We start from the raw sequence: 233,935 nt of genomic DNA on the forward strand, positions 1-233,935 counted from the left end.
TGAAATGTTGTTTTCCTTCTGTTTAGTCAAATAATTTGACTGCCTATAGCAGCACATCTAGAGTTAACCTTATTCTCTGGGATACAACACCTGATTTTCAAATCTCTGCAAAGTCATGGGGCTGTTCAGCCTGAAGAAGAGAAGGCACTGGGGGGACCTCATAGCAGCCTTCCAGTACCTGAAGGGGCTACAGGAAAGCTGGGGAGAGACTTTTTACAAGGGCTTGTAGAGAGAGGAAGAGGGTTAATAGTTTTAAACTGAAAGAGGAGAGATTTAGGTTAGAGATCAGGAGGAAATTCTTTAGTGTGAGAGTGGTGAAGCACTGGAACAGGCTGCCCAGAGAAGTTGTGGAAGCTCCATCCCTGGAAGCTTCCCTTAAGGCTAGGCTGGATGAGGCTCTGAGCAACCTGATCTAGTGGGAGGTGTCCCTGCCCATGCAGGGGAGTTGGAACTCGATGATCTTTAAGGTCCCTTCCAACTCTAACCATTCTATGATTCTGTGACAGCTCTCCACAATACCGTGTTTGGGGGTTTGTTCTCTCACCATGCCTACTCCTCACTGTGAGATTAAGCAAACTCTTTGAATACCTCTGCAATGAATGGCAAAAAAAAAAATAAATTAAATTATTGAATCTCAAAAGCCTTTACAATGCAATATTAAATCATAGCAATTCCTCTGTGGAGAAAGAATAGCTGATTGATGCATATAACTGACTTAGCTGTTTTCCTCCACCAGGACATTGAAAAGTCTCTGAGAACTTTCAGTGCTTGAAGAGATTTAAACAGTTCTAAAGAGAGAAATTGAATCTTCCCTCTGTTTTAATTTTAAATGCTTTCAAATTATTATTTTAAAACAGATTTTTTCTAATGTATAATAAAATGTGATACTGCTTTCTTAACCTTTTTGAATAGCTTTTTTTTAAAGTCACACTTTAGAATGAAGGAGGGGGCTGCAGGAAATCTGGAGAGGGACTTTTTACAAGGGCATGTAGTAACAGCAGTAGGGATAATGGTTTCAGGATGAAAGAGGGTAAATTTAGATTAGACATTAGGAAGAAATTATTTATTGTGAGAGTGGTGAGACACCAGAACAAGTTGCCCAGAGAAGCTGTGGATGCTCCCTCCCTGGAAGTGTTCAATGACAGGGGTTTTGAGCAACCTGAGCTAGTGGGAGGGGTCCCTGCCCGTGATCTGTAAGCTCCCTTCCAACCCAAACTAGTCTATGATTCTATTATACCACAGGAAAAATTAAGCAGATTTGAAAGTAATCTTCACAGAAAGAGAGTGGATTCTTTGGAAGAAGAATGGAAAGTACTTGTCTCAGACACCACCTCACTGGCCGTTCTTAGTATCTTTGTCTCAAGAACTACACAAATTTAGATTTCTTAAATATAGCCCTCAGCCAAAGGACCAGAAAACCTAAGTGGCTCCAGTGAAAGCTGAAGAGAATACTCTGCCACTGCATGTATAACAACATTGATATCCTCTCTGTAGATATGTGGTGGGACACCAGCAACAGTTATGTTTTATCTCCCCACAGTGGCCTGATTTTGCTTACTGGAAAGAGGAGGAAACCTTACACAACTGCAGAAAGTGAAATCCAGAGATGGATATGATGAGATGAAGGCAGGTGCCTGTGGAAATAAAAGGCTCAGTAAGTCAAAGTTTTAAAGACCAGGTACAAAAGAGGAATTTTTATTATTTAAGCCAGAAATTCCTAATGCAGAGACTCTGGTCTTTCCTGCATAGAAGCTGTGAAACACAATAGATGGATATGGGTCATTTTGTACACCTCTGTGTGGACACACCAGGTGGAGGTGCCACCACAGCTACAATGGAGATCGCTCTCCTAAACCCAGTGGTGGTAGGAGGGGGGACTATGTATGAATATGTAGATCCTCCTATGTTATGGATTCCCCTATTTTGTCTTCTCTCGTAGAAACTGTTGTGTGGCAGTATTTGTTGTTCATGGTGTTGATAATTTACCAGAAGTCAGGCAATCTAATGGCTCCTATGTGTCCAATTGTTTAAAAAAATTAGCCACATCTGAAATGGACAGAAAATAACATCTGCTCCAGTCTGTATAACTCTTTACAGAGAATTTATAGTAGATTCATATTCACTGCACTTAGGCAGTATTGGGAGTAAATGGAAAAAAAATATTTTTGATTTCTGCTCTTTGGAGTTTCCTGCACCCTGCAATAGTTGGACATAATCACATTAAATGCGGGGAAGAAATAATGCTCTCAGACTGCAGGAAGAAATAGAATGAGATATTTCTTGCTCCTAAAATAACGGCAAGTTAATTGCTTTTCTGTGAAAAACCCATGCTTATCCAAACCTGTGTATGCTGGCTTTGCAAGAGAAAGGTCAGCCTGCCCTTCCAGAAGCACAGCCCTCCTCTCCAAATGCCAAACATCTGGGGCAGCACAGAGAGGCTCAGCTATCAACTCTGGCAGCATAGGACTTCTGGAATGCTGCATTCCCATATCTCCACTGCACAGGAAAGGAGCAGAAATTACACATAAGTGACGTAATTCCGGCTGTCTGATATAAGCTCACTTTCCTTTAGCTTCCATGCTGCTTAGCGACCACATTGTCTTCTGTTGGTGCAGTGCCTTAGGAGGGGTGCCAGTCTGTTTGCCATGGGTAGGAGACACTCATGCAGGCTGAAGTGCTGCCCTCAGAGCTAGGACTGAACAACACTGCAGGCATCCTGCAGCCAAGGCTCTGGCTGGGAAGGGATGCCAGGATTTCTGGACTCTTGGAAAGTGCTGTGTGCCAGCAAAGGGAGCTCTATATGTGCCTTAGCTAGGATGTAACTATTCTCCCTGTGTTTGCTCTCACATTTTGACACTTTTTTTAGCCCTTCCAGGTGCAGACAGCATTAAGTTTCTTCACAGGCTTGAAATAGCAATGATCTTTTATGAGCTAAATATACAGTTACTAGGTTTTTTTGATAGAAATCTCTAACTCCCATTCTCCACCTTTCTCAATGCAACTTTGGGTTTGAAGAATCAGGGGACACAGAAAAGTTTCAGAAGCTGGTTTCAACCTCACTCCCAAGCACTTCATTTCAGGATCCATGGTGCCTGGGAGCCTGGCAGCAGGACGCTGACACTGACAGTCTCAGCCATTTCCAAGATGCTCTCTGCAAGTGTGCAAATTTCAGCTACATGCTGCAGTGACTGCTGCTTGGTGACTGCCCCAGCTGTGTCACACAGGTCATCTTGGGACATGGGGACAACAGCTCCTTGCGTTCACCGGTTCCCCAAATTTCTAGGTTCTGGAATTAGTGGCTGGAGTTGAAGAGTCTTTTCCTTTAATAGACACATCTGTGTTTGATTTTTATCCAGAATCCATTTTGATGTATCAAAAGCCTTCACAGAACGAGATGGCTGCTCTCTGCTGAGCTGCAGCCTGGTCTCTGACCTGTCAATGTCTTCCCAGCTTTGAATCAGTTCCCCAGACTGCCATCAAGTGGATTCTTCCTATGGATTTAAATTTTGGATGAGATCTTACACAAAAGTCTGGATTTTAACCATAACGAAGTACTGGAATGGCAATCACAGAGCATTCTGATGATAGTAATGCTAAAATACTAGCATGTTGTTTCTCTTCCGTAGACAGCTTGAACAAATTTTAGGAGGAGATTTTTTCACACCTTCAGTATTGTTTGTAGTCTTAATTCAGCATGATCCATTTTATAAAAACGATACAGAGCAATTTATCTGGTTTTGCTAAGAAAATCTTGCAGAAGAACAAGCAATCCTTAAGGAATTATCTTTGAAAAGAAGCCAGCAGATGAAGAAAACACAAAGAAGAATAATGCCGTTAAATATGAATATGGGGTCAGTGGAACTGTCAGACACCCTGAAATGTCAAATCCCTTTGCTCTGTTCCTCCCAATATATTTCAAAAGGGCCTGATTCTCCATTCATTCAGTCTGCTATAGAGCAGGATTGCTTCCTGCTCAGTGACTGGAATTGCAAGTATTCCTGGGGAAAAAAGAGCAAAGCCCCATGAACTGGAGATGCCTGATAAATGTGAATTTCTATAAATTAGTGAAGCAGTCAACACAGTCGTTTAGAGTGTTCCTGTGTTTGAGGAGCTGAGCAGGTAGCTGACATGCATGGCATCCATCAGGTCCTGGCCACTAGTTCAGTAGACTAAATTTGCAATTCACATTGTCATCAGATTTTTCCTTCAAAAATCTTCCTCTTCCAATTGCCAAAGCATCGTCTGCCCTTCTCAAAGCACTGGCATGCCCACTGCAGCTGGAAAGGGAAAACATCTCAGCAATAAAGCTGCACTGCCAAATGGGACAGGTAGCTCCAGGTGAGCCCTGGCTGGCTCCCAGCAGGCACCCAGCCAGCCTGCCTGGCTGCTGGTTAACAGGGCCACTGCAGAGAACAAAATGCCAGCCAGATGGATGTACTCTCCTCCTCCCTCTGCTTAAGGTCCCAGTTAACTACAGTGAGCACTAATGCACAGTTAGAGGGGGCAGAGAAGCTGTGCAGACACAGGTACTAGTTCCCATTCTGTCTAAAACTGGCATCAGCAGCTTATGGTGTGTTTGTGTGTTACAGTCTTCTCAGCTGTGAGCCAGGGCCTCAGCAGGGCCAGAGCTCTGTTTCACACAGTACAGGAAAACCACTGGATGAAAACTGAGTTCAAGGTTTCCAGAAGCAAACTTCTTGCAGTGTTTTAAACAGCCACCACACTTTGTCCTTAACATACATAAATAGGAATTATTTTCAATACACTTTTCATATTGTTGCTTAAGAGCATTTTTCTTCCCGTTGCTCATGTTTGATTGAACCAAAACCAATTTAACAGAGAGTTGGACTAGATGATTACTGCAGGTCCCTTCCAACTGGAAATTATTCTAGTCTAGTCTAGTCTAATTCTAACCAAGTCTTAGTCCATCTTAGACTACAGAATACAGATATTCCATTTTATTTGCTTTGGGAGAGAAAGGTTCCTCTTCTGCCACTCCTTATCCACCCTGTCTGCTACCTCTGGTGGTTGCACACAAGATTTTGGTTCCATTATTTCCATTCAAGCCTATACTGATTTAGTTGCTCCCACATTATATTGCAGATGATGCCTGTAGCTGAAAAACCTCTCTTTTCCTCTGCAGGAGATGAGAAATAATCCAACAGCTAAGACACAGGTCTGGAGTTCAGGGAAGATACTGAGTTCCTTGTTCCTCTGTGAATTCCCATTCTGACCTTGGCCAAGAGACCTCCTTACCTGCAGGCAAGAGCTTTATAAAGTGAAGGTGTGACACAAACTCACACCCTTCCGGCTGTCATTCCTCATCCACCTGGACTCCACTGTCTACATAGTTAACCCTGACTCTGTGAGCACACAGAGCACTTGGAAAGTCCACCTGATCATTCATCTATAATTTTTGCCCAACCCTATATACACAGGGATCTAATCTGCTGTTTAAAGAACAGTGCACCCTTGATAGCACCATGGTCCTTGAGGGCCAAATCTGAACTGAGGAAATCAGCAGTGAGCTAAAATTGTGCAGAGTCTCCTTTGCAAAGCAGGCATAGGCAAACCCATTCAGCAAAGGAGTTCTTTGTTTCAGAGCAGCCTGAACTTTTGCTTTGAATTTGTATTAGCCAGGAGGGCTAAAAATATACAACTCTAGGAAAAGTTTAAACTTTAAGTTCAAAACACAGCAAAAGGCAATAATTAATACATTACACCATGCTTTAGGACTATATTACCAGCATTAATGTCTGGTCAAGTAGTACTACAGATGCTAAAGAAAGAGAAGAGGGTGGTCGAGAGAAACTAGTCTAATCCAACACTAAAATCTTGTGAAAAGACCAGCACAAACCATAACATGGGTCAAAATAATGGAAGAACTCTGTGCCCACAGGAAGGCAGGACAATAAAAGAAAGTGTGGGAAGAAAGAATTTAAAATGCCTGCATCCCAGTTCTCCTTTCAATGGAGGAAGTCATATCTGAAGTAATGAATACACTCTGTCTTTTGGCGATGAGCAGCAGAATGAAAGTACAGATTTACAACGGAGGTGGAAAGCTGTTAGATGAATTGCAGGACTTTTTATTGCCAATTACAATCTCATGGCAGGGTTATTATTTATTTAATATAGAAGCAGCCAGTTGAATTTTAACTGTTCATAGGTTTAATTCCACTCATAAAAAGGCTGAAGAAATTACACCGATCTGGAGGAAAAATCCTTTGCAGTAGCAGGCATGTGTCGAACTGTGACACACACACACACACAGAGAAATTAGAAATTAAACAGCCACTGTATTGAAGGGGAACAAGTTACACCCAATTTCCCTTTAATAAAGCCTAAGGTAGAGTAAAATAAATGTACTGCACTGCTACCATTAACAGGCACCTGAAGAACAGTTTCAACCGTGGAACTTCCTGAATTATTTAAGCTCAGTTTTTTAGGATGTCCAGAAAAAGACACACTTCACACACTGCTCTCCCCTACAAAAGCAGTCAGGAAAAAGCCCTCATCTGTTAGCAGGTGAGTTCTGTCCTAGGTTAGAATTGGTATGAGGGGAGTCAAAAGATAATACTGGCTATTAATATGCAATTGCATCCCTGGTCATATCCCTAAAGGAGGATGATGTATATTTTCAGGCAGCAAGAGGGATGAGGTATTCAAATCCCACCAGCTTCATGCCAGCACTTATTTTTAATTCATTAGATTGCAGAGCAGGAGAAAAGGAGAGGGACCAGAGAGAAGTGAAGAAATACTCACTGAAGAAACAGTCTCAGCTTCATCAGAAAGCTCATGTGGATAAAGTCTTTATTCCTTTGTTCATGCTGATTCATCACTGCATATTGCCATGAGCACTGTGTTTAATAATATACATTGGCCGGAATAGCAATCCAGATCTGGTACACTGTACAGCAACTTTTTTTTCTTTTCCCCAGTGTTAGACAAATTACACAGAAAAAAAGCCTTCTGCAAGCCAGCTCTTCCTAGACTGGAATATAGATGTAAATCACTCAGTCTTGTGTGATTCATAATTTCATTTCCAAAATACCACAGTCTTTTGCTGATACATTTTTCAGCCATACTTCTTTGGTTATTATCTGGAAATGTTTACAATAACAAAGGCAGCACATTAATGTTCCTGATCACATGATGATTTTTATTTAAAATATGGGGAAATGGACTGCTACCATTTTAGTTTCTGAAAAATATTAAACCATTTGTCTGCAGTTCCAATCAATGAAGAAGAAGAAGTAAAATAAGAGTTGGAAGCAGAAAGGACAGTTCAAAAAAAGCATGCTGTCTAAAGAAAAATGCAAAATTTAGCAACCAACATAAGGTTTTAGATGTAGCTGATGTAAGTACTCACATCATCTACTCACCAGACATGTGGCAGGTTGTAAACAGGCAAATCAACTCAGTCCAATATTTTTAGGTCCCCAGATATGAATAGACTTCTGGAACTCTTAGACCACCTGCATTTCAATAAGTACTGCACAGTGGTTTGGGTATCTTATGTTAATGATTTTTTTCCTCACCATTGTAAATGCATTATGATACAAATTCTCAGAAAAATATAAGAGTTTGCTATTTTCAGAATAGGTATAATTACCCTATTGATTACATGACACTTAGGCAGCCTTTGCTAGCCAGGGACGACCACTCTATTTGTGGTAATTAACAGACAGTTGATGACAGATTGTCATGGAGATCATTGAATCCAAAAAAGTTTTGGGTTGGAAGAGACCTTAAGGATCATCTAGTTCCAACTCCCCTGCCATGGGCAGGGACACCTCCCATTAGACCAGGTTTTTCAAAACCCCATCCAACCTGGCCTCGAACACTTCTAGGAATGGGGCAGCCACAGCTTCTCTGGGCAACCTCTTCCAGTGTCTCACCACCCTCATATGAAATAATTTCTTCCTAAAGCCTAATCTAAATCTACCCTCTTCCAGTTTAAAGCCATTACCTCTATTCCTGTCACTACATTTCCTTTTAAAAAGTCCCTCTCCATAATAAATGGGCTCAAATTTGTGCAGCTCACAGGTTGCGCCCATGTACGGGAACTGACAATCTGGCTTGCTGACTCCACCTGGGAGTAGGTTATTGATTTCTTCATATGTATAAGCAGAGCTGATCTATTATTTATACAGGCAAACCAACATCTGCATTAGTTATGCAAGAAATTTCCAGTCCTTGCCCAAACACAGCTCTGAAATAAGTCCTACTGTTCTTGTAACAAGATAAAACAATAAGTATCATCTGGGAAACAGGAGTGCAAAATGTTTCCAGTATTTAACAGTGGTGTAGATGGAAGGCATAAAAGAAAATACAATACTTGATTGTTGAAGGCATTAGGAAAAAAAAAAAAAAAAAAAAAAAGGTATCTATGTGGGAGATACTTGTTACTCATGCAGCCCAGAGATAAGTTTTCAGAATTTTTTAAAAGACCAAAATTGTTGAAGAATTCCTTAGCTTTTCTTTTTGGAACATAAAGAAATTTTGAAGAAAAAAAAAATAAATCATTGCTATGCATCCACACGTGTAACAAATCAGGGAGAGATTAAATGAAGGGGAAAAAAATTGCACTTGAAGCATTCCTAGATTTTGTAGCACAATTTGCTTTACAAGAAACTAATGTTTTTTGTGGTTATGAACGTGCTTGGGGATGACCTGCTGCTTGGGGATTAGATGAGGCTTTAATAACTTTAATTAAAGTCTTTCTTCTCTGGGAAGGTGATGAGCAAAACAATTTCATATGTATAGAGAGCTTTCAATTTATTTCTCTACAGATATAAAATGTGTATCATGTTTTTCTCATTTCATATTTCTTTCTTTAAAAAAAGGAATAATTTTGATTTTTTTTCATAGGACTTGCTGAAGGCATTTCAATATGCTTTTGAGTTGTCATAAGAATTTGAATTATGGCAGTCTACTTTAGAAGACTTTGAAAATCTATTAGCAGGAGCTAAACAATGACCTCTTAAACAGCACTAAGAATCTGTTCTTTTGTTTCTTTTTTCCCTCATTCTTGACAATGCAATTGGTTAGGAAGTCTACTGCCTAGTTGACGGACCTAACTTTTTCCAATTGCTATGACTGTCTCATGAAGTTTTGCTATTCTTTTCATTAAAGGACTCAATTGTCATAAAAAAGCTGAAGAGTGTGCACACACAATCTTTTTTTTTTTTTTCAGGAAAAATTGCCAGGGCTTGACTTTTGTGATGTATTTTATTTTTCTACCGTAAGAAGACATTTACCATGAAAAATATGTGTTTTCAAAAAAAAAAATTCCAATGCTACATCAAAATAATTTTAGGAATCTCTCTTGGATTCTTTCAGACGCAAGTGCAGTTAGGATTGCTTAATCATTAATGCACAGTTATTATTACCAGATCAGATTATTTGCTGAATCTGATAAGAATGATGTGATAAGAATGATGTTATAAGAATGACATGATATTTTTGGACACAGCTGTGATTTCATTTCACCTGTAAGAATGTGTAAGCTTAACAATGTCTATATTTACTGAACTTTGGAACAAGTTTAGTGCCTAACTTTATTTAACTCTTTTATATGCCCTGCATCTTTGTTGTCTCTTCAGCAAAGTGAAGACAACAGAAGCTAATCATTGGACTGTAACACTTGTAAAAAAAAAACAAGAAGAAACAGAAACTTTTATACCAAAGCAGGTGCATTATTGGTGTCTGCTTTAAAGCATGGCTCACAGGTGAATTTCCCTTGCTTGACAGTTCAAGTTTTTCTGCTTATTTTTCAAGTAAACACCCTGGAAGGATTATCCAAAGTCAGATATTCTAGATAGCTAGAGCTCATTTTCTGATGATCAGATCTGGTCCACACATTGATATTCAAGAGTGATGACCAGGTATTTACCATCAAGCAAAGCCCTGAGCAATTACAAGCAGCATATCCACCTCTCATTTTCACAGCAGGAATTGTCTTAGCAAAGTACTGTTTACACACTCTCCCTAGCTGATTTATATCCCCATTTACAGTTAACTGGAACACTTTCATGTGAATTGCTGTGGCTGCTCTAGATGCACAGCTGCAGTGTGCAACTGTCCAATATCTTTCAGTTAACTGAAGGCACACACAAAGGATGCATACCCTGAAATAGGTACAGTTTAAGGGAACACAAAAAAGTAGGGGGGAACACTGACAGGCTGCTGAGAGAAGGTGCTTACTTGTTTGCACTGATTTCCAGCATGTGTTGACTGCTCTTGTGGCAATCATTGTGGTAAGAATTTATTTCTGTGTTTACTATTGCAGAGTTTACCCTCATTTACTCTGTGCAGAGTTTCAGCTGTTCACACTGCTGCTGTTTAAATGACTGAATGACCAAAAGAATGAAAGAAAATCAGCCCTTTTGGTAGTACTGAGGAAATAATACGGAAAATATATTTCCTTAATCTGCATTTTTCATTCCAATGCTCTTAATACCTGGTTGTCTACGATGCATTTCCTGTTATCAGTCATCTTGCTATCAACCATCTGTCACCCCAGCTTGCAGCAGGCACTACAAATAGCATCTGAACTTGGGTGCAATCTGTTCAGGTAGGATGCTTTTCACCGACTTCTGTTTAATTTTCACAAAGATGCAAATCTGAAATTCTACACTAAGTCACAGAAGAGTAGGAAACTATATTTGCAGACCTTAGCAGCTGGTGCTTTAGAGAACTCAGATGAAAATCCAACTAATTTGGCCTTGCCTCAGGGTCTGAAAGTCTGGAAATGGCTTTCACCACCTTATGTCAGGAATGACACATATTAGAGCATCTCATGGGAAACCTGCTGTGACTGACCCCCTCCAGTCTCTCTCTCCAGCAATCAATGACGGTACCTGTGAAAAAAAAATGAAAAAAAAAAAAATATCCATTATTTGTTTCATGATAAAAATGCCAACAGACATGTCTGAAATCCCTCCAGAATTAATACAAAAGTCTAAAAGAAACAGATTTTATTGAAAAAAAATATATATTTAAAAAACCCCTAAAAATAAACATTTAAAATCACTAAGACAAATATTCCAATCCTTAACTTTTTTTGTCACAATTATTTGACCCCAAATGAATTAAATGTCTTTAAACCATACAAGCATTTTTGTGAAAGTTATTTTACAAGAATAATATTTGATTACACTTGCAAATATTATGCATTTTTATTACTCATGTGATGCCTTCCTTTTTAAGAGGAGCTCAACACCAACAATCCTTAAACTCTACCCATATTTAAATGAAATATCTGGCAAATTTTATACATAAGTTTATATTATACATATATGTATATATAATAAGTAGATATTTAAAAGGCTCTGGTCAAATTTCAGAGCTTCCTGCTTATTCATTTGACACCTAAGAAATAGATATGGGAAAACAGAGATAGTTTAAAAACAAGTCTGCAGTCGGTGCATGTCCCATACCAGAAGGCTAAGAAGTGACGAATGGCAAACTGAAAGTAAGATCTAAAGGAGCAATCAAGAATGAAGGCTTAAATTAAGAACTCGACAAAGTTTCCTGTGCAGCTTCTCCCCAAAAGCACCCAGGACTTTCATGCCTTGCATCTGTTTCATTTCTTCAATCCCACAATGCAAGATGTCTAAGGGAAAGGCCTGTCAACTTCTGCTACCATTTTTGATGAGCATCTCTGTCCCTTGCTGAGGTGGCTGAGAACTCTGCTCTGTCCTGCAGCACAGCACAGGTAAGAACAAAAAAAAGGAGAGAATATCCTGTTGAGCACACCCGAGGGCTTATTAAATAGTTAGCATATCAGGGACAAACACCTCTTGGACAGTACTGGATGATCTGGTCTACTGATTTAAACACTACTCAATTCTGAGGAGTATTTGCCTGAACCTTATAAGGCAATCTTAGCCCATAATTTTATTATAGATCTTTTCCAAGGAGTTCAAGAAAGGATCGATGGGCTGCAATTTTACAGTCACTGCCATGGTTCTGTAAGATAAATATGGATTAACTGTCCTGAATTAAATATTTAATTTAATAAAATGCTTTTTTAAAGGTATGGAAGTGTGACTTGGTCATCCATTTTAATTATGCTTTAAAAAGTCTTGTCAGCATCTAATTTGTTCTGTTCAAATCCTAACATTCTCCAAAGATAAACCTCTTCTGTTTGAAGAAGGTTAAGCTAGTCAAGGGAGCAGATCAAGTAATTAGAAATAGGTGAATTTAAGATCACTGTTCCAGGCTGTCAAATAGATTAGGGTTCATAGACTGAATAGTAAAGTATACCTACGTTTAGTATATATGTACAATTTCTCATTCCATTTTTGCAATTGGAAAAGAAAAGAAGGATGTATGTTTTATTAATTCCTCCCAGACTCTCTAGATGCTCAGTCTTATGTCAACAATTACATTAAGTATGTTAGAGTTAATTTTTTGGGGTACCTACTCAAAACTAGCTGAAGAATATCACATTATAACATACCCATAGCTTAGTCTAGCTGAGACTGGGTACACGTTATCACCTTTTATAGCTCTTGTCCTACACTACTTTTTGAACCAATGGTAATAAATGATGAGGCGAGGAACTGTGACCTCCCTAATGCAGTGAAATTAAAATTGAAACATTTCAGCTTTGTTCCTTCAAGACAAGCAACTAAATTTTTTGTTTAATTAAGCATAGATGAAACTACAGTTTCAAGACTTCCAAAATTCTGAAGTGAAATATTCCACAGGGAAAGTGCTGATGTTGTAATTTCTCTGACCTTTTATTTTAGCTGAAACTCTTTGCTAAGCTGAATACTATTTGTGAAGGCAAAAAGCCATACAGCTTTACTGTGCTGGCCTCTTACTGGTTCTTACCAGTTTGCCTGAAGTTGAACCCAAATCTTGGCTGTGTGGCATTGTTTAGGAGTACTACTATGGCTCGGGACAGAGGCAGAATATTTTTCTTCTTCCTCTCTGTTCCTGGTATCAGTCAAGCTCGTGGGCTTGATAACAGAGAGGGGAACATCCTCCTGCCTTCCTCACCTGGGCTTGGCTCCTTAGATTACAATGTAAAAGGAATTCACCTCCAGTCCTGGGTGTCCCCTGGTAGGTTCAAGTTTCCTAATGGCTTTGACCACCACCTGCAGCATAAACATAGTGCCTGGGTTTTTTGTTTGCTGGTTTGTGGGGTATTTTTGTGTTTGGTTTGCTTTTTTTGTTGGATTGGGGTTTTTTGTTTGTTTGTTTTGTGGTTTTTTGTTGTTTTGTTTGTTGGGTTTTTTTTTTACATCACAGACAATTAGAATGTCTCTCCTGAATGCTATAAAATCAATAAATGATGTGTTGGGCTATTTGTCATTCCTGCACCTTTACTGCTCCCTTTCAGATGGAAGAGTCGACCTGACAATTTAACACCAACAATTAAAATGAAAGAGGTGAGTAACAGTTAATTTCATAGCGTGGAGCACCCTGAGGGCCACTCAAGGTAATATGTGCTGGAGCAGCCAGCTTGTGACATGCCCACCCTGCCCAAGTGGCCATGTCCTGATGATGTACCCACCTCCATAACGACACCTCATTCATGAATGCATTTGCATTTAACGGCTGCTGACGGGGTTTCAGTTGCCACAGGACAGACTCTCTGGGGATGAGGAATTTGCTTGGGGGTCCAATCAAACCAAATCTGCTCTTGGAGTTGAGTTGTTAAGCCTGCCTCGATGTATTCCATGTATCTGTGTGGTGGGGAAAAGGCAGCACTGCCTGACTTTAAAATGAAGCATTGCATCCCTTGGCACACAGCTTTCTTCTGGAGACCGAAGCAAAGATGAATTTTTTTCCCAGCTCAGTTTGATTCCCCAGCCTGAAGAAACAAGATTAAATCTCATTTGCATGCAATTGTTGTCCTGTAACTATATTTTAGAAAATAAATAATACAGCTGTTCTGTGGAGTGCCTTTTTCTTAAGGCACATTGATGCTACCAACACCAGTGACTTTCCCAGGAGCACACTGTCGCAGTCAGGTGTAAGAAACCTTGAAAATGGCAGCTTACAAACTGTTGGTCAAATTCTAGCCTTGTGCAATATCTTGACACATTTTTTTTTCTTCAAATAACTTTTCCAAGACCATTTTAACTCCATACATTCTCTGAAAATAAAGCTGCTGCCTGTGTGTGAGGCATCATGCTTGTTTTCAAACTCAGGTGAAAGCATGAGGATAAAGCCAGCATTTAAAACACAGTGAAACTTGCAAAGCTAAGAGGGGCTTCAGTGACAGTAGGAAGGATCTGAGGAAGAGCTGGTACTCTGTGACTCTTATCACAGACACTCATGAAAAAGTGGAATGAAAACTATGTTGATGTTTAAAAATCAGCAAGAGCACACACCTAGCCAGACCCCAGCATCCCCAGCAGGAGCCCCGTGTGCTGCCCATTGGAACCACCAGACAAGTCCCTACAGATGCTGTGTGGGTTTCTTAAAGTGATTACAGGTGAGTGCCACACCAGTGCTGCCCACACGGTTCCACCAAGAAGTTGGAAGAAGGACACAACTGAACAACTTACATAAAGCTCTCCAGAGTATTAGTCACACTGCTGTGCAGTTCTCCCATGTCATTGAATTTTCTGTTGTCTCATATCCATGAAGGTACCTTACACCTTCAAGTATTCCCAGCTGCTGCACAGACACATTTCATTGTCCTGCCTTGAAAGAGAGGAATTTAAAAAGATGGATTTATAGCTCATGGAACTTTCTTCCCTACGCTCCTACAATCTCTATTCTTTGACTTTGCCTTTCCAAACTTTTGTACAAATTGACAAGCCAAAGATCTGAAAGGGCTCTTCTCTGAGCGGCTGTCTATCGAGGACCAAATAATGAATGAGGTTTCAGTTTCCTAAATTCAAATAGAGACTCTGCAAGCTCTGGTGGGATTCTGCAGGAACTGCCTGGGATTCAGAAAAGAGAAAACACACACTGAGCCTGACACGTGTGAGATCTAGTACTTCAAATAAATCACTATCTTTTGATGAAAGAGACTCCTGGATCCTACTTTACCAGCAGCTGTTTTTTCAAGTTCTGCCTCTCAGTCAGTAATGATCCTTTTTACCACCCAGAACGTCAATGCCATACAAGGCAGTGTCTCCTAAATCAGGGGTTTACTGGTAACATCTGCTCATCTATAGATCCTACTCAGCACAGCAATAAACCAATTTTGTGAGTGCAATTATGAGTTCCCAAGAGGAATTAAGCTTTGGAACTCAATTCTCCACCACCATGTATGGCATGGCAAATAGGCTCCATGTATAGTCAGAAGAGTAAGTTGCTTAGAGCAAAGATCCTAAAAGCTGACAAGAAAAGTCAGGGAAGACTTGAGCTAACCAGGAGGAAACACAGTGTTGCTTAAACCCTAACTACATTTATAAATTCAATATTCTCAGCTGCAGGTAACTTAGAACCCCTCCTTTAGCTGTAGGTGGATACTGAAGATGATCAGAGGGCTAGAGGACCTCTCCTATGGAGAGAGAGTGAGAAAGTTGGGGTTATTCATCCTGGAGAAGAGAAGGCTCTGGAGAAACCTTAGACCAGTCTTCCAGTAGCTGAAGGGGCTACAGGAAAGATGAAAAGGGACTTTTTATAGGATGAGTGGTAGTAGTTTTAAACTGGAAGAGTTTTAAACTGGAAGAGAAGAGATTTGTGTTAGACATGAGGAAGAAATACTTTAGTGTGAAGGTGATGAGACACTGGAACAGGTTGCCCAGGGAAGTTGTGGATGTCCCAGACCTGGAAGTATTCAAGGCCAGGTTGGATGGGGCTTTGAGCAACTTGGCCTAGTGGGAGGTGTCCCTGCCTATGTAGGGGGGTTGGAACTAGATGATCTCTAAGGTCCCTTCCAACCCAAACTATTCTATGATTCTATGATCCAGAGAGACCATGTAATAGACAGGAGCACAGAAAGACAAGCCTGTCATCCCTTCAGTAAAAGGCCCAAACATTCAAAGTCTGAAGCATTTGCAGCTATAAAGCAACTGCCCTCTTCAGTGTCTTCAAATAGCTATTGCAGCCATTTTTATTCACTAAGACATCTTCCCTTAGCAAAAGAGGCAAACATTATGCCAGTGAATAGAAGAAACATGATATACAATGAGAACATTATTAAGTATCTTATTTAAGCATTAATCTTTAGCCTTCACAAATGTAGTGACAACGTAAAATGATATTTGTTGGAGGCAATTGTTCTCTCATACTGACACAATAGCATTATTTATAACAGCTGTGAGCATCTGAACAACAAGGGAGCATGAAAGGCAGCACTGAAAGATGTGTTGTAACAAGCAATAAACAGACAGCACTGAATTGTTGAACACTAAAGAAGAGGAAGCCACCTTAAAATAACACTGTAATTTAACAAAAAAACCTTTAAAATGTGCTTACTGCTTAAGCACATATTTGTTTCTTACAGAAGTAGTGAAATTTAAGGCTTGATTCGGAATTAAGTACATTCTTAAATGCTCTGCTAAGTACGGACTTAAAGGAGGATGACATTTATGAAGATTTCCACCCACATTTACAGGATAAACAATGTTTTCAGGGAAACTCATAAAGCCATCAAACACATAGGCACATCTCAGTCGATAACAACAAATATCATTGACAGAATAAACTCTATTAGCATTCATTGCAGATTGAATTAGTGGCATTCCTGTAAGTGTTCATTTTTCACAATCCACTAAAGTGCTTTTACTCATGATAAACTGCTTTAGGAGGCTCAAATACATCTAGAAGCTGTTACAGGTAAACCTTTCTTCTTTATCCGTCATCCTCGTGCAGCACTAGGGCAACAATTCAAGTAACTCAGGAATGAAACACTGAATTCACACCTTTGGTGTCTATCTTTGCAGACTGCCTATGATTTTCATGTATGTGGGATTCTTCAATATGTGTAAATACTTGTGTGTGCATGCACAAGCGTTACCTTAAATGGCAATTTAAACATTTATCTGAAGAAGTGTACATATTCACTGCCTTAGGATTCACCAAGCCTTAGGATTTGTTCTTTCCAATATTTATCACAATTATTTTATTAGAAGAATTACATTATCAGTGATTCAAAAAACAAACCTGTTATAGTAAAAATTATCAAAATCTGAGGGTCTGTGGCCTACACAAACACACAAACTTACTTGTAATAAGGAGAGGAAATGATTGAAGAAAGACATGAAACCAGTCTTAAAATCCATCCACATGGAATGGGTGAAGACATGATGAGCATAAATGGCAACAAATATTTTAAGGTGAACACTAGGAATAAAAAAAATAAATATCTAACTGTAAGGCCTGGGAAACCTCTGAAACAGATTGCCTGCAGATGTAATGGAAGCCCATCCCAGGAGCTTTTCTAATTTGGTTAATGAAACATCCATCAAGAAAGGTTTCATTGTCTCGCCATAGGGGCGGGGACAAAGATTTTGAGATGCCATTCATGACAATTTTTTTCTAGTTCTAGGGTAAAAGCTAGGTAGAAAGTGTTCAAGAAAAGGGGAGGGGAGGAGAAATCAGTCTAGTTTCTCTATGCCAGACTGAAAAGTCAGATTCCACATTGTTCTTGTGTGGTTGTGGCTCCCCACAGTGACTGTACAATGCACAGATTTTTATCACCTCAGCAGTAGGAATCAGCTGCCCACATGCCCTAAAGTCTACAAAACACCCCATGGGGCTAACACAGCTTCTCCACTGCTAACTGACATCTACAGCAACCAGGTAATTTCCATTTATTAAGATAAATGCAAATTCACCTGCTCTCCCTTAGTGGAAGTTTTCTTTTTGCTCTAAAGGCACCATAGATTTCCTTCCCATTTTCATGCACATGCGTGCTTTGGCTTAGCAAAACTAGTTCCTGCTATAGGTCTTTGGTGAGGTAAGGTAATACATCTGATTGCAGGAGGCAAGCTTTGATACAGAGAGCATTCTCATTCATTAAATTATTTGTAGTCTGAGTCTATAATAACATGACAGGTGCTTTTGCCATGAAAGCTCACACTCTCTTTCAATACTGAGAATCAGAGCAGCTGCGGAGGTCAGCGTTGAAGTGTGAATCATAAAAATGAGTTTCAAACTCAGCTCCGTAATGAATCTGAGCATATAGCCTCCTTTGCACAGAAAGAAAGCAGAACTTCTTGAAACAAATGAGAAAGGGCCTGAAGGAGAAAGATGTGTTCTAGTCTTTGATGTAAGTCGCTTGTCTTTCTCAGTTTGAAGACCTCATAAAAGTTTTCCAGGGAAGCTCTATATACTCTTCAGTGAATTGAAGCCTCTGCTGATAGCTTTGCTTAGTACTGCCAGTGATCCCTCAGAAGTTGAAAGACACAGGCATATGTGAATTCCCTGAATGCAGAGAAGTTTAAAAAGGAATAAAATTCATGCCCTTCCCAAGCCTTCCTGAACATGTTTGCAATCACCTAGCTGTTCTGGTTGCAATTAGGGAAAGTGTCGCTTGCTTTATGTAAGTAACCTGAAATGAACAACTTCTTCCCCTGAAAGACACCGAAGGATGAGTATTTCAGAGGAGAAACAGGCTCCAAGTTCCTGTTGACAGTTTTTTCCAATGTCATCATACTAAATTAATTTAATAAGGTTTTTAAGCAATCATTCCAATATCAACTGAAGTCAATAACATTGGCTTTAATGAGGAATAAAGACTAAGTAGTTGGAGTTTTAGCATGTTTTCAGTTTTCTGTGAACAAATAGCTAAAGACCAGTAAATACTGGCCAATTTTGTACATCTGCTCTATTCTAGGTACTTCTCTAGTTAACTCACTCCAGATGCAATTAAAACTACCCCAGCTCCAAAAATTGTTTCAGTGTTGTTTGCTTAATTCAGTTTGGGAGTCTGTAGGACTCTGGCCACCAATACCTGGAACTTTATCTGTTACTCTGGAAATAATCCAACACAGCATTCAGAATTTGAAATGAACAGGAAAGTCCACAGTTCAGGTATCAGACATTATGTACCCACCAGCTGGTGCTTTGATCAGTCCATTACACTGATGCTTCAGAAGTGATGTAAAACACAGCCAGGACCGCACAGTAGCTACGTTTTACATGCTTTGAACAGCTGCACAAACGAACACACTGCAAAGAGAAGACAATGAGATTTGCTAAGTCCTCTTCTGGAGCTTTTAACCACCCATTTATTATTTATGCCAAGCTGTAAAAATGATCTGTGCTTGGCAGTCCAAACAGGATTGATATAATCTAGGTGAAGTGACACTGTGCCCAGCAGCTGACCTTCCTGCAAGTAGGGCATACCTGGTGCATCCTGATTTTAATTCAATAAAAGCATTTTACTGTCCAGTAGGGAAAAAATGCTATAATAACTCTCTCCAGCTATATCTCAGGATACATTTTTTTATGTAGTGCTGTTTTGTTTAAATGTCAAAATCTATGCACAAAGGAGACTTTTTTTTCACAGAGAGGCAGCACAGAAAAATTAGAGATCATTATAGAAGTATTTCATTTTTAGAGGTAATGTTGATAGCAAAAATACAGGCTACTAAGCCTTATTTATTGGATTTCTCTGTCTTGCACTGAAAGGGACATGCTTTTCTAACCCCTCTTCCCTCTTTAGGGACTGACTTAAAATTTACTCAATTTAGAGCTTTTCTGTTCACATATTGGGTCAGAATCTAAACGGAAAAAACCTCCAGCTTCATCGCCAAGCCATCAGTTCTACTCTTAAATCCTCACTCTTTCAGTTTGCATTTTATGCTACTGTAAATCACCTTCATAACCACTTCCTTTCCTCCTTTTCAAAAGAAGGTATTTTCATCCATGGTACCATTTAAATCTTTTCTGTTTAAGCAAACTGCTCCATCTTTCTTCTGGGTCTTTTCATTAGTAAGGTTTGGGGACTTTTTTTGGTCTGCCTTTCTACATCTAGGGGGAGATCTAGAATAAAAACATGAAATATTTTCTAACAACAAAAAAATTAAAGGGTCTGTTGAAACCTATGGGAAATCTCCCACCAAATTCAGTAGGGCAACAATTTCATTCTCCAAGAGGACAGCAGTTTTTCTATTATTGGTTTATGTGCATGAACACTCCCAACTTTTAGGCATACATATCCCTCCCCATGTAGATATTATTTTAACTTCAAACAGCAACAGGCACTTGTCAGAGAAATGTTGATTTTCCATGCCAAAAAGTAAAGAAAAACAATCATTAAAATACTCGGAATCCCTATTTAATACTAGTTAATGTATTGTTTACAGCAACGACTGTGCACGTCACAGCTTCCCTTTTCTACCTCTGCCTGGGAGAGTTACTGCACAATAATAACATAAGGCCTTCTCTGATGATACAGGGAATGCCTTGTTTCTCTACTTGGACAGCTGTAAAAGACATCCTTATTGACTGACCTGCTACCTCACTTTTTTTTTGCTAAGGGTGATCACATAGTCTGGAACCCCTTAAAGGCCCTGAGAGAGATATCTACTGCTGCATTGGCATCCATTATCCCTTGTGTGAGCACATTCCACACTGAAATATCTTGGCATAGACATCAGAAATTCCTAACCTCTAACCATTGCCCTGACACAATGTCATTATTATAGAACTGCTAGTGACCAAAGACAGTTTTCCACAAGAGCAGTACAAGTAGGCAGATAGTTTTTTTGACTGGGAAAAAAACCAACAACTTTGGTAGCATTTTTGTTTCCCCAGAACTCACTTCAATTTTAGAAGCTCTTAATCAAAAAGCCTTCACTTGTCATGAAACCAAATAACAATGCTGTTACATCCCCAGTATATCGTGTAATATATATATTATAAAACTGTAGAAGAAGAATGTAAAAAATTGTAAAAAAAAAAAGTAAAATGTGGCCTTTCAATACTCAAAGGAGACTTATGAGAAAGATGGGAACAATTTTTTTAGCAGGGCCTGTAGTGATAGGACAAGGGGTAATGGTTTTAAACTGGAAGAGGGGAGATCTAGACTAGATATTAGGATTAAATATTTTACAATGAGGGTGGTGAGACCCTGGAACTGATTGCCAGGAAAAGTAGTAGATGTCCCATCCCTGGAAACATTCAAGGTCAGGTTGGATGGGGCTCTGAGCAACCCGATCTAGTTGAAGATGTCCCTGGTCACTGCAGTGGGTTGCACTAGACAACCTCTAAAGGTCCTTTCCAACCTGAACCATTCCATGATTCAATGGAGTATTTTTAGAACATTTCTTAATATTTTTTTATTTCACAATACATTTTTGAACATTTTTGAAAATTTTTTACCTGTCTTTGTATCCAGTGTATGACCTCTCACACTTACCTTTCCCCCCCAAAAAAAATCCATTATTCAGCTTCTGTTTTCCTATTTTGTTCTTTCCTTTCTGAAAAGTCAGAGAGTAAGAAAGAGCACAATGAAAACAGTATTGACAGAAAAAGGCACTGTATTTTTAAAATAGAACTGCATTTCTGTCATTAATTTATAAGCTACCTAGTAATAATTTAAAACTTTCATGTAAACCTAACACCACAAGGCACCATCTTTCCAGTTGAATTCCCAACCAGCTTCTTTTAATGAGTTTCTTCAGAAGCTTAGAATTGGAAAACAACTTTAAAGTAAACTTATATAGCAATATCCTGCTGGAGTAACGAAACAAAAAATAACCACATGGATTCTGTCTAAGCCCATTATAATTTCCACATTTTTTAAAACAGCTTGTTCCGTCAGTGGTGTTGGGCAAAGAACATAGTCAAGAAGTACCTTTCACTTTCAGGTTTCTACTGTTACATTAGTTTTGGAAGCATTTTATTTTCCCATTGTTTTTTTTCTCTTTCTCACTGTGTTCTTGGTTCATGTAGGGGAAAAAAAAAAGGGCCATATTTTGTAAGCTAATGTTTCACAACACTTGTCTTCTTCCTATTATTTTATTTTATTTACAGAGCACCTTCATAAAGTCAAGCACCCAGAAATTAATTGCAAACATTTATTCTTTGTAACAAAACCCATCAAATCTCTAAATTAAACTGACATTTCCAATTTACCTTGGGGTAAATCAAGCAAAACTCAGGAAATTCTCAGAATTTAGTCACTCAGATTAAATAATCAGATTTCTGGTTTCTTAAGTGCTTTGATCAGTCCTGCTTCTAATGAAAGCCAATGCTTTTTAATGAATAAGCAAAAGGAAAGGCATCCACAGTAATTCCACATAGTAGCCTTGGTATTGTATGTTTGGCTGGGTGTAAGTGGAAAGCTTTAGACCTTAGCTGCTTAAAAGTTGATCTCATGAAATGCTTAAGGTATATGCAGAACATTCAAATTACACTGTGTTTTCATGCAAATTTAACTTAGTTAATTATGACTGAAACAATATTTTATTATACTGTTCAACAGCTTCCTCCTTTTGTACACCAAAAAGAAAACAGGTGTTTTGTCATTATTACCTCCTGTTCCATTTCCTCTAAATTTACTGAAATAAGTAAATCAGTTAGCAGGTAGCTTATTCATAAGCTCATGTGATGGCACAAGAGAGGGAAATGTTAATGTTCTGCACTCCTTGCTATTTTTCCACTTCTGTTTTTCTCCTCTTTTAGCTCACAGTGCTACTAAATAGTTTTCAAAGATTTTTAAATGAAGACTGCTTGACAGCCAAGATACTCTGCTCTTCCTCTTGTGGAAGCTTTCTGGGTATCTGTTTTCTCTGTTCACTCATTTTAAACTTCTGACATGGATGCCATCACCTGCTGAAACTGTCACCACTTCAAGCTGCTGAATTTTATCTCCTATTCTGTTCAAGAAGTGTTGTTCATACAGCCTGAAGTGCCACACTGAATCAATCTCAAGTGACAGATGTAACTCATTTGTCCTTTCAAGCAGTACATTCCCACCAACAGCAGAGAGATAGTGGGGTGCATCATTCCAACAGCTTTCCAAGGGCTGTTTCTAAATACCCTGTTTGGAGAGTATTCTGGCAGGATTTGCAGCCCATGGGGTACCCACACCGGAGCAGTCTGCTTCTGAAGAACTGGACCCTGTGGGAAGGACTCACATTGAAGCAGCTCATGAAGGACTGTCTCCCATGGGTGGGATGCCATGCTAGAGCAGGGGAAATGTGAGGAGGAAGGGAGATGAAGGATTATCAATTGATCACAACCTGCATTCCCCAGTACCATTTGCCACTTGGGGAGTGGGAACAAGATGGAAGAGTCAGGAGTGAAGTTGGCCCTTGGAAGAATGGGTCAGGGAGTGGGAGGAAAGTGGTTTTAGTATCTCACTCCTCTGTTAATTGGCAATAAATTAAATTACTTTACCACAAGCTGAGCCTGTTTTACCCATCACAGTGATTGGTAAGTGATCTTCTTGTCTCAACCCATGAGCTTTTTCATCGTATTTTTCCCTCCTGTTCTGTTGAGGATGAGGAATAGGTGAGCAGCTTGGTGGGCAACTGGCATCCAGCCAAGGTCAACCCACCTCATGTAGAGAGAGGAGTGGAGGGGTGGTGGAGGGATCTTGCTTTACCTGGAGAGTCATCTAGAGACACATGGGGCTTCTGTTCCCCTTTTTCATTCTGAGCAGTCCCTGGTAAAGCTGCAAATGTGCTGGTGGGTCTTTTAAAACTTAGGTTGCTTGCTGTTCATTTCTTTAGGCAGAAAAAATCATCTAAGCAAGTTGGTCTGAAAGAAAAATGGGCAACTTCATTGAACAAACCTTTTGAACAAACTAGTGAACAGCAGCTGCTCCTAGTTAGCATTGTTTGCTTTTTTGTTTTTGCTTTTTTGTGACTTTTGTTGTACATATATGAGTGTCCCTTAACACCAAGAGAAACACTGAACAAACTCTGGGAAGGCAGCAAAAGCACATCAAGCCCCAGCTCCCTCCTGACAGACTTTGTGTAACACAGTGCCTTGAGCCCTGCAGAGAGGCATAATAAAATCAGACATGTTGAACATTCCATGGCCTTGAAGGAGAAGCAAGGGTCCTCCCTGTGTTATGACAAGCATTTTTGGAAAAGAAATACAGTTAAAATAACCCTTAATTTTGTAAGAGGCAGCTGCACTTAAATTTTACAAGGAACTTGGTGGAGGACACAAATACAACCTCTGCCTCACACATTGGTCTGCATGATTGAAGGCTGCAGTTTGGACCAGCCAGGGGTGTGCTGCACTCTTGGATAATGTGTTTCACCGTTGCCAAGTAACATAAATTCAGTGCAATAGTCAAATACGACCATAAGTCAACAGCTCCCTTCCAGCTAGTCATCAATCTTGAAATAAGTTGCTGAAATGCAAACACAGTTTTTTCATCATTTTGCTACAATAGAATATTGCTTTTTTTCCTCCTGTTTTCCCCTTTCCATTTTTTCCTACTATGGGCAAAAGAGAGTGACAAAAATATTTGCTGCTCTGTCACCATTTCTTTAATGTTAAATCAACAGCTACTACTCTCAGTTCAATGTTTTGGCAAGTTGTTCCCTAATCAGTTGGAAGAAGCCAGAGTGAGGCCTTCCAAGAGTTTCCTTCCTTCTTGGGCCACAGTCTACCCAATCAGTTGTGCTTATGTGGTCCAGGTGCAAGTTTCGAGTCACTCATGTCAGGTGTTCAAAGAGCAAATATCTCTATGCTCTACAGCCTACAAAGAAGTGGAAAGGAAGAGGACAGGATGTCCTCCTGGACCGCAGGTCTCCTTTCCAACCTAAAGGCCATAGGCAAGCCCAGATGTTAAAACAAAGCATAAACAAATAATAAAAAAACCCAACCAAACAACAAAAAACCCCTTTCACACACAGGGGTTTTGGATATGATCGAGCAAGGAACCTGCATGTATGGAGTCTCAAAATACAGGAAGTCCCATTGGCTTCGATGAGAAGGCAAAGAAATGTTTACGCATCCCAACAGAGCAAGGCCTTTGTGAAAGTTATGCAAGGTTTGTTAAGTGCTTTGAGAGATTTTTATGCAGGCACTATGCAAGTTCAGGTGGCAGGAGAAGTCTTACCTCTAGTGAAGTCAACAATGTAGTTTCCACTGTGGAGCAACAGATGTCAGGACATCTTGAGCCAGGCTATCCACAAGCTGGGCTTATAAAATATGGTTTAACCTCTCCAAATGGAGGAAAGAGGTTAATCATTAATAATTTAGGTTCAATTCAGTCTTTAATTCAATCATATTTAATATGTTCAGGTTCAGTCCCTATTCAACCTACCAATAAAGAAAGATGGAACTTAACATGGAACTATGAGGTGTAATTTGACTATTTTTAAACTTTATGAGTTACAGTACTTTTGAAACTAAAAATGTATTTAAGAAATTAACAGATTAATTAAATACCCTGAAACAACATATTTTGTATTTGCTTAGTTGGTGAAGACCTCAGAGAGACTAATAACACTAGATGCCAGCGATATGTACTTACATTGCTTGACTAGACAGAACAATTTTTGCTAGTTGATTCAGCCAAGTCACGTCATTTCAGTGATGATGGCACCAGAGAGTCAGAGTGGTTCCCAGCTCATCGAGACACAGTCCCTGTGCAGTGCATTGATCAGATCCCTCATCAGAGCATTCCTCCGTTCCCGTTTCCACAGAGTTCATTAAACCAGCAAACTGGAAGAACGAAATTCCCTTTCTTCATATGCACTTCCAAAATCAGGTTTGTTTAACATTGATCCTGTGATAAAATATGTTTGGTTTTTAGTAAAGGATGTCTCCATTCATGTGTATGTTAGACAAAAATCTATGCTACCGATTCTCAAATGTAACAGTAGAACTACTATCTGTGAGCACTACACACATCTGATGAAACATGTATGTTCATATAGTGTTTTTCTTTTTTTCTTTTTTTTCCCATTAGATTTATAACTCTTCGGAAGAAGAAACAACCCAATGGTCATGGATAACCTTTTAATAAAATACCATGAGGTTCAGCACAATACTGTTCATATTGGAGGGATTTTGCTGTTGTCTTAGCAGGCTTCACCACTATCATCATTCCTTCAGTGGTATCCCATGCTCATTTCTGTTTCAGGATAAGTACTTCAAGTCATTTTATGTCAAGTGTTTTATACAGTGGCAGAAATCCACAGGCTCAGAGAGTTGCTTAAACATACTTCAATTTGAATGTCAAATAAGAGGGCTTTTTGACTGCTTTTCTAAAACCCCAAAACCTATATAATTACACTGTCTATTTTTCCAATTCTCCTTAACTTTTGAGTCCACAGGCAACTTCCAGTCACATGTGGCAGAGCACTGGATCTGACGAAGGCATTAAGATCCTACACCTTCATGCACATCAGCTGTAGGTAGCACTGGTGTCACTATAGAGGACCCAGAAAAGAGAACACATTTTCTCTTCTGGAATGATTTTCCATTTCACTGAGCAGCGACAGCCCACCCATCATAAACACACAGGCATGCACAGGCAGAGGCCACCAAAATGCATGAACAATCTATCACATGTGGTTTCTTTTGCACAGCCAAAGACGCATGAAGACAGAAGGGAACATAGGAGACCACTACAGCAAATACATAATGGTATTTGACCATTATTTTTTTTAAGGAGACATACATATCATGTCTTAAGAATTATAGGAGAGATCTCACTTATTTTAACTTTGAAAAATAAAGGAAAAACATCTTCCTTTTATTTCAAATGCATATTTTTAATGCCCAGAGAACATTCTGTCCTATGACAACATATTTATGGCATCTTATTCATTCTGGTCTTGAGGCAAAGTGATCAATCAGTAGAATTTGTCATCCCTTAATTTTTGTTGATGGTAATGACCACTGTCACTATCCTTATACATCTCAATTCTTTGCAATTTTCAGCATTTAGCCAAAGCTTGAAGTCCTGACAGTATCCGGTCAATTATTTTGCAGAATACTGATTTGTAAACACTTAGAGTGACTGAATTTAGGAGATGACACAGGAGGTCATTTGCTGCACTTTTTGTAGCAGTGACTATGGACTACAAAGAAGTGACCACAAAATACAAACCTTGTGTTGCAGTAGCCTTCTTGGATATAGATTTAACCAAGAATGTGTTGCTGAAGGTAAAAGTTCCTGAGGATTTGAAATAAAGACAAGTGTAGCAGATTTCTTGGGTTGATGTGTTTGAGAGAGTCTTCATACTGGCAACTGCTGCCCTGGCTCCCTCACTTAACCACTGATTCTTTTTTCTTTAGTTTAGCACTGTCATATCTCAAAGAACATTCACAGGGAATGTTTGTTCATTTTTGTTGTTGTTGTTTTTTCCATTGGATTCCTGTCAGAAGCTCAACTGTTGGTGTAACATACACTGCAAGTACCATTTTATGAATCAACCAGAGGCAGGAGAGATGTCTGCTTACATTTTCCCAGATCTAAATTAAGGACAGCAATGTGGTTTTTGAAAAATAACAGTAAGACCTCTGAGATGCTGCACAATGGTCTTGTTCTGTGCATGGTCCTTCCACATCAAAACTCAGTGCTGTATGCAGTGCTGTATGTCATGCTGTATACCCTTGCATGACAAAGGAAGTGGATTGCATGAAAAATGCCTCACTCAAGTGGCAAAAGGTGGTCATGTGCTTTTTTCTATCACCCATGCCCCCCATTTGTCCCTCCTAGCATAGCTGGTTAAAGCACTCACTAGTGTTGTTATTACCAAAACCAAAACAAAAAAAACAAAAACAAAAACAAAAAAGAAAGAGAAAAACACACACGCAAATAACTTTCCAGCATAAAATAGTTTTGAGTGATTTTTTTCAATATATCTGAGATTCTTCCCTAGGTGGACACACACTGTTTCTCTCTGGTATGAATTTGGTAGATCTGTTGTGGTTCAAATGAAAGCACAGGTTCCCACTGATGTTCTGCTTTAACCCCTTGCTGGGAGGAGCTCAGGAGCACTGGATAACGACTTATAATGCCATGACCCACTGAGCCATGGATGAAAAGTTGGTCTTTTAATTTCACCAGCCTTACCAAGGTTATTTCAGCCGAACAACTGCCACCTCCCCAGGCATGTAGGAGCTCTGCACGCAGCCTGCCCAGTGACACGTTACACTGCAGCACTTCAGCCTCAACCTTTAATAAGCCACTTGGCATCCTACCTGCTCTGTTCGTAGTATATATCCATGTTTGCTGCCTAAACAGCCCTCATTTCCACCTTCCTCAAAGGACAGCCCAGACTCACTTCAACAGCCTGTTTAGAGAGAAAAGCAACTTTATAGCACAGCAATTCCCCAAAGAAGTTCCATGAACACACAGGATGGAAAGAGAGACAGCACTCCACTTTTGCTCTGTGGAGAACCCACCAACACTGGCCCAGAGGCTCTCAGCACAGCCTGAGCTCTTCCCCGGCTGGATTTTTCTCCAGCTGCTTTCTCCCCTCCCTGGCTCCTCCAGCAGCAATCTGGGAATACTCCCTCAGGGGACTTTCACCCCCTCGGGGAATGTCTTCCAGATGGAAGAATACTGCAATATAACACTAATTATTGCTAAATTGTACAGCTGCATTAGCCCTACTGGGAGAACATCATCACATTCAATCTTGTACCTGTTGAGGTCCAGCAATATTCTCTTCTGAAACCAATATTGCATAAAAGCTTTGGATTTTTTTTTCTGCTTTTTACAAGCCATGCTGCCCATTAACATTTCCACATGATCACTTTACTGAGCGATTTTAATCAAAGGAGTGCTTTCATTAACAAGTTTACTGAGTTGGTTTATGTTGTGCTTCAATCACTCAAGTCTTACCTGTGAGCAATGTAACGTGCTAGACTGTATATCTTCTAGTGTCAGAGGTAAAGACTGTTATCCTACTTCAAATAGCTAGTTTTCAAATTTTTTGATGGTACTGATCAAGGAAAGACCTACCCAACTTTCTCTGCATTGTACATTTTGAGTTACTCTTCCATTAAGACACTAGCGCTCTGGAGCATTTATTGTCATGTTGCACCAAGTTTTTATTTTATTTGGCTAACCAAACTGTGCTCTTTTGGTGTCCTTTACATGGACATTAGGTTTCCTGTTCCCTGCCTCACCCCACTATGAGTGGCTCAGTCTGACTTTGTCTTTCAAGAGGAAAGGTTGGAAGTTGTCCAGATAAGGTCTTACAGCATCACATCCATGACCCAAGACCCTTCCCTGTTATTGTTGAAAAGCCATCCCTGAAACTAGATTAATTATCTCACAGTTGTTTTTTTTCCCAGCCAACTTCACCTTTTCCAAGTCACCATAGGGTGACTGAACCACCTACATTTTCCTCATGAGATCCCAGCTTTCCAGATCTCATTAGCAAAACCTACTATATATCCAGTAGGGAAACACTTTCACATTCTGAATCTTGATCGGTGGCTACAGCTTCCTCCCACCACCCAGACCATGACACACAAGGAACAAAAGTTCTGTAATCATGTTCAAGACTCCTGCACGTTCAGCACAAAAATATTTACCCTCTCCATCCCATTCACCTCCCTCAGCTCTCACGTTTGAAAGGCTGTTCTTCACATCTGTTCACCTCCATGCTAAGAAACAAATGAAAGCTTCACTCAAGACACATTCATATGTGTTCGAGCTTCTGCTTTTGCTCCAAAGGAAAACACAATTAAAGCTGACCCATGTACTTCTGGATCACAGATCTGCAAGATCTCCTTGGCAATTTCATTGCAGAAATGGCACTATGGAAAACAGAAGCCACAATTTTCTTTGGCAAATTTCATTAAATGCAGATTTTTCACCACCTATCTTAAATAATTCCTTCAGTTTTCACATGCCTTTAAAGATACTTGGATAAAACCAGTTAGTTTGTTTTAAAGCAATCTGTCTGTGGGCTGCTACACTGCAGCAAATTGGCCTTTTTAAAAATCCAAACACACACACAATGGGTTTTATCACCAGGTAAATAAGCCACTTGAGCTGTAACTGGAAATGTAACTTGGGAAAAATATTACCCTTGCCAACACTGTGATGAGAAATAAAAGTGAGGCCTCTGCAGAGCTTTCAGATCTGTGGAGCAACTTCCTGAACTACTAACTAGAAATCCAGGACAGACTAGGAAAGATTACTGGTGCATCTAAGTCAGTCTTTTAGCTCAGATCAAGAGCACCGTTTTGAAGTGACACTCCCAATTGTCCCCACTTACCATATTTTGGTTCACATGGCTGAGCAGTCCCAGAGAAGACAAACTGGATGTCTTTCAAATGAAACTTATCTGGAAGCTTTTCACAACTGTCCCTATGGCACTCTAGTTGCTGATGGACGTGGACTCCACAGGACCAGACTAGACTAATCCAAAGCACATCTCCCTGAAATGTGTGGATCTTGGATGTCAGGTCTCCAGTGCCAGCTGTTTTGCTCTCCAGATCCACTCCCACTGGTCCACTCTACCTACTGACACTGACCAACAGCCCAGGTTGACCTAGATGTCGTGCTTCTCGAACACCTCCTTCTACTGCTTGGTTTTATCCCTGTGAACTTTCAGAAGTTTCAGGACTATGCCTCAGAACATATTTCTTGAAATGCATCTGTGCCTCCTAAGGCAGCAGAATTGGGCTAAAAATATTGTTTGTATTTAATTACTTGCCAAAAATGTGGTGTTTCTGCTGGAGGTAACATAATGCAGACCCTCCTGCAGTTGAGCAATTCTTCCATGCCTAGCTGGAAAACAGTGAGGAAAAGGAATAAACACAAAGCAATAAAACAAAAATAACTAACATCCATCAATTAACTAAAATATATCTCTTTGGCTGGAATGAATGATACTACAGAGTGGAGTTAGAGATGCATAAGACTGCTCATATTCTGGCCTCAACTGAAAAATACATGGCCATGATCAGCCTGAAGACTTCGAACACAGAAGATGACATCTATTTAAGTCAGCCAATTCACTTATGGACAACTCTGAGCATCCTTTTGTGTTGTGCTGTGTCACTTTTTGGACCACTAGGCTCAGAGGGATGAATGTATAGTCTGGTGAGTGTAACAATATGAGCAGGGAAACTTCTATCAGAGATTGGGGTGCAGCAGTTTCTGGGGTGAAGCAGTATAGCATTACAGCAGCCTAGTAGTGTACAGTAAAAAGCAACAGCTGGGAGCCTGCAGTACAGCCTGATAATCCTTAGAAGAAATACCCAGAAAGCAGCATTATAAGGCACTTTTAATACCATCAGCATGCCAAATTCAAAGCAGAAGTAAGGGCTTATTCATTTAAGCAAGGAAATAAAAATATAACCACACATAATCAGCTCACCACCATTATTTTGTACTGTCCTGTCACACACACAAAGACTACAGTTACATACACCTATCCTCTCCAAGGAGAGATTACCATGTGCTATCATCCTGAGATGCAATAATTTGCTCAAGAGAAGTTATTAACAGTGGCCATTTGCTTTTGCAAATTTCAACCATGTATACTGCCAGTATGTTACCCACAAACATCCTCATTTATGTTACTCATAAATCCCAAACTATTGATGGCTCTGTGAGTCTTGCCAATGTTAGAACTGCTGCCAACACCTTGAAGGAATGAACAGCCCTTTCTGTCTTGTCCTGATCTCTCCTGGGGAAAACCCGACCCATGCCACAAGGTCTACAACCTCATTTTACCCCATGTCCCAGTGTACAGCAGTGCCAGTCCCAGCTCCTCACAGCCCTGCCTTGCCTGGCTATGAAACCTGCTGATCCTATCCCCCTCTCCTGGACTGATGGCAAGCCTAGCCTCAGCCCTTCCTCATCCCCCAGGATGAAGCCCCCTGTGATGCCCCAGCTCCAGTGATCAACTGCTAAAAAACACATTGGGATCACTCATGCATCCAACACTCATCACTTGCAGCCAGGGGCTCACTCCAAATTGTTCATATGGACAATTTCTGCTCCCTGGCACATTTCTCAGGGTACTCCATGAATACCACTGCCATAAATGTATTTGTTAGTACATCTTTGCAAGATTACTTGCACTGCAGGGCTATGTGCCCCTTTGTGCAGCATGTGATAAACTTTATAAAGATAGCTGTGCTAGAAGGAAATGCATGGATTTATTTACAAAACATTGAAAACACAAATAAAAACATATCAAGTCAAATTCAAGGCACTGGGTCCAACTAAATATCATCCAGCTGAAAATAAGTATCCATAAGACAGAAGAAATAAAAATGTCTTTTTCACATCTGAGGAGCCGCTGTGTAAGGACAAAGGAGAGACAAAACCTTTCCACAAATTAAATTTGGATGCCAGTCTGAGAAACCTGTAGGAAACTGGATACTTTTGTTTTCCTTGTTCAGTCTGAGCTACCTGGGAACAGTCCAAGAAGTGCTGCCAAGTGCTGAGAATTAGTTCCTTTTAAAACATCATTCTCAAGACAGCTCACATCATTCAGAAAGCACTCATCAGTGCTGAAAATCCTGGTGTTTATATGTGAACTTAACAACAGTAACACGTAGGGGATGAAAGCAAAGTTACCCTCTGGATAGCAGAACCATTAATTTAGTGATTCTTTTTTTTATATTAATAACATAAAAGTGGCCAGGTACAGTTCCAGAACTTGGTGAGATACAGGTAGAGTGACCAAGTAACACTACTGAAATGGTGGCTCAGTAAAGGCTGCCCATTTGTAATTTTGTTGTTGTTTTTTTTAATAAAAGGAAGGAGGTCTGTCAGAATGCTGCACATGAGATTTGCCACAAAGCAAAACTTTCTATGAAGTCTGCAGTGGGATATACTCCAAAAAACAAATGGCTTAGGATCCAGTCATCAGGTTCAGTAAGTGAGGAAACAGATGAACACATTGAAAGACTTGTTGGCAATCAAAGCCCAGATAGTCTGTATTTAAAGTTAGACAGTGCTCTTTACAATTCTGCTGTCATAATTAGTGTATGTAATCAGGGAAAGAAAAACTTTATTTAGATTGTCATGAGAAGACATTTCTAAACTGCTGAGTATCAAGGCAACAGAGGTTGGGTGAAAGAAACAAGGGGACTTCTCCTGTGCCAAGTCTGCAACATCGGAGCAGAGGTAGTCAAATGCCCATGGACAGCCAGGATCTGTTGGAGACACCACCTTTGTCATGTCACTTGTTTTTTTCTTCCATCACCACCACCTGCCCCCCCACCCCAGCCTCCTGCTTTTCTCAGCAAGTTCCTAGAAGTATCTCCAAAGGATATATCCATTAGCTTGTTTGAAGGCAAGAAAATAAGCTGTCCTGTGAACTGTCAGTATCTGACAGAATTATTGTAGCTGAAAAGGGGTCTTTAAATGGAAAGAGGAGAAACATCTCATGAGAGATTTGTCTTCAAATTAATAAAGCCTGCACTAAGAAGCATACAAGAAAGGGTTAGCTTAAATCAGAGCTGTATCCTGGGGAAAACATGCCAGTCTCTGCTTTAACAACCCTGTGCAGCTCCTATGAAGCCATTCCTCAACTGGATAAGGACCAGACACTGGAGAAAAATTTCTTTTCCTACATCCCTCCTCATCCCTGTCCAGCCTCCCAAGCCAACCCACGGGAATGCAGAGAGACCTGCACAGCACCGACCAGCTCCTCTCCTGGGAACAAGGAGGAACAGGGTCACACCAATTCCCCTTTCCTTTTCCCTTCCCTTTGTAGCGATCACTGATGCTCTCGTGCTCCTGAAGCGCAGAGCCAGCCAGTGCTGCCCTGTCTTTGGGGCACATTTTGTGGGCTCTGGGTGCCAGTGCTTGGGGAGGAGTACATCAGTCAAGCAAGAAGAACACTGTCCCTATGGCATTTAGTGCATTCACATTCACCAAAAAAATTACAAATAATTCAGGGTTTACAGCTCCCAAGGCAGGATACCACAGAATTTATAGCTAAGATTTGAATCAAGCAGTGGAAATAAACAGTTTCTTAGGGATTACCAGCCAGACTCTCTCTGTGTTTGATTCATTATTTTTTAAACTCACTTTTAAGCTCTTAAAATATATGTATCTCAGTCTTTCTCAGAACCCCCCACAAGAAACATGACAAGAGGGCAGAGTATTTCCTCTTCCTATACAAAGCATCATTAACAATGAAGTAAAATCTGAAAAGATTTAATGTGCCAAACACAACATACTCTGTCCAAGAGTCTAAAAATTAACTATGATGTTACCTTAGGCAATAATCATAACTAAGATAGTTTATAGAGAACTATAGCATCATCCAGCTTATGTTCTCTGCATGCAAGGATGAATTGTGTTTGCAGAAGTTATATTAACAGGGGAGTACATGGAGGACATATCTTCCTTGTTCATATTCTTGGTAATCACTCATTCCCCTCTCATAATTAAGTCCATAAACTTAATAAACTAAATGGAAGAAGGACTGATTTAGCATAATATAATTTTGCAGTCAACAAACAGTACACTCCACTTGGGATTCATTTTCATTGAAAGTGGCAGTCATTCCCCAATGAAGATAGATAAGGGGGAAAAAAAATACAAAAAAAATACTGCTTCAGGCTAGTCTTCAGTGTTATATTAACAGCAGGAACAATCCTGCCATTCCTACAGGAACTCCCAACTCCTGCCTACACACCAAGGTCTCAAATCTCCATTTGAACTGCCTGGTAAATCCTTTAGACAGGTAAAGGAAAGCAAATTGATAAAATTGCAGGATTAGAAGCATAGGACATAGCTTCTGTCAGCTGCTACTACAAGTATTCTGCCTTTCAAAGATTCCTTCAAAACACAGCCCTTCTTTCTCAAGTTAGAGCACCTCAAGTACAGTAAGTGCAGGATCAGGTCCTGAGCACTGCAGCCAGTCAAACCATGATCTGCACTTTTCCAGGTGTAGGGACTACAACCAAAGCTCAATCTGAATGAGATGAACAACCATCAAAAAGGCTACCCATTCCTACTCCAAGCTCTGGTAAATGTATCTGACTAAAAGGAAGACAGCCAGTTTGTTTTTCTTTCTGTTAAAGGACAGCATTTTTAAGTTAATAAACAAGCTTTAAAGATAATATTTTCAGCTTACAGCATCAAGGAAAGAAAAGTCAATATATGCAAATGCAGAGTTTAAATCTGCCACATTAGCTCAAGCTTTTAAATTTTAACCTATCTCAATGAAGCTTCACTAGTACAATAGTCTTCTGTTATCCCAAAGTTGGTACCTATGAGTCAGGAGGTAAGCAAGGGATACCAGCCAAAGTAATCTGTTTCAAGGAGGTGAGTGCATTGTTGGCTCCTGCTCATGATCACTAGTGATGTACTTCTGCAAGACTCCATTCACACATGGGAGGAACTGCTCCTCTGAGTAGTTTTGTCTGTTTGCCTAAATGAAGGGTAAACACTCTGTAGAAGATTAAAAGTGAAACAGATGAATGTGAAGTTATTATAAGGGCAAAGGAAAGCTTCATGCAGGTATGATCTACCTATACCACCCCCTCAGACAGCTAGGAAACAGGGAGAAGGCTAAGTCTACATCTGCAATAGCAAGTAATGTGAACCATGAGGGCAGATCTGTAGTGTGAAATACTTGGTGCTGAGGACCTAATTTCCAGTCAGTACTGTGCTTGTTTTTCTTGTCAGACTAATTCTAGTCTGACCTCCTGGTCTTGATGCCCATTTGCAGCTGAAGTGCTGCATTCCTGCACATATTCCACCTTAATTTCCTCTTAAAAATAAGCTCACGAACTCTGAGACCACTCCATGGTACAAAATAAAGTGTGAGCAACCAGGAGGTTCACTTCAAAACTGCACTCTGAGCCAAACGAAAACATTAATCTAAGTGCACCCTCAGTGTTTAATTGATGCTTTCAAAATGCAGCTTTAGTCCATGATGTGATGAGGGAGAAAGGGTAGAGGAGAGAGAGTGGATGGAAAAGAGGAATCCGCTTAGAAGTCTGGCCAACTTGAAAATCTTTCTGCCAAGAACTGAAGAACTAATCAAACAGGTCGTAATGGTACCATATATCTTTTCTTCCCCTGAGCTGTCCAACTTTTTTTTTTCTTTTCATTTATTACATTGACTATTGGTTGTGCTTTATATAGAAAAATCACACCTGATTCCAGCATTTGAAGACTTCCAGAGCACAGCTGGAAGGGAGTAAGATTACTCTCAGTAATCACTCTGGAGGAATGGGGCATCTAACTCTCCACCAGAAAGAAGAGTTTTTAAAGTAAAAGATGACATTGGAACAAGAGCAAAAGGACACAAAATGGCAGCAAGCAAACAGAGTCTGTAAAACCAGGAGATTTACAATAATCAGAGAACTGGAAATACGGAATTAGTTTCCAGCAGAAGCCAGGAGACAGATGTTTCAGGTGAAATTCAATACTTTTCTAGAGGAAATTGCTCTAGAGAAAGCTGTCTACAAGGCTGGACTATCACCAGAAAGTCCCTCCCGATTCCATAAGTACTGCTTCAAATCTCAAAATTCAGTAAAGGCCAAGAGGGACCATTCACCTCCATGCAGAAAGAAGTGAGCTTTCTGCTCTCACAGTAGAAGATCTGTGGGTTTACATCCTGTCTGGTTAAATGTTACAGACAGTGAAAGTGGCAGCATTAGACAGAAGTCTCCATATCTCAGAAGTCATTGCCTGCCACCTTCCTTGGCACACAGATAGATGATAATGGGATCAACTGTAATTTCAGACATACATCTCTTACTACACAGTTTATTGCTCTGGCTTGCCAAGCAGCAGTGAGGATGTTCTTTGGGAAAGATCTACTATCCTGTGAACATCCAAATGGCTTTCCTGATAAACTGTAAACTATCATCTATCTGTTAAGCCTTAGACCAGCCTCCCAGCAATGTGAGTGCAAACCAGATCAGTGATCTACAGCACTATATGCACTATCTCACAGTGTATTCAAGCAGTGTTGCCTGAAGATTAACTCATTTCCAGTGTCCTACTTGCTTTCAAGTGCCCAGATTCTTGAGTTTTTAACTACATGGAAAAATACAAACTACTGCATATGTGTACATATATAAAAAATAATATTTCATTAAATTTTTGCAGTGTTGCTCTGGAAATGGAAAGAAATATAGCCTTGTGTTTGGAAATAAGGAGATGCACCAGACTGTTGTTATGGAAATGTTTTGCACTTCTTGTAAATGTCAATTATATGAAAACAAAAAACAAACTGAAAAAGTAGAGAATTATTTCCTGCGTTGTAGTATTTCAAAGGGAGATATTGACAGTCCCTGTAAGATAACAGACAAAAAGAGCAAACTAGGAATAGCTAATTGCTAGGTATGGTCTGTAGTAAATGTCAAAAAGGAATCAAAACACAAAAGGCATCTTCTAAGGCAACCCAGGCTTCTACTGTTGCTATCTTCCTTTTCAAAACAGCTCCTCTATATTATCTTTGTCTAATTCAGCTATTGCATACACAAACACACTGGCACACAGAGCCCAAATTTCTTGTGCTTTGGTCAAGACAAGAGAATTGTAAAAATATAGGTTAATATTACTAATATTTGATTTTATTAAAAAATGAAATGTTTCACTAACAACATGCAGAGGGGTCTTGCACTGTTTTTCACAGGCTTTGAAGAAGAACGTAATTTTGAAACAAATTATTGCAACACTTTGATTTAAAAAAAATCCACAATTTTTATGCTTTCATTTTTCTTTTTTTGCTTATGGCTAAAACTATTCATTGACTTCTGCTCAAAGCCAGCCTGAAAGTACACTTCTTTTAAAATGAAGAGGCTATTTGTCCCAAAAGTTTCACCAAACTCCATACAGACACACGCAGTGCTAATGCACTGATCCCACAGACCTCTTTGGGAGCACATCTTGCACCCATGGCAACCAGCAACTAAGTAATTAGCTACAGTGATACAATATTACCCCCCTCTACTCTCCATTTTAGGGAGAAAGAAGATTTTTGAGGTCAAAACCCGGCAAGTGCCTTCAGAGTCACATCAGAACAAGATAAGTAATCAAAGAAATCACTGCCATCATTTTTACAATTTCATTAATTAACATTATCAACACGCTCTTTGTAACCATTGGCATTATTATTCAGCTGTATGTCAATATTTTCAGTTTCTGATTTCCGTACTTTCTTCTCTCCATCTCCTTCTTCCAAAAGAATGAAAACCAAACTAATGCACTTCATTCCTATATATGCTCATGCTTTAATCTTCTTGCAATAGAGTTTGCTTTTAACTACCTTTCCTCCCCACTTCTGTAACTGCTTATCGTTTATCATTTGAAAAAACACCTGGGCTTTTAAGAAGCCATAGCATTTATTGGCATGGTTATCAGCACAGCTTTTTGTCTAGCATTAAAATTCGTATTTATAGCCCAACACTTGTTTTACTCCCTGCAGTAGCAGAACTATCAAATGCAAGGAGCTCCCTGGGGAGACAAAAGGATGTGTACATGTCTCCGTATGTGTATGAGCATAAAATGAACCACGAATATGGATGAACACAGGCAAACTTCTCATGGCCCCTGGTCCCAGGGACATCCAGACCTTTCTGCCCACTTTGGCTGATGATGTGTCTCTACTTTGACTATTTATTCTTGCTCCTGACCCATACACAGCCAGGCCCATATATTTCTGGCACACAGCTCACCATGCAAAGGTGACTCTTTGCTACTAGATTAGTGCACTGGGAGATCTTAAAAAACCTTCCAAGGGAGGAGATGTTGGACGGGCAAAAAAGGGTAAGGCACCTGTGGTCTTTTGCCAGTCCAGGTGCTTGGGCAGAACCTTAGTTCTCCTGGTGCCAAGTGTCCTGTCCCATGTGTTGGGATACATTACCCAGTGTTACTTTCAGGCCACTGAGAGGAGACTCTTCAAACTGCAAGGTCCACTTCTCCTCTGATAGTAGCACAAAAACACAGGTGCTGCCCATTGCGGTCTCGGAACACATTGGTGTTTCTTGCTAAATGCTACAACACAAACTTCCACTTCCCTCACACACGGTTGTATAATTCAAGCTCCATATCTGTAACATAATTATTATTTTGATGAACTAGAAAATAATGTTTTTTACAGATTGGCTACTTAATATGAATGCCATAAACCCACGGAAAGGTCAAAAGCATCAATACAATTTACAGATCATTTTAACATCAAATCAGTTTTATAAGGCTTAAATGAAGAAGTCTTATTTTCAATAGTGACATTGTAGCAGATTTGTAAAGGCCCTCGTGTGCTTTAGGCCTCCTATATGTTCCTATCCAGTGTCCTTGAAACAGAAGACACCTAAGTCTCATTCAAAATAATTGGAGTTGAGCATATAGCTACTTTGGAAAAAACTTCCAAGTACCTACCTGCATCTTTAAGCATCTAAATACCTTTAAAATCTGGGCTGAAGTGAACACGGGTGATTAACATTTCCTGCTAAGCACCACTTTTATTTTTAATTAAAGTGATGCTATTTCTGTTGATCTGCTCCATCCTTCCAGGGACTAAATGCCAGGAACAGCAAGTTCTAAATTATCCCTGTGAAGGTGGGATGGAACAGCACCAAAAATTTGCCTAATGAAAGCTTGCCCCAGGCCAGTGTCCTCAGGGCATGTTGTAATCAGAAAAGAAGGCAGAGAGATGGGACCTCTCCCTCTGCCTCAATACCCTGCCTGCAGCAACCTGTGATATTCTGGGGTGTCAGTGGGAGGTGTCCCTGCCAATGCAGGAAGAGTGAACCTAGAACATCTTTAAGGTCCCTTCCAGCCCAAACCATCCTGCAATTCTATAATTATCAGCACTGACACATACCTTCATGTTTTTGGATCAAATTACAGGAGGATTTGAGAAAGGTAGCTTACTTCTAATTTGCCAGTGCCTAATTACACCAGCATACAGCCTTGACAAAGGAAGAGGAAAATCTTGGGAGAAGGGCAGATTTGCTTTTCTTTCTAATGAACAACATATATCCTGTTGCAAAAAGGTTTCAGTGGGGTTGCTTGTAACACCTAAGTGTTGGTAACACGCCTTGTCCCCAGGACTAAACTAATTTCCAGAGATCCACCTTCCTAGGTTGACGCAGAAGCATGCAAGTGGTGCACAACCCTCCTATTACCTCATTTTAAAAGACCCAGAGTACAAACGAATTAAGAGAAAGAATTACTAATAGGTTGTTTGATGCTAATAGGCTAATCACATTTTTTAGGAAGGAAGGAGAAGAAAATTTTAATCTTTTCTTTAAGGAGGACTTGAGAGCTCAGCTTGCAGATGTCTGTTGCCCATGGCAGCTATTGTTCTGACAGTGCACTGTACTGCTTCTGCACAGCAGCTCCAACTACATCATAACGACCTAAAGGTACTGTAATTCTGTTTAGGCAGTTGGTCTTGGAAAACATCAGCTTACCTTCCTGAGCAGTTGCCAAGAAGTCATCGCTCTCCTTGCCGCCCCTGAAAACAAGAAAGACAACACTACCAATTTTCATATGCAAAGAGTTCAGCACCAAACAATTCCATGTGGCTCAAACACTTGGCAAATGCAAGGACAGCTCATACAAATGGCCACAAATTTCTTAATTCAGAGCAGTTACTGACAATATACTGCTGCGGTGGGGAGATGCACATCTCCAGGTTAAAGGTTAGCTTTCTCACTGCAGAACTACTGAGGACAGTCTAGCTGAGAAAGGATCAGCCCAGTGAGTTCTGCCTGGAAGCATTAAGTGTCTCCAATATTTGCACAGCTCTACTAGCTAAAAAATTTTGAGGCTAGACTCTTAAAAAAATATTTCTCTCAGCCTTTGGAAGTGGATTTGCTAAAAGATACAGAAGCGTTATCTGAATTTCCCAATCAACTTACTTTATTGCAGATAAATTTAAGACTAACTTGGTGTCTATCCCTTCATCCTAGTTTTCTTCTCTTCTTTGCAAAAATCCTTCCCCAGCTAAATAATACATTTTTCAGGCTCAGCTTCCTGTAACCACGAAAGCATATGCCAAAGTGTAAGCTGCAATGCAAAACAAATCATGAAATCACCATATTCAGACAAACAAATACATAAAATTATCATATATTTCCTTTTCAGAGATTTGGCAGCTTACTTGACTACTTCTGCATTTACCTTGGCTTATAAAAACCATCCATCCCAGACATTCCAGTGCACATAGCTCACAGCCTTTAGGAGACCAAATTCACACCTCTTGGAGGGACATATAAGTTATCTCCCTTTCACAAGTGGAAGACTGAAATATATAGAGAGATTAAGTATTCTTGTGCAGCACAACAGAAATGTGAAGCATATCAGAGAACCAAATTAAAACCTTCACTGTGACTTGCAACTACTTGTTATGCTCTGGCACATCTGCACCTCTGCTTGTACAGATCTATGCTTAAAAACTCTTAGTCTCTTCTTTCACCCCACTGGCCTCAAGACTTCCCCTTCCCACTGCTAAAACTCCTGCTTTACACCAGTGCCTGGTATGTCCACAGCTCTCCCACAATAGTTTCACTTGAAATTTGTGTCTTTAACAGTGAAAGAGGGGCTTGTGTACCCAGAAATCCTTTCCACTTTTTTTCTCTTCGCCTGTTCAGACAAACCTTTCACAGGACCTTCAGAACTGCAATACAAGCATTAATCACTACAGTGTCTTCTACTGGGAGAAGACATTTACACTGAAACCAAAGTTTGAGATCCAAAAGTGAACTGCAGAAAGAAAAGTAACTCTAGAGCTGAACTCAGCATTTGTCCCTTCACCTCTGAGGTAGCCTGGAATCAAACCTCCACCATTAAAGTACATGCAGAGAGCACTGTTTAGCTGCCAGAGACATGAGGGCTGAATAAGTACTCTTTCCATGTCAGCTCTGTATTTTTTCCATGTCTGTTTTTCTGTCTCATGGTCCTGTCTCTTCATGCAGAATTCTGCTGATTTGACTGAACTACCTAGTTTTGTGTCTTCACAGTCAAGGCCTTCGTGTGTCAGGATGAAATTATCTCCAGGGTTCCATAAAGCAGCCTATCAAATTTACTATTTTCATCTCCTATGTATAGCTGTTTAATATTTTCTCAGCCTCAATCTGTCTCCTTTCTTGCAGGTATCCCAGCCAGGAAATCTAATCCTTACACTGTATTAAAGTAGCACTTTAATATATCAATATTGCCTTAAATTGCTTTTCTTGCCCAGTAAAGAAAACTGGAAAAAAAAAAAATCTTGCCCAGTGGATTTTTCATCTCCAAACATCTGTGTTTGAAAGTATAAGCATTGTTGAAATGTATCAATGCCAAAACAATAACAGAAATTATTGAATACTAATGCCACCATTTAGACCAAGCGAGGGCAAGGCTAAGAGCTTTGAGCTGCAGGGATTTTTGTGATGCTGTTGTTGATGAGTTTATACAAACACTGGTGAAGGTAGTGGTGCAAGTTCAAGAGAATCCTGAACTGCAAATCAGAAACATCCCTTTGTGCTATCATTCTTTAATGTAATGATTATTTTTCTGCTAATTAGGTAAGCAAATTCGTCTCACCTGTTTATCTTTTGGTTTCAGCTAGGACAGATCTAGCCCAACAAGGCTTCGCTTGAAGGCTGAAGGAACTGAACATTTACATATCCAGGAGATGTTGACTCCTGAGCAGAACATTCCTCCTGCTTAATTCTAGCCTGATAAAAAGTAAAACCTCTAGACTAAGACAACCAGTCATTCAGCTGGTTTTCAGTAAACTGAAAGGAAGCTTTATAGAAAAAAATTCCCCCTCTTCTAGGATGTATTGGATCACACTAGAAACTGCTTTTCTCTTTTTAGTCAATGGAGAGTCTGGATGACAACTCAAACAGAAAACCTAGCTTTTAAATGCTAAGCTGAAGAAGATTAGTCTGTTCTGTGGATTCACAGCAACTCATTCCTGCCAGGACAGCTAAAGAAAGGAATAGCTTCTGGGTGTATCTCTCAGCAGCAGTGCTGGAAAAAACAAGGAGTGAAACTGCCTGCTACAAGGAAGGACAGTTGACAGCTTGGCTGCTTTCTTCTTTCCTGTTTATTCCATGACAGTGTCGATAGAGGGAGAGAAAAGAAAAATACAGTGGTCTGCTAACGAGAGAGAAAGCAGAAATCTCAGTGTTGTTAAAAACAGCATGAAATAAAGAGAAACAGTGTTGAAATAAAGCAAGAAGTCTGATGACAGACAAGTAGGGTTCATTAAAAATGCAGATTTTAAAAACTCAAATACACACTCATGTCAGTTCTATATTTTTCTTTTGCCCACAATGATGCAGCTGTTCCACTGAAGCAAATCATCTGCCAAGAGAAACGGGTTGTGGAAACCCTCTCCCAAAAAGCAGGTTTAAAATCAGAAAAACAGAGCTAATGTCTAGCTGACGTCTCTGATTAGGGATCTACTTCTCTAGTCTGAGGTGGCCATGGAGATCCAAGTGCTAAGCCACTACAGGTGCCCATGGAAGGCTGTCAGCACACCTTCGCTGCTCTGACAGCTTGCCTCCTTTTCCCCCACACATACTGCAAGAACAACTGCCCTCAGAGAAGAGCTCCGCAAAAAAAATATTGGGTTGACTGGCCCTCTTTCCTCACATTTTTTAATCTCCCATTTCTGCAAATTAAGCAGAATCCTCTTGATTTCAGTGGGGACCAGATGAACCCAAATCAAGAGAACAGTATCTGAGCATTAAACATCTGTCCCTCCCAAGTTAACTTGGTGAAACAGAAAAGAGCATATGGGCCATTTATTCAAGGAAAGAGTGTTTCTTTGGTTATAGACATTGCAGCTGCCTCAAGACTACCTAGAAATTAACTGTTCAGAATTTGGATGACATTAATTAGCCACCCAGAAAGGAAATGTGTAATGTACCACCATGACCATGAATAGAAGACTTCAAGAAACAGCAATTTACAAGGGGCTGCAGCTGCAAACATAAAAGCATGAGCATATGTACAACACATGCATTCCCCTACAACAAACAAACATTTGGGGTTTAAATTTTAAGCCTTTCAACCTCGTGAAGACATACACGAAGCAGAAAGTCATCAAAACAGCTTTGATAGCTCAAATTGCCGCAGATACTTAAATTGATTTCAAGAGTGTGTTAAATTTGTCCTGAAATTACCTAATAATACATTGGATATTTAAAAATCACAGCTGAAGGTGGCTCATCTCCTTCTCCTAATCTGCATGGAGTCACTCAGGGGCACTGAGCTATTTTTAAATGCCACCCTGTGGACTTTCAGATGAGCCTCATGGCAAGTAGAGACAGGGAAGAGCAGAAAAGGAGTTCCCAGGGATGGTGACACAGGACTTGTTCCACACCTATTTTTTGCTTTTGCATGTCCAGTGTTTCTGAGGCTTTTGTCACATTTTCATGAAAATATCTTTCTACCATAACAAACATGGCAGGGCTGGGGAGCCCAGCCCTACCTATGTTTGGGAGCCAGAACTTGGCCCACTGTGATTTGAGTAAGACAAAAACAGTAGTACTGCTAAACTCTTATCATTTTTCAAGACTCAATATTTTTTTTTATGCAGAACTTCCACAGAGGAAATGGTGACATCTAGGAAAGGAATGCAGTTGGATCCAGGAATGTCTCTGGTTCAGGCAATGATTTTAGGTTCTGGTCTCATTTTTGGTCTTTACATTTTATCATAATTTTAGAAACTGGCATTTTACTTCATCAGTAATTGTGACTTTAATGGAATAACATTAATCCAGCTGCAAGAACTTTAAAAATAATAAGTACTATACCAAATACCATAAGATTTTAAAACAAGAGTCCCAAGTCAGTTCATTGAAGGCTGCATGGCCCAGGTATCTGACACAGCACTGTACACAACACTGCTACTATATCAAGAGATCCCTGTGCCCTTCAGTCCCCAATCCTGGCCAACAGGAGAGGTTTCTTGGTAAGAATGCGTCAGATAAAATTTCCTTTTCAGAAGATACATCTCTGATGGATATTAGCAACTTTTCATGATAGATCTATCAGGAAAATCTGTTTAATTAAGTTTCTGTGCCAAACACTGAAGTTTTATCTAGTCCAGGAAGGAGATTAAGACTGCATTATAATGAGTTGTCAAAAAATATTTTTTTTCTGAACTCAGAAACTCCTGGCAGTCCTGGGTCTTAAATCTAGTTTTCAGAACTTCTTCATTTGAGTTAGACTGTTTAAAACACAAAATCCCCACTACCACCATTTCAAATAAATTTAATGTAAAAATTAATGAAATGTGGCACCTTTATCTTGTTCATAGAGAAGCCCAATCTAGGAAGGTATTTAAATCACCATGACTACAAGTCAGTTTAGGGCTGATGCTTCCCCATTATGTCATTATTGCAGCTATGCAAACTGTTGCACTTCAGCAGACTTAAATTAGTCTGTGACTGATAACGCAAATTCCTTTCCAGAAGCTCTTAATATAAACAGCCCAGTGTTTGCCTTCCTATTCTCTACAGGTCTGGGTCATTCCTTAACAGGGATTGCTACCCTAAATTGCTTTACTGCAAGGATTCAAGGTCCACAGTGATAACGCTGAGCACAGGCAGATATTCAAAGCGGGTAAAATTCATCTGGGAGCTGAGTGTTTGACTCCAGTTAAATCTTTTGCTTCCTCAAATATTCAGGCCTACACTTCCTTCTTTTCAGAGTTCAAGGCAGAAGTTAATACAGTAAGAAATCAAGGCATTACATTACCTATCTGCTACAAGCTAGAGTGGTCCCAGGCTGCTCTGACTTGAACCAGGGGCAAGCCCTGGCAGTCACCCCTAGAAGCAGGGAGCTTTTTGAAAATGCTGAGAGCTGCTCCTGCATCACTGCCCACCATGTGCAACACCTGCATGCTGGTCAGTCCCCATCACACTTCCCTGGTGACCCTCTGCTGATCACTGCTCACTCAGATGCTGAAGATTTTCATACCAGGTTTCCAGTCAAAGGTGATCCAAGAGGAAGAGGCCTCATTCCTGCAATATATTTCCCTGCGAGGCAGCAAAGGCTGCTTGCACTTTTGTGCCACCTGGGAAAGGCTTCTGGGGACTGAGCATGACCTCGTACATTAACAACGGGTTCATAAAAACACTGAGCTGTGAAGTGTAAAAAGCAAACACACATATGTATGCAAAAGCCATGCCTACACTTCAGGCTTCAAAAAGATGGAGAGCATTTAATGATTAATAGCAGCAACTTCTAAGGTTAAACTGCATTTCTTTAAAGAATTACATAACAGATAAAAAGTCAGGAAATGCTTCCAACTGTCCAATTAGTCTCCAGCACCCACTCTTTGCACAACATCGTATAGCCTGATATTTGCAATCACTTCCAAAAACCTGCAGACACAGACTTTGGGGCAGCAAACCTGAAAGTACTAACAAACACTGTTTAGCTGCTGCTCTCCTCCTAGTTAATTCTGTTTGATTTTCTGATTACCAAAACTGTAGTTAGGATTTGAGGCATTTTGCATGCATAGAGGATCTCACTGGAGCTGGAAGCATGTTCACTTAATGAAATCTGCCTGACAGATGTGATGCAGTGAGATAACAAATACGCAGTTGGCAGATGTCTATGCTATGTACGTACACGTATCAGGAGCCAGGGACACAGATTTCCAGCTACGGAAAACAGAGAGCAAGATGCTCATTGGTGTTCAACTCAGACTTGTTGCAGGTTTGTTTTATTTAAGATAATGACAAAGTCTGAGCCTAGGGAGACTTTGGGGGAAGTGACAGACCAACAGCTGAATAAATTAAGTCAGTTAGATACTCGCTGCCACTGGAAAAAGCCTTCACATCCCACTTTGGGCACGCAGCCCTCCTATCTCCCTTGCAGCGGCTGAGGGGTCCCTGCACCCCTCCCAGCCAGGGCTCAGCAGGCAGCAGAGCCAGGGGCTCCCAGCTGCTGAAAGGGAACGATGCTGCATCCCCTTGATCATGTTCCAGGTCATCACCTCCTGTGCATGCCCATATGGTCTCACTTCCTCTCCAGCCTTGGCTCTGCCACTCCTCAGGCCCTTCCAGGAGCAAATTCAGCTCTTTACAGTGCTATGGCACAAGAAATATGCCAGTCTGGCTGCAAACAGCGGTGATCATCTTATCACATTTATTCTGTGCCAGTGAGCACGGATGAGGTGTTCTGCAAACAGCACTGGAGAAACAGAGCAGCACAAAGAGGTACTGACAGGGGATGTCATTACAGGTGATGTGGCAATCTGATTTTTGCCTGGCAAGTGGAGCAAACCCAGCATTCCAGTCCCATAAATCATTGTGCAAATCAGAATGCTGTAGGAACCAGGCTCAGGCAAGGACTGCAGATGAAGGTAGCATTTTAAACATTACCAACAACATGGTAGGGCCACCACTAATTTCATAAAAATTTAAAAGCTTAGATGAAAACTACCAAAGGGAGCATGATTATCACATTACCTATAATGACTTTGCCACTCAATTTCTGAACAGTGGCATTTTGATTCTTGCTATGCAAAAAAATATGCCCTTTGGCTCTTTACTAGTCCAGAATTTCCTCTGGGACTCTATGCAGAAGTCAGATCTTATGCCAGTATATTGCACCAATGCCAAAAGCATGAGAAATTGGAGCTTCTCCTAAAGTGCTGCTTTTCAGTTGTAATTGGAAACCAATAAGAAAATCAAAGTGAAAAAAAAAAAAAAATTAGATCTGAGTCTGCAGCAATTAAAGCTGAAGATTTTGTGAAGAGAGGTTGTGATGGGCTGGTCTCTTTCCTATGCACTTCATGAAGTGGATCAGACTGGATGCCACCCGTGTCTCAACACTGCCGAGCGCTCACAGCATCCATCAACCTCTTAAGGATCAGAAGGCACTCAGGACTTTACAGGATTGCACAGCCTGGGAGAAGACACTGGAAAAAATGAGTGGCACATTTCCTTTCATGCCAGACTGGATGCTTGCCATGTGCCTTGCAGAAGCCATGCAGCAAGAAGTATGGAAGATTCTGGGGCCATTTGCCAAGTGGTTTCAAGTCCCCCAGCAGTGAAGGCAGTAGCGAACAAGGCAGTCATGGAACAACAAAGCTTCAGGGACTTCTTGTGAGTCATATAACCAACACTACTACATGCAGGGAGGTAGCTCTGTGTTTCTCGAATAATAGAAGCCAGGCACATAATTCTGTAAGGATATATAAATCCCCCTGAACCAAGAAAACAAACACAAGTGCAAACACAAGGGAAGAACACAGGCTCCTTTTTTGTAGATGGAAAACTGCAGCAGCAAGGCATAAGACCTGTACAAGGCCTTTTTTAGTTGAAAATTTAATCTGTATCTCAGCCTCTATCACAATGCAATCCTTCCTCACACCCACCTGTTTTAGAAGTCATGAATCCCCAGGAAAACCAATACTAACCAAAGGAGAGAGCTATCAGCATGTGTGTGAGAAGGAATAGCAGAAGTCCATGGATTTACTGCTGTCCCCGACTGGAGGTTGCTATTACATGTCCCTATGAAAGGCAGGTGAGAAAAGTAGCCTGTCCTTGATAACCTTGCTTCTGCCTAGTGTCTTTGTCTTTTTGTATCTATGGGCTAAAGGGAGGCATTGTTTTTTGGGTTTATGGTCTTAGAAGATCCCTTTAGGGGCAATGGATTCAAACTCCAGCACAGAAGTTCCACCTCAGCATGAGGAAGAACTTCTTTACTGTGAAGGTTACAGAGCACTGGAAAAGCCTCCCCAGAGAGGTTGTGGAGTATCCTTCTCTGGAGACTTTCAAGACCTGTCTGGATGCCTTTCTGAGAGATCTGCACTATTTTTTGGTCCTGCTCTGGCAGGGGGGTTGGACTTGATCTTCAGAGGTCCCTTCCAACCCCTAACATTCTGTGGTTCTGTGGTTGTTTCTGTGAAATACTCCTGTGGGACATCATGTTAGCTGAAGTACCCATACTATCTAGGCATGGACAAGTGTACACTCATTTCACAGTGCCATAGTAGGAACGTAAGAGCTAACATCAGGACAAGGCAGGGAGATACCTGTTACCTGTATCCTCACTTATACACAGGCATATACATACATACACGCATTCCTACACAGATAAGACCTGGTTCTACTACAAAATTGGCCCAGATCCTTAATGTTTGTACATTAATTCTGAATCTCATAGTCTGAATCATAGATTATCAATTATTCAGTCATTAACACCTTCAGCTGCCAACTTTTTTCTGTGTTTTTTCTACTTGAAGTAGTAGAAAGTTGATCACAATCGAAGTTGATTATGTTTGATTAAAAATGGTTCTGTGTCAAGTTAAAGCTTTGTCAAGCCTATGCAAGACACAGATAAGGTGCAAGTTTCTGTCCAGAATGTTGTAATGGACCATTAAGGCAATTAAAATGGTACAGCTCCATAAAATTAACAAGCTCAAGCAACCTGGCACACTCAGTTCAAATCAAAGAAAACCTGAATTACACAAGCTCAAATTTACTTATCAAATGCCTGCATAGCCTCATTTGGTGTTGCTTAGTGATAGCAGCACTGAACAATTTCATGAAGGTCAAGGAGTTTCCTCATCCATCCCCAAAAATCTGTTTGGTGTGTCAGGCACTTGAACACTGTAAATATGAGTAAGGCAATAATGACAGTAAAATGCACAGACCCTGACTGTAGCAGTTAATCAATTTTTGCATACATAACTGTCATCTAAAATGTTTCTGGATGTGTTCTGAGATTAGTAGAATGGAACAATGTGAACTTATTCTTCATGTAATTGTTTTCAAAGCTTGGTAGCATCAGGAATCAGCATTCTGCAAAACTACAGATTCTTAACAGTTCCTCAAGTCAAAATTTGATCGTAAAACAACACTCTGTGCTAAAATGTAAATAAATAATAAAACATACATAGGCCTTACCTGTTGCAGTTCTAGAAGGGGCTTCCATCACATTGCCATATTTGCAACATGTAGTAGTTTCTTTTTTTAATTTGCCAAGGACGGTTAGAAAAAAAAAATTATGAACAAAGGATTTGCACAAAACAGTTCTAATTAAATGTTTGGTGAATGTGTGCACTGTTAGAATAAGATACTGAGTATTAAAACCCTACAAGTGGGATTTTTCAGGTGATAAGCAGACGTGCCTTGGGGCTTTCTGGAAAAGTCAAATTATAACGAAGTTTGGATAGATGACTTCTTCTTCTCTCAGAACTGTTCCATTTGGACAAGAACCTGAGTCTTAAAAAGGGTTAGTCTAACCCATGGTCTGTTGAATTTGACAGGCAATAGGTAATTAAGATATCACCACCGAGAAGAAAAAGTGAAATTGGCAGTAGCCAGACTTGCAGACAGTGAGATGCCATCCAGAAGTTGCCTGTAGTGACTAGCAGTATATAATGAGTGGGCTCAGAGACACTTATTTCCAAAAGTGCACATCCCCATCTGTTTTTGCACATGCAGCACTGTAACAGCAGGCACCTTCCAGCTGTGTTTCTTGGCAACCATTCAACTTGTCCACTGGAGGCTGTGCACCTGATGCTAGAAGATAAATTAAAAATGCTGGCATACCATCAGCTGCCAAATTTCCGTTGTCAGTTGTGAAAAATCCACCCAAAACAACCATCTCTTCTGTTTAAAATTATATATATATTAGAAAAAAATGAAGAAACAAAAAACCAACAAAACTATAGTAGCAGTAAATGGAAGGGAAGAAAATATAGTTCAAAAACTACAGCATTCCTCCTCCTCTCCCAATGCCTGCCACTCCAATAGCCACAGACTTTCTACAGTTGAGGGTTTCTTACATTTCAGATGAAATATTTAATTACAGAAATCATAGATGTAGGAAAGCAATAATTATCGTTACAGTTTTGCGAGTACACGTTTATATGCACTGATCACCCACTTCATAGATAATCATACAAAACACTCAAGTAGCTGATTGAAGGATACTACTTCTATATGAGCCAGATGGTGCTGGGCTTGCTGGTCCCACAGTCTGGGAGATGCTTCAAGACAGCTGCCTATTTGGTCTACACAAAATGGCCTGATGCATTTGTGGGCACACAGTGAAATGACCTTGCTAATCATCTTTGGCATGGAACCCCTTCAGCATCCTGTGTTGGGCCTTTGGCATGTAACACCCCAGGTATGACAGAAATCTCATTTCTGTGTCCCAGATCCAACAGAGAAAGGAATATATGCATTCTTGGTGACACGTGAGAGTTTAGCTGAGATTATGGATGACAGAAAAAGTCAGAAAAAGGAAACGTATACAAAATTCTCACAATAAGGAGAGCAGAAGGTAGAAATGCTCTTGCCATAAAAATGCTACAGCTCTGACAAGCAATAATTTATCACCTGAAAAGATGCAGTCAATGCATATGTCCTTTTCACCTGGATATGTTGTTTCTTTCCGTATCTCAGATTACTTTCAGGTTGCACAAAAATGAAAAGACATGGAAACTACGTAGACAAATTTTCACATAATACTTTGCTCCAAATAACATCAGCCAGGCACGCTAGTCTAGTCAGGCAGACTAGAAGTTATCACCATGTTAAGTGTCAATTAATAATAATCTGCATTATATTTTATCATGAAGGCACCCCAGAGAGTTGTGCTGCTAAAAGTTTAGCAAAATACACAGAGTCTTTCAACAGCTAGAGAAGAAAGAGATGCTTTAACTTTTAGATTTCCTCTTTCCAATAATCACTGGTGAATAAAAACCAGGAAAAAAATATTCACAAGGGTACAAGAAGGGCACCTGATCTGCACCTCTTGCCTGCAGAGGCACTAAATGCAGCCTTTGCACCAAAGTTAAGAACAAAAGAAATGAAAGAGGAGGGCAAAAGCAGCCAAAAGTCTTCACTTTTCTCCAGAATGTTTTGTGTCAAACCACTTGCAGAATCTCTGTTAACAACAACAAAAAAATGCAACACCTGTTCATGCAGAGAAATGTTAATTCTTAATCCTGGCAAACCAGCTGTCAGTGAATGGGACAACAAACCCCTGCAACTCACTGGTAGCAAAACTATTTCCTGATTGTTTGGGTTTTTTTACTTAAACACTGCAATGTTTTGGAAGCCACAACACAGCATTTCAATAAGCTGCTTGAGGTGAGGAAGAAATTCCCTAGAGATTGCAGTGCAGGTGTAATGCCAGAAAAAAGAGATGAGCAAAATAACATGGACTGGTTTGTGGGTAGAAATAGCACTCCTTGAAGCATTTCTTATGTGCAAGAGAAAAAAATTAATGAATTATAATGTCATGATAATTTGCATTATGGTTTATCCACATTCTTAATAATTAAATAATAAGTAGCAGTATTAGTACTCTGGATAAAAGTGAACATTCATTTGGTGCCAACGTTGTCAGAAAAGATGCTTGTCCCTTCCCACAAGGTCTGCAAAATCCAGTGAAGCCTGTGGTGTTGCACAAGGAAAACTGGCAGAAAGTCAGCTGTTTTCAAATATTATTAGGCAAAGAGTGCACAGGAGTACCCTCTGGCAACAAGGTCAATTAAAACAGAGCAGTCTGCATTTATACCCTTGATCTCTCTTACCCTCCAAAGCAATGCAGGCCCATCTAAACTGCCGAGAGTGGTATCTGGCCCTTGTTCAGGAATTGCTTTGGAGAGCACTACTTGACATCAACAACAGTTAAGCAACTTTCTAAGAATTTAACAGCACCACAGCCCATCTACAGTACCCAGGACTAATCCTTGAAACTATGCACTGGTAACCATCCTCCTTCCTCTGTAATCAGTGTCTGATTACGGAATAAATCTGCAGCTTCTGGGTTAGATAGCATTTATCTTAGGAAAGATGACCAACAAGTTTAGTATAGATTCTACCACAGCTTTCACTAAAGGTCTCTTTCAGTCAGTTTATGGCTCCAAAAGTCATGTTCATGATATCTTTGAATACAGGGTGAAAAGTCTTTCGCGGGCATTTTATCAATGTTTCATAAAACACTTTAGCTATTTTTTTTTAATAAGATTTGATAATATAGATAAAATTTCACCCATCTCCTTAAAGCAATCTTTCCAGGTCTGCTTTGTTAATAAGGGATCAGCTAAGTCAATAGGAAACTTGTAGCTTGCTCAGGAGAAGGGTTCTATTCAGCTAACTGTTCAGGGGTGTAGGGGACTGTACAAGCTGTCAACACTTTTAAAAGTCTCTGTCACAGTACCATTCATTCCTTCTTAATATAAATCTCAGATGTTTGCAGCTACAAAGCCCTTAGTAGATGGCTCTCTCTCTGAGAACTCTCCTTCCATGTCCAGCAGGTCTCATCCTTTCTAATCCCCATCCAATTTTCTAGGTGGAGAACAAACAGCTGTGTTACCAGACCTTAGGACTCAGCACGTCTTCTATATGACATTTACCAGACACGGAATGGGAACCCCAATTTCAGCTCACCAGGGAGAGAGGAGTAAGTCTGGGGCATGTCTTCACCTTCTAAGAAGGAGCTCAGTCACTCCTTTAATTGCCAAAGGTCCATATTAAAATAAACCATCTTCTGATCCAGCTAACTGTTAACATCTTTCCCTCCTCAAGTATATCTAACAGAAAACAGGAGTTGGAGTACTGCAATCTTTTTTTTCCCCTCCTTCAACAGTGGTTTATTTTATTCAAGATGCTAGTAGGAGAAGATGACAATAATAGATTGCTTTTGTGAACACAGACAAGATTTTTATGTTTCCAATCAGTACATGGCAATACCCCAGTTTAACTGTAGGTAGCCTATTAAGTCTCTGGTAAGCCATTTAGTCTTCTGGACAGACTCCAGAATTCCTCCACACTTAACATCTAAAACTACACAAAAACCCCAAAATCTTCTTTTTCTGTCCCCTCTCAGTCTGAACTCATTAATAACCTTGTAAGATCGAGCTACCTCTGCTCTTGTGATGAGTCAGTGCAGCCCTAACAGAGCAATAAACTACACACCCTCCACACCTGGCATAAGCTGATCTAGCCCTAAGGACTGTCAGCACACTCCTCCTGGGTATCCAAATTTAGTTTTGCAGCCAAGTTATCAACCATAAACTAAACATATGATCTGGGGGCAGTGTTATGCAGCACAATGCGGGCTTGAGCCAGACAAGCTGGTGGTACAGACAAAACCCTTTCCAAGTGTAATGCAGAAAGCCAGACAGTTTGCTTCCACTTACCTCTGTCTGCATACACGTCTATATTACTAGCTCATAGAAACTCTTGAGCAAGATCTATTTTATTAGCTATCCTCTAGTAATCGCCAAAACCACTTAAGTTACAGTATCACAGTATCATTCTGGTTGGAAAAGACCTTCAAGATCGTAGAGTCCAACCACTACCCTAACTCTGCCACATCCACCACTAAACCCTGTCCCTTGGCACCACATCTGCCTTTTTAGATGTCTCCAGGGATGGTGGCTCATCCACCTCCTTGGACAGCCTGGATCACCAAGTCCATCTCCTGCCTTGGAACATGCACAAACTCTGTGTTAGGCAAAACGTAAGGATTCTTGTTCAGCTTTTGAATGTATGGAGACACCAAGTTGTGGAGCATGTGGCCTGCAACATCCTGTATTAAAGCCCTATTTATACATATAAAAAATCAGCGACATTTTTCCTTTCAGCATGGTTATTTATGCTGCCTTTCAGGTGATTTGCTGGTCTAGTACTCTTTCCAAAAGAAAAACCAAAACCAACAAGCATCTAGACCTGATCAGATAAACAACCAGTGTATAAGGCCCTTCCTTTATTCTGGTAAACGTTCTACAAAGCAGCAGGGACTCAGCTACAGCCAGTAAACATGGAGGAAGGCTGCGTGTCTCCCCTGGGTTATATATTATTATTCATTGCAAGAGGATCAGGCAGTAAAGAAAGACTGTACTACACCTAATCCTCATCTCATCAGTGTTAAATCTACATGAGTAAGGAAAAAAAAAATCACAATTGCAAAAGATATCATAATTACTTTACCTCTCGAGACTGGGAACTTGAGAATACAAATGCATGACCATTAAAGCCTTTCTGGTAGAAAACCCATTCTTCTGCATAAACGTTATATTAGGGCTGAGAGACTATTTGTTCTCTCATTGTGCAAGAATACCCACCCTTCCCTGTGCTGCTCAGGACATGTCAGTCACCTGGGAAAATTTACAAGACTTGAAGACCCAGCACAGAAAACCCTGCCACAGCTCTCTTCCTCCACCAGAAACAAGGGAAAATAGCAGTGTCAATGTGTGGCTGAGAAACACGCTCTTTCAGCATATCTGCTTGTATCCTTCAAGGTTATCTTCCCAGAGCCAAAGTGAGACAAGAAATATTATTCAGAAGCATCATAAATTGGGAGTATTAAGCCTGAGATTTCTTCTTTCAGTATGAAAGGCAATGGTGATTGGACAAACCTGTAGCTTTCTTTAGTACTCTTGGGGAAAATTAATTTTTGTCATTTTGTTACCGTTCTTTAAAGTAGTGTTGGAGACAAAAAGAGATAAAAGATCTAACATATCTAAGATATGTTTACCACCTTGTCTCATCACCACAAAAAGTGCAGTTTATGCCTTTCATTACTATCTATAGGGTATTTTACTATTCCTTAAAAAATGTTCAACTCTTAAATTAAGACAGCTGATAAATGCCAGCGGGGTATTGGCAGAATTTTATGGTTGTATAAACTCAAAACTCCAGTCTTATGGCTGGACAGGTATCAATGGCCTTAAAAGGTTTAATTTAGACACATTAGCTCATAGGAGGTGAGAAGCAGGCCTCTGAGGTTCCTCTAGAAAGATATTGTAGCATTAGGGAAGATATTTTTGAGACAAAGACAGACATGTTTCCAAGAAAAGACACCACAAGGCACCTGTGCTGCACAGGTTCTTTGGCTGGGCTTCAGGTTGCTCTGGCAGGAAGGCTTTGGAAAGTCTTTAAAAAATCTAGCCAATGGAAAGAAGTAACATGAAGGGCTGCAGGGAAATTTGGGGGAGGAAAAGAGAGAAGTCACTTGGGTGCCTATCAGGATGAATGAAGAAAATTTTGCAAGCTGCTGGACTGTTGGAACATTCACTAATACTCTCAATAATTCAGACTGTATTTTTTTCTTCAACAAAATCATTACATTTACCAAGAGTTTTTCATCCCATACCAGATTCAAATCCATTTCTATTCAAAAGAATTCAAAACTTCAAGGAGACCATGACTAACAAATTACTGTTAGAACAGCAAGCCTTTTAAAGCAACCAAAAACCTTTAAAACATTCCTTCAGAAAAACATTAACAAATTCTGCTGGGAAAGAAGAAAGCAACAACAGTGGGAATTTTTAGTTTAAGCACAAAGCCTCAGTGTTAAACATTTGATAAGTCTCATGGTTTTGTTCTGAAAATAGATGAGAGGGAGTGTTTTCGTGCGTGATTAGTCCCATAGCAAATAAATTCATGTTTAAAAATATAGCTTATGCACAGATGGCAGCAGAACACATTAGTGTTTCTCATTCCGAATTAAACTTTGGACGTACCAGGAACTCCTTCTTATCCCACTCCAAAGATTTTTCAGAGAAGTTTTATTGCATCACTAGTTCAATAATTATGATATGGTTGTACTGTATTTAATCTTGTTTTATTTCTCTAAATACATCATAATTTTCTTTATTTACAGCCAGTTTCTTTCACCAAACAAAGTTATAGTCTTCTTGTACTGATAAGAAACTAGGGTCTTGGATGCCATCTGGCAATGCAACAGCCTGCTTGCTGTCCACACATATCATCCAGACTAAAAAGAAAAAAAATATTGAGAATAACCAGGCTATCTATCTGTAATTTAAAAGGCAGATATTTCAAGATGCTATATGTTAACAGGAACCTGTGCTTTGGGTACATGCACCATTCATTCAGCTTGACAAGGTATGCTCAGCCTGTAATGAGGACACACCAGACAGACTCCAAAAAGGATTCCACTCCTGAAACAGACATACAGCAATTCTGACAAAACACAGTGCTGGGAACAATTACTGACACAACAGCCTTGAATATATCGATTCATTTTCTCTTGTTACTGTGTGAAAAGTAACACTTTTCTTCTAATGCTATTATGCCATTTTTTTGGTGTCACAATCTACACTTAATTGCAAAAAAAGACATGTTCAGTTATGGGATCCTTTTTTTTTTACATTCAGTTTTCAGTTACCAGGACTGTTCTGGGCACATAATCAATTTTTTTTTTCCATGTCTTCAAATTATAACTATGCCTAAGTGCTGGTTTCCCCACCTATCATGTTCTCTCCTTTTATGATTGTAAGTCTTTGACATTGGAATGATGTTACGTACATTTACAAAGGCACCCAGAAAATGGCATCCACTCATACTTTTTTTGAAAGCCACACTAAGACAGCTTGTTCTTCAAGACAGCGTTATCAAGCAGTGTTTTGGTTCTGTAAAATTGAGTGATTTTAGATCAGATGTGAAAATAAAATATCTATTTATCTACTTATACCTTCATGACAATGCTGTCTTCCTTATCCCGTTTCTCATGGAAGTTAAGCATTAAACCCACACTTGAGTATCATCTGATACAGCTCTTGTCTGACCCAACTGGGTATTGCCTGTTCCCTCAGATAACTGACCTTTTACCTGTGAGCAACCCAGACACCCTTCTGCCATGGTATATATCCATATACTAGATGTAACTTGCATGTTGCAAAATACACAAATGACACCAGACTGGGAGAAGAGGCAGATATGCCAGAGGAAGGAGCCACCTCACGGAGACACCTGAAAGCATAGGCCAAGAAGATCTGCATGAGGTTTAAAAAAGATACATGTCAAATCCTGCACGTGGGATGCAGCAGTAAAGGGGATGTCTTACCACCCGTAGTGCAGCTTGGGGGGCCCTGATGGATCACAACCTGAATGTGTGCCAGCAGCGCATGCCTTGCAACAATGAAGGCAAACTTGGTCATGGGCTGCATCAACAAGAGTACAGCCAGCTTTTTGAAGGCTGTGATTATTCCAGTCTATTTAGCACTTGTCAGGATAGACCTCTAATACTGGTTCTAGGTTTCATCTCTCCAGTTCAGAGGAGACCCTAAAAAATTGCAGAGGGTCCACTGGGGGGCCACCACAGGGTGATGAGAGGGTTGGAGAACTTGACAGATGAAGAAAGATGGAAAGAGCTGAGTCTGTTTAGCCTAGTGAAGGGAAAGCTTGGGGGGATCTAATAATAACTCTTCCAATATCTGAAACATAATTACAGAGGAGAAGCAGGAACTCCCTTCACAAGGATGCACAGTGATAGAAAAGAAGCAATGGGTGCAAAACAGCTTCAGAATAAATTGTCTGTGGGTAAGGAAAAACACTACCCCATCAGAAAAATAAAATAAAATTGGAATAGGTTGTCTTACGAGATGTCCCTTGCTGGAAACAATCAAGGTTTGGCAGGGACTTGGATAATCCAGTTTACAGCCCTGCTTTCAACAAAAGGTTGGATCATGCAGTTTCTAGAGGTCCTTAACAATCTGGAGTTTTATATTGTTCTGCAGTGCTGCACAGATCTGTTGACTGGTCCATGCTCAATCCTGAGAGAAGTAAACCAGAGGGATCAAAAATCTGCAAAGACGCAAGTGTCAAATGCAAGATGCTGCTACTTTCATCTTTAACCAGGAAGGTGAAGTTCCTCAGTATGAAGAAATACTTACTGTTGCTATCTATGGCATTCAGCAGCTTGTGCTAAGAGGATTAGAAATAGACCAGTAACAATGTAGAATTTGCCCCATATGTCAGAATGTTTATGAATCTAAGTACAAAAATCGTTTGGACAAACACTTGCTCTCTTTCCCCCTTTCACTGCCTGGAAAAATCTGTGTGTGATGTCTATTTGCTTGGAATGATTCTGAAGGTAGTGTGGGGTACAGTATTTGGGGCCCCATGTCCAACTGCAACAGAACGGCCACTCTGTCTCCCAGGCTGAGCATTACATGAGTAGCACAAACCCCCTCCACCCCCCCCTTCACCCTGCCAGACAGAAACCCAAAAAGAGGAAGGGAAGTTGGGGGCAGGGGAAGGGGTTAAAGAACTAGTTCAATACTAGTAAATCACTACTTCCAGTTCCCTCTGTATGCTAGCTTTTGAAGAGCAGCTCAAAAAAGCATAAAAGCCTGTCTTAAGAAATAATTTATAGCTATTATTCAGGTTCAGCATTATATTAATAAAATCATATTTACATGGTTGGGCTTCTATAAAGAGAGAAAAATGAAAGAGCAAACACTTAAATTGGCATCATAGCTGCAGGTATGTAAGATATACACTTCACACAAGTACCAAAAGATGGAGGGAAGGGAAAAAGAATGAGGGAGAGAAAGAAAACTGGGCTTCCAAAAAAAACTCTTTACGAAGATGTTTGCTATGAGGTTTGTGGCCAAGTGAAAAAAGAAAACTTACTGTGACAGTTGCTGGCATGCCTTCCCACCAGCAGTGCCCAGATGACTATCTCCAAGTTGTTTGTATTCAGTTCCCTGATTTTTACAGATCCTGTTTGGATACATCACTTCTTCCCCTACCTGTATGTAGAGTGTAGGTACCCCACAGTGGATTGTCAATTCTACCACAGGGCTGGTTGCAAGCATAACCATCATAAATACTCAGGCACTGTAATGCCCAAGTCCACCCATTCATCAGTCCAGGCACTCTGTGGAAGCTCCTTAGCTTTTTCACCAACAGCATAGTAGTATTTGGCTGTCTGCTAAAAAATGAAATTCAGAACAAAATAAACATTTCACCTGAAATCCATTTTCTTTCTCCCAGTTACATATTATTTCAACCCTGGGGAGAAAACCCCCGATTATCTAGCTACCAACATAATTTTAAATCAAATTTCAGCTTAAAAACACTGCTTCTGAAGATGAGGACAGTACCTCTACATATCGATTTTACCCATGAAAAAAAACTCAAACCAAACCAAAACCAAAAAAACCCTCCATTCCATCCTTAAGTCACCCCTGAGTGCAACTAAAGCTCCAAAACTATGTATCCAGAGTGTTGCCAGAGCACTGAGAAATCCTCTGATTCCTGACTTGGTACATAATAGGGTTGTCAGGACAGGCAGGAACTCAAATCCTCTCTTAGTGCCCCAGATTTCCGTGAATGCTACTAACGCAGTTTTAGCGTCTGCAACGTAAAAACATTATCACGCCTCCCTCTAGTGGCTGTCCTAAAGGAAGCAAATATTCCCCACTGACTTCGGAATGTTTTATTGATGAAGTTACTCCGAAATTAAGCATGTAAGCATTTGCAGCTATCAGAAAACAGGGTATTACCAAGTACCTCAGGGCTTTTGGCTTCTTTACAAGTTGCAGAGCACCAGCAAAAAAGTGCTGCTAGACTTGACTTTTCCTGGAACTGGCAGGAGAAGCCAGATACAGAAAAAAGTCTTCCACAAGAAGCAGAACAGGCAGACACCGTTTCCTTTGGATGTGCAACCTGCATCCCTGCACAGCTCTTCACAAACCATCAGTGCTCTTCTCCTGCACACACACACACATACACACACACACACACACACACCTCCCTGTCTTGGTCCCTCCTGAACCGCAGAGGCTGTGCAGGAGGAACCACATGTTTGGCCTGCCAAAATCTGGAGGTGGGAGATTTTACGGAAAAAAAACCCCACCTTCTCCCATCAACCTGATGAGTAGCAGGCACTATTGTTTGGCCAGATTTACTGTCCTTGAATGAAATTCTAACTGGCTTAACTGACCAAAGTAAATGACAAATCTCTCACTGAAATCTTTGTCTTCTCATTAAGAGCAACCAACAAGGAAAGTTATTCAAAACTAAAACCACTAATTGGAAGCACAGTATTGATTTGTGTGATCATGTCATACATTGAGTTAAAATGTAGCTTCTTTTTCCCCTCTAACAAGAAATTACAAAAGTGGGCCATGAACAGAGACCTTCTGCATGTAAATCGCTACCAGATGAAGCAACAGCAGCAGTTATTTATGAATACATTGCATTGCTCCCATGTTCTAGAACACTGTGGCTTCTATAACACAAAGCTCTGCTGAAAAATTATTTCCTGCTGACTGAATAGTCTGAAATGTCATCTCAAAAAGCTGCTCAGTTCGAGAGGGTTTAATACATGCTTTTAGAATAGGAAAAAATTACAGGCTACTTTTAAAAAATAGCTGTGTCAAGAATACATTCATCTTCTATGTTTCAGTGCTAGCACAGCATTATCTCATCATAGGCAAGCTACTCAAAATTATAGCAACATGTTGAAGCAGCTTATATGTGTATGATCATAGCATCTTCAGATGACTTTTAAAAGTTGGGGGGAAAAATATTTTTACTTGTGGCACCTCAGTGTGACTCTCTCTCTCTCCAGAGCCTACAGGACCCACTGCACCTCTCACGTGCAAGAGGAAGGCTCTGCTGTGCACATGTCCAAAACCAGAGAGAAGAATCAAGTCTGGTGGCTGTCATAGAGTTCCAGCCAGCACAACATCACAAGAGGGATGTACTGAAACTTCCAGAGTGACTAATAAAGCAGCATTAACCCAATAAAAAAGAAAATGCAATACACCATTCAGAATCTTTTTCTAAACAGCATATGTTCAAGCTATGAAAAGGTATTTGCCATTTAGCCTGCACAGTCAAGATGCTAAGTTAGTGAAATGTAAAACACAAGTCAGCATGCCAACAAGTCTAAATGTCAAGAATCAAGTAAATATAGAACTTTTTCACAAGAAAACTGGCGACAGTTATAGCGTATCTCATTAATTATAGACTAGGGGGCTTTCATGAGCTAAGTGTGGGAAATGCAAAGGTGAATTTGAGGCCTTCAGTCACGGTAAAACAAACTAAACAACCAGAAAGGTGTAAAGGAAAGTGATACAGCCTTAAATACAGCTTTTTACCTTTCTCAATGGCCATTCTTCTGACCTTTTCAAGACACCCATACAGTTAAGATAGGATCAAGATTAAAAAAAAATAAACAGACAAAACGGAAGCTGAGCACATTCTCCATCAGATCTTTGCATTATTTTTAATTCTTCCTGATCCAGGAATTGACAGAGATGTACAATCTGAGTACATGCTTCCATCTGAAAAAAAAGTGACCTGGAAGGTTTTCCCAACAAACAGAACAAAAAGACTGCTGGATATCAATAACTGTGACACAGCATGTGGGCATCCAGGTCTCTGAAGCCCCCAAGAAACAAATCACAGTCACTCAGAACTAGCTGAATCAAAAGGTGAAGACATCATCAATTTCCTATTCAGACTGTTAACCGAGCAAAGCTCACTGAAATCAGCAGGAAAATGTCATAAATAAAAGGCTGAGTAGTAAACTCAGGACTGAAAACCTGATTCACTAAAGGAAATGGTATTATGATCTGCCACTTACACAGAACAGGTAGAATATACATATGTATATATATGCATATACACATACCTACACTCATGCTTTTAGTACTGGATGGAGACATTCCAATGTAACTACCATTGCCTATCTTTTGAAGGAATGATCCAGTTTAATAACAAACAAAATTAAACCCTATAAACTGGTATTTCTAAATGCTTTGTGTATTTTCTTGTAAAAGCTATGGTACTGTGGGTTAAAAAAAAGGCTTAGTGTTTAGAGACTTCTTTTAAAACAAAAAATAATTCCCTTTGTCAAACTGGAGCATTTAACTTTGAAGAGATTTGCTTTTGGAAAGAGTATGCTGTTACAATATTTTGCATCTATTAATGCAAATGACAGATGCTAGAGTGAATTAAAAAAACTATTTCCAAAGAGATTAATCCAAAATGAAAATTTATTCTGCTCAAAGTTAAATAGGACATAGTGGTCCTCCTTTGCTGATCAGAAAAAAAACACAAAACAAAACTGTAATTCTGGAATGTGAATTTCTTCTGTTCTTGTAACAGTGGTGAGTGTTCTGACATTTAGGTGCTCTAGTATTTCTAGGGAACACTTGTTATGTTTCCTTCATGTTACCTATGTACACACCAACTGTAAATATTCCAACAGCTTTGTAACAGTAACAATTTATAAGTAAATCTTTGTTTACAGTGGTAACCAAGTCAGGCAAGACTGGAAAGATCAAGCTAACTAGAATGAGGTTTACAAAGCTACCATTGACAAGTTTGGGGTGTTTTTTTTAGTTATTCTTTCTGAGTTTATATGCCACTTAAGGCTATAGTTTTTATGATACCACTTTTCTCCATCAGTGAGAAGGGTCATCAAACTGCTAAGCTAGACAAAACCTGAGACAGCTTTTTAGGAGGCTTTGTCATAAGCATCACTGCAGCTGAAGTAAAACCTGTGTAGCAAAGCTGTAAGGAATCACTCCTGAAACATGGTTTAGATAAGCCATCTCTAACAAGGACACTATCTTTCTATGCATACATTTGCCTAAATAAATAAATAAACAAATGCACATGTATATAGTAACCACTTCATCCTGGAAGGTATTTTTTCCTTCTACTTTTGCTATTACAGCAACCCTCCCTGCTGGAGCCTTTTGACTGAAAATACAAGCAGTCACAGTGAAATGCTGTATCATCCCTCCACCTCTACAAAAGCACTTAGACAAAATTTGTCCATCTGTATAATACAATCTTTTCTTTTTCCCCTTAAGCAGAAGAACATTCAGCAAGTTGCATTTTTATATGTGTTTGCAGTCATCTCGAGCTGAAAGAAAATGAAAATGTTTCACAGCAGGTAGATTTACAACTGCTGGTCAAAACACTCTAAAACTAAAATTGCAAGTGCGTTGTCTGTCTAGAAAGATGCTCAGTCTTCTCCCCTGTGAGGCACCTGCTCAAGCTCTGAATTTCTTAACAGCAGCAGAGACCCACAAACAGCTGGAAAAATCAGACCACAAGGCCTGTGAACACACAGTGAAATAAAATCTTACAGATGAAGTTTTACTCAGCTTAATCAGAATTTAAAAAATATCTCACAGCTGAAAATTTGGGTAAAGGAGTAATTGTTAATTTCTTGCCAGGGGTTTCAAATGAAAATCTGTTGAGATCGATGCAACAGATGAATCCAAAGTAGGCAGGGAGAAACCACTGGTATTTTCAGACCAGCAGGTGAAGCTGAGCCCAGTGATTATTTTCCAGGCCCTGATGGAGATCGCAGCAAAGCAAATCACAATAATCAAGAGAGAATATGATGAATTTTAGATCTGAGGCCAGGTGGGGAGAGGAAAGCACAGGGCCAGCACATCAGGAAGCGGTTCTATATGAAAAAACACAAACTGTTCTGTATGGAGGCACTGCCAAAACCGGCCTCACTGTGTCTCTGGGCGGAATGTTTCTGGTGACCTCACTTCTCCCTTACCCCCCAAAGACCCCCACGCACCCTGACTCACCTCGTCTAGGATGGTGGGGCTGCCCATCCACAATAGGTGTCTCTGTTGACAGCCCCTGCCTCAAGAGCGCAGACGGGTTTCTGACTTACCGTGTTGCCTGTAGCATCCCTTTATCTGCTGGAGGAAATCCCTAAGGCGAAACGCGCCATGAACAAAGAGCTGTGGTTTCTTGAGGCTTCTCCATCTTTGCCTGACAGTCCCCAAAGAAAAAAAAAACAAAAAACTTACACATTCGATGTATAGATGATGAAACAAACTTCAGAATAGATTTCCACAGCTTACTACCTTCAAAGCAAAAAATCCTTTTGCACGTTCATCTCTTGTGAATGAACACATTCACAAAAATCCCTCACAAGAGTTAGGCCTTCATCTGTTACCAGGTATTACAGTTTTTCCCCCTTGACTGTTCTCGCTGTTGAGAACTAATTCATGTATTAAGAATTTAAATTGCCTTTTAGTAGTCAGAGCAAAATCTCTGATAGCTTACAGTAATAAGGCAGTCTGCATAGATAGAGTCTTCAAAGTTGCTAATCGAAAATTTTACTTCTGTTGGTTTTTCTACCTATTGAGTAGAGGAATGCTTAAATTCATGGAGGAACTGTTCTAAAAATGCACATTTATCCTACTCTTGTCAAACTTTCTGTACAATTAAATGCATGGGTATGAAATTTTATGTGACTCTTTTATGGCTAATGAAAACAATTTGCGAAGAGTAATTTGCCAAGTTGTGACTTGTCTTCAAAATACACAAAAATCCACACTAATTTTTGTTTTAAATGCTATAAACTGTATATGGCTATTCAGAAATGCACTACTGGTGTCTTACAGTCCAGCTAAAGATTGTTCTGGTTTATTTCCTGCTAGTATAGGTAGTTTGTTAAAAGTTCTGTAGAGTTAGTTACAAATTCTTATTAAAAATGTAGCTGCAGTTTAGAGTTTCAATTAAACTTTCTCATATAATTACAGGGGGAAATACATTTATCAGGTGTTTGTAGTCAGTATTTCATATCACTCTGATAGCATCATTATTATTCATTCCACTATGGAGATGAACATTCAGCGTTGCCTTATTTTTAGTCATTTCTTGTAATAAACTTCAGAAATCTCTTCTCATGGACTCACCCTGAATTGTGAAGAGCCCTTTGTCCCTTCTTTCAGTAAGGGCTGATTCTCTAGGCCATCTAGAACTAGACTTTCAGAACAATCTGGAACAGGCTCAGGAGTTAGAAATAATTAAATGTGGCTGCTGGGAAGTACTGCAATACAGGAATGAACAATCTTGCTGTATAATATATATATATTTATGGCTTATATGTTAGTATGTTTTTTTAAAGAGCTCAGCTTAAGAAGAATCTGAGGTTTGTGTTTTGCTTGTCCATGGGATAGCAGCAGGGTATTATAAAGGAACTGGACACTTGTAAGACAGGGGCTTTGCAGCTGGATCTAAATTTCCTAATTAGATTCCTAATTCCTGATTCAGAGCTACCTATAGAAAGTGCATGGAGTCAGTCCCACAGCAGTATAAGCTGGATTTACCCACTAAGTTCTCATCAGACCAGTACCCAATTCTGGCTCAGTTGTTCAGGCTACTTTAAGGACTTATGCCAAGAAGTCTTTGGGCACCACAATCTTTTCTTACCCCTCTTCCTTCTCAGTCTCACACTGTCTTTTCTTACTGTTCACTCAATTTCAGACTCCTGTCACACGCAGGGAAACCAGTGACCCAGCCCCTGTCCTTGCTACCAGTTTGCAAGGACCCATGGCAGATTTCCTACTCAGACTTTAATCGTGCTGCTCCATGCCTTGGGACAGCAATTTCTGTTATCTAATTAATATTAAACAAAGTCATGTAATTGCCTTTCTGTTTTCTCTGAATAAGAAGTATGCAGTGTACCTGTTAGTGAGAGCTGAGCTTGGACAGATTGAACCACCCACAGCCTTACAGGATACCTCAAGAACCAGTTCAGTGTTCAGAGTAGTAGATGTAAGAATTTATTTCTGTATTATGTCTTCAAGCCAGCTTGAGCTTAGACTTGCTTAACTTTAAGGCACTTTCATTTTGGTTGATGCAGTTCACAGTGGTAGTTAAACCCAAAGATAAGAAACAGCAACTCTTAAATCTTTAAATGATACAGCACAATACCTTCTGCTCCTGGGGACACCCTTATTGTATCTAACTTTGAGTTACCGTTCTCACCTACCTTTCAAATAACAACACTCATTTTATACCTCCTTTCTAAATTTAATCTATGGCCAAGCAGTTCTGATCACCTGCCGATAGATACAGCAGTAAAATATGCTCCCTTCAGCTTCATCAGGGATTTGCCCAGTGTTTCTTCTAAAGTTATTTTAGTCTTAACCATCTGTTGAAGCAGGTCTGTGGAGAGCTAGATCTTACATTTCTGTTCAGCTTATGAGAGATTACTGGTAGGAAGAGAAGTAGCCAGGAAGACTTCGGCTCAAGGTGTGCCTCTCTCCTGATTACCTTGGGAAAACTCAAGGTAGAGAAACATCATCATTCTCCATACCAGAAAGGGAGATTCTGATTTTGGGAGGAAAGGAGAATTTGCCTTCACCATTAAAATGGACAATGCTTTCTGCATTGTATGATACAATCATAGTGATCCTATTTCTTCTTTGCCTTCTTCTGTCCCTCCATCACACCTGCATACACACATGCAATGCACATGTGCACACACACGTGGGCTGCTCTGACCGCATGCCTGAGTGCACAACCTTTTCAGAACTGGGTGAATTGTGCTTTCTTACTGCAGCCCATAAAATATATTTCTGCAGTCTGCTTTGGCATTTGCCCAGTACTCTGCAAAATGCAACTGATGAAAGGTGAAGTAGACGTTACGCATTTGTGATGGAATAACGTATCAATTAATCTTTTTCCTAAAGCTTTATAATTGTAATAAGTTGCAACTTAAACAAAACTGTCTGTTGCCCAAGTTTGTTTTAAAAAACTTTGAGATTAAACTTGGCTTTCTCTAGGTAAGCGAGTTAAAATAAGAGCAGTATTGATTGTTGCCTCAGCAGCAGCACTGTGATCTGCTCACAGCAGCCTGTGGAGAATAGAAATTTAAACAAAGGGAGAAGGTGGGCCAAGAGCTGCAGATGGTGGTTACACAGACACTCAGTTGCACACAGGCTCTGAACGATTTGGGCTGTAATTGCTTGCTCTTCAGAATGTTCTTAGGATCATTAAACAGAGGCTTCTTTAATTGTCTGTTGTTATAATGGTTTCAGAGATTATTTGGCTATTTCTGTTTGGCTACACCTCAGATAGATTCACATTATTTCCCATTGCCCATAAACAATCATGCTGTCATATGCCAGAGGGATGTGTTCTCGTTCCCTCTTCATCTCCAGAGCAAGGAGCAAGGGCCTCTTCACACCGCTTGCACATGTAAGGTTTTGGTAGATCTTCAGCCTCTTTGCTGAATCGGTGGCAGCTTTTCCACTCAGGTCTCAGGGGCTCTGAGTCATTAATGCACTGCTCACCTTTGCTCTAAAACCTGGACTCTGGCTTGGTTTAATCAGCAAAGCTGATGGTTTTTTTGTTCCTGTCTGGACTAGTAGGTACGATTCATAACATCTCGTGTCAACAGGTATTTTCAAAGTTATCTGACCAGGCCTGTGTTTGAAATCACTCTGGTTTTGAATCCTAGTAAATCTACTGCAGATGTGAGACTTCTGTGTAGAAGTCCAACTGGCAGGTCATCATGTGCGTCCCTATGCAGATGTGGTGGAGAAGCATCCAGTTCATGTGTTCAAGCTCTTAAAGGAACCTTAACACTGGTACTAGGTCTGCAGCTGCATTAACTTGACTTAAAGGCTGGCTTGCCCTCAAAACTGCTGGAGGCAAGGATGAGGACTGGGTCCCTCACAGCTGCCCATAAGATGTGTATGTTCCCATTCCATTCCAAGGATGGCCAATTGTCTCAATTCTAATAGGGAATCAAGTATTTATTCTAAATTGGAGAAATTGGAGCAGCACAGTGGCATGGCTGGCTATTTAGCTGGCTTTTAAGCAGCAACATCTAAAAATGTTTTGCTCTTTTACAACTGGTAAATGGCAGGGTCTGGAAGGGACCTCTGGAGATCATCAAGTCCAACCCCTCTGCTAAAGCAGGTTCACTGAGAGCAGATGGCACAGGATCATGTCCAGGCGGGTTTTGCATGTCTCCAGAGAAGGAGATTCCACAACCTCCCTGAGCAGCCTGTTCCAGTGCTCTGTCAACCTCAAAGTAAAGAAGTTTAGATGGAACTTCCTGTGTTCCAGATTGTGCCCATTGCCCCTTGTCCTCTCACTGTGCACCACTGAAAAGGTCTGGTCCCATCTTCCTGACACCTGCCCTGTAGATATTTATAAGCATTGATAAGATCCCCTCTCTGTCTTCTGTTCTTTAGGCTAAACAGATTCAGGTCTCTCAGCCTTTCCTTTTAAGAGATGTTCCAGTCCTCTAACCATCCTTATCATAGAATGATAGAACCATTCAGGTTGGAAAAGACCATTGGGATCATTGTGTCCCACCATCATCCCTCCTCTACAAAGTTCTCCCCTAAACCACATCCACCAATGCCATGTCCAAACAACCCATATACACATCTAGGGATGGTGACTCAGCCACCTCCCTGGATGGCCTATTCCAGTGTCTGACCACTCTGTGAATTTTTTTTCCTAATGTCCAGTCTAAAGCTACCTTGTTGCAGCTTGAAGCCATTTCCTCTTGTTCTGTTGCTAATTACCTGTGAGAAGAGACCAGCACCAATTTCTCTACAATGTCCTTTCAGGTAGTTGTAGAGAGTGATTAGGTCTCCCCTCAGCCTCCTGTTCCTCAAACTAAGCATCCTTGTAGCCCTCTGCTTGACTCTCTCCAGTAGCTGTCCTTTCTTGAGCTGTGTCCCAGTACTGGACACAGTACTCCAAATGCAGCCTCACTAGGGCAGAGCAGGAGGGAAGGATCACCTCCCTCAACCTGGTGGCCATAATCTTCCAGGATACCATCAGCCTTCTTGGGCACAAGGGCACATTGCTGGCTCATGGTTAACTTCCTATCCACCAGGACTCCCAGGTCCTTCCCCCTAGAGCTGCTTTGCAGTGGGTCAACCTTTATTATTTACTGGCTTATTTCTCCACAGTTGCAGGACCCTGCACTTGCCTTGCTTAACTTCATGAGGTTCCCCTCTGGCCAACACTCCAGTCTGTCCAGATCTCACTGAATGGCAGCACCACCTTCCAGTGTATCAGATATTCCTCCTGGCTTGGTATCACCGACAAACTTGCTGATGGTACTCTCTGTCTCTTTATCCAGGCCATTGATTAATATGTTTGTCCAGTTCTCCACAGTGTTCAAGAGGACATGACCCAGTACTGACCCTTGGGGAACACCGGCCCACAATGGCCGGGCCTACACTGGCCCCAACAACTGAGGAACTACAGGACTTCAACTGGACTCCATGCCACAGATCACAACTCTCTGAGCTCTGCCATCCACCCAGTTCTTAAGCCACGTCACTGTCTTCTCAAGTGCTTTTGCATGACATTGCTACAGCTGCAGCCAAGTACCCTTTAGGGTTAAGAAGAGATCCAACAAGTTTGGGGTTGATACACTGCTACTGAAGACTGGTGTAAAAGTTTGTATTCTGGCTGTTCACACCTTATCAATGTTTGTGCAGGAGGAATTTCCCTCTCCAAAATGTTCACTGTGGTCTCTTTCATCAGTAATGAGGAAAAATATGCACTTTTATGTAAAAATAAATTATGCTTTTTTTGGGAAAAAAAACCAAACAGGTCTCAAAAAGAGTGAAGCTTAGTCAAAAGTTTATGAAGCATGTCAGTAAATTCTCTTTGGCTTTCTGACTCATTGCCCCCCTTCATTGCATTCCCTTGGCTCATGGTAGCTTATGCTTCTATATGACAGCTGCCTTATTAGAGATAAATCTTGAGGTTTTGACACTGCAGAATGTAAATAGCACCTCGGAGTCACAGCACCTTTCTTGCTAACAAGATACCAACGGGCGAAACCGTGACGCAAGTTCTGGCTTATTCCTGAGACAGGTCCCACCCACGCTGGGAAAGGGTTGCCCAGATCCACAGCACAGGCTCATCTGTTGGTGCCAGCACAAAAAAAAATCCCTTCTTTCACTGACAGAGAATATGCATGGGGTTTCAGGAATGACAGACTAGGTCTCATAATTTTCTTCCTTTTCTTTGTCCAGAACTTGGGACCCTGGATCTTTCCCATTACTTAGGTAAACTGTGATGAGGCTGGAGGGAAAGGGCAACAATCAAGAGAGAAGCAAATCTTCTTTTGCCTAACTCTTTTCCAAATGTATAGCTCCTTATAGCACCCAAGAGGCTATTTTGGAAGAACCGTTTTTGTATCCTCATTCTTCAAATATTGTGCACATTGTGCATACTGAATTAAGTCAGTCCTTTTGGGGGCCTTCCATACAAATTGCTGGGTTTTTAATTAGAAAAGACCAGGAAGCATGATTAAAATTCAAATTGCCAGGCTTAACTGTTAGCAGGCACTGGTTATAAAGCATATTTGTTAAGCACCATCTGCTGTACGTTCAGAAAATAGCAACCAAAATGCTATTCTCTTCCCAGCTTTTAAATCAAATTCAATTTGATATAAACATATTTAAATTATTTCTACTATCAAACATATTATTTCAGCTCTGGAATGGTAAAACTGCATTTGTATAGTCCTCTAATTGCATTATCTACCTATGTAGAGTTACATATAAACAACAGACTAGAACAAACACTTGAGGGAGAAACAGCATTACAAAATACCACATCCTAGAACAGGACAGTGGAAGGAGATGGCGAAATAATAGCAATGTTGAGCCTCATTTCCAGATGTACTGAATAAAACAGGACGAAGACAAAGCATTGTCTTTCAAGGACATATTTAATGTGTTCTAACCACAGGACACAATGATAAAAACAGAAGCTATGCATCAGTTCAAAATCCTACATGGGAATTATTAGCTTTTCAGTAGGGTTTAATTAGCAGAACAATTGTTACCAATACTTCCAAAAATCACAACTCTATTAATGGTGAACTGTAAGTGATGAAGAAAAGTACTCCAATTATTAGCCTGAATTAAGTGAATAACCTGAAAGGCATAAAAAAAGCTAGAGATTGTGTAAACGAAAAACAGCCATGAGACTTTTTTTCCTCAGCCTCCATGTAAGGCTTTTCTTCCATGTTTTTCATAAAGAACATTTTTCTTTTTGAGCATTTTAATAAAATGCTCAGAATGGGTCACACAGCAAGAAGGGTTGCTGCTGTGACGTGCACAGACTGTCCAAATGAACAAGACAGGAGAAGTGGAGGAGCCAGACTCTCAGAGATGGTCTGCTGGAGCTCCTTGTCCTCTTTACCTGTTGTCCCTGTCTCCTTCCTCATTGCCCTTGCAGCCCATCATGCCTGAACAGATTTTCTCATTTTGGACCTCTGCTTCATTTTGGGTCGTTGATTGCCCAGCTGGATCTAACCCAGCAGTGAATGTGAGCCTTGCAGGTTGGAGGCTGTCATTGGCAGGACTCATAAACCACATGTTGGAGGGGGCAGTGGGTGAGGCAGAGATGGCAGGAGATGGTGTTTTGGGGGACGAAGCTGAATGCCATCCCAAAGCTGGGAATTGTAGCCTGGTCTTTTCTTGGGTTTTCCTATGGAAGGCTGGACATCTTTGATATTGTGTACTAGGCATGGGGCCAGAGCACCTGTAGCTGCAAGAAGTGCCCATGGGACCTCTACTCTGCCCTCATGAACACTGCAAGTGCTCTGAAAAAAGTCAGTCTGTAAGGCCCTCATGTTGGGCAGACAAAATGTTGACTATATTTGAGCTTAGTTTTACCAACAGCCAAGTGAAGTCTGGGAGGAGTGAAATTAGGACAGAGCATGTACATGCACACTGCTTGGGAGAAAAATGAATATTGCAGCCTTCTTGGTGAGCAGCATCCAAAATGGGTAGGAAGAACAATACAGAGTAACCACCATGACTGAGTGGTAACTTGGAGTAAAAGTTACGTGTGACCATGTAAGCAGCCCTCTGGTAGGCTACCATGCAGGGCCAGATCACCCAGCCTTTGAAATACAGACCTTGCCACCTCTGCCATGAGTTCACATCCCAGTAATGGAACAGAGACTGGTGAGATGAGCCAGCCCTCCCCAGAATGAGCATTCAGTGTCTCAGGATACTGGAGCTGCCTGTCACTGAGGACTTCACATCTACATACTTAGCACATATCAAGCAAGAAATCCCACAGCTACAGAGCACACAGCACCTATGAATTTAAAGCAAAGAAAGTCCTGAATCTCTTACCTTCTGTGCTCTCCTCACCTTGGACCAGGAAGTACAAATCCACCAAAGAAGGTCATCTTCCCACTCGGCACAGAGCAAGGCCTGCTCTTAGCCCTGGCCTTCTGGGTTAATGATCTGCTTACCCTTTCAGAAGCAGGACTGGTTCCTCTTTGCATATGTAACAAATTCATTGTTCCTAAACTTTCTGTGATTTTTGTAAAGCATTACCATTTCTGTTAAATCAGTGGAAAACTAAGTCAAATAGCAGTGAAGTTATTTGGCCACGTAATACCACAGAAACAAGGCACCACGGGAACAAAGCATCCCAAAATCCTAGCTCCCAAATCACATGTAGAAGTAAAGCAAAACAGTCTGCATGGTTTCTCCCTCCCCTCCCAAGAAATTTAGGAAAGCACAGTATCAATCATTGTAGGAGAGATGTTGCTTTTCTGAGTCAGACCTTGCAAATTAGAGCAGCAGTTTTCTCTGACAGCTATGAAATAAGCAGGCATCCATAATTATCTACATAAAAATAATAAATACCGAGTTTATGAATTAATAAAAAATGTCTTTACAAACACACTCATCACAATCCTAATTTTACAAAATTATATTAGTACAATACTCTTGCAAAAACTGTTAAGACACTCAAAGACAAACCATGTCAAAGTTACTACACAGTTTTGCACTTCTGTAAGATACATTAAACTACATAATCACTTCAAATTCAACAAAGGTATAGACTGAGACCTGCCAAAGACAGAAATTTAGTAAAATTTTAAATAGATTTCATATTTAAATGAATGTACCTCAGGCAAAATCAGTTAAAAATTCAGCATGAGTAAGCAAAGCAATTCTAAACCATAGTAAGGAAGCATTCTGCAGTGATGTTTTTGACAATAGAGCATTCTCCACAAATGGCATATAAAATATTTCAGGTAACCTATTTATAGATTAATGGCTTTAGACATCTAATACATGTGATATACACTGTAATTTCCCCTGCAGCTTCTCTTTCCCTCTTTCCCTTGGTCATTTGCAGGGTAACAATAATTATAATGAACAAGAAATGAAAAAAAAAAAAAAAAAAAAGCACATCTTGTCTTTTGAAATAACTGCTATTCTTTGGGTTTCTCTAGAGTTATTCTTGATGCACACCAATACGAAGAAAGTCAGGGCTGTACATGATGGGGTTCAAACACCTGCATATTTATACCCCAAACTAGCAAACACTGAAGTGCTTAAGATGGGAGAAATAATTTCATATATTCCTCCACATTCTACTCTTTTTTACACAGTGTAGTTTTAACTGTAGAACTACACCAGTACATATCCAGTTCTGGGTTTTAATCCATATTCTGTAGGACCAAATAGTAATTTTTTTTCAATAGGTTTGAATGCCACTCAATGATACTCATTAAAGAAGCTGAGTGCTTGAGCTAAATGTTACAAAACCCCTTTGGTTTCAAAATTCTGTTTTCTTCATCAGTTTCCATAGTCAATCTTCCTTTTTGTTTACTAATACCATTTATCAAAGTTTTAATTAAAGTAAGTTAAGTACAACAAATTACTTCCCTCCCACCCTCATTTGTTAACTGTGATGTCTTTAGTGAATTATTTATACTGATTTGGGCTGCAGATACTTTTATCCTTTAAAACTAGTATAGCTAGTAACAGTTAACTCACTGCAATTGTTCCATGTTTTTACCAGTGCAAAAGAAAAAAGATAAAGTCCAGTATTTTCTTTTAACAATAATGAGAAATAAAACGGGGTAGGAAATTACAATGCAATATAATAAATTATTAAGTTGACATTGAAAATCAATAGAAAAAAAATTCTCCAATCTTCTAAAGTCTAAAAAAAAGGCTTCAAAAAGCCTTGACTTCTATGATGTTATAGCAGCATGATCATTAAATAGATCTGTGTATAGAAATCATGAAGAAGTAAAAAATATCATTCTATGAGGTTTAATATCTTCTCCCCAAGTAACTAGTGATAGGACAAGAGGAAATGGGTTTAAGTTGTGCCAGGGGAGGTTTAGGTTGGATATTAGTAAAAATTTCTTCACTAAAAGAGTGTTGAGGCATTGGAACGGGCTGCCCATGGAAATACTGGAGTCACCATCCCTGGAGGTGTTCAAGAAGCATTTAGATGTGGTGCTTCAGGGTATAGTTTAGTGGTTGTGGTAGTTGGATTCCAGTTGGACTCGATGATCTTGAAGGTCTTTTCCAACTTTAATGATTCTGTGATTCTATGAATGCTTGATCCTGCCAGACACAGAACTCTCTGGCCCTGATGCAGCAAACCATTGAAGCACATGGTTAGAAGTCAGCATGTATGTTGCCCCATTGAAGCAAATGAGGTTAATCAAAGTTTGAGCATGTGGTTAAGTGCTTTGAACCACTGGGTCATTGAAGTAGCCACCACTTACTGCCAGAGTCTAAGGCTTACATATCCCTAAGAACAGGTTGTTGCATAGCTGCCCATTACCAGGCTTACATAGGCTTACATACTGCTCTTTGAAGCATGCTTTGAAGAATCTCTTCAGCACTGGGTAAGAAAAATATGTAGGTCTGTCTGGGCAGGATATTCCTACATTCCCATCATTCATTGGCACGCGTAAAAGCTTATTATATTGATGCCCAGGTATAAGCATCAATTAGGGAACTACAAATAATTAGGCAGTGCCACACCTCTCCCACCACACATACACACTCCATTAGAGTCAACTTCCTCCTGTATGGAGGGTAGTAATAACTTATAATGAAAAGGGTAAAGTCATGCAAGTAGCAAATGCTACATGTTACATATATAACACTACTTAGAGTTTCCAAGATGCTGCTTGATGCTGAGCAATGTTGCTGTCTGGTAAAAGCGATATAGTTCAAAAGAAAACTTGTGCTCTCTTAGTAGTAAGTAGAAATTGTAATTTTATTTCTAAGCCAGGAACAAGACCAGTTATAAATGTGCATTTCTAGCTTTTGTTCTGACAGTTGTAGACTGGGAAATGATATGTGTTCACTAAAACATGTATCCTGGAGGAAACGAAAACAGGTTTGTTGAGCTAGTGGAGGCACAAGAACCGAATTCTGCAGATGTTTGTCTCATCTCAACTCAGAAAATAATATCCCTTTCCTTAACTTTGGTGGCTTCTTCTGCTGTGATTTAAGGGTTGTGAGAAAAGTAAGAATAGAAGCTCATAACTTTTATTTTAATTATGGATTCAATACCTACCAATATACACCTATTTCAATCTCAACATACAATTCTGATGCGGTTGGTTTGGATTTTTTGGGTGGTTCGTGGGGTTTTCTTTGCTCAGGTAGTGTGGATGTCTTTTGCCTTTGTCAGAGAGCACTTTCAGTTTAGTTCTTACCATTTAGAGACAATATCCGCATAGAAAAAAACCTCCTCTTACTGATTTCTCCTTTCTCATTTGCCTTAGCCTTATTCTGCCATCCTGCCTCTGTTTCGTCACATTATTGTACCATCTTCATTCAAACACAATGTCACAGCCATCTGAGGGATAGCATTAGTAATACTGATCTGTGCAATAACCTTTAAGCAGAGAGAGGAGGAATTCTATAATGGTAGCACAGTTAGGCCTTTGTCCTGAAAAATTTGCAGTCATAGATTTAAATGTTTCTGTAAGGAAGCAGGAACATCTCTCTTGCCACAGAGCTTTCTCAAAAAACAAAACAAAACAAAACAGGGATAGCAGAACAAACATTTCATCAGTTTTAAGTAATGTAAAGTTCCTGTTTGTCAGATACTGAGATCTTGGCATAATGGCCCATAAGTGGAGACTGTTCCTGAAATACCTGAAACATCTCGCAGCTTCAGTGCTCTATGCTGTTGACTGCCTTTTTCCCCAACCTGTCCAGCTACAAATGCATGGGCTGCTATTCTCATATCTGTTAGCTTTGATATAACCTTATCCATTTTTTGTTGAAGATTTAAAAAAAAAACCTACCCCTGTACATTCACTCAAGATCAGTCCAGCTATTGCAAATGTCAGGTTCTGTCAGTGGGAAGCCAAGCAGTGTCAAACTGCATTTGAATCCTGTGTGCAAAAAAAGCAAAAAAAGCCTCTAATGAGAAAAAACTTAGTTGTTTTACATTATCTACTCATGTGATGCAAGGATGGGGTCACATTTGAGTAGGATATTATGAATGTCAAAAGTTTTTCTCCCAGTGCATACCTTACTCTATAGGAGAAGTGTTCTTGCAAGACACGGGAGTACCTACAGAGTCTCGAGCTACAACTGAAATTACTCTGCTTGGCTATGGCTTGTCTCCATGGTTTATAAAACTCAATATATATGACAAAAATAGGCACAATTGAAAGTTCACAACCAGGAAATAAATGTATGTGACCTCCACATAAGCCAACTAAGAGCTGACTTTGAAATGATGATGATATGGGGAATATGGGACAACCTGATGCAAAGCAGACCTGAGTAGATCGGTAAAATACCAGCTGACATTCCCATGGTGATGTATGGCATTTTACAACATTTTATATCCATAAACTTAAAAAAAAATGCATAAACCCAGAACCTCATTTCCCCAGTGAAGTACAGAATATTAAATTACTTGCCAGCGAACACACAGCAGGTTAATGGTGAAGTTATTGATCCAAGTTTTTCTGTGATTCCATCCACTGGATTACAAAGGTGTTTCTCAGACTTTCCTTGGGATCATTCTTTGGTTTGAAACTCTGCTCCTTCAAATATAATTTACCTTACAAATTGGCACAAAGTTGTATGCACAGATTGACATAAGCATAATCAAGCCCACAACTTAAATAACCATCAGTTTTGCATAGTGAATATACGATATGGATTACCAACCTTATGCTATTCTTAAGAACACATTATTGGATTCTAAAGACATTTAACATACTAGAATTGAATTATCAGTGAAGTTTGTGAAAAACTCCACTGATTTTCAGAAGCATTCAAAATACTTCCAGTGATACACAGGAAGTTTCCGGCTCTAGTATCCTAAGGTAATGTTTCATGAGCCAAGACAAAAGAATTAGAAAGAATGCTGTACTAAGGAGGAAAATGGGCTGCCACCCAAACTCTTTGAGGTGAGTGGTAATGCTGTTGTTGACACTATTGAGCTAGACTTCCAAATTATGAAAAGCCTGGAAGAAGAGAGGCAAACAGGTGAGCAGAGTGAATCAGCCCCAGGTGGGACTGATCTGGTCCAAATAGCTCAATAGGGCATGGGTTAACTCTAGATACAGATTTAAAATCTGTGCCAGCTTGAAACTTGGGGGCAATGTCTAGAAAAGCAGAACTTCTTTACTTGACACTGTACTTGTGAACTCAGCAGGTGATAGCCCTTGCTGTTGCCCTGAAAGCTGTGGAGTTTGGGGGGGAAAAAGCTCTACTACACCATAAAGGCACAAGCAGACACCTTAAAGGTAAAACCACATTCCTCTCTTCCTCAGTACACATCACTAAAACAGAAGGTAGGGAGCTACCCTTAATTAGGCAGATATGTAAAAGCTAAACCAAGGAATTAGTCCTCATTTTGAGATGACCTGTAGGTCAGGTTTCAAACTGAACAATTTTAAGATTTAAAAATAGAGTTTGTTCTGCAGATAGACTGAGTCACCTCCTCACCTGGTGCCAATTAAGTGTTGCTTGAATGTGATCAGTGGACTGAGAGAGCTGGAGGGCTCTCCCTTCACCTTTCACTCACCTTCATCAGTCAGGAGAAAAAAAGGGAAAGACAGTTCTATACACCATTCATGTATGCAACTCACTTTGCCTCTATTTTTATTTTGGAAACACTGAGCAATAAGTAATGAAAACCTATCAGTAATAAACATCCATCTAAAGGACCACTGGGCAAATAACCTTTATAATGGCTTTGACCACATATTTCAACACCGAAAGCTCTCAGGCTGAAACATTCTTCTCTCTTAACTGATGCTTTAAATTATTTTAATGACTACCATTTTGTGTTTTAACTCCTTGGACCAATTGCAATAGTTCTAAATTTTAGCTTTGCCATTCAATTATCACATGAGCCACATAAAACTCTTCTAGTTTCCTGCTCTGATGGGATCTCCACATTTGCAATTCTGCTTCCTAGTGCACTTGTGTATGCAGCTTCAAAACTCTCTCTGCCAGTAAAACCGAATTATTTGATTGTTCCGAGAAAACAAACGGAAAGGGGACATAAAAAGATCAAGCTGAGTTGATTTAAGATTTGGCTAAACATCCATGGATCTGTCCTGGCATTATTTGCCCAGCTCTTTTTAACACTGTGGTGGTGCAGCATTTTGGATACTGTGGTGTCTAAGCTAACCAGGCACGCTCAGCATCCTCCTCCAGGATGGGATCACAGACAGGTTTTGTAATCCAAATGTCTTGCACCCACTCACTCACTGTAAACTCAGGCCCTGTGAAGCATCTTGGAGAGTGAAGAATTAAAGGAGAAAATTGTTCAGAGCAATCCAATGTACAATTTCAATGCAAAGCATAATGGAAGTAGCTGTGTGGGAGGATATCAGTTCATTACAAACCTAAATCAGGCGCCCAAAGATTTCTGTCATCTCCAGAGACAGTTCCATCAGACTCAACAAGAGGTTTTCCAGGGGAAGTAAAATAGCAGTCCTCTCACTGCCCACCCACCCCCCCAACATCAGGCTTGAGAAAGTTGTATGGCTTTTTTAACAGTTTCTAATGACATCCCATATTTATGCTTCTCCCCTGCGAGACTTCAAAAGTCATGCAAACTTCACAGAGCCCACATGTTTGTAAACTTCAAGCAAAAGACCAGTAAGGAAATAAATTGCAGTTCTCCAATTAGCATTTGACATTCTCTACTGTTTTTTTGATGGGGTGAATTTGTCTTTCTTCTAAACCATCCTGCTAAATTAAATGAGTTACTAAACCCAGCATTATTTCATGTTTGAAGGCACACTGAAATCAAACCCTCCAATTCACAGTGGGATTTGCTTTCTGCATAATACTTGGGGGAAATATGAAACAAACCCAGCTGTTTCAAACATGTTAAAGGGGCTAATATGGACATGAAGAATATTTTCTTAAAGCTCCTTATTGTGTATTCACAGCTACTGCCAAACACAACAACAGAGACGGGGCATTAGGATATGAAATGGGAAGTGGTCAGATTTTCAAAGCAAGCTGCTGGGTGCTGAACACTTTTGAAAATCTGGCCCTTGACTCTTTGGTGCCGTTCCAGAAAGAAATATCTCCACGCTGGCAGCTCGCCAGCCAGCTTTGGAAATCCTTTTGCACAGTTATTTCAGTAAAGCATAAAAGCCGATCCCCAGCTTTCTCTGCCTGATTAAGCACTGTCACCAATCACTATGCAGCTCTAAGGTATGCATGAAATATTCCTAGATAAATCCTCCATCTCCAGAGAAATGTGTTCCCTGTACAACCGTAAATCCAGGTTCTGTGTTGAAACTAATCCAGTCTGGCAGTGCTATGGCCTTAGAAAAGTTTCCTTGGAAACGACAAACTTATGCAATGGCAAAGTCATCCAATCTTTTCATGCCACTATATTATATTAAAAACACCTGGTTTATTTATACAATGACTTACAGATCAGGGTTCTAGAAATAATAATACATAAACTTTATAGCAAAAAATATACATATAATAATTCATCCTTCTATGATATATAGAAATGATGTATATTTGTGTGTGTGGACATATATATAAATATATGGGTTGTACTTACGTTTAGGACACTTGTGTATAGATATGTGTATCTGCATACACACAGTATGCATTGCAATGACTCTCTAGGTGCCATGTGTGTATACAGAAACACACATCAATACACACACAGGAGCATATTTACACTCTGTGAGTAGATGTGTACTTTGCAGACTCTGCACACAAACAGCTGGAGTCCTTCACTGGCTGTGAGCATCAGAGGGGTCAGCGACACCCACATTAGTGTCCGCGGAAAGAGAACTAATGTCATCGCTGTGGGCACAGGACTGGCTTGATGCATCTTCCTTTGTGAAGAACTAAGTTTGCTGGACAGTGGCACCCTGCAATGCAGGGCTTGTTGCATGGGCCAATCTCGTTCCAGTTGTCACATGTTTTCACACATCCTGGACCACAGGTATCATACACTGCACCGTGTTTACACTGCGTTGCTGAAAGGCAGTTAAAAGGAACAAAACATGCTTATTACACAGAGGTACATGAGGAAAATTACCTATCTGTTTGCTTGGGTTTTACTGCAAATATCAAAAAGGACATTTTGGTGAGATGATGATCTAGAGGAAAAAATCACTTGTAAAGAGTTTTCACTGTATTAAATGCAACACTACTTCATATCACAAATACAAAGGTAGTCAAATTCCTAATAAAAAAGGTATCAAGTTCCCAGCAGTCTTGAACTTTTGGAGGATTTGAACACACTGACAGTATATAAAGCTCTAGCATTTTTTCCTATATATATGCAGATCTATGCTTTATATTTAAGGCTTAACTTTATCGCTTTATTTGTTACAATGCCTTTTATCAAATATTCCTGAAACATTTACCAGAACAGACCAGTCCCACTCCTACTGAGAGCAGAAGAGAAAGGAGACTCATTCTTTGTGTCACACTTTCTGTTCATAAGATTATACTTTCAATATTGCATATCGCAATATTGCAACAAAACAAAACAATGATGTTAATTCAGCAGCACCATTTCTAAAACAACAATAAAAAAAATAAAAATCTATTATTTTCATGCTTTATGCTATTTTACCAAGGGTTCACTGAGAATGAGAATTCTTTTACTTAACAATTCCAGTATCTAATAATTGATTTATTTTGTTGACAGTTCAGTGCATTTCCAACCTAAGAGACCACTGAGGGCTCAGCTAAAAGCATTATACCCCCTCCAGATCAATATTTAAACTCTTAACATTTTATATCCTGCCTTTTTAGTATAGAGAATAATACATGTTTTAATAGCAAATAAAAGCCTGTTATTCTTTCTAACAGCTGTGCTGGTGCCCAAAAGAAGTACTGATAAAATAGTTTATAGATGGTAAGGGACTCTTAAGGATTCAGAATAATGTCTTGCTATTTTTAAAGAGGTGGTTGCATTAAGAAGGTTTTTTCTATTTTGAGAAAGATTGAAGATCCACATTTTTTAAAGAACAGTTCTGTTATGGACAGAAAAATGCTATTTTGTTGTGAGGATTTGCCTTAGAGTGCCATTATAGTACTGTTATCATTCATAAAGAGAAAATAGGCACAAAGAAGTTGACTAAATATGTATAAGAGTCTATCACAGAGGATGAAAGTCTCAGTGCGAAGGCATCATAAATTTGAGAGGTTCCTTATCAATAATAACAAAGTGCCCTTAAAAACAGCATCAGCTTCTTGGAAGTTTTACTTCTTACACATTTAGTGACGTTTATACATATGTGAGAATGAGCTCTGAAGAAGGAATTCTGGCAAGAATGCATACAAAGTTATCAGGACACAGATATTACATAAGCAAACAAAAAACTGGAAAAATTGGATAGTACAGTGAAAGATGACCCTGGAGTTCTGGAGTTACAGAGAATCTACAGCTGAATAGATACTGGGTTAATATTGGGTGTGGGGGGAAGCTTTCTAGCTTGAAGCATGAGAAAGCACCGGAGCAAGCTACCTAAAAACTCTGTGAGACATTTTTTTAGAATAGGTTGGAAAAATCGTCTTCCAGCAGTGTTCAAGATAGGTTTCTCCTGCTTGTGGGCATAGATCATTTGAGAATGTTTTTTACAGCTTTACATTTCTGTCTTGCTTTGCATGATAACTCTCATGCACACTGAAGAAGAGACTAAATGAATAACTAAAATGAAATTTAAATTAAGTGGGAAATCTAGAAGATGAGAAAAACATGCAAGAAATATTGATCATATAGTAAAATATTACATCCAGTGCACTCTGCCATTAGGTAGCGTGCTAAGAGTAGAGATTGAATCGCTGTAGCGGGGGAAACAAAGGTGTGTGGAGTTCCCTGGAGGTTTGCAAACACTATACTGCTTGTCTAGAAAAGCAGACCAAAATGTCCAAAGACAGATAGTGTAGGGGACTTTTTACTAGAAGCTTTCATCCCCATGTCTGAATATTAGCTTCCCTTCAAAGGATCTGTAATTAACCAACAACAGAGTGAAACATTAGGCTTCAGTACATGCAGTTTCCATACAGAAAGGCCTACGAGCTTCATTTTTTAGGCTGCACAGGTTTCATCCTACAAAGCTTTCCTGCAGTAATAGCCAGGCTGTTTGTTCCACCTGAGCTTTCTTAGGTGCCTCAGCTGGTACGTTTGAGAAAAGTTGTCTGAAGTGGTTTTTCCCCTTCCTCATCTCTCCCCTAGAGTAAATGAGGATATATTACAGGCTGCCCTCTGTAGCTGTGGCATCTGTAAGTACTCCCCACTCTGCTGTATCACACATGGATGTGATATGTCAAAACACCTCCTTCTCCTTCAGATGATGCCATATAGAAGACCTGATGACTTTATTTTCTGCTGTAGGCAGGCTATAATAGCATTATTAACTTGCTGTCAAGGGGAAAACCAGAAGAGTACCATGGCTGCAGTTTAAGATCCCTGGATGGCCTTTATTGTTGAGTGTTTCAGTTGTTAACATGTGGTGCGATTGATCCAGAACATTCCGCTTCATCAACAGTTTAAAAAATAAAAATAAAGACATTCTTCAGTAGGCTTCCCAGGGACTGCTGAAATGAATCCGTACCATGTAAACATGGAAAACAGAAGTGATGCCTTTGGACCCGTCTTTTAAGACAAATTCCTCTCTTACAGAACTGAGCTCTGCTACTAATAACTTCCTTAGTGCACCAGCAAAAAAAAAATAATGAAAAAAACCAACCCCAAAGTACAAAAGTTACTAATAATATTGCATTTTGCAACGTTACCAGTCCCAACAGGATTTTTCCACTTCTTCTAGAACATGTGTTTGGCATGACAGATGTGAGCTCCCTCTGCTTTCTGAGCTGGTGGGATGATAGCCAGCTCCAGTCCAGAAGCCATATAGTCACATAAATACAACACTATGCCTCAGCTAGTAAACCCTGCTTAATAAGGCTGTTCAATTTTCAGACTAGAGCTGGTGTATTCCAGCCCGTTTGGCAGTTTCACAGAAAAGGTTTGTATCTCTCTGTGCCTTTCTTTGTAGAAATGGCCATCATTATTTAGGAGGAATTCTTGTTCTCCAGCACAAAAGCCAAAATACCTAACATGGAACTGCGGAAGGGTTCCCCTGGTGGAGGCTATCTGGTAAATCTGATTCCAGGGAAATTTCTGAACTGATATTTGTGCATCAGTGAATCATCCTGCTTCTTCTGTTGGTGTTGCACAGTTCGGGCTTTTGAGGTGTTCTGTAGAACTTTCAAACTGAATGTCATTTGTAGTGCTTGCAGTTCATAGCATCTCTTTCCGACATAGTAGAAGACAATACCCCTGGGCGCTGACCTTCTAATGATACACTTGTGTTAATCTTTTTAACTTTCAGTTTTTCATGACTTCCCACTCCACAATCCTAATAGCCTTCTGATATATATTCACATGAAATGAAGTGATTAAAGGAAAGCAACATATAACAGGGAAAAAAGAGTGACTTTGGCCAGAAAATTCCACAGCAGAGAAGAGGAGGTCCAGTAGAGGAAGAGTCAAAATCAGATACACACGCATCCTCCTCTTGTTCAACTGATCACACAGGAAAAGGAGAAAATTGTTCTGTTTTTATGAGGCTCTGGGAGCATATCAGCACATCAGTGCTACCACCTGCACTTTGCACTTTAATATAGTCCATGTCTGCATTTTCTTCTTGCCTGTGTAGCCATGCCCATGGAAGGGAGTTATTGCCATCTGCCATCCATGAGCACCCTCAGAAACTCAATGTTAAATTACTATGGCCCCAAGGCCTTTCCCCACTCCAGCTTACTTAATTGTGCTTTATAAGCTGCTTGCTTAGCCTTTCTTGTGCTAAAAAAATAATATTAAAATAATCTTTCTTTCTATCTCCTCTTCCTTCCATTTGTATCCTTTTCCCTTTCACACGCATGATTTTCTCTTATTTCTTCTTTCCCTTACACTGGCTCTCCTGGGTTTGTTTTGTTTTCTGTGGGGTTTTTTGGGTTTTTTTGTGTTTTTGTTTTGTTTTGTTGTGTTTTTTTTTCTTTTGGTTTGTTTGTTTGTTTGTTTTATTTTCTTTTCCTTACACATCACATTTCTTCCTGTGTCCATCCTAACAGGTCTCACTCCCCACTACTTCCCAAGGAAAACCATATTCCTTTCCAAACTCTCTCAGTTCCTGTGCATGTATCACCAACTCTTTCCTACCCATACCATTTTCCTTATTTACTAGCTTCTTCTCTTCTCTCCTCTGGTTAAATAACAGCTGATACTCCTCCTACTGAGCCAGCCTTAATGGACAACAAATTTTGAGCAGCAGTATTTTGCAGAGGACTTAGAGGAGGATACATCACCACACTGCGGGAGGAGGAAGAGCATATAGGGAGCAGGACACCTAATTCAGCCTCCTGAGCATCCTGCTTGGCTGGCCCCATAGACAACACAAGCTTTCTAAAGATTATAAAAATGAGGTAAGTGCACAGCAGTCAGGGTAGAGGAACTGGCAACCACACAAGATCTGGTTTTATAATACACAAAAGAATAATTAAAACCTGTCTTTACTAATAAGTATACTCCATTTCCATCAGAACACAGTTCTTCCAAGTATCCCACCAGCTATGAAAAGTCAAGCAGGAAATGAAAGTCACAGAATGCTAATATTTTATTACTGATATATTGTTTCATACCCATAAACTTTTATCTGTAATTAGGACACAATAATTGTAACTACAAGTTTTGGGGAGAAAAAAGTAAATTAAAAATTAGTATCTTGATGCTAGCCACTGGTAATAAATGAAGTGCAGTGGATGCACTTTAATTTAATGCTTACTGTACTATTTATCCTATAAGATGGTGCTATTTGTTTCACTTTGGATGCTTTAAGCAAGTGTTTTGAGGGTACTTGACCCTGTACAGCTTATCTATATTTTCTGCTTAACAAGATTTCCCCTTTCTCTCTAGAAGTCTGTGCTGAGATTAAAAAACTTGAGTGATTTTAAACACTTCTTTCATTAGCTTTAATGGGAGATGTGTGTTTAAATTCCTTCATAATGATCCCTCAAGGATTGTTTTTGCCTTAGAAACTTTTCTTGTCTTTGGTAAAATGCCAGGAAAAAAAAAAAAAAAAAAAAAGTGAATTAGTTAAATTGTGATATGCCAACACTTGTACAAACTCCTTAAGGCAGGGACTGGAGTTTTTATTCCTTTTACAGCATCTCTCACATGGAGGCCTCAATCTGAAGTGCTGTGGTCAAAAAAACCCACCCAAAGTCAGGATGCTCGTGTCAGGTTCTGAATGGATCTGCTACCAGATCAATAGATTAAAATTACATGTGTTTTTAGCGCTGTCTGAGGCCACATTCTTGAATTGGGCTTTCATTTAGTGACACCCTGTTTGGATTCTTCTATTTCTTTGTAAGATAAAAAAAATGAGCCTTTCGGGAACAGTCAACCCTATGCAATTTGCTCTGTCACTCAGCCATCCCTGCTATTGTGCCTTCAACAGGAAAGGAAACTGAAGCTGAGAGATTAAACCCAGAGCCACACACAATCAGCAAAACGGACCACAGAGTAATAGCTCTTTGACCAGCACCAAGTATCCTTCACTCATTTATTTTTTTTCCAACTACTCTCAATTGCTTTACATAAATCTGAATACATTTCCAGGCAAACTGACGCCATTATATAATGTCCTAAATTAATGAGACCATCATCAGGGGAAATATTCATCTGCGATATTGCATTTTACTTCAAGTGCCTGTGACCACAGGCCACCACTTCTCATGGAAACAATTGCTCACAATTACTTGCAATTAATGCAGTCCTAATCACATGGGGAATCTGGTCCAAGTACCAGAAGTAATGCAGGTCTTATTTAAATATTCCCATTAAATACATTCTCTCTTCTTTCCTTATTGAACCTGCTGCAATAAAATATGTATATTGTTTCTGGAAATATAACTGTGCTTTAACGGGAGATCAAAGGAGTTTAAACATTATCTTTAATAACGTTTACCTATCCTGAAAGAAAAAGGCATGTACTTGTTCCTGGAAGTACATAAAATTAAGATAGGTGGCATTAGAGGTGAAAAGTTTTGCAGCAAAATAAGCATTTCTAATATCTCATGGTTGAAAATATTTCCTGGAAAGGTCTTTCTCCATAATTCAGAGTGCAACTTTCCTGCTGGTGCAATCCCAGTCCTTTCTAGACAATTCATTTTTTATACTCCTCCACCAGTAAAAGGATAGTAGCCTATTAGCCTGTGCACTGGCTTACAAAGCAGTCCCAAAACACTTACCTGCACAGTTCTGCTCTGGTACCCATTGGACTTTCAGCCCTTCCCTCTGACAGGCTCGGGCGTACGCCAGGAATGACTCGCAGTAGCAGTTTTTATGGACCGGGCACTCGCACATGTCTGTCACACAGGACCTGCAGAACAAAGCCCCAGAACAAATAAGCAAAGAAAGCTTTGGCAGATACCTTTCAGAGGTTTGGAGTTGTTTACTTTCCAGTCACATGAAGTTGAATGCCATGGCAACTTGTCCTAAATGACAAGAAAGTGAAACGCATCTCTGCTGTCACATCCTGAGGGTTCATCTCTTTTTTGATATGCTGCTCTGATGCAGAGAAGTCTCAATAGCACCAGAGAAATAATCACGCAGAAACAGGGAGGTGAGAAGAAGACCCAAGAAACATCAGGCAGAGGGACTAAAGTAGGAGACGGCAAACTCCATTTTTGCAATGATTTTGTGTCAAGATAAGATAAAGATTTCTGTCTTATTCCCCGGAAAATAATACTTTAATAATTTTACCAACAATAACAGCAGCAGTGTTAAGTGGATGATTCTGCAGATAATGACCACGTGTTCTTCCATGCAAGGGATGAGAAATAGTGCCTTTTCTTCAGGTTACCTTCAGCTTCTCCATGCTTTGAAGGCCCCAAAATAGCTACATGCCTGTTTTCTCAGCAGCAGCACTGCTTAATGCCAGACTTCAAGAGACTCCAAAGAAGCAAGGGTGATGCAACATAACTGAGCAGTTCTCATGCTAGGAAATCCCCAAGGCACTTGTTAATACCACCATCTTCTTCCATTGCATAAGATGAAATCACCGCAAAACATGTCAGGGAGCAAAGCTGCTAACATGGCAATGAGTGAAGCTGCTACTGTGTATGTCACCACTATATTTCAAGTTAGTGCATCCAGAACATGTGCCCATTTGGCACAGACCTAAAATATAACTGACAAGAGCTGGCCGACTTGCTGTCGGCAGTTTCTGTATATGCAAAATGCTTAGATGCTTCTGCATGCTTAGCAATGCAAATTCAGAAGTGCTGAGTATTTACTGCTCCACGTGGAATCATTACAGGGCAAGGACAAGATGGGGGGAAGACATACTTGGTCCTCTGAAAATCATGCCCTCAGTTCCTCTGCTTTCTACTGAGAGTGGTCTTTGCATGCACCTTGGACAAAAAAAGGCAAGGGCCACCCCTGCTCTGTGCATGTCCAGGGCCTTCTCTGTTCCCGAGAGGATAAAGCAACACTTGTGAGAGGCACAAATCCTCCAGAACGACCAAGGGCTGAAGTAAAAAACAAGCTCCTCATGTTAATTGCTCTCACTGTGGAACAAAAATTCAATTATTTCAAAACTACGAGAGAGGATTAGTGTTCCTTTGAACACAGACATAGTTTCTGCATATCCAACAACGGCACTTAAAAGGGGAGTATTTTCCCTTGCCAGAGTTGCTGGCTATTTCAATGACCATTCATATGGTTAAACCTGACAGTTCAGCTTGACTTATCCATGAGCTTTTAATCATTTTACTTTTAGTGAACCCCCAACATTAAATTACCTAAAAATTCACTGTGACAAATACAAAACATAAGTGCTAATGTAAAAAGGCTACCCTGTCCTGCATTTACCAATATATAGGTACTGTGAATAAACAGAATTGCTTTGGATCAAATAGATAATATATTCATATTTACAGACCAGTGGCTTTCATTGGAAATACCTTTACTTGCTAGGGACAATGTAATTTTATTTCACTTTAGTTCTGTGGCAGGTCCCTTTACACCTTTCCCGGTAGCAGGTCTTGTTGCATGGTTATCACAGCTGATGGGCTGCAAGAAAGGGTTTAGTGCAACATCCTTGGAACTGTTCAGTCTTGCTAGCTGATAAAAAGACCTTGTATAAGCACAAAGGGTCACCTTTTTATCTGACACACTAAATAGCTTTATGCTGCTTCTGTGGGCCATGACACTCTTGAGTTCTCTTGCTCGCATCCCTGCAGTAGGCACCACTCCATATATCCCACAGCATTTAGGAGGCATATGTCTAGTTTAACAGTGAAGTAGATGCTTTTTTGTTACTGTAGCAAATTATTGTAAAAAAGAGAGTCTGTAATAATCTCCACTGATAGTTAATTATCAGGATACCATTTCATCATCTTTTTGTTTCTGTGCTAGCCTCCTTTAGGAATCCCATTTTACTGCTCTGCACTGAGATCTAGTTAGTATTTTTCATCAGAGAAGATAGTGATAGGACAAGGGCTAATGGTTTTAAACTGAGAGAGGGGAGATTTAGGTTAGACATTAGGAAGAAATTCTTCACTAACAGGGTGGTGAGGAACTGGAATGGGTTGCCCAGAGACATTGTTGATGCCCCGTCCCCGGAGGTTTTTAAGACCAGGTTGGACGAGGTTTTGTGCAACCTGATCTAGCGGTAGGGTTCCCTGCTCATGGCAGGGGGGTTGGAGCTTGATGCTCTTTAAGGTCCTTTCCAACCTTAATGATTCTATAATTCTATTAATACCCGTGGTGTTTAGGGATGTTTGCCAGTTCCAGGTTGGCTACATATTCACCAACATCCTGCCTTAAAAAATTATAAAATCTTAAACCTGAGGTACTTCCTCTGCTTTTTGGAGCATAAAAGCATTTTTTTACCATTACTCAGAGAGGGACGCCGCTTCCTGCACTGAGTCAACGCCCCTACAGCTACCTCAGGTACTTGCATCAGGTCAGGAAATCTCCAGGCTCACCATCAATCATCCAGTCTCTTTAATCATTAACATGTTCGTGGCAAAGCTAGCCCTCACCCTGACAAAGCCTGGGCATGGTCTGGGGAATTAGGGAAGCCAGGGCACTGTTCCCAGTCTGCAGTAGGGCAGCCACATTCTTTAAGCCTGCAGAAAGTCTAGCCCCTGCAAGCATGTGAGTGAAGTGACAGCATTGGCTCTTGGCACGGAAATGGTTTTGGACATCCAGACAGGCTCCAGAATGAAACATCTCCTCTTTGGCTGGGATCAAGCAGTATTTGTGCTACAGTGTTCAACATGGGTGTCCACTAAGGAAGGCAGCGCAGCTCGTGCAACACAAACAATCCTCTGATTCATTGCACACCTAATTGCTCGTGTAATTTTTGTTCCCCTGAAGCATTTAATCCTCATGACAGCTGTAAGGCTTAAGCCCTTGGCTTGGCTGAGGAGCAATCATCAGATCGTGGCCATTTTATTAATGCATTACAATTGCTAATTATTTGTAAGGTTAAATTGATTAATTAATTAAGGCTACTTGAAAAAATGAGAGTAAAGAAAACTATATCCACAGCTGCCAAGCCTAGTAGATCAAATAAAAGTATCTCTTCTCTTTTTTTTTTTTTTTTTTTTTCTAATTAAATTCCTTGCTGGCAAGTTTAGTGCATTAATTGTAGTACAACGGATTGGCAGCTGGGGGACAGGGTCTCTTTATATCACTTTTGAAATCAGCAGGGAGCAGGCACATAGTCTTTTTGGTAGCCACTGTGAGAGTCAAAAGGCAGTTTTGGAGAAGGACATGGAAGCAAAAGATGTCCATCCTCTGGGGGCTGGCTAATTAGGGGGAGCTGGTGATGACCCATGGGCAAGCTTGGACTCTGGGTCTGTATTTTGTTCAGACCATGTTTATTTCTTACATTTCTCACAGTTATTGTAGTTACAGTTGTATTGGAGGGCTATTACAGGATGCTTCACTAGGTAAATTTAAAAAGTGATTCTTGTGTGCTGTCCTAATCTTTTTTCCGTGCAAAAATCTTTGATATGCCCATAGCTTTTTTTTACCCTCTGCAGTGATAGACACATTTCAAAAATTACTCTCTGCTACCCCACATTCTGCCTCCTCTTCATTCCTCTTTTTAATCTCATAGAGTCAGTGACACTAACTGCATGTATGCAAGAGGCTTATTTGTACTCTAATCTGACTGAACTGCTCAAACAAAAGAAAAACATAATTTTTGTAAAACTTTGGAATTAACGCTGATAGTGAAGCCGTATTGACAAGTTACCATGCTGCACTAATGGAGATTTTGGATCTTCCAAGGTATTTTGAGTCTTTACCAAGACAAAAACATTTGCTCAAATTAAGTAAAATTGAGAATAGATTTCAGAAATTTAAACATCCAAACATTACAGTAATGTAGAAATAATCCTGCAAGAAGAGTGCAATGCAAATTATTCATAAAATGAAGCCATTTTACCAGCTGTGGAAATACAGACAAGATACTTCAGGCAGCCTTAGCTCTGCCCTCAGTGAAATCATACAGAGATGCAATGATGTTGTGGTCCAAAAGCAAATTATTTTATTTTAAGGACATATTTTCATTTCTAAAAAATATTTGGCTATGATGGTGCACTTTATCTGGAGTCTCTGCACTGAATAGTCACCAGAGCATGGCCAACCTCAGTCCTCAACTGGTACCAAGTGCCTCACTGTGATTCCTTTTGATGCTGCCTGCAGGGTTTGTGTCAGAGATGGTGCTAATTGGGGGTGTGTAATCAGTAAGGGTTGCAAGGGGAAAGTGAAGGCATCTGGCAGCTGTGGGACACACCCTTGAAGGAGACAAATACACACACACACTCTCTCTGCTGCCACATCTTCAAAGAGAACTGGATGAGTACACTCCTTCAGCAACAGCCCTTTTTCACATTAAACCATGGAAAGTCTCCAAGTCCCACAAAGGGCAAAGAACCGAATCCTGTGCTACGTGCACTGTTAAAAGGAAGACAAAGAAAAGATCATAGCAATGAAGGCTCCAGTCTTTGTCTGTGCCATACAGGATTGAAACTGCAGATGTTCTCTTGCTGACCATCAGCAGTTCCTTTTCCTTTGCAGTACACACAAATCCAAAACCAGAACCAACCATTTTAGAAGGGACTATTCTTACTGCGTTACTTTTTTTCTCCCACATTTCACAACAGGAGTGTGATGCTGTGCAGTTTTCAGACCTTTTGGTACTTTCAAGAAGTGGCTCTATGCAGACAGAAAACACTAACTTCTTTCTCTTTATATCAGTAGGTCTCAACAGACTTTACAAAAGCAGTTAGAGATAGTGGATAACCACATCCATTTTACATATACAAAGAGACATCAGGCAGTGAAGGGATTTGTCCTCTATACCTGGGATACGCTCCACACTTGCAAATTCCAAAGCCTGAAGGGTCATCTGCCTGAAGTGGAGAACGGATTTCCAGCCCCAACACCCTGTGAGACAGACTTCTTGGGATAACTTCTGGGACCTGGCAAATCTGAGTTTTAGTTCAAGCTCACCTCAATTAAGCACTGGTTGTGAAAACAGCCATAGTCTACACATCAGTCAGTTTGGATTCCCATAATCACACTGAAGTGCTCGCAATTCATCAGCAACACTCAGGATTTATTTTCCTGATTCAGACTTAGACCTTATTTTTCTTCCTTTACAGGAAAAATAAAAGTCAATGTCTTCTGTGAGTAGTTATGCTGTTACAAGAAAATTTGGGCTGTTTTTCCTACAAAGTTTCAATGAGTTGCCACTATTTATGGCCCTAGCTAGAGAAGTCATTTCACAAATGAAGAAAATGAGAAGATGGGCCATATTCTGACGTATAATGGAAAGGCTCGTGCTGTTGTTACCACAAGCTCTCTCTTGCCAGTATGTGCATGTTTAATCTTACTGAAGTATTGAAGCATGGTATGTAGAGCTAGAGACTTTTTATGTCTCTGAGGCTTGAGATCATTCTCTCTTTCTCCAGAATTTACTAATGTTGATGCAAAAGCAGCAAATAACTCATGAGAAAGCTAATTTTGGAGGCTGTTGAAAACACAGAAGCCCTTACATCTATTGAGTATTTGTTCAAAGAACTTGCCTGGGGAACAGACTGCTTCATGCAGCAAAGGCAGTTCATTTTCAAGGATCATTTCTTCCAAGACCAGGTAACTATATCTGCACTCCCTCTGTGCCTTTCCCACACATCATAACAATGGCAACATTGCCTTGAATTGGGGAACTGATAAAGGCATCCATAACAGAATTAAATCATCAGTGCCCTGACCTGTTTTTTTCTGGTAAGTGAGAAAGTGCCCAGAAAAAAGCAGCAGGCAGCATACATGCACTTTGTACTGTAGACTGCCCCGTGGTTCAAGAACTCCCTCACTGCTGAACTGGTTAAAAAAAAACCAACAGAAACAACCCTAAAAATGTGGGAGCAGAAAGCGAACCTGCAGCTCACCTTTGGTGAGCAGTGCATAGCAAATCTACTGCAGGCATACACTTTCCATGGGGAAATCTCATTTTTATAAAGAGAACATTGGCCATAATGCTTGAGAATATCAGAGTTATTTTTGGCTGACTGCTGAGGAGTTTTCAGCAGTAGGCATTTGAATCACATATTCAAATTTCATCCTGATCCTTGAATTTTGGGCAAATTTGAATCAACCCTGGACTGCATTGCCCCACTGAGCCAAGCAGAAAGAATTTATCAAATAGACGACTCCACCAAAGGGCAAGAGCTGCATGTGATTTAAGATTTCTAGGGCATAGCAGTCACATTACACACACACACACTGAAGAGTCCTAATTTAACTCTGAGTGCCATTGTTCCTACTCCAGATTTAGACTGAGCACTCAGAGATAATTAAACAGAATCACACAAGATATCCATATGCATCCCTGCCTTGCCAAGGCACCCTTCCAAAGCAGTTATTTAGAGTTCAGTCCACTTGGAAAACAAGAAGATTTAAATACAACCAGTAATTGCTGGTAATTTCCAACACAGCAGAGACAGACAGCAATTCAATTTTGATTTCTGTGCGTATCCAGGTCCTTTAAAAAAAGTCAGAACCCATACTTTCCTCACAAAGGGTAAGCAAAAATGGTATTTTCCAGACACTGAATAAATGAAGGTCCATATAGACCTCTGAAAAAGCATACTGTGCTGCACAATATCACCACAAGCCTATACTTGTACTACATGCTGCTAAAAGTATCATCCAAAGCTTTTGGAAAATGCCAAAAAGGCTGTTCTGTGTGTATTTTTAACCTTTATATAAAGGGCATGCTGTGCCAGAACTGCGTTTCATTGCCTTAACCAACATTACCCACAAGAATATGGTAAAATGAACAATGAAACGTTCTGGAACTTTTTCTAAAACTGTATAAAGTTCTCAGGACAGCACAACCCTGACACCATATTTATAATCCCACTGAATATGTAGTAGCAGTGGTAAAGGCACTTGAACAGAAGGAAGGAGGAAGAACCAAATAAAGAACAAAGTAGCACAGCCACCTTCCCTGCTTCTTTCTTCATTATAACTCTCCTACTAATGTGTCAAATAGGCTTACTCTGTCTTGTACTTGGATCCTTACAGGCGTCTGTAGTTTTAAATGTTCTTTCTGTTCCTGAGAATGGAAAGGTTGGCTAAAATCCCTCCATGGGGAAATAGCTGAACCATGACTGAGGAAGACAATGAAGTCCCACGCTGAGCTCCAAGAAGCATCTGGTATGACTCAGAATATTTCCTAGAGCTGAAGGTTACAATACAGTTGAGCAGCTGACTTGCCACCTTAAGAGTGAGTGAATTTTTGCTCGAGAAATTCCAACAGAATAGAGAAACACTATCCAGAGCCCGGGAAGAGCTGACTCCTTGCACTCCCACTCACTTTCCGAAAGTGGGAGAGAGTTTTCACCTCCTCTGCTTCTATTTCAGTTATATTGAGCCATGCAGAGTTTACCCTACAAAGTCCTGGACTTTGAAATAAATTTCTCTATGCATGAGAACTCAAGTGGTTTGAGCCTGAGTTCATAGCTTGAAGTGAAACAGTTAAAACCCACTTCTCTGTGCACTTTACATACAACTTTGTATACAGAATTATTAGGAAAAAAAAGAGTATATGCCATATAAGGTTCTTTATCCATTTCAAACAACTGCCCAATAGCAAACTGAAATGTGCTGATCAAGAAATGCTCTCTTTTACTGGCTTACAATTTGTTCCATTTTCTTTGGAGAGGTTGCTGCAAAAAGGATTTGGCTGCCTGTATATTCTTACTGGAAAATACAAGGTCCTTAATAACTCTGCTCTAGAATGGGTAGTTTCCAAACTCATTTGGTCATTTACAATAAAAAGTTTGTACCAACAAAAAGATACAGAGGCAAATTTAGGAGTATCACTTGGTACTTGACCCTGAAGGTTCAAAAGCTGGAACTTGGTTTCTGAACATATCTTTCTTCAGTTAATTAATATCCACAGTCATGCAAATATGCATCACATATTGCATGTGATGCCACAAATTGTCATACCACAATTGGTAAAGATTACATTAGTTGTGTCTAATGCTACCTTATATGGCTTATCATCCATTTGTGGAATGCCTTCTGGCAAAAAAAAAAAACCAACAACCTCTTGTTACTCTATGGATTTAATGCTCAGAATGTAGCCCCTCCTAAGGGGCTTTCTACCAAAAATCCCATTTTTCATAGGCTCAAGAGTATAAGGTGTACAGCTTTTGTGCTCCTCACTGATTCTTATGGCAGAGCGTTTTGACCAAAATTACCTACGTTGTTTCCAGCAGCCAAATTTTTCCCCTTAGAAGCCAGAACCTAGACAAATTGCTAAATTTCATAATGTACTGTTTTGAATTTCTTAAGCCAACTAAGAGTCTTTATCATTATCCTGTCCTGACATAATGCAGCAGCATTCAAGCTACTTCAGCTGACCATGGCATACTAGTAGTTCAGATGGATGTATCAAGTCTTTCTCATGAGAGGAAAAAAAAAGGAGGATGTCTTAGTGGACCTTCTCAGTATCCATACTAGTGCTCCTACATTTCCATTCAGATCACTGCATACACATGCTTAGCTTAGCACTTACACTGCTAATGTGAATTTCCCTTATGACAGAGTCACTCCATCATGATGGAATTTTCAGTGTCCTCTGGCATTAGCTACCATGGAAAATCCATCCTAATTCTGAGCTTTTGCATTATGTAATTAAAATAAAATATTATCTTTTTCTCCATGTCTAGACTTGATTTCTAAAGAAGAGTCCACCAGTTCTTCAGATGGAAGTAGAGACTGAACTGTCATAATCTTGTCTAGAGATAGGAAAATGTAGGGATTTCAATTTCAAAAAGAAAATCATCTTATAGTATCTATAGCATTGAACTGGTACTTTTAATCAACAGTTAAACTTTGTTATTATGTTTCAGACAGTACTAATGAACATGGCATAGACTAATACGACTGCATCAACTTCCACTCTAGTAGATAGAGAGCCTAGTATTGCATTGGTGTGACAGTCCTCATCTGAGAAAAGCCAGAGGTTTTTCAGGAGCTTAGAAACATCCTAGATAGAACCTCAAACATTTTTGAGAGACTTTGAGGCCATGGCCCTACAGAAGCATAACTCATGTAGATATGCCAACAGCATATTGCCATAGTCATGAGACAGACACATAAAATAACAAAAGATATAAATCTTCTAAAATAAAAATTCGAAACAGATAATCTTCTCTCTACCAACAAAATGCATCGTGGGCCTGCTATGCTGTCATAAAAATATGTCATATCCAAGAACAAGCACAATGAGAACACAGAGCAGGAAATATTTCCAATGTGTAAACATAAACTGAAGTAATCTTCAGCTTTTGATGATGATTCACTGTATATATTTCCAAGGAGGTCTTGTAATATAATAATAAACAGACTGGTTAGTTTAGAAACTCACATTCTTAAACTCTGCAGAGCCCACTCCCTGGCTTAACCCACACAAAATTAGCTTTAATCAAGCATATTTTTCCTCTAGGTGGCTGCAGAGCATTTAGAAAGTTGCTGCCTCCAGATGGAATATGAAAGAAAGAGCACAAGGGAAAGAGCAGATATGAGACTGCTACTTAGAAAACAGCTTCCCTCCTCATCTTGCTCCCTTTACAAACCAACCAAAGGCCAAAGTCTCCTTTCAGCAAAGTGAGGCTCACTGAGCACGCCACCCTGACACATGCTCACAGCACATTTCATCTCAGAGCATCCCTGCTTGCTCATAACCAAAGGTAAATGCCAAAAAAAGGACTTACGAGAAGTGACATAGGAGCTAGCTTACTTGAATGAAAACATCCCAAATTACACTCTATTCCTTGTTTTATGGGTTCCTGTGTGACCCTGGCCCAGAACCATACAAAGACATAGGCACATAAAGGATGACTTAGGCAGAATAAAAAAATTCAAATGCAAAATGGCATCTCTTACCTTGGTTGTCCTGACCGCAGCAAGGCTGACCTTTTCATGATGGATACTTAGTTCCTGCCTTTGCAGGTCCTCAGGAAGCTCTGCTTTGGCTCTGCACGTTCTCAAGACTGCATGGGCACTGGTGGGCATAAGCCAGGCTGGCTTCCTGACTGTGAGGTCCTCCTTCCTTCCAAGGAGGACAATCTTGAAACAGCAGCAGTGCTGCCATGGGCCCATTCAAGACTCAATAGACCAGAGGAAGAGGGTGAGTGTACAGGACTCAGCCAGGAGGCAGAGACTTGGTCTCTGGTCAGTTTAACTTAGCCTGCTACTTCATATGCAGAAAGCTTTGGATAAGAGATGCTCTGTGCACCACCACAGTTTGTTTAACCTTCATGAGTGCAAGATGTCAATAGAAAAACAACGTAAAGAGCCTAAAAATACAGTGGATGAAGTGCTGCGTCCAGTGAAATGGATGGGGATTTTCCTACTGACAATACAGGAGCAAGTACTCAGAACTGTCATCAGCCTTTTTTTTTTTCTTTTTTTTTTTTTTTCCACTTCTGTACTTCAGGGCATTGAAGAATTAAGACTCTTTAAGGACACAGCTGAATATTAAAGTCAAGCCTCCTGAATTAAATGCTATGAATTAAAATTTCCTGTAATGGACTTAGCAACTCAGTGACATATCAGCTTGGCTTGAGAGTCACAGGAACCTACACAGACATTATAAAGTCAAACTCACCTAATTCTGAGTAAGGTGGGATGAGATATGAGCACACAGAGCCAAGTTTTGTTCTTCACGACAAACTTACCTTTCAGTAAGTTGGTTTGGGCACAGTCCTTTACTTGGCTAAATTCAAAGACAGCTCTGATTTAAATCAACAGTCTTTAAAGAGAAATGCTGGCTGTGAGAATGAGCAAACCCTTCCTATCACAGAATGATCACAATCACGGGTTATTTTCCTGCTCATGTGTGGGTGATTCCCAGTGGCAAAAATGCTAAGACTAATTCTGGACTTCATCTTGTTATATGAAGTCCTAAACATCTGAATTTGACTTTGCCTCTTTTTGTTGGCTAAGCAGGAACCCTGTGAAGCAGTTCAGTGCCTGATGTTAGCCACCTTACATGTGCTTTCTAATGGAGCCACAAAGCAATTCACTCTCTCTCCATCACTTTTCACTGCATACAATCTTGCCCGGCCTCCCCACAGAAGCAGCAGAGAGATCGCAGAGCTGTACCAGTTTGTTACGAAGCTTGCTGTCAAACTTGGCAGGGGTTGCAAGCTACTTTAAACCTTTATCACCAGCAAAGTTTGTGGGTAGAAATTGTCAGCGCTGAATGTGCTTCTTAGTCTTCAGGAAGAGGGAGGGAGGAGCTTCAGGGAGCTCCTGAAGAAGCTCAGCTGACAGGAGAGGGAAATCCCAGAAGGCGATACGGAAGGAAAAACTGTTGCTGGAGGTTACGCAGGATTCATAGTTCACGTTCTCCACAGGTCCTCAGGAACCACAATGTTTACAGTCCATACCTCTGGGAGGCCACTGATTTCTCCCCTTTGAGGTGAGCATGTGGCACCCACTCAGTAGTTTTTCTGCTCCCATGGATCTTTCCACAGGTGGGGTGCCCGAGGGCCCATATGAAAGCAGGAGCGGATTAGCTCTGTCAAAACAAAGATCCTGTTTTCGTGCCAGTAAGGAAAAAAGGAGGGAGCAGGGAAAGCATGAAATGGAGCGTATGATATATAGAAGGAAAACTGTTTCTTAATAGAATCTTTTCAAAGTTTTCCATTAAACTCTGGTCGCTTGCAGTGCAAGTTTTGGAATGCAACTCCCTCATCCCCATAGGATGGTCTGTGTTTTATTACGTTAGCAAGGAAGCCCAGCTTATTCCTAACAGAGCTACTGTATGAAACATTTCAATCTCAAGCCAAAGGGGCAGTAGTAAAAGCCCCTTCTGACTGATTTTCAGCCGCTGTCCTGGGGCCAGTGCTTTAATGTGATTTTTATCATATGCAAAATAAACTTTTGGTACCAAGCAATAGTAAATCACCAATGATCGTGTCATAATGAATAAGATGACATGCATCCAAATGTTACCCATATAATGACTAGATTTCAGCTGAGATACCTAAGCAGAATGAACAAAGGAATATATCAGAAGAGGAAAGGAGGTATTGGTCATTAACTGGGGGAGATGAATTGAGAAATGTGAGGTTATTAGAAGCTTTTCCTTCCCTTCTTTCCTCCCTTCCTTTCCTGCTCCCTCTCCCATTTCAGTGATGCAGGGCACAAAAATATTAGAAATAGCTACACTGAAGGAAGACAAATAACTAGTATGAGCAGTCCAGGAGGAAAAATTATTATCTGGACAAGAGGGAGTTCTATAAGTCTGTCCCCTTGGAGCAGACAATGGTAAGGAAGTAAGGTGGAGTAGATCCTGTTACTCCTATCTGGTAGCAATTCTTACAGTTCAGAGACATTAGGAAGGCAGAATGAAAGATACACCTACCAAGGTGAACCCAGAGAAAGGATGAGACACTTCAATAGGATCACAGTATAAGGAAATTTGTATATATCTGTATAAGCCATATCAGTTTGGTGTATAAAAGGTAGCTGTGATCTCCAGGGATGCCATTTAGAAGATTTCATAAGCTCCAGCACATCATTACACACTATAAAATCAGGGGAAATGACCAAGCCTTTAAAATAAAATTTGCATCAGTGTAGCCAGGGTTTAGTCTTCTCAAGGTGTCTCTATTCAGATCTAACTTTCATAGAATGGTTTGGGTTGAAAGGAACCTTAAAATCATCTAGTTCCAACCCCCCTGCCATAGGCAGGAACACCTTCCACTAGGCCAAGTTGCAAAAAGCCCCATCCAACCTGGCCTTCAACATTTCCAGGGAGGGGGCATCCACAACTTCCCTGGGCCACCTGTTCCAGTGTCTCACCATCCTCACACTAAAGAATTTCTTCCTAACACCTAACATAAATCTCCTCTCTTCCAGTCTAAATCCATTACCCCTTGTCCTCTCACTACAAGCCCTTGTCAAAAGTCCCTCCCCAGCTTTCCTGTAGGTCCCCTTCAGATACTGGAAGGCTGATGTGAGGTCTCCCTGGAGCTTTCCCTTCTTCAGGCTGAACAACCCCAACTCTCTCAGCCTGTCTTTGCAGAAGAGGTGCTACAGCCCTCAGATCACCTTCATTGTCCTCCTCTGGACTTTTCCCAGGAGCCCCATGTCCTGGGTAAAGACTGAGTCTTCTGCGTTGATTCATGCTTCATTCATTTTGCAGAAAGTGCTACAGAAAATGATGTGATTTCTCCTTGATCTCTGAAGATATATGTCTGGATGCAGTCAGCTTGAGCCTCTGCTTTCTCACAGTCTATCCCAGAGACGTGGCCATATGTGGCCATTCCTCTGAGTTGCAGAGGAATGGCACTTGAACATGCTATCGAGAGAGATCTATTCTTCAGAATAGTTCAGAAGAAACACTCCACTATATTTTACCAAATCCTCTCTGTCCTCCATGTCAATCTTGTAAATAAGATCCATGTATACCAAAACTAGTACCATTCTCCTGTACTTTTCTCTTTTGTGTGTGTGTGCACACAGATTTGCTCTTTTTCTGCTCCTAGATCAGTGATGCAATCAACGGTGTGTTAGGCAAAATTCTTATTTACTCAGCTGATCTTTTATTGCATGGGTTATCTTGCCATTTGCTGCAACTGCAGCAAAACAAGAGGAACATAAATGTTAATATTTGTTCTCTCACCCAATAGGTTTATTAAACCCTAGAGCACCTCCATGGAGATCTGTGGATGTTCAGCACACTTTGCATAGATGTCAGCTGCTGTCAGGCCGTACCTCTCTCCACTAGAATAGCACCATACACCCAGAAATTAGAATTTATCTCATTTTGAAATCTTCTTAGAGAGATTATATTATGGCGAATGTCAAGCCCAGCAGTTCTTAGAGATCCCTTTATGTAACAGTAGCAGCAGCCATGGAACAAAAGAATCAAGAGGCAGTGAAGTTCTTGATCCCATCTGGGCAAAGAATACAAAGGGAATCATCACGTCTGCATGAAGAGAGTGATGGTGATGGACCATTAACAGAAGAGGCAGCGTCCCCAGAGTCAAACACTGTGGGAATGAGCAAAAGCCACAGAAGGAAATGGAGGCTAAAGAGAAAGGCCCACAGTAAATAGCTGCAGATGCTGTCATTTGCAATGGGGGGCTGAACCAACAAGGATATAGTCACACACTCACATAGCACCTACTTGCCTTAAAAAATTAAAAAAAAAAAAGGAAAAAAAAATGAGAAAAAAAAAAGAGTGAAAAAATAACCCAGCCTCACCAGTGGAGGAATATTCTTTTCAAGATCAAAAGTCAAGCAGCAATAAAATCTGTGTCAAAAAACATAGGCAGAGGAGGTTCTGCCTGCTCACTCGTGAACATCTGCACTACGAAGCCACTTAAGTAACCATGCAACAGCATGGAAGAAACATCTGCAGCGTGTAGACCACCAGCTGTGCAGTAATAATACTTTGAATATCCAGAGTGCCTTTCATCTGAATACTGCAAAGCATTTTCCAAACAAATTAAGCTTCACAACACCACTGTGAGCTTCTTATTTAGTGGTAGGATTATTTCATCCTGCACCAGAATGCCGTTGCTGCCAGAATGAAAAGTAACACCTGTTTATCATCTCACAGAAATGTTGTACGATTTTCATGACGGGAAGTGACAAAAAAGGCTGCAGTTAAGCTAAAGTGCAGGAAGACTTGAGGTGGTCAGAATTAAATGTTTAGAAATGAAACTCAGAAAAGCAGAGTATTACCTCCTTTAGTTTTTAAGCAAACTGTCACATTAATTTTTATGCCCACATGCTGTTACTCTTTGGTCTTTGTTTCACATGGGGAAGAGAGAACTTCCTCAGGTTGTATATGCTTGTAAGAGTGTCTACAGATGTGTTCAGAAGTACAGAAAAAATACCTTTCTTGGTTGTGTACACTCAATAAAATCTATTGCTGGGCCTTGCAATAGCTCTCCTTTGTAGTCCTTCAGATCTGTTTTTATAAGGCATCCTGATGATTATACTGCAGCACAGCCTTCCAAGAGAGCATGCCATCTAATAAGTCCTAAAACAAATTGTTTGCTGTGTTCACTTTCATCACCATGGGGTACCCATGTAAGAAGTATTCTGACCTGACTCTACTGAGTTAGTGAGACCTGATTGCATGTTTCTCAAGGGCAAGAAGAAAGGCTGAAGAACAAGACTCTTGAAGATAGGAAATGTTACAGACACCTCATTATGATTTCCTCTCTCTGCTTCTTAATACACGCACTTTTCAACCCCATTGAAATGTTAAGGGAGAAAGCAATTTGATGTAGCAACAAAGCTCTTTGTTTCTTTATAAAATAGAATCACGGAATTGTAGAATGCCAGGTTGGAAGGGATCAAGGATGATCTGGTCTAACTTCTCTAGGTAGGAACATGGTTTAGATGAGATCACCTAGCACCTTGTCAAGCTGAGTCTTAAAAGTGTCCAGTGATGGGGAATCCACCGCTTCCCTGTTCTCAGAGTGAAAAAATTTCTTCTGATGTCCAATCAGGATCTCCCCAGGAGTAATTTGTACCTGCTATCCTTCGTCTTTTCCCTGTAAGTCCCTGTAAAAAGGGAGTCTTCATCTTCTTGGTAGCCACAAACTAGAACATGGAACAATTGGAATATGGCAAGAAGATGTCCCCTAAGCCTGCTTTTCTGGCAACACTAGCAGAACAATTTATAATATTGTATGGGGCAGAGTATCCTTAACTCTGCAAGCCTAGAAACACATACATCTTTAAAACTTACATTTTTTGAGGGCAGCAATGAGATTCTGATTGTGCTTGACACTAGCAACCTAGGATCTTAATCTATGAGTAGGGCTTCTTTGACAATTAGGTTAAATACAAAGAGTAGCTAGAACTTGTAAATTAGTAACTGTATTTCTTGACTTCTTGAATTTCTAAGAAATTGTTAAGCATGTTTGGATATAAAGAAAATAGCTCTATCTTTTACTGAGGAGGATTTTTTAAGCATTTTTACCATCTCTCACCTGGTCCCAGCTGGGCATGTGGTGGTTAACCTCAGGCCAACTTCTCCCTTCTCCTGAAAAGCTGGTTACAGGAGGACATGGCCTGGCTTGAGAAAAGAAGGCTCTTTCATGGTGAAGATTTTCCAGAAACACTTGGTGTTGGTATAACTCTGTCCCTGTTGAAGCCCAGGGTAAAACTCAATTTGTCTGTAATGCCAGGCATGTTCGGCCAGTGCCAGCTGCTTTTGACGCCTCATCCTACATGTCCAGCTTTGAAACAGTTCTCTCATATTCATATACTGACTTTTCTCCAGAAAGGGCTGTTTCTTTTCTCCCTGGATGCAACCGAATACATGTGCCAAGTTGCTCACTACTCCGCCAGGACAGACTACTTCATTTAAAATAAACCATAAAATGGCATGAATTACTTGGGGAGAATAAAATGTTCCCTTTCAGTATGTACATTAATTATTTTTAATCTTGTATGCTGGTTTTGTCTGTTTGTTTCATATAGGATTTTCCCTTGCCATATTTCAAAATGGTGACTAGAAGGATTAAGTCTTAAAAACAAGATATCCCTTTCAGTTCTATCACATATAGGATAAGCAGTTAATCTACTTTTTGATATATGAACTTGAGCTTCCCACACAGTCTGATCCATTTAGAACAACAGTAGTAAAGGGTGAAAGATTTTGAAAGGTTTCTGTCCACAGGAGTATCAGCATTTGTTACCAACATCTATTTCCATTTTGGTTTTCTGAGATCATAACATTTGAATTTTTATTTTGTGTTTCAGTTTGGATAAACCTCAGAGCTCAGAGAGTAACAAAGCTGAGACCTAAGTTGCACACCAGCTCCAACTTGCCAGTTGAAATGATAGCATTGCATTGTTTCCACAGGACAAAGACAAGAACCAAAATATCCAATTCCAGATCCAACATCTGTTCCAATTTAGTAACAAACTAAACTCATTCTCCATCCCCCATATGCATATCCACACATCTGCACAATGGAACACTCAATTTTAAGGACATTTGCCTCTGGATTTGTATCCCTGTTGGGCCACTTCTAGTTTCCAGACACAACCATAAATCAGTCCAGTTTCACTAGAAAGAACAGAGATTCACAGAGAGCCCCAGGCAAGGTTCTCTACCCAACTTTCCTAGCCCCAAATCTGGCTCTGCATTAATACATTATATTTGTTTTCAGCAGTGGAATAATATCACATATGATCATAGTCTCACCAGTGACAATTTATGAGATTGTTCCCTCTAACCCTTCTACATCTGGTCCTTCACAGAGAAATCACATAAACCCATGTATTTTCCCAAGTCTGCTTTGAACCCCTCCGTTCAAAGCAGAAAATTAAATATGGTAGCAAGAGGAACAAGAAGAGCTTTGAAGGACAGCAAGGGGGACGCTCCACTCTGGGGACACTGGAGCCCACGAGCCTGCCTGACCATGTGGCTGGACTCAGTCCCTTGCTGCACAGCAACACCAAGGAGCTGGGGTAGAAGCATCTTTCAGCCTTGCAGGTGACTGGTTGGTTTGGGAGGCTCAGCAGGGAGCCATGGTGATTGCATAATTAAATAACCTCAGGCTTTTACTCAACTACTTTTGTGGTGATGCCAGATTAAAGAGCCCCCCTGCTCCCTTCTTGTCCCTTCCTACTTTAGGAAGTGCACTTCTCCCTTCTCTTTACACTCAAATAGAATCCAAAAGCTGAGGAAACATATCGCTGACAAGACAGGGAGGGAGCTGGTCGCCCATAAACATGTTGCTGTTTTGCACCATGAACTCCATGAAGGTAATAGCCAACTTGCCACCTGGTGTTTTTTTCTGCCAGTCAGAAGCTGCAATGACAGCAAGCAATCCTGAATGCCCAAGATCAGCAGGTAGGTCCCAGAAGCATTTCATACTTCATTTCTCACACAAGTACATGGGCAATTTGGAGCCTCAAAAGTGAATGAATAGCACAAGTCAATGTACTGTAAAAATAATGTACAGCCCCAAACTATAACTACACTCATGTGCTAATATAGTAAATATTTTTAAAGTCAAAGTGGCTTGAAATACCACTTTTCCTCATGTTTCCTGCTCAGCTTGTGCAGCATGTGTGCTTTTTAGCTTACAAAAATTCTTGCATTTTGTATTTACAAAACACTGACAGGGTGAGATCTCTGGCATTAAAATCTGCCATTTAACAAGAAATTAAGTGAAGCATTGTATTTCCACAGAGTATTGACAATGATCCTGCTGTACAGGTGGGGAAAGACTCCAGCACCTTTACACAGCTTTTGCTGAGGACAGCATTTTTATGCTAATTATTTAGGTAAATGTCTAATAACAGAGGGAAGTCACCATCTCATTTAATGCAACTTGCATACTGCTCACTGAATGCAAACAGCTTTCAGCCCCAGGCTCAATTCCAACCAGAGGCAGTTGTTAAATTATTAGCATTGATGGTCAGATCTCACATCTGTGGGAATGGAAGAGAGAAATTAGGCCAAGTCTTAAGTTTGGTCTTTGCAAATTCAAGGCAATGGGCAGATTCAGCCAAGGAACCTTGCCCTTAGGGACCCAGTTCTGGGGAGGCACAGGAATGACAACAATTTGGGAGAGATTTGTCCCAAATAACACAGAAGTTATGTCTTCAGCTGGGGGAGAATGGCAGAGCTGGCTCTGGCCCCATCTGCCTTCCTCCCCATCGCTCTGCCTCGCAAGGCACTTCATTGCTACTGAGCCTTCACCTCAGACCGTTTCCGCGTGGTAGGCAGAGCCTCTCTCATCTTTTATTTTTACTTCCAGTGCATTCCTGAGGATGAACAAATTGTACAGATCACACCCTGTGACCACAGACTGATATATATAAATCAAGTTTCTGGGATACACATGCTTCCTAGGGCTTCCTCTGATGCTGCCTGAAGCACTGCAGACATGTGCTATTGGGCCTTTCCAAATCCCAACCCTCTGCAAGGGCAAGCGAAGCACACAGTCTGCTGCATCAGACTTCCAAAAGCAGTGGGGAATATCCGCAGAGGTGGAAGATGCTCCTGCCTCATTGCTATTATCATATTACTTGGTCCAGTATTTACCAGATTTTCTAGACATACGCTCTCCCAGCCCCAGGTCTTGGCTGCGTCATCTCAGATTAATCAGGTCTGAGCTATCCAGGTCAAAAATGGGGTCATGCGGGGTGACATTATAATGGAGAGTTTGTCTTGACAACAGAAGACAACAGAAGACAAGAAGACTTGACAACAAGTGCTGTCCCATATTATAATTTGAAATAAAACAGCAGTGGTTTCCCACCAATTTTATGAAAAATCTATTAAACTAACAAGACTCTTTCAGTCATGATGACAATTCCAGGACATATTTTCTTTTTCCTGTTTTCTGGGCAATAAAGTGACCCAGAGATGTTTTTCCATTAATGAAACAAATAGGGAAATGTCAGGTTAAAGGCTGAAAATAAGAACTTGGTTAGGATCAACATTACTTTGCTGTTATAGATATTTATAGTTATTGCTAATATTATTGTAATGCCAAACAAAATGGCTCTATTGTTTTATGCAGCAGAAGTTGCAGGCCCTGTGATTTATTGCATGCAGTTACACAGCACTCTAGAGTAGGTATAAAACATACTTCTCTTTTAATCCTGAATAGACCTGTGAACCTACATGTACAGTTTCCTGGGGTAGCCTCAAGGAAATCATCTCACCTGCAGTGAGACAGATGAAAACTGTGCCATAAAGGTCTGACCCTGATCTGATGTAAAGTGGAGAAGAACTGTGAAATTGCCATGCCACAGGCCTGTACTATGAGCACCCACTGGACCCAGTAACAAGCAGCAATACGTGGTCCTAGCTCACTGCATGTACTGCGCTGCAAAGGGACAGTCCCTGTAAAGACACCCACACAGCAACAGTCAAAATACATTTCTCCATTTAGATATGCCATTTGCATTGTTAGTCACACTCATGGTCACCTCCACGGAACTTCCAACCACTTCATATTCTGGTTGGAGTGCAAATTCCTACAACATGAAGCAAACACCTCTGGCCCCTGAAGCAGTCCTGTTCCCAGAAACATGGAAAGGAAAAACCATGGCACTCTAAAAGACCACATGGCAGAAGTGAAGCTTTTCATTCTAAATCCAGTTTTATTGCTATTTCCAACCATCATGGGAATCACACAGCATGCAAGTCAGAAAACCCAGACACCAGAGTTCAGCTAAGCGACAAAAACCTTTCATTTGTGAGTTGCAGATCAAGCACCCAGCTGCTGCCCTCAGCACCCGATTCTCCCTAGCTCACAGGGACACTGAAATCTGGTGCTAACCTCACCACTCCAGTCATCAAACTGAACGAGGTGCCAAATCTAACCTCTACAGCCTGGCTCTCCAACTTGTCTTCCATAAAACACAGTCCCCAGCAATCCTGCCATAAGCTCAATAGAGAACATTGACGTTAGCAAAGCTGTTGGGTTCACTGGACACCTAAACCCAGTAGAACAAGCCCTTCCACAAGCACATTTCTGCTCTCTGCCCACTAATTGGGCAACGAAGACAAAGTGAAAACCCCAGTGCTGAGCCAGGAAATTTCAAACTGCTCCAAGCATGACAGCCAACGGAAACCATGATGTAAAGTTCAAAAGAAGGTCACTGCTTCAAAATGTCTTTCTAAAGAGAGATTTTGTTATGGTTTTTCTTCTGCAAGAATGCATCAATAGAGCTAGAGTACCAGAGAGAGACAGAGAAGAAGGGTGGATATATAAAAAGAGATCCAAAATAAATTTTAAAGTATTTTTTGCCTGGGTGGTTCAGAAGCATGTTTTCAGCCTTTGGTACAATATGTGCATCTGCAAAATTCTGCATTGATGGGCATGGAAGTGGTTTAAATGGCTGCCCACATTCTGTACAGCTGTTAACCCACCTGCATCATAAGGTCAGTGGAGTTGGACAGATTCCACAGAAGCACCTAACAAACCATTTAGAGAGTTCACTCTGAATTTGGAGGCTTTATCTTGCATATGCACATTTTAAGACTTTGACTGAGATATCCACGAGATGGTTCATATACGACACAGGGCAGAGCTGGGACCAAGCCTCACACCTCCCATTCACCTGGTTTGAAACACCAAGCCACCTGCTGAAGGTGTAAAAAAATATTATGCTGACAAAAAACACTTTGGAGATTCAAAATGAAAGTCCTTGACAACCTGAAGAAAAGAGATTGCTTGCAAAGCAACTCTGATCTTCTCCTGTATCTAACTGGGCTACAGCTGAGTATTATCACCACATTGCTTCCAGATTTTCTATTTAGTGTCATAATAACAAAGAGAAATATTGTATCAAAATGGGTACTGTTCTTCTTCATTAGGACTGGATCACCTTTGTATTAAACAGGGTAAAAAACACAGCAAAAAAACCTCTGTATTTGCTGCCAAATGTTGTGTGCTCTGCTTTGACTTATGTCCTCTAGGAGCTCTGCACAAGCTAAGGCAACAAATTTAAGATATTGTCTTGTGCAATTTGGATGCAGACTTCGGGTTTTTTTGGAAGTAAAATAGAAACATGACACCAGTTCAGCCCCAGGTGTTTTCCTTTCTCCTGCTGTTGTGTTTCATGGCAGCTTTCCATATTTGAAGGCCATCACACATGAAAACCCTTCTCTTATAACAACCCACAATCGTTTCTGTGACTATCCCAATCAAGCCCACATCAAAACCATATGGATTCATGATGACAGAAAGCAGGTTCAGAGATGATCCAAACAACCAGCATGGCTACTCTGCTGAGAAAGCTGTCAGTCTAAAGGTCACTCCTAATCCCACTGGCTGTAATAACATAATCTGCTGACTGGCTGCGAAAGATTTCTTGCTGGGCTGTCAAAATATTTGCCTATAATCTGTTGTGTAGTCCACAGTAGGGATCACTTCTCATGAGGTGATCACTTGAAGCTTCTCTACAATACAAAGCAAAAATATGCCACTGAGTGTTTTCAGAAAAATCAACTCACAATGGAAACCCAGGAGGAGAGACCAGCAGATCTCTCTCTCACGCTCACCACATGCGCACCTCCAGCGTGGAGTCCTCTGATAAATAATTAAATTACTTGCGGGTAGGAAATTACAAAGGGCAATTAAAACGTATTAAACTTTCTCGTGGTTTTTTCTCTGGTGTTTTCTGCAACACAAATGTCAGAAGATTAATTTGTTTACAATCCAAAGATGTAATAACAACCACAACTGCTTCCCGAGGAACATTCAGTACAGCAACCTCAGGTCCCTCTGCCACCACCGTGTTTTTCCAGAGCATCTACTGGGGATTGCCATCACTGAGAACACCATGAGGCTCAGAGAGACAGGCCCACTTACAGCAGGGGAGGAGAAAGCCCATGCTATCTGCTAGAAAGAGAACAAGGGAGACATCATGCAACCACAAGCTACAGTTCACATTATATTGCTAAGGGGAAAACTCTTGCTTCTCCATTTAATCAGTAGTAACCTAATGACACTATTCCTAACTTAAAAATACTATCAATGAAAGGAGAAGCAGGTTAAGATTAGCCACAGAGGTTTGTGTACATGGAACTATATGACTATGTCCTAACACAAATGCATAAAGTCTCACACAGGGGTTTTCACTGAAGCCCATCAGCAGCTATTCACCCAAGAAGCTGCCTGTTGCTGCAGATAAAATGCTTATCACATCACAGTCTGGCCCACCGCAAGTTAAGCACATTCAAGTAAGAAGGTGAGTGATTCGCTTGAGCTACTTCCTTTTTGGGACATGACTTTGACCTCAGTCATTTGCCTGGGCTGTTCCCATTACGCTTCCCTTTTTTGAGTGACTATCAAAGCTCTAAGAATAGCGGTAGGAAAATCTCCTCCTGGGCATCACAGGAGCTTAGGGTGTGTCAGATAAATGCATCAAAGAGGAGATTACTCTTGAACGCTTAAAACCCACTGGAAATATATATGACAGCCCCAAGGCAGTCTGACACTAGCTTCCCTCAGCTGGAGCTGTTAGACAAACAGCTCATATCTTACTCAGAGTGAAAAAATTGCACACACTCGTTCTCTGACAGTCTTTAATCTTAACACAGCTGCAAGCTTCTTTCAGCAGAGGAACCTTCTGGGTGAATGCAACCTTTGGATAAATCCTTGCATGTTCTCTGTGGTGGTATTTATTGTTACAGTTAGGCTAATGATTCACTTTATGAACAGCCCTGGGAGGGATCGTTTTTTCCAGCAGCCCCAGAGCCATGTATATGTGCTTCTCCATCACTGTCACACCTGTACTGCAAAAGGGGAAAACGAAGGGTCAACAACAGCAAAAATATATTCTTTCACAATTTCATTTGGATTACAGTACAGAAAGACAGCATCCATATTTATAAGATATAAAAGGGAACACTAAAAATTTTTAACATTGAGGCAACTGGCTTCTGGTAGAGACTGTACAAAGTTATTACTGTTTTCTGGAAACACTAGCTACCAGTGCATGATGTGTTTTCCTGAGCCAAAGGGACAAGTAAGGCAACACTGAGCTTGCAGAACATTCCTGTTCAAAGCAGGCAGTGGACACTACAAGAGAAGAGGACAAAACCAATACAAGCCTTAAAAAATAAATGTGACTCTTTGCCAGCTTTCAGAAATAATCATTTATCTTAAATGAAGCTTGTTATCTTGCAGTTGACACTCAATATCCCAAAAATTGTTTCTGTTGCTATTGCATATAAGCTTGGTGATCCTTTCTTGGTCATTCCACACCCAGCTCACAAAACAATCCTTTTGCTGAGCAAGCAAGAAGCCTAATTTGGTCTGATCATCTAATTTGACAGGCCCCAAGCTGCCAAGGAAGGGAGGCATAAAAAATCCTTGCTAAACTACTTCTCTGGGTCTAACTGTTGAATAGGTTATTGGGCTACTTTGTGAAATACAATTCTTTCTAGAGCCCTGAGAGCTTAACTGGCCCCATTCTTGCCACTCGATAAATGATGAATCAAAGAGTTTGTTCATGTCAAACTGGACAGCTTTCTCACATCTGAATGGAAAGCAGACTTAAGAATTTTATTAGTACCTTAAGCCTGAAAATGAAGGATGCTGCCAGCCTCCAGCCAGCATCTGCAAGAGATTAATTTCATAGACACTGTTAAAAAAAATAGCAGTGTTCAGATCTTTGGCAATGTATATAATTCAGGCAACAGTCAGAAGCAGGCAAAAATACATATGCTGCGTATGTAGGAGTGATAGTCACGTAATATGTTGGTTTATGAGATCAGGCTCTGATCTCTGACTTTCCTGGCTCAAAATCTCTTCTCTTCTGGCACCTGATGTTTTTAAATGATAAAACTACTAATATAAAAGGAAGAGCAGTGGTGACCTGGAATGAGTTCAGCTGTGCTTTCTTGCTTCCCAGCAAGGAGAAGTCCACATCACAAAAGCCACCACATTGCCTCCAGTAATTCTGAAACATAGTCAAGGACTGGATAGACACAGATATGGTATCAACCATGGAATTCAGCAAGCTGTGCTGTTGTAGCCTGAGATTGAAACATAACAGTAGGACACCATAAGAAGCTTCTATTACTGCTGTTCATATTGTATCTACTCAACACACAACAGTCCCTCCTTTAGGCTGCCAATCCAGCCTTTTCATGCACCCTATGTATCAATTTTATGCCCAAGGGTCATATCCACAATGAAATGGCTCAATGCTATTTTCTATAAAGCATTGTAAAACACATTATAACAAACTGGAGTAATTCTGAAAGCTGAAACAAGTTCCTATCCTTGCAAAAGGTTGCTATTGGATGTCTATACCATGCAACCTTCTGTTTTCAGTCAATATTCAGACTTGGCAGGCCTTAGGGGAAAAATCAAGCTTAGTTTCCTCTCAGTCAATATTGGTTCTCAAGTCAATAAATCTAAATATGGACCACAACATAGAAACCAGTAACTGTTTAATATCTTCTTCTGGGTTTTAATTATAAACACTGGCTTCCTAGTCATATGGAAAAGCTTTTAAACCTTCTGCATAGACCACTGTTGGTCAGACCCATCATGGTTATGGAACTAAAACATATTCCACCAACAGTTCTCTGAATATGTATAGTGGATATTTAACCTTGGTACAACTTTGAACCCAGTGCCTGCATCTGCTGCGAGGACAGTGAAGATAACAAATAGCGTATTTTTACATTTCAAGAGTTATTCTTTCTGCTGCCACAGTTAGATTTCCTCTGCCTATATAAAACTGTAACTTCCATACATGTGGAATGTTGACAAAAATCCCTGTGAAATTCCATAACTAGAAAGCATTCCTGGCCAAGTACTTTATCATTTGGAAATAAATATTAATAGCATTGACAGACAAAGGGAAATAAAAGAGATAGGTGAAGGAAATTCTGAGGCAGTGCAGTTTGCATTTAGCTGACAAAGAGAACCACGTAGTGTGAATTCCTTACCTCAAGTACCAGATGAGAATCCTGGCCAGGGATATCACTTGGCTACCCTGTAACACAGACCATGGCTAGATAATAGAATATGTCAAGTCAGACAGCAGTCTAGATGCCTTGGAAGAAAGCACAGGTTCATGAGAGAATAACCTGCTGGAGAAGATTGTTCTCTCATAGCCAGAGATGCCACCATGTTTTGTGTGATCTCACCTGCCATGCAGCGTACACCTTTCATGGGTGGCTGCTGACTGTGTTCTTCATCTGCAGGGGATGGATGGACACCAGTTTGAAAAATCTATCTAGAGATGAACCTAACCAGAGAGGCAAACTGTCTGGAAATCAATACATATGGGTTAAAGGAGAGCTGGAAATAAACCAAATATCCCCTTACTGATGAGCTGAAATATCTGCGTACTGTGTTTTAATTTTGTACTCATGGGTATTTTTTAAATCAGCTATTCACTGCTAATGGTTGCAGTGAAGATCTGGATCTTCTGTAAACTGAGGAATCATGATGCAAATGTCAGCATCTGTATTTCATATGGTGACAAAACACAGCTTAAAGAATGCACAGAATCTGAGGGCATGTTAACAACCTCAATGGCAGATAAAATAGCCACTTGTTTCTGCAATCTGTGTAGTACTTGTTTGATTACAGAACAGTGCTCCACCCCTTCAATTGTTATCTTGGTGATCATCCTCTATATTGTCAGTGTGTTGTCTTTGGCCTTTGAAAACGAGGTTGGTCTTTGGCCTGTGAAAACAAGGCCAAGACATGTATTCCTCATGTCATGCACATCCCACATGTATATATGTGTTTTTTTTTAAAAAGCTTTCTGTATCCACAGCAAATATTGAAATACTTGAAAGTATATGTCACACTTTGAGGACATCTATGACATCTATAATCTATGTCATCACCTTGCCATGATGCAAAATATCTCTCCAGAAACACATTGCTGCATGGAGTATTATGAGGTTGACATCTAACTGGGCCTTATAGAAGCAGAGAAGATTTAGTACCTTTGCAAAAAGATTAGCGATGTTTTCTTCTGAAAGTTTGAGAAGAATTTGTGCTTTGACAAAAATAAGACAATACACTTCTTGTGCATGTGAAACCTCTCAAATCCCATCAGAAGGACTTGAGCTTGAGGCCAGGAACCAGGTACTTTCACATTTTAATCTCAAATCTGCTCTTAGCTTCCTGTGCAGCAAAGAACTCTTTCTTCACTTCAACAACTTTAAACCAGGGTGCAGTGAGAATCAAATGTTTACACTGCAATTTGAAAATGTAAAGTGCTAAGAAGGAGCACTTAGGAAGTGAACTTTGAAAACTTTTTCCTTGCTGCCATGGTATCCACCATCCTCAACAGCCTCTTGCTTCATGTACTCATAGACTACATAACCTTAAGCACTCACTGTAAACTACATACCTCACTTGAGAGCTGATGTACAAAAATCAGCTGTCTGAATACCTTCACACTTACGACAGCTTCCTCTGGACTGATCATAAGAGAAATGACTTGTTATTAATTTTCACATGCTGGATTTATTTTAGCTTTTATGTTTCAGGAATATTATATAAACAAAATGTTAGTTGTAGGAGTACCCAGGAATGCAAGAAAACATATGGCTCCAACTCCCTTCAGTATTCCCAGCACATTCCCCACCAATTTTAATTTCAACTGGCTTAAGTGGGGGAGTCAGGGAGAGACTTAAATGTTCTCATCCACTGCATATCATGATGAAGAGGTGAAATCACAGCACCTGCTCTCACATATGCAGAGCCTTCCATTTGGGTGAAAATATAACCCTTCCGCTCTCTTTTGGGTGAGGAAAGGACTGTTTACGTTGTATTTTGGATCCACATCCAGTAGCATTTTGGTTCTACCCTGGTCCAGGAAGGCACTCACAATCTCCAATCTTGAGATCTCACAGTGTTAGCATAAGTCTGTGCCTGCTCTGATGAGTCCACCACAGAGTTAATTACAAGAGCAGAGTCATACACATGTGCTTCTAAGTGGCATCTCAACAGGTTAAAGTATGGGTGAACCTGACACACATACCCATGCATCCTGCCTCTGCCATGTACCGTACCCAGGACTGGTTATTGCAATGGTAAATATTTGAGATGGATAAATACATATTACTGTACTAGCACAAGTACCTGCACCCATTCTTGCCTTGCTTCTCATGAGTCTGCTCTTTGCTCTGGTGCTGCAATGCCCTAGGGTACAATAATTTGCAGATGCCAATTTCCTATCATACCCCAAGCTCTCATCAGCACTTGTCCCGCCACATACGGCTGTGTAGGACCCGTGTGCTCACAGTTAAAGGAAGGCTGTGCCTGCCTTTCATCACATTGCAGATGCCTGGTGCTCTACCTGCTCTTGCTATTGGTGCTCCACTGCCCAGGGAGTGAATGTTTTGCAGGTTGAACGGCAGCAGTAGAGGCCTCCAGAAACGGCTTGTGCTGCCCTTGTTTGCAAGGCTGCATATATCACCAGTAATGTGGGGTGCTGATTCCTTCATGTGCTGTGAAGACTGAAAGGAAAACGAGGCATGTGTAATTAACAGAAGTTAATTGCTTTACACAATAGCACTTTGCACACTTGAGAGAGCAACTGTGGAGTATGAGACCTTTGGATGCCTACTGATACAGCAAACACTTATGGGGATGGACAGGAGAGGAGCTGATTTGCTTTACCTCAGATTGCTACTTTATACCACAGACAGCCACTAAAAAGTTGACATAATGCCAAGGTCCCCAGAGATCTCAAGAACTGGGAACATCCCAGATTTTTTGTATGCCCTGTGAGATTTAGGAAGCAACAGCAAAACTGAAGGGAAAACCTTCAGCTATTAAAAACACCCACAAGAAAGCTTTTAGTTAAATCTAACTCAGATAAAGCCTCCAGAATGGACCCCTTGCATGTGGCAAGTCTGAACTCTCTGAACAACAGTGAGAGCAAGCTTGATAAGCTGCTCAGAGCTGTCAAAGCCTTCCTAAGGCAAACTTTCCACTGAAAAGTCTTTTGTGCTGGTCACAGCTCACATCTTGCTTTGTCCAATTATCTTGCCAGAAGCATAAATGAACTCATAAGAATAGCAGGAGGATTAGGTTAAGCTTATTTTTTAAATGTTTCCCACAAATTCATCTCATTTGCCTACTTATAAACACCCTTGCTCATCTTTACTGTGTGTCTAATTAGGCAGGATATACTGCAGGTGGCTTAAAATAGGAGCTGAAATATAGTAGTTTTGCAGTTATGCATGTTAAAGGAAAGGTAATCAAAATTTCATGCTATGAGATGTAAACTGATCATCTCAGGGGCCTGAAAGGGATTTCTCCACCACTTATGACATGGCAGCATTGGCCAGCTACAGTATGGGTGAGTTTCCTCTTCCTTGCAGCACTTATCATCGTCTGCCCAAGGCAGAATAATAGATCTGATGGGTTGGTTTCTTGAATTATTTATTCACAGAAACAGACATATTACCATCAGCTAAGCATCTCTGGATTGTATTTAAAATCAATACTGCAATAAAGCTTAAAAAATAAAAGCAAGAATTAAATTAAAGCAAACTAGCAAAGAAAGCCCTACTGTGAATATGCCTTTGAGGTTAATTAAAATGAGATTGAACAGAGGTCTTGGATTTTGTAGCAGTGGTAGTTAAAATTCTGTGGTACCTGACAAAGACTTAGGGTGGTTTCCTCTGATGATGCTGATAACTTTTCTGAATAGCATCTCTCAAAAACATGGAATTTATTTTCACAGCTAAAAAGAAAACTTCAGTGTAGCAAGTAATTTTGCTTTTGGAACGGATCAAGTTGCACCAAATGGCAGGTGGAGTCTTTTAAAACATTTCCGCAAGGGAGGATATCATTCTGCTTTTCTACCAGTTCCTCCCCACACCTGCTATCGTCTTCTTTTTAAAAATTATGTATTGTATTACATTACTGAATCATCAGGGGTGTTTTCCAGAATGTGAAAGGGCCCTTTCCAAAAATATTTATTAGTGTATGCAACAGGGATCTGCTTGTATTTTGCCATGATAATTCTGGGGCACAGTCATGCTTACTGTGAGATAGTACCATTTTAAGATTGCAGCTTTAATAAGGATATTTGAGATGGGGAATTCTACTAAAGAAGTTATTCCTAGAGCATGTTTAAAAGTCTATCACATAAGTTTTGAAAAATGTGAGGCTTTAAAAAATTGCAGGCTTTTTCTACAAACTTCTTACAGCCAGGAAGAAAGATCACGAGTGAACTCAAGGCAGCAAAACACAGAAAGGATCTCTCAGTTACCTGTGGCCAGACTAATTAGATCTTCTGCCTTGGAAAGCCACCCCTTAGATTTCCCCTAGGAAAAAAAGTTGCAAGCAGACAGGATCTGGGACCCCCAGTCTGAATGTGGTTCACTTTGTCTACCCCTGTAAAGAATGGACCCCATGTCTCTGAACCAGGTAGTGCCTTCTCAAATTGTCTGTGGTACAGCAAATGGTGGGAAGGCTAACCAAGAGTTGCTAAATGAGGCAAGAGATTAGTGTAATAGACCTGTATGGACAGGAATAGTCACAGTGACAAAAAATTGTTGCCCAAATATAGCAAAATTCCCATTTACCTCAATAAATCAGGATTTTACCTCATGACTCCAAGACATTGCAGAAAAACAAACAAAAGCACACTACCAAACCTTGGTTAAAGTTAATCCAGGAACAACGAGTTCTGAGAATGCAGTCCATATTGACAAATGAGAAGGGCATTTATGGTACTGTGCTTTTCTGTTAGATGTCTACTCCTCTCCTCCCTTCCCCATAGTTCCTACCATCCTTCAGGATCTTTTTTGTCTCAGTCAAACTGATCTTACATTTTCACATGGAGTATCACATCTGTCAGACACTGGCAATGAGGAAGATGGTTGTTGGTTATGAAACACCTGACTTGAATTTCATTGAGCCAGGTAATAAATCAGAAAGAAATGAAGTTTTACTAGGCAGAAGCAGGTTTTTGTAATAAGTCTCTATATACCTGCATGCATGGTAATCACAGATTGAGTTCTTTCCTGGAAAAGAGAGAAAAGAAGCCTCATAATGCACTTGCAACCAGTAGGAAATAACATGTCATTCAGTGTAAAAGGACAGCAGCAGGTAGGGTTGTGATCATGTAATTAGGTAGCAAAACACATTCCAGACATGCCATCCTTTGAAGGAAAGGAAACTTCCCTAGGTTTTAACCATGAAGTAGTATGCTGCTTCATCTGGTTTTCCTATAAAAAAATCTTTCCTTGTTAAAAAAAAAAATCATTAACTTTCCATATAGGGAAGCACAAAGCAGGTCATCGGGGAAGCATGCACTTCTCAGCTGGAAACAAGCCATGGATGCTCCCAGGTGAATGGTGCTGGTCCAACACCACAGCCTTGTCAGATCTGGAGCCCTCTCCACCCTCACCCCTCCTCTCCCCATTCCTAATACCTCAACAGGAAAGGAGACATCTGTGAATCCTCTGGCACTGCTTCAATGTTTTACAGCTGTAATAACCGCTGATACAAAGAGAATAATGTTTTCTAGTCCCCGATTCCTGAGGCACTTTTCTAAACAGACACAAGTGGATGGGGCTTTTTTTTTCATGAAAAATACCCCACCAGGGGCAGGGGTGTGGGGGCAAGACAAAAAGGAATCATGATCTGCAGATAATTGAGCTCAGCTTGGCTTCAGATTTATCTTTCCTGACCGCTCAACCTATTTGTCCAAATCCAAACTTCTAATCCTTAAATCTAACCAGTCTTTTTTCTGGCAGCTTGCACTCACTCTTGGCTACATCAGGTGAAAAATTCTTCAAGAAGGGGGCTTAAAATAGTGGTGATCTATAGACATACATATGTGGTATTTTTGCTGTACTCCTTACCATCAGCATACAGGTAGCAAAGCTTGACGCTTGCTGCTAGAAATCCTAAAGTGCATCAGACACTACAAGGTCCCTTTGTTAGCACTGTCAGTCACCAGCAGCATAAGTCAAGGTGACTCTCACCTGTATGTCGGTGAGTTCCTCACTCACAAGATGCACAGGCTGACATTTAGAAGTGGTTTGGGGAATAATGGTGATTTATATAGCGGCCAGATTTGTGTGGAGAACATGTTCCCAGGCACCTCTTGTAAGGGTTAGGAATGCTATCTCATTTAGTGCCTATGCATTTAGGCTTAGTACTTTGCACATTTCTCCAATGCAGATCTGCAAAGGATGACCTTGTACAATGGTATAAAGCAGAGTATTTCTGTACAGAAAGCCTGAATTATTAAGCACTCAACAATGCAAGCAACTAAGGCTCCAGTGGGGACTTCAAATGGTTGGAAGATTCAAAGATGTTGAACAGAGCAGACTGAGAAATGGAGCATCTAGCTCATAGGAAACTCAAGACCTGGTGCAGATTTGCTAAAAAAAATACAATCATTATTTCAAATATTTTAAAATTCCTTCCTAACCAGAAGCTCCCTGGGTCGTGCAGCTGCTCAGTGACAATTTGCCCAAGAAGCTGAGTAAATTGTTTCATCCTGAGGTCTTCTCTGTTGTGGTTACACCACTGCTAGTACCAGGCCAGCTTTGGGCAGGCAGTCTGACAGGCACAGGAACATCATCCCATCCTTACCTTAGCACAAAAGGGAGAAACAGCCGCTGCTCTGTGCCAAGTCTGCAAGGGGACAAGCCATGACTTTGCACCATCATTCCCTTTCTAGAGCCAACACCACTGGCTTGTCTTGAAGTGTGGGACAGGCCAGCTCTAGTCTGGGGTGGGTGGAAAGACAGATGTGGAGGTTGGTGCTGGAGCAGGAGTCATCCTGGTGAGCAGCAAGAGCTACAGCTGCCCTTTGGTGACACCACAGATGAGCCCTGGAGCAGCTTCAGCTGGAGCAGCGCAGGCGGCTGCTGTGCCCACATGCCCAGCCAGGACCAGCAAACCTCGCAGGGAGAATTTTGCAATATGCACCCTTGGCAGCAAACAGAGGGCTCCAGAGATCCCGGTTCCACCCACTCCTTTAACACTTGAAAGGGCCTTTTCTGAAGTCATTCTTCAGCCTAAATTTCTATTGCTCTATCCTGCTGAGTGAACACAGGGGCAAAACCGCATGAATTTTACAGCTGTAGGACATCATTGTTAACAGGGGAAACAAACCTTCAAACTTTCTGCTTCAAAGCCACAAACCCTTGGTCTATCTTTTAAATAGAGCTTGTAATTAACTTAGCAATGCTACAGCTCATATGCTTGCTGCAACCATTCATGGCATATCTATCAAATGTAGTAAACCAGGGAGCTGATGGACTACACAACATTGTAATTATACTCTAAACAATAATATTTCCTCTAGTTAAGCAGATTTTTTTTAGAAAATCTGCAAGACTGCAGCAGTTAGCTGCATAAAGTTAATTGGGTAACTGAAATAGGAACTCGTTAGCTGAGACCTAAGATGCAGTGATATCAGCACAATCAAAAGGAACATTTAAGATAAGAATTGCAATAAAGCAGATTTGCAATTCCTGAATGTATTTGATTTACAGATTCAAACAAATGAGGCTATTACTATCTTAATTACTCCTTGCCATAAAATACTGAATCTTATTAAAGTCAAGTGTTTGAGAAAAATATACCTCTTAGGACAATTACAAAAGAGAAAAAGAGTAACTATTAGGTATACTGTTGTCTGTTAAAAACGCAATAATAATAATAATAATAATAGGAACAGTAATAACAATAAAAAGACTTTAGTTAGGAGCACAAATTTTCCAATTTCAAATAGGGAATTTTACTGTATGACAAAAGCAAGGCACTGAATTTTTTTCCAAAGTTATGGCAGTTGTGAGAGTCTTGAGCAATGTCTAACTAGTCATTTATGAACTCAGCTGCTGTGCACCTGAGATGGGTGGTATACTGATATCATGTTGGTGTCACCTTCCAGATCACCTTGGTGATACCAAGCTATTACAAAAAAACCTACTAGAAACTCCTATTTGGGGTTGCCTTCTCCTCTGCTTCCTAAGGAGGATACTGAGAGGCATCAGCCATGGTTGAACAAAGCAGGCATGGGGACACATGGGGGACCTGCCAAATGCATCCCCTGACCCCTGGCCACATTACTGCTTGGCCCCTGCTCCAGCACAGCTCAAAGATAGACAATGAGATCATCCATGGGGCTTGGTGAGCACAGAAAGTCCTCTTTCCACCGTCAAGTCCCCTAAGCTCCCTAAATCCTCATCGAAGAGCTTAAATAGTACCGTAATATTTCTTGATAATGTGAGCAATAGGACAAGGAGTAATGGCTTTAAACTGGAAGAGGGTAGATTTAGGTTAGACACTAGGAAAATATTCTTCAGTCTGGGGTGGTGAGACACTGGAACAGGTTGCCCAGGAAGACTGTGGATGGCTCATCCCTGGAAGTGTTCAAGGCCAGGTTGGATGGGGCTTTGAGCAACCTGGTCTAGTGGGAGGTGTCCCTGTCCATGGCAGGGCATTTGGAACTAGATGATCTTTAAGGTCCCTTCCAACTCAAACCATTCTATGATTCTATGATAGAGTTTTTTCTGGTAACAGCAGCATGAGAAATTCAGATGGTCTAATCTATTTTTAGTGTTGCTTGTACTCAAGAGCAGCTTCAGAAGTCTGAGTGAAAGCTTTATTGCATACATGGTCAAACTATCCCCCCTAAAATCCTGCTACTGAGTAACCTTGGTAGCTTTTTCTTTTATTGGCAAGGACTAACCCAGGATCCTTAGTCATATTAAAGTATCAAAATAGACAAGTGGTAATGGTGATGACTGTCCCTGCATATCTCTTTTTTACCCACTCAGATTTTCCCAAAATCTCCTGGAAATTAAAAATAATTTCCCTTCTTAATGAACTTGCCTCCATAAAGTTCAGTCCTAAGGGTTATTTTTGGAGTATTACTCATGAGTACTGAACAACTAGCAGTGCATTAAAGACAAACAAAAAATACCAACCCAAAACTAAACAAAACAAACCACAATTAAAAGCCCATAAAATGTGTCTAGTCACAAAACAAAGAATTAAGAGTGGTATAAAATTAGATTATGAAGTTGTTAGTTTGCAGTCTGGACTATTTCAAAATCCTTCCTTGTGCTCTTCTACTATGCTTTCTTTGACCATGCACTTTGCAGAGCACCACAAGTCACCAAAGTCACAACATCAAAACAAGGGTTAAGGTCAAGGTGCACAGCCATTTCTCATAAGGTGCCACAGATCTATCAAGGCCAAGATCAGGAGCTGTTCTTCACCACACAGCTAAGCAGCTAGATCTCTACTCTTTAAAACTTTAACCATATCCTTTTCACCTAACCATAATGACAACCTTGCTCTGTATGTTTTTTTGGATGACTAACAAAAGGAGAAACTACAGCTGTAAAGAGAATGAGACTACAAATTAATTTGAGACGTCTTCAGAGAAATCTCCTCAGTAACACAATATCAGACAAATATTTGTAATGCATTGTTCGCTGCCTTTTTTGGTATTTGGAGAAAACACACCCTAATTCATATTGTTCCTGCTGAGTTTATTTCTATTTCTGAGAATTCTCATTAACAGCAGGTCACTACCAGAGCAGCATAATGAAAACGAGGCAATTTTCATAAGAATGACTGAGAAATATTAACTCTTGAGAACCCAGGATTTCCAATGGAAAAATTCTGTAATATGTAATGTTGGAGGATACAAGCTGAGAAGCTTTTCAAGTCAAAGAGGAGATGAACAGAAAAATGAAATAACCTGGCCCTACCATTCAGTCTCTTCTCTTACTGCTAGGAGTTTGTTCATAGTCAGAAAAGCAGAACTGGAAAAAATTTAAACTTAGCCTGACCTTGGAAAACATTGGCTGAATATGGTTTTCTAAAATACCTCAGTAAAAAGCTGTAAATGTTAATTCAAACTTCATTCAATAGTAATTTAACTTTTCTGCAAATGTCCCTCACCAGCAATGGATTCTTTGAAAAAAAATATGAAAAATGCAAATCTTTTAAGTCCTCATATTTATCCTTATACACACACATGCACACATATTTATACATGCAAAGATTTGTGAGAAAGATTTGCATAATTTCTTGAATGTGTGTCCCATAATCGTTACCTTCTTGTGGGATCTTCCAAGTATGAAAACTGGCCACGGTCACTGAATAAACTGCTTGCTACAACTTTGTCAGTTTCTAATGAGAAGTAGCATTCTACTAAATATCAATTTTTTAAAAATTGATATTTTATCTTTGATTCCTGTACTGGGAGCTGAGCAATCTAACATCTGGCAACATCTAAATGGAAGCAAATGAACAGCTACTTCTGACAGAGTATGATGGTCATTTCAACATAAAGTTTCCTTAGGGAAAAAACAGAATTTTAGACAAAATGACATAATCAAATTAATACTCACTTGGCTTCATTGTCTTTCCAGGACAAATAGAAGACATGATTTTAAAGGAACAGAAGTGTTCTATGGTAATTCTTGTGTGCAAGCATGTAGACGTTTGTGTTTTTTTTCTAGATGCTGTAGCCAAAATATAAATCATTTTCTGCTGCAGTGTCAGGAAGTGTATTGCACTAAATTAATCATGAGCTACTTTAAAAAGGGGACAAAAAATCCACTGCAAAATTAAACAAATCTCTTCGTGCCTGTTTTCCATTTGCATTGTCATCACTTACCTTTAGAGAACGATGGAAGTGAGATGGGAATGTTGTTGAAATGCATTCAACAGAGTCTGTGTGTGTGTATATGTGTTAGCATCTCTAGTGCTCTCTGTTGTGCCTCCAGCCATTGGAAAAGATAAAGCATTATAACTTGCACACAATATAATCTCCACTCTTTGCCAGGCTCCTAGCACAGGGATATACTACAGCAAACTAAATGCAGAAGCACATAGACTACAAGCCAATCTGTGTGTCTTCTAGCATTTCCTAGTCCTAGATGTATTCTGCTGGGGTAGATAAAAGTCTTTCGGTCTCATTGTAAGAGAAGAGGAAAAGCAATTCATCAGGGAAATGGAGTCATTTTAGAAAGCTTTTCCTAATAAGCCCAATGGTTCAGCAGATGTGTGCAAGTGGAGAAAGCAGGGAGTGCAGAGATCAAGCAGCTCCACCCGCCATCACAGAACTGTGATTCGGCTTGCTTTTATCTTTTATGTCAGGCAATCAAAAGAAAAGCCCATTTTATTTAGTGAGTGAGAGGCAAATAAACTCAGGCCAATTAAAAACCAGAAATGGTATCTCTGCGGTTTAGACTGGAAACATTTTAAAGATAAAATCCTAAATAATTTGCTTGGACAAGGCTTCTAGATCCTGGTCTGTCTTCCTTTGCTGCCAGGGCAGGATGGGCATGCACTGAACTTTTGTTAACTCTCTACTTTCAAACTCTCCACCCACTAGTACTATCTACTATCTCTGCTTTAATAAAGTAATTTTCAAAATGTTTCTGGGAAGACACACTTCTATGGACCACAAGAAATAGCAATTAAAATCAGCTTCAACTTTACAGCTGACTTTGAAATCAGAAAGAGCTTACCAAAATGTTTTGAAGTCTCTGCCCCCTCTCTCCTCAGTCTCCAAAATTACTTTTTCTCTAGGTGATCACAAGTCTGCCTGCCTTTCTCACTGTTGGTTGCTTGGGTCTTTACTAGCTCAGGACCATCTTCTTCTGATTCTTGAATCAGAAAAGCTCATCATGATGTACCTCTAAGCCTGTGTATTATCAGCAAAAGCAGCTCTAAGCATATGCTCAAACACTACTGAAACTGGGCCAATTGTTTTTTCTCCTTGCACAGTAACTCATTATCTCCCCTATCTCACAGCAAGCCACACTCACCGATAAAATGTGGTATAATCCACCGTTGAATGGCAGCTCTGGAACTCCCACCCTTTGAGCTTCTGGCATTCCCGGTGAGCTCGGAGTTTCACCCTGACTGTCCCATGACAGAGCTCGGGTACCGGTTTTCTCTGCGGGCGGCTGCAGAACTCATTGGACTCCACACGCCAGGATTCAGCAAAGTCATCCACGTCAAACTTAAAATTCCCATCTCCCCCAATCAGGTCATCTCGCTTGTGCCCATTGTAATTGCCACACAGACCGCAGAGTTTGCCCTTCAGATGCGGCGCAGCCATGACTTCCACAAAACTGTCGCCATCCCACGAGATTTCCAAGCCTAACAATGAGATGAGACAAAAACATGCAAACAAAACCAACAAAAAAGCCCCCAAACAAACAAAAAAAACCAGAACACCAAAAACAAAACAAAACAAAACAAAAAAAACAAGAAAAAAGAAAGAGAGAAGAAATTGAGGATAACAAACTCTGCCTTATGTTTTTGAAACAGTGTTAATGGGAATCTAAACAAAGTCAATGGCTTGAATCTGATAACGCTGATAGATTTCTATATACCTCCCAGTGAGTGCCTCTGGCAAGTGCAGAATTTCTTAAATCACAGTCAATTACAATACACTCATGCCTGTCTCTGTTTATTTTTGCTCCTCCTTGCTAATGGCCGGGGTTATCCTTAAAAATCTGGATCTAAGGCAAAACTACTCTCAACATCAAAAGGAGGCTGTTACAGAATTCTGCAAATTGAATTATTGAATTTGCTAAGGAGAATTTCTAGCTGATTTTGCAGGGGGAAGGGGCAGAATTTCAGTCATTGTCACACGTTGCACAAGTCATGGGCATACAAAGGTGTCCATGCTTCATGAGACTCCACCAGTGACCACTTTATGGAAAACACCCCACAAAGCTGATACTGATTACTCATTTGGGTGAATACAACTCTTCCAATACAAGTATCTTATTTTGTTTGGGTAAAGAGAGCTAAAAAAATGCCCACAAAGATATGTCAGATGGGTAAAACTGTTGTAAGAAGGCATTCTGAACTGGCTTCACTGTTCCCTCAAAAGGTGTTAATTACCAACCTTTTGAAGTTGCCTTCATGAGTCAGCAACACTGAGGAACGATGGTAAACATCTAACCTTCATCTAGTGGCTGGGATGTAAGTGCTCTGCTATAATGTTCTACAGTAAGGTTTTGCACTTCTAGTACATCAAAATCAGAACTCCATTCTATGGGTGATATCCATTTTATCTGTCTGTACTCATCTCAGAGTTAGGTGTCTAGCTTCAGCCAGCTGTCTGGGCCCTCTCTTTGATGGAGAGAAGCAGCTCTGGATCACAACATGGGTGTCCAATGCTGAAGGAATAAACTGCCTTCTGAACACCTTTCTGTTTTTGCTGATGTTCTAGAGGGCCCAGAGGTCCAGTGGAGACTAAGCTTCTAGCTTTCACCTGGGTGATTGTATATTGAATTAATTTCATCCTTTGAAGAGTAAATATGTATCTCATAAGCGAAAGCAATTTTTGTATCATATGAGATAAAAACAACACCAAGAACTACAGCTGCTTAACTTCTATTACAAAATAGTCTTTCTTTCAAGCATTTCCAATGTCTGATGAATGCTACTGCTTTGTATCTCTGCAGTAATCCAGCATCTGAAGATCACAAACCATTTTGCTGATGTTTATTTATTCCCATAAAGTACTTGTGTGCCACTTAGTTAAGGATAAACACAGAAACCCCCCTTTAAACACGATTATTCAGATTTTACCCTCTTCTCCTTGCCTAGCCAAGAATACCTAAGAATACCATGGAGCATCGCTCTGTGCTGCAGGACCAGGGCTTTGCTCCAGCTTCCTACATTTGCTGTGTGGGCTGGCTTAGCACCACCCTTTCCTCTTGTAAATCAGCGCTTGTCACTATGTGATCCAAATCCTGCCCTATCCTCATGTAAGTAATTAACATACCAGTGACTCAGTTCAAAGCTGGAACCTTTCCTTTAGCAACACATCCCGTTGTCTCCTATGACAATTCCTACTCATGCCATAGAGAAATAGGGTGAGGCTCAAACAGCAATTACAGCCATCGAAGGGGGGCTTTGCTGTCAGTACAGACTCTCCTGGAGCTTGTGTGGTTTACACTGTGTCACCAAGACTTTGGGGAACATTTTACACAGCAAGGTTGTGCTGATAATTCTGCATCACCCATCACTACAGCTTGTGGTATCATGTTTTCTTATCATTATAGGTCGGCTATGATAGCACAAATATGTCCTGAGCTGACTATGTCTGAAAGCAGTTTCAAATTATCTAATAAATCCAGCATGGATAAGGCCACTGCGTCCTCCTCTAGAGCACTTTACACCCAGCCAGCTGAAAAATTGTGCAAGACTACAGTTGTTAATGAGGCCAGCACAGTGGCAAAGGGGAAAGCAGCCTTTTAAGCTGCTTCATACATTATCATTTCTGGACAAATTCAAATTCCAGCTGTCTTTGCTTCTGACAACGCTGAACAAAACAAAACACAGCTTGATTTGCAGACACCAGATTAATACTGCCGTGTTGGCATTTAGAAAAACTTTGCTATTAACTTATAAACTGAGTTTTCTTCAGACTTGAGAATCATATAAACTTTCTCAAAGCTTGAAGCATCAAGATCCAAATTCTCAGACAATTCTCTTCAGAAAAAAATTGCTGTTTTTAAGGCAGTGCTCAGCTTCTTCCCCAAATGAGCTCTCTCACAAGCTTCTGACTTAAGCAGAGTCACAAAAGACTGGCTAATCATCATATCTTAATTATCTTTTTACAACTTTTTTTCTCAAGACTTTCTGATTTTCACTGAAACTACTCACAGTCATAAAGAAAGATTAACTCTAAAATTATCCTGAATATTTGTGTGCCACTTGTGAGAGTTAAATTAGTCTCCTTGTTACATGAACCTCTGTGAACATTAGGTACACAGACAAGAATAACATCAAATTATGACTTTTAATCTCAGCATATATTTTATACATTTTTAAATCCAGAGATTCCTGCTTTGATTACTGGATTCGATTCAAGAGACTCACAGTTTAACTACCACAAAAGGATGTACTTTCCTCTAGCTGGGTATTGTTTAATTATACAATATTCTGCTGTAGTTGCTCAGATGGAGGCGTAATTTCTAATTTTGATTAATAGTCTAAAGGTTTATGTCCGTAACAGAGCTTATTCCCTTTTGGGGTAATAAGGAAGGGTATTTATTCCTACATGCATGATAATTTTGTCAAAGCCTGACCACACTGTACAGTGTATGCCTTTTTGTTTGTTCACAAGCAGAAAATTCAATTGGTTTCTGTAAACCAACAAAAGCTGTGACAGAAGGGATTATGCTATGGAGAGATGTTTGAAATGGTCTCCTTGGCAGACAGAAATTGTTTGGAAGAGTTTCTTGATGCCTATGTCCCCCTTCCTTCCCCCCTCAAAGTGGATGAGTTTCCCATTCGCTTGGAAAAGGATCAGAACCCAAGAGATGTGAAGCCAAAGGATGCAGCATCTGTCCCATCTGGGGATGTGCAGAAAAGGAATATTCTCTGAGCTACTTTTTAGGGTTTTCCATCTTCCCCCCTTCTTTGAAGGATGCTTAACCAACATGTTACTTGATTTCTTAACTTGGCACGTTATGTTCTCTACTGCATTTAAAAAAATACCCTTCTGGATTTATGCACATCACACATCAAGTTCTCCATGCTGGGAACTCCCATCAATTGTTCTGCATGATTTTTCATGGTAAAGGCATCCTAGAAAACTGGCAGACCACTCTTCCCTAAAGATTAAGTGCCAAAGTAGCAAAGAAAACCTCAGCAAAGTGGCTTCACGCAAAAGATCAGCACAGAAACAACAACAACAACAAAAGGTCCTGCACTAAAGGGACAGATAAGTAACACCAGCCCTGTGACCCTCCACTCTTGTCTTTTTAGCACATGAATTTTAGAGAAGGGAGTCAACGACATCCCAACCACACCCATGACAAAGTACCTGCAAGTGCAGGGTGCCCGAATTTCTGCTGCATGGCATCCAGGGCTACAGCTGGTGAGGAACTTAGCAACAAAACAGGTTTTCTCTGGAAAATGCCAATTCATCAGAACTGAAATGCTTCGGGGAGACATATTGGATTCAATGAAGTTCCAACACAGCACAGGCAAGGTTCCAAGCTGGTTTCCTGCCAGCTCGCCTGGTGGGCTGCCTGGAAACCTGGACTTTCAGGGTATACAACTCCAGGACAGCCCTGCCATGCAGATTGCTCTGCAGCCAGCAGCCACAAGGGTTCCTGAAGCTGTGGGTTCCCCTGTTTTATCCAGGGCTCAGCTCCCAGCTCTGCAAAAGGAAAACTAAAAGCCGTGGGAATGCTGGCTGTGCTGTAAGCACCAGATCCTGCACTTCCCAGCCCAGTTTTACTTTGAATTTTGCTTCTAGTACCGTGGGTTTGATTATATTTCATTACTTCCTCCCCCTCCTTTTTCACTCTACACTGGGAAAGCATATATATTTCTGAAAAATCCATACTGCATTCTGAAACAGAGAAAATTCTCCAGGTTTTTCCCCTCGGCACTCAGAATTTCCTGTGGAACAAAAAAAATTGTCTTTAAACCAGTTCTACTCAGCACATTCCTCCTCTCTACAGCCTCTCTGGTCTTGTCCTCTCCCAGCAAAATGGAGCCATGCAGTTCTGCTGCTTTCCAGGCCTTATGTGCTGCGGAGAGGAGGACTTGGCCCATTGTGCTACATTCAGCGAGAGAAACCTGATCCTGCTCCGTTAAGGGGAGGAATTATTTAGGCTATAATTTGCAGTGATTACACACTGCTTGGTATGTTGTCATATGCCATGTTTGCACTCCCTCTGCCAACACATGGACAAGGATGTGTGTAGTCATTTATGAGGCCTGCACCAGAGACAAATGGAATAGCAACAGGATTAGCTGTCATTCATCTTCGATTGAAAACCTTTCCTTGGGCTGTGGTTGGCTAATGAAATCCACATCGCCAGTATTCATAGCATTCAGCTGGCTGCAAAGAGAAACCCTCAAGATGCTTTTAATTAGAAGTTGTGAATAATGGTCAACTTGTGTGCATTTTACAGAGAGCCACAAAAATCTGCACTGCCACTTTGAGGAATAAGCCCAGAGCTGGGATCCACATTATGCAGACTTACATTTCCAGGGGCTATATGAACAGGTGTCTAAATTCTCAGCTCAACTGTGTATACTAGTGTCCCACTTGAAAAAAAAAAAAAAAAATCTAGATAATGAGTATGACTATGCATCACACCTGTGACCATATCACTCCATAAGAAAGACTGGTTTCACTGCTTTCACATAGCACTCAATTGAATTAACAGTAAATAGCATTCTGACTGAAACAGTACTTCACTGTGCAAGTGAAATCTCTCAGGACTACAGTAGTACCTCACACATGCTAATAAGAAGGTTTTAAACTACCCCTAGGTATTTATCTGTGCAAGCACACCATAGTTTCAGAACAGTTTATCAAAACAAATGTAAGTCCTCTGGTTTAGCATTTTGACAATCAATGTATGTTCTAGGACTCAAAAGATCTGAGGCTCTGCTATCTCCCCTCCTTGTTTCTGTAAATAAGGTACCAGATTCTCTAAAGTTTCTGATTTCCCTTTGCTTCTGTTGCTGTGAACTCTCTGTTCCTCACCGACAAGCTCTTACTCGATCACAAAACAAGACCAGCAAGACAATACTGAACAGCAACTTAGGCCTAGGTTTTCAAACCATGACCTCCATTTTACTGGGTAGTCCCAGTGAATTGTTTCCATAATTTGACAACTTACACTCATTACACCCATTAGTAATTTCTTTTTTTTTTTTTTATAATTGCTGACCTAGACATAAGGTATGTTGCTGCACCTGGGAAAAAAACTGAATGTTATGTTTAAGAACTTATGTCCTCTCTGTTCTTATCTATAAGTATCAGATTATCACCCTGCATAAGTTACTGGAAGCGAAAATCATGGCACATTCTTCTATGCAGGCAATAAATTGTCAGCTGCAGCATGAAACATAGCTTAGCAAATGTTGTGCAAAGACTTCAAACTCATAGCTGGGATCTCTGTCTGCTTGTGGGCTGCAGGGAATTTTGAAAGCCCTTTGGGTTCCTCAGATCTCTAAAGATTTATAACTACATTTATTACTGCTATCATGCTTTTTTTTTCCTGACTGCAGTTTGTGTGGCACTTGACAATTTGTTCAAGGAGAAGACACACACACAGTTGTCCTACCTGCTTTGGTTGTCACTTTCAGCAAATAACCATCCAAATCGATCTGAAATTGTGGTGTCTCGCAAGGTAGTGAGATGCGGGTCCCATTCCACTTCACTGTGAGGTGCTGCTGGAGGCTGATAGTGCTTCTGCCCAACACAAGGTCCACTGACTTTGTCCAGGAGAAAGAACGGGTCCGACGGGCATCGTTTTTTACCAGCACCTGGAAGGGCGAGGCAGAGGAGGAGCAGTCTTTCGTCAAAACGTACTGACATGTTCCCTGAAAGTTAAATGTCCGTCCATCAAAAGTGTTGTAGTGAGGGTCTCCAAACACAGTGCAAACTCCAGGCTCTGCAGGTGAGTGAGAAACAAAAGCACCGTATCAGGATGAATCAAAGTTTGAGAGAAACAGTTGCTAACTACTTAGAGAACACCACTCTTACCAAATTTGGCTGATGCCCACTAAGAATACATATTTTTTGAGAAAGAGAAGCTTCATGGCTTTAGTAGAAGTCTTCCCAAAGCAGGTGGAAACAAAAAGCCAATCAATCCTTGGGGCAGCATAGAAGATTAGGTTCCTGTAGCTAGGAACCAAAGACACATTTTCCAACCTATGCATTTGCCCCTTTCACATAATGTACCACCCGAACAGTTTAGCTTATTACATTGCCTGTGAAATTGTTCAAATTATTCCATTTCTAGAAAATACAAGCTCTAATCATTATACCAGAGCAGGCAGAGCCCTGGCCTTGCAGAGCCCACATCTCTGGAGATGTGTGATGGGAGCCTTTCCACCTAGCTTCAGCTTTCCAAACACAAAATGTCTAGTCTAAGCAATTCATCCAGTCTCCCTCTCACTGATACAGAGAAACAGACATGACTAGAAAGCCTTTCATCTCATCAGATTTAGACCTCTCTTTTCATACATGGGGAATTACTCTGTGGAGGAGCCTGTCTCTCTGCTGCCAGCTCTAGGAGCACAAACAAGTATCTAAGGCTACAGATGTTCCTCTCAGACAGTTAATTTCCCCTGGGATGAACTCCCACCCTTAAATTGTGTCATGGGAGCAAAGCCTACTCCACTAACAGAAGCAGAATTCAAAACCATCACATGCATATTTTTGAAGCTAATTTTAATGACCCCAGTTAGGCAGGGGTGGTCATTTGAGATTAAAAGCCATCAGACAACTTCAGCAGGATCTAATTCTGTCCATATTTTACATATACTCCCTAATAAATACTGTAGATTTATAAACTAGATATATCTATGTGGTTTTTTTCCCAAATTATCTGTAGAACCAGCATTTTTATTTAGTCTTACAAGCTATCATATATGTTGTCTATGCACAACTAACTCATAGCAGTCATTGTTATCACCCCACCAACAAAAAAGCCAGCAGTACGTGACAAACATGATGCAATGACTATCTGAGAGCATGGTGTCTCTACCAATCATTTGCATCATTACAAACTGAGGGAGATTTCTTATTGATGTTTGCAGCCAGATGCTGATCGGAGAAGCCACAGCTCAAAGACAGAATATTTCCACACTCATGTCAATGATGCCGAGTTACCCTGCAGTTACCCAACAATTGATTGAATTGCCTGGTAATCAAAGAGAGCAGCAAATTGATTTGCATTGCAGCCTTCTGGTATAACAATAGGTCCTAACCACATCTCATTGCTGCTGTTCCTGGAAGAAGGAGTCTCGAGGCAGGGAAATGCACAAAGCTACTGCCAGCTGGATACTCGTGGGCTGAGGCTGCTTTTGAAAGATGATGCCTGTTTTAGGGGGAGGGTTTGGTGCACTAACAATATTTGACTCAGTAATCAGAGAGCTGTGAACAGCACCAATCAAAAAAATCAAAAAAACCAAAACCCAGCGAAGAAGGGGAGAGTTGCAGGGAATATAATTTAGTCGCTGAAAGAAAATAAATTATCCAACTAACAATGGCTCGCCTAAAAAGCTAGAAAAAGACAAATTCAAACATACAAAAAAGAGACATGGGGGTTACAGAGAAGAGGCATGTCATTCCTTCAGTGGAGTACAATGCAGCTCTGACTACACAATACGCTTTTCTCGGCGGGGTTTTTCAACCTAGGCAAAGTGCTATGCTCAAGTAGTTACATGCTTCTGGTGTTTTTCTAGCTGTGGTTAAAGATCATCCAAGGATACCTACATGGAGACACAGAAAATAGGGCTGAAGGGGATCCCGGGAGACATTACCTGTTCCTTCTCCAGCTGTAATGCAGAATCATCTGTACCTACGTTCTTCCTGACAGATGTTTATCTAACCTGCTCTTAAAAAGCAGTAATAACAGCAACTCCACAGCTGCCACCAGCAACCTGTTGCAGTGCTCAGCTGTCATTACAGTAAGATCTTCCTAAAGTCCAACCTCACTGTCTTTCACCATATGGTGCAGTCCATCACTCAGCTAGCACCTGAGAGATTTGTACTTCACCCCTAACTTGCCACACTCATGCTTCTTTAACAAAGACTTGGCATTATTATGCCTCTTCACTATGCCTGGCAACTAGGGACCAGAATTTTCTATTTCTCAAGGACATCATGTTGACATCTGCATTAAAAGTAAAAATGAAAAACAGTTGATCAACACGTCTGGAAATTAGGCCTGACAGGTTTTAAGCAGAGCCTGAAAACCAAGACACTTGGTTTCCAGAGTGCTTTTAAAAGTGTGCACTTCTGTGAGTCCCATTTTCCTCACTGATACTACTGAGGATATCAATAACTGTTTTCCAAAGTCCATAAAAAGATTGATTCTCCACAAATTGGCAGGAACCATACAGTTTTTAATCACCAATGTAATTTATACCAATAGGAAAAAATATATGGAGACCATCTGACTTAACTGTTACTAAATCATATTAATATGTTTCTGATTTCCACATACACTAATATAATTATCTGCATGATGAATATTAAGATACATTTTATTACCTACTTAGATGCTATTTAACATTTTCAGGCTTTAATTTTTCTTTAAACCTACTGACAACTTTTACAAAAACAATGAAACTATCAACATAAAAAATCAGTTCAAGCATCAGTGAAGATTTCAGAGGACAGAACTGGTTTATGTCTGGATTTTCTAGAGGCCAAGAATGTGGAGATGTCATACATGTTATTACCTAACACGTCAGGAGGGGAAGGCTGGTTCTTCACCTAAGCAAATGTCTAAGAGGCAAGACATGAGAGGAACACACATAATTCTGAGATGTGCAAGTAAAATTGATAGTGGCAATGGGATCCAAAGGAAATATTTATTTTTAATTTCTAATGTGTTATGCAGAGTAATGTTGTTTTATGTTATGTTACATTGTGTCACATCATATGTCAACTTGATGCAGTGCAGTTAAAATAAAAAAGAATGTATTTTGGACTGGATAGCTGAATGTCTGATCCAATTTTGCTGTTTTCTTTAATAACCAAGAAAATGGGGGAGGGAAAATCTACCTAAAAACAGCCCGAATAATTGATTTTCTGATATCACTGTGTAAAACGTTCTTGAAAGGTTTGCTAAAATTGTGGGTTTTCAAAAAAAAAAAAAAATCCACAGCCTGCAAGACTGTGCGATAACTCAGGCACTGCCAATAAGAGGAACTGGTTGGCCTAGAAATAAACCTTAAATAGCGGGTGTAACAAGACTGCAAAAGACAGGCAACATGAAAAAATTTCTGCCATTTTTAGGTTTTGGTTTGTTGTTTATTTCCTTTTTAGAGTTTCAATCACATAATCTTTTATGGTTTGCTTCTTTTCTTTTTCCAGTCTTTCTGCCTGTCTGTTTCTTAAATCTATTGGAAGTACCAGCTCTCTAGTTAGGCTCATGCGTGACTTGCTTCTCTTTTGAGATGTAACAGATGGAGAGTGTGTTGCTGCATCACCAAAGCTACGTTCTCCAGAGCTGGCATATGAATTTTGCTAGCTTGTGCTAACAAGGTGAAGATCTTTCCCTTTTCTTCCTACAGTAAATTGTTGCCAGCTTATTGCGGATACTCCTTGTCTCTATCAGCTGTAAAAAAGCCTGAAAAGGGCAATTATATATGCTGCTTCTTCCTAAGACTCCACCAGCCTCCAGCTATTTTCAGCTTAAGGACTTTCTGAGCTAGACATGGTTTCTCTTTATTTAGTAACCTTCTATAGACTTATTTTCTGTTGATTTTCCCAGTGTCCCCTTGAACCCAAAAATGTTTTTAGCATCCACAACATCCTTGTGCAAAGTGCATGAGAAACCACTGCCTACTGCTTGTTTTGAACCTGGCATTAATGATCTTTGATGTCTTCTTTGCTCATCTGCACATGCACATGAAGGCAATACACACATTCCCTCTCTGTTCCTAAGATACACAGATTTTTCAAAGAAGGGACCCAGAGCTATGTTCAGGAGGCTGTGATTTTCAAAGTGCCATAGGCACTGAACAATAATTAAACATTATTGGGAGCTGGCTGCAAACACTCTTGGAAATCCTGCATTTAGGCTCTCAACTCAATATTCAAAACTTCTGACTTTTGTAAAAGCTTCTGGGAGATCAGCAGTTTTCACATATTTTTTTTAAGCATCTATATATAGACTCTATGCTTTTACATTTGACAACCTTAAACCACCTGTGTGATTCGTGCAGTTTGCTCAGCTCCCACCTAAGGCTCTACAGCTTCCTTGCAAACTAGTAATAATAGTATTTAGGTGCTGAAGTGAATACTATACTTTTTCCTTACATTTACAAATCATGAGACCAATTCAAACAAAATAATGACTTTCATCAGAAAAGGTAATGGGGAAGGTAACTGTGGGCAAAGAGCAACACTTTTTGAAAGCACATTTTTCTGAAAAAAAAAAGGAAAAAAAGTCAAAAAAGCAACAGCAAGGAAAGGAACATTTTAACATCCCCCAAGTTTTAATATATTCTCATAAGGAAAAAAAAAGATCATTAAATCATGACCTGTTTTTGGCCAATACAGAGGGATAGAAGTCTGAAAGACAACACGTTTCTAGTAAGTAGTATGCTGAGTAAAGATAAGAACCACTTATTGAAATATGTGGTTGCCAAAAACCACTGCCTTCCACCCAATGCCCCCACCCCCATAGACAGAATTTAGCCTTTCTAGAAAGCTGAGATATATATACTGCTTGGTGGAGGCCAGACAGACAGTCAGCACACACATCCTGACCAGCCGGAGAGCATGAGCATATTGGCTGGGCAATTAGCACACTTGTAGCTCCAGAGCAGCCACAGGATATATTGTCTCTAGCTGGGTTTATTATTTGTTGGGATATAAAGGAAATGGGACACAAATCCATAGGAAACCAGGCTCTGTTAGCTCTGGTGCTCATGGAATAGCTTGTTATATTTTTTCAGGAGATCAGAGCAGTCAATTGAAGTCCAAGATGTCCAGATGTCTGGTCACACTCTTCTGGGCTTGTAGCTAGTTAAGAGTGGCCAAGAAAAACATACTTTAAATTATAACTCAAATTAGTTTGGACACTTTCTAAGTAAGGAGAGAGAGGAAAAAATACAAGTTTACCACTTAAGGGTGTTCTGGTTGCACATCTATAATTCAAAAATATCTCAGGTTTTTAAAAATATAATGAAACTTTGAATGCAATTAGCCCATATGCTGAATTAAGCCCTAAATCAAACAGAACACATTATTAACTTTTGAAAACTAGCTACAGAACACGCATAATAGAATTTCATTAGCTTTTCTTTAAAAAATTAATAGCCATAGAGTACTTTCCTCATAACTGCTGCATAGTGCAGCTTGATATAATACACATTACAAGGTGTGGTGTCAAAAACTCCACAGGAGCCTTTATGGTCTATTTCATAAATAAAATAGCTATTCCAATTTGTCCAAATACATATTTATACAGTAGACCATCAGGGCTGAAATGACTGAGGAGATAAATCACAAACAGCATTCCAGTATGAATAAACAATTGCAGTCTTTTTGTTTATGTATTTCTCCATCGCAAGGAAATAACACAAGAAACAGGAGCGGCAGGGACCTCTATGGTCCTTCAGTCCCACTCCCTACTCTGACAGGTACCTACAATGCATAACCCCACCTTTTTTTTTATCTTTGTTGTTGTTGTTGTTTTGAAGAGTCAGTAATTTTTCCAGTATTTTTATAAAAATAAATAAAAAGGATGCTGGACCAGGTGAAAGTACCAACATTTTTCTCCTTAAGCCAAGTCCAAATGCCCTTTAGTTTGGTTTAGTTCTGTTGGTCATTTTGTCAACTAAAAAAGCGGCAGAATGATTTGTGATGAACGAAATTTTCTTCCCCAAAAGAGGCCTTTACTGCAAAATTAATCATGTGTACTGCAAGACCTAGATAACTGCATTTCACTTTGAAAAAAACTTCATCCATAAAGCCTCACAATGACTTGGGTAAGACTGTGTTAGTACTATTGATCGTGATTAAAGTATATCTTCATGGCTGCTGTAGGAAGGTTTCATAGTGCATGCTGTAATTTCAGCAAGGCCTATCAATTCTTCTTTGTCAAGAACAAAGATTTAACCTCCACTGCAAATTCCCATCTTTGTCTGGTGTTGAGAGCAGTCTGTTAATGTTATTTGAACTCAGGTTTAGTGTTTTCTTTTTTTAATATGAAAATGACCTTGGTCTAACATAGGATTACTAATTTATGGAATTGACGTCAGTGGTGATTTTTCTAAATCAAGCCCAAAAGAGTACATTTCATTACATTTTTACAGCAGCATAAACTAAACTGTTGAATTTTCCACTGGTATGACCACTGTGTTTAATTAGTGATAACTGTACGCCAGCCACAGAGCTTAAACAGCAACATGCCAAAACTAACCATAGTTAACTTCGGCAACAGTAGACAAAAGAGACTCTCTAGCCCTTTAGGAGACGAGGTACTTTTTCTTTCTGCAACAAACTGCTTTGAAAATAATCCTTTGATTATTATTTTTCAGTTTAAAGTGTATCCTTTAACAACGTGACTGGTTTTGACCCACTTCATAGAAATTGGCTGCATTTAAACTGTACTCAAAGCTCTCCTGTGTACAGTATGTTCTTGTACCTCCTATGTTGTTTTTACTTTGGAAAATTAATATCTGCTAGACCGCCAGAAATGTCTGGCGTGTTAATACGTGGAGAGAGGATCAGCATGAGTGGGTGGGTGAGAGAAAGGCCAGTGCATGTACATCTTATCTCATCCCAAACTGGCTGAATTAGTAAAGCTTCTAATTACTATCTGAGATAGTGATCATTGCTAAAACCCTTATGCCTTTTGCCTGTCTTATATTGTGATGAGATTTACAGCATTTCTGGCACAAAGATGGAATTAATTCCTTGCAAATGGCAACTGTTAAAATGTTAATGTTAAAACAGCTAGTGGCAGCCCCCACTGCTTTATGATACTGGGTATTTAAGCTCTTTGATTACATTACCTGATAAAAGTTAGGAATGACCTTTTAATAATAAAAGCTTACAATCAGCTCAGCATCAGCTCTCCTCCAAATAGTAAACAGGTCCCTAGTGAGACATCTCTCAAAAAAAAGCCCTGTCTCTTTCATATGCAACAGAGGAGTGTGCCACTGTGAGCCAGTGCAATGAGCCTCCCAGCCTCATTTACAGCCAGTGCAACTGAGAAAGGACCCTTAAGAAGAGAATGAGGGAACCAGGGCGTATATCCTGAAGGCTTCAGGGACATCAAGTCCTACCAGCACCTACAAGGAGGTTACTGGGAAGATGCAACCAGGCTCTTCACAGAGCTGCACAGCAGGAGGACAGACAATGATGGTCTGCCCTAAATTTCACGTCCTACAGTTATGATCATTGCCTTCTTATATCTTCAAGAAGTTCTGACTTTTTAGGTAACCTGGTTCCTAGATAAGTTATTTTCACTTTGAAGAAATCTAGTTTTTGCCTCCTTCTCCCATAAAACAATTTTCACATGTCATCATCCTCTGGCAGCATTTCTGAAGGAGTCACTGTACCATCTTCTTTTTAATCCCTTACAGCAGAAGTTCTCTAGTCCTTTGAGGGAATGGCTGGCCCCATTATTTTCCTCCCCCTCTCATGTTACAAAAGAACAAATGAGGAAGGTTAGATGAGACTGAAACATAAGAACAGAGGCAAGATAGAGATTGATAAATTCATGACACTTATTACATGTCATGTTTGAGAAGAGGTCTATGCAAATTTTTTCTCCCTTGAATCTCAGCTAACATTAAATCAGCTGCTGGTCAGTTGAATCCTCTTTCATTTCTTCTTCTGCTCGAAATTATTTCAAGTGCTTCTGAGGTTGTGACTTGTATTTAATTTCATTTTTATACTGGAGTCATGCAAACTGGATTTATCTTATCACAAGTTACATGTTTAAAAATAATTGAGCTGCAGAGTAGAAAAACAGGTCTTTAGCATATGGAATTTCTGCCATCTAAAAGCACCCAGAATTGAGTCGATCAGCAAAATCAATCTGATTTTAAACAAAAGAATAGGAAACACTGTCCTTAAAAACCTGTTCCTTCTTTCAGAAACCTTCCTATAAATCGTAAAACCTCATTTTAGCAGTTTGTCTCTATTTGCTAAAATACTTAAACATGTCCTGAAGGAAATATGTAATTGCATCCTGTTAACTTCACTGAAGACATCTCCCTGTTGACTTAAACAGGACACGCTTAAAGATAAGTATTTGTTTAAGTGCTTTGCTGACCAGGAGAGAACACAAGTGATATCATAAAATGATCATTCCTGAAGAAAAGAGTAAAGGGATAAAAAGTGATGGTTGAGCCAAACATCATACAGACAGAAGGATAGCTTTCTATCATACTTTCCACTGCTGCCCCAAATTGTGTCTCAGGTTTCTGCACACCTTGTTTTAACCCTCACAAATCATCTGCAAAGGTGTTGGATTATATATACACATAGCTGGGCTGATACTTACAGGTATAAAAACTCTAAAAGTTACACCTCTCTTCATTTGCTTATTTAATTACCTACACATTTTACAGGCCAGCTACATCCTTCAAAAAGCATCACCTCAGATTTGACAAAAATTGTGTCACTAGGAACAATTAAAATAAATAAATAAATAAATAAATAGGCATTTTACTTTAAATTTACAGATTTATAGGAAGCAAAAATCTGTGGACAGCAATAATCACCTGCCCTTTAGTCACCTCTATAAAGAAGACAGAAAAGCAAACATATTTCAACTATATTTATTTTATCTGAAAGAATAAAAAAGAATTTAAAGAATGTGAAGAAAGAACTTACTTTCAGTGCAAATAGGACAGCATCCTTTTCTGTTCAGGATTTTACCCTAATTGGGAGAAAGACAGGCTGATTTAATGAAAAAGTTTTTGGAGCAATGACTGTGTTATGTTGTAAGGCTGGATAAGCCTTTGAAAATAGTTCAAGTTGTGTTTGAACTCAATGCCCTGGTTACAGCTTCAAATATCAGGTGCTAAAAACAGACAGAACTATTCAAAGAGCTTCCTGGCAGTCTTATAAGAAATGAAATACTAAAAGGGTTCTCTGTTACCACTTTTCTCTTTAGAGAGAGTGTGAGAGAATTTTGAACCCATGTCCTCATAGATATGTAAAGCAGACTACTCATCGGGTTAACAAGATCACTACCTTTTCCCCCACATCTCAAAATACATACAATACATTTCCTATGCACAAAATTTTGACTGCCACATAGAAGCAATATGCTCCACCCCTGCCCCCACATTCCCCCAAATAATACATTTTTCCTACAAAGTTTATGGAAGGAAGGAGGCTTTGGTAGAGATCTAGTTTGGCCACATCTCCTTCATGGCTAAAATTCATGGTATCTCTCATCAAATCACATTACCAAGCATGGACCAGTTTCCCCAGTGAAGTAAATGAGTATGCATGCCATGGCATGCAGTGTATAAAAGCAAACAACTTAGTCTAGTCATAGTAGAATGGACAAAAGGTTTGAATATTTATTTACCACTCTGCCCAGATCAATGTTATTTATGGTTGACAAGGCTGGCTAGAAGCAGGAGGCATGCCTCTGTGTGCATACATTCACGCTCCTTTTCAGTTTTCATCGTATTAAAAGATGTTCTATCTGATTTAGCTTAAATTCCCTAAAGCTAACTGTCAAGCTAGAGGATAAGCCTGGAAAATGTCAGACTGAACAATGTGTTTTTCCAAGCAAAAACTGGCGTGGGTTATGACAGAACTCAAGGTGACATTGGAGCTCACTCGCATTCCCATACAGGGAAGGAAGAGGCATATGGAACTGTGCTGCTCCCCAGCACCAACCCTTTGCTCCAGCAGTAGTTCAACACAGAAAAAGTCCCCTTCGTGGGACCACTGCTCCTGTTTCCCACCAAGCAGGTGAGCAAGGAGCAGCCAGCAAGAGCAAGCAAATGGAGCTGTGCTATTCTGCCTACTCAACATACTCAACAGTACAGAAAAGCTTGTGAAAACAGACAAGAAATAAGTGGGAGGTCTATGTAGAGAGCAGGGAAGTGGGCACAGGCAGAAAGCCCTACTGCTGTCTGCCTTGCTTCTGCCTACAGCACCGCCAAGCTTTGACAATGTGCATGGGCAGAAATGGACTCCAAGCATCTATCGGTGGACTGGAGCGGAGGGCGCTCTGTCATGCTCATGCTTGATGTCCACAGATGGCATGAATGAGAGCCTGGGGATGAGTCAATTTAGGCTCATCATCTGCAGGGATAAAAGTTCAGTCTAGGCTTGTCTTTGAATGTGCAACTGCATGTGAACAGACTGCAGACACATCTGGACCTGACAAAAGGGAGGGATCAGGGAGGGACCAGGAGTTTCATGGGCAGTGTGGGCAATGCTTAGACATTGTGTGACTACCAGGCCCCATAACAAAGAGAGTTGCTAAGATCAAGGCTGCAACAGGGAGGCCTGCTGAGCACCTGCTAGGGCAAAAAGGAGAAAGCATTAAAACTGCACAGAAACAGGGAGCTGGGCAACAATTATTTGCATGAACAGAAGACATGGCAGCTGAATGCCACACACTGCACTGCATAGCCTTACCCTCTGTTTCAATAAAGGAGTTGAAATCATCAGCCAAGCTGGAAGTGGCAAGAATTCAAGTGAAACTGGAATCTCCAAGGCAGCCTGCTGAGGCTGGTTACTTGAGCCACCATGTTGGCCTGAGATCCTGTTTTTGTCTTGTAGAATAAGGAAACCCATTATTGCTAACATGTGCTGCAAGAGTTCGTTAGCATTGAGGGTTCCCTTAGGAGTGGGCTAAGTGATGTGATCCCATTTTTCCCTATGAATATTTATAAGCAGACCACATTTGAGTCTATTTATTTTCTGGGATTTTTCTTCTTTTTTATGAGGTTTTCAATTTTATGTCTGAGGTTTTTATTTTCTATTTTTTTTAAGGCAAGACTAATTGCGGGGGGGGGCTTGTTTGGTTGTGCAACAGCAACAGCTGTTGTTTTTTTGTGCCTCATTTGGCACTAGAGTAAAAACAGCAACTTTTTGTTTGTAATAATAACAGATGTGTATAACATTAAATGCAGTCTGTGCTAGAGATGGGAGAACGTGTTCTGAATAAATTTTCAACTCACTTGAAGTTCACGGGTTCAAAATTTACCCACAGAATCAGACTCTGCAAATGTCTTCACATGCCGTGAATTTAATTCTACTAACTTTTGCACACCCTTGGTGCTCAGAAAGGCTGTGTGCTGTAAAATTTACCAGCCTCTCCTCTAGCAGTGCAAAAAGAGAGATGTCCATGACCACTGACCATTGCCACAGGCTTACATTTTTAGTGGGGAATGGAAAGGCACAAGGAGGGGAGGCAAGGTGGAAAATGGTAAGGACGGGTAATCAGAAAGGAGATGGCACAGGGCAAAAAAGAGGCTGGTAGAGGGCTAGGGCAAGTGAATAGCAAATTAGGTAAGAAAAGGTCTAAAGGATCTCTGAAGCTCAGTCTTGCCAAGGATTGAGATTACTTCCTTTTGATTAAGTATTTAAGCATGTGTTTAAGTTTAAGCACACATGGAGGGCCTACTAACTTCAGCAGGACTGAACACATGCTTAATAGGTTTGTTGGATGGGAGCCAGCACGTACCGCACCTTGCAGGCTGACACACCAGGTAACTGAAAATATCTACATGGAGTCATAGGCCAGAAAGTAAGAAACAGAAACCACAAGCCACAGGGCTCACCAGAAGCCCAAGGAGGACCGTTTTACTATAAATATGACAGGAGGGATTGAATTTGTGAGACGTATTGCCTCTGCTGCAGATGAAAAGAAGCTAAGAAAGACACTTCCTGTAATTACTGATACAGGATCAAATACAATTCCAAAAAGAAAAGAACAAAAGGAACAGAAGAATGTGCCTAGCTCTGTGAAGAAAATAAAAGAAATGGCAGAAACAGTCTTTGAAAATATGTCAGTCTGCCACCAACTCATTGAATAATACAAATGGTTGCATGGTATTGGAAATTTCTGCAGAAAACCATCCTTTCAAGAAATAATTAGCCAAAATCTATGTTGATACATTAAAACCCTGAAGAACATCATGCAAAGAGTATTAAGACTGTATGGTAAAGTATTTAAGCTAAGGAATAATATTGTAAGTTCCTTGTGAGTCTTCAATCTTTTCACTCTCAGTTGTGTGTACCACAAAACAGTTTTAATGACATAACTTTATGTGGCCTGACACCCTAAGGGACACTAAACAGTATTTTATTCCACAGCAGTCTTCAATAGTCAGTAGAGACTGCTTACTGCCAGAAATGTTGTGAAGAGAGAAAAGAAATGGAGTTCACAACCGTACAGTTTGCAGGGATGGCAGCATAACTCCGTGCATGATATCCAGACTTTCAGTATCACAATCACTAATATATCTTTATCTTGAATAATGTGGTACATTTAATTAATGTTTACAGATTTGTGGCAGAATATCTCACCAAAGACAGTGGAGCATAGATGAAAAGTAATAGATTTAAATCCATTAGAATACACTACTCGCTTTAAAATTACTTGGTACCCACTTGGAGAAGGAAAATAAATCTCACTCTAGAGTTTACATTCTTTTTCCTACTTGTCCTTCCAAGATAGTTTGGAAGAGCAGAAAGGTAATGTGTACCTGTGGAGGAGTGTGTGCAGCTTGCATTTTAAGGCAGGAAGCAGGCTGACTGATTAGATACTTAAGGGGATGGTGCTGCAGGGTAGCAAAGCTGGGCTTTTCAGCCCTAAGGAACTGGACCTTGCCTGAGGACCCAACTCAGAGGCCTAGGGCAGTTTAGGACTTCACACTAACCTTGGAGCAGATTATGTAGCAGTGCTGAACAAGTTTGTCAGTCAGTTAGTTAGGCTGCTGCAGGACTGCAGATGGTGAATTTGTACCCATCACAGTTTTTATTTTAGAAGACACTTCAACTGATCATCTCAATGCGCAAATATACACAAGTACTGCTGAAGTGGTGTATTTCACTTAAGATCTATATTAAGCCATATTAGTTATTTTATCTCAGAAGCATCTTAAATGTTTGAAATGCATCAGCACAGGGAAAATATAAATGAGATGCAGTGTGTGTTTGGTCCTCTGCCAACAAATAATTTGAAGAGACCTGAAGGGTCCAAGCTCTTACCTCCTGTTTATAGTGTGAATGGCCTGAAGGGAGCAAACCTGATTGCCATGAGCCACGTCAGGTTTCCAGAAGAACTGCTGCAGCTGTTCACACTTGTGAAGATGTATGCAGCAACTAATGTGAGGCACATTAAATAGGAGAACTGCCCTCTGCAATGAGTGCCAGAGTGACAGGAAAAGGATGTCCCCTCTTCTGAGAATGCAAGCATTGCTCTTGCAGCCCACTATCAGAGCAGAACATGGAGCGCTGAGGTACAGGCTCTCTATTCTACCACTGCTTCTGGCTGTCAAAAGTTCACACGTATAAAATTTTACTAACTAGAGTTTGTCATTTAAAATTTCATACCTAGGTGTCTGTGACTCATATTTTCCCCACTGGATTCCAGGATGGAGAAGGAAACACTGAGAAGGTGTAATGGTAACGACTTGGCTCTCTCTTTTGCAGTTCTGTTCAAAGATCTGCCCCTATGTGAGGTGGTATTTAGAGCTCCCTCTCCTGAATGTTTGAGCCATTAAAACAATTTGTCAGTGACAGAAATCCAAGAAAGAAAGGCTGACCTCGCTCAAGGTTTCAAGTAACACTAATTTTTTAAGCAATTAAGTAAAGTTACAATTATACCACTCTCTGGGTTCACTTCAGACTTTTAAATAAAAATACTCAGGCTGCCATCTTAGAGAAAGTGGTGTGGCTTGGTTGAAATAATTTACTTTGCTTTGTCTAATCTACATTTTCAACCAGGTATTAAGCCACATACGCACTGAGAAATGCAAATACAACAACCTTTCCTTAACAATATGCATAGTCTTGAAATATTAACACAGTCATCGCACCACTCTGTAAAGCTAATAAATATATGTTCCAGTGCAGATACTTGGGACACAGGAAGTTAAAGGGAGGAGGAGAAAAGGAGCAGAGTCTTCAGAGGAAGGGCAGAGGTGGGAAGCCCATATTCAGGATAGCAGTAGCACACCTGGGGAATGACAGCCTAAATTAACATTCCATAGGATCCCTTCTTTCCAATGACATACATGCTTTATTGCCATGCCCACACTTCCAAGAAAAAGATAATGGTAGACAAAAAAAGAGAAGAAAGCTATGTTCTTTTTAAAAACTCACATGAGGACAGCTGCTGACTGGAATGCACTGTTTCTTGCGACACTCTGTCTTGCCTTTCACACAAGCACAGATGGTGCAGTTCACAGAAGACCACATCTCTCCATCCTGCAAGAGGGAACATGATACTGTATCAGCTGGGGTGGCAACAGGAAGCTATTTTAGCAATGTATCATTGCACAAGAAAGGATGACTTTCCCTGTTGGCATTGTGTCATTGTTTAGTCTAAATTATTTTAAGGTGTCTGTCCATGGCCACTCAGATTAAAAAAAAAAAAAAAAACCACCACAAAAAAAGATCAAATTCAGCAGGGTTTTCTTTCCTTTGGCCCTCCAGATCAGAAATATATTTTTCCAAGGCTAACCAAATCACATTTGCATTTTTCATTAGTGCCTTAATTATTTGCATTGTTTTCTCTCCAGCATGTGTCTGAGATGTGATCACACCTACCATAGATTTTAATTTAAGCTCACATCATTAGAAAAACCTGATTCATCGGGTTGAATGACATCTTTAAGTTGTTGCACGTGAAAGTATTTGATTAAGATGTCAGCATATAGTGAATTTATTCCCAGACGAAGCATCATTTTGGGTTAGGGCAGGAATGGTCGAATAATGAATGATAATTTAGATTATTTACAGCACTTTCACAGATACCTGATCTGCTCAACATCTGAAAATGTTTAAAAGAGATACAGAGCTGAACTTCTCAAATGTAGAGCAGGTAAGACAGTCTATGTACGGCTCTTAAAGTATTAGGTGCAGAGCAAAATATGCCTCATGGACTTCTCCCCACTTACTTAGGAAGGATCACTTGTGGAACTGCCCTGCTTCCTTTTTACATAGCGTTATATTTGCCAAGTGTGATTCCTAAAACATTCTGTCTCACCCACTTACAGTCTTTTGCTAGCCCGTTTAGAGCCAAAATGGGCATGTTTTCAGCTCACAGGGCTGCTGTGAAGGAAGGGTGAGGATAGACCTGACAGAAACAGGCGCTAAACCAGACAGCTGCAAACAATTACATGCCCACCTCAATGTGATGTTCTGACCAGAGAGAAAAACAGACTAAATCTGAAATGCCAAGAAGCATTCCTTATTTCACACAGCATGCTTGGTCAAAAGCTGTTTCTCCTTCAACTCTTGTTTCCAGGCCATGTTATAATTGCCTGGTGTTCCTGAAGCAGCACATGTTCTCGTGGGCCTCTGAGAAGACACTCTCTAAGTGTCTTCTAAGGTACCAGAATATATCACAGCTGGCTGCATGTTTCTACCCTGATTTTTTGTCTCAAAGCAGTATTTGCACATTTGCTGTGCCCATTCCACCTGGTTTGGACCATTAACTTCAACAGAGCAACGCTGGATTTACCTTTTTGCACACAAGGCCAGAAGTGGGAGTACTGTCTCATTATTTTTTCTTACTCCATATAATACTTAGTAATATAATAAAATCTTCACAAGAAGCAGAATATTTTAGTTGGGTGCCTAAGAAGCAGGGATTTGTTCCTGAAGCACAATAGCACCAGTGTGAAAGTGCCAATCAGATGGAGTATAGTCTCAGCATACAGTAGGTTCACATGTAATTTCCAGAATAAACACTTCAGCTATGTACACAAAAGATGGAATAAATGGGAAGCAATTCTGGCTGAGCAAACCAAATATTCACAAAGGATTTAACATTTGATCTAATTCAAGGGTCTCTTAATTCACAGATGGTCCATGAGGTGACAGAATCTTTTTCTGACATGGTGTCATAAAAGCTGCACCACTTGGAAAAACAAACAGGGTCTCGGCAATAGCTGAAGCCTTCTACTGGGAATCCCTTGCGATCTGAAAAACTGGGTGAGAGTGCAGTAGGCAACAGTTATTACAAGGCTATCCCAATATAGGATGTCAGAGGTGCTGTCCTTAGCAGAGACGTGAAATGTAGTAAATCAAGATGAGTAACTTTCAGCCAAGATGAACTTCACAAAGCTCCTGTTGGCTCAGCTGGGGAAGAGACTCTCTGGCTCAGCAGATACAGCTCACATACCACTCAAAATATTTTCTCCATGAATATCAGTGTTTGTTTGGGAAAGTAGAGAATTACTATCTCTTACTAAAAATGCATTACTTGCCACGAAACAGTAGCTTGAATCCCTGCGTACGGAGAGGGAGACAACATGTCTCATCAAGGAGGAACTAAACTTTGTCTGCTGTGTAACAACAGTTTACAAAACTTCGGGAAAAAAAATAGCAGATGGCAAATTTTGCAAAGGTTTGCCTCTGAATTGTTCCATCATCAATCAGGATGGTGAGGGTTCTGCTAAAAAACAAGTCACAATATTAATCTACAGTAGACTCACACTGTTTCAGATGTTACAATGGTGTCTATTCTTGAGCCACACCTGAAACTTTACCTGGAACATCTTATTGCCAAATTTGCACACTTTCACTTCCTCAGCAGGGATATATGAGACACACTCCTTGCAGCAGTGGTCTTTGTTTTTATTGCATTCACCAGGAAGAAAGCACCTCTTCTTACATACCACTGTTGAATCCTAGGTAAAAGGGTAAAAGGAAATCATATAATCACCAAGATGTTTGTGCTCCTGTGTGTACTTACCATAACATTTCTGCTTGCTTACTCATTGCATCCACCCATGCTACAGTCCAACTACTTTGACCAGGTCAGCTCAGAGAAGATAAAAATTCACTGGATCAAGGGAGGCTTTCATCATCTGTGAAGCTAAAGCCCAGCTTGTACTTCTGTTGGACTGTAAAATCTTACTGATTTGGTGACAACTGCATTGTTTTTGCCTAGGTGCAGAAGTGCAAGTGGTCACAGTCATGTTAGATGAACCAAAACCAAATCACTGCTTTTCAACAGAGATGTGGTAATTCACCATTTTGAAACTTCTCTTCCACTTGTTTGTAATGCACTAAGCTTGTCATACAAGTTTAAAGGGGATCACATAAGCTGAGTAATTTCATTTTGCACCACACAGTCAGGCATCATGTCTCAGCTGAGGCAATCAACCACTTTTTAAACTTTTCTAGCACAACTGCAGGTGTTCTTCAGATCAGATTCTCGTGGACCACACAAGATGCCAAAGAAGAACAGTGTCAGGGCTTACAGTTTCACAGCTCTCCAAATTACTGCCAAGCCAGACAACCAGCAGCACACAATACCAAAGCACTGTGGACTTACCTTGCATGTACACGTTGTGCAGTTGTCATAAATAAACGAGGACCCATTATCGTGCACGTTGCTGTGAAAGAGGCAGCTTCCAAATGGGAGGTCAAACACTTTCCTCTGTCCTGAATATAAATAAGCAGTAATAGAAACAGAATGTGGTTGAAAAGATGCCATATTGTCAACAAAAATAGTAGGGCTTATTGTCACTAGACCAAATTCATGTGCAATGTGTCATTTGCTATGTGTTTCCATTTTGGTGTGAAAAAAATATGTACTTTTAACAGTTCACTGTTCTTCTAGCACACATTCATCTGTACAAATTCTACCGTGAGAGGGAATATAAATATGATTTATGGCATGTTTATATTGGAAAAAATCTTTCTTCTCCTACTCATAATAAAGTGCACAGTACAGCTAAAGGAATAAAAAGTAAGCACCGCAAACTCTTAGGGTAGGTACACTTAAACTAGTTTAAACAGCCTTCAACTTCGTGCAATAACTTATCAAATAAAGCAGTCTTAACTGATTTTAGCATATCTACCTCAGGGGTTCACACCAACAAAACTAAATAAACTCAGTGACACTAATGCAAAAAAAAACAACATAGGTGTTGTCCAGTCTCATTAAGATAGCTTGGTGTACCATGTCCACACACAGTTGAAAGAAATACTTTTATTTGCACCAGTGATGACCAGAATGAGGGTGATACAAAATATTTAGTTTCCATAACCCAGAAAATATTGGGGTTTCAGGAGGGTGAGGCAAGGTTTAAAGCACTATACAGGGAAGGCAGCATCACTATCAAAACCTTCCTGGTGTCCTGCTAAACTGCAGGCTCATTCAGATCCAAGTTGCAACACACTCTGGGGTTCTGCAAACTTCTCTTATTCTTTATTTTCTTTTCTAGTAGGTTATTTTAAACAACTGAACATTATGATATATAAACATGAGCTGTTTACAAAAACACTATACTTATCTTCCTTGTTTCGAATACCTTCTCCTGTGCACTTTGGTGGCAGCCAACTAATAAGTTCTTTTATGAGTGGCTGCCAGACTCCCAGCTTATCATTTCTGAGGTCTGATGTTAAATAGGCATCGATTCCGAGGTAGGGAATGGCAACTATAAGTACATACAAGAAGTCACTAAGTAGTAGGCCAATACTTCAGCTCTTACATCACCAGGTCCTGACACACTGTAATTCCTTCCCTTCTCAAAAATTCTTCATCACTACAAAACAGCTTAAAAGAAAAAGTTTCCATTTTTCCTCTGAGATATAAGCATATAAAATAATAAGTACACGGCAAAATCCACTGGATTAGCCTTGAGTTTTTACAAATCTGATGTCAAAATAACTATTAAACACAAGTTAAGATATAATTGCTATTGTTTCATTAGACACAATCTGAACATCTCACCCTTGCAAATTAGCTACCTCAGACTAACCTGTGCTTGCATAACCAGCCTTCCTTTTACTGGATGTGCATCTTTCTGAAAAGGCGTAATTTTTCTTGCAGGACTGACATATGAAATCAGTTGTGGATGCTCAGTAGCCCTAAAAGGAATTGCTCTACAACCATGAACCACTTACGGGCAAAGCCTAGTCATAGTCCTGCCTGTAACAACACTTCTACTCCTCTATGTGGGGCCAGGACTTCAACTGCATAACTTATGTCAACAAGTGAACAAAAGTCCGGTTCTCTCTCACACCCTCTTGCCATGCCTTGCAAACCACCCATCACAATTCAGGGTGGCCAACTCAGTTCAAATAGTTGGTAAAAAACCACTAACAAAGGAGTCACCACTTTAAAAGATGTGGTGGTGAAGATATTGGCTTAATGGTTGCCTTTCCTGGCTCATAACCACTAGTTAAACTAATAATTCAAATCCCAGTAGAGTCCACAACATTCTTCTAAGCTATATACGCTGAGTATCAGGAATTCAGTTGCAGGGAGGTCCTCCACATGATACTTTAAAAACCATGCCTCAGCATCTCTGTAAAATGTTTCTTCTTCCTGACCGCCTTGCAGTGTGCTACACACCACTTGGCTCTGTGTCCACTCCAGAAATGTCAGCACTTACCTGTTAATAGATATTGTCTATTCACAGGTATATGACATGCTTTAGAGTGAAGACCACATAAAATGAAACCCACTCTTTTTACTGAACTAATTTACAGACATTTCTGAGAGAAAAAAAAAAGAGACTGCAGAAAAATCCTCAAAAATTAAAGCTGGGTTTTTGAATGCCTAGATCAAGGAGAGGAAGGTTCAGCTGGAAAAACCATGGGCTGAAGAAAACAAGGGGAGTTTACAGAAGGAAAGGAAAAATGTCCTCAGCCAAAACAGAAGCTCAGGATTTTACTTTTCTCCTCTCCATTTCATTCCTCTGTATTACTCTCTTATGCTGCAGATAAATGTTCCAGGCAGATACTTATTTGTAGCAGTTCTCAATTAGGAAACAGATAACGAAATAGATAGATAGATAGACAGATAGATAGATAGATAGATAGATAGATAGATAGATAGATAGATAGATAGATAGATTCAGGTTTGTTTCAAGCAGTCAAAAATGTTAAGCATTATAAGAAGCTAGAACTCCCTGTGGCTCATTGCCTCCAAGGCCAGACCTCTCTGTACTTCTAAACTAGCCCTGGAAACAGACTTTGGATAGTAGCTAAGATATGGTTACAATGACAAAAAGTTCCTGTTGAAAAATGGGGTGTTACCGACTTTGAATATTTTTCAAACCTAGGTACAACCTCATGGACCAAATTAAACCTAATGTACTTGGTAGGATTTAAGTGCTCCTTGTTTATAAAATAGAGGGACACATGCTGAGGAATATTAACCTGTGGGATCTGTGGACATAGTACGAGCAAAATAAGGACTTCCAAAAGTCACTGCCTTCCTTGGCACGACTTGGAAGAACTAGCCCTTCTCAGAGGCCTCTGTCTTACTCCTTTAAAATGTATTGGACAGATGTTATAAAAAATATTCCTGGCTGAAACTGTGATTCCACCTTAAGAAGGCAATCATAAGGCAGATTCCTGGGTCCCTGACCTCTCTGACAACAGCTTCTAAGAATGCAATTTCAGTCCAGAAGTTTCCTCTAACCTGCATTTCCTCAAAACCAAGAATGTAAATGCACACTTGAATAAAAATAGGAGAGGGTGAGGCCTTTTTCTTGTGGCAAATTCCAAAGAAACACTTCCTACCACCTCAACCTCCTTTGTAAAACATGTAATGAAGGTGGGAAACATCTCTATATTTGTGTCTCTAAGCAAGCCAACTGGTCTATGCTCAAATGCTCTTCTGCAGCTGCTTGCTTAGTACCACCCACCATGACCCTACACACTGACCCTATGTGTTTAAACCTATAGATTGTAAACACCACTGAGAATACTGTGTCTTTCACTTCCAAGAATTTACCAGTATTGAGAAATACTGCTATAAAAGATGCTACACAGAAACATGTCGTATTAATTACAGAATTTTGAGGGGGGAAAAAAACCACTCACCTAAGCATTTGGGGCAACACTGTCCAGCAGGAATGTGGCTGAGGTGCTGGGGACATGAGAGAATGGGACAGACTTCTTGGATGCACTGTGTTCTGCCACCCTGAAGGAAAATAGGCTCAGTTAGAAAAACAATTAAAGCCATATGTCAAGTAGATGTGTATGCACCCACACAGACTGGTAATAAGTTTCAAAAATCCTTAGCAAAAGCAGCATTTGCCAACAGAAATTTCTGCTTGCATCAGGCATATGAGGAACATATACAACTGTCCTTCAACACTTTCTATATTGCTTGCAGGGACCTTGGGTTATTCATACTTTTTTCATTCTCTCAAGCAATGAGTGTAATAGCTGAAGAAACAGCATCTTTCTATCATATTTTTTGGTGTGGATATGAGAAAACCAGGGAGAATAAAATCATTATCCGTGAACCTTTCCGGATGCTCAAAAAAGTTATTGAGCAATTTTTTACATTATTCTTCACCTCCTGTGCTGTGCCCTTCTATGCTTGGTGGGGCAGGGATGAAGTGCTGAAGCAAGATGAGAGCAGGTGTTCTTCCACTATGCCCATGACCTCAGATATCAAATCAGCCAAAATCACTTAAGAAAGCACATTCTTCTTAGCCTCCAAGTCTTAACTATGCAAACCCAGGTCTGCTTCCTTCAGAGGACTGAAAATCAAGAGGGTACATGAATTTCTGGGAATGAATGTGGCAAAAAAAGAGAAAAATTTAAGTCATCTGGACTGGCTATATCCTGCTGTATCAACGAATAGCAGGAACAGAGAGAGGCAAAAAGCACAGCAAAGCCAGAAGCACAGAATATACATCTAAGATAAAGTCAGCTGAAATAAATATTATTATTTTTTTTCATTCTGTGCTGTTGCCTGATGACTTAACCATGCTTATAGAATACTGCATTTAGCTCTGGACCCTCTGCCAACATGTACTACATACACTCGTAAGAAGTCCAGGATGTAAAACTTTAAAAATCAGTTGACCTTTGTCTTAGCAAGAAAAGTTGACCCTTTTCATTTGACTGCCTTGCCTTATTTGTCACCCAGGGCTGCAGGCTCATCCCAACAATAAGCTTTGTGTTTCTGGATGCTGTGATGGAAGACTTATGAACAGCCTCCTCCCACCTACACACTGGATGCCTCTCAGGGTTCCCTGGGGAAAGATGGAAAAAGCTGTTCATTTTGAAGAGCTCTGTACCTGAAATGATGGTATGCCATTCCGCTCCTAATGGCCTTAGTGAATCATGTAGAAGCTTTTACATACAGGCAGACCCACACATACCTTATTTTACAGAAAATAACATACTGACTGTACCCTCATTCTGTAATAAGTTTTCAGGCACTGAAGTCTACCTGTCCCGTGGGGCTACCAAAGCATCCTGAATGCACATGGCTAAGGACCGCTCGTAATTCTTTCACTGCGGCATGCAAGAACACAGAGTTTATTGTAGACTGAAATGTCTGCTCTAAATTAAGGGTCAGACCAGAAACTTGACAAAACAAAATCAATTCTTCACTGATGTTCCTTGTGATGCTCAGGGAATAGCTCTGTGAGAAGAGACACAGGTGCAGAATGAGAGAAAATACCAAAGAAGGGCTCTGTCAAGCAAGTCCCATCATTCAGCCCAGCGAAAACAGCTAAGAGAGACCAAGTTCAAACTTCAGTGACAATTCAGCAAATGGGAAAGTAGGACATAGAGATTTCAGCTGTGCTGGTGACACGATACAGTGATACATCCATGGAAGATACAGCAATGCCCCATCACATGATAAGCACAGATCTTTTCTTGCTACTTTGCTTCTGTATTTAATACTCACACATCCTACAGCTCTGTGGAACTGCTCTGGAGTCTTGCTTGTCTAACAGATTGAATCAAAGCTCAGGCTTAGCACATTATTGAGCCATTGGCTTTGCAACCTGTCATATAGGTTGTTGGGTTTTTTTAATACAAAATGCTATAGATAATAAGAAATACCTCTTTGTTTCAGCTTTTTGTTTATAGCTCCTTTTTTACCTTTTGTACTGCCCCCTCCACTGTGGAAAACTGTCAAGCTACATCTCTCTCTTTAGTCCATTGCCACTCAATGCTGCTTTTTAACACAAAACTTTTTTTCTAACTTGCTGCTGACCCAGATAGGCTCTTTCAGGCTTGAATATCATGCTAGGGTACAAGTTTGAAAACAGTCCGAAACAAATCTAACTGTACCATTCAAAGTAAGAATAATTCTACTTGCCCTACAGAGCTTAGAGGAATAGCTCTTTGGGCACTACAAGGAAACGTCAAAACCAACACAATATTTCTTTCTCAGTCTTTTCAATTCAAAACTCACAAAGCATTCAGAACATCAGCTTTCAAAGTAGGATTAGCTAGTGCTGCCAGCGCTTTAAATTGCACAGAATAGAGCCGTGTAGAAAAAACAGTGCAACAAAAGTTCAACCAAAAAATCAAGGGAAAAAATAACTCCAGAGAGCAAAAAGATTAACTCTGGATGGCCTAAGCCTGGGTGGGAACTGCACAGTAAACACCTTGCCTCCTCCACCTCACAATTACATCTACAGCTTTTAGCTCACATTTCCCTGTTGAGCATAACATGTCCCAGGCAGCTAGAACATTCCAGGTCCAAAGCAACACCTTCCAGTAAAATCAAACCTGAATTGGAAACCAGCACAGATCAAGAAAGTAAAAGTGACATCTGCTTCCTTTGAGAAATGCTCTTCAAGATCTAGGCAAGTACATCCTTGAGCGATAGTTACATGAAGTCTTAATGAGGGGCTGCTGATGCAGTTCACAGTCCTCTGGAGGTAATAGAATTTGTAAGAAATCTGCAGCCTACAATGAAAAGATTCACTTTCCATTTCAGAGACAGACAAAAACACTGTAACTCCTGCTGCCACCTCATATTTACAAAATAAAGCAAGAGGCTCCCTGGTATCAGCTCAGAGGGTAGTATGGACTGAGTTATCATCTCATCTCAGCAGCTTTCTCAAGAGACAGAAGAGAGGGGAAGATGAAAAAGCACTTTCTAAATCTCCCATGAGAAGTCTTTCTTTGAGAAAGACAGAGAACAAGCCTTTTGTAAAAGAAAAGCACAGAGCTAGTATAGCTACCAGACCATCCACTTCTACTAAGCTCCTACCTCAACTCTGATACTTCACTGTTCAACAAGGACAGAAGAAACTTGGCAGAGCTGAGAGACACACCCATCCACACTGTGGTTGACTTTGCTGGAGACACTGGATTAAGGACAGAATGTAGTTTCTGGGCAGGCTACCCACATGCCTGGTACGGAGCATGTATGCAGCCCGTGTATTAGATGACAAGAAAAATGTCTGCAGAAAAACCTGTCTGTCCAAAACCTCCCCAAAGGTTAGGAGCCTGCTGCAATTAATCTCCAAGACCCTTAGGTCTACCATCAGGAGAAGAACAGTGAGCACAGGCAGTAGAGCTGCCCTTGTCGTAAGTAGATTTTGAAAGTACTAAAGAAATCTCATGAGGACAGAGGTATCCATACTCCCAATTTGTTTGCTACTGACAACAACCATGTCTAAACTTATTAATATTTTCTATACATGTTCTTTAATGTTTAAGGTTAACCACGATTATCGAGAATCATGTTTCTTGTGGGCATCTCTTTTTCCATTTTACTTTCAGGGTTTATCTCTGTGCTTTACTGAAACTATAAATCATCTAAAAAAGATTCCTCCCTAGTTTTACCCTATGTTCACCTTGTGCTTGAAAGACTCTGCTAATCCTCCAACAGAAGTAAAATTTCCATTGATTTTTCAGAATATTTTGTCTAAGTGCTGGCATTAGGATTCAGTCCACAGTGGACTGTAGGCATTTATTTTTAACTTTCATTCTAGAAGAAGTGTGTAAGGTTTCATTTTCTACCAGTGATGATAACCGGGGGGGGAAAAAATAATTATAAATATAAAAATTACATTCCTCTCAACTCCAGAATACATATTCCAGAGATTTAGAGCAAGGTCAAATCCACAATGTAGCCTCGGCAGGGGTTGCTGTAAGAACTAAGACAGATGTTGAAGGTTGTCTCCAGCAATTAATAAAGATTTTATGCCACCAGCATGAAAAATACTTTTGAAAGTTCAACTGGGTCACTACTGAGCAAGTCTGCCCCATGGCAGTGGCAAGAGAAGTCAAATAAACACACAGCTGTATGACTGTTTGTCTTCAACCGCTCTAGCACAGTGCAGGTGACTACAGCCACCATGAGCATATTAAGAGACTTCATCATTTTTGTGACAGCAATGGCATAAAAGCAATGAACAGAAATCTGTAGGTAAAGAGGTAGACATATCATTTGAGAGACAAATAATTATGAATATTACAATCCTGAAAAAAAAAGGTTCAAGCACACCATGACTTCTATTTCACTACGCAGGACTCACTGATGTGTATAAGGCTTCCTATGTGAATTGGATAGTATATTGGCAGGCACACACTTGCTGGCCACCAGGAGCTCTGACGTATTAACTACTGGGTGATAGTAAAGACTTGCATTGCCTTCCAAACGTATTAAATACATAAAACAGGTCAGCAACATGTCCTATGCAAACATCTTCAAAACGTCCCTGCAATCACATGCTTGTAAATCCATATCTTGAGCATACAATCAGATGTATATACCCCGATGTGTCGTGTAAATTGACTTCAGAAACAAAAGTGAGACAATACCACATTCAGAGTGTGGTTTTAGCCTGGAAATAAAATATGTGCTCCCTCCCAAATCAGATGAAAGACACACCGGTTCTTGTAAGGATGCTGGTGCAGTATGTGGCAGACAATCTCTGGGAGTAACTTCACCTTAACTCAGTATGTTAGGTTCCGTGAAATAGCAGTGTTGTGCACAGTGAGAGTTCCCTGGAAGGGTCACAGGAGGGAGAAGGCTTTTAGGAAAGGCAGAAAGTAGGAAAACAGTCCGCAGCATAAAAGCAAACAAGTACATCAATCAGTTCAGCAAACAGACAGACAGACAAGCCAGAGCTTCCCACATCCCTGAGGCCTGATCTATTGTCTAGACTAGGATTTTAAAAATGCCTCCTTAGAAAGTATTGGATAAAATTCAGAATAGGGAGATCTTGAGCTTCAGTTCAAAACAGCAAGTATTTATACTGCCTTGTGTGTGCTAGATTTTTAAACTCTGGCTCTAGCTCTCAAACCCTATTTGCTGACATATCACTGCTACAGGAAGGCTTTAGAAAGTGATCCTAATGACCATCTGAACTGGTATGCTAAGAACTGCATGTGCAGCAAATGCTCTAAAGAGCCCACCTTCATTTTAATACCAGATCATGCAGATTAGAGTGCATATTAATTATTGTCTTAAATGTCTTGAAAATTACCTAAAATCTATACAGATTAGAATTGGTAAACTAACAGATTCTTCTGAATAAACTTCTAGAGAAAACTCTGGGGCAAAGTAAAAGCATAATTCTTAAACTATCCTTTCTCACTGTTTTCTCTCAGTGTGATGCAAAGTCATTCCTTGACACAGGCAAGAAAAGCCTGAAGAATTCTATCAGTTTCTGGCACATAAGAATTTTACTCTACCTCCTCTCCCTCCTTGTGCACATTTATTTTACAAGTACTTAGGTGGACTGTTTGTGTCATCAACAAGCTGTATTAATAAAAAACTTTGATCAGTTGTCTCCAGCTAATGTAAATTCATGTCCCTGAGCTCCTAGCAAATTGCAACTGTGGCTGCAAAGTGTCACAGAATTAGAACATCTTGACCTAAAACCAGGAAATGAAAAGCCTCCCTCTTTTGGAAGTTAATCTGTATGTGGTTGCATCCAGCTGCTGAGGAATTAACTACATTATCCATTAGTTAGTAATTTAGGGTAGGGTGAAGCCTCTAAATTCTGTCATGTTTTCCATCAACCAAATACCATTAATACAAAGTGACTCATGTAAGTGTCAAACCAATCCAGTCTTGCCATCTATTTCACTTCTCAAGAGCCACATTTCCTGCTGAAATATCACAGCATCCTCCTGGAGAGTAAAGTATGCTTGCTGTTCTGGGGTGTAGCTCTCTACTTTGAAATCAGACTGCCGGTCCTGGTTCTTTCAAGTTTCAACAGATGATTTGCACCACCTTTCCTGTGGGAGGAGGTGGAGGACCAGGGTATTTACTGCCTTGGGTGAAAAAAGACCATTCTGGAAAATGAAATATTGCGTTGCACAGTAGCTTTCTCTAAGTATGCACAGGCAGAGACACTGCTCCTAAGATTTCACAGTTGCCAGAACCATAGAAGGGCTCCTCAGGGAAGGTCACGCAGTGCTCTGCTCTCAGCTGGGGGACTCAGTGCAACCAGCACTTGGTCATATTTCTCCAGTCTAATAGCACTGTGCAGAAGTGCTGCTGGGATTATATTGCATCTGGCTTCACAATCCAGCTGAAATCAAAATGCTCGCTGACCCAACAACCTAGCTGCAGGGTCTCGCAGCTGAACAGCCAGAAGCCCTCTCCCCTCCGGGGCTTACACATTGAGCTCTTGGCTCTGTTGAAAGTGATGTTGTAAATAGCCCCTCTTCTCTTGGAAGCCCTGGAAGGTTTAATCCTGGTGTGTACTTTTCCCCTTTCAGACTGATCTCCTAAGGAAAGAAGGCTTATGCAGGCACAAAAGCCAGGCACACCTGTAGCCTGTCAATCCCTGATCAGCTCCAGGCCCAAAAGATGCGGGGACTCAGAAAAAAGGCATATAGAGATAAAATGACAAAAATCAAAATTACTTTAAGATCTCAAGGGCATTATTGTCTTACAAGTTTTGCCAAAACTGGACTCCTGCAGACAGTAGAAAGCACCCATGTTTTCTTTTCCCAGAAGGGGCATCAGAAAGCATCCCATAGTGTTATGCAGCAGCTGGTGGTCCAGGCAGTGTAACCCAGACCTCGTGCCTTTTGCTTGGTGCTCATGCTATGGAACTGCTGGAGGAAAGCTCAGATTACTGCAGTCAGGGCAGATAAAGGAGCGAGGGCCACACATCTATAGGAACAGGGCTTTATTACTTCTGCTGCTCCCGGAACGATACCTCTATTGCTAGGTTGTCAGGGCAATGGGATATAATACAGGTCTGCATCCCATAACTATTCCACCATTCCCATGAGATGATGCATTTTTCTTCCTGCCTGTTCTGTGATTTTTTTCACCAGTACCTACACGGATTCATGATACCTGTGTTCCAGACTGGCCTGCAACTACAGTGAGCTTCAGCTGGAGCTCACATACTTGTTCTGCTTTGGGAGCTGTTATTTTATTAATCCTTCTCCTGCACAGCTCAACAGCTCAGGTTTTTGTCCAGAGTTAGATCTGTTTCTCTCAACAAATCTGTCCTGCAAGCAGAAATAATGTGTTCCAGAAATTATTTTTTCTTTCATTAGGTACTCTTTAACATCTTTAAAGTTACATGCAGAAGCCAGAGCTTTCAATTCAACAACAAGTAAGTGCCTATTCCTTCTTCTGCTGGGGGATAGTGAGATTAAAAAAAGCAACAGTATCTCTCTAAAGCTCAGAGATGTCTGAATTTTCACTGCACCTTGAACACCTTTGTGGGCTGTTTAATTACCCAGGCACTATTCCCAGCAACAGAGCATCATTTGCTTCTCATAATTTTTTTTATCAGTGAAACAGTATCTAAAAGGTTATCTTAATTTTCTCAACTTTACCAACAATGCTCAGTGCTACACAGCAGATGAGTTCTTGCTTTCAGCATGGAGAGCATGTTTGGCCAGTATCTCAAATTCAGCTTGTCCTCTAGTCTGAATCCTTTCACATCACCTCCACCACTTGCTGCCATTTCAAACTGTTACTAATCAAACTCTTTTCCTTGCTGCAGGTCTCAATTAAATGATTGCTACTACTGCACGTTATATAGTCTGTGCTGGGCAGTAGTGTCAAAAGGTTTCAGACTTCTGAAATTAAAACCAGCTCTTTATTAATACAGAGCTACTGAACAGAAATGCTGCAGCCACAGGTACCACTGCATATACCCTCCACATGTCTTAGTGCTTCCTTTAAACAAGACAATCTTCTATAGGCTGTGCTTCCTTCTAACCTCCCTGCCAGTTGCTGCACAGGGCACACTCAAACAGTGCCAGGTCATCTCTCTTAAGTGCTGCTAGGGAAAACAGGGAAAGGGATCTAGTGCTCTACAGCCCTCACTTAACTCAACGCCTTTCTATGATGGTGGAGGTTAGAAGACATACATCTGGCGGAAGAGGTGGGTTTTAAGCCAGAACGTAGGCAAGGACTGTATCAAAGGTCATACAAATCGGTGGGAGTCTTCCATTGATTTTCAGTCCGCCTCGGGTGACAGCATTTTGAACAAATATCTCAGGAGTTGCACAGGGCAATGGTGAAAAATGAGCCAAGACATGTGCACAAGCAGGAATGGGCCAGGAAGACAGCCCCAGACTGCAGAAAGAGGCAGAGTTCTCAATCACCTTGGGGGTAAACAGCAGCAGCTTCGTGGGGACAGCAGAAGGGAAGCAAGACATTGGCAAGGAGACAATTCTGGCATGCCACTGCAGGAGAGAGTTCAGCTATTCGTGATTCATTTAGCTGTTACACCAGAGGTCTCCAATGACTATGGAAGCTTTGCCGTGAGCCACATGATTATTTCTCTTATAAAAAGAAATGTTTCTATGAAAAATTGCAATAAAACATGTTATGCTGGAAACCGTCTGTGGCCAGAAAACTATTAAAAACCACTAACAAGCTTCTTCAGCTTATTCACGTCCCAACCCAGATAATAAGAAACTTAGGGTTAAATCCAAGGGACTTTCCTAACTTCAGTTATTAGAAGCAGAGCAGTAGCTCTGTAAAACAGGTCCTGGCTTCTTGCAGTCATGACTTTTCCCCTGAATCAGTTGGAGACTGGTTTGTTTTCATTGGCACTGGGAACACATGAAGCACAGTCCAGTGGGTGTACAGTTGCATATACACCACCAGTGCATTTGCATAACGTTTCAAACTCCTAACCCAGTGCTTCCAAAATGATAGCTGCTGCCACAATGTATTTATATAAGCAGCACTTGCTTTACATAAGATAAACTTACACAAAGGTTTTCCTTTTTTCTTTTCTTTTTCTGCAGCATAAGCTTTGTGATACTATCTTACAAGCTTCTCTTGCTATGTCCTACAGTAATCAGTACTGCTATAAACCCCACACTTCGTCAGCTATCAACGACTACCTTCACCCCCACTTCCAATTCCCACATTACAGCAGAGTACTGGCCTCCATTCTGAGAACAGCTTTTCCTTCTGAACAGTCTGTTTGTAGAGATCCACGGTTATTAAATCCTTTCAGTGTCCCCAGCGTGTTTCTTGCACACGCAGAATACTAGTACCATTGTGGTCCTGAGAAAGGTGACGATTCTGACTCTCACTTCATCATCATTCTTTAAAACACTTGGTCACGACAAGGAACACTACAGATGTATCCACACAGCTTTGCCTTAGAGCATTAGTTTTAAACAATTCGCCTTAAGTTATCCACAGGACTAAGTTGCAATACTCAAGTGAATTAAATATCCAAATGCCCAGATATTGACATCTGGCATTTATATACAAAATAAAGGCGTTATTTTCAGTGGTGTGGATATTTTCTCATAGACAATATGAACTTCATTTCATCGCATGGTTTGAAGCTTCATTTTTTGGAGGTGTAAATGTATAAACAAGGTAACGAATAAAACCAACCAGCGTTGTTCTTGGAAGTGGAAAAAAGTTTAGAAAAAGGTGTCTACAAACCTGAATTTGGAAAAGCTGTTACTAGGTCAAAACCTGCCAGAATAGCCCAGACCAAATTACTGTTCCATTCACAAGCAAAGAGAACAAATCTCTTTCAGTGGTTCAGCACAATGAGGTATTGGAGAGGCTGAGACTTAATCCTTCACTGGCTGCCTCTACAATTTATGGATGTCCCTGCCTGAAGGTTTGATGATAAAGCACACTGATATCTGCAGAACATCCGTCGTAAAATAAATCATACTCTTGCAGTAGTAGTAAGGACAGTACTTCTCGCTTTTTACAAGACCTTTATATGTGCACGTATCCTCCTTAAATGTTATGTTCCACGTACACTGCTGAGGTAACCTCAGGAAATATAGGATTACATACACACTGCTTCCTTAATGCATCCATCAAAGGTTTTTATTAACAGGAGATCCTGTTTGTCCTAAGCACTTAGCAAAGAGAGTTAAAAATACACTTTAAAGTGTTATGCAGACTGCAGCAGGAGAAATTGCTAAACTGCAGCTCATTCAGAGAATTTCTTGGAAATTAAGTTTTAGGAAAATTAGGCTACCTTTATGAAACCAGTAGGTTAGAGAACTGTTCCTACAGTGAAATAGTCACAGCTTCAGTCTACTTAAACTGGTGTAGGATTAGACTCATTGTAGGCCAACAGTGCTTACATATAGTAACATCCCTAATACCACAGTGCAGAATTCCATCAGTTTGTACTACCTAGAGCTGTCCTTCCCCAGGGATACAGCTTGACTTTACTCCAGCGTAGGGCATATTCCAGCTTGTAAGCAAGGAAAAGTAACATATTTTAGTCTCAAAAATAAGCCTGAGCAAGGAGTGCTGAGGAATCTGCAGCTCTTCTGGAACAACCTTGGGAAGCATGTTGATTAGGAATCATTTTTCCTCTTCCACTTCCTTCTTTCTCCCAGGGTAATGACTTAAAGAAGCATCAGCTGCAGATTCTGACATTTCCCAATCCTGGCTAGCAAGACCAATAGGGGAATCACACATTTCTTCTCCCTCCTTCCTGGCTTGCAAACCACCTGAACATGCATGGGGAGAGGGTCAATGAAACCCTACGAAGTCCATTCCTCCGTCACAGCCCTGCATGGACCATGACCACACACTCAGGTCTCCCCTGTCTCTTCTTCCTGTTTTTTCCCAATAAAGTTAACATCCAGCTACTGCTGTTAATTTATGGGTGGAATCCTGTTGCTAATTACTGGCTTCTCATTGGCAGCCATGCATCTGTAAAAGCATGATGCCCAGATCTATAAAGATCGTAGTCTCTTCAAGGACAGCTTACATATGTAGAACCTACAGAAACATAAGTTTAACTATATTCTAATATTTAACCATTTCTGCTAAACTTACGGTTATTTTTACTAAATGTAAACAAACATTTTTAACCATATAATAATATTTAACCCTTTCTATCTATAGCACATCAGGGCTGGCTACATTTTGGCCAGGCCAGCTCTTCTGGTGCCTGCCAAAAGGCCTGCTTCTGTTCTTGTTCTGGATCAGCGCTGTTACAGCAAGCCAACCAGCTTGGCACTTGTCTCCAAGCTAAGCTCACACAACATTCACAAACTGGATAGTCTCATATCTAAATTCTTTGCAAAGCCATACATATTTAGGCCATGCCAGGCCACAGTACACGGCCAACTTCATTCAAAAAGATAGAGGAGCTGGAAATACTTGTATCTACCTTTCCAATAACATCCTGCCCACCAAAGTACTTCAGAATAGAGGCTCAGCCCAAGGCAAAATCACTCCATCCTCTTGATAAAGCAACAACATCCAGCAGTCAGAACTGAAAATACTTATATGAAACCATCAGGCCGTCTAGAAAGAATGGTTGTTTCTAGAGCCTAATGAAGAGGGCACATACCACAAAGGAAGATTTTTTGAAATTCTGGGACTTCTCACAGAGGAAGATCTTTCTGCAGTTTACATTTCAGAAAATACTTACATCATGCTAAGTCTCAACATGAGGAAAAACTTATTTACTGTAAGGGTGACAGAGAGTTTGTGAAGTCTCCTTCTCTGGAGACTTTCAAGACCATCTGGATGCCTTTCTGTGTGACCTGTCCTAGATTCTGTAGTGGTCCTGCTCTGGCAGGGGGTTAGACTTGATGATCATCAGAGGTGCCTTCCAACCCCTAGCATTCTGTGATTCTCTGATTCTGTCTAAGAAAGTGGGTCACACCACAAGCAATTGGAAATGCAAATTACAGTGCATTGTCACATCTGGTTTACTGCTTTATCAATAAAAGCCATTAGTAGTCCCTAACAGAGATAATAAGCAAGCAAATAGATTTTGGGTTTGGGTGTAAGTGTAGGTCTCTTCTTGGCCCTATCAAGTCTTCTTTGTATCTCTCCAATGATGTAAAATGGTCTTAAAATCAGTGTAAAGTGACTCATTAAAAATTCCCATAGGAAATGGAATCATATGTTTTTAGGTGTAGGTTTGTTGAACTTCTGGAAAGAAGTAAATTAACAAAGACATTTGAAAAAAAATGGAATTATTTATATTGTAAACCTTATCCTACAGGCAGAGAACTTGGATAAATTATCCAAGTAGATAAATTATCCAAGAAGTAAATTTCTTCTCCAAAAGTTCTTCTCTTCTTTTTCCTTACTCTTCCATTTTTTAAACATGGTTCTGAGAACACAATCCAGAATTTTCTGTTCTGCAAATTACGGGCATTTGCAGTGTTCTCAGCTGCATGCACTTCCAGTTATAAACCTTCCCTCTATTAATGCTGGCCTTGCAGGGAGGTTTTGAGATACTGTGAGAAAGTGTCATTTGAAGTTATTCTAAAGCAGAGAACAGCTACACGCCCCAACCTATTACTGTAAATTAACACTAAAGTCAGCTATACCTTTCAAAATGATACAATATTTTTTACTATTTAAAAACCAGGCCCATCATATAAAACAGCTGCCATGTTTATTTAGATAAGTGCTCCTCCACTCTTATATATGGAGGCTGATGACAGATTTTAAAGGCAAAAATATTAACTCTAGAAATGTCAGCATCTGCTTCTTTTCAGCCTAGCCTTACAGATTCACACATCATTTTTCATCCACAAGGAGAGGTTCTTTTTTCTTACAGAGATTCTAAAAATGGGTGTAAATTATTAGTCCTGAGGTCTGACAGTTTTATTAGCATGTCACTGGTGCTACACGTGTTAGGCCTGATTAGACATAGAGAGAGGCTGGTTTCCACGGTCCTCTCCTCGTGGGATGAGGAAGGCTTGCACTTCTCCTGAAGGAATTTTCCACCTGACTGCTCATTTCTGTGGACCAGTATTCGCTAGAGTAAAAAGATGTCATTAAAAAGCACTGTATGTAGTTCCTGGGGTTAGTGGAAAGAGAGAAAAGAAACAAAACAAAATTTTCTACTGAACTCAAGGAGCCCAGCCTTCTTGCTCCAACAGCTACCCTGCTGGGGTTAATTTTAATGTACTTAGTACAGTAATTATCATGCTTTTAATGATGGACATAATACTGTTAGTAGACACAGCAGATCAAGCCCCTATTCCTTTCTCGCTACATACACCCCAAAACACCTCCTACACCTTTAACCTACATCACAGAGAAGCTCTGCAGTACTCATGTTGCCACCTAGAGAAATGCATACCGAAAGAAAACATCACTCAAGGATAATTATGTATAATCAAACCATGAACAGATGTATGAACAAACATCAATTAGAAGGTGGCTGCTAACCATCAGCAATTCAAGACAAACCATCTTCCAATTAGTGACCAGTTAGAGCAAATTAGACCTGTAAGAGTGGACCACACTAGCTAAGATGTCCCTCTGGGCAAAATGTGTGTACATGTCACTAGCCCATGCCACCTGAGACTCAGTGACTATGCAAGATATTTCCATAGCACTGGCTGACAGAATAAGGGCTTTACCACTGGAGACCCATACCTTCCTGGCACAGCAGTGAGCAGCCAGGTGCACTACTCAACAGCACAAAATACCAGTGCTGATTAACCAAAAGCTGTCCTACCCCAAATGGTAGCTTTTCTCCACAGCCAGCTATCTTTGCTTTTAACTATGCTCAGGTGGTTAGCCTAGACATTTCAGTGGCAGTAAGAATTCTCCAGCATGGCTGCACAGAAAAGTGCTGACAAATCTCATTCCAACATTTTGAGCCAGCCAGAAATGAGACATTGCTTCTGGCTTGTCTGCAGGCCACACTGACCTCTTAGCACAGCACTGTACCTAGGTAATTCATCCCAAAAAAGGAAGACCATCAACTGAGAACTTGAAGCTGCCCACATCCATAGCTTGTACAAAGCACCGTTGCTAAATGATTTAACCATTTTTTTCCAGTTCCCCTTGGAGTGCAGCAGTGCAGATCTTCTCCTGAAAGACTAAGTGATGTATTTACATAGGAACAAACAACGTATTGTGGGCTTTAAACATAAACAAAAAAGCCAAAACCCCAAGTTCTTGCCTGAGTCACTTTATATTCTAAATAGGTAACACAAAGCCAAGGAATTAATAGGAAGCAGCTTAACAAAACTGTGACTGTAACTGTTCTGTAAGCTTTGAGATTTCTTTGTTTGCTTACATGCTTTCTGCAATTTATCCTGCTTTTGCTCCTTGGCAAAAACATATTTTTACAGATGGGGCTAAAAATAGCAATGGATGACAGAAACAGAGGACTGAAGAAGGTAAGTGTTGCCAAGAGAGCCTGCATGAGGTCTCTGCAATTGTGTGTCCAAGTTAAATTGATATTAAGAGTAGCTATCGCTAAGGGCTTTCTATTTTTTTTCCTTTTCTTTGGGTGGCAAGCACTTCTGTTATTGGATATGCTTAATATTCCTGAACTCCTAATTTTCAGGATCAATCAAGCATTTAATTATTAAAAAAAAAAGTGTTAATTTTGACTGACTTCAAGCTGGTATTTTTTCAGTAACACCAGCAGAGTCTGACTGGCAGCTCCATTTCATTTGTAGTTCAAAGACTCTACAGGGACGTTGTTTTCAGAATAATTTCACTATTTCTTTAGGAGAAAGTGTTTTTTCTCTCATGCATTTTCAGATTGCTTTTGATAGGTTTGAATTTTTTACAAGTCTAAGCATAACTGCCAAATCCTGTACACTTCTAAGTACTGGTTAGGACATTTTCAGAAGATTAGATTAAAAGTTTATTTTTTTTTACTTTGAGGCTTCCATTTCTCTCAAGACCTCTGTAAAAATCATGCAATAAAATTGTCCAGATGATAATCTGCAAGTGCTGACTCTCTTCCCCAGCACTAATTAGGACTTATGCAAAGGGAAAAACTAACCAAGCCTACTTAGAAGTCTTAATCTGCCTTTCAAGGATGTAAAGTTTAGTAGAGATTTTCAGTGGTTAAGATTGGCCACCAAATTCCATATGCCAGACATTATTCAGGTGGCATTAACAAGAGAGGTGTCCTAGGAGAGGCAGCATAGGACTTGTGATTTGGCACAGGAATGACATGGTTTATTCCCCAGACATAAATGAAATACAAGCAGGAAAATAAGGACAAAGATAAATTCTTACTGGGAGCATCCTTCAAAGTGCTGCCTACTTTCCCCATGACTTCAAAGAAAGTTCATGTACTCAAAGTAAGAGGATTGTCTTTAAAGTGAAGACACAGAAGAAAATGCATGACTCTAGATAACAATACTACAATTTATGTGTGTGTGAGACCTCCCTCCACAACTCACTTCTGTTTTAAATGATCTGAAGTAACCAAAATAAATGTATAGAAAAAGGGATTATTTTGCAATTTCGTCCTTCCCAGTCCTCCTTCCAAATGTGAAACACTTGCTTAGGAAGGCATCCTCTTCAAAGCTACATGAAATCTTCTCTGTATTATCCCTTCCATCCATAGCCCTCTCAAACTTTCTTAATTAATTTTACTGCTGGTTTCAAAGAGTTCTCCAAGTTGGCTCAAATCCCTTTAGATTGCGTATCAGTATTAGCAACAGAAGATCTATTACAACTCACTCTTTTCCTTTTTCTCTCCCTCTTTCTAAGAGGAAGCAAGGAAGGATGTTCAGTCACGTTATCACTCTAGAGAATGAGGCAACTACTGTATCTGAGGAAAACTCTGGACTCCTCATGTGTGATTTTTATACACACAACTAACCTGACAGATGCTTTTTTTTTTTCCCTGTAGCTTTTCCTCTCCTCCTTTTTTTTTTTTTTTCTTTTTTCTTTTTTTCTGGCAAATCCTAAAGGAATCAGTCTGTTCCACAATAATCTCATTAAGCCAAGACAGGTCTGAACTATGTTTCTTTTTTCTTCCTTCTTCTCAGCTTTACTACAAAACTCAAAAAGATTGAACTCAGGTTTTCAAAAGCGCCAAAACTCTTAGGCAGATACAATGGCCTCTGTGTAAGCAAGACCATGGACAGGATATTTCCTAATGCAAGGATTTCTCAAGAAAGGACCAGGAGCTTTCCAGAGTAATCAGGTAAGGTTTTATGGACACATTCACACAAAACATAAGGTAATGCCACTCTAGTTAAGGCAATTAGAACAGAGTGAAATAGCAGCTCCACATAGCAAAGCTGAATTTGACAGAAGTTATTTTAATGAATTCTTTTTCTGAAGTAATTATTTACTCTTTGTTCCTAAAAGAGTGAAAGAGAGGGAGAGAGAAAAAAACCTGTACAGATGTCAGAGACCCATAAACAGAGATTCTTCTGTTTTGGTCTTAAGTCTTTGCAGATTGTACCACGCATTTGTCCCATTTGCAAATTCATTACAAGAGGGAGAAAAGGCACTTTTTTTTTTTTTCCCCTGGAGTGAAACTTTCTAATTACATGCAGGGTTTCAGAGTGTTACTAGAGTGACATATAATGAAACAGAAATCCAACATTTGCAGCTATTTTTAAATGTGGCAAAACAAGGAAAAAATTTTCCCTGCAGTGTATGTTGAAGAGATATACTAAAGCCCCTCTGCACCAAAAATCAGAAGAACCAAGAGCACTATAAAATCAACAGTTAAAATATTTTTAGAGCAACATTTTCACTTGTGAACTTTAAAAGGAAAAACAGCAGTTTCCCTTTTTTTTTTTTTTTTTTTTCCTCCCATCAGTAAGGCTCAAAAAGAAATCTGCAGCTTCTACGTCTCCATGTTTCTAATCCACTAAGACTGTTTTTATAATAAGTCCTTTGTAGGGAGCATTTCATCAGATGCAAGTGCAATAAATGGAATGGAAATGATGGAAAACCCCAAGTAAACCCTTTTCTAAATACTGTTTATTTGGACTTTAAATTTAGAAATGAAAAGGGTTTAATTGAGACATGCTGCTGGGAATCTGTTGCTGAACAGCATGTGTGGTACTTCCTTCTTAGGAATCTCTGGTTCTGGCATAGATTTCTCTCCAATTCATCCTTGCTGCTTTTCTCTCCACTGAAAAGAGAGTTTCTAATCGAGTTTTTCATCTCTCTGATCCCTCTTGGAAATCCAAAGGCCATTAAGGCCCTCACCAGTGCAAACCTGGAAGGAGAGATTTTGCCCCTCGCACAGAGCTCCCAGAGTGCAGCTCACAGAAACATGGGTACAATGTAAAGCTCACACAGGTCATATCTGCTAGTAAAGAACAACCACCCAAACAGGAACACAGGCTGCACCAGCACTCAGCATACACTTAAAAGCTGAGATCTGTCAGGAGAACATAACTTCTACCATAGCTGCAATGCTGTCATTCTCTCCTTTTCTCCTCTCTTCCTTGGAGCCTTTTCTTTTCCTCTTCCCATCCTCAGGGATTTGTGTTTTTCACAGAAATATTTTTTCCTCTAAACTGACATTTTTATTTCATGTCACAGATCCAATCCCCCTTGCCTGGCTTGTCTTCCCCCCAGCAAACAGTTGTACTACAGGCCCTATCAACCTGTTCATCCAGCAGTGAGCCTGAGCAACTGGCAGCAGCAGGGTGTCTTGCAGTGGTATCACTGTGGGGATCTCACCAGTGGGTGCCTGGGAAGTTTTCCTCAGCAAAAGGATGGCTGGGAACTGAGCTGCAAGCAGCTCCATGAGCCAGCTCCAGCTAGGACCTTGCACTGTGGTGCCACACCAGGCCTCTGTTTTCCTTCACTCAGCTGCCTGTTCCCCAGGAGCCACATTAGACAAGATGGCTACAGAACTTCATGGAGGTGGCTGAAATCTGTGGGTTTAATTAGAAAAACACCTTCTTTGTACACAGGAGATTTCTGCTGGGAACCTTCAAACACCTGTGACGATGAACTAGAATCTGGTAACCTTCTGCTCAGTTTTTTCCAGGAGCCTTTCCAAGGGGAGGCTGAACATGGGTGAGTTTGGATTACATGTCACTCAGATGGAGAATTCACAATGTCAAACACTGCAAGAAAAACTAACCCCTCCAAGGCCCCATCACTACAACAAGATCCCCCACACTCAGCACTGGGTCAGCTTAGGGTTTCCAAGCCAGGTTTGCTGTGAGTGCTGGACAAACAAAAACCTATTTTTTTATCTTGCAGAGGGGCCTAAGAAACAGGGATAAGCTCAAGAAGCCCTGAGTGAGATTCATTACCTGAACAAGGCCTCCAGCAATTCAAAAACATAAGGACCATAAAGATGATTTAAAACAATATATACCTCATGCCTGACCAGCACAAGGGAATGGATAAGCATGAATAAGGGTGGCAGTTGTGACTCTAAGACCACCAGGTGATGTTTGCCTTCCAGATCTAAGCATTGCCAACTGGAGGCTATCCCATTCTAAGAAACTTTCCAAGAAGAAGAGCTGAATGAGCTTCAGACAAAGCCAGGTTATCTCAAGCCACCTATGTCAGCTGCTTGAGCTTATGCAGCTGACTTTGGTTGAAGCCTATGTAGCAAGTGCTCCCTGGCTCCCTTCCATTGTCAGAGCTCAGGAGACGGGAACGTATGCAAGATGGGAATATTGAACATCTGGGGATGGTAACATCTTAACCAGCACAGCTGCCAGCAAAGTGAACATCTGTCTGTTGCCCAGGTCTCATTTCACAAAGGAAAATGCTCTCTCCCACAGGCTCATCTGCAGATGATACAAGTATCTGCTCCTTCACTCAGAAAATACCTTGTCTGTGGTTAAGTCTGTCTACAGTGCAAAGTAGCCCATGCAAGGGTCTGTGTTGCCAGGACTAGATTGCTTTGGATATCAAAGCTAACTTGAGTATAGCGCAGCACCAAGCACACCTAAATTTTATTGCACGTTTTAGTGCAAATAAGCCACAGTAGAACTGAGAGGAAACAGCACTGAGGAGAATAATCTCTATGACTTTTTTAGCATGACCATACATACATAACTGTTGGTTAATAACAATGTGATTCCCTCAGACTACCTTCTTTCCTAAGGAACATGACACGTGGTTCAGTTCTTAATGTTTAAATTTTTTTCCACCCAGTAATTAAATAAGTTGTCAAGCAGCCCTCCCATCTGCAGGCAAAGCCATTGTTTATGAACTGTCTGGGGCCCACTCTGAAGCACCACTGTGGATTTGGCAAACTCTTAGACCCAGCTAACGGCATCATGTACACCCCATGTGCACTGATCCATGCATCATGCAGGAGGAAATGCTACCACAGTCAAAGGACGTTTGCTAAGACATGGAGAATTCCAGATTTAGGAAATTCAGAGCCCCAGAGCAGATCTTAATTCTCATGCCAATTCTGCTCAAGAATGCAAACAGCGTTACAGCATTGCTACAGCGAGAGCAGTGTCAGGCGGGAGCGAAACATTTACCACCCAGCACTTATCAGGAATCTTTCTGGCCTGGAAATATCCTGTTCTCATGCCTCCCAGGCACTGCTGGCTTCACCCAGCATGAAATCACTGCTACACTGCCTGTCTCTCACAGTAGTTTATTTCACTCCAAGGTGCAATCACTTCTTATTTTACTCCAACTCTCACATTCCTAGTGGTGATGTCTTTAGGATCGCCTATTCTCATTACATCAACAAGAGACTCTCTTGCACTTATTAGCCAACAAAGTTTTCAAAGAACTGTGTCTGGAGAGGGAATTCCTGCCTGAAAACACAAGAAGCCACTTCTCTCACTGGCTGCTTCACTGCTACTTCTGTCAAACCCTGCTGAGCTTCCCAAGCAAATGCACTTCTGCCTGTTTGCCTGCTGCCTATTCTGCCTCCGCTCCAGGTCAGTAGACAGCTCAGGGCATCTCTCAATTCCCTTTCCACTATTGCAAATCACACAGAAATGATGTGATTTCTACGAAGAGAGAAAGATAGACACATTTGTGCTCAGTTTTTTTCCATGCTTGGCTAAATACATCTCTGCTATTGCTCCCGACGGTCCGTATTGCAGGAGGAGCAGCAGGGGAAAAGTAACTATTCTTTACCAAATTCCTCAGTATAGTGACCCGTTCTTCTGATACATTTCCTCTGCTTTGAGAATTTTCCGTGTTTTAGGGGAAGATAAATAAATCCTGCAACTCACATGAGTGTTCTGTGTTTGACAGTTCTCAAGGATATCAAATTAATGGACAACATTCGGTATCAGAAAAATACTGTGCAAGAAAAGGGAAAAGCCACGCTCCCTGGGAAAACGCATAGAGATTAAGTGTTCCAGCATGAAATGTGTTTCACTGCTCTCCTGCTGGCTCTTTGCCTGCCTTCATGTGGGGAGAAAGAATAAGGTGTGAAGCCTGATCAAGCTTCCTCTTCTGTCTCCAACAGGACAAGCTACAAACAAGGAAAGCCCAGCATACAGATGCTTTTCAAGAAAGCAGGACGGGCAGTCCCAGTGGAAGGTGAGCTCATACTTAAGCGCAGTTGGCCACATGCCCATTTACTCTGGAGAAGGTGTTACCAGTCCAGGGATGTAGCTGTAGCTGAAGTCATATGGACCTTTCCCTACTTCCTAAAACTCTTCTTCATTAGGACTATCACTAAGTACCACAAAAGCATTTATCTCTTTTATAATAGCTACAAATAATGAGTGCCATCATCCACAGCTGAACTCAAGAAATTTCAGTTATAATTTTAAAATCTGCTCCTCTTGTGACTGGGGTATCTGCTAGGACAGTTCCTTCAATGTGTAGCAATGCTCTGCTCACAGCACGCAAACTGCCAGAACTTGTCTTATTTGTCCAGTTTTCATTTGTAGCTATTTAACACTGTCCCAACATCTGTAGGTCACTTTCTCTCCTTAAAACCATAAGTGCCTTTCAAAGTCTGCCATATGCCAGAGTTTTCTTACTTATTGCTAGTCACTGGAAGACATTTCTTCCTCTCCTAGTTCTTGGAATGTCATCCCTTTAAGTGACGCAAGAAGGTGCTGCAGAGGCAAACACTGCTTTGTTCTGGCTACCCTGCAGTAGCTCACTGGAGAGAGGGTACTTACTGTGAGCATCCCATTATCCTAGCTAAAGGATCCCCCACTGTGCAGTGAGTATGTGCCACATCACTTAGAACAAGCCTTGTCAGCAAGAGAAAACAAAGGTTAAGAGAGAGTGCTTATTTGAAAGCAGACTACCAGCAGTGAAGATACAAAAAAAAAAACCACACACAAAAAAAAACCAAACACACACACACAAAAAAACACACACACACCAAAAAAAAAAAAACACCAAAAAAAACCCCCCAAAAAACACCCAAATGCATGATTTAGCTTTTAGTAAATAAGAAATGATCCCCCTCAAGTGCCCCAACATCTCAGGCACCTTCCTCTTTTCCTACATTAAACCACTCTCCCTCTACATCCTGAAGATAGACCCTGTAGCTTCTGCTGCCTGAGACAGCATTTGCCCCCATCCCTCCACCTTCCACTAGGCCTTCTCAGAGGAGCAGCAGGGCCTAGAGAAAAACCTGCGACACTTCCAACGACATCCAAAGCTAAAACCCCTTGGTTCCTCTGTCTTCGAGGAACAATGTGATGGGGCTCTATATAATGCAGCAGGGGATTAGGTCAGTCTGTTCTCCCCAAGGTTTTATAGTTGATATTTCTACTGATATATTTTACTGATATTTTTTGGTATTTTTTAAGTTAGTACAGTCCTGGCCTCAGCATCTCTTACAGTCTTCTGAAAAAATAGTGGTAAAACTTTATACATTGCATGAGGAGGAATATTAAATGAAGATATCCTGATAGGCACTGCTAGAGACAAACCGCTCACTCAAACATTTTTCCTGTCTCAGTCTGTGGATCCTTATGTCTGAACAAGCAGAGGATTCAGATACAGCACTTAGGCACAATGAAAAGGTGTCAATAAGAGCCTTAATGAACATTCAGACAGTAGTCAAGTAGCCCAAGACATTTCTAATTTAATGGACAATTGTGAAAGAATCAGTGGTGACTCAAAGAAAACAACCCTCTTGTCTCCCTATAAGAAATCAAGCAAACAGCAGCCAGGGTTGCCCCAATAGAAACTCATCAGGTAGCTTCTTCCCAGGATTAGCAAATAATTATCTGCTAAAGGGAAAAGGAGAGAAAGGACAAAAAGGAAACAGTCAAAGGAATAAAATATTTACATTATTTTCTACACATCCACTACACCATCCCCTTGCCCTTCACTTCAGAGATGAGGCAAATGGAATGGGAATTACTAGGGCATAGATTGCATCTCCTTCTGAATTATAATAGTACTTTGTACAGGCCTTCCTCATTATTTACTTTATGGGGTGGATCATCCTGCAAGCTAGCCTAAAAGAACAAGGGGAGCAGATGTGCCGGGCCCTGCTGCCCCTCATGTCTAAAAGAGGAAGGCCCAACATCTGAGAACCTAATTTTTGCTTACCAGGGTGGTCACATGTCTACAGTCCCTTACTTCCTTCTCAGCCTTGCAAAAGGGTGTTAGGAAGTTTAAACTTGCAGTTTAAATTTGTCCCCTACGTGCCGATTTCAGTGGCGATACAAACAGTGATGAGCTAGCCCACACAAGACCATGGCCACCGACCAGCCATCATGACTCAATAACCCCTACATTCCATGCTGTTGTCAGTGTGCTTCACTGCATGGGCACATTTTAAACATCAAATTAGCCAAAGAGAAGTTAATCTGAGTGTGGATAATGCTGCAGTAAAGCCACTGCATCCTGTTACCTGCTGCAAGGAGGCAGAGAGGCTGCGTTGAGCGGTGCTAGATGCAGCAGCCACTTGGGAACCTGCTGTGTGTGCAAAGACATTTCAGATCTCTTTACGCACTGTGAGCTAATGACTGGTGATTTCATTTATCTTCATGCTGATAATAAATAACAAACTTAGCACTTGCAGCTGACTTGGATTCCAACTCAATACTGCCTTTTTCAGCTTCCCAGAGGAGCACAACTGTTTAGATATCCTTGCTTTGTATTCTCCTATCATTTTAATTAGTCTGAAATACAAAAGCTGTGTATTAATGCCTACCATTCCAATATTGCAGTTTTTTTAATCCATCTGTATATGCAAAATTTTATTTCAAAAACTGCACTGTCACCAGAAATCTGATCCAACAATATTACCATGCTGACCCAAGTTTCATTGCCACAGAAGGGATTATGGGGAAGAGGCAAAACCAGAGAAAAGGAACACTATTAGAAGACATAACTCACATAATAACCCATCACCTAGAAAAGTAGATAAGATACAAAAAAAAAATAGGTACTTTCAGGTTCTGGGAAATTATATTTAAATTGGGGTTTTACTGTGTGCAGAAATGGAACTGATGGAATCTCTGAATATGGTTCTCATTAAATGGCTCTTATTAAGATTAATTGTCCATTTAGTCATAGTTGGCCATTTTGCTTCTTAGGAGTTTCTTTCTGAACTTGGGGGCAGCCAATCCAACTGCTGTAGCACTTCACAGAGTTCTTCTACTGATACAGTTATCTCCACTTGGGGTAACTTCTCCTTTGGTATCACTCCAAATCAAATTTCACTTTCTGCAGCCCCATGTGCTGCTGGTAACAGGAAGCAAACAGCCTTTGTGTAGGTTGCGTGGCAGGCACAGCTAAACCTCTCTGCTCTCCACGAAGCTCAGCCTTGCCCCACCAATGGCTCCACCAGTGCTGAGGAAGAATTTGGCAGCTGTTTCCCCTGCCTTTTAGCCTGCCACTTTTGGGTGACAGATCTTGTGTGCGCCTTGGTGCAACACATCCCCTCATAAGGCCTGACCAGGGCAAAGCTCACTGAGGCACAGCTGAAGTAACCCTGCCAAATCATGGAACCGTTTGGGTTGAAAGGGACCTTGAAATCATCTAGTTCCAACCCCCCTGCCATGGTTAGGGACATCTCACACTAGACCAGGTTGCTCAGAGCCCCATCCAACCTGGCTTTGAGCACTTCCAGGGAGGGGGCAGCCGCAGCTTCCCTGGGCAGCCTGTGCCAGTGCCTCACCACCTTCGCACTAAAGAATTTTTTTCTACTGTCTAACCTAAATCTTCCCTCTTCCAGTCTAGAACCATGCCTCCTGGTCCAGCTGCTTCACAGTAAGCCCCTCCCCAGCTTTCCTGCAGCCCTTCAGGTCCTGAAGGCCGCGGGGAGGTCTCCCCAGAGCCTCCTGCTCTCCAGGCCGAACAACCTCCACCCTCTCAGCCCGTCTTCACAGACGGGGCGCTCCAGCCCCCCGATTGCCTTTGCGGCCCTCCCCTGGACTCGCTTCCCAGAGGTCCATCTCCTCCTCCCTGCGTCGGGAGGGCCCAGAACCGGGCGCAGCGCCCCAGGCGGGCTCTCACGGGAGCGGAGGGGATGAGGAAACCGGAAGGTCAGCCGCCTGAACGCCTCCTTCCCCGCTACGGCATTTCAGCCCTTTCTCGCTTTACGCCTCCTGCTCTCTTTTCAAAATTTGCCCCTGCAAACCTGTTTCCACACGGCTTTTACCGAGGCGCCTCAACAAAGGCCGTGACCGGGGGGCGGGCCGCCCTGCCCCCCGCCCCCCCCCCCCCGCCCCGCGGGAGCCATCCCCGCCGCCGCCGCCTGGGGGCGCTGGGCAACAGCGCGGAGCTGCGGCGGGGCCGCGCCCGGCAGCGCCGCCCTGCGGCGGGGCGGGGACACGCAGCCCTCCCGGCGGGGCGGGAAGGACGTGGGGAGGGAACACGGAGCCGAGGGCTGCGCGGGGCGGCGCCCACGCACGCCAGGCGCTTTCACGCAGCGAAGGAGCTGCACTTCACGCGGTCTCCCACGCACGTGCATCGTAAAGCGGCGCGCACACACCCACAAGCCGCGTTCACGTGCTGCTTCGGTGCGTGCAGAGCCACACGCACAGACGCACCGGAGCTTCTTCCACTGGGGATATTCCAAGGTTTAAAACAAACGAACAAAAAGCAAACGGGCATCTCCCCCCCTCATCATAGTACTTTTTTTGCAAAGCAATCATTGAACCATAGAATGGTTTGGGCCGAAAAGGATCTTCAGGTCATCAAGTTCCAGCCCCCCTACATGGGCAGGGACACCTCCCACCAGCCCAGGTTGCTCAAAGCTCCATCCAGCTTCCCTGGATAACCTGGGCCAGTGTCTCACCACCCTCACACTAAATAATTTCTTCCTGATACCTAGCCTAAATCTCCGCTCTTCCGGTTTGAAACCGTTACCCCTCATCCTGTCACTACAGCCGCTTATAAAAAGCCCCTCCCCAGCTTTCCTGCAGCCCCTTCACGTCCTGGAAGGCTGCTATAAGGTCTGCTTGGAGCCATCTCTTCTCCAGGCTGAACAACCGCAACTCTCTCAGCCTGTCTTCATAGGAGAGGTGCTCCAGCCCTCTTGTCATCTCCATAGCCCTCTGGACTGAGGGGTTGGACTAGATAATCTTTCGAGGTCCCTTCCAACCCCTAGGATTCTGTAACTCACAGCTCCATGTCATTCTGATCTTGAGGGTGCCAGAACTGGACACCACTTACACTAAATTTTTCATTCAGCTTCCAAGCCATTACACAAGATGTTACTGTAAAATTTCCCAGTATTTGTTCTTAAGTATCAAACCAGAAGATTACAGATGCAGGACTCAATCTATCCCTACACCACTCAAGTGAACCTCATTAAACCAGGAAATCATGGGTCATCCGGGATTACATGAAAAACAGTTTTGCTTTTCAAAATCCTGAGATAGCCCACAGCAATCTCCTAAGACAGCAGTCTGCCATTTTAACAGTTCTAGCAATAGGTGATAAAATTATGCAGTGGACATAATTAGCTTCTCATTTTCATACCACTCAACCCAGCCCCCCAGATTCCATTTTTACAAACAAAGCTATCTGAACTTTATCATAGAAAACCACATTCATTTGAATATTTGCAACCTTTCAAGTTCAGCATTGTTTAATTCAGATAAGAGGAGGAGACATTGAGTCTCAGGGAAAGCATGTTTAAGAGGGCTAGAACAAACTTCTTCCCTAGGGCCAGGGTTTCAAAGCCAGTGCTGTTAAGAGTTTCTCACTCAACTATGAGGTGGTGGTATTCAGCACTATCTTATTTGAGGCTGTTTAGATTTTGGAATCAAAAGCTAAAACTAAAAGCACAACCATCAGCTACCATGTTTGAAAATTTCCATCCTGTTCCTTTTCACTGCTTTCTTTTCTGCACTGAAATGTTGAAACTTTGAGTCCTCAATTAAAAAAACCAAACAAACAAAACAAAACAATTTACTCTCTGTCAACAGACTGGAGAGAAACATCTTGATAGTCTTTCATAGGACTGACATGTACTTAGTGCAGTGTTCTGGTTGTTGAAGACAATTTGTCACACTCCTACACATTTTCAACATATTGATTCTTATTTATGAAACCAGTAATTTCACAAGCTATTATAGAAGACTAAATTTTATCTAAATTACTGTTCAGCACTGGGGAAATGGGAAAGCTGAGTTTAATACATTTGATATTATGCATTATCCAGATGTTGTGTGCCTACATCATTTTTTATTAGTGATATTAAATTGTTCTTTATTCTGTAGTTGAACCACAAATATGCTTGTTGGCATTACAGAGATTAAAATTTCAGGCTATTCTGACTGGGCATGTGTGATATGCTACATTTTATTTTAGTTTTTCTTTCACAGGCAAGTGTCACCCCTAGGAGAAAGTCTTACATCTGATAAAAGTTGATATGAGTTTCAAATTAGATTTTAGAAATTATTTTTGTGATACTGACATAAAGTTCCTACTCCCAGTATGATTGGTTTCCTTTGCTTGCAAGAGCACAAATACTGCATAAATCCTGTACACCAGAAATTATTAATTCCTGTCTTGCCTTTACTTTCATCTGCCCAAATTCAGGACACATCTTATGCATGCTTTCCCACTTTAAACAACACAAATATTTGGAACAAGATAGAGTTCAAAATGAAGGAGAGATGAAGGAATTTGTGGGCAGCTAGAAACTGCAGGGGTTTATTTCTGTACCATCGGGGTATCCTTGGGTTTTCATGGACATGCTGGCACCTTCTCCTGTTGTAGCAGCTCCAGGGTCCCAGTGCATTTGAGCCCTGCTTGCTCCTCTTGGAGCACCACACACTTTACACATTGTTTTGCAATCACTACATCATGAAGGAAAAAAAATTACTCCTTAAGCATGACTTGGCTCTGCTAAACCTTGTCAGACCCTGAGAAGGGAACATCCTCTCTGTTCAAAACCCATTGCCCTACATGAAAAATCAGACAGGAACCAAAAATGTATTCTAATCAGAGTATACGGGGCTACTCACTAAATTCTGAAGAGCAGTATGAGGGAACAAGCAAACAAAATCCAAGTCTGCTTTGGGAACTTTGCCACCTTCTCTTTCCATAAGTTTGAAGAAAGTCTGAGATAAAGTATTTCCCAGAGACTGACAGCAATGAGAGGCAGCTGGATAAGATATTTAGAAATAGAAACACAGGCACTCATTATGAAAACTGCAAAAAGTAGTTTTGGTCATTAGACGTATTAATAGTATCCTTATTAGCTTCTTGTCTGACTCAGAGAAATAAAAAAAACAAACCCAAAAAACAAACAACAGTCTCAGGGGAACAACAGCAAACGTGCTACACAAGTTGATGATATTTCTGTTGATGTACAAGCATGTTTCTTCTCCCTCCAACCCCATCGGTCCTCAAATTAGCCTGTAGCTTGCTTCTCATTTTATATAATTGCTTGCCGTTACCTCTGCTGCCCCGAATACTCAGGAAGCAAGAATGTGTCCTCCAAACACCATAAACACTAAAGCTTCAAGCAATGCCCATTTGAACACAGCGTAAAACCCCACAGCCCATACTTCATGAGGCAGAGCTATTACTGCTGACCACAAGGAATTTAACAACACCATGGGGAAATGAAAAGCCTCCCTGGCTTGGTTTCCACCAGGTGTCAACTTTTATGAGTCCTATTCCCCTTTAGCTACTTTATAAAATGCTCACTGTGTTAGAATCAGGTTCGCAGTCAAAAAGACAAAGTCACAGTAGCAGATGCTGTGCAAGTAGCATTGATAAGATATTTTACATGTGCATGTCAACTACAAAGAGCAGTGGATAGTAGAAGGTATAATAAACATAGGGTTTTCCCTCCCTGCACGGCTCCAGACATGTACATACCTATACTTGCTTAAGTGGAGCACTAAAAAGCTGGGATGGGGGAGGAATGGTAATTGCAGGAACCTTGGGGAATTCAAAAAACTGACCTCAGAAGACAGAGAACAAGGCAGTTCAGCTGGCTGCTGAAAGAAAAAATAGTGCATCAGCAACTGAGATTGCTAGGAAGAATTGCTATTCAGCTGCACCCAGGAGAAGGAAAGTTATGCAGCAACTAGGAGAGGAGGCAGAGAACAGACTGAGCACTGAAAAGCACAAAATCCTTATATTTCTTGGAATTAGTTCTTTTCACATACACTGTCACATTTTAAAAATTTTGTTCAGCATGTTGAATACTTGGGTGCAAGGCAGAAGATGGTAAAAGGAACAAGGTCTTAGAGCTGAGGCCAGCTCTGTTTTTTTCCTGGGACAAAAGATACTATTGGCAAGGGCACATCAGCTTCTGTTCTACTCTCAGAAAACTCTTGGTGCTGTGTTCTGGAAAAAGAAAAGAAAAATGGGAAAAGGAACCACACAAAGCATGCAAGCTACTCAGATTCTTTAGTGTTCAGATGCCTCAAACACGAGATCTGAGCCTACTGGAAAGGTGAACTTTGCACTTGCAATTGCATTGGTGATAAAGAAATTTCCCTGTCAATTATTTTAGCACAAAATTTGAGTAATGATGCTGAACTCCACTTTAAAATAATAATAGTAATAAACCACAAAAAAGAACCACTACCCCCCACACATCTGCTTTCTGTAGAAAGACTCAATGCTTCGTTACAAAGCTTCTGGCAGAGAGATGAACACTTCTTGCGTTTTCAATGAAGCTGGGAATTGTTAAGTTTAATGGTGTTCTAGTCATGTTTGGGACAGAAGTTTAGGCATCATGAGAGTGTGACTTCCTGGAAGAAAGGAAAGACATTCAAGACATTTCTATCACTAGAGTTAGAAAGTGTTTCTAAGGACTCAAGTTTTGTATTTAAGCACCTATGGTGGAAACTGGGGGCGTACATCCCACAGCTAACTCTAACCTTGAGTTGCCCACAAGGATTATTGCGTGCTTCCTTCAGACTGATGTACCCACAGCAGAGTGCCAAAGACGTTAGGATAGTTTGGCTTCTAGTCAAATTCTATTTCTGACAGGGTAAAGGCAGAATAAGTAAATCACTGTCATGTCTCAAGGAACTTTTTTTCTTTTCTGTTTCCCATGTCTGCTTTGACAGACACTGAATTATTCTGCCTATCCTGCTCTCAACCTAAGAGGATGAGTTGTATAAAAAAGTTACAGCCTGTCACGGTACTGAAAATAATTTCCTGGGCATTATTTTTCTCCCCTTGACTATCCAATGCATTTGTCTCTCATTATTAAACAAGATAATAAAAGTAATACTTATGTGCTACGTCTTAACATTTAAAAAGTTGATGGAAACTTGCTCCCTTATCAACACAAAATGCTTCCATGGCAGAAAACAAAAGCAATGCTGTAGAATGCAGTGGAAAGAGCATAGAGAATTTAAGCAGACTAATAGCAAGTGACGATGGAATTTGGCAATCATGCTAGATCTGGACAGTAATTCAGACTTAATGATCCCAGTTTCACTTTATGTCTTGTACAAAAGACATTAAATATGAACAAAGCCAATGGTTACAGGACAACTACATAAAAAAATATGGTACCCAAAGTGATGCAGAGGTCAGACTTAAGAGAGGGGAAAAAACTAAAAACCCAAAGCCCCACATGTAGCAAGGTATTGCCTCTAATTTTTGTTTGGTTTGGTTTTTTTTCTTTTTTTTGCTTTTGAAAATCAGAGAAAGGAAAACAAGTAGGTGTTACACAGTAAGTTAAGCTCTCCTGTGTAAATTCATTTAGCAGTATTGTGCATACTAAGACATCTTACCTCAGAACACAGAAGGCTGTGTGCAAGTTTAAAATCATTAACTATTGTTATCGGGTAACAACTCTCAAACCTGCAACATCCAACTTTATTTAAACTGAAAAGGTGACAAACATGAAAGCTCAGCACTCCTGCTCTTCTTGAGCCTTTCCTTCATTGCAACACCAGCCTGAAGGGTCTTGGACTCTTCATAAAATGTTTGGCAAGCAAAGGCCCTGTTAATTGACAAGCTATTGGTTTTACTGCTTCCTACCACAACTTGTGGGAATCTTTTAGACCCAAATCAATTCTGCACACAAGCGCTCCCACGAGATGCCACACGCATTCCCATTTGAAGCCACTTACAAGAAGTGCTACAGCAGACTCACATAAATCCTTTGTCTTCTCCAGACACTTCTGAAACCACATGCAACCCTTTCATCCCCTGCTGGCCAGCAGATTCTGTTTATTTGTTTGTTTGCTTACTTTAACCATGCTCTTTGTTTTCTGCCATCTTACTGCTTTGCTTTCCCTCCAAGACAGTTGCTTGCCTTTGCAAGGAGTGAGTTATAGCAGAGATGTTTGCAGTCTTCATGGCAGCCCAATGCCAATAAAAAATAGTCCTCTCCTCAGAGGCTGCCTGTTAACAGCTCTCCTTTATTGGTAAAGCTCTGTGTACTTAATTCTTCTTTGTCAATAAGAACAATCAATCACAGCATGTTAATTGGGCAAAGTTTAACGAGAGAGGGGACAAGCAGCTGACAGCATAAGCTCTGTTCCTTTGCTCTTAAGAATGAGAGCAGCCTACACTTGAGGTATAAGCCTTTATCATCACCATTTAACAGTGGTCAACTTGTGCTTTTTTTCTTTTTCCTTTTTTTTTAATATAGATATATGCTTTAGGGGTGCAATATCCACCCTGCTCTATGCATTCATTTCCTTTAGATAATAAGAAATCCTGGACACTTTTTCTCTGTACTGCAAGAGGCTGTTTATGCAATGCGCAGATGGGGAGGGCTGTTAATCAGCATTTACTTAGGCCTTTCAGCTACCCAGGAAGTTTTATGCCTTTCATGGGTGCCAGTATCACCTAGCTCATTATTTATCACAATATCATATTGGATAATCAAACTGGAATGACAGCCTCTGTCTAAACAAGAGCCTTATAAAGGCAGAGGTCCTTCCTCCAGTTCCTCATCATTTCCACTCCTCTTTTCAAGCAGGAAAAATTCCCCACAGAAATCTTCCAAATCACCCTTTTATCTTTCTTCACATTCTTCTTCCACACTCTCTTTCTCTTGGGGACATGTCCTTATGATATAAAGCACAATGGGCACTCATCTCTGGTGGCCATAGATGCCATCTCAGAAACAATAGCAACTGTGTAGTGCAACCTGTGTGAAACGATGGAGATGGGAGAACATCTGGAAGTAGATCCCTCTGACTGCACAGCCAGAGAAGCATAAACCACGCTGAAGGACAGAATGTAAAATTTGAACTGAATCCTGAAGGGCAGAAGGGGTGATCTAAGGGGTCTGAGCAAGGGAGCAAGAGAAAGATATTGCGTGTTCTGGGTCCACGATCCTTAAAAAGTCATCTCAATCTTCAGGAAGCTTCTCAGTACCTCTACTTCCCTGGAAATGTGCCGAAACTGAGCACAGTGTCTTTCTGCACAGAAAGACTCCATCAATCCTCACTAAAATTAAAAGATTAAAGGTTTCTGCAGCCTCAGCTGGGGACACACTTGGACAAGCTCAGCTAGGAAGTTTTGCAGGTAGGAGAGATGCGGATGAAATTCAAATATCCATGAAGGGTTGAAATGAGACCTTGCAAGAGAAAGACAGCTTCTAAAGCCTGAGATTTAAAGTGCTTATGAATAGAAATAATTTACACTTAATAATTACGCTTGCATTGCTACTCGAGTTTATCTGTATTTCAGAAAGCCTGTGATTAATTTTATTTTTAACTTTAATCCATTACTTTAATTAAAATTATTAACTTCTTCTCTGCTATTGAGAAAAATTTTGCATTTTTTGAGAGAAATCAAAAGAAAAATTAAAAATAGCTATGCCTGTCAATGAGAGAAAGGAAAAATCCTCCCTTAGTTTTCTAAAATTATTTTATTTAATGACTAAACTATTATTGCTTAACTTTGCTATTTCCAAAATGAAAGGAATTTAATATTTCAGACGTGGCACATGTAGTGTACAACCCCCATGAAAGTCATTATACCTTTTGAAGTCTGAAGAAGATCAGATAAAAAAAAAAAGAATAAATTAAAGGACACTGTTTATGTATCTATGCCACATTATTTTTCTTGCTGAAGCTCAGGACATACCGAGTCTTTGCTCTTCCACACCTATGTGCACAGCCATACTTCTTCACTTACCTGGAAGGTTGTATTTTTATTAGGCTAGCCAGAAAAGCTATCTTTCTAGCCTTGCAGAAAATTTGCAGACAAACTTCTAGGGGTTCCCAGAAGGACACAGCACCCCTATTCTGATATTTACTGCTCTTCATTTGCATCCACCCATAAGCCAATCACTTTTACTTATGCCACTAACTTTGAGAAAGTGAACACTGCTCCTACCAAAAGACCAGTGAACCCTGACAACAATTCTTTGTTTCCCAGCCCCAGAAGTAGGGGCATAGAGTGTCTGCTGAAGTTTGGAACTGAATCAAAGCAGCTGGAGTGCACGGAAGTTTGGGAAGATCAGCATTTGGCACTGCACCGAGGATGGAAATTTGAATTTGGACATAACTTCTGCTACCAGGCTTCACTGAGGATTCAGTTAAATGCATGTTCCCCTGAGCTTCCCTGTAGACTGGAGTAGCTCCCCCACGGTGTGTTGTGGTGGGAATGTATTTCAGCAGCTCCCAATGTCTGTTAAAGCCAAAGCAGTATCAACGTGCTTTATCACCCAGCTGACTGCAGGGGTAGGATCCATCTCAGCTATCTTCAGCCATCTCAGAGGCCAGGGAGTCTGGTAGGCTCCCCCTGTAGTTCGTTAAGAAAGATAGGCATCTGCAGAGAGTAATCCATCCCACCTCCCTCTCTCTCTCTCTCCATTAACTGAAGAGGAGCTCAGATAAGTAGTTCAGATCAGACACATTACTTCTGAATGGCTGGAGCTAGACAAGATGAATTCCAACTTCAGTGTCCAAAACATTAACACATGTAGTTTCTCATTACTTATCACAGTTGCAATGTCTGTTAGTCATTGATTTAGAAACAGATTTTCTCAGTGTGATTTCCTTTTCTTTGTGCAAAACTTTCATCTTGCAGTTTTTGCACCCTAGCACTCAGAGACATAAGTGACATTTCCTGCACAGACCCACAAGTACACCTGCAGACCAGGAGCTGTGTGTGTCTTGAGTTCCCCTGGTCACACCTGAGCAGTGGTGTGAAAGCCCCCAGTGATGCAAAGGAGATCAAGCAGAGGCTGCTTTTAAATTCAGCACTCCAAGCACCCCAAATCCCTGTTTTGGAAGAGCAGCTAAGAAACCAGTATTGCTTTTAGAAAATGATGCTGCTTGGGGACCAAATGCACGTGACTGCCCTGACGACAGCCATCCCAGTGACATGTCTCCCCGCAGGACAGACAGATGGCGTGACCCTTCCCATTCCCAACCAGGCCATCCCAGCAATGCCATAATCCAGCCTCCAGCCACCTCCCTGCAGGGGTGTGGAGGAAGAGGAGGCCTGGGCTGCGGCGTCTCCATCATGCTGCGCACTCACAGCGTGGTGGTACCTTGTACCACCACATGCCTCGCATGCCAAAACGCACAGCGCCCATGGTCTGGGCAACAGCGGCGCAAGTCAAAAGGGGCTAGTTATGAGTTTGGATACTACCATTTAAAGATAAGCTTCTCCATGGTTACAGCTCTCACGCAAGGTCACTTGCCTGCCAAAACTCCTCTCCTCCTGCCCTGGATCTCTCTCCTTCCCCCTCCACTATTTTTTTTTTTTTTTCAAACGTGTTACATCAAACGAGAAAATGAAAACACTGGAGATAATCACAGTCTGACTATTTTAATGCAGGCTGTAGGAAAGGAAACATGTAAGCCAAGTGCTCTCACTGTGCAAGCAGAAACACACACTCGACCTCATAAAAGTAGTATCTGAGAAATAACACTTGATTAAAGCAGCTAGTCCTTCATTTAAGTAGGTGCTTATGGTAGGGAAAATATCCAAGGTTTCTCTAGAACAGGCTGCTGGCCTATCACAAAGAGCAGAAACAGGCCAGACAGATGAATTATTGCAAGACAGCTGGGTTTCAGCCGGGGTGCGAGGAGATCCCTATTATCCCGTCCACCTTTCTTACACAAACGCCTCTCCCCAGAGAAACTGAGTCATTAAAAGCCAGCTCATTCTCTCCTGACAGGCAATATGCATTGAGTGAGACGTGATACGATTTCATTTTCAGCAAGAAATCTTAGTCACCCCAAGGAGCGGCTTGCTCAGGAGGGCAGTAATGGAATACAGGGCCTTTCATCTCCGCCTCGCAGCCGCAAGCACGGCCTGGCTCAGTAGCAACCCAGAAGTTATTAGCTAATGGGTTGTTTTGGTGGCCTACATAGAATGAGTTTGGTGGGTTTGGTCTGGTTTTCAGTAGAAGATATCTAGAACCACAACTGGTGTTGAACAGAAACCGTATCAATGAGTCAAGCGTGCAGGACAGTGAATTGCCCACATGTAGCCATGCCATTGCTCTCCCTACCCTTTGGGAAGCCTCCCCATCGGGCAATCTGTTTAGCCAGGATGAGGATCCTCAACTCTTAAGATCCCCATTTTGTCCTCCTTTGCACAAGCAGTGCATGTTAAAAACAACAACAACAAAAAAAAATGTTAACAACCATTTTCTGTTCTTTAGGAGCTCAACAGTATCCAGGAGGCACTGCTTTGAGCTGAAAATACCACAAACGTGAACTACCAAAGAGCTTGCCAAAGACTGGGCCCCACAGTCCAGGCCCGCTGAAGTGTGCTGACTTTTAAGTGCATCGTTTTGCAATGGTAAAATTCCTTTTTTGTAAGTAATTCCCCATTTTAATAAATGTAGTGAGTGCAAGATAACCATACATCTCTCCAGGTAAACAAACCACAGCCATCACTCTCTACTTTCTTCCTGCACAACACTGCCTGTGGTGCCATCCTGAGCTACCCCTAGGACAGTGATGGCCTACAGAGTCCAGAATGAGTCCACCATGAGAAAACCTTGATCCCAAGTAAAATGCAGAATTTACCCTGATGTGAGAGTGGCTTGAATCCTTACACTACCCATCAAAATACCTTGGCAATAATTTGTGCCACTTCCTCTGCCAGTTTTCCACAGAAGACTCGCTAAGTAGTTACAATCTGAAATCCCAGAAGAAATCTAATTTGGGGTGAGGAGCTATCTTTCATCTGTTAAAGCCTGCACAAGTTACAGCACATCACACACAAGCTGGTTCATATCACAAGGCATGACTAGATAAGTATCTTTAAATAAGACATCCACCAGCTGCTTATCTAAGAGATTCACTGGGAATCCATTCCCAAAAGGGAAAGGATGTAAAGGAGGCAGCAAACTGCTATCACAGCCCTGAGAATGCTCCCATTATTTACTTCCAATTTAAATTACATAGGATTTAGCCTCGCCTCAATTCTGAAGGAAAGGGGTAAAAAAAGGCACTGCAGAGAGAGGGAGGTGAGGTGTGGCTTACACATAGATATAATTTCTTTTGCTGTTGGTAACATTCAGAATTAGAGCTTGACATTTTATACAGATGTCATCAACATCCAAAACCTTCATACTGTCTTTTTCAGAAAGAATCATTAAGCTTTTGCTTGAGGCTTTAAATGTCTTACTATCAGTAGCCAATGCATTTCTTTCTCTAACATAGCTGAGACAGTTAACTGTCAAGGAAAGACCATCAGGCCTGACCCTATATTCCTATATTTCTTTACATTGCTCTCCCCAGATATCTTCCTACCTCCCATGCTCTTCTTGGTACAGTTGCTTTTGTTATTTAAGGAATGAAGAAAAGTTGATCAGGGAGATACTGGCACACCAACAACAGGGCAATAGGCAACATCTGCACAGTACTTAGGAAAGAGCAAAGACTCAAGCATGTCTCCACAAACTTTACAACCATTAAGACCTGCCTCCCCCTGAGGAATGTGACTAAGGAAAGCAGGAGTGTAAAGCTACTGCTTTACAACTGAAGCTGAAGTGAAAGCGGGACCCACCAAGTACAGAGGGAACAATGTTCCTCAGCCTGGGACTGAAGACATTCAGCAGAGCAGGGGCCTAGGGTGTATATCACTGGGATACGTGGGACAGCATATTTTCATTACTACAGGATTAAAACTAAAACAAACAAATAAACAAACCCAAACAAACAAAACTAAACCTTGACCTGAGCAGCCTCCACAGGAACAGTGTGATGATTTAATGTAGATTAATTTTGCAGATTGGCAGGATTTTTTCCCCCCAACAGTCCAAGTTCTCTGCAGCAGCTTCACTAAATGTGTGTGTCTATGTATAAATACATGTTGATTTTTTAAGTCTATCTTCCTTTCCTATCTTTTTTATTTTATTTTCATGATGCAGGAGAGCTGTGTCTGGTACTCTTAAAACTAGGCATTCTACTGAAATGTAAAGTTCCTCAGCCTTGCATTTTCTGCTGATAACAAGCCCATCGATTGCAACAAAAGCAGTGATTTGAACTTTGCATTTTATAGGTCTCACAGATCACACCAATGAAGTCAAAGTTATCCGCCCCAACTCTTACAGCCTTATCTTTTAACTTAGTGGAAGTGAAAGAGAAGCCTGTGTTCATTACCCAAAGGATGCACTTATTATTTCCTCTCTATGTTGTTGCTAGTCAAGAATAAAATCCAGGATATGACCTTTTCATTAAGCATCAAGCCAAAATTCACCTGGGACAGCTAAGGAGACTAATCTCATCCTTTCACTCAGCAATTCAGAGCAAAGGCCCTTGCCACATACAGCTGAAAGGAATCCTCGTGACATATTGCTTTAAGGAAACGTATAATTAATGTTGATCAATAGATGAAACCCCAAAAGCTTTCTGTCTTCTCCTTCATGATGCCATCACAGAAAAAGCATCACCAACTTAACACATTGACTTTCTCCCAAATATCCTGCTCTATCTGTGTACAGCGTAAGGTCACAAAAAAGATGTCAGACTCAGAATATTGAGTGTTACAATGCATAAGTGTGGAAAAGTCTTCAAGAGAAACCTGAATTCCAAAAGAAGAATGCATAATACTATTGAATTCCTTATAATGTTTTGCTTTGTTATGGCAATAGTAACGTGCCTTTTGAAGTTCATACAGGGAGATACAATGCCAAAAGGCAAATACTTACAATACAAGAGCACTTGGTACATTTATTTCCTTCAGGCCTAAATTCTTCTCCTTCATTGTAATGTCTCCCTTCAAATATACAACCTGGAAAACAGCACTTGAATGAGTTGAGCTCAGGATAGCATACTGCCTCTTCACTATACCACACCCCACCACAGGACAATATGAAAAGCAAATCATAACATCCTACCTGATACAAAATCACTTCAGAAGCCTTTACAAAGGCCTTGAGAATCCCAAAAATATCTTTTTGGGGAAAGAAAGCAAGCTTCTTTAGAAGATAAATTCGCACCAGTGAACTTAAGGGTAAGTCAGGTCTTCCATTAAAAGTGGCTTTGAAACACTTTTCTAAGCTGTTTGCTTGTTACTGCTGACTTACTCCCTGCATTGGTATCAGATTTTGGGAGAAATTATAACACTAGAATATAAAAAACCCACTACATCACAACAGGATCAGTGAGTACCTACAAAATTTATATTAAAATCAAATTAGCCTATAAAACCATGTTAATTTGCCACTCTGCTTCACAAAGGCAATCCATTCCCAGACCCCTTCAAAAAAGTGAGCCTCCTTTTTTAGGATTGCTCTTATACTTCTAACAAATTCCCAGCCATCAGCCAGGCAAATCCAGATGACAGACCCTCTGAAAAATGCCATAAATACGTAAGTGTATATTGCCACAGGCTATTACTTATGCATCTCCTATCTGCATGTCCTCTACCAAAAAAAAAACCAAAGCATTGTCTTCTTGTGTCATTTAGTGCATTGTGAGCCACTGCCCCAGGTTTTAGTAACTTCTCAAGTACAACAGACACCTTAAAGGCAAATTCGCAGGTAATGATGGCTATCATTAGAAAGACAGTTGCACAGGTAGAACAGCATCTTCCCATGAAATCTCACCTGGACACACAGGACAACACATTCCCATGAGTTTGGTAGGGTTTTTGCAATGAACAACACATTGTACCTCTGACTCTACTATCACTCCTTCCTGAAAAAAGAAGCAGATCAGACATGTTCATGGTTAACATCGTGATTGCTTTAAAAAGCAAAAGTCCACAATTACCAGGGGTACAATTAAAGCTCAGCACATGCTGCAGAGCACTGGATTTCAAAACCTCTTTTCTTTCTATACCTGCTCCCTGGTGTCAGGATTGAGGTTAATCCATAGTTAAAAGAATCACTCGCGTCTCCCTGACTCCAGACACAGGATTTGCCTTAAAATGCATCAGGTAAGAAACCAAGCACCTTCTTAGGAAAAGGAATCTTGCTTTATCAGGAATCCTTAGCCTCAGTAATCTGCCATGCAGCTCTGGTGAAAACAGGCCAGACACAAGGTATTCTCATCCCTCTCTCCTTGGAGGAAAAAAGACTTAGAAAGCAGATAACAGCATCTTGTTCTGTAGAGGGGAGACGCTTATCTTTGATGCTTTGCCTGATAAGTATTAGTAAATTAACATTTCCTGTACTTCTTGTTCAAGAAGTCAAGAGTCCTTCTGAACAAATCTGGGTGTGAGGATTTGCACACAAAAGGCTGCTACTTTTTTGCTGCTTGTAGCTTTGCATTTGGAGGCAAGGGAAACCCATTTTTTAAATATGTGGATCTAGGGTGAACAGGATCACCCAGCTTTGCATTTAGACACTGAAACAGGTGATAAAGAACTGCTCCTTCCACATCTCTAGTAGTGACCAGAGTATTTAAATTCAAGCAGTATATTTTCATTAAGTGCAAGGATACAGAACACTACTGCTCCAACATCATTCTTCTCAGTGCAGTTTAAAAACATGGGTGGGTTTTGTAGAGCAGAAGTATCACGGTAAATAAGAAAAATCTTGAAATCCTTTTCTCCTGTTTTTTTGTTTACTCTTCATACTCATTCATTTCTTCTCTTTCCAATACCCGATTCTGAGTAGCTGCCTGAGTGTTATTAAAACTGGATCAAATTATCAGCAAAAACTGCAGATCCATCCACAACATAAAGTAAAATTACCTACATAATTACTTGGTTTGTAGCAGAAAATGGACACTCTTGCAACTGTTATGGTTGCAGATAGGTCATCTACTAAAAAAAACACTGTATTAACAGCACAGTAGCCCAGGAAAATAAGATTTGGACGTGGTTTTCTCTTAAAGAACATCTCAGGTAAAACCCATGAAAACATACACACAAAAGTGTCAAATTACTAAAATAATAATTTGTATTTCAGAAAAGGCTTAGTGTGCTGATAAACAAGGACTTAATTCAAGGCCAAGACAGCAGGAAATAGCAGGGCTGTGGACATCTCCTTCAGCAATGTTTGGGTACTCAAGTGATAAAAAAATCTATCATTCTGAATGTTTGGTTATAGTTGGCCATATCTGAGTTGATTTAAACTACTTAAAACACAAATTCTCTATTGTACTTTGGGCATAATATATTTTAGGTTATTTGGATTGAATAAAAAAGGCTCAAAATGTCATGGGAAAAGCTGAAAACACAATTACCATGATGCTGATGACATCCTTACCTGGCACTGGTATGTAACACAGGGATTGCTAGGATGTTGCCATTTCATAGAGCTGTTGTATGTACTTCCTCCGAAATTGCAATCTAGAAGGAGAGACAGATGTACATCAGTTAGGCTGAGCACAATCACTCTGTGGAGACTGCTGATGAAGATCACAAAATCACAGAATTGTCGTGGTTGGAAAGGACTTCTAAGATCACTGAGTCCAACTGTCAACACACACACACACACAACAAAAACAAAAACCAAAACTAAATAACCCCCAAACAACTCCCCCCAAAAAAAACCCAAACAAAACAAACAAACAAAAAAACCCACCAAAAAAACCCACCAAAAACCAACCAAAAAAAACCCCAATAAAACAACCAAACCACATCACCTCAGCCACTAGTGTATGCCCTGAAGTGCCACAACTACAGGTTTCTTGAATACCTCCAGGGTATGTGACTCAACCACCTCCTGGGCAGCCTGTTCACTCACTCATTCAGTATAGAAATTCTTACTAATATTCTAGCTAAACCTCCCCTGCAGAGCAGCATCCTAAATGCAACTCATCCTCTCCTCTGGGTTAACAGAAGAGGTAGAGCTGTGAGTTGGGACTGAAAAATGGGATCATGCCCTGGGAGGGCTGGAAGCAACCCCCACCTCAGATGTCTGTGCATGACTGGTCAAACTCCTTTCAAACTATGATTGTTCAAGAGAAACCAAAATTGGTGACAATTTACCTATAAATGGATGTCAGTGACTATTCTGCTCTCCACTCAAGAGCTGCTCAGCCACTCATGCACTGGAGGGAGAGAGGGAGGAGAGAGGGTAAGAGAAGAGCTGGAAACGTTCATCATCCAGCCTGGCCGTGCTATCCTCATCCATTAACCAAAAGCCCTGGAGAGCTCTTCAGCCAATGCAGCTCAGTATGGACGCACTAACATCAGCAGAGCTACTCCTTCTTCATACCTTTTTCGCTTTCATGACAGAAGGGATCAACATCCACATACACTAAAAGCCATCAGGCTGTTCTATGTGGGTGGTGAATCTCTGAGCAGCGGTATTTTGGAGTCCCACAGGACTTGGCTTTATACGTCTTAGTGTGTTATATGACAACTTTGTTAACAGAAAATAAGCTGGTGTGCCTGTGCACAGGATCAGCAAGCATTTTATGTGCAAAATCAGGTTTCATTGAGCTGTTTGGAAAAAAACCACATTAATTTCCACATTTTTTATTACATGTTCCTACTAATTTCCTTCCCACTCTTTCACTGTTTTCTGGTTTTTTGCAAAAAGGAAAACCAAAAAGGAACACAAAGAAAAGAATAAAATACCTCACCAGAAAAGTAAATCCAGAAAAGACATATTAAACGGAAAATAAAATATTTATTTTAAAACACTTAGTTTATTAATGCAAAAGTGTCACAATTAAAACTTAATTCTTTGGAGAGTCAAAGTATTTCTAAAAAAAAAAAATATTAAAGCAACACATACTCCATGTTCTTCAGGAAAAATGCTCATTTTTCATTTATTGCTCTGAGGGGCTTTTTCCTAGTCTATTTTACTCAAAATAGGCTTGATTAAAGAGCCCATGAAACCAACAGGAGTCCTGCCAGATACTTTGAAACAGACATATAGAGTCACCAAGCACAAAACTACAATCAGTCAAACAATGCCCATGGAACCATTCCCTTTCCACACCCTACCTCAGCAGCTTCCCTAAGTCATTCTCTGCTGTGCAGGGTGCACTGTCCTGAACTGCTTTCAGTTACATTTTATGCCCTGCTGAAAATAAAGGCAAGTTATCCGCCCTACATCAGGAAATCTTTGAAGCCACTGTATAAGAAAACTTGAGGGTCACAGCTCTGAACTGCTGAGGAACTTAAAATACTCACAAAATTTTGTATTTAACTCCAAATTTATAGAAAACTTGATATACAGAGATCATTTACAAACATGTTAACTGCCTCCAGTTAAGAGCTTAACCAGAATAAGACTTGTACTTCAGGATTTGCAGTACTTAGACATTTTTCCAGGCTAAGTACAGAGCAACACAGGAGAAATCTGCAGATGCTGTGACCATTTCTACGTGCCTAAGTAGAAAGAAGTATGTTTTAAAAGCATTCTAAGAGCTGGCTGTGATAATTTAATCTTTGACAAATATTGAAAGGTACAAAGCATACATCTGAATCTCATGTTTTTTAAAGTAGTAAAGCCCCTAAGAAGTGATTTCAAATACTAAAGAAGTGTTCGGATTTTCAGCATATTAACAAAGTTCCGCGTGAGCTCTCATACACACAGGCCAACATTTCAAGAGAGGAATGTGAAGCCCTATACATCTCTTATGCATTTTGAAGTCTCATTCCAAAAAAAACACCAAGCCAATCTTGTACCACAGTCTCACATACTGCCCACTGCAAACCCTGCTGAATAGCACAGCCTGTTCAATGCATTTTAATACCCTCAAGCTGCAGAAGTCCAAGCCATACTGGCATCCTGGTCCCAGTCCAAGAAAGAGCTCACTAGTGTGCTGCACATTCAAGATGGAATGAATTGTGCTGTTAAGTTTCCATGTGTGTGTTTTACCAGATGGGTCTGGTGTCTTCAGGAGTGTGCAGAATCAAGGGCCAGATTGGAAACTAACAACTGCTCACCAATTATGTTCTTTAATTTAAAATGTCTACTCTAAGAAAGCTAATGACCCTGGGCTAATACGCATGTACAGATGTGCATATTAAACCAAAATTTTCAGTTCAAGGACTAGTCTGGTCAAGAAAGCATGAAGGTGGTTCCTCTGTGCAATCACCACTGCACTTACTTGAAGAGAACATCCAAGCTATGCTATAAAATCCTCTGCCCTGCTGTGTCAGCAGTTGGCCCTGTGGAAAGCAGGAAGGAGGGAGCCAAATTCCACCTACGCTCGAGCCTCTTCTGTCACAAGATACATGGTGCTGGCAGCACTGGTGGACCAGAAGTCATGATGGCAGGGGGAGCTCTCAGGCAGCAAAAAGGAAATTTTATAAATTGAGACCAACATGAGAAGTCTACAGAAGCACTGAAGGTACTAAGACTGGTCCCAGGCTTTGGCATAGACCAGCAGGTTGAATGAGGGAGCCAGAGCAGCATCATGCAACCACCAACACAAAGCATGTTGGGAGCTGGATTTTGTCAGATGCTCAGTTGAAGGAAAGAGCATAAAGGCAGGGGAGAGTTAGCCTGTAACACAGGCAGGCTTGGCAAGAGCTAGGGGAAGGCTGAAGGTCAGGCAAACTGAAGACAGAGCAAGAAAGGAAGCACTTTACAATCTTAAAGTGAGATTTTAACCTCTCCCTGACCAGAGGTGTTCCTTGACACTCTGCCTTTCTCTGTTCCCCCAGAGCTACACTCACTGCTCACTCTTCAAAAGGAAAAGGAGCAAAGTCTGCAGACAGGGTAGTTTTTCTGGCCCTCGCTTTCAATGTACAAATATCTCAGCTGACACTTGCAAACACGTACCCGGACTTTCCCAGCCCACCTATTCATAGACTGGAGGTTTAGAAGCCTCACCTAAATTCAGCTGAGTTGAAACCTATCTGCTGTCATATGCCAACTCAGTTGAGCCATTCTAGCTCATCCATGATTAAAGGTCCATCATACATGGCTTGTCAAGTAGCGGCCACTGAGTATCTCATGGCCAAAGGCATCATCAAAGTCCCTGATGCCAATTTCTACAAACGAGTATGGTGGAACATACCTCAAGTTCCTAAAAGCTATTTTAAATCTCCTTTGGAAATATTACTATATTAACTTACTGTCTCCGTCTGCCATTTGAAAGGGAGAACAGGAGAAAAGAATAAATCAAGAAATATCAGAGTTATCACCAAAATGACATCCACTTACTTCTGCCTGAATACATACTTAAAACAAAACTTTAAGAAAAATCAAAGGGGGGATGAGGGGGCTACAGAGGAGGTCTTAAAGAGGGAAACCTAAAAGCCTGAGCATGTTCAAATTAGTACATGAAAAGTAACAGATATGACATTAATAGGTAAATTTGATCCTGTGAAATATACCCCATAAGGAAAACCTTTAGGATTTCACATATGGAAAGAAGTTAAATGTCAGTGGTCTACACCAATTTTAATGGATCTAACATGATTCATGGCAGTCAAGGAGAGTGTCCTAATTTTTCAGGTTTCCTACTTCTTTCTTTAAGAATAGCTGGTGTTTTATTAATGTAAAATATTAACTTTTGGTTAGTTTTAGGTTTTGTTTCTATTATGTACTTCAACCCAAATAGTTCACATAAGTCCTGGATAAACATGCAAGCTGAAAGTTGCTTATCTGAATTAAACTAACCCACCGAATACGTTGAAGTTGGTCCGTTGTTGTATAGGCAGTGGAAACTGCTAATTACCTTCTAGTTACCTTATAAAGGCAAAATGATCCTCTAGACTTGAGTCATTCCTGCACAAAACAATGATGATAAACTAGTTAAATCACTTCTAATTTACTGATTTAGCTACTTTGTTTCAATGTTATGCAAGTCTTACTTGAGCACTTTATTTTCAAATATAATAACCAATCTTTGGCTGATTTAATTTGAAAGAGAGCAACTGAATTCCAAAACAAGCATCCTCACACAGAATTGGAATGGAATAAAAAAAAAGGCAAATTATAGTGGATTTTGTTATTGGCATGTGGACAAGTTGACAATCAGGAAGCCATTTGTCTTTCCAAATATAGTAATATTGTCAAATGACTCTTTTTTTTCTTTTATTTTCTTCTTCTTCCTCAGACACCCTAGCACAGAGCAGTATCATGAAGATAGGGAAACTGACTCTAAGAGACAGCTGAGTAGTGCTAGGTCTCAGCCAACATCCTAAGTAGTTCATTAAAAACAAGCCTTTATTACTCAATTTGACATAGCCTAATAAGATTCCAGAAGAGATTTTTGCTTATTTTAGGCTAATGAGAATTTCATAGACAAGTCATTTCCATATTCTCCCAAGAGAAAGTGATACATTGGTGCACAATAAACTGGCTCCCCATCCTTCATTTCTTTAGCATCTTTCTTCTCCTATTAAGTCTTTTCTCTTTCTTTCCCTCCACTTTCTATTTAAAAATCTAACCTCTTTATTGGCACGGAAAATAAACATTAGGAAAAAGAAAACAGTCAGAAGACATGTTTTATTTAGTGTTTGATAAATGAATCCTTAGGGAGGTATCCAGGCATGCTAACACTAAATACCAGTTCTAGCCAAAAGAATCAAAAACCCCAAACAAAAAGAAACCAATAACTTGCACATTCTGCAGTATTTCCCTGGCATGAAATCTGTTGACCAAAATAAGAAAATTGTGAATCACATGTGCACCTATTATAAAATATATTTTCACATGTCTTAATGAGGATAAAGCCATTGACAGCTACTAGAAAATTAAACTTCCTACTGGGTAACCCTGGTCTTCATTTGTCAACACAGAAGCATGAAAATATATACAAAGTCACCCATGCTTATTAAGTCTAACTCCAAACAGTGAAAATCCTACTTTTCCCTCTGTAACTGAGTACAATCAAACCTATTTGCAGCTGAGCCATCACAACTACAATACACAGGGGATGTGAGGCACAGAGGCCATGTAAAGGGCACACAACTCAGCAGAGTAAAGTGGCCATGGGGGTGAGCTCTGCCAGGACTGCATGTTCACAGGCATATGATGCTAAGCAGCTCATACTCACTAAGCACACAGCAGCAGAAACAAAGGCCACACTGGTCACAATGTCCACACACAAGGCACAAGTGCATCCTCCTATCACCATGGAAGTCTTGTGCTATTTTCTAATACAAGCATACCAAGCAACTTCTGTGTGATTGTAAAAGGCTAGGTAGCTGATGTTTGAGTGCAAAAATATTTATGACAACACAAGACAGTTCATTCAAAGCTTCTTGCTTAAATGCAATATTATATTAACCAAGATAATAAAAAAAATCTGAAATTTGAGGTGCTACTAAACACAATGGAATGCACCAGATATTTAAGGGATATGAAATGTATGTGCTAAGATCTTTGTAAGAAGAGTTAACTAAAAAGAAGTGCGAAGGGATGTAGGTCTTTTCTTAGGCAAGTCCATAAATAATGAAAACTGGCACCATTATGACACGGAATGATATTGTTCTTGGGGGCTCTATGTCTATGTCATTGCTTCAATATCCTGCCTTTACTTGAAATTCAAAGCTAGAAACTGAATGAACATTGAGACAAACCTGCACCTCCAGCTTCAAGAAATGAGCCTCCTGGTTCAGAGCTGGAGCACATTATCAAGAGACTGAGAGACAATGAAAAAGGCCGAGGGAAAAGTTATGACTTGATTATGACCTCAAAACATATCTTTCCATAGCCAGTCTCTAACAGATGCAAGGACTGGATTATTAGGTGAAAATATTTTAGTAGGAAAATATACAATTATCTTCCCAGCCCATCCCACTCCATACATGTACTAGGTTGCACCCTTGTCTCTGAAAACTTGCTTTAGGGCATGTGAGAATGGGCTGCAAGTTGTAGTGCCCCATCAGGGCCCCAGACACAGGCCCCCTGGTCACTCCTACAGCCGGGCATCAAAATGGTATCAGGCAAACAAAGTGCCAAATATACGTATGGCTCCTGCAGGGTGTTAGTAGACTAGCCAGAACACTGATAAACTCATGACCTCCCTCTAGCTTCCTTTGCAAGCCAGCCCTAATAGCTGAAATTGGCTGCAATCCTCAATCATAATATTTTATATCCTTTCCAAGAAACGCACAATTAACCATGGTAGCTTCAGATGTTCAATATTCAGGGGAACTAGCGCTGCTATTGCCTGGGCTGTGATTCCATCATTTGGTAGACTCTAGATCAATGGTTCTTAGCATGTGAACCTCTAAGATCATTACTTAATTAAGACAAAACAAAACAAACCCAAGTAAATATCAAAAGTTAACAAAGGCAGAAAAGCGAAGTTGCACCTGGGAAGTGAAAGAAACTTCAGAACAATAAATCATACCTATTGTAACAAATACCTACCAATTTTGTCTTTGCACGGCCAGGGAAGATCCAAATTCTTAGGATAAAAGAGTAGAATGTGGTACAGAATTTTAGAACTGCAAACTTTATGCAGCCTTTAGCTGGTAATACGACTTCCTCAGAGGGCAAATAACTTATCATTAGAGGTGTAGAGAGCTCTATGTCCAAGTGACAGGGCTCCATCCAACTAAATAAGAAAATGCTGCCAAATCTATTTCTATAATCTCAGTGATCTCATATGTTTTCATTAAACATATTAAACAAAATGAGAGATGAAAAGTGGCCTATTTATCCTATGCTAAAGTAATGAGAGGGCTTAATTTTTTTAATATTTTCAAAATGAGTAGTACGCTAGAGGTATATGCTACGTTTCATAAACTGCAATAAGTATCTATCAAAAGAATAATCTCACTGAAAGGTTTTCACTGTTATACTTAGTTGTTTGCATTCTCCTTGCAGCAGGGAGCCATAATCATGGGCCAACATTTCTCTGTTCCAGACTTTGCACAAACACACAGCAAGAAACAGCCTTGTCCCGCCAGCTTTACTGCCCAAGGTCCTATGGGCCTGAAGACAAGAACAGTGTTAACATACATTGCTGGTGTGGAGGATTAAAATCTTAAGTAAATCCAAATCTCTTAATATACTAGGGATAACATGTTCCCACCACAATAAACTTTTTGACTGCATGAGCTATGTTTGCTGCTGCTTCTTACTTTATTGTTTATTAAAGAAAAAAAGTGCTAAAATTATCTAAGTAGCATACAAATACCCGAACAGAAGCAAGGGAGTTATGGTCAGTACACAACCATTTGCAGGAAAAATTGCTACCAACAATTCAATTTCTCCTCTATGCAAAGCTCTAAACACAGGAATTCAGCTGGATGCATCATTGCAGGCATACAGCATTTCATCACTCCATACTGCTTCTTTGCTATGAGATACTGGGCCTACATACTCAGTCCTCGTGCCTTCCTAATAATAGAATAAAATACCCTGGCAAGCTGTATCACAAATTACTCATGAGTGGTGGTTTCCTTCCTACACAAGCCAATTCCGGAACCATACCCTTCGTTTCTTCATGTTATCCTTCCGAGGTTGTACTCAAATGACAGCAGCCATTTCAGCAGCCATCAATGAATGAATATTCATTTATTTCTTCACAAGGTAGGAAGACATGAAGCTATCAAAGAGAGCTGGCAAGAGTCCATAAGGCCTAATTAGGCTTTTCTAGGCTTTGGGAACTAATCCAAGAAAAAAGCCATCAAGTTCTGATGTCTTTTTCATAACATTTTCTTCAGGTTTAGATTAAATGCAACCAGTTAAAAATAAATAAATGTTTTTTTAAAATCCCTGTTTCCCTTCTCCAGCTTGCATTCCCTATGGGCACTTTGGCAGCTTGACAGAATAGTGATGAGAACAAGCCCTGCAGGGCCAAGCCTGGCTGCTGCTGAGCTCCACACCAGGAGCCTCGGGGAGCTGCTGAGACACCAAAGGGAGTAGCTTAAGTCCTATGCAGCTCAGCTGGTCTTTGCACTTGATTCCCCAGGTACTCCCTACAGGACACTCATTTTGGGTTTTGCACGGAGCAGGAGCTTCAGCAGTGTTCAGAGTGGTGAGAGAACAAGTAGCTCTGCCAGGGTTAGAGGTGGCTCCGTCAATCTCTTCCCACAGCACCAGAACAACCTGGTGACAGTCTATGGTTTTGGGACTGCTGTAGTTATAGAGGTGCATATTTAACTTTACCTTTCTGAAATTTCAGATTTACTTTGAAGATTAAGCCCTGGATACTTTTTTTTTTTCTTTTTCTTTTTTTTTTTTTTATTCTTCTGAAATTTAAAGTGATTCACACATTTAAAGTACAGAGGAACTGCCATCTTGGATAAGACCAAATGTCCTTCTAGCCAAAATTCAGTTTTCCTTTTGGAGAGCTACTGAAGGTTGAGCTAATCCTGCTACAGGACTGCGTTTTATAAAACTGAGAAACAGTTGTTAACAGCTCATTGTCACCTCAGAGCCCAGCGTATCTGTACAGTTAGGACTCCTGTCCTGTTTGCACCCATTTGTCCTCATCTACATTAACTTCTTTTGCCAGCTTGTCATCAGTTGTTCAATGTCCCAAGAACCTTCTGCAACTCCTTGCAGACAGCCCTCCTCCTCTACTACACTAAAGATGTCAGGTCAGCAGCAGCAAACTTTGTGTCCTTCTTCAACCCTTTCCTAGATAATTTTTGAGAACATTGACAAGTTGAGATCTTTACAAGGATCTTCTGGTAACCTTTTCTCATTACAAAAATAACCACTTGTTAGTTATTCATTGATGAGTTTCTCTACAAATTGCTTAGTTTCTTCAGTAGTTTTGGTGAGGAATCTTGCTAGATGCCTATTGGAAATTGAGGAAGACAATACCATTTGGATGTCTCTATCCATATACTTAGGAGAAATTTAAATTACTAGCATTTTTGTAAGGCACAGCTCTTCTCCCTTATACTGCAATTAGCCACATGCATCCTAATTCTAGTCTTGAACAGTTTCTATTCATTTTCCTATTAGAGATGTCAGGCATACGAATTTGAAGATGCCAGGCTCAAGCCTATTAATAATGTTCTGGAGGAACTCACTCCAATTCAGGATAAACACACAGAATATCACACAAGGAGTCTGAATGACAGTTTCCATCTAATGAGAAGAGCCCATAAACACTAGTATCTGTATTCTCAACTTTGAAACATTAATCTTCTTTAATGTAGCATCATTTTGTATGCATACCTATATATCTAAAACATTAATTTTATTGACCAACCATGCATCCCTTTATCAAAACAGAGAAACAGCCTCCAGCCTAATTGAACCAATGTTTAGGAATATTTTGCTATAGAGGTGACACTTAACACAATTTGACAAAAGAAATAAATTACATTTAATTTATGTAAAACTTGTAACTACAAACTCTGACTGTTTCAGTCATGCTTTACATTGTTTTTCCTAGTTAACTTCCTTTTCTTTTAAGTGTCAGACTTTTAGACAAATCCTCGAACTGGGGCTTGCCAAAACTATTTCAAAGTTGCACCACAGAAGCTAATCATGAGCACAGCAGCTAAAAAACCTCTGCAACCATCCAGGAAAAACACAGATCCATCATACAGCCCTTCCACCTGAATATCAGTGTAATCTGTTTTCCTGCATTTGTATTTCCTCTGGGAAGGCAATAAACACTTTCATTTCCGAGCAATTTACCCTACCCCATCTCACTCCCAAAGCCACTCTATCACCACTGGGGAATTAAACAACAGAGAAAACATCAAGAAAAATAGTGCTGTCTGAATCCAACATTCTCCACTTCTTTGACTGTGTCAGCATTCCTGCAGCAAAATTAGTGGTTTAGAGCATATTACTTACTGCATCAATATAAAAAAGACCAGTTTTCAGCTTCATCTACTTGCACACTTTTCACGTGGATAAGCATGCTAATTACATGCCATGCATGCTTCCATGATTCATTTATTGTTTTCTATTTGACAATTAGCTCACTATAAGGAGCTTGGAAGATACACTGTTAGTCAATAAATAAATAAATGTACAACGTTCAGATTGTTGCCCATTTTGGCTTTAATAAAATTCTCCACAATGTTATTATTTTAATCAGGAAATATTTAATAAAATTGATAGAATTTGGTGGTTTGCTTCTAGTACAGAAAGAAAAATAGTAATGGATAATTACTCTGCTCTTTATAACTCCGAAGCATTTTGTTCTGTTTAATCACACAAAAAGCTTAAGAAATTCCTGCTGACCAGTAACTGCTAGCAGGTTGATTTTGACCTAAAGTATCTCTGATAGACAAAGTTAGAAGAGGGGAGATATCTCGAAAGACTGACAACGTACCAATGAAGTACTGTAAAGGTGTATTTCTGAAGGACTGCCATCATGCAAGAATTAATAATTACAGGATGAATACATGAATTTACGCATTTCCACCACCTTTGGAAATGTATTGATTGCAATTGTGGTTAGTGCAATTTCAAGCCTTTGGTGACAGCAAAGCCCCAGCTGAGAAGCTCCCCACTTTGTCCAATATCTGGCAACATAAATGTCAACTGATAACATTTTCAAAAGATGGAAACAACAGGAAGGGAACCGTACCTTTGCAACGCTCACAGCAAGCTCCTCTCTGCTTAATTACAAGAGCACAGTCCTTGGAGAGCATCGGACACTTCTCTCTCTTGCAAGTCACTTCCTTATTCTGGAAAACAAAACAAAAATACAAAAGCTATTGCAAGGAAGCCAAATCCACGGCTCAGTTCCTTGCAACTCAGAAAATAAAACATGAGTCTAGCAATTTGCCCCTTCACTTCAGGAGAGGTCCTTGTGATTCAAAACACCTTTCTTCCCTTGAAGTAACGCTGTAGAAGACAGTCTCTGAATTACCCAGGAACTGATGTAAATTGTGTTTGAACTTCACTTATAAAGCAATTCACAACAGCTACCCACCATAGTACAGAAAACATGTCCAGCTGAAGAAATCCACTTACATGAGCACCTAGTTACATGATTTGCTTGTTAAAATATCCCAGGGGTCTTGAGGTGCTGCCCCACGAACTGCACAGCTCAGAAATCGTTTCTCATGGTGATGAAAGGACAGATGGCTGAGGGAGAGGTGGCAGCCTCAGAGAAAACAAAACTCTCTGCCTCTGCTGAAAGTCATTTTTAGCTGACTGTATCACCTCGCTACCCAGCACGTCTTCAAAAGAGCCTACTATATGCTCTACTAGAGAAGAGGCTATTGTACTTCATCTTTCTTCACAAAATGCTGAAAATTGATGAAACAACAAAAGCAGGCAGAATCACTGTACATTATAGTGTCATCTTTCTATGGCAAAAAGCCAGTGATGGCCAAGGCCAAAGAGTACATTGACCACACTAAGGAATGTCAATAGAGGATCTCTGACAGCAGGCAAGAGAAATATTTCGTTTATAGCCTGGATTGCACCTGTGGTGTCAATCCTTCTGGTTATCCTTGCTGGTAAACAAGGGCAGAAAACAAATACTTTGAGTGTTTCTTTCAGTAAAATTTTGCCAGTTGAAATTCCTGACTGAAAGTAGCCTTCTGAATTGACCTCCACCTATAATTAGTAGATCAGTTCATTAGGCAACACAGGTGGCCATTTACAAGACACAAGCACTCACCTTACCCAATCTTATGACTTAATTAGAGACCAAAAAATTAAAGGGCTAGAAAAAAGTAAATCATAAAACTAAAGGAAAAGAAACTGTGCTTTTTAGTCCTTTTCTTTCGCTCCCTGTGGCCTTACACAAGGTGCCTGTGAAGGATAACATGCAGCTTTTATTACACTCCAGCTCTTTGTCTAAAATCAGAGGCTTATTTTCTTCAAAGTCACTGCCTGATCTGATGGCAGCTATAAAGGCACTTCAATCTTATCAGTGTTTAAACGAGGACTCACTCTCACCGGGCCTGTGTGAAATCAGCAAATGAGAATCAGTCCCGAAGGCGCAGCTGCAGCGACACAAACGACTACTGTCAAAAGCCAGGTCACTGCTGCGTGCTGGCTGCTCTGCATCACTCCAGCACTGCAGAGCAACTATAAATGGAATTTAACTGGTAAGTTAAGCTGAATTTATGGCAGCTCTGTAGCTCTGGATTGGCACAAAGCTACCAAAGCACAGCAGTGCAACTGGCTCAACAACTTCTTTCCAGAGCAAAGGGTGAAAGATTGATTCCCTTTACATGAACATCGCACCCCCTGACTTTGCCTCCATGAAGCCTGTTGAAGGGCAGTAGAATTAAGCTTTCCAAATCAACTACATACAGTCTGTATTTTAAAGGGTTCTGCTAAGATCTGATTCTCTTTAATAAGAGTTTGCTCAAGGAAAGATTTAATAAGCCTGGCAGGCCTGTCACCTTTATCTGTGGGAAAATCATCTGCATGGTGAAAGCGGGTTTGAAGGAAGAGCAAAGTCCAGTTTAGAGTATATTCCTTTAGAGAACACTATCTACCCAGCTGCAGCAGGCACCATGGACCTTGGAGAGATGCAAGATGCACAGTGCCCTTCTGGGCCAACCCAGCTGGGCAGGATGCACATCAGGGGAGCAAGCAGGCAGCTGCCCATCAGACTCCTTCTTCAAAGGAAGAAATCATTATTGTGGATGACAGGGAGAAGGACAAGAAGCAGAACACAGTTCCATATTTCTTTTTGTTCCCTGATTGCCAGGAGACTCCTGGGCAATGTTCTGCAGCTTAGCTTCCCAGGCTGCTTCTTGCCCTTTCCCCAGAGCACTGGCTGCCTCCCTCTGCCCTCAGGTACATCCTGACATGGTTTCTTCTTGCTGGCAATACAAAATGTCCCTAAGGATGACCCTAAAAAAGCATTTCAAATAGGAGCTACTTGCTAATCATCATTCCTCACTAGAAGTCTCCTGTCTTGCCCAGACCACTTCAAGCAGAAGTCTTCTCTGCAATGACAAGTTTGGCTTCATTGAGTCAACCCAGGGGGGGCAGCTGAATTTGGATCTTACTCTTATCATCAGCAACACTGGTGGCTCAACCCCAAACTCGGGACCTACATTACAGGTGAGGATGGAAGTAACTGGAAAGAGAATGTAAAACTGAGCCAGGCTGCACAGCCTAGTCCTGGGAAGTTTTTCTGGGAGCAAAAATTATTTTGGAGTTCATGTCCTGGTGCCAAAGGCTGTTTCACATTAAGCAGGTTTTCTATGTAAAGTACATTAGTGGCCCACAGTGCAGCAATGGGAACTAAAGAGTCCTCCCCACTTGGAGGGTGCCTTAAGCAGTGGGCTGCAGATTCATATTTACTTTCCTTACCCCAGCAGACCTTGAACTACTTGCTGCTCAGTGGTTCAGCTTCAGCAGAGGAGAGGCTCGTTCCTCGTGCTCCCAAAAGACACAAGACCTGAGAGAGAGGATGCTTGTTGGGAAAGCAGGAAGCAAATCTTTGAATTGCCTCTGGAAGTGGAGGGCACCAAATCTGCATTACTGTCTCCAATTACTGTCTTTTTACTGTCCATTACTATCTTCTTTTTTTTTTAAAAAAAGAGCAAGATCAGCTCTGTCCCTTTGAGGAGACACTGCATTCTCCTGCCTGCAGAAATAGGTCTGTGTATCTCAGATGAATAGAGCCAAACTTTACCTCCACAAGAAGGCTGGCTGAGCCCTAAGCAAGGTGAGATTTACAAAGCTGATATTCCTCCTCTCAAGCTGGCATTACAGGCAAGCCCCACACAGCTCTGAAACTGGCTGTTTCAGATGCCACTCCAAGGTGCCTAACTTGCTGCCATCGGTGCTGGAATGCTCTTCCAGAGTGTGAGGAACAGCTCAGGACTACAGCCCCATGGCTCCCTTTGGGGCTTTTTGCTGAACAAACACAGTAGAGCCACGATTGCAACACGCTGCCCCCACATATGTTTCCCAGAAAAAACCCTGTTATACACAGAGAGAAGTGTAGCTTGGGGGTAACGCAGCCTCTTGCTTCTTCCAGGACTGGATTTAAACCTGACATTCTGTCCACAAATCCTGTTGTTTTATCTCAATGCTGCATCTCATGGAAAACTAGGCCAGCAGATGGGGAATAAAGGGTTAATGTACCATGCAGATCAATCATAGGACAGCAGCAGATAAAACAGGGCTGGTAAATCATTGTTTAGCCTATTGCAGTCAGGCATTATCCATTGCAGGCCCACTGGGTGTAAAAGTACAAAGATAAAACAAAGAGCAATTGTCACCAGGAGGCTGTTGGTTTTTTTCCCTTCACCCTGTTGTCTAAAACACTGCTCTTAATGTGTACTGTCCATCTGCTTCCTCCTTCCCTCTCATTTCACAAGGGCAAAGAGGAGGGCAAGAGCAAATGGACTTCAGCAACAAATCCTTTCCTTCCAAATACGTCCCCTCCTACCCCCAGTAATAACATTCCGTTACTTGTCCCAACCATACATTTAAAAAGCTGCTAAGTAGCTCCATGCAGGAGAGCTGTATTACCAAACCTCCATCTGTGTTGTCAACAGCATCTCTGGGAGTTGTTGAAAGCTCTCATACTTTGATTTTTGCTGTTCTTAAAAGAAAACTTCTTAGACAGCAACATTCAGAAGCCAACAGTTACAGGCGGGTAGGGGAGTTTTTTCCTTTTGTTTAAAGGACATGCACTCTGGCACGGAGAAGTGCAGAAGAGACACAGGGCTCACAAATACATAAACTGTTTGCTAAATCAGAAACCTGGGAGTCAGTCAAAATCCATAATAGGATCCCAGATTCATAATAAATAACTTTTAATTATAGGCCTGCACAATAGTTATTTTAAACAGATGGTTTATAGATTCACATCTGGGATTTTTTTTTATTTTTTTTTTTTAATTCAGTGTTCAGGCACAGAGGCAGAAAGGGAGAAAACCTCAGCTAAGGTTTTTATTAGTGTTGGAAAAATACATATTTTTTTAAAAGAGGTCAGGCTGATCCAGAACAATGCTGCCACAGCTGACGCAACTCCCCAGTCAGCACTGAGCTCAGCAAAGGGTTCACACAGGAATCCCAGACTCTCTCGGAAAGGAAAATCTAGGGAAGTGGTGAAGAATCACCCCAGACTACTCTATTGAGCTCCTCAAACCCAGCTGCTGGAGAACTCACTTTTAATGTGCCTGGGGAAAGATCAGAATGTTTTGTTGGATGCCTGCATTGCTCCCTTCTCCCATGCCTTGCCAGTGGGAACCAAAGGTCTCTTCTTTAACTTGGCGTGCAAAGGTGATGTCAAATTCCCATACAGGAGAGGTACACTAACCAGACCTAGTACCAGTGTTACTGCTTCATGTTACCTTTACTACACACTTCTCTCAACGCAATTTGTTCACCTTCCACATGCACCTCGTATTTTTACCTTCCATCAAAGAACTCTTCACAAAATAGCCCACTCTGGTGAGAAAATATATCAAACTAACAGCTTTAAACTCATGTGATACAGTTAAATAAAATGCCAACATGGAAAGAAAAAAAACAAAACAAACCAAAAACCTAAAAAAGAAATCCGAATATTTGGCAGAGGTCTTGGAGAGGACCTGTGCCAAACCACAGCTTGGAAGCCACAGCCAACTTTCTGCAGGGTTCCCCACTGGGCTCCTGCTGGCTCACAGCAGCCACCAGGAGGATGGCTCTTCTCAACCTGGATTTGGCTTGGAAGAGGGGGAAAAAAAATAAAAATACCAGGAGTCTGCTTCATTTCTCCAAGGCTGTACTGAGGACCATCTCCATTAGCAGTACCACAAGCCCACTGTTCTACTCTCACAGCTGGCTGCTGAAGACCTTGCAGATGGGGGTTCTCAGAGGGCAAGATTTCCACTGAGAGTGTTTTTGGTTTTTTCACAGTTTTCTTTTTTTATGTATTGAAAATGCTTTTAGGAGGCTCATACTGCATTTCTGATATCCTGAGTTTATTAACTATTTATACTGAATAGGAAAAATGATGCTTAATTTTCATTTAACCAAAAAATGTTGTGGAGAGAAAAATGATAAAAGCAACAGAGACAGATTAGGTAGAAATATGAACTACCATTAATGGCTCATCCTGAGAAAATTAATTTTTCACCATTACTCATCACAGTCCTGCTAGTAACTCTGATAGGACTCCTCACCAGGTAGTTCAGAGTATCCTTAAATTTCTGCCACAGGAAGCCTAAGGGATCATCCACCAAAACAACAATTTTCAAATAATGGCAAAATTTATCCCCAGGGAATTTGGGATGCAGCTTTCAAATGTGCACATATAACCTTGGGAAAAGAAAAAGCCACTTAAAATTAATGAAGCAAGAGCACTCAGGTCACTTAGGCAACATCTTTACTGCAAGGCCTAGGGCAGGCTCGAACACAAGTCAGAGCACACCAGGTGCCATGAACCACATGTTCTCCAGCCTCTCTGCCAGAGGTTGCCCAGGGCCAGAGCTTCTTCTCAAGTGTGCACGAAGCCACACTCAGTTCACAGAGGCCACAGCAGCAAAGGTTTGGGCCAGCACTGGCCACAGGCTCTGTCCCTCAGCAAAGCTAGGAAGCACCAGGCTCTCAAGTGTGTGCTCATGCAGAAACAACCCCCATGTTGGGCCAACTTGAACTCGAGAACAGGCTCAGACACGTGTGTAACTCATGGTCTAGACAAATCCTGAGGTGCTTTCTGAAAATAGTACCATGGTTCCTTTGGCACTCCTGCCTGGAGCTTGCCGTCTCAGGTCTGATTTACAAACTTCCTTTTAATTGGCAGAGTAGCAAGCAACCAATCCCTGCACATACTGTGGGACTGCTGTTTTCCACGAGCATTTCTCTGCTGAAACAAGAGCCATGCAGTTTGTCTTCAGGGAGGAGACATCACCTCCCAAAGACAGAGGTTTGCAAACATTTTGAACCACTGTCAAGGGAGATGAGAAAAATTGTGTCATTTCCCTTGTTCCCCTCTAATTACCTATTGGAGTTTTTGCCTTGCAAAAACAAATTTGGTGGGCACAATAACAAAAAGGGTTTAGCACACCAGGTGTGTTGTTTTGTGTTGCGTTGTTTTGGTTTTTTTTAATTCAGGGTGGAAAAAATGTTTCCCCTATGAAACAATGTGTGTTCTCTGCAAAATGATCTAGTTCTCTCTGTTTACCCACATAAACCTACAAACACCAAGGCAATATGCTTCACCCCACAGAGAGAAAAGTCCTATTATTTTAAGCATGTCTTCAATTTCAGTGGGACAGGAGTGAAGCCAAACATATGCTTCCCTACTTTCAGCGTTAGGTCTTCGCCCGTGGCACAGCATGACCATGATTTCAGCACAAATTGCAATAGATGCAAATGATGGTATTTTGTCAGGAACAAAATATGCCAGCTCAGTCTACAGAGTCTCTTTTTCCCTTTTGGAGCAGAGCACACCGTAGCCTCCAATTTATCCCCTCACCCCTGTAATCTCTTTCACTTATCTGGCCTGAGGGCAAGCAGGGTGGAGGCTGCAGCTCTCCCCACGGTGCTGCTCAGCCAGCATCAACCACCCCCTTCCTGCGTCAAGCCCTCCACACTCCCTAGGAAAGACGATTAAAATAAAGGCCCTGCTGAAAGACTACACCAAATTTCACTGCAAACAAGTATTCCCCACCACTGTGAGGAAGGCATGAGGATGTGCAAGCCATTCAGGACTCATCAGTCACAACCCCTTATAGACTGAACAGATTTTTTAATATTTTTTTTCACTGTGTTTAATGATGTTCACCAGCATGAGAAAAGTGACCCCAATGGCCTGCTGCCATCCCAATGCTCCCTGACAGCAGCCTGCTGCAGAACTACATTGTGAAAAGAAAGCACTTTCTTCCTCTTACATTTGTTTACATTAATGCAACTGCTGAGGCTGCAGCTGGGATCAGGGTCCCATTACATCAGACATCACATAATCACATTGTAGGGCTACATCCCTGCTCCAGTGAGCTTATTGACAAAGACACAACCAGAAGAAATGACCATAACCACAGATTCAGTCAGCAAGAAAGCCAAAGCAAGATCCAGATTGCTTAGCTCTCTGCCTGCCTCCACCTCAACCTCCAAGTGCCACTTGGGATGAGAGTTCTTCAGCTGCAAAGTGAAAGGCAAAACTCTTTTCCTGTCAACAGAACAGCATGATGGTCTTCTAGCAACAAGAAACCTGGCCTAAGAGACACAGGCTCCCAGCAGTTTGTACCATAGTCCAAAAAAATACCCACAGTAATTCAGAAGCCAGGTTTCAGGAAAGGGATATGCACCGGGGGTTCTTGTGGGAGACCACACCATTGCATTTCACAAGATGCATGCATTTAAAATTCATGGCTTTTCCCATTAATTTTAAATGTGTTTTAAAAAAAATAAAATAAAAAACAATAAAGAAAACCAACAAAACACACACCAAAAAAAAGTAATTTTATTTTTTTACATTGTCAATAAAGAATTCATATTAATTATCAGTCACTTAAATCTGATGCCAATACCTAAGGAAACAGTAGCCACAGGCAATATCTGTCGATTTGAAGCGCAGGCAGCAAACCTGTACCTGTGCTTCTGGAAAAGCTCATTGACCCAAACCTATGAGCTTACTATCTACCTTCTGCTGGATATTCCCAGTCACTCAAATCAGCCAGCAAAACTTGTTGGATGATCACTGACCAACTCACTTTGAGCTAAATGTGTGATCTTGAAAGTATGGTCCAGCCCAGCTAGGGTTACCCCAACTGAATTCATTATTCCAGGGAAGGAACAAGCAGCAGAGGGCCATAAGATCATCCACTACATTAGCTCAAACCAGAGGCCACCCACACACAGCTGCAGTCTGCAGATGTGCAACAGCATCCCTGCCCCACATGTATCAGCTCCTAGAACATGCTGCTCCACTCACCCCTACTTAGGTGCCATAGGATGGCTTGGAGAAGGAGACTGCTCATATCATCCCTGAGCCAAACTTTCTGAAAACATTCTCAGTGAATTGTAGCATAAAAAATTGTTGAACCAAGCACTGGTGAATAATCAAGCTGATTTCAGAGTGGGTTAATCAGATTGTGACAAAGTTTTAAAATAAATTACTAAAACATTTGAATTAAACAAATTTTAGATGAAGCCATAGTGCCATGTTCTGTCAAAAATTAACTCAGTCCCATCAAAAGATTATCCTAACAATAACCTGGTTTTGTTTCTCAGCTACTGCCATCCTGGTTCTACAAACCATGTTCAGTTTACTTTCCGGCAGACACTGCCTGTCCATTGAAGAAAAACAAAATCATGAACACAATAAAAAAAAAAAGTACCTCAAAATCCGAGTCCATCAGTTCAGAATTCCTGTTTTTGAATGAGGTAACTGTATTGTCTATTACTGTCTGAACACTGACTGATAGTGATTTTTCTTTTACTGACGTGAATTAAAACTTCATTTGAGGCTTATTTAAAGGAGATGCATTGATTTCTTTTTTATAAATATAATTTCATCACATTTTGGTGGCCTAAACCCACAAATATATTATTCAAACAATAGTTACCTGTCATTGCAACTTTATTGCTTTTTCTGTCTGAAGTCTGCTTATTCGACCCTTACACTGGAGATTTAGACAGTGGCAAACACTCTGCTTCTGGGCTTGAGCCTGCTCCAAAAACTTTGAACAAAGCAGCCCTTGAGGCCATGTACTTCTTAAAGAGTTTAAAAAGCCCAATGGGCCTCCTAACTTACTTTGCAACAAGTCATATCCCATGAAGAAACTCACTTCTGTACAACAAAAAACAGGGCTAGATTAAAGAAAAGGGAAGAAAAAAAAGCAAGGTTCCCTGCTGCTCTGTCTGGCCAGAATCATGTCTTTTACTGCCCATATCCTCTAAAGAAACGATGCTCTCATGATATATTACCCTAATACATCACCAGGTGACAGTTTTCTCATGATACTGTATCCTCAAAGATGTGATGCATGCCAGAAGCAGCAACAGGAGATCTCGGCTGGGGGAGGGAAGGGGCAGTGATCTTTATTTTCTTCAAACTTTTTAATCTACAAGTTGTTTTTCTCATGTTATTTTAATGGAAAAATCCCTGTCAATCCCAGCTTCATAATCCAGAGGACTCCAAAAATTTTCACCATAGTAGCACAGCTTTTAAACTGGAAAGCACACACAAAAAAACCAACCAGCAAACCCTCTCATTTTATTGAAACAAGTTTTGAAATAGGACCAAAACGCTTGAGGAACAACAACCAAATAAAAATAGTAGCCCAAAAGAAAGCAACAAGAGTCTGTTTTCTATTATAAAATTATTTAGGCAAGAGGCCTCCAGACACTGCTGTTTTAATGAACTTGCAAGTAAACTGAGTGCTGACCCCAAGTTTGTTTTCTTACGTGATCTTGCCTGTGCTACACAGTGGAATTAAAAAAAAAAGGAGGTTACTCATGGGGCTCTGCAGGGAGAAGGAGCAGCCCCCAGCTTGTCACTCTGTATAGAGAAGAGTGGGAAGAGACAAGGACCAAGAGCATTTCAGCCAGGACTCCTTGAAGGGGACAAGAGCTTTTGGGGTCTTTTAATGCTGCCTTCAACTCACAGGGGCTTATTCCTTTTTGCTGCAACTGCTCCATGCTAGTAACATCTCGGAGGGGCAGTCGGGAATCCTAACTCATGGACAGCTCCTGTCAGCAGCCATCCTCAAGTGGGCTTCATCCAGTTGGTGCTAGCAAGAGAAGGCTCCAGGCCACATGAGAATTCAGTTAAAAAAAAGTTATGCCACTTAATGTTTTATTTGACACATCTCAGTTTTATGTGTTTCTACTTCATATCTACTCAGATTTACAATGGATGCAAATCTTCCATTAGATGCAAAAAAGGAAGGTGGAATAAGCTTTCCTTTGTTGTGATCAGCCACATTTGACAAATTCAGTTTAGATTTTGACTTTCAAAACTTCAGCCAACACTGTAGCTACTAGGAAAAAAAGTGTATTTTGACTTGTGAAAAAAGCAAAAGTGTTAAGGAAGTCACTGAGAGGAAACGAAAAGCCAGAGCTGTCAAAGTTACTTTCACAGTCCTTGAGCTGACTTTGACCATGTTTTGTGGCCTGGCCCTCATTGCTTTTGGGTGAGATGCAGCAGCCCTTATTCACAGCAGTGATCACTCAGCCAGCCACATGACAATACCATTGCAGTCAATGAAACCACCCACATGAGTTCAGAGGTGTGAGCAGAGCTCTTCAGCGCAGACACACACACAATGCCCTGTGTACTGGGTAGATCCAGTTAATTAAACAGTTATTTTTAAATCTTGCTCTGAAAAGAAGTCTGCTGTCCAAAATAAGAAACCAATATTGCACAACCACTTTCTGCTTGAAAAATCCAGTGGTTAAAACATGTTTTTGCATAATCGTAGCCCTGCAGGGACAGTTCTCACTTCTAAAAAGCAAATTCCCTTCTTTCTGTTTTGCACATGTACAAACAAACAGATCCTGTTATGCCCAAACCTTGTGAATGTCAGCTATAATAATACACTGAATAGAAGCAATACAAGTAGATTTTTCCTCAGTCTGTGTTCCCTTTACTCCTTCCTTTCCCCTGCCCTGCTTGCACTGTTGGAAGTAAAAAAAATACCTGTTTCTGACAAGTAAATGGAGCTGACATTAGAGTGAAACTATAAGGTGAATGGGGTATGTGCAAGCCATTTGTCATCTTGACAAAGTGATTTTCAGTCACCAGTGGGACACTTGAAAGACATCTGAACAGTTGGCCTTGACCACCAGCATTTCTTACAGCTTATAAAGGGACTCGTGGGACCAAGAACACAACCTGCTTTTGGAAGTGACTCCTGCAGTGGTACCTCTTGATAGATGTAAAGGAAGTGTGATATATCAGGTGCCATTAAGATCTTTGCTAGTGGGTTGTATTTACATAAGTATGGAGGGCAGATAGCATCTTGTTAACCCAATTAATGAGACTCAAATGTCAAGAAGGGGATTATGCCTGGCTGGAAGTCCACAGCACCTGTGAGGCAGCCAGAGATTATTTCATTGTGTGGAACAGCACTATTCTCTTTGAAGAGCATGAACTCAGGCAGCAATGCTACTACCTGGGCAGCCGGGGGAAACCACAGTGGCGTTGAAAAGATGGTCTGAAAGCCAAAGGTCTCATCATAAGAAGGGCTTTTTAGGACAAGAGTCTCAAATGTCATGTAAAAATGGGAACCTGGGGCTGAACAGAAGAAAACTAAAAAGTGTCTACCTGAGATCGTTAAAACTTTATTTTTTATAAACTCTAGCTTCCTCTGTAATAAGAGAAGGCTCTCATTGCCAAGTCACAGCCCCATCTGTGTTGGAAAAGGAACAGCATTTCATCCAGCCTGTCTACGCTGCTGAGTTTTGCACTGACAATTGAAACACACTTCTTTAGCCTAGAGAAGAGCAGGAAATTTCCTGACCAAGATGAGATCGTTGATTTCTGCATCCATGACTCTTTATACACTTTACAATAAACTGCTTTTCTCCCAGAGCCTTCAACTACTAAGCTGTATGATGTAAGAGGAGATACTGTTGTCACTCAGGTGATTCTGATCCCTGAAGGGCACAGGATGAGGTATTTGATCTCAGAGAGAGGCATTTAGGGTACAGCCTTGAACTCAGCAGCTCCTGTCAGCTCTGTGCTTGACATGTTGGCTGTAAGAAATCTGTGTTCTGAGTTGTCTCCTCAATGGAGGAAATAAGATGGTTGACTCAGGCTGTCTGAGCCAACAGCCAAACCTAAGCACCATGCCTAGCTGGTTAACCTAAATCCTTTGATGATAACAGTACCTTATAGCCACAGTCACAAGTTGTCCACAGAGACACAGTAGCAATATTGTCTCCAGAAAATGCTTAGTCTTTTTAGACCTCTGGTTCCAGAGTCACACAAAGCTTTCCTGGACTCACTTCATATCCATGTTCTCTCAACTAAAGTTCTGTCTGCCTCATCAGTAGTTTTTCTGCTGTCTTGTACATAAGAAGTAATGCCCAGCAAACAGCCTGGAGCTGCCTACTCATCTCTCCAGATGGATCCCTTCCAGCAAACCTCCCTTTTGTTGTAGGTGATTTGCTTTCTTTTTCCCCTTTTGGATCCCACCTTTGTATGTTTTCATATGTGGACCAATTTCATTTTGCCAAGAAACCTGATGATATCAAAGATATTAACTTTGTACTAAAATGACAATGTATCATTTTAAGCACCAAATACGTACCTCTCTTGTAACAATAAGTACATAAACACCCTCCAATTTGTTACTTCTTCAGCCTAGAGTTCTAGATATTTTCAAGATTTCCACTATGGATTGATTTTTGGGTCAAATAAGTTTTGCTTCAGAATTAAAATGCTTGCCAAGTTGAATCAAACACATACAAACTTTTTTCCAGAAGCCATACAAAGTACAGACTTCTTCTATTTCCTCCATGTTCTCATGTAAAACAAGCTCTGGTTCAGTATCAATGCACTATGCTGCATCTTAAATGTCCAGATCAGCAAGTTTCTCTAGAAATGCTTAATGTGTTCAGACCACAGAAGAACTATGCCTCAAGCATACTTCTGTTACAAAGATTTCTTGCACTCATACACCGTCAACATTTTTATGTATAATGATTTTAATTGTCCAGCATTTTTTTATCCATTGTTTTTGCAAACAACCCATCCACCAACCCTTGGTTTACAGACTAAAAAGCTTGCACGCTTTGCATTCTGCCTGCCAACTCAATGTCATTCATTTATTGTAATCAAAAGCATTTGCCAGATTGAATCCTCAATCCACCTAACCAAGTTAACTGTATTTGGGTGGGGGGAGTGAAGTGCTAAATATGAAAATTATCAGCTGTGCACTGCCACATACAAAAAAAAAATATTCTCTGTCACAAGCAACAGATCAACATACTCCCTGTAGTAGGAGAGCCAGCTGCTCTTATCAGTATTTTGGGTCCCACAGGCAATCCTTCAGCTAATAGCCTTATCTCAAGTCCAGCCACCCTGCCCAGCTCCTTCCTGGCCCAATGATTTCCAAGCAGCACAACCTGGAGGTGTTTCATTAACTTGTACAATCAGATCATAACCACTACACAGCCTTAGAGCAGTCATTTATGAGCTCTTCCTCCTCTCTCCCAAGCCATGCCTCAACTGCACATCATCACCCTGACAGAAAAGAAAAAAAAGGAGGAGACAGCCTCAGGACAATCAAGATCTGTTATTCTTCAGCCACTAATAAATCATAAAATTAACCAGAAAAAAAGATGCAAACATATGACTCTGGCCATCAGAATACACTTTGATGGTTCCAAACCTTGGGGTAGATCCAATTCCCATTGAAGCTACTTAATATAATTGAATATAAGGATGTCAGAAACCACTAAAAGGAAGAAAATAAAAATAAAAATAAAAATAAAAATAAAAATAAAAATAAAAATAAAAATAAAAATAAAAATAAATAAAGAGAGAGAGAGAAAACAAACCCCAAAACACAACATTTAGCCTATCAACTGTCAGAAATCTTATTTTCCTGGCCAGGGTTTTTAGGACACATTGGTTCAGTTTGCATCCCCCTAGGTGAGGAGGAGCATGCAGCTGCTGCTCCCATGCCTCAAGGGAGATCTTTAGCTACAGAAGAGGAGGTGAGCCACACCACGTACCACACCATATGGAGAAAGGGGCAAACAAGAATGCCCCGAGGTTACACTGAGCACCTTAACAGCCTGGGGCTGAGTGACACCTGGTTTCTGGTTTTTAGCATGGAGTAGAAATGGCAGTCTTCAGTTTCTCAAGTCTGGCACAGCTCTGGACATAGAAGTCAACACAGTGCTCAGCACTGAGAAACTTAGAACTTAAATGGAAGTCTCTATGTGGCTGAGAAATTTGCACTAAATATCCAATGGGCAAGAAGTTTCAATGTTGTAGTTTGGGGTTACTCATACACAAGGCAGGGTTGCTACCACACATCTGACTGTAGATGCCCTGCATGAACCAGACCTGCTCTGAAGCAAAAAGCAGTGTAACCATGTAAGTACAGCTCCAAGGCACAGCTAAAGACAGCCAGAGTCAATCTTCAGTGTTGAAGCTTTGCAAAAAATGTTTACTGAAAACAGGGACTCAGAAAAACTGGGACCTTAATTTGTCAGGGAAAAATACCAGATCTTTTGCATCGCTTTTCTAAATGACATTTTATCACAAGAACCAACAGATCTCCAGCTCTAATGCTATTTAACAGCACTGCCTTTTGCCATAGCACTTTACAGAACAAAGATGCAATGCTTTCCTCTTTGAAAAATCTAAGAGACAATAGAGAAAATGACTATAGGCAGGAAGTTGATGTATAGAATGGATGAAAAACAAGAGGATGCAAATCATAGATGATGCATGAAGATGTGTTATTTTTTCACTAGTTTAACAGCCCAATTTGAACCACTATCTAAAGCAAATAGATTCCAAGCACAGGGGAAAAACAAAAACAAGAAAAAAACAAACAAACAAGCAAACAGGAAAAAAGTCTCCTAAATAAATGCAGGATGATGAAAAAAACCTATGCGAAATCCAGGTCTCAGAGACCACATGAGGTCAGCTCTTGGGGATGACAAGAAGAGATGGTGTACACGCTGTACCTGAACCCAGAGCTCAGCACTTGATTCAGATGAATGGAAAAACGGTGTAGAGCTCAATCTGACAACTGGTCAGGCTAGGAATTTTTTAGCTGCAGCTTCATTCATAAGATGAAGATGCCAAGAGGCCTCAGAGGAAGTAATTACAGCAGTTACTAGGTACAATATGAGCAAGTACCAGTACGAGAGTCATTTTAATAGTACTATTACAGGTAAAAGCTTTTATGCAATACTGTTTTTTCTTCACAGTGGCCTTTTATTTGACCATAAGCTCAATATAAAAAGGTTGCACTTTCATTTGATTTTTGGTTGTTGCTTAATATTTTTCTTTCCTCAAAAATTTCTATTAAAACATGATGGGGAAATAAAACCAGATATTTGGTGGGGAAAAAAGATCTATTTTTATATAGCAGCACAAAGCAGAACAGCAGAAAAACTGACACCATGAACCATTCACTTACAGGACCATAATTCTTAAAAAGACCATTAACAACTCAATGGAAGAAACTTGAAAGCTAATAAAAACTATATACAGGTAACTGTATGCTTTTAAAATGCCATTTTGATATTGGACCAGTTCTTTAATAATGTTTTTCTTATTGGCAATAAAAAAGCACCTTAACTTAGACAGATCCGTTTTGCACTTATTGTAGACACATTCCAAAGACATTTGCAACTTATAATACATTTTTTCCATTTAGTTTATGGCATTTTTGTGCCCTTCATATTTTCCCACATATTATTTATACATTTCAAATATGTTCTTTTGTATTTGAGTTCTCTGATCCTTTAATTACACCAAAGAAAATCTAATTTCCATACTTGATGGATTGAAACTTCATCATTGTTACAGCAACATCTCACCAGCTCTCTTCCAGGAGGGTTTTGCCAAGAGCTATAATCAGTTCAGCGCAATGTGCATATGTATATTTGCTCAATGCAGCTGACACTATGTTAAAAATGTGCAAGCAGTGAACTCTTCACTATCCCATGTGGTCTGAGAACATGAAACAGCTTTTTCAGGCCTGCAGATTTCCAGAAAGGCTTCATCATAAGCTGTCACATATGACTCTGCACTGTGTCTCCAAGCTAAACATCACGACAAAGCAGTGAACTGAAGGCAAACACACATGCACAGGGGTGTGCCACACTCTAAGGCAGCTCTGGGATGTGAAGCAAAGTGCATAATGTGGACTTTGAATGGCACAGGCAGATGGCACAGACATAACACTCAGCTACACAATCCGAACTCAGTCCTCAGAGAAGAAAATTAGATGAGATGTTGTACATGGTACTACTTGGCCAGGGTGGCCATATCAGTATATTGGACTAAGCTGACTTGAACATTATCTCAACACTGCTGTTGGAAACGTAGGGAATCAAGCTAAAGTAAGCACATTCTACCATACTTTGTGTTTCATTATCAGGCCAAAGTCTTGTCTTACAGGTGTTGCATGAATGAAGAACAACTGAACCTACCTGAATCCTCCTCCTTCAGGAGAGCATACCAAAGCAATAATCTCCACAACAGGTAGTTAATCAGCTCTGGGCTCTTGATTCAATTCACTTCTCACTTGCAAAACCATCTTCATACATACACACACTGTTCTTTGGTCTCCATGACAAAGCACATATGGGACACTCAGCTGCATCAAACATGGAGTTATGACTGGGTTTTGTTTTTGGAGTTTGGGGCATTGTTTTTTTTTCATTTAAGAGATGGGTATATACATCTGTATCTTTTTTAAATTGGATAAAAAGTAATAAAGCTTTCATCATGTTGGAGCATGTTTGTGTTCCAGGAACCTTTCATACACCGATCAAAACAACATTCTCTTTTTCAGTAATACAGGGGTGAAAACTACCAGTACACTACTGTATCAGAGAAGTTTTTGTCTCTTTGTTTGTTATTTTTGTGGGTGAAGAGAAAGCTGATTATATTAACAGTAATAAAGACCAAGAATATTTAGATTGAAAGAAGATGCAGTCTTGATAGATTCTGTAGTTGATGTATGTAAACTACTGACATTAAATAAAATAGGTATGAAAGAATTGTTTGATGATTTTTTTAATTTTATTTTTTTTTAATATGCACTGCTCCACTAAAAGCCATCTGGGCCGCATTATACCTTGACGCAACAACAATTGAATCCTGATGTACTAAAACACTGCCATCTTCACTGAACATGTGTCAAACACTTGCTCTCAGGCTAGCTGTGAGCTTTCAACTTGTGTGTTGTGCCACAGGTATCAACTATGCTATAGGTAAAGAACCCCAGCATATCTAGTAACTTTCTTGTTTTAGCCCGCAATGAAGAAATAGGTTTGGTTTTTGTTTTTTGTTGGTTTGGGGATTTTTTTGGGGGGGGAAGGTGCAGGGAGGACCAAGGGCAAAGGGTATTTCTGCTATTTTTAGGTTGCTTGCACTTGGTTTCACTACTCCGTTGGTTCAAGGTAGGTAGAACACCAGGTCTTATAACGACCAATTTAACATAATTTTTATGAGCAAAGGTCAAATTCGACACTGCACATTTGGATTTAAAAACAGAAACTTAAACTACAGAATGATGTTTCATGCCGAATAAAACTTACGCCAAGCAAAGCTCTGATTTCTAGTTTCCTGAGCTCCCGTCTCCAAACTTTTCTCAGGTTTCCAACACTTGGTTGCACTTCTTGGCTCACATTTATTTCCTTCTGTTCTGGATTTAGGTGATAAAAGGTTGAGACACATGATTACCACTCCTCAGGTGCAGCTGGCAAGTTTGAGGCAGGCATGAGGGAAGTGGGGAGGAAAAAGGTGGGGGAAATGGCACTGGTGGTTTAGATGTGGTTTGTCAAGATCACTACTGGTTTTTATCAGCTGTTTCTTGACACAACTCATTTTGTTCTAAAGTATTTTGGAAAAATAACAATAATTTTTAAAAGACCTCTTCTCCCCACAAAGAACACACTGAAAATGAAACCCTTCATTCTCTTGAAACTATAAAAAAAGCTCTTGCAATGCAAAGGCCACCATTTGCTGAGGTACACTTATCTCTTTCGTTGCAGTACCTGGCTTCTCACCTTTCAGCGGGTATTTGTGGACCATTTATTTTAAAACTACATCCATCATTGGCCAATTGAGAGGTTATTCTTGGATCTTGGCTTGCTTCTGGCAAGCTGCTTAGGGTCCATGTAGCTGATAATAAACGAGCATGAAATGACATGGCTCTCCTCACTACCACTGGCACCAGCACCTGTCATCCTGGTGACTTCTGAGCTCATCTCACCTTCAAAAAACTCAGCACTCAGAAGTTTAATTCAGACTAAGTTACTTCTGTGGGATTTTTACATTCTAGTCCTATAATTATGCACAGGTTCTTGTTTCACCTATTTCCGGTGGACTGTAGCATTTTTATGCCTTTTCCACGTGCATGCTAAAATATATATTTCTTGAAAGCAAAGGCCATAATATCAGGTGTGAGCCTGCTTCTATTTTGAGTTTGAGATACCTTCCAGCCAAAAATCTGTACCAACAAAAACTCTTGCTGTACTTGATCATTTACCGTAGTTGTACCAGAGTTCAACTTAAATATTCCATGTCTGTTTTATATGCTGACACCCATGTAAAAGAAAACTAACCAAAAGTTCTCCCAATTTTCTGTTAGCAGCATTTTCCCCCTAACATTTCAAAATCTTCACATATATCTGCACTGAAAAAGTCCAAAGCTTACCAAAATGTGTTAAGTTTTCACATCTGTGAATTCACTGATGCTTCCACTACCCCTCAGCCTGAATCTTTCACATCTGAAATACAAAGATCTGACTCTGTCATACATGGTTTGTTTGGGTGACTCAAACTGCACAAGGTCTGTGAAATGCTCCTGTGGACTGAAATAAATTCAGTTTTCCACAGATGTGGAAGAATATTTTTGGAAAAGAACTTTTGCATTAGGTGGTGTAGTAATAATCTCTTACGGTCTTTAAACATTTAATAACTGAAATAAAAGAATCCATTTCTCAAACTGAATCAATATCATTCCATTATTAATGCCATCAAGATTGCATATTTTAGCTATAATCACCATTGCCAATTCAGATAAGTTCTTTAAAACCCAAACTTTTTATAGTCAACTTCATAACCCACAGTTTCACTATTTTGATTTTCAAAAACCAGTAGGACATTAGATTTTCTTACTATTGACCACAAACATAAAATAATTTTACAATCATATGTTCTCTAATATTTTAATATTTTTTTTTTGTACTCTCAAGAGCCATATCCTTGTTTGAAATAATAATTTCCCTTTTTTGACATTTTTTTCTTCACAGAGCTGGTTGACTTATGCGTTGTTGCTGCCCATCACATCCAGCATTTCCTTCCATATGTTCACCTTCCTCTGACACAGAGCTTGCTGCAGCTTAGAGTATTTTCCATCCTTTCATCAGAGAAGACTTCAGCTATAAACATGGTTGCAATGGGACATTCAGCGAACTCATTTCACAAGTAGGCCACCCTGCACTTTCTACATGACATAACCTCAAGAAAAACAGTTTTCCAGTGCAGCTTCTGTATATCTGCTTTAACCATTAGCTCTAAACACTGAGGATGCCAGTTCTTTCTCTAGTTGCAGTGTTTAACAGTATATAAAGTGAATGCATGAGAAAGCAGGTACTTTCAGTTGCCTTCTGCTTTGCCCGCTTCTAGTATTTCAAATCCTATGGATAACTGGGTGGAAGGGCAGCTTTCCAGAGATAGTGTACCTCCTTGGAAATGCAGAACCACAGACGTTCAAAGTGGGAGTGGGCAGAAGACTAAAGCACAGTAGCTCTGACAGCACTTTGTAGATAGCAACAACAAGACATAAATCACAGTTCTCAAAACCTCTGGGTCATGAAGTCAGCTTTAATTTGCCTTTGCCCATCCATGCCCCAGAAGAAGATCAGGAAAGCAGACAAACCAAAAACCTAGCATTTGTGTAGCCTGCCTGCTGTCAGAGTGACAAGAAGAGTGTGTTCATACTGTGACTATACAACCCACATCCACTTGTATAGTCAAAGTGCATGAAGTGAAAAGGGATGGCTCTGTGGTCAAACCATTAGACAAGGAGTTATGAGACCCCAGCTTTCCTCACAGTCCTACAAGAAATTCCTTGTGGATAAACCACAATCTTTGTTTGACTTTGATGTTTTCCTCTAATTTTTTTTTTTTTTTAAATGGCCACTTCTTGCAGTCAGCTGTAATCAATGACCAGCTCTTCGGAGATCAAATTCATTCATGTTTATTAAGTGCTTGGAGATTATTAGTTGGACAGCAATATACCACTGGCTGAAATGCTGTAATTGTAAAAGCTCATATTGTAACTATTGTCTTACACATGTTAAAAAATGACCACTGTTACGGGCATTATTAAGATCATAAAGTAGAGGCATAAAAATTACAAATTAAGGAAATCCCAATTTCAGCCATTGTGGCTTATTCAGCTGGTAGTTCTTGCGTGCAGAGCTATAGAGTACATTTACACACACACTTGGTCCTACCTTCTTTCCTTCTATTAAGGGCAAGTATCAGTGCTGTTCCCTGCACTTCACTACATTTCATTTTAACAAGTAAAGAGGTCCAAAACAGCATTATCTTAAGATGGATCCAACACCTTTTTATTAGAAAATCATTACCTATACCTTATACATATAATTTAGTTTTTTACTATGGACTATATAGGAAATCTCCAGCACGTGTTCCCTAGTCTGAATTCCTGTATCACCAGGACTTCTCTTACCACATATTACTGCAGATGCTTAAGAATGAGCTCATCTTATTTGGCAGTTCAACTTGGCTGTCTCCAGGGGATCCCCACCAGTGTCCCTTTTGCAGTCAAGATTCAGGATTCTGCATTACCAGCAACTCCCAAACAGGAGCTAGAGGCTTTCTTAAAGAACACCCCTAGAAGCCAGTGACTGCTCTGCCTGCCTTGTTCATGTTCCTAGCATGAAACTCAGCCTGCCCTGTCTCTGCTAATCAATGAGAAAAGACAATTTCTGGTTTTGTCTTGCTATCAACACTTCTCAGTGGTGTATAAGGAATTGCATTCCTAACTGCTCTTTGCAGTCTTTGTTGCATTATTGCAACTTACCCAAAACCTATGAGTTTCCAGTTTTCACCACATTTGCTCTTAGAGCACTACCCCTTGCTTTGCCCTCCCAATTAACGTAGTCTGTTAATAGAAAGCTGGAGACTGCCTTGCCTATGCTGCTGGCTTCTTTCTCCCTTGCTAGGATGCATCCCCGTGCTCTGCAGGACACAGCCTTCATAGTCAGCTCTGTCAAACACTCAATGATTCAGTTCTAGCCTTTCAGTTTTGTTTCCTGTCATTTGTGAGATGCAAAACTTCTGGAAGGGTGTTATTCAGATATTCCTCTTCTTCCCAGAGCCATTTGGATTTCCATAACTTGTGCAGTTATTTAAGGCAGCTTGCAGTCATGGAAATGTATCACCTCTAGGGTGATATAATCTGATCCAGTAGTTCAGTTACTCGCTTTACTGGTGTTTTTAACACAAGTGCCTTCTGTTGAATTTTCTGTCCTCTCCTGGACAGCAATTGCTTTCTTCCTGGAACAGCTGATTAAGCTCTCTTCTTAGTTGCTCACTCCTCGTGATATGAACATTCATCAGGTTTACCCTTAAAGAGTACAATCAGACTTCCAGAGAAAGTTCCTCACTGAATGGCTATTAAACAATCAATATTTCTAGTTGGATGTAAGGAAACCTGGTTCTCTCTTCCCTCCTGGTCACAAATCACCACATTGCTTCTTTCATTTCTGATCTCTCCAGACCTCTTAAAATTGATCTTTTCCCTTGTGGCAAGCCTGAGCAAAGATTTCAGCAACTGGTTGTCCAATAAGTCATTGCTTTGGATGCTGCACAGCATTAAAGTCAGTATCTGCAGACTGGTTTCCTTCTCCTCCACCAGGTCTCCCAGCTTCCATCTCAAGAAACAGAGATCACGTTTATCCCTTGGCAGAAATCAAAGACAGTATACCTGGTGCAGGTAACTCTGGTAACTCACTAGACAGCCATGTTCTTAATAAAACATAGTGTCCTCCTAGCACAGAAGGGAGTCAAATGCCCCCAGTTGCCATTTCGCTAAAGTATGTCCTACAAACCACAGAGATTTAGAGTTCTTATATCCAATGATTTTTGCAGTTCTTCATGTTCATGCACTAAAAGGGTGCTCATCGATTTAATAAAGCCAAGGTCTAGAGAGATCTATAAATACAAGTATTTTACCCTGATGCATTATTGCCCTGATGCCCAAGACTGAACTTCTGCTCCTTCCCAGAATAAATTGCTTCCTTGCTGGTTAACACCAGCTTCCATTAGCAAGAGTGGTGGCAGATGTATTTGGGAAGGTGATCCATGATAAAACACAGCTTCATCTCTTTTTTTTTTTGTTTTCCCTTTGATTTCTTTACTCACCACATCCCATGCTCCTCCTTTCCCCATGCCCCTCGACTTAGAAGAATCAATAACTTACTCTTTATCACTATTAGTTATCATTGAAGCCTGTTGAACTCAGTGCAACAATGTACATCATCCTCAGGTGGTTGAAGATCAGGTTCGTACAGTTGCCAACATTGCCTTCTAACAGGCAGTCTGAAAGAATGTTTTTTATAGATTTATAATAATGCTGGCAAATACTAATAATGCTAATAGCAATAATAGAAGCAGGGAGGAGAGATTGTATTGATATTTCAGTCCTAAAGTAGAACACGCTCTGTACATTCAGCTACTCTGTAACTTCCAAAATGTAAAAGGCATTGCTTCCTGATCTGTACTTTTCTTTGCATTCAGCAGCAAATTAAGGTTTATGGCTTTCTTTTAAATATATCGCAAGGAGTTTTATTTAGAACAACTGTTTTTCAATACCTCCTAAGCCTTGGCTTGTCCAGCTGAATTGCTCCCAAAAATGCTTAACTCGGAAGCAGAGTTACAAGGAAAGGGAATTTTCTCCCCAAAATGTGTATCAGCTAGCAACATTATTAACCACTGAATTCCCAGCTCAGCAGGCAGTGTCACCCTTGGAACAAAGCACTCTGATGAAAGCACCGCTTGTGCTTTCACAGCCGTCTTATTACAGCGTCTACAGTCACGTTGCAGTGTTCACCTTGCACCCTTGTGCAGCTCCTCAGCTGCTGGCCTGTGAAACTAAGCACGTGGGAGCTCGAAGCAGCAGCATTTCCAAACCTTGCCTTTCACTCTCTCTGCTGAGCTACAAGCAAAGACTTTTGTGGGCATCCCCGACTTTGTGAAAACAGTCCTCCCTCCAAATTGACGTGGTAAATACGGTTTCACAATGTCAAATTAAAGTCATGTACAACTTTGTGCCTGAGAGTTTTGAAGTTGAAGAAATGGTTGCCAGATCATGGATTGGATTACTTTCCATTAGCTCAGCTCTGAGATAACCTTGTGTTACATAAAGGCGACAGAGACACCCAAGATTTGATTATGTGAAATATTCCCCTTTCTGAGGGGTTGCTTTTAGCACAGGCCTGAATATTCGTACTATTTTAAATCCAAACTTACCAGGCAAACACACATTATACAAGGGTTGTCTGTGATAAATGGTATCTGCAGAATTTCCCCTTCATTTTCACATTTTGCAACAGATCCTGAAATAGAAATACGAATTTTAAAACACTGACATATTTCAATGCCCCCAGCTGGTTTTGGAAACTGTCCTCATCCTCATCGCATTCACGCTTAACCCCTGCTCCATTCCTAGTCTTCGATTTTAAATCCTGCCTTCATTTGCCCACTTTAAACAGGCAAGGATGTTCAGCATTTCTGTGAGATTCCAAAGGGAACTGGGAAATGACTGGCCTTTTATTGCCGCACAAACCTAGACTTTCTTTGTGCCCCAGTTATAGCGAAGGACGCTTTTTCTCCTCTCAGATGACGTGTGGAGAATAATGAGTACTCCATGCAAAGCAGGATACTTCTCTAACGATAGATCCAGAGCTCACTGAAATCAGCAGAAAGCTGTCAATTACGCTCCGAGGACTTGGACCAGGAGCACAGCACGAGCTCTAAACCAAGCATCCTTTCAATGCACGACAGCCAATTGGCAAATGAGTCAAAATTAGCAGGCTGACTGTCAAACGGAATCAAGTTAGAAATCCCTTTATGGCCCTCACGCTGATTAGCCGGGATTGTGTCATGTTGGAATCACTTCTCGAAATCTAATGGCTCTTTGCTTGCACTAGAAATTGATTCAGCATTTCCCTCCATGCCCCAGAGGGCAGGAAAAATAAAACCCTCGAGGAAAAGCGGGAGGGAAAAAAAATAAAAAGGAGGGGGGGAGGGATAAAAAGGACCAGGGTGGGACGGGGGGAGAGGAGGATGGTTCCTGTGTTCACCTGCCCCAAACCACGCGGTTACACCTCCCTGTGTCCGCCCTTCCCGCCCTGTGCCAGGCAGCCCCGCGCCCGACGCCGGGTCCCGGTGGCAGGTGGGCACCGCGCAGCCTGCGCGCCCGCGGCCACCCCGCGCCCCCCCCTTACCTGTGAGCAGGGAGGAGGCCAGCGCCCCGGGAAAGCAGAGGGCACCCAGAAAGACGAGGCGCGGCGCCGCCGGCCAGCCCCCGCCGAGCCGGAGCATCGTCCCGGGGGTGCCGCTACCCGCCGGCTGCGGGGCAGCCTCCGGGACGCGCCTTCGGGTGGCGGAGCCCGGCTGCCCCCCACTCCAGCACCGACCCCCGGCGCCGGGCGGCTGCTGGGGGGTGGGGAGCAGGACGGGAGACAGTGGCCCGCCGGGGAGTCCCACCCCACGGCGGCACCGGGGGAGGGGACTGTGGGTGCGGGGAGAGCAGCTGTCAGCGCCTGCCCCTCGGCCCCGCACCCCCTATTTCCATCACCCCCCTTCCCCTGCCCGCATCCCTTCTTATACCTTCCTCTCCCCATAGTCCCTCCTCCGGCACCCCCCGGCCCCCATGCCTCCCTCCCCCCCGGCGCTCACACGCACAGACAGGCTGCCAGCCCCAGACCCCGTTTCCCTGCCGGGAGATGCCCGGCCACTCCCTCCCCTGGCCCCGCCGAGCACCGCCCGGGCCGGCCGCGGCGTCGGGGGGCTGCGCCCGCGGCCGCTCGGCGGGTGGGGCGGAGGGGAAAAGAGCAATAGGGAGCAAAGGGGATCGAGGAGAAGAGGAGCGAAGAGGAGGAAAAGGTAAAAGCGGCGTAGCAGGGGAGGAAACGTGGATCCTCGGACAGGTCCGGTGCGGAGCAAACCCCGGTACCTGGGCAGAGAGCGGCGGCGCCGGCTGCCTCCGGCGGGCTGGTCCCCGGCTCCGCAGCCTGGCTTGTGCCAGGGCCATTTGTGCTTGCGGGTAGGTTTTAGGGGCCGTCAGCGAAGAGGGAAGGAGGGAAGAGCGGGAGGGAGCGGGAGGGAACACGGAGGCTGCCCGCTGGTAACGCGGCTGCGGGGCTCCGCTCCCCGGCGTCCCGCCCGGCCGCGGCCGCCGAGATCCTCTCCTGCCTCCCCATCGGTCCCTGTGCTGCCCCCTCGCTCGTGGCAGCCGCAGCACAAACTCCCGCAGCAGGAGCCGGCCGCTTCCAGGGGCCGCTGCCCCCCGAAGGGGCTTATTCCGGCTCTCCCCGCCCAGCCCTGGGGCTGCCTCTCCCCATCGGGGCAGCCCGGGACTCGGCCGGGTTTGGGGTCACCCCGCCTCGCCCCCCAAGGGGCAGGGGAGCAGCAGGTTGACAGCTACCGGGGCCGCGGTCTCCCTCCCTAAGCCTGACCTGCCGTGCGGATCTCTCGGTCCATCGCTCCCCGGTGGACTGTAGCCTCTGCAGCTCCTCCTTAATACTGTCCATTTGCAGGGCCAGGCTTTGCTGTCCTAGGTGTAATCACAGGCGATATTAGCTATAGGCATCACCGAACCCCAGCTTTTGCACCCAGATATACACCTATGATCTGGACAGGATGACGCTCCTGGTCTGTGGCAGGAGGTTTTTCTGTGACAGATCTTCCCAAGCCTGTTTTACAAATCGTTTTCCTTCAGACTGTGATGTTTCATTTGGGGACATGACTGCTCTCTGCAATAAACTAGTCTGATGACAAGTTGAAAAGTGTTTTCAGACCTGTTTTCTTATTTTGGGGGGTGGCTGCGAGCTGCTATTTAAAAAAAAGAAAAAAGCTTACAGTAGTGGCAAATCAAGTGCATGGTGGGCTGGTACAAACAGGACTACCTTCAATACCTTTCAAGATGCAAGACAATGAGATTGACATGTTCATTTTAAGAATAAACCCCCAAAGCCAAGACCTCTGAAACCTGCATCTTTGTTCTTTAAAACAGACAAGTACACCTCAATTCCAACACAATTTGTCACCTACCTTTAGGGTAGGAAGCACAAGTCCTGAAAGAGCTAAATTTGCACCTATGATAGGGACTATGGAAAACTGGTAACTGGTCAATTTGTAGACACCACTAGCAAAATCCCTCTCAATGGGAAAAGAAAGCCTACTTTTTTTTCTTACCCCCCAACCTCAGTCTGTACAGGTAGAAGCTGGACAGGCAAATATGATAATTTATATGCAATTTAAAGGGGGATATGGTTCCTAAAAATACAAGTGGGATAGACAATTTGCTGCACATTGTATGGAATATTTTAAAAAACTCAATAAGTAAACATAATATATATAACCTGGATGTATTATTTTTTTTTCTGGGAAGTGTTGTCTTAATGACTCGCTGCATTTTAAACATAGATGAGCCCACAGAGGTACATATTTTTTTGCACTACCCCAGGAGAGATTTTCACGTGTCCCAATGTTTTTTCCATTGGAAAGATGTACTGAACCTTTTGGCAAACTGGCTTTTTCTTGCTTGTCTATCTATAAACAGTGTCTACGTTTCCTTTTTCTAATTCCTGAGCAGCCTCAGCCTTTCTAAAGCAACAGAAAAAAACCCCAACAAAACAACAACAAACTACTCTAGTAATTTCTCAAGTGACAACTACCGCAGGAGAGTACTTATATCATTGTGTGCATTGAATCTGCTCTTCATGTTGGTCTAAAATTCATTAAATATTAACGACACCCGGTGTGAGAAACATACAAATCACAAAGAAGGCATCAAATAACAATTCAGGCATCCACACAACAGCAGAGAACTTGCTAAAATACTCTGAAAATGCAGAAAGTTTCATGTCTTTTATAAAATGAAACACACTCAGTCCCTGCCATAACTCAGCTAACAAGAACACATAATGAAATTATACCTAAAGCAGGGCAGTTATGGAGAAATGCACGTAGATCTGTTACACAGTTGTACATTTCCCAAGCAAAAAAGAGAGTTTTATCACCACCAAAGCACTTTCAAAATACTACATAGGCCTAAAACTTACCTCTGAAACAACACCTGTGGCATGAAAATATCATCCACGGAGTGAGCTTCCCGCGTCCGTGCTTCTTTCATGGTAACACGAGTGACGGGGTGAGGAATTTGTCCATCTTCCTTGCTTTAAACACCTGCTGACATGGGATTCTAAGCCTCTGCGTACCGTGCCCATACCACACTTGACAGACTGTTAGGGGCCCAGTAGAAGAGCCTGCCTGCTGTCTCTGAGTCTCCTGCTGCCCTGATTCCCTATCTCCCCTCTCACCAGGGAAAAGGAGAGATGCTCTTTGTTAGCAGCAACCTCTGCTTCCTCCTTATATTGATAATGGTAGCATGTCACACTGGAAGATCACTCTCATTTAAATCTCTCAAGAAGTAAAACTGAGGCTGGGACAGAAATAAGCCATCTTAATCCTGTCACCTTAGTTTCACCCATTCAGTGCTACAGTATGGCATTTCTCTCAGCTTTTTACCTTTCCCTTACCCTTTCTCCCAACTCTACCTTATCAGAGGTCAGCATCCTTTCTGGTTGTAATGCCACATTAAGTACAGTTTCAAGGTTTTTTTCCCCTTTGCATCCCCCTTTGAAGAGGGACTTATTTTTCCAAGCAGCATTCAAAGCCCTGGTAATATCAGCAAAACCAGAGGGTCACACTGAAAAACACGTGTTCTGCAATCAGATACACACAGAGACTCTGTCATATGCCAGCAGCTAAAACATGAGTCAGGCCATCAAAAACCTTACCTCTTTTACATAAGCATTGAACAGTATCAGTTGTTACTGAAAGGATACATTTGTTAGTTCTGTTTATTGGTCAGCCTGGGCTCATCCAGCTTGACACAGGGGTAGCTGTTCACAAATATCACTTTTGTATGTAATTCAGCTCTCTCTCCAGTGGTGTCTTTCCAGTGGTCAGCCATAAAACAATGTCAGCCATTAGCTGGTCATAATAAAGGTTCAACTCAGCACCCACATAAAAAGAAAAGTTAGCTTTATGGTTAATAGTAACAGTGAAGAAGACAGAGATCTCATTCACGTATTTCTTCATGATTATCCGTTTACTGGCAAGTCAAAATTTCTAGAAGGCCAGTTCTTCATGGGCTAGAGAATTCTTCCAGAAGCAGAGGAAGGCACTGAATCACTAGAATTCACATGTATTTTCTTTTGTTTGAGAAATTCACTCTTCTAGGTATCTGACATAGGTCTTCCAGGCAAGAAAGTGTGCAACAAACGTGCTACAGAGGACTGTGTGTACTTTGGCACTGGGAGTGTCCCTGCTTTAATTACTTTTATGTTGCCATGCATCATTTTAACACAGCTTATTTGCATTTATGAGACACCTCAAAATAAAGAGGAAAATATGTCTCTGATAAACACTGTAATAAAGGGTATGCAAATTGGCACAACTCTGTTTCTAGATCTGTTTTGCTAAATGGTGATGCGTTCACAAGGCATGGAAGGTGGTTTGCATACCAGCCTGAGCTTACATATTTCTATTGCTACTAGCATTTTACCAAAGAATTAGATAATCGAAAAGGTCACGAGCATCCGCTGTAGCTGGAGGCTTGAGACTAAGAAGCTTCAACCCTGCAAGTTCTTACAGAGAGACCTGTAATTTGGGAAAATATTTTATTGTCATTATTATCATCAGCACACAGCAACTGGGAAGCTCCGTTGTTACTGATGACGTTGTGATGGAGACATCACACTTTCATGCAGAAGAGTGGAAGGGAGTTACTGTACTGTTAATTCTTTGGTGGCTGATCAGGCATTCACAGTTCAGTCATGCTGGGTTGCAGCCTTTCAAATGCTGAAGCATGATCATTCCTTTCTGTGCTTAATCGTGTTTTAAAGTAAAGAGTATCTACCAGTGAGAACAAACTATTTCTCGCATGGACTCTTTTCCTCCAGAAGATGACATTAGTAAACCTCGAGACTGGCCTGAGTATATCAAAGAGGGGCTCCCAACAAAGCTCCCCTACTGCAAAATATTCAGAAAACTAAGTGGATGTAAGTGAGGTCTGGAGACCACACTAAGAGGTTTTAAAACTGTAACAGGATTAAAAATGGCATACGGTCAAAGTCCTTAAATAAAAAGAAAGTACAAGAAAGTATTTAAATGTTACACTGAGACTTACTTGAATAAATGTTTATAAATTTTATCAAATAACTCATCATTTTGACAGTTTTCCATAAACCCCTGGAAAATGCAAAATATTTAATTTATTTGTGGCAAGATAAAGATATTGAGTAACATTTTAGAAGTTTATTAACATAGAATGTCCTGGCACAGTCAAACTTGCATACTTCTATTGTTTAAATTATGTTTTCTAAGAACTTAAAGAAGTTAGCCTTGGAAAAGGGAGTTTTTTATTGCAAGTTTTCAAAATGATCTTCATAATCTGTATTCATAAAAATGCAAACCAAAGGAACAGAACATAAACTAACCTGCATATAAATGCCACCAGTACCTGGCAAAAAAGGTGAAAAATACTTGAATGCAGCCGAAAATATCACTCCAATATGAAGACAAGGGACTGCTGTAGTAGTCCATATCAACATGCTAAACAAAAAACAAGCAAATTATGACAGAAATGCTGATGCTGCCTTAACGATGGGATTCCCAGCAGAAGCTATTTTAGAGGCCACAGGCCATGCAAACAGAACAGAGTGGCATAGGCTCATATTTTTTGTAACTTCGCTGCTGTAAATAGTTTGTCTTCCAGAGATAATAAAAATTATTCCGTGTGAGTTATGTGTTTTTGTGTTAGGTTTACCCTTGAACATCTGCTGTGTCTGATAAAGGATAAGAGCTAATGAAATCACATGGAGAGTGAGACATTTCTTTGTTTTCAATTTGTGAGACAAACCAAAACCTGCATTTTGACCAGCTGCTATACTAGCTAATAAATGCCCCAAACAAGGAGTGCTCTAGAAACATTTTATAAAAGGGAAGATTGATGATTGCAGATGAGGATGGACCTTCTCTGCACTCGAGAGAGCCGCTCTGCATGTGCAGAACTTCTCAATCCCAACCCCTGTTCTCGCAAAGGAAAAGACATATTTTGACAAAAGAGTTTTCCCTCCAGTCAGGGTCCAGCTCAAAAGCAGCTGCCCCCACCAAGCACAGAAAAGCAAGGGTTAGCATTTTAGCTATGAGACAAGTTTCCGACAGCACACATCCTTTAAGA

The 233,935-nt window shown here is 40.8% G+C and overlaps 1 protein-coding gene across 5 annotated transcripts; it reads right to left on the reverse strand.

Moving 5' to 3' along the window:
• Positions 1–79,964: 79,964 nt before the first annotated feature.
• On the reverse strand, positions 79,965–231,062 carry BMPER (BMP binding endothelial regulator). Of its 5 annotated transcripts, XM_051610925.1 has the most exons (16): positions 226,933–227,003; positions 225,884–226,002; positions 220,962–221,068; positions 203,392–203,491; positions 192,225–192,307; positions 190,617–190,707; positions 189,717–189,799; positions 152,200–152,299; positions 148,694–148,803; positions 147,903–148,043; positions 145,510–145,614; positions 140,041–140,086; positions 130,790–131,119; positions 124,496–124,832; positions 86,883–87,013; positions 79,965–80,593 (listed from the first exon to the last, which is right to left on the reverse strand). In XM_051610925.1, exons 4-16 carry the CDS (start codon positions 203,453–203,455, stop codon positions 80,412–80,414), a joined length of 1,803 nt encoding a protein of 600 aa, XP_051466885.1. In that variant the 5' UTR covers positions 203,456–203,491; positions 220,962–221,068; positions 225,884–226,002; positions 226,933–227,003; the 3' UTR covers positions 79,965–80,411. The 5 variants fall into 5 exon arrangements, with proteins under 5 accessions (XP_051466885.1, XP_051466883.1, XP_051466882.1 ...); XM_051610923.1 differs by lacking the exons at positions 220,962–221,068; positions 225,884–226,002 and adding an exon at positions 230,751–231,062 and having other exon boundaries at positions 226,933–227,018; XM_051610922.1 differs by lacking the exons at positions 220,962–221,068; positions 225,884–226,002 and adding an exon at positions 227,910–228,240 and having other exon boundaries at positions 226,933–227,018.
• Positions 231,063–233,935: the final 2,873 nt, after the last annotated feature.

Source organism: Apus apus, chromosome 2 (genome assembly GCF_020740795.1).
Source record: "Apus apus isolate bApuApu2 chromosome 2, bApuApu2.pri.cur, whole genome shotgun sequence".
Lineage (NCBI taxonomy): Eukaryota > Metazoa > Chordata > Aves > Apodiformes > Apodidae > Apus > Apus apus.

Bases quoted from the DNA above. Each gene is read 5' to 3' on its own strand.
- BMPER (XM_051610922.1), bottom strand. From the start codon at position 228,006: ATGCTCCGGCTCGGCGGGGGCTGGCCGGCGGCGCCGCGCCTCGTCTTT. The intron at 189,800-190,616 runs GTGAGATTTCAT...GCTGTTTTCCAG, and splicing joins GTGTTGTCCTGTGTGTCCAG to GTTGTATATTTGAAGGGAGA. The intron at 140,087-145,509 runs GTGAGTTTTTAA...TCTCCCAATTAG, and splicing joins CAGTCAGCAGCTGTCCTCAT to GGTAAAATCCTGAACAGAAA.